Source organism: Myxocyprinus asiaticus, chromosome 11 (assembly GCF_019703515.2).
Source record: "Myxocyprinus asiaticus isolate MX2 ecotype Aquarium Trade chromosome 11, UBuf_Myxa_2, whole genome shotgun sequence".
Lineage (NCBI taxonomy): Eukaryota > Metazoa > Chordata > Actinopteri > Cypriniformes > Catostomidae > Myxocyprinus > Myxocyprinus asiaticus.
In genome coordinates, this window is record NC_059354.1 from 12,147,729 (window position 1) to 12,436,086 (window position 288,358).

Genomic DNA, 288,358 nt, shown 5'->3' on the forward strand with positions numbered 1-288,358 from the left:
ATATTATTATTATTATTTTATTAAAAATTTTTACTTTGTTCCTTTTGTTGTTCAAGACTGCAAAACAAATAATAATAAAAAATAAATAAAATAAAAAATTTATTATTCATATAATTAAATACACCAAATTAGCAAGTTAAATGGACCTATTAAATATAATTCAACCTTAAGCTTTTTTAGTGAACTGTGTGGAAAACATCATGCCTTGATTATAGTTGTTATATTTAAAATTTTGAATCTACTTTGCAACAATGCCTGTTAGATTCATTATTTTATTTCTTTATTTATTTGTTTGTTTTTAGCTATAACGATAAAAATATTTTAGCCCTAAACATTACATAAAAGACATGCTCTTGTGTTCAGTGTAATCAAGCAATTAATGCACCATAGTTTGTTTGTGCAAAATTGTCCCTTTTTTGCTTTTCATAGTGATGCTAAAAACTCTAAATTAAAGATATAAAAAAATAAATTCACATTGATCCAATAAATATGATAATTTAGATAAATTAGCCTATATACATTTATAAAGACATGCTTGTAGGAGAAATTTTAAGATCATTAGCAGTGCATAATAATCAGTGCAAAACACTGTAACTCAATTTGGAAAATTACAGGTAGAAAACCAAGTTATAAATATTAGGCTACAGATCCACATTGCCCTTTGGGAAGTTGCAGAACAACGAAAGGAGATCTAAATGCATAGTTACAGTAAATTATTTCAAACACAATGCCCACAATGAGTCAGTGATAGAGTGATAATGTGCGTGAGAATGTGGTTTAGCTCAGTCTGTGCTGTTTGTAGACCAGTCATATGACAGAAAGCTCACTTTGACATTTCCTTCCGACAATAGGTCTTGTAGACTCCACTTCTTTTGTGACGCTCCCATGTGATCAAACACCCAATTCAGCAGCTGGAAAAAACATTGCTAACTGATCAAGTGCACCATTAAATTCATAATTTACTCACCCTCATGTAATTCTTAACCCATGTGACTTTCTCAATTGCATTAAACACAAAACAAGTTATCTAGCAGGACTACATTTATCATCTTTTTATGGTGCTTTTATATCTATTTTTGGGCCTTCACAATACCTGGTCCTCATCCACTGTCATTGCATGGAAAAGAGTGGCTTGGACATTATGCAAAATATCTCCTTTTGTGTTCCATGGAAGAGAAAAGTCACACAGGTTTGTAACGACAGGGTGAGTAAATAATAGACTTTCAAGAGTATTTAAACATTGTTAACATAACACAAGAACATCTTCCATGTGCATACATGGAGATTGATATGACTACCAAAGGTTTTAGTACCTTCTCATCAGTGCCTCCAAAGTCTGCCTTGTACCATTTGAATATCTGGCTGAGTTTCACCTCTCTTCTTGCACTGTCAATCATGCAGCTGTCATCATTCTCCAAGAACGCTTCCGCAGCAGCACACAGCTGACTATCAATGTTCTGATGTGAGACAGGCATGATCATTTTAATCAAAAAACATAATTTCCTTCCCATTCTTAAAAAATAATGTGTAGAGGTTTACAAGTAGTATTCTAAATGAGAATAGTTGGGGCAGTAACCTGTGGTGTGTAAGTCTTGATAGGAGGGCAGCCCTTTGCACCACAGTTCAGTGCAAAATGAATGAGAGGCTCAACATCGGGAAGCGCCACCTAAATGGATAAGCACACATATCATTGATGTATTTACAAAAGGCCATCACAACTATCCTTTTATTAATCTCTGGGGCTTTTTTAGGTTAAAAATAGGTAAAAAACCAGAACATCATGTGATACTAAACTTTGTTGCTAAAAACATAAAAAAGCACTTTTCCTGATAATTTTCAATAAATTTCAGGCCAGGCAATATTCATAATTTGTCCCTTGGCATAAACAGACGCTGATATTAGAGGTAGACCAATATATCGGTTTTACAGATTAATCGGTAACGATAGTTGCTTTTGGAACTACTGGTAATCGAAAAAATATATGCCGATAGTTGCCAATATATTATTTTCATTTGTTCCCCTAATTGTTTTTATTCCTTATCAATAAACCTAATCTGGTGAAATATATACATACAAATCTGGTTAATCTATAGGCAATATAAAGCTTCATTTGGTAAATACACACATATAGAGCATTTTAACTGAGCCAAATCTCTTTAATTTCAAAAAAGAGTCCCCGGTTTATTACGGGCTTGTTTCAAGTAAAAAGTCCCGCATTATGCATCAAATCTTAACTTCTCTGGTTATTATTGGGATTTTGGTTGCATAACAAACTGCTTTTGTAAGGAGAGAATAAGATATTTTTTTAATTTTTTTATTCATAGATCGATTTAAAAAACTAACGGCCGATTAATTGGTTATCGGCCTTTTTTACCACCTCAGTTATCGTAATGGCAAAATACACTATTGGTCGACCTCTAGCTGATATTATGCATATTTATTCATTTAGCAGATGCTTTTATCCAAAGCAATTTCCAAATGAAGAATATAACGATTCTCTAAATAAATACAGTAGACTTTACAGTATACTTAAGAAATGTACTAAACAAAAATAATACTCCTTTTTAGCAACATATTGTACAATTAATTACAATAAAAAGTTATGAGTGTGCATCTTTAAAGGGATAGTTCACCCAAAAATTTTCTCATGCCATCCCAGATGTGTATGACTTTCTTTCTTCTGCAGAACACAAATGAAGGTTTTTAGAAGAATATTTCACCTCTGTAGGTCCTTACAATGCAAGTAAATGGGTGCCAAAATTTTGAAGCTCCAAAATCCAAATAAGGGCAACATATAAGTACTCCAAGCAACTCCAGTGGTTTAATCCATGTCTTCAGAAGTGATATGATAGGTGTGGGTGAGAAACAGATCAATATTTAAGTCCTTTATTTAATATATAATTTCTCCTCCCTGCTCAGTCAATGTCCACTTCAGTTTCACTTTCACATCCTTCTTCTTCTATTTTTGGTGATGGCACTCTCATGCCATCCCAGATGTGTATGACTTTCTTTCTTCTGCAGAACACAAATGAAGGTTTTTAGAAGAATATTTCACCTCTGTAGGTCCTTACAATGCAAGTGAATGGGTGCCAAAATTTTGAAGCTCCAAAATCCAAATAAGGGCAACATATAAGTACTCCAAGCAACTCCAGTGGTTTAATCCATGTCTTCAGAAGTGGTATGATAGGTGTGGGTGAGAAACAGATCAATATTTAAGTCCTTTATTTAATATATAATTTCTCCTCCCTGCTCAGTCAATGTCCACTTCAGTTTCATTTTCACATCCTTCTTCTTCTATTTTTGGTGATTCAAAGTCTTAATGCATATCGCCCCCTACTGGGCAGGAAAGAGAATTTATTGATCTGTTTCTCACCCACATATATCATATCGTGTCTGAACACATAGATATAACCACTGGAGTCATATTAATTACTTTTATGCTCCCTATAAGTGGATTTTGAAGCTTCAAAATTCTGGCACCCATTCACTTGAATTGTATGGACCTACAGAGCTGAAATATTCTTCTAAAAATCTTCATTTGTGGGGGCCTGGGTAGCTCAGTGGTAAAAGACACTGGCTACCACCCCTGGAGTTCACTAGTTCGCTAGTTCGAATCCCAGGGCGTGCTGAGTGACTCTAGCCAGCTCTCCTAAGCAACCAAATTGGCCCAGTTGCTAGGGAGGGTAGAGTTACATGGGGTAACCTCCTCGTGGTCACTATAATGTGGTTTGTTCTCGGTGGGGCGCGTGGTGAGTTGAGCGCAGATGCCACGGTGGATGGCGTGAAGCCTCCACACGCACTATGTCTCCATGGCAACGCGCTCAACAAGCCAAGCGGCTTGATGGTCTCAGACGCGGAGGCAACTGGGATTCATCCTCCACTACCCAGATTGAAGCGAGACTTAAAAGAGACTTAAAAGTGCACTGGGAATTCGGCATTCCAAATTGAGTGAAAAAAGGGGAAAAATCCCCCCAAAAAAACATTTGTGTTCTGCAGAAGAAAGAAAGTCATACACATATGGGATGCCATGAGGGTGAGTAAATCATGAGAGAATTTTAAGTTTTGGGTGAACTATCCCTTTAACAACACTTTGTCATATGAAACAAAGGTAATTTCTCAGTGAATATGTCAAGAACTACTCCAGCCAACTCAGTCAGTGAGTGATTCATTAGTCTGATTCAAACCCGTAACTTATGAGTTTGTTTTTTTATCGATGGACAATGCAGATGTTCAGGAACAATTAACAAAACCGAGAACTGGTTCTCAGTTCTCAATCATTAATACAACCACATAAGCAATCAGTATATTAATCAGCATATCATATGAATATATGAGTGTATATAACCTTGAGTGTAAACAACTCACACAATCTCCGCCTGGAATACCTGCAGTCGAGGGTCGTTCTTTGAAAAGGGCTTCAGGAGTTGTGCCACGCCCTTTCGATTTCCTCTGAGCACTCCATTTTCAATATCCTGCAGCGTGAAGACCTCACCACCAATGAAGTAGCTCACATAGTTGAAGAACTGTAAAATCAGAAGCGTCAAAAGTAAAAGTTATTTCACTTTCTGTTTTTGATCAAAACACCATAATCAAGCCACATGAATCTTTTCAGCAGTATCTTCTCTTACCCGGTACCTTTGCCATAGGTTTTTGGGAAAGCCCAGGCGCAGGTTGCCGTGGATCACGAGGGCGTTGTAGATGTTGATAAAGAAGGACAGTTTCTCTTCACGACTCAGGGACAGCAGCTCCATGCGCTGAAGTTGGATGGCTAGCTCACAGTACCGCTCGAAGTACAAGCTCTGAGACATGGCCTTGTAATCAACTGTCTGTTTGAAAGTAAAGACCTAGACAGTCGTGACACGTACCTTTCTTATTTAAAACATAATGTGGTGGAACGCTCCTCAGGTCCTTCACCCACCACAAACATCAAACATTTGAGTCCATGTAGCGTTCGTATCAGTGGCGAATCCATTTAACATGGTCTTGCATCTATTTGATATGCAGTGAGTGTGTGATGAGATGGTGAAATGGTGCATTACCTTGCCATCTTCAGAGAGGTGATCAGAGTAGAGTTTCAGAATATGATTCCTCAGCGCTTCAGAGAGGTCACAAGCTGCTTAAGGCAAGTGTCACAAATAAAGTGTATAATAAGAATGGATGAAACAACCAAACCAATGGATGAAACAAGCAAACAAGAACCATAGTTGCAGATGTACTGTGTACCTCATTCTTAGTCCATAATGTAACCAAACTAGATTTCCATTCTCTGAAGGAAATACCACTGCTTGCAAGGCAAAAATAGAATAGCGTAATCATTCAAAGTTAAGAGTTTAGTATATGTTATGCATGAATTGAATGCCCCATCAGAGCCGCTTTAAAGTTGTCTGACACTCTGCACATCTACAGTATAGAGCGAAAAAGTTCACGCCAACTTTTTCAGCCATCCTGGTTCTGGAAGTATTATTTTTTCCCATCCATTTTTTATATGAATGACATAAAGACTGTGTACTTCCCATGTTTCATAAGGGCATGAACTACAGTTCCATGAAGCATTGTGAAGGAATAAATAGAATTAAAATTGATAAAAATATTGATTTAAATAATTGATTGCAATATATGCAAAGATACAATTATTTCGGAAAATCTACAATATTCTCCTTTGCAAAAAATATATGGGATTTTTACTTCCGGAACTGTTCTCTATTGTTTTCTGTTGGCTGTGCACAAGAATCAACACATACCGTGACAGTCTTCATGTTGTTAGGGCATCTATAGATGATTTTTAAAAAAATGCAAGGAATTTAAGACCAATCACAATTCTGTATGCATACACTACCGGTCAAAAGTTTTGAAACACTTGACCGAAATGTTTCTCATGATCTTAAAAATCTTTTGATCTAAAGGCGTATGCTTAAATGTTTGAAATTAGTTTTGTAGACAAAAATATAATTGTGCCACCATATTAATTTATTTCATTATAAAACTAAACTTTAATTAAAAAAAAATAACTTTTTGAAATTGATGACTTGGACCAAATAATAAAGAAAAGCAGCCAATAAGTGCCCAACATATAGATGGGAACTCCTTCAGTACTGTTTAAAAAGCATCCCAGGGTGATACCTCAAGAAGTTGGTTGAGAAAATGTCAAGAGTACATGTCTGAAAAATCTAGACAAAGGGTGACTACTTTGAAGATGCTAAAATATAACACAGTTTTGATTTATTTTGGATTTATTTAGTCACAACATAATTCCCATAGTTCCATTTATGTTATTCCATAGTTTTGATGACTTTACTATTATTCTAAAATGTGAAAAAAAAAAAAATTATAATAAAGAATAAGTGTTTCAAAACTTTTGACTGGTAGTGTATATTCTGATAATTTACTAAGCCTTATGTTGTTCCAAATCTGAATTACTTTCTTTCTTCAGTGAGCACAAAAAGAGATGTTGGGCAGAATGTTAGCCTTAGTCAACATTCACTTTCGGTGTATGAAAAAAAGATGCAATGGAAGCCACCATTCTTCCTAACATCGCCTTTTGTGTTCCACTGAAGAAAGAATGTCATAAAGGTTTGGAAAAAAGGGTGGGTGATAGAATTAAATTTTGGGGTTGAACTATTGCTTTAAGCGGTATGAGCTGAATTAATTGCATCAATTTATTAGTAAGGGTTAGAGGTTTAAAACAATCACATGCCAGAAAGTTTGACGAATTATCAATACAGTGCTGCCCGGCAAACAACAACCAGTCAATGGATATTTTAACAAAAGTCAAGTACATGTCTACAACATTTCCAGTTATAAGACATTGTTATATTGGTAATTATACAAACTTAGAAATGACTAAAGAATCAGAGAATGTAACCACAAGCTTCACTCATTACAGACAGATTGCAGTCGCATGCAGATCACAAACACATGCAGGTCTGGAAGAGCTTATGTACAGTAAGGCCTATAAAATAGCATTTCAGAAGCATTACGGGGGAAAAGATATATGGCAACCCAAATCAAAATCACTTTATTGTCACACAGCCATATACACAAGTGCAATGGTGTGTGAAATTCTTGGAAAAGAGGAGATAAGATGCCACCACATTATACTGTAGACTATAGATTATAGACTGTAATGCACCACCAGATTATAGAATATACTCTAGATTATGAGTCTGTACTTCATAGCCAAGATAGAATAGTGGCTATGGGAAAACTTGTTCCACATACCCTTCATGGGGCTGCATGCTGCCATTTCTCCATAGCTGAGTGCTCCATTAGGAACATGCTCCAGTAACCTGAATAATGCGCTACTCTCATGAAACTCTCTTTGTCCAGTCACAGAGATCAAATGCTTACTGACCATTAAACTCTGGGCAGTTTCAACAGCTTCCTTCCTGTCTACACAATGCAATTATAGAATATTTTAGGATAGCAAAGACCACAAATCAATAGACCATCCTTTCACTGTTCACACAGAGTAAGTAAACACAAGCACTATTCTATCTAGACTAGACATATTCAGTTTCAGTTTCTACAGAAAATCATATGTCCCACACAGAATCTTTGCACTTTTTTCCCATTTTCTGCAGCCGAGTTGTGAGGGAAAATCTGTGGAATTCTACAGAACAGATTTAAAGGAGCTTTTACACTTGAGTTTTCGGTGCAACTAAAGTCTTTTTTATGTGGTCCATTTTATGATGACTACTTTGAAGATGCTAAAATATAACATAGTTTTGATTTATTTTGGATTTTTTTAGTTACAACATAATTCCCATATTTCCATTTCTATATTTCCATAGTTGTGATGACTTTACTATTATTCTAAAATGTGAAAAAAATAAAAAAATAAAGAATGAGTAAGTGTTTCAAAACTTTTGAACAGTAGTGTGTGTGTTTGTGTGTGTATATATATATACACACACACACAGGGTTGGGGAGGAACGGAATACATGTAACGGGAATACGTATTTAAAATACAAATTATAAGTAACTGTATTCCACTACAGTTACAATTTAAATCATTGGTAATTAGAATACAGTTACATTCAAAAAGTATTTTGATTACTGAAGAGATTACTTTGCATTTTATTGTCATTTGTTTCATTTAATATTTAGTCCTTTCAGATGGAAAACATTTATACATATAAATGATGCGATCCAAAGTGCATTTAAAGTTATGTAGTGAAAGTGAAACACAGTAGTGAAACACTTTCTTCTGATGTGTTACATTCATATGAGCAGACAGATAAGTTTGAAGTAAGTTTGGAGCAGAAGAAATAGAAATAAACCTTGTGTAAATTATCAGCTTTACACTAAGTTAAAATGCTATTTCTAGCCATTTTACATGCACATGTTACCAGGCACGATCATATTTTTTTTCTCAAGAAAATTCATGTTGGATCATAATTTCTTTTTTTTTTATAAGACCTTTGATATTAGGGCAAAAATCATATTCTTGATAATATTTTTTTTTTATTGGTTTCCTGTAAAAATATCTAAAAATCCTTAAAACAAGATCAATTTGATTTATCTTGTTTTAGAAACAACACTGCATAAGATATTTTGGTTTTTCAGAGAATGTATTTTAACATGTGTATTTTGTCTTACTGCACTGGCAGAGTATTTATAGTCAAAAACAAGTGAAAAAATCGACCAGTGCTGAAGAAGTAATCCAAAGTATTTAGAATACATTACTGACCTTGAGTAATCTAACGAAATATGTTACAAATTACATTTTACAGCATGTATTCTGTAATCTGTAGTGGAATACATTTGAAAAGTAACCTCCCAACCCTATAATATATATATATATATACACATACATACATACACGTTTATGAGGGCATATTTTTTCTAAACATATATGTAATGCTTTTATTTGCATACGTCAGTTTAATTAATTCATTAACAAAAGTTTTCAATCTGAATATTTAGCCTCCTACCCATAAAATTAAATCAACATCAAATTATATTTTATGTGATAATGTGTATAACTAATATAATATTAATAACTATATCAGATGTTGTATAAAAAAATAAAAAATATATAAATGCAACACAAGGGCATATTTTGCTGAATTTTATTTTAAATTTCAGGGGCATTTTTGTCACTCTTGGTGTCTTTTGACCCAGGAGTGACAAATTTTTTTGCCCTGAGCACACCTTAATTTCTGACCTGTGTGTGTGTTGATATACAGTATATATATAATATATATTTTAATGGAGCTGAGAGTAGTAGCCTACACTCTTATTGGTAGCTGAAAGCAATGTCAAATCTGCTAAAATCATTAATAAAGGAACATGCCAGGTGTCACATAAATGTCACATCCTAATCAATTCCTCCAGTGTTTTAGTTGCCCTGCTAAAAGTTCCTGTTTTATATAGAGCAATCTGAAGTAACTTACCCAAACCATTCTCTCTGCACAGCCAGTCCACAAGCTCAATGCCAGTGAAGCTGTTCCTGTACACCCTCAACCCCCTCCTGTGGCTGCCAATCACCCCGCTCCTCTTCAACTCCTCTATCATGTCCGCCTAAGCATCCCTCTCACACTTAAACTCTGTTAAAGAGGTAGTAAATAAAATTTGCAGCCAGACTAGTAGTGCAGAATCTATACAGTATATATACAGTATGTACAGTATGTATATGTATAAGAGGGATGAGGAATGATTTGAAACTATATATACAATATATATATATATATAATTTCAAATTATTTCTCATCCCTCTTATACACAATAAAAGATTCAACTGTGTAGAGATGCACTAAAAGAGGTCCACTAGATGTTAACAGGTGAACAAGGGGGGGGATGTTTTCATGTGTTTGACTGATTCCTGAAAAAGGATCTTGCTCTTGGCATCACTATAGATTGATGAGAGTGAAAATAATGACAAATTTGCATTAATTCTTGAAGAAACAGCTGGTAATACTGAAAGAGAGTTGATGACATGCAGCTAGAAAAATCCAAGAGAAACCCTTGTCAAGTTCTTTGATAAAAAGATAATAATGGCAACACAAACAGCAGTCCTTCTCTCAACACCCTAGGCAAGCAATAAGAAGGAAATAGGGAAACGTGAGAACATAATTAGCACAGTATGTAACAGACTAACCTCCATCAAGCTCACTTTCAGGGACTGGGCTGTTTTCCTCCGGTACAGGTGGAGCATCCAGGGGCACAGGTTCCTCTCTTATCAGTAAGATGAGCCGTTCCAGATGTTCAGGATCCTGAGAACACACATAAGAAATATCCTTTACTACTAATCAATCACATTTCCCAGAGGCAGATATCAGAACCAAAGCCAGAGCTTATGGATACATAGTCAGTACTATTCAAAGTCAGGTACTTTGTTTAAGTGCAGACTGTGGGACTCACCAGGTTCTGAAGGTCTTCGTTGTTTCCAACGTAAACATTATTGAAGAATATCTGTGGTGCAGTACTGCAGCCTGTAAGCTCCTTCACTTGAGTTCGTAGTTCTCTATTCTTGTTTACATCCACATCACACACGGGCAGACCTAATTTACTCAGAGTGGTTTTGGCCTGTTTGCAGTGTGGACAGCCTGGCACAGAGTACACTGTTACACGTCCCTTCATGCTGGTATTGTTATCCAACATCAAAGCACCTGAAAGCAAAAACAACGCCTAAATACATTTGACTACCACTAATAAAACGAATTAACTATCCACTAACTAAAAAAAAAAAAAAGAATACTTTTCCTTTACAAAAATATACCATGGTGCGCATGGTTACTGCCAAGATCGCAGTTACTCCAGTTATTGTTACTCCTGTAACAATATGTATGCTTAAAGTAAAGCATCAAATCTTGTAAAATGCTTATTATACAGTATATTTACATATTTTTGCAAGCTTTATTATATATTTTTCATTAGGCCTCTGCCCTATGTTCCACCATGTTGGACAAATTTATAAAGGAATTTTCTTAATGTATCAAAATTTACATTGTGAATGTTTGTCCTTTTGTATTCTGTGCATTTTTACATAACTTCCATTATATAAAGTTGACTTGTAATGTATTATATGTTACAAGTTTATGTAATGGCTGTTTATAAGAAGACTTTGTTTTTGTAACTTTACTTAAAGCAGGCCATGACCACTTACAGTATAACAGTATATGCATAACAGCACTTATACAATATTACACACATATGGCATTACAACTTCTGCAGATAAAACTGGATGGTAATTGTGTTCATGGATCATACTCTTTTAAGGTATAACTATGAATAGGTTAAGTATTATAAAAGGCCTATATTATAATGGTAGCTACAAATATTTCTGAGAAGTTATAACATTTTATAAGGTGCATTATAAGACACTGTAAATGCATTAAAATGCCTTACAATATGGGCTTCATAGAAAGTGTTGCCATTTATTCATTTTGGCAGTCACTATATGCTATACTTTAATGACTAGTATAGCCTAGTTCAAAATCATCACAATTTAATTTTTTGTAACAATAACAGATGTTAATGTACATTTTGCCGGAAAATATAGTGACCATGGACAACTTTTGTAAGGGACTCTAAAAGACAAATATCACATCTTACATGGATACAACGGCACCAGGCAGTTACAGGAAGATAATAAATCTGTCCCAGAACTAATGAGGTCAACAATATTGTTGCAAAAGCTAAAAATACAAACATAGCAACCCAGCAGATGTTATGTCACTGTATATTTTGGACTTACCTTCTCTATCAAGCTGGTTTTACATGTAGCAGTGTGCTCAGCCTCAGTCACCATAGACTCAGATAGATAGAAAGATCACATAGAAAGATGGAACATTGTTGTAGTATTGCACACTACACTGCTATTCATATTGACCCACAAAAATGATTCATCCACAGTTGCAGAATAGAGAGAGACTGGATGGGACTGCAGAGGAGCATCCTCTCACAGCAATGTGAAGTCAGCAAGTGCAAGGGTCTGATTTAGAAAAGAATAGAATATAGGTGTGCCATCAATAAATTAAAAATATTGTGTGCACAGTGTATTTTTCTTTTCTTTCTTAATAACAATGGCACAATCCTTTCCCGGGCCAACTCTGGGTCCAGTTGTTATTTGTATACTAAATACATTTCAAGCATATGCCTTTTAGATCAAAAGGTTTTTAAGTTCATGAGAAACATCAACTCCAAACTTTTTACATATTAAACTGAAATATAAACGGAATATATATTCAGTTAGATTACATTCATTTTAATCAAGGTTTCATAAGCCATCTTTACACTGCAAAGGTGGCACAGAAGCTGCATCTAAAGTGGCATTTAGGTGTGTTTACACAGACCGTTTAATGCTGCTCAGATCAGTCATAAATGCATTTACACAACATTACAACTGCATTAATAATGTTATGAGATGAATGTTTTGAATACAAAACTATGAATATAGAAATTTGAAATGAATGTAAACACAAAATTATATCTATTTGTTAAATATTAAACTAAATTATTAAACATATGCTCTATCATGACAACAACCAGTTTAAGGCTGTTCTGATGCAGCATTTCATTTATACAGAACCAAAGCAGCATCAGAACTGCTTTTGATACTAGGGACTGAGGTGGGTCAGAGCAGGCTTAAAGGAACAGTTCACCCAAAAAAATAAAAATTCTCTCGTCATTGCTCTCCCTCATGCCATCCCAGATGTGTATGACTTTCTTTCTTCTGCAGAACACAAACAAAGATTTTTAGAAGAATATTCCAGCTCTGTTGGTTCAATGCAAGTGAATGGGTACCAACATGTTAAGCTCCAAAATGTACATAAAGGGAGCATAAAAGTCATCTGTACAGCTCCAGTGGTTTAATCCATATTTTCAGAAGCAATATGATTGGTGTGTGTAAGAAACAGACCAGTATTTTTAAGTAATTTGTTTACTGTAAATTCACCTCCCTGCCCAGTAGATGGTGATATGCACAAAGAATGCGAATCGGCAAAAACAAAAGAAGAAAAACGTGAAAGTGAATGTGAATTGATAGTAAAAAAGGACTTAAATATTGATCTGTTTCTCACCCACACCTATCATATCACTTCTTAATGCATGGATTAAACCACTGGAGTCTTATGGATTACTTTTATGCTGCCTTTATGTGCTTTTTGAAGCTTCAAAGTTCTTGCATTGTAAGGACCTACAGAGCTGAAATATTCCTCTAAAAAAATCTTCATTTGTGTTCTGAAGAATAAAGAAAGTCATACACATCTGGGATGGCATGAGGGTGAATAAATAATGAGAGAATTTTCATTTTTGGGTGAACTATCCGTTTAATTCAGTCTGGCTTTTGCATATTTACGCAGATTTGTACCTTTTATTTTGAAATATGTTACTTCCTGAAGTCGTCTTGTAGTCTCTAGTTGTGTCTGTGTTCATGCTGCTCTGGGTGTCGTCATCGCATCAGTGTGAATGAGGAAGTGAACAGACGGTCGTTTCAGACAACGCTGAACCGAGAGTCGCGCGGTACGGTAAGACCATCAACAATGCTTGATACTCTTTTAAATTAAATCATGCATTAATGGTTTCATATCTCTTAGTCTGTTATCAATCGCAATTCCCATGACCTTTAGAGAATGCGCTTCTTGACATCATATGCAATAATAATGATGTGCAACATGAACCCTGACTGTAGTTTGTCTGTAATTTAAAATTTATGATCTTGGTTGAATTATATTTTAGCACAGTATCTGATGTAAAGCTTTGCCTGTAAAGCTTTTCTCACATGCACTTGAGTTTGTGCTGTCTTTAAGTTACTCTGATTGTATATTTAACAATCACGTCATGTTTTATGATCTTTGGTAGGAGTCAAAGGAGCATGTCAATGTTTAATGAAGTGTTCATTTGTTAATTCAGTTCTCTTCCAGGAAATCATCCTCATTCTTTCTTTATTTGTTTAGGATATAAAGTCACATCACATTGGACGGATCGGTTTTGGATCTTGCCTCTCTTCGATCACATCCCAGGGCCCTCTAAATCAGAGATGGGTCTTGTGACTTTAAATCTGTGGTGGACATCCTGCCTAACATCTTTATGAGATTTAATAGGCAGCTTTATTAAACACGTTGTGTAAATTCACTTACATATATACAAATATGGCACCAGTCCCACCTGGCATCCGCTTCCTGGCGTCCTTTAATAAAGACCAGTGGTGAGTTTCTTCTCCTGTTTGACTATTTTTTTGTGCCTTTAAATTAGCTTATAGGCAGTTCACCCCGAAATTAAAATTCTCTCATCATTTCTCACCCTTATGCCTTTTTGTAACCTATATGACTGTCCTTCTTCAGTTTGGAACGACATCAAGGTGTGCAAATGATGACAGGATTTTTTTTTTTTTTTTTTTTTTTCCTTTTTTTTTGAGGCATGAACTGTCATTCATCAATATCTCTAACTGTTGTGTGACTGGCTCATAAAGTTGTTGTTTCTGTGTGTGCTGGCTCAATGTCATTACTACTGTATAATTAAACAAAAATGCCCAATTTATACATTATTGATCACTAGTCAGATTACTAGCTCCTCCTGATCTGCGCTGGTCTGTGTGATAGAATAGCATGTGCAATCCACCGATTATTACCATTAACTCTGCTTAAATACAGGCCTTACTTTACACAATTAGATAAGCATCAATATTGCATTCTGTTCCATAAAAAAAAGTGGTTTTCTCTTTCTTGACCTCTGCATTTAAATCCTTGGTCGCTGCATTGCACATAAAATTATGCACTGCCTGAGCTTTATACAAGCACTACTGCTTACTTGGGTTCCATTGCATGTATACGTCATTCACACATTTCAGTGCTGTGGAAAAGTATTTGTCCCCATCCTGATTTCTTCTGTTCTTGTGTATATCTCATACTAAATTGTTTCAAAAATTCAAACAAAATCTAACATAAAACGAAGGCAATCTGAGTAAACACAAAATACAGTTTTTAAATGGTAATGTTATTTATTGAAGCAAAAAAGCTATCCAATACAAACTGGGCCTGTTTGAAAAAGGATTTGCCCCCTTAGTTATTAAATCCCCAGTTCTATGAAACTGCATTCATAATGGGGTTCAGCTGGACTAGACACACCCAGGCCAGATTTCTGTCTGCCCTGTTCAATCAAATCAACATCTAAGTAGAACTTTTTCAGCAGCATGAAGTTGGCTAAAAGGTCTCACCCAGTAGCACACTATGCCAAGGCTGAAAGAAATTCCAGAAATGATGAGGAAAACAGTGATTGAAATACATCAGTCTGGGAAGGGTTGCAAAGCTATTTCAAAGGCTCTGGGACTCCAAAGAACCACAGTGAGAGCCATTATCTCCAAATGGAGAACACTTGGCACAGTAGTGAACCTTCCCAGAAGTGGCTGACCTTCCAAAATTTCTCCAAGAGCACAGCGACGACTCATTGATGAAGTCACAAAAAAGCCAAGGACAGCATCTAAGGGCAAAAATGCCATCCATGGAAGAGTGGCGAGGCGAAAACCACTGCTAACCCAGAAGAACATTAAGGCTCATCTGAATTTTGTCAAAACACACATTGATTGTCCTCAAACCTTTTGGGAGAATGTTCTGTAGACTGATGAGTCGAAATTGGAACTGTTTGGAAGACAGTGTTCCAGTTACATCTGGCGTAAATCAAACACACAATTCCACAAAAAGATCATCATACCTACCTTCAAGCATGGTGGTGGTAGTGTGATGGCATGGGGATGCTTTGCAGCTTCAGGGCAGGGCGACTTGCAATAATTGAGGGAAACATGAATTCTGCTCTCTAAGAGAAAATCCTAAAGGAGAACATCCCGTCATCAGTCCGTGAGTTGAAGCTCAAGCGCAGCTGAGTTATGCAGCAAAACAATGATCCAAAGCATAGGAGTAAGTCTACTTCTGAATGGCTCAAAAGAAATAAATGTAAAGTTTTGGAGTGGCCTAGTCAAAGTCCTGACTTGAACCCGATTGAGATGCTGTGACAGGACCTTAAACGGGCAGTTCATGCTCGAAAATCCTCCAGTGTGGCTGAACTAAAGCAGTTCTGCAAAGAAGAGTGGGCTAAAATTCCACCACAGCATTGTGAAAGACTGATCTATAGTTATTGGAAGCGTTTGGTTGCAGTTGTTGCTGCTGAAGGTGGCACAACCAGCTGTTAAGTTTAAGGGGGCAGTTAGTTTTTCACATTGGTGATATAGGTGTTGTATAACTTATAGTGAGTTTCCCTTATCAAAAGGTTGAGGAACACAAAGACAGGCTAGATGTGTTTAAATTCTTGAGTCATGTGGATAAGAGGGCTGTGCCTGATACATTAGCAAATATAGAATGATATGGATATTTGTTTTAAACTAGCCAGACTGTAGCTATGTGGTCCAAAAATGAACTTTTTGCCACACTAACCAATGGAAGGTGTATTTAAATTTTTTTTTACTGAACATAAACGTTTTATACCGGCCATGAAACTGCATTTAGCATTATTATTAATAAACAATATATCTTATCAGGTTTCCCAAGGCTATAGAAAACATGGAAAGGTCATTGAAATTGATAAAATCTTAAAAAGTAATGGAAAAGTCTGAAAAGTTCTATAGGCAACATAGATTTTTCTAGTTTTGCTCAGCTCTAAAATATGTAATTGGCTAGAAATTGCTTACGGTGAGTGTAATCTCCATAAAATGATTTTTAAAATCCTTATTAAAGGAATAGTTTACCCAAAAACTTTACTCACCCTCATGCTATCCTAGATGTGTATGACTTTCTTTCTTCTGTTGAGCACAAATAAAGATTTTTAGAAGAATATCTCCACTCTGTAGGTCCATACAATGCAAGTGAATGATGATGAGAACTTTGAAGCTCCAAAAAGCACATAAATGCAGCATAAAAGTAATCCAAGCGACTCCAGTGATTGGTCCGGGTGAGAAACAGATCAATATTTAAGTCCTTTTTTACTATAAATCTCCACTTTCACTTTCACATTCTTCTTTTGTTTTGGTGATTCACATTCTTCGTGCATATTGCCACCTACTGGTCAGGGAGGAGAATTTAAAGTAAAAAAGGACTTACATTTGATCTGTTTCTCACCCAAACCTATCATATCGCTTCAGAGGGTATGTGATTAGCCAGTCACACAATTTAATGCTTGCTGCATATGTCTAGTATCCATATTTGGGATAGTTTTGGAGTGCAGCCAACATTTTTATCATATATGGTGTGACAGTGCATGAGAAGAGGACATTTCACTGTAAAATGTCCTTATTTCCCTGTCTGCCACTTTTTTTTTTTCATTGAACCCTGTTGGCTTTGCTTTTTGCAGGTACAGGGCCTTTACATTTGCTCTCACTTTCCTGCTGTACACTAGCTTCCATCTATCCAGGAAGCCTATCAGCATTGTCAAGGTAACATGACCCCTGTCAAATTGAACGATCCTTTGCATGTAAGAAATATACATGATCAGAACATAGTTTCTTTTATTTTTTATTATCAAAACCAAATTCAATCAATTTCTTGCAATTTCCATCCCTAATAATCTCTACATGAGATAATACTTAAACAACGCTACATACTCTGTGATAGCGTGATCCAAATTTATACATCCTCTCACCGACAATGTGCTTACAGGAACTCCTAGAGCTATTTTTGTCGATTTCTGTAACACATTAACGCATGTATCTGGGCATAATCCAGAAGTACATGGAATGCAGCCATCTAACCGCATTGAACTTTCTTTGCATTGCTGACCCAGCCTTTATATGTGACCTGTATCAATTAGTAGTACATTGATTAAAAAAAATATTTATGAGCTGTCAGAGATTAGTTCATATTGTGTTGACTGATCTCTGTGAGTGATGTGTATGTGTGTGTAGAGTGAACTGCATAAGAATTGCACTCATGTCACGGAGCTGTCGACAGATAGCAGCAGTCAGCAGCCTGGACTTCACTTGGATGTAGACTGCAGCTGGAAACCTTTTGGTAAGATTCAAGCTTAGATTTAATTTACTATTCTTTTTTTCTCTCCTTTTTTATACATCTTAACGCAGCACTTATGGCTTTAAGACGCTGGAAAACATGCATCACAAAGACGTTCCATCTAGCACGTTTAAATAGAAAAACTATTACTATTTTACTAATTGTGCAGATGGACATCAAGAATGAGTCTTTTGTCGCCCTACTGAATGTGTTTACTCCAGAAACAACTGAGATTAATCATGATTATTTTAATCAGTTCACCGCCCCTAATCTATTCTATTAATACTGTCAATTTCAAACTGTTATTTTGAGCTGTATTTTTATTAAATATTTTGCATCTCTGTGTATCCCTATAGATGGAAGTAACTATAAGCAGTTACTCGGGGCAATGGATTACTCTTTCCTGTGTGCTTACGCTATAGGCATGTATCTCAGGTAAGAACGAGTACAAAACACTCACCGCCTCACCATAAAGCCTAGCTGAGAAGAGCAATCACTGAAGATCCAGCAGTGTACATAAGGGGTGGGCAGTATGGCCAAAATCATATATTGCTGTTATGAGTAATTTTACATCACAGTTTAGAATATAACATGATATACTGTAGTTATTGTTGCTGGAAATTCAATGTGGTAGTGCCTATTTTAGATAATGCAGTAAATATCATTTACAAATGAAAAGTGACAGAACTTTATAGATGAATAAATATAGATTTATATACAGTTGAATCAGAAGTGTACATACACCTTAGCCAAATACATTTAAACTCAGTTTTTCACAATTCCTGACATTTAATCGTAGAAAACCTTCCCTGTCTTAGGTCAGTTAGGATCACTACTTTATTTTAAGAATGTGAAATGTCAGAATAATAGTAGAGAGAATGATTTATTTCAGCTTTTATTTCTTTCATCACATTTCCAGTGGGTCAGAAGTTTACATACACTTTATTAGTATTTGGTAGCATTGCCTTTAAATTGTTTAACTTGTGTCAAATGTTTTGGGTAGTCTTCCACAAGCTTCTCACAATATGTAGCTGGAATTTTTGCCCATTCCTCCAGACAGAACTGGTGTAAATGAGTCAGGTTTGTAGGACTTCTTGTTCGCACATACTTTTTCAGTTCTGCCCACAAATTTTCTATCGGATTGAGGTCAGGGCTTTGTGATGGCCACTCCGATACCTTCACATTGTTGTCCTTGAGCCATTTTGCCACAACTTTGGAGGTATGCTTGGGGTCATTGTCAATTTGGAAGACCCATTTGCGACGATCTTTAACTTCCTGGGTGATGTCTTGAGATGTTGCTTCAATGTATCCACAAACATTTTCCTTTCTCATGATGCCATCTATTTTGTGAAGTGCACCAGTCCCTCCTGCAGCAAAGCACCCCCACAACATGATGCTGCCACCCCCATGCTTCACGGTTGAGATGGTGTTCTTCGGCTTGCAAGCCTCACCCTTTTTCCTCCAAACATAATGATTGTCATTATGGCCAAACAGTCCAATTTTTGTTTCAACAGACCAGAGGGCATTTCTCCAAAAAGTAAGATCTTTGTCCCCATGTGCACTTGCAAACTGTAGTCTGGCTTTTTTATGGTGGTTTTGGAGCAGTGGCGTCTTCCTTGCTGAGCAGCCTTTCAGGTTACATTGCATCCGGAAAGTATTCACAGCGCTTCACTTTTTCCACATTTTGTTAGGTTACAGCCTTATTCCAAAATGGATTAAATTCATTATTTTCCTCAAAATTCTACAAACAATACCCCATAATGACAACGAGAAAGAAGTTTGTTTGAAATCTTTACAAATTTATTAAAAATAAAAAATGAAAAAAATCACATGTACATAAGTATTCACAGCCTTTGCTCAATACTTTGTTGAAGCACCTTTGGCACCAATTACAGCCTCAAGTCTTTTTGAGTGTGATGCTACAAGCTTGGCACACCTATTTTTGGGCAGTTTCTCCCATTCTTCTTTGCAGGACCTCTCAAGCTCCATCAGGTTGGATGGGGAGCGTCGGTGCACAGCCATTTTCAGATCTTTCCAGAGATGTTCAATCGGGTTCAAGTCTGGGCTCTGGCTGGGCCACTCAAGGACATTCACAGAGTTGTCCCATAGCCACTCCTTTGTTATCTTGGCTGTGTGCTTAGGGTCGTTGTCCTGTTGGAAGATGAACCTTCGCCCCAGTCTGAGGTCCAGAGCGCTCTGGAGCAGGTTTTCATCAAGGATGTCTCTGTACATTGCTGCATTCATCTTTCCCTCGATCCTGACTAGTCTCCCAGTTCCTGCCGCTGAAAAACATCCCCACAGCATGATGCTGCCACCACCATGCTTCACTGTATGGATGGTATTGGCCAGGTGATGAGCGGTGCCTGGTTTCCTCCAGACATGACACTTGTCATTCAGGCCAAAGAGTTCAATCTTTGTTTCATCAGACCAGAGAATTTTGGTTCTCATGGTCTGAGAGTCCTCCAGGCGGGCTGTCATGTGCCTTTTACTGAGGAGTGGCTTCCGTCTGGCCACTCTACCATACAGGCCTGATTGGTGGAGTGCTGCAGAGATGGTTGTTCTTCTGGAAGGTTCTCCTCTCCCCACAGAGATATGCTGGAGCTCTGTCAGAGTGACCATGGGGTTCTTGGTCACCTCCCTGACTAAGGCCCTTCTCCCCCGATCGCTCAGTTTGGCCGGGCGGCCAGCTCTAGGAAGAGTCCTGGTGGTTCCAAACTTCTTCCATTTACGGATGATGGAGGCCACTGTGCTCATTGGGACCTTCAATGCTGCAGACATTTTTCTGTACCCTTCCCCAGATCTGTGCCTCGATACAATCCTGTCTCAGAGGTCTACAGACAATTCCTTGGACTTCATGGCTTGGTTTGTGCTCTGACATGCACTGTTAACTGTGGGACCTTATATAGACAGGTGTGTGCCTTTCCAAATCATGTCCAATCAACTGAATTTATCACAGGTGGACTCCAATCAAGTTGTAGAAACATCTCAAGGATGATCAGTGGAAACAGGATGCACCTGAGCTCAATTTTGAGTGTCATGGCAAAGGCTTTTTTTTTTTTTAATTTGCAAAGATTTCAAACAAACTTCTTTCACGTTGTCATTATGGGGTATTGTTTGTAGAATTTTGAGGAAAATAATGAATTTAATCCATTTTGGAATAAGGCTGTAACATAACAATGTAGAAAAAGTGAAGCGCTGTGAATAATTTCCGGATGCACTATGTAGATATAGGACTCGTTTTACTGTGGATATAGATACTTGTCTACCTGTTTCCTACAGCATCTTCACAAGGTCCTTTGTGTTGTTCTGAGATTGATTTGCACGTTTTGCACCAAACTAAGTTCATCTCTAGGAGACAGAATGTGTCGTGCTACATTCAGGCGTTTGGAAATTGCTCCCAAGGATGATCCAGACTTGTGGAGGTCCACATTTTTTTTCTGAGGTCTTGGCTGATTTCTTTTAATTTTCCCATGATATCAAGCAAAGAGTCACTGAGTTTGAAGGTGAGCTTTAAAATACATCCACAGGTACACCTCCAATTCAGAAGCTAATTGGCTAATTGCCTAAAGGCTTAATACAATTTTCTGGAATTTTCCAAGCTGCTTAAAGGCACAGTTAACTTAGTGTATGTAAACGTCTGACCCACTGGAATTGTGACATAGTCAATTAAAAGTGAAACAATCTGTCTGTAAACAACTGTTGGAAAAATGACTCGTGTCATGCACAAAGTAGATGTCATAAATGACTTGCCAAAACTACAGTTTGCTAATATGAAATCTGTGGAGTGGTTAAAAATTTAGTTTTAATGAATTCAACTTGTATGTAAACTTCTGACTTCAACTGTAGATACATTTATATTTATAGATTATAAACATGCCATCCCAGATGTGTATGACTGACTTTAATCTGTAGAACACAAACAAAGATTTTTAGAAGAATATTTCAGCTCTGTAGGTCCATTTAATGCAACTGAATGGTGACCAGAAATTTGAAGCTCTAAAAATCACATAAAGACAGCATAAAAGTAATCCATTAAACTTCAGTGGTTAAATCCATGTCTTCTGAAGCGATATGATAGGTGTGGGTGAGAAACAGATACATATTTAAGTAATTATTTACTATAAATCTCCATTTTCACTTTCACATTCTTATTTTGTTTTGGTGATTTGCACTCTTTGTGCATATCACCCCCTACTGGGCAGGGTGGAGTCTTTGTAGTAAAAAAATGACTTAAATATTGATCTGTTTCTCATCCATGGATTTTAAACACAGGAGTTGTATGGATTACTTGTATGCTGCATTTATACGCTTGTTAGAGCTTCAAAGTTCTGGCCACCATTCATTTGCATTAAATGGACCTACAGAACTGAAATATTCTTCTTAAAATCTTTATTTGTGTTGTGCAGATTAAATAAAGTCAAAAACACTTTGGATGGCATGATTATTCCTTTCAGTTATAAAAACAAAAGACTCTCTACAGTAACATTAATATTATGCAATGGACAGTTTATGCTCTAAATTCTGATTTGATATGTAAAATAGCTGAGATATGCACACCTGTGACCACACATCAGTTCAGTTCCACTTCACGTTGTGCCTAATAACACCTCATAATAAGTTCTTCCTTGTTTTAGCTAGTTTGTGACACGTCCTACTCTGTATTTCCACTTTTTTATTCCAGGATTCATTGCTCTCACATGTTAAATATGTAAAGCAGTAGTACCCGCTGATAGCCGCACAAATTAATCTATGGTGGGATAAGCTGCATAGCAAAATCTCTACAGGTTGACACATTCCTGCCATTGTAGCGAACCATCGTACCACCCATATCTATTACACACTTGATATATGTTTATAGTTATACTATACGTTTATAGTTTGTTGCTGAAATTAGACATCCATTGTATATCTGTCTGTAAAATGGATCTGATTCATTGTTCTGTCTCCTTCAGTGGAATAATTGGAGAGCGTTTGCCCATTCGTCTGTACCTGACTGTGGGCATGTTGACCAGTGGCTTTTTCACCTGTCTGTTTGGGCTGGGATATGTCTATGACATCCATAGCCTTGGGTTCTATATATTTGTTCAGGTGAGAGTCATACAAAAACCGTGAAACAACACACTCGATGACTTTCATTATTTAACGCTCATTCACTTTGTTCATGGTCATTAAAAACATGGAAATATCAGGGAATTTTAGAAGAAAAATCACAGAAATGTGAAAGTCATGGTATTTTTGCTAGTTATGCTCTACTTTAAAATATTGGCTAGAAATTGCATTTTGTGAGTGCAGTCTCTTTGAAATAATTTTAAAAAAAAATCCTTATCCAGAAATAAAAAATGACAGGGAAAATTCAATGGTCAAAGGGTGTGGAAACCCTTTGTGTCTGTGTGATTATAGCAATAATTCAAATGATGCAAAGCAGTCTCTGTTTTCTGTCTGTAGGTGGCCAATGGTTTAGTTCAGACCACTGGTTGGCCTAGTGTCGTGACTTGCATTGGTAATTGGTTCGGCAAGGGCAGGTACGAGGCATTACACTATCCAGCGTCACAATAAATCTTTTCATGTGCTCAAACACTCAAAGTGTAGGCATGTTTATTCACCTCTTAGCTGTTCTTTACCCAATTCAGTGTATCAGATCTGCTAATGTCACTCAAGTAGATGTTATGTAATCTCTTTGTTTGCGTTTCATTTAAGGAGAGGCCTCATCATGGGTCTGTGGAACTCTCACACATCAGTGGGCAACATTCTGGGCTCTTTGATCGCTGGATATTACGTGTCCTCGAACTGGGGTCTGTCTTTCATCATCCCTGGCATTATCATCGCTGCTATGGGGGTCATATGCTTCTTCTTTCTAATAGAGCGTAAGTGTTTTGAATGTGACATCTCAAGATGCTAGATTGGCCTTTGTCTTTATATATTTGTGACTGGTGTAAATAGCACTGGCACAAGTATTTGCACCTGAATAGTCTGGTAGAACTATACAAATGTTAGTGACATGGCCTGCTTGGTAGTGCTTGTTGTGACATTTTGCATGGTAGCGCTGATGCGTGGGTGAGTCGAGTTCAAATCCAGCTTGTGACAAATCCCACCCCCCACTATTCCCCCCATGGTTTCCTGTCTCCTTTCTCACTGCCTCTATAAATATTAATTTCCCAAAAATGCAAATATTATGTTATAAATATATTATAATTATGTTATAAATATATTATATTTTACATTGTTTTATGTTGTATTATATTATGTAAAAATAAATATCTTTTTGACACTTTAGCCACACTACTTTAACCACGGTTAAAAATATGTAGATTTCATTGCATTATATAGCAAAATATCAAACCAAGTGGCATCTGCAAACAAATGATGTTAGAACTTTTCTCTGAACTTACTTTACTTTTCTGAGCCATTTTTGCAATTACATTTAACCAACTGCATCTATGGTGATATTTAGTGGATCTATGAAGTCATAACAGCACATTAACTGAACATGTTTCACTGCGTTTGACAGACAGAAAGTGCCCAAATGCTTTTGTCTAAAAGCTGAAGTGTGTATTTTCTATGTCACATGCAAAACTACAAATGGCTTACTTAAAGTTGTCACGGCATATTAAGATGGGATAGGTATTCATATTTTAAAGGTATAGTTCACCCTCAAATGACAATTCTCTCACATGTATTCACCCTCATGCCATCTCAGATGTGTATGACTTTTTCTTCTGCAGAACACAAATTTTAGAAGAATATTTCAGCTCTGTAGCATGGTGAGCACAGACAAAAATATAATTCCCTTTTCACTATAAATCTTGATTTCAAACTCGATTACACTTTCTAGCGTTCTGCGCATGTGTCATGCACTAGGAAGTGTAATCAAGCTTGAAATCATGATATCATGATTGTGCCTAGAGACTGAAATGGCATGATGTACAGTGAAAAAGGAGTTACATTTGTGGCTGTTCTTACCCGAAAATGATTAGATCACTTCAGGAGACATTAATTAAACCACAGGAGTCTTATGGATGACTTTTATGCTGCCTTTATGTGCTCTTTGGAGCTTCAAAGTTCAGGTCACCATTCACTTACATAGTGAGGACCAACAGAGCTGAAATATTCTTCTGAAAAATCTTGAAACAAATCTGGGATGGCATGAGGGTGAGTAAATGAGAATTTAAATTTTTGAGTGAACTATCCCTTTAACTCTGAAAAAGTTATGCTGTCTTTAATATAAATGCCACGTTAATGACCAAATACACTTTTGTTGCCACTGTTTGTTATTAAACTATATATACAGTAATACACTATACAGTATATCCTATTTACTTTATTATTGTACATGCTATTTTAGAATGGTAGACCATATGTTACTTGATAAAATGTAAATCGTATGTTACTGTTTACACTGGGGTGCAAGTAACATCTGCCTTACTTATGTGTAAGGAATGAACATTGTTGTCATATGGCCTAGTCAAGATGTTCCTTGTTTCTTGATGAGCTCTGATACAACTGCCTCTGTATCTTCAGACCCTAATGATCTGAAGACTGCCAGCGCCCAGAGCTCAGCTCCAAGTAATCAGGTGAGTCACTGTTTTATTTAGTTTTGTTTGAAGCCCTAATCACCTTCGCTTAGTTATGCATATGTCTAATAAAGAGTGAGTCAGACAAAGTCTGTGTCGTCTTCACATTAGTTACTGTCTTTCCTTTGGGATCTGAGGTAAAGATGGTTGGATAACATTATAGCCTCTGACGCATTCATGCTCTACATCTGTTGCTATGGCAACGGCCCTGTGGTGCATACACTCGCGAGTCTCAGTAGAGCGAGAGGTGCCCTTTTAAAAACAGGGAGAGTTTGAATTTCTGAAACCCCTCATCACATTGATTTTGATTTAGGAGGAGCGGCTAATCAGAACTAACAGAGATGTCAGGCATGAAGAAAGGGGGTGACAGCTGCAGGAAATGTTGATTGACTCCTCTTCCTCATTTTGACTGTGGAGGAGGAATTAATTCAATTCAAGAGCAACTTCAAACACTTCGCAGCTGGCTGCCGCATAATTCTTGATTCTTTTTCATTGTTTACTCTAATGCCTCTTTAGAATGTTTTCTAAAGAATCCTTAAATATTCATAGTGATTAATTAATTAATTACAAATTACTGGAGGTGTTATGCTAGAGTTTTTTTCTTGTCTAGCTTTCTGTGGAGTATCAGTGCTTGTGGCACTGATACTTGCAGCAAATGCACAAAACTGTTTGATTGAAATATGCAAAACCATAAATCCGAGGACCAGAATTTGTAAGCTCCAAATATCACAAAGTCAACATAAAAGTAATCCATAAGACTCCAGTGGTGAAATCCATGTCTTCTGAAGTGATATGATAGCTGTGGGTGAGAAACAGATCAATATTGAAGTCCTGGATTACAGTTATGCTGCCTTTATGTGCTTTCTGGAGTTTAACTACTTTTTGGAACTAACATTATGCCCATTTTCCCCATTATTCGTGTTGCATGTAAACACATTTACCAGCATTCTTACCGGCATATCCAATGTGCGCAAGAGTTGTGCGCATGCCTGTTTACATTTTGACGTCAAAAGCAGAAAATAATCTGATGATTTCAAGACTCATGTAAACATGGTTTTCTTGTATTGTCATATTTTTTTGAATTAACTGATTTTTGGTGGTTATCAGTGCATTGATGTGCATGTAAACACTCATTGTGTGTTTCTCATGATATTTAAAACCATTTGTTTTAAAGGCTTATTATGCTTAAATTCTTAGTTTTTAATACAAATATACTCATACACTAAATTGTGCCCATGGATAAATGTCTTTGCATAATTATATTAATGTATACTGTATATAATTTTTGGGTAACACTTTACAATAAAGTGCCATTTGTTAACATTAGGGAACAACATTAGTTAAAAGAACTTACAATGAACAACACTTTTAAAGCATTTATTAATGTTTATTACAACATTAACTAATACATTTTTAAAGTCTAAAGTTGTATTTGTTAACATTAGTTAATGCACTATGAACTAACATGAACTAACAATGAACAATTGTAATTTTATTAGCTAAAAGTAATAAAGCTTAATAAATGCTATAATAAATATAATGTTCATTGTTAGTTAATGATACCTAATGCATTAACTAATGTTAACAAATAGCACTTTATTGTAAAGTGTTACCACTTTTTTTTAAATGGATCATTTAGTGAAGGGAAAAATTTAAACTGATCAAAGGAACACTGAATTACTTTGAAGAATCTGAAATATATATATATATATATATACATAAGCATTTTTGGTCACTACTTTATTCCCAAATTCAATTTGTTATTTTGTAGTTTTTTATGTATTTACTATTATTAAAAATGTGGAAAATAGTAAAGGAATATAGAATGAGTAGGTTTGCTTTAACTTTTGACTAGTAGTGCACGTATCTTCTGTTTTTTATATTATGACTTATGAATATATCTCTTACAGCGTGTACCCAAACTACTGTCCTCTGTCCTGTTACCTCTGTCAGGCAGTTTGAACTCTTTTTGTGTTTCTTTCAGAAAATACATAAAAACCGGAATGGTTTGAATGGACATAAAGACCTCTACTTGCAGTACAAGCTAGGAAATAAAGCACAGGCAAGCGTTCCTTTCACATGATTGTATTTTATCCCATTGAGTCTCTCTCATTGCCTCCAATGCATATACACTATGCTGTCAAAAGTTTGCTTTATGTGCTTGATGAACATTTAATTTCAAAACCATAGACATCAATTCCCCATGTGCAACAAGGGTGTGTGCACATGCTTTTGGCCATATACTGTAGTGTATCATTCATAATATTGTACTGTTGTGTTTGTTAGAGCTGGGATACTGAGCTTCTCCTGGGGCAGGAGAGCATTGGCGTGTGTGTTCCTGTGCAGCAGGTGGTGGTGGTGAAGAGTGAGGCAGAACCGTCAGCCATCAGCTTCATGGGAGCGTTACGCATTCCTGTGAGTACCGCCCATCCATCAGTCCAATACAAGACTCCATTCAGCAGTGTAATGTTACGTGTCACTGAAGTTTCTGTTGGTTATTGCAATGTTTTTGCAGGGAGTGATTGAGTTCTCTCTTTGTCTGCTCTTTGCCAAGTTGGTCAGTTATACCTTCCTTTTCTGGCTTCCCCTGTACATCACTAAAGCAGGTGAGAGATACCCTTTTATGTTTCTTAAACAAAGACACATTCTCTAGAACCTTTAGCCAGGTGTGCCAGCATTGGCACATAGAGTAGTAATCACTGGCAAGTGAACAATGTGATCGAGAAAGATTAAAGAGGTCAGATCATATTTTTTCCCTGCAGTCTACCTACAGTATAATTATTTTGTTACAAAGAGCATAATTTAGTTTATGACCATTTTCCACCATCTCTCTCTGACCTGTAGAATTAAACAGGATGTTTTTGCTGCTGAAGCGCCCTCCTCACATGTGAAATTTATTTGCCTCTCTCTCACTCAAGCTGTAGGCCTGCTGTCGGGTCTAATGTAGTTTTTAATTGTCGCATCCTTTAATAACAGCCTCTGCAAATCCTGCATTACTTTTTGAAAGAAATAAAAAAAAAACAATTCACGCTGAAATGTGGCAGAAAATCTAAGATTGTTGCGTAAAGATCAGGAACATTGATAAAAAATTAACTTCAAGCACTTTTTCCTGACTTTGGGATTCAGGAACTGCACAAGATTGAGCTAACATTCACACCTTTAAAGTAATTGATTTCCTGGCATTTAGAAATATTAGCATCTATCCTGCTTGTGTTATCTGGGCAAGATCTTGGGTCCCAAGATGCTGAACACTAATTTCAGCAAGGATTTTTGTCAATAAGCTGTTTTTTTTTTTGTTTTTTCTCTCTACTAAAGAGAACTTTTTGAGTTCTGAAAGTAACAATATCTTTCCATAGCTCAATGAACTCTTAATTTCAAAAGATTGGAGAAAATTTGATTCCTCATTATACAGTGTGTCCCTTTTAGTATCAAGTATTTTTTATTTTTATTTTTATTTTTTATTCTTCTGAAGTCCCTTGAATCTGCATGTCAAATAACCTCATACAGTGATCCTCCCTTGTAGTCACATGGCTGGTGTTATTGAGTTAAGAGCTGAATTTGAAGCCAAACTCTCTTATGAAGCTTTGCTATCTAACCGCATTGGCGCCCCGACCTGTATATAGAGAATGCATACTGCGTATCATGGCAACGCCGGCATTTCAGAACTGTATACATTTTCTGGAACATAATTTCTAAGTAATTAAAGTCATTCTGAGTACAAACAAATACAGCATATTCTTTCTGTTGTTTCTTTTGATGTGGGCTTGTAACGCAGGTTCCTGTGGTGTGACGTGTGAAGCAGCACGAATACATTATTGATTTGTATTATGTCAATACATTTAAGCCACAAATTTAGCATTAATGTCATGCTTGATACAGCACAGTGATTGGCTCAAAAAATTAACAGTAAACCTGAGGCTCAGCAGTACTGGAGATGTGCACAGTTCCACACATTTGTGAGCACCCTCATTTGCTTACATATTTTTCCTTAAAGGGATAGTTCACCCAAAAATGAAAATTCTCATCATTTACTCACCCTTATGATATCTCAGATGTGTATGACTTTCTTTCTTCACCAGAACACAAATGAAGATTTTTAGAAGAATATCTGGCTCAGTAGGTCCTTAAAATGCAAGTGGATGGTGAGCAGACTGGTTTATAGTTTAAAAGTACTTAAATATTGATCTTTTTTGCACCAAAAGCGATCGTTTCACTTTAGATTATATTAATTTAACCGCTGGAGTTGTATGGATGAGGTTCATGCTGACTGTCTGTGATTTTTGGAGCTTCAAAAGAGAAATCTCCATTCACTTGCATTTTAAGGACCTACTGAGCTGAGATATTTTTTTCTTTAAATGTGTTCTGCTGAAGAAAGAAAGTCATAAACATCTGGGATATCATAAGGGTGAGTAAATGATGAGAGAATTTTCATTTTTGGGTGAACTAACCCATTAACCTTTTAGTACGTAATTAACAGATGTGGATGCTCTGTCTTCCACAACTAACAGTGATTCCTGTTTCTTAGCTCACCTAGATGCCAAAGAAGCTGGAGACCTTTCAACACTGTTCGATGTGGGAGGCATTGTTGGTATGTTGTGAAAAATGTCATGCATAATATTATAAAACATACAGTATACAGTTAATGTCAGAAGTTTACATACACTTAGTTTGAAGTCATTACAACTCATTTTTTAACCACTCCACAGATTTCATATTAGCAAACTATAGTTTTGGCAAGTCGTTTAGGACATCTACTTTGTGCATCACACGAGTAATTTTTCCAACAGTTGTTTACAGACAGATTGTTTCACTTTTAATTGACTATATCACAATTCCAGTGGGTCAGAAGTTTACATTCACTAAGTTAACTGTGCCTTTAAGCAGCTTGGAAAATTCCAGGAAATGATGTCAAATCTTTAGACAATTAGGCAATTATCCTCTGATAGGAGGTGTACTGAATTGGAGGTGTACCTGTGGATGTATTTTAAAGCCTATCTTCAAACTCGGTGCCTCTTTGCTTGACATCATGGAAAAAACACAATAAGTCAGCCAAGACCTCAGAAAAAAATGTTGGACCTCCACAAGTCTGGTTCATCCTTGGGAGCAATTTTCAAATGCCTGAAGGTATCACGTTCATCTGTACAAACAATAGTACACAATATAAACACCATAGGACCACGCAGCCATCATAATGCTCAGGAAGGAGATGCTTTCTATCTCCTAGAGATGAACGTAGTTTGGTGTGAAAAGTGCAAATCAATCCCAGAACAACAGCAAAGGACCTTGTGAAGATGCTGGTTGAAACAGGTAGACAAGTATTTATATCCACAGTAAAATGAGTCCTATATCGACATAACCTGAAAGGCTGCTCAACAAGGAAGAAGCCACTGCTCCAAAACCTTTTTTGAGAATTGTCCTCTGCTCTAATGAAACAAAAATTGAACTGGGCCATAATAACCATCATTATGTTTAGAGGAAAAAGGGTGAGGCTTGCAAGCCGAAGAACATCATCCCAACCGTGAAGCATGGGGGTGGCAGCATCATGTTGTGGGGGTGTTTTGCTGCAGGAGGTACTGGTGCACTTCACAAAATAGATTGCATCATGAGGAAGGAAAATTATGTGAATATATTGAAGCAACATCTCAAGACATCAGCCAGGAAGTTAAAGCTCAGTCACAAATGGGTCTTCCAAATGGACAATGACCCCAAGCATACCTCCGAAGTTGTGGCAAAAGGGTTCAAGGACAACAAAGTGAAGGTATCGGAGTGGCCATCACAAAGCCCTGACCTCAATCCGATAGAAAATTTGTGGGCAGAACTGAAAAAGCGTGTGTGAGCAAGGAGTCCTACAAACCTGACACAGTTACACCAGTTCTGTCTGGAGGAATGGGCCAAAAGTCCAGCAACTTATTGTGAGAAGCTTGTGGAAGACTACCCAAAACATTTGACCCAAGTTAAACAATTTAAAGCCAATGCTACCAAATACTAACAAAGTGTTTGTAAACTTCTGACCCACTGGAAATGTGATGATAGAAATAAAATCTGAAATAAATCATTCTCTCCACTATTATTCTGACATTTCACATTCTTAAAATAAAGTAGTGATCCTAACTGACCTAAGACAGGGAACGTTTTCTATGATTAAATGTCAGGAATGTGAAAAACTGAGTTTAAATGTATTTGCTAAGGTGTATGTAAACTTTTGACTTCAACTGTATATAATATTATTACATACTGTATACAGTTCTGTGCAAAAGTTTTAGGCACTTGTGAAAAATGTTACATAATGAGGATTTCTTCAAAAATAATGCCATAAATAGTTTTCATTTATCAATTGACATACAAAGTCCAGTAAACATAAAAAAAAAAGCTAAATCAATATTTGGTTTGACAACATTTTCCTTCAAAACAGCACCAGTTCTCATAGGTACACCTGGACACAGTTTTTCTTGGTTGTTGGCAGATAAGATGTTCCAAGCTTCTTGGAGAATTCACCACAGTTCTTCTATCTATTTAGTCTGTCTCAGTTACTTCTGTCTCTTCATGTAATCTCAGACTGACTCAATGATGTTGAGATCCGGGCTCTGTGGGGGCCATAACATCTGTTGTGGGCTCCTTGTTCTTCTATTCAATTGTATTTGCAAAGGAAATGTTGAAATCTAAATTAGATATTTCCCATTGATACACTAAAAGCAGAATAGATCAAATAACCATCTAAAGAAATGTTTTTGTGGAAAATATAATGCGCCTAAGACTTTTGCACAGTACTGTATATCAATTTGGTAATGCCTGTTTTGTATAACCCTGTGTACTAATTACTTTTAAAATGGTACTTCATCTCTTTTTATTATTTTATTTTTGTTGGGAACATGATGAGTGCAAACCAAAGATATTATTATTTATAACAAATTAGTTCAGAAACAGCTTCAAACTACATACACTTGAGTTTATAACAATAGACTTGCATATAGTTCAGATTATAGAGTCAGAAGGACAAGCCACATTCGAAGCTGTTTTAAAATAGGCGATATATGCACACCTCTGACCAAATATAAGTTCTTTATTTCTTTAATTAAAAAAAAAAAAAAAGAAATAATTCTTATTGATGCTGGAAATTGCAGTGTTGTGCTTTTTATCTGTTGAGTTGACACGTCTCTACCATTGCACGGTATATAATGTCAAACTGCCCAGCCCTATTCAACAATGAAGTGTTTAAAATTGCATCCTACATGTTTGTGTTTGTGTGTAGGTGGTGTCCTGGCTGGAGTGATCTCTGATAAGATGGGAAAGAGGGCCACCACTTGTGCTGTGATGCTTCTACTGGCTGCACCCACAGTATGTCATTCTATTGCCCTTACAAAAGACACTTACCAATATGAACCAAATGGAAGAGTCAACTTTTCCATGTGTAGAAATGCAGTGGATCAGAGCGTGTGGATTTAAAGGCTCTTCTCTATGGAAGCTGCTGCAGGCTGTCTCACATCTCCTTCAAGGGACATGTGGGAGAGGGGGGTGTCTTAAAACTGAGTTGAAAGTTCATTGGCAGCTACAACGAGTCAACTGTCCAGTGGCATTTTTAAACTCGATTGTCAAATGGAAAAAGAAAAGCCATTGGCAAATAGATGAAGAAAAGCAACTGGAAAAAATATTAATTACCAAATGTTTTTTTTTAAATCAATTTAAAAGGTGCATTTAAAAGTGACTTATTAATGTGCTGTTTTATTGTTACATTTAATTGCATTTTAAACAAATTAAATACACAATTTATTTGTTAATCTAATTGCATTTTTAAACGTGAATTAAATTAATTCATGTCTATTTATTTGTCCATTTATAAATTGGTTTATTTATCCACGTTTTTATTTTCAAATGAATGAATTGATCATTTATTTTTTATTCTTTTTTAATTGGCACTCCACGGCTTCTATACTTCTCATATATCCGCATCATATTTTTCTCACCATTGACAGTGGTTTATGTTTTTCAACAGCTCTATGGCTTCTCTGTGATGAAGCAGTTTGGCTTGGGGCCCACTATTGGTAAGACATCATCCCAGTGTTGCCTTTCAGAGTTACATAGGAGTGTTTCACCACATTGCTTTGCCTCTAATTAGAAAACTAATGAGATGTGCAAATGAACTACTTCTAAACGGCGTTCTTTCAATGATGATGATGATCATGAATAGAATGCCTGCTGGTGTCATTGAGTTAAATTGTGTTTTGCAATATATACCAAATGCATAATTTTATAATAATATAAATGAATATTCAATCATTTCAGTTATACTGTAAGTAAATGTCTTGTTTTCTAATGTTTTTCAGTTTGGGATGGTCTTAAATGTCAACCCTGTTACCATGATTTTTTTTATAGGAAACCAAATTTACCTGCAGCAGATATCAACATTTAAAAAAAAAAAACAATTTCCGGAAAACAGACCAACATCATTGCTGACTTAATCACGCAGGTTTTATCCAATGAAATGCTCTCTAAAATGAGAATGTCCCTCCCCCTTATAACACCTGCAACCAACTAGCATGTAGCAAATCATGCTTCTTTGCTGAGACATAACTAAAGCCTATTGGCTGTTTAAAAAGTGACAAGCCCTTTAATATGTCCCACCCAAACGTCCTGTTTTGATGAGAAATATGTTGTCAGAATATTCCCGAAAAAATATTACAGACATTTACGTGAAAAGTCACCTTTACAAAATGGAAAATTCAGAGAGTGACCCATTTTGTGTTTCATATGTTGTTTCATTGCATGTTTTAGTGGTCTGACGTTTGTGTAATTTTACATAAAGGTATGCTGCTGGTATGTGGTGGTTTAGTCAATGGACCTTATGCTCTTATTACGACTGCTGTCTCTGCTGATCTGGTGAGTGTGTGTGGGTGGGTGTGTGTGTGTGGCAAAAAAAAAAAAAAAACATACTAAACTGTTTTTTTGAAAATGTAAAAATGCAGAAATTTTTCTGTGAGGGTTAGGTTTAGGGGTAGGGTTAGGGGATAGAATCTATAGTTTGTACAGGATAAAAATCATTATGTCTATGGAGAGTCCTCATAATGATAGCTGCACCAACGTGTGTGTGTGTGTGTGTGTGTGTGTGTGTGTGTGCTCTCTTCTATTAATTGTAATGTGTATTTGTAATGCATAATCTTCTGCTCATGTCTGTTGTTCTTTGACTTATTTTATTGAATTCTATAGGGCACACACAAGAGTCTAAAGGGCAATGCCAGGGCTCTCTCTACAGTTACAGCTATTATAGATGGCACTGGATCAGTTGGTAGGAGCATTATTACCACTGACTTTCATATTTTATTCAAGTAGTATTGTTAGACATTGATTTCAGTATGAAGCCGTCTCAAGCACTTACAGGTAGAACTGACAGAGGTCACTCTTGCACCTTTCATCTTGTGCAGGTGCTGCTGTGGGACCATTGCTGGCAGGGCTGTTGTCAGCACGAGGCTGGAATCAAGTCTTTTACATGCTCATGACTGCAGACTTTTTGGCACTGCTGGTGAGTTTAAGCTCATGCTGACTGCATTTCCAGAGCTTTAAAGGGACAGTTCACCCAGAAATTAAAATGCAGTCATCATTTACTCAGCCCCATGTCTGTCCACACCAATATGCCTTTCTGTGGAATGCAAAAGGTGATATTTTTTTTTTTTTTTTAAGAGCCATCACACAATTCTTTTTGTTAATAAGAAAAAAAGTTTATACAAGTTTAAAGTGACCATACCTGTCAAGCTCCTAAAAGTAGTAAAAAAGCACCAAAAAAACAAAAACCAAAAAACTGTCTGTGCAACAATATTCAGAGTCTTCTGAAGGCATACAGTAGCTTTGTGTGATGGACAAACCAAAAATTAAGTCTATTTGCTGAAAATCTTCCCCTCTGGTGTAGCTCTCAAATCGCATTCTTCATCTTTCATATTAAAACTGCCACTTTGTGTTTGTTTACGACACACATGAGAACCAATGCCGTTTTGTCGTCAAACCTGGTGGTCCAGTTTCTGAATGCAGTTGCAAATTATATTTTAGAGCTTCGTTGGAGGGGAAGATTATCAGTGAATAACGACTTGGGTCTGTTCCTCACACAAAGCTACAGAGTGCAATAGTGCCCTCTTTCTTTTTCAGCCGTCTTGGTTGCAGAAATATATTTTCTATTCTTTTTTTTTTTTTTGTAGGGATTTCATAAGAGTTCTAATGAACCAAACCGACAAGCTCCGAGGTGAATCACAACATACATTTTGTCTTGACGCTAAAAAGTAGTTTTTAAAAATCGGACAAAAAGACTGAGTACTTTACATCTTTAATAAGGGAATGAACTGCAGTCCCATGGAGTGTTGCAAATGACAAAAACAACAAAGGAAAATTTAAAACTATTGATTTGAAGATGTTGATTGTATATATAAAATCAATATGTTTAAAGTATATTGCAAATTATATATAAGTAGTTTAAGATTGTAGGGAGACTGAACCTGATTGCGTCATTTGCATTGCGTTATGGGAGTGGCCGGTTGCTGCTGTACTTTTTTTTTTAAATGCAGTTTGTTTGCAGCGATTCTCTGATTGGTGGATTTTCACCCTCAGGATTATGGGTAATGTCATTTTTACCAGCAATTCCACTATTTTTTTTTAATTAAGTTGAAATAATGTGGACTGATGGCTAAAACAGAAGCATATACCATTGATGAACAGCCTCGGAGTTCACGGTAGGTCTGTCTTTAGGTTTACAAGTTATTGTTATAAATCTATTCCCCTATGGAAAAAATGTATGGGATTTTTACTTCTGAAACAATACCGTTGCGCTCTATTGTATGTCGTACTTGGAATATAGTGCACAAGTCTTAAAGGCAATAAGCATATGGGTTTGGAACAGCTTTTATGGGTAAAATTTTTTTTTAAAATTATGACACAATTTTAATTTTGGGTGAACTTTTGCTTTAATACCAATATTTAGTGTTGTGCTGTCCCGCATGGCTGTATGGCAATATATATATATATTAGGGGTGTAACGGTACACAGAAGTCACGGTTCGGTACGTACCTCGGTTTTGGGGTCACGGTTCGATACGAGTTCGGTACAACAGGAAAAAGCAACAAATCCCAAATGCTGGGTTTCTTTTCATTTATTTTGAACAGACAGTAGTGCAAATTACAGTTTGTTCCACCTAGTGGCATTTAGTCCCCCCTGAGGTAGTTGGTTCAGTACAGCCTCCTTTAGTGTATTATGCACTAAGCAGTAAACAGAATGCACTCTTGCATTGGACATATTTTTTTGTAGGGTTGATAAAAAACAAAAGGTATTTGGTCACAATCAGCTACAAAACTGAAAAGCATCTCTTGTGTTATAAAAGTACAAAATAAATAGAATAATGAAAAATAAAACTTGTGCATTAGGAGAAGCCATTCTTGTTGGAAGGCTGCATCCTCCGGAGGTCGCATTTGTCGGCCGCATACGTCATCGAGGCTGTCTCGTTTCATTTTTTTTTTTTCTTTTTTTTTATTGGGAATGCAAAAAAGGTTAACAATTGTATAAATGTAAGTGCATATACATAAAAAGCATTGATAAAAGATAAAAAATAAGAAAAAAAAGACCAAAAAAAATGAGAGACAGCCTCGATGACGTATGCGGCTGACAAATGCGACCTCCGGTGGACGCAGCCTTCCAAACGAGACACAGATGGTCTCTTCTTCTGCTCTTTTTCCTGTTGTGGCGGTTAACAAACAGCGTTGCATTACCGCGCGTGCCCCCTTATGGATTGGAGTGTGGATTGCCTGCCTCAGACGTATTCTTCGTCTGACTGCATGCACCGAACCGTGACGTCAGTACCGTGACTGTTCGGGACGAATACGTGTACCGTTACACCGCTATATATACACTACTCTTCAAAAGTTTAGGGTCACTTACTCGTTCTTTATTTTATTTATTTTTTCACAATTTAGAATAATAGTAAAGTCATCAAAACTATGGAATAACATAAATGGAACTATGGGAATTATGTTGTGACTAAATAAATCCAAAATAAATCAAAACTGTGTTATATTTTAGCATCTTCAAAGTACTCACCCTTTGTCTAGAATTTTCAGACATGTACTCTTGACATTTTCTCAAACAACTCCTTGAGGTATCACCCTGGGATGCTTTTTAAACAGTATTGAAGGAGTTCCCATCTATATGTTGGGCACTTATTGGCTGCTTTTATTTATTATTTAAGTCATCCATTTCAAAAATCTTTTTTTTTTTTTTTATTTATTTTTTTTATTATTAAATTTTAGTTTTGTAATTAAATAAATTACTATATTGGCACAATTATATTTTTGTCTGCAAAACTAATTTCAAATATTTAAGCATACGCCTTTAGATCAAAAGATTTTTAAGATCATGTGAAACATTTCAGTCGTGTTTCAAAACTTTTGACTGGTAGAGTGTGTGTGTGTGTGTGTGTGTGTATATATATATATATATAAAATATACACACACTGTATATAATGACTTGTTTGTATGTTTGTTGTTTAGCTTTTGCTAAGACTTGTGATGAAGGAGCTTCGTTCTCACAAGAACCGTCCAGGAGTTGCTGTTGAGTAAGTGATTTCTCCCTTGTACTTCATTACTGTATCACTATTTTATGTATGTAAATCATTTACCGAAGTTGTCTGACTTTTCAGTTTTTTTGTTTTCTTTTTTTTTTTTTTAGACTGAAGGAACATTGAGTACTTTGCACTAACAGAGAGAGAGAAACAGTAAGGGGGAGCACTGGAGACAAATATTTAAGTTCATCTTTTGCATTATCTGACCACTTCCTACCCTGGACCACAACTTGAGTTTGGACCAAAACTTGACTGAAACCTGTGTTTAGTCTACAAACTTCTGTTTTAAAAGACTTTATTTCCTTTTTCAGATGAGTAAATATCTGTTGAAGGTAACAGCACAACATCTTTGAAGAAACTGTATTTTCTCATCAAATGATATTTTCCTCACGAGTCCTGTGGTTGCAGTCTGAGCCTGCAAGCTCTAATTGATATGTCCTTTGAACATTGTAGCCAAACAAATGAACATGAATTGTAGATCAAGCCTAAATATATCTCCAGTTAATGGCAAACTTGCACAACCAGAAGGTAGCCTCCTCTTTGCTTTTATCAAGGGGAATCTTAAATAAATGCAGTGTAATTTCTACTCCTAGACCTAGAACCCCTGCCAGGAATAAAGTGCCTTATTTATGAAACACAAGCAAATCCATTCTTAAGTAAACTTTTGAATTGAGTTGCATGCAACAAATAACACAAGGATGGTTATACGAACGATTTACATAGAAACTCGTTCTGCTCGTGTGTCATGAATAAGGCCCATAGAATGTATATATTTGGTTTATTTGTTTTGTATATATGCTAAATCTATGATAAATTACTATATTAATCTGCCTTTCTATGAACCAAAGCCAATCCTATTTGTTGTATCTTATATTTGGACCAGTTCCTTTGTCTTAGATGTGTCGTACAGTTTGGTGACATTAAATGTCCTTATCCTATATTTGCATGTAGGGGATCCATAAGGGGATTCAGACATGTAATTGTTCACTTTATTTTCTTATTTAATTCTATATTTATTTATTTTTGTTATCGGAGTCTTTCTCTGCTGGCCTGTGACTTGAATAATGTGAAAGATCAATAGATTTTTAGATTTACTAGATTTTTATCTGAACATTCAAGTACATGGTTACTAATTACTACAGTATACCTTCAGCGCTCCGCTGATACACATTTTGTATATTCACATTCAGAGTTCCATTTTATGTTAACAATGTAGGATACAGTATTAGGAGACTTTTAAAAGTTTCTCTTATTCTCAACTTGGTTGTTAGCCTCAAAAAGTGTTCACATCAAACTCAATTTGTGCGATATTACAAGTCTGTGTGAATAAAGCAAAAAAGCCTCTTGACCATAATTTTAGGACTTGCACCTGCCTTCTGCATTCATGAATATTTAAGGTGTATATTTGAATGTTCAGATTACTGTAGGACTTTGTTGCTCTGCAGTGCTAGAGGTACATGTAGATATTAAACTGGACCTCTTACATAATATGTTTAGCACGTGTGCATTTGTCCATAAAGGACCCTGCACTCTAGATAATTGAATGTATCTGTATAATTTATGGGTAGCACCTTGGTGTAATGAGAAAAAAAATACATTGTGCCTTTTTTCTATTTGCTTTCTTGTATATGGGTGTCTTTTGAGTGTTCATTTTTAATTTACTATCGGCTGCTTTACAAAATCTCATGTAACAAATAGAGTTTTGGGAATTATCTGTATATTGTGTTGCTGTGTGTTTAAAGAGAACATTCTAAATAAAACAAACTCAAATAGCAATACATATTTTTTTGTGTGAATTAAAAAATATATATAAAATATAATGTTCTATATACCACTAGAAGTACTAAAAATAAGAGTAAAATGTGGGAAACCTTGTGCTGTGTCAGACGGATCTTACAGTGAAATAGGAAACAGTAGGTTGACTTTTCTTTAGCTGAAATCGGTCTGTGCTTAACGAAATGTGAAACACTGCCCCCGGTGGCCAAAGCGATAAGTGTTGTTGGGCATATGAGCGCGTGAGCTCTATTTTCCAGGTAAAATGTCCACGGACGGGCACCAAAAGCAAGTTGTGAAGCAAGTTGTTTTCAGCTGTAATACAGTGAAGAGGATTGCATATTTTATAAACTGACCCCCCCCCCCCAAAACCTAAATCTAACAATCATTGGAGTAAAAATTTTATGTTTGAGGGAAAATTGCAATCTCTGAATCGTGCTTGTCACTGATTATACTAATATGATTTCTTCCTGTTTTCAACACGGGATGTGAACTCGAGTCTCCCATGCTGTTGATGCAATGTGCTTCCGGTCACACAACGGGAAGGTAAACACACCGGAGCCTGTCTGTGGCATAATGTGACTGATCCTAGAGTACTGGTACTCTCGCAAACAACATGCCGACTTCCTGTCTGATCATGTTGGATGTGTCCTGGTTGTGTGTAGCACCTACTGCTCTGCACATCCTTCTGAAGGGTCTCATTGTTAATGGCTGAAGTTCATCATCATTTCAGTTTGATCTTAACAGTTTGAGCAGCACTTTTCAGGATTGTTTTGTAAATATGCCATAATGTATTGCAGGTTTTGCAAAAAGCTGTAATTGAAGGATAAAGCAGTTAAAAATATATTGGTCCCGACAACAAATCCGCAGCTTGCGAAAGGTTCTGATTCTCATTTATATGTAAAGAGGGCGTTAACAGTCATAAATGGGTTGCACACCAGATGCGGCAGGCTGACGACATATACAGCATTCAAAAATTTGAAACCATTGTTTTCTATAAATGTATGCCCACCCAGTTGCAGATTTAGGCATGGGCGACGTGCAGTTTCCCAGGGTAGCAACTTTGGGGGTGTGTTTAAGCGGGTTTCGCACAGGACACCATACAAGCTAGAACCGCCACTGTGTACACCATTCGCCCAGCTGCAACTTCAGGGGTTGCTCAAAATTATTATTTTATCATTTATCATTTTATCATTTATCATTTGTGCCTTTAAAGTTGTCATGACATGCTCTTTATTATTTTAATATGTTCAATTATAATATTAGGATGGGTTATATATTTGTAAAACTCTCATTCTGACTCTTTTCCAGAAACGCTCTGTTTTGGTGCTGCTTCTCTTTTAAGACTTGACAGTAAACACCCACTGTTCTGATTGGCTCTCTGCTCTTGACTGACCTGCTCTCATATTCCATCTAACTGCTCACCGCACAAGGGGTGCTCTGGCTGCTTCAGCTTTCGCCTACGGCCACACCGCCTCAGGCATGTCTGATCTCGGAAGCTAAGCGGGGCTGGGCTCGGTTAGTACTGACCAGATTAGTTAGTGGCTACCAGAACCCTTCTAAATGGGAAGCCTAAAAGCTTAGCCTAAAATAGCATAACGAGGCACTCCCATAGACATTCTATGGGCAGTACACTGGCTAGGAGACAAGAGGCCATTCTTTTTGAATGGATGTCTATGAAGGAGATGCTTCAGTGTGCTGAATAAACTGCTTTTGTGAGGAAACAGCTCATCACTTAATGCACTGACCTCCTGTCCACTAATCTTTAACATGTTTTATACTAAAATGTCCTTTTGGACTGAACTATGTGTGGAGTTTATTATGATAAAATTGCTGTTTTATAAGAGAAGTCAAAGACAATTTTTGACAGGTAGGTGTCACTTGACAGCTCTCCCCATTCAATTGTATCCGCAAACAGTGACTCACTGTCGTAACACGCTAGTTGACCGTTACTAGCCGTTACGCTCTCTTCTATGATGGAACCGCAGAGGTTGTTCTGTCCATATATATAAAAGAATCTCTGGTGGTTACGGAAGTAATAAGGTAAATTAGGCGTTGATGTGTAGTTGTGGAGGCGGTCAGATGCAAATGTCTACCACAGTGTGACAGGAAGTTTTGCAGTGAGGAGGAAGTTTTGAGTTCTGAAACATACAGGATGTTTTTGTCGTATAATGAACTCTTGTATGTTAAAAGATCAAGGATAATTGTATTCCCTCGTGTCATGATCCCTTTAAATTCTACCCCCAAAAATGGCCCCATTCACTTCCATAGTAAGTTTTTTTTTTTTTTTTAAAGAAACAAAGGGACAAATAAATCGAAATTGTGTGTGTGTGTGTGTGTGTGTGTGTGTGTGTGTGGTAATCAACAGTGTGCCACAAATGCGTTCAATTCAGCTTAACTTGTATTGAACCTGGAATTTTCCTTTAAGTAACGTATTTTTTACTTGAAATGCGTTTTACTTGACCAGTCAAGCTCTAGATCAATGTATTAAGATATTAGACATCCACACAATGTGAGTCTCGGGTCATCATGACAGATGAATCATTACATTTGCCACAGGGATTCAATCACGCTTCCTCTATATGACTCCTGGACCCCGTCTGTTCATTTTGCCACTTCAGACTCATCTTCATCAATTCTTCTATTCTGCGGTCACGTGCAGTTCTCACTACATTATTACAGTTTGTCTTCAGGATTCTCACGGTGGGAAACGCCTCTCCATCCTCGCGCGTCCTTGTGTGGTTTGGTTACTATGGAGATCATAATGAGAGCGCGTGCACTAGTGAGAGTGAAGGGGGGCACTGAATAAAGAAGAGATCAGTGTCAATGAGAAACACAGTCACTACGTAATTAAATCCGTTCCTGTTCAAAGAAACGGTCAGGATTTTACTTCAGGTCGGCCACGGAGTGCCGCGCACGAGCGAGATGGGCAGCGCGTCTTCGGCGTATCGGATCATATACCTGGACGTGGATGGAAGGATTCAGAAGGTAAAACGCTCGTGTGATGCTCAGATTTTTGTTGTTGTTTTTTTTTTTTTTTTTTTATGTATTAAACGTAGCGTTTTATGTAGTTTCCTTAGCCCTTTTCAAAACATTGCCCTCCCTAAAACAGTTAATTAGCTATTGTATTTAGTTGCATTTAAATCCAACAGATGATGTTTTAAAATGACAAAATCATAAGGTTGTTGCAATCTTGTAAAAAAAAATAATAATAATAATAAAAAAAAATTAAAAAAAAGTATTTAACTCTAGTTAAATAAGAATGACTATACTCAAAGTGTCATCCATTTCTCTCAAGATAAAAGCAAGAATAATTCAAACTAAATAACAATCATTCATTATACAAATTATTCTTTAAAAGTTTTTGATGCTAGGACACCTTTAAAAAAAACAACTGTTAATAAACGACATTTAAAACTACTAGCATACTTGTATTTTAGATTCTGTTTATTTGCAACACAGGTCGAAAGGTTAGTTGCTGTTTGGATAATTGTTCTGATTATAGTGATGATGATGATACAACATTTTTGACCTGCATTTATGAACTGCACACTTTCTCTTGCACCCTTTACCACTCTTACATACGCCATAAAACATTTAAACCCATTTTTGTCTTGTTATGCTTCAACATTTAATAAAACCCACATATTCTCATGCTTTCAGGAGTGTGTTCTCAACTCTTGGTGTTATAAGGTCGAACGGCTGGTCTAAAGGCCTTTGATGATCAGTTATCTAGATCAAACAGATAATTGGGATATTTGCAGTTACTTTACAGATATCCATGATGACAATCAGTTGCCATCACTGTATATTTATTAATAATCGCTTTTACAACAAATTAGTGTGTTGTGCATACATTAGAGTAATATAATGCTTAGTTTTCTGTTACAAACGTGCATCTGGCTGTTATTGTTCTGTCTTGGCAATGTGACCAAAAAAATTAATAAAAAAGAATCAGCATATAAAAGCCTACAGCACAATGAAAAACAAAAGGACATCTTAATGAGCACATCTGTATGTGTGTGCATACACCCACACTGCCTGCACACACACACACACACACACAAAACATTTTTAATACAGAAGAAGCGGGAAAGTAAATATAATTTACTTTGTTCCAGTGCAACTGTCTTCTGCACCTTTTAAGTAATATTCGACTATTACAGCTTCCAGTGACTAAAATATCACATAGACACTGGAAGATACTTGAAAAACTGTAAATGCTCCACTGCTAAAATGAGACAGTGTATTTTTGCTCTGTGGTTGATGGTACATAATTTTATAGTCTCTATTATTAAGGCTGTGAGTTATGTGTTTTAAGTTCATCTTTGACAAAGTATTAAATTAGAAGCTTTTTTGGACACTAATAAGAGTTTCTCATATCCTTCAGTTTAAAACCTGCAATTGCATTATGTAACAATGTGGCCATATAACTCTCTTTCTCCCACTCCTTTTCAATCATTCACTTTTCTCTTTTAAGCTGTAAGTCATATACAGAATAACTCACATTTGCTCTCTCTCTCTCTCTCTCTCTCTCTCTCTCTCTCTCTCTCTCTCTCTCTCTCTGACCTTGCTCTGTGTCAGCTGCAACCCCCCTCATTGTCTTTGTGTGTGTGTGTGTGTGTGTGTGTGTGTGTGTGTTTGTCACCTGTCTTGTTGTGTCTGTTGATGGCATATACACAATATGTTTTTTAAGTGGGTCAGGGCCACTCAGGGGTCACGATTGACACTACAAATGACAGGTGACTGGACTTGGCCTTGGCTGTGCTCAGAAGTCTCAATTAATCAGTAAAATGTAATGTTTAATGGTCAGCACCACATGGAAACCAGAAATATTTACGTGGTCATATTCTGCTTTTGTCAAATATAGAGAGATTCTTCAATTAGGGGAACTTTTCTGTCCTCAAAGATATTGTTAAAGAAAAAAGAAAAAATTAATCATTGGAGTTTAAAAAAAAGTTGATTAAAATTTTTGTGTCTCTTCCATTACTTTTTCCATATTTTGGGAATAGAATTAATTTGGAAAGAAATTCAGTTCAAAACAGAAACAAAATCCTGCACACTGCTGCAGCTTGTGAATAAAACATTTAATTAATACAATGTTTTGGTCATGTCACCTTCGTCAGGCATGACCAAAACGTTGTATTAATTAAATTGTTTATTTGCAAGCAGCAGCAGTGTGCTGGATTTTGTTTCTTCTTTATTTCTTTCAGTTATTTTTCCTATGCACCTGCAATTTATCAGGTGTGCTATGTTTTATTTTCTTCTTTTTTGAAAGAAATTCAATTAAAATAATGAAACTTCTACTTTGAACCTTTTCAAAAGAACTTTTATTTCATAGTATTTATGGGAGTATTTTCAACTTTTCTGTTACAAAAAATTGTTGTCATTATCATGATGCCAATCACTTTAGAGAGCAATTGAGCTTTTCAAATATATTTCATTTCCATGAAAATGTCAACCATACCATGGAAAAATGGCGTTTTCAATCTAATTTCAGTTCATCATGCAGCCTTGATGGGTATTATAACTTAATATAATACAGCTGAAGTCAGAAGTTTACATACACCTTAGCCAAATACATTTAAACTCAGTTTTTCACATTCCTGACATTTAATCATAGAAAACATTCCCTGTCTTAGGTCAGTTAGGATCACTACTTTATTTTAAGAATGTGAAATGTCAGAATAATAGTAGAGAGAATGATTTATTTCAGCTTTTATTTCTTTCATCACATTTCCAGTGGGTCAGAAGTTTACAAACACTTTGTTAGTATTTGGTAGCATTGCCTTTAAATTGTTTAACCTGGGTCAAATGTTTTGGGTAGTCTTCCACAAGCTTCTCACAATAAGTTGCTGGAATTTTGGCCCATTTCTCCAGACAGAACTGGTGTAACTGAGTCAGGTTTTTAGGCCTTCTTGCTCACACATGCTTTTTCAGTTCTGCCCACAAATTTTCTATCAGACTGAGGTCAGGGCTTAGTGATGGCTACTCCAGTACCTTCACTTTGTTGTCCTTAAGCCATTTTGCTACAACTTTGGAGGTATGCTTGGGGTCATTGTCCATTTGGAAGACCCATTTGTGACTGAGCTTTAACTTCCTGGCTGATGTCTTGAGATGTTGCTTCAATATATCCATATCATTTTCCTTCCTCATGATGCCATCTATTTTGTGAAGTGCACCAGTCCCTCCTGCAGCAAAGCACCCCCATCCCCACGATTCACGGTTGGGATGGTGTTCTTCGGCTTGCAATCCTCACCCTTTTTCCTTCATACATAACGATGGTCATTATGGCCAAATAGTTCAATTTTTGTTTCATCAGACCAGAGGGCATTTTTCCAAAAAGTAAGATCTTTGTCCCCATGTGCACTTGCAAACTGTAGTCTGGCTTTTTGTATGGTGTTTTTGGAGCAGTGGAGTCTTCCTTGCTGAGCAGCCTTTCAGGTTATGTCGATATAGGACTCGTTTTACTGTGGATATAGATACTTGTCTGCCTGTTTCCTCCAGCATCTTCACAAGGAACTTTGCTGTTGTTCTGGGATTGATTTGCACTTTTTGCACCAAACTACGTTCATCTCTAGGAGACAGAATGCGTCTCCTTCCTGAGCGGTATGATGGCTGCGTGGTCCCGTGGTGTTTATACTTGCGTACTATTGTTTGTACAGATGAACGTTGTACCTTCAGGCATTTGGAAATTGCTCCCAAGGATGAACAAGACTTGTGGAGGTCCACAATTTTTCTTCGGAGTTTTTTTTTTTTGAGTGTTTGTAGCCTGCTAACCTGCTTAGTATTGCTTATTCTTATTCTCATACGTTCATCGTTTTATCCTTTGTCATTTTACCGTGTTTCAGGACTTTCCGCTTTTCTACTGTTTCATTTGTGTATTTTACCTGTTGCTGCTGGCACCTAGCTCGAGTCTGTGTTTGTAGCTTGCTAGCTTTTTTTTTTAGCACTGCTTATCTATCTGTTTTCAGCTTTTAATCCTTAACATCTGCCATTTTTCAGCATGCATCGTGTTTTCCCCCGCATTATTCTCTTATCGTGATTGAACTGCGTGCATTTTCCACTTACATTTTCCACTTGCAAAGCGCGGATTAAACTGCGTGCATTTTACAGCACGCACCCGTTTTTCTCCTCTGTGTTACACGGATTAATGCATCGATCTCAAAGCACCGCTTATCAAGAACAACCATAACAACAAACAATTGCATGAGGGATTCACATCGATCTCAACCCTCACCGCTCAGAAACAACCAACAACAACAACAACAACAATCAATTGTGGTAAGTCATGGCATTTGCTCATGTTATTTCTTCCTGCATTGCATATCACATGTTTACAATAGCTTCTTCCATCAGCAGTGAGGGATTCACATGTGATAAATGTAAGGAATTAGTCAGGCTGACAGAGAAGGTTAATGAGTTAGAGACACGCATCCGAGTGCTAGTGGAGGTCAGTAAGAAAGAGAAGCTGGTGGATACTGTGAACAACACACACACTTTGGTTCTGTCTCTAGAGCCCCTGCAGCAGGGCGTTTGGGTGACGTCTCGGCGGTATACTTGCTCAGTAAATCGACACCATTCTCCCGTTCCTAGTAGGGTATCCAATAGATTCTCCCCACTCAGTGATGCACCCATTGAGAATCATGTTGAAAGAGCCCTAATAATTGGTGATTCTATTGTAAGGAACATGGAAATAGAGACTCCAGCCACTATTGTTAAATGCATTTTGGGTACCAGAGCGTCTGACATCAGATCAAATGTACAAGTGCTGACTAATGCTATACGTAGATTTTCTAAAAGTGTTATTCATGTTGGCACTAATGATGTCTGGCTTCGCCAGATGGAGATCACTAGAGATAATGTTAAAGAGGTGTGTAAACTTGCAAAAACAATGTCAGACACTGTAATATGCTCTGGCCCCCTCCCTGCTCATCATGGTGACGAGGTTTATAGTAGATTAGTGTCACTGAATGGCTGGATGTCTGAGTGGTGTCTGGAGAATAGTATAGACAATTGGAAGAGTTTTTGGGGTAGACCTGACCTGCTAAAGAGAGACGGACTCCATCCCTCCAGGGAAGGTGCCGCTCTCCTCTCTAGTAATTTGGCTCATAGTCTTAATAATGATAGTATTTGATTAACTGGGGCCCAGGTCAGGAAGCAGACAAACTGATTAATCCGAATGTCTGCTTGCTGCCTTGAGACGTCACACAGGTCACACAAATTACAACACATAGAGATTGTATCACCTAGATATCACATAGAGACTGTCTGTCTGTTCCCCGAACTACCAAACACAAAACTCTCACTAAATAATTTAGACATTTTTTTATTAAGGTCAAACTTGAACAAAACAAAAAAAATAAAGTTAAACATCATATGAAGGTAGGGCTACTAAACATTAAATCTCTTTCTAACAAAGCACTAATTGTAAATGAAATTATTACAGATCATAGTTTGGATGCACTCTGTTTGACTGAAACCTGGCTTAAACCAGATGAATATATTAGTTTAAATGAACCTACTCCCCCAGGTTATTGTTGTAAACATGTGCCTTGTCTGAAGGGTCGAGGAGGAGGTGTTGCTACAATTTACAGTGAAGTTGTTGGTGTTACTTAGAGGACAGGATATAAGTTTAAGTCTTTTGAAATAATGTGACACCGTCAGATATAAATAAAAAAACTCTGTCGTCTTTTGCCCTTACTACAATATATAGATCACCCGGGCCTTATTCTGATTTCCTTGGTGAATTTGCTCATTTTTTATCAGATCTTGTAGTTAGTGTAGATAGAGCTTTAATTGTTGGTGATTTCAACATTCATATAGATAATGAAAATGACACATTGGGATTAGCATTTATCGATATTCTCAACTCTCCTAGAGTGAGACAAAATGTGAGAGGACCAACTCATCGCCATAATCATACGCTAGATTTAATTCTGTCATATGGAGTTGATGTTGATACTATAGAAATTCTACCACAGAGCGTTGACATCTCAGATCATTACCTCCTCTCTTGTAAGCTGCGATCAGCTAATGTTACTCAATTTACTCCACGCTATCGTTCAGTTAGAACTATTCTTTCGACCACTAAAGATAGCTTCACTAATAATCTTCCAGATCTATCACATACACTCAGTAAGCCCCAAAGCATAGAAGAACTTGATGAAATAACAGAAAATATAAATACAGTCATCTCTAGCACTCTTTTTTTTTTTTTTTTTTTTTTTTTTTTACCCAATTTGGAATGCCCAATTCCCAGTGCGCTTTTATGTCCTCGCGGTCGCGTAGTGATTCGCCTCAATCCGGGTGGCGGAGGATGAATCCCAGTTGCCTCCACGTCTGAGACCATCAACCTGTGCATCTTATCATGCGGCTTGTTGAGCGCTTTCCACGGAGACATAGCGCGTGTGGAGGCTTCACACCATCCACCGCAGCATCCGCGCTCAACTCACCACACGCCCCACCGAGAACGAACCACATTACAGCGACCACGAGGAGGTTACCCCATGTGACTCTACCCTCCCTAGCAACTGGGCCAATTTGGTTGCTTAGGAGACCTGGCTGGAGTCACTCAGCACGCCCTGGGATTCGAACTAGCCAGCGTTTTTTTACTACTGAGCTACCCAGGCTCTCCTCTAGCACTCTTGATAGTGTCGCCCCACTTCGATTAAAGAAAATTAAAGAAAAAATCTCCGCACCATGGTACAATGATCACACTCATGCTCTCAAGAGAGCAGCTCAGAAAATGGAGCGCAAGTGGAAGAATACAAAATTAGAGGTATTTCGCTGTGCATAGAAGGATAGTTACAGACAGGCACTAAAAGCTGCCAGGTCAGCATATTTTAGCAAACTCATAGAAAATAACCACAACAATCCTTGGTGTTTATTCAGTACTGTGGCTAAATTGGTTAGGAATAAAGCCTCAGCTGAACCAGATATTCTGTCGCAGCACAAGAGTAATGACTTCATGAATTAGTTTACTGATAAAATTGAAATAATCAGAAATAAAATTGGAATTATGCAATCATCTGTCACAATACCTCAGAAAACTGTGTCTCATAATTTTCCTCACATACAACTTCAATCCTTTGCTGTCATGAAGAGCTAACAAAACTTATCAAAACATCAAAAGCCACAACATGTATGTTAGATCCAATACCAACTAAGCTCTTAAAAGAGGTATTCCCTGTAATCTCAGAACTTCTTCTTAATATTATTAACTCCTCTCTATCCTTACGACATGTCCCAAGAAACTTTAAAATGGCAGTTATCAAACCGCTTATTAAGAAGCCACAACATGATCCTGGAGAACTGGCTAATTATAGCCCAATTTCAAATCTCCCATTTATGTCGAAAATACTAGAAAAGGTAGTATCCTCCCAACTATGTTCATTTGTACAGAGAAATAGTACATATGAACAATTCCAGTCAGGATTTAGCCCCATCACAGTACAGAGACTGCATTTACCAGAGTTACAAATGACTTGCGCTTATCATCTGATCGTGGCTGCATTTCACTTCTAGTGCTTTTAGATCTTAATGCTGCATTCGACACGATAGATCACGACATTCTCTTGAATAGGCTAGAGAATTATGTTGGCATTTGTGGAGTTGCATTAGCATTGTTTAGGTCCTATTTAGCAGACTGCTACCACTTTGTCTATTTAAATGAGGAATTGTCAAACCAAACAAAAGTAAAGTATGGAGTGCCACAACGATCAGTTTTAGGGCCTCTGCTTTTCTCCTTGTATATGTTTCCCCTGGGAGATATTATCAGGAATCGTGAAATAAGTTTCCACTGTTATGCTGACGATACCCAACTTTATATTTCTTCAAAACCAGACGAAATTTCACAATTCTACAAATTAGCAGAGAGTATCAATGAAATAAATGGCCAGAAATTTCCTTCTACTCAATTCTGACAAAACAGAGGTACTAATTATTGGACCAAAAACCTTTCAAAATAAGCCGCTAAAATATAACTTGACTCTCGATGAATGTACTGTTACATCGTCTTCAACAGCGAAGAACTTAGTTGTTACATCTGATACCAATCTGTCCTTTTAAAATCAAATTACCAATGTTTGTTGAACAGCATTCTTCCACCTTAGAAATATTGCTAAATTACAACACATGCTCTCTGTTGCTGATGGCGAAAAACTAATTAATGCATTCATGACCTCAAGACTAGATTATTGTAATGCATTACTGGGACTGCAAGCAACTTCAACTGGTTCAAAATGCAGCAGCCAGAGTGCTGACTAGAACCAAGAAATATGATCATATTAGCCCCATTTTATCGTCGTTACATTGGCTGCCTGTTAAATTTTGTATTAATCTTAAAATTCTGTTAACTACGTACAAAGCTTTGAATGGTCTTGCTCCGCAGAAATTAAGTGACCTTCTACCATGCTATATTCCATCACGTTCATTACGATCGCACAGTTCTGGTCTGTTAATAGTTCCTAGAATATCAAAATCCACAAAAGGAGGTAGATCCTTTTCATATTTGGCTCCTAAACTATGGAATAGTCTCCCTAACACTGTTCGAGATGCAGACACACTCATTCAGACTAATCTAGACTAATGACTCATCTGTTTAGCCAGGTATACACCTAATTTATCCTTCATCTCAAAATTAGGCTGCTTTAATTAGGTCTGCCGGAACCAGAAACCAGAAACATTGATCATGATCTATAACTCTGCAATAAATTGAATGGTATCTATCCTAATATTATTCTATTTGTTTCCCTGTCTCAACCTCGGGACTCCTATCCTGAGGTCACCAGAACCGTCTGGATCCAGCTCCATTCCTGCTTCGTATTGGACTCCACTGCTACATGTCTCTGAGTGATGATGACTAATAGCAGCCGGTGCCAGCCAAGCATCACTTCAGTCTATTACGATTGACTTCAGAAGATGAACTGATGCCAACTCCAACCATAAGACATGGGATACATCATATGCCATTGCCTCAACCTTGGACTTAGGATAGACCTCACAGAAATTACAGGCCGGTTGAACTGCAATGCACCTCACTGATCTCTGCCTGCATCACCTTGATCTATTGATGGACTACTTTCTTGAAATGGAATACATAGACTATCAATTTATTGCCAACAAAACCCTTCATCAGCCGACTAACAAGGACAATTGCATCTATGTGAACTTCTGCAGTTCATCCAGGACATTAGTCATTAATCTTACAGTTCATACAAAATCTTTGTTTAAACACTGACCCTTAACACTTACTTAGTTTAATCATTTTAAACCATGACTTGCACGATACATAAGTAAAATTGGCATTATATTCATGAAGTTAGCCAGCGGGGAATTGACCCCCACAGTGAGCCTGGTTTCTCCCAAGGTTATTTTTCTCCATTAACCAACATCTTATGGAGTTTGTGTTACTTGCCACAGTCGCCTTTGGCTTGCTCACTGGGTACTAGATACAATTATTATTTAATTACTTATTTTTAAACAGAATTCCAATCTTATTTTATCAAACTACACAACGATGACTCTAAGACATTATAGATATTACAGTTTCATTTTCTGTTAATGCATGATTTTCTGTAAAGCTGCTTTGAAACGACGTGTGTTGTGAAAGGCGCTATACAAATAAAAATGACTTTTTTATTTTCCATGATGTCAAGCAAAGAGGCACGGAGTTTGAAAGTAGGCCTTAAAATACATCCACATGTACATCTCCAATTGACTCCAATTAGCCTATCAGAAGCTAAATTAGTCTTGACATCATTTTCTGGAATTTTCAAAGCTGCATAAAGGCACAGTTCCCTATCTGTCACACACTCGATGTAGTGTCGATGTAGTGACACTAGGGGTCACTCTTGGGAGCCCGAGACACCTCTGGTCTTTGATAAAAAAATGAAAATTGAAAATTGGCGAGTGGTATTTGCATGCCAGTCCCCCGGACATACGGGAATAAAAGGAGCTGGTATGCAACCACTCATTCAGATTTTCTCTTCGGAGCCGAACGGTCATGCTCACTGAGCTGAATTCCCATGACTGTTCATTCACCTCTGCTGGATCTGACGGCGCATTTCAGCGGCTTCTCCCTCCTCTGCACTGGTGCACTTCAGAGAATGCCCCTGGGCGCTTCAGCAGAAATAAGAGTATATTTCTCTAAAAGAGTATATTTCTCTAAAAGAGCGCACGGAACGTCTTTTTAAAGACGCGTCTTTTTAAAGATGCCTTTCCTTTGTGTGTTATTCCTGGTTGCACACGTTATCTCTCGCCTTCTGACGGTCACGATCACTGTCTTTCGTGTCTGGGCACTGCTCACGTGGAGACAGCATTCGTGGATGGTCATGTACTCATTGCGAGGACATGTCCATGGCAACGATGCGGTCACGGCTCGCCTTCGTAAGAAAGCAAGCCACCCCAGAGGCTCCCCGCCTCGGTCCTTTTACCCACGGGTATGAGGCCAGTGCGGCTAGCACTGGGGGCGATTTGGGGACCCCAATGGGACCGCCTCCATCGGGTATCCCCCCGCGGACCTCCCATTCCCCAGCACGCTCGTCTGCCCCTATCTGGCTTCCGGATGAGTCCGCCGGCTCGTCTCATGGTGAGTTCGACCTCTTATTCGGAGCCCACGAATGTGATGAGCTCTCGAGCGCAGCATCAGAGAGCAGGCTCATCCAGTCAGACGCGGAAGCCTCAGCTGGGCTTCTCCCTTTGGGGATGATTGCCCAGTCACAGGCTGACACAGAGATGACATGACATGCTTTCCCGGGCAGCCGCGAGCGTCGGCTAGAGTGGAACCCTCCGCTCTTCCCTGAACCCTTGCGGCTCGATGATTGGTTCCTGGGCTCGCGGCACCGCTCAAAGCCACGCCCCGCCCCCGTTCCTTTTTTCCCGGAAGTGCATGAAGAGCTGACAAGGTTGTGGGAGGCACTTTTTACTGCCTGGTCCCGATCTTTTCAGCTTCCCCGCCCTCACTACCCTCGGTGGTGGGGCGGCCAAGGGCTATTCGGCAATCCTCCGATGGATAAAGGCACTCGCAGTGCACCTATGCCCGCAGACCCTGCAGGAGAGGTTGGAAGGGCGGTTGTCCCCTTCCACCTTGAAGGTGTACGTTGCCGCCATAGCAGCACACCACGACGCAGTCGACGGTAAGTCCTTAGGGAAGCACGACCTTATCATCAGGTTCCTGAGAGGCGCCAGGAGGCTGAATCCCTCCAGACCGCACCTCATTCCCTCATGGGACCTCTCTGTAGTTCTTCAGGGTCTACAGAGAGCCCCCTTTGAGCCTTTGCAGTCAGCTGAGCTTAAGGCACTCTCCTTGAAGACTGCCCTCCTGACTGCGCTCACTTCCGTCATGAGGGTAGGAGACCTGCAAGCGTTCTCTGTCAGCGAAACGTGCCTGGAGTTCGATCCGGGCTACTCTCACGTGATCCTGAGACCCCGACCGGGCTTTGTGCCCAAGGTTCCCACGACCCCTTTTAGGGATCAGGTTGTGAACCTGCGAGTGCTACCCCAGGAGGAGGCAGACCCAGCCATATCATTGCTGTGTCTGGTGCGCACTTTACGCATCTATTTGGATCGCACGCATAGCTTTAGAATCTCTGAGCAGCTCTTTGTCTGCTTTGGTGCACAGCAGAAAGGAAGCGCTGTCTCCAAGCAGAGGATCACCCACTGGCTCATTGACGCCATAGCTATGGCATATCATGCCCAGGACATGCCGCCCCCGGTAAGGCTACGAGCCCATTCTACCAGGGGTGTAGCGGCCTCCTGGGCCCTGGCCAGGGGTGCCTCTCTAACAGGCATTTGCAGAGCAGCAGGCTGGGCAACACCCAACACCTTTGCGAGGTTCTACAACCTCCGGGTGGAACCGGTTTCATCCCAGGTAGTGGCACGCTATACAAGCGGATAAACCCGGGAAATCCGGCCGGGTGTATCGCTTGCACATAGCACCTTCCACCTCTTTTGAGCTGAAGACGTGCGCCATTAATTCCCAGTAGTGTTCACAAACTATGTTCCCTTGTTGACTTCCTCCGAGCCCTTTGGCAGTCGAGTTTTCGGAGAGACTCGCTGCCAGCCCAGTACACGTGCTAACTAAGAGCCCTGTTCTGGGGTAGGTGCTCCGCATTTGGCGGTTCCCTGTAAGGCAAACCCCATGCGATGTATATCTTCTGCTAATTCGTTTCCCGTTGGCAAACTGCGTCTTCCTTGGGCAGAGCCCCTCTGTTGGGCAGGATCTACCTTGAAGACTCTCCACATGGTCGGCAAGACCATGTGATGTATTTTTCCACTTAAATATCCCCCCCCCCCCTTTGGGTGAGGTGTGGTCTCTGCGGTGTCCTCTCCTTGGGAGGGACACCCCCCGACTGGACCTGGCGGCCCAGTCGGATAATCCCTCTTCTTTTTTAGGGAGTGGAAAAAAAGAAGGGGAAAAGAGGCCACGACTGGGTTAGCCTGTCTCTATCTTTTGGGTAGTCGACTTGTCCCCAAAGGGCCGTTCGACACTCATAACTATGTTGGGGGAGGTTATGTGTCGACCTGGTGTGCTGGCTACGAGGCACACAGTGGTCTGTCCGTCACACACCGCCAGTTCACAGTTAGACACAGTTCAGCCAGTTGTGGCGTTTCGTATAGGGACCCCTAGTGTCACTACATCGACACAACTTCGAGTGAGTGACAGATAGGGAACGTCATGGTTACTTGCATAACCTCCGTTCCCTGATAGAGGGAATGAGACGTTGTGTCCCTCCTGCCACAATGCTGAACTACCCGCTGAAATGGCCAGACCTTGTCTTGGCTCCTCAGCATAAAACTTGAATGAGTGGTTGCATACCAGCTCTTTTTATACCTGTATGTCCGGGGGAGTGGCATGCAAATACCACTCGCCAATTTTCATTGGCCTTTTATCAAAGACCAGAGGTGTCTCGGGCTCCCAAGAGTGACCCCTAGTGTCACTACATCGACATAAAGTCTCACTCCCTCCATCAGGGAACGGAGGTTACGCAAGTAACCATGATGTTAACTTAGTGTATGTAAACTTCTGACCCACTTAAATTGTGATATAGTCAATTAAAAGTGAAACAATCTGTCTGTAAACAATTGTTGGAAAAACTACTCATGTCATGCATGAAGTAGATGTCCTTAATGACTTGCCAGAACTATAGTTTGTTAAAATGAACTCTGTGGAGTAGTTAAAAAATTAGTTTTAATGATTTCAACCTAAGTGTATGTAAACTTCTGACTTCAACTGTATATCTCAGAGGTCGAAGAAATCTGCAGATTTCAAAGCGTTTTGAATGGTTTCGTCTCATGATCTAAGTGCTGCTTTCACAGCTGTTACATCCGTAATGAAGAGATGTCATGTCCGTAACGCTGGTTTTTCCCCATTTAAGTGAAAACAACAATGAATAAAAATAGATATTACATATTCTTAGAAGTGACGATCCTTCTAAATTCTGTGGCTATTATTATTTCTGGATTGTGCATTACAATTCACAGAGTTTTTACAAAGTGTGTGGTCTCCCAAAAACTTGTGTCCATTTTTGTCACATCCGTAATGCAAGCTCACTTCCCGATCTAAACTGGAAAAAACTTGTACAGACTGAAACCTTTCTGATGTCTTGATTCTATCTGCAGGGGTCTCTTATTATACATAAAAATTGTTTAATATACTGGTAACAAGTACTTTATATATGAAGTTAAATTTCAAATTTTCACTGAAAATGTCACATCCATAATTTGAAATATAACTTTATGTATAATACATATACAGTATATATATTTAAAATTCTTAAACTGACAGATGGGCACATCTCTGTCAGAGCAGCAGAGTGACAGTCTGAAGATCAGAAATGTAATTCATTTTAAAGTTTTTAGGCTACATCATGTTTGGAGGGTTGGTTTATTAGCTGTCATTACCAACAAGGAGTTAGTGTTTGAGAATTTCAATTCAGAAACAACAAATTTCTTTTTTTATTGTTATTAATTCACAGTTAATACAACCATTTGTCCAAAAACATCCAAAAGTGTCATTACCATCACACACACAATATGAAAAATCCATATTGCCACATATTATAATAAACTTGAAGGTAAAATTTGAAGGTTGATCAAGGGCATGATCAGATTAATTCATAAGTAAATAAAGAATAATTATTATTAAATAAATCATTGTTTTTATTATTAAATAAATAAATTCATTCTAAATGAACACCAAGTGAACTTAATTACACACATTTTCGAGATGACACCATTACTCAATTCAATTGAGGAACAAGTTTACTCAGTTAATTGAGTAAAGTCAACTTATTACAGTTTTCAGTGCAGTGGAATACAAAGTATTAAATACTACATACTGAATACTGCACAGCACACAATGTATACTGTCTACTATTTAAGTTAAACATTTTACATTATACGACAATTAGTTAACATGTTTAAATTTACACCAGTCTGGTGATAGCTACCAAAATTAGCTTATTAAAAAAACAAAAACAACAATGTTTACACACACACACACACACACACACACAAAAATCCAAGAGTCACAAAAACCCCTAATTGTGGAATCAACCTATTATCTAGATTATTAAGAAATGTACATAATCTTAATATAGAATATTAGCACAAACAGAGTTTAATTTTAAAGACAGTGAATTGACTGTTTTTGTTTCTTTTAGGTTGTTTTCAGCCGTTCCTGTAGCCCCTGTGATATTAAGGAGCTATTCTGCACTGCCACAGGCCTCTCCAGGTAAAGTGTGTGTGTGTGTGTGTGTGTGTGTGTGTGTGTGTGCATGTGTCTGCATGTGTGTGTGTGATTGAAGTGTTTCCATTTTTGAAGTGCTCCATTTTTAGAGTGTGTATCTGCTGCTGACAGGAACACAACCATTTCCCTTCTGGACTCAACAGGTGCTATGGTCTCCATCGACCCCACAATGCCAAACAACTCAGAAAGGTAACACTGCCCTATCCCATAACATTTCATTTGGTCAGAAACTCTTTTCAAACTGACGTAGTAGTAAATATTTATCAGAGATAAGAGGTTATAAAAACAAACAACAGGTAATTTTGTGACCTTTTATCTAGATTCTTGCTAACAGATTAATTCTGAAAGGACTACTGATGTAAACTCCTGTTGTTTTTAAGTTTATCTCTAAAATAGCCAGACTCCACTATAGAGCCAATTAGAGCAGTGATTCTCAACTGGTTGGTCACGACACACAAATGGGTTGTGGGTTGGCTCGCCACTTGATGTCCAAAGAACCACTGCTTTAGAGTATTTGAACTTAGGAGTTCCTATGTCATTAATAAAAACATCAGTGGTGTTTTTGTTAACTGCATACTTTAAATAAAGGCTGGAGAGTTTGTAGCATAAAACCAAGGTTAGATCCGATCCATGTTAACAGAGGACACACATTAAACATAAAGGAATTTTTAAAATATTCTGTGGTAAGAAGCCCAAATAAAGTAGCCTACTGTCTATACCTTTTCTGTGGGGTATATGCAGGTCTGCCTACAAAACAAACAATGTATGGCGGCCAGATAAAGATAAAGGGGAAGTTCCTCTTGAAAAGCAGAGTCTAAGGGTGCCCACTTAATGTCATGCCATATCTATCACAGTCGACTTCCAGAAGATTAGATGTCTTGGGTGGTAATTCTACAGGTAACTGCGGCACTCTTGAGGAGAGACTGGACATGAGTGGGTGTTGATGATCAGTTAGGAAGAGGGGACATATTTTAATATGGCACTATAGCTGCTTTGTAACTACGTTTGTGTGTCCTGGTGTTTTTGAAGGTCGCCGTACAAAGTGGTGCCTCAAACCGGTGGACAACTTGCAAGTAAGTGCCCGATGTTCTGTACTTTTTAATGATCACAAACATGTTAATGTCACGAAATGCAGAGGCAGGACCCAATAGCAGAGTTAAAAAAGGAATTTATTGAATACAAAAAATAATGGGAAAAAAACTCAAACTGCCACAAGGGGGAAAAAATAACATAAACTACCCCTAAGGGGAAAAACACAAAGTAAGTAATCCAGGCTGGGCAGGGGGAACAGGACCGACTGGACTGGAAAACAAGAACCAGGGAAAGAGCAACAAGACCGACTGGCAGGACCGACAAGGGAGGACAAACAAGACTGGAAACAAGATGAACTAGCACTGGACAGCAAACATGAGGAGACTAAAATAGGGAGAGAAATCAACAGGTTAACAAGAGAGGGCAGGTGTGACTAATAAACTAATAATGGGCAAACAAGAAGGAGGGGTATGACGTAAGACAGAGAGTCACGTGGCGATACAGAAACAAAACAAAGCCACGTGCTCTCACAAGACAACAAAACACCCGAATTGCATGAACGCACATCGGCAAACACCACGCGATGAATGCAACAGGTGACAAAAAACAAGACAGGACACCTGTTCGGCCACAGACACACCCGACACCTCAGACCGAAGTGAACAAACATCAGCACAACATAAAGCAGCTCGCAATCAGGGCGCGCAACACAATGCGAGCACGAAGCGAGGCGCACCCGTGTTCGCGAGAGACAGACAAACTATTGACGCGAGTGCATGCTGCCAAGATGACATAAGCGCTATGCACCCACGTCAATAACAGACAGACATGGAGCACGAGTGTCCGGATCCTGACACAGACCGAAACCGAACCATATAGGAAGTCAGGATCCAGACACCATGCTCCCGACATGAAACAAGACAGACCGAAGAGCACACGGCAGGGAATACAACCGAAACCATGCGCTCACACAAAGACAGAAAACAAACACAAGACAGACATGGGACGATGATGCCATGGTCCTGTCAGACAAAAACCCAGACTGACAGAGTGAAAGGTCTGTGACAGTTAACCTAAATATTTATATACAGTGGCTCCAAAAAAGTATTTAGACACTTAAGTCAATTAAAATTGTCGGGCTGTCATTGCGTTATATAACAAAATATAAAAAAAAAAGTGTTGTTTATTTTAAGGGAAGGTAGCACAAGCACTCATTTCAAGCAAAACATTTTGCCAAAAAAATTTAAAAAAATAAATTAATAAAAAATAATTGGTTTGTTACTTATTAAACAATAAAACAATAGATATAGTGTTCAAAATTACAACAAAAAGTATCATGGCGCTTTCTGGTTGTCAAACATTAATGCAACATGTCTAAAGCACGTCAAAAGAACTACACCTCGGTTACAACTGTGTGAACTTTCTGCATCCACTAAAATCTCCTCAAGAACAGGTGGTGAAAGTCATTGCAAAAAGAGAGGTGAAGTTAGTTCTGAGAAAGGTTCTGGTGTCATTTGTTTGCAGATGTCACATGGTTTGATATTTTGTTGTTGATTGCAATGGCATTAAGACGTTTTTTAATGTGACTTAAGTGTCTGCATACTTTATGCGCCACTGTATAATCGAGACACATGTATGTGTCACATGTAAAACATTTTGCTTTCACAGAAAGTGTTTGCATTCTAAAATAATAATTGGATTTATTATGAAGACTGAAATAGGAATTCACCACTGAAGTGATCAGTCATATCTACTTTAATCTCCATAAATGGAGCGTGCAGAGTGCTGCATGTGTGCTGAAGAGCATCTCCATCTATCACTGTGGAAACACTCCTACAGCAGAGGTGGATTACAGTCTCACTTATCATGAGCTGAGAAATAATTATAACAAACTTTTTACTGATTACAAAGCAAACTCTAATACACAAGTTCATTTTTTTGGACAGGTTTTCTGACTCGTCTCCATTCTGTGACTCTTTGTCAGCAGATTTATTGTTTATGTCGTGTAGTTTTCCTGCTTTTTACACTTTAAACTCTAATATTGACATTACTGGAAAAATCAAGTTGTCTTAATTAAACATTACTTGAAATGTCAAGTTTTGGGCTTATAACACAAATAACTATGTTCCTTGAATTTATTAATCTTAAAAATCTGTAGACTTAAGATTTTAAGTATTAATAAATCAAAACGATTGTGTACAAAATCAAGGCTATGTGGAATACACTTAATCCCTTGCGATTGAATGATTTAATTGTGTTTCCTTCATCAATGGGAACATATGGGATCATTTAAATAGTTATAATTAAGAATTCATAGATGTTTCAGCTCTTTTGTAATATTGTTTATGTTGTTTTGTTGCAAATACACTGCGTGCCCAATTATTAGGCAAATTGTATTCCTCAGGATTAATTTTATTGATGAACAAACACAATGCTCTCAGTCAATCCAAAATGTTATTGAACCTCAAACCTGAATGTTTAACAAAGAAAACGTGGAGAGGTCACGTGACGCCATGCAAGAAGCGATGAGCTCTGCGCACTTTGCTAAATTTGTAATTATTTTCATGTTATAATCTGGTGAAATTTGATACACCCAGTTACACATTTGCTCTTTGAGGCAAAACATGGCAATGAAGTCAAAATCCTCGGGCTTTGGAGACATTAAAAGACACTTACATGTTCAGGATGAAAGCGCCGACAGGCCTACAGACCGGGGACTCGATTTGGATGGCGCGGCGGGAGAGGTGATCCAGCGTCAGTTGTCCAAAATGTCAGTGATGTTGACGAAGGTTCTTGCTGAATTGGAGGATCTCGCTGTAATACGTCGATCGATTACGGCGATGGAAATAAAATTCTCTGAGTTAGTTACAAGAGTGACTGATGTTGAGAGACGACTCGATTGTCTGGAATCTTCGGAGAGGGAATTAACCGCTAATCTGCCCGCGACCAAAGTTGATTTGGAACATCTCCTTGAAAAGCTTGAAGATCTTGAGAATAGAAGCCACAGGAATAACGTTCAAATTGTTGGAATTCCTGAGCATGAGGAGGGCAGAGATATGGTGAAATTCCTAGATGAGCTTTTCCCGAGTCTGCTCAACATAACAGGCCACAAGCTGGAAATCGAGCGAGCTCACAGAGTCCCAGCTCACAGATTTGCTGAGGGAGACAGGCCCCGATCGATTCTGACCAGATTTCTGAGATCATCCGATAAAGATCTTGTGTTGTGCCAGGCGAGGAGCAAAGGGAAGCTTTCTTGAAGAACCCTAATATTTTCTTGTTCCCGGACTTTGTGAGTTCGACAAGAGAGAAACTCGATCGGTTCAAGGAATGTAAGAAACTCTTACATCAGCGAAAGATCACTTTTGCTTTGATGTTTCCGGCCAAACTGAGAATAGAAACGAAGGACGGTCGCAAAGTATTTACATGTCCCAATCAGGCAATGTCTTTTATTGAATCAATGGGTGAGTAAACCATTGGGTGTTTCTCATGTGAGTGAAGTGAAAAGAAAAAGGATGTCTTTTATAAAGTTGACGGATTGTGTAAGTCATGGTATATACTTTTATGCAGCCTCGACCATCCGGGGACCGGGATGCCGGTTTTGTTTCTTTTTGTATTGGTTCCGCCTAGCGGCTGGAGCTTGATCTATTGAATAACACTCCTTTGGAACAGCTGTGGATTAATCTGTTCGTTCTTCGTGCTTATTCCTCCTGCTGGCTGGAGTTTGTTTTGTTGAGTATTTTTACGGGACATTGGAATGATTACGTCATCCGCTGAACTCATAACAGCAGGCTCACTGAACATATCTGAACGGTTTTATATCAGCTGAAATTTGTTTTGTGGAAGATCACACCTTTGAGACAGTTCTGTGAATGAATCTACACATTCTTTGTGTTCGTTTTTCCTATTGGCTGGGGTTTATTTTACAAAGTATTTTCTGTTATGTAATTTTGCCTCACAAATTTGTGAGGCAAAATTGAGCAATCCGATGGCAAATTTGTCGTGGGGGCTCGTGGGCGTTCATGGGCCTTTTGAGTTTAGAGGGACTGTCGCCGGTTGGCGCTGTCGTGCATGGGGTTAATGTGCACGTTTTTCTTTTTTCTGTTTGTTTTGTTTGGGGGGAAATTCAGGGTTTGATTGTATCACTAATGGGGAATGTGGTCTGTATAATTTTGTTTTTGACACACAATTTATTTTTTCTACTATATCAAAATGTCAAATGTTAATATGAGTGTACTATCTCTCTCCACATGGAATGTAAATGGGTTGGGGCACCCCATAAAAAGAAGGAAGGTTATTACTTTTCTTAAATGTAAGAAATATGATATTGTGTTTCGTCAAGAAACACATCTCTCCCTGCAGGAAGCTGAAAAATTTGGGAAGATATGGGGTTGCCTTTTTGTTTTAGTGCTGGCTCAAGTAAGAGCAAGGGAGTCATTATATTGATTAATAAACATCTACAATTCAAATGTCTCAAAGAGACTAATATTAAATTAGGGAGAGTCATTATTGTTTTAGCTAAAATTCAAGGGCAAAGGTTGATTTTGGCTAATATTTACGCACCTAGCGCTGATGATCAGGGCTTTTTTATAGATCTTGAAGGGATGCTGCAAACCGCTGGCACCCCTCATGATATAATATTGGGAGGAGACTTTAATCTTTTGATGGACTCAGTCCTTGATCACAGTGAAGCAAAAGTGTGTAAACCCCCTAGAGCAACATTGACACTTCACAAGATGTGTAAAAATCTTGGTCTTATGGATATTTGGAGACTTTTGAACCAATCTGGTAGGGACTATACATTTTTTTCATCAGTCCATAAGATTTATTTTAGAATAGATTTTTTTTTGTATCCAAATCCCTCATTTCATCTGTTGTTGATTGCTCAATTGGAAATATCTTAGTCTCAGATCATGCCCTGGTGAGTTTAGAGGTGTTGCCATATACAGAGAAAAATAAATCATATAGTTGGTGCCTTAATGTGTCCCTTTTGCAAAATCCTGATTTTCAACAAATGTTAAAGACTGAAATCAATGTTTATATGGAGACCAACTGGTCCTCAGTATCCTCTGTGGGCGTGGCTTGGGAGGCACTTAAGGCGGTTCTTAGGGGTCAGATCATACAGTATGCCTCATTCATCAAAAAATCCAAAGCACGAGAACTCGTGGAGTTGGAAGAGAATATTAAAAGTGCAGAGGCAGAGCTGAAGCTCCGTATTGTCAGCTGATGACCTCAGAGAATTGACCCGATTGAAATACAGATATAATACTATTTTGTCATGGAAAGTGGAGTTTTGGTTATTCAGGGCAAGACAGTCATAATTTGAGTTGGGTGACAAAGCAGGGAAGCTTTTGGCTAAATATATAAAGCAGAGAGAGTCTCTTTCTATCATTCCCTCAGTGAAATCTGCTGGTGGTGAAATTTTTACCTCAGCCATTGATATTAATAATGCCTTTAAAGAGTTCTATCTTGATCTTTATAGTCCCACGTCTTCGTCTACTGATGAAGATATTAAGATAACTTTGTGGAACCTTTAGATCTAACTAAACTGACGACTGAGCAAAAAAAAACACTCTTGATTCTGAGATAACCTTGGAGGAGCTCCACGAGGTAATTAAGTCCCTACTTACTGGCAAGGCTCCGGGGACAGATGGTTTTGCCGCAGAATTTTTTTGATTCTATGCTACAGAACTGGCTCCACTTTTGTTAGAAGTTTATACTGAATCATTAAAGAATGGAAAGCTTCCTCCAACCTTGACACAAGCCCGGATCAGTCTGATTCTTAAAAAGGACAAAGATCCAAGTGAGTGTAAAAGTTACCGTCCAATCTCCCTGATCCAATTAGATGTAAAAATATTGTCAAAAATTCTGGCTAACCGATTAAGTAAGGTTATGACATCTCTTATACATTATTGGTCTATCAGGTGGGGTTTATTTGGGGCCGTAGCTCTTCTGATAACATCGGGCGTCTCATCAATATCATGTGGTCTGAAGCGAATGATCAGTCTCCGGTCTCTGCCATCTCACTTGACGCCGAAAAGGCGTTTGATATGGTAGAATGGGATTATCTTTTTAAGATTTTGGAAATGTATGGGTTCGGCTATGTACATTTATTACATTTATTGGTTGGATTAAGTTACTTTATAGACACCCTGTAGCAGCGGTACAAACAAATGGATTAATTTCAGATTATTTGACTCTGGATAGGGGCACTCGGCAGGTTTGCCCTCTTTCCCATTATTGTTCTGTCTTGCCCTGGAACCATTAGCAGCCACGATAAGAAAGGAGGATGATTTTCCAGGGGTGGTTGTGGGAGGTGTGGCGCATAAGCTTTTGCCTTACGCAGATGATATTTTATTATTTGTCTCTGAACCTACTAGATCTATGCCTTGCCTCCACAGAATTATTCATTCCTTTTCCAAGTTCTCAGGATACATAGTCAATTGGTCTAAATCCGAAGCTTTGGTTCTGACAGCGTACTGTCCAGTAACGGCTTTCCAGCCGGGCACCTTCCAGTGGCCCAAACAGGGCATTAAGTATTTGGGTATTTTATTCCCAGCAAATTTGTGTGATTTAGTTAGAGTTAATTTTGACCCTTTAATAAAAAGGTTTTTGAGTAATGTGGGCAGGTGGGCTTCATTACATTTATCGATGATTGTGAATGTTAATGTTATTAAAATGAATTGTATTCCAAAATTTAACTACCTGCTACAGTCTCTCCCTGTAGATGTCCCCCTCTCTTATTTCTAGCAATTTGATAGCATAGCGAAGTCCTTCATTTGGAATGGTAAACGTCCCAGATTGCATTTTAATAAGTTACATAGGCCGATAGACAAAGGTGGGCTAGGCCTACCCAAGATTTTGTTTTATTATTATGCGTTTGGCCTCAGGCATTTGGCTCATTGGTCGTTTCCACCTGAAAGAGCCCCTCCCTGGTTTTCTATTGAACAGGAAGTCCTTGCCCCTATTTTGCCACTGCAAAGCCTTTCTATCAAAGTAACTGGAGAAGTTAAATCACACCCCGTTATTTCACATTTGCATGTGATTTGGACAAGAGTGGCCAGAGTATTTAATTCGGACATTTATTTAAATGTTGCCTCAAGCATATGGCTGAACCCCAAATTATGTATCTACAAGTCCCCTTTCTGCTCCCCACAAGGCGGCAGGTGCTTTGGGAGAGGTGATTGCTGCTTTTGGAAAAGGTCATGAGGCATCAGTGTATTACTCCCTGCTAATTCAGAGTCTGGGGGATGGAGCCTTGACTTGAGTATGGGAAAAAGATTTGAATTTGGTATTGGAGGATGGAGTGTGGACTAAGATTCTGAAAAATGTAAAGTCTGTATCTAGAGATGCAAGGGTTCGCCTTATGCAATTTAAGATTTATATAGATTTTTTGGACCCCCTCTAGATTATATAGGCTTGGTCTTAAAGACACACCCACCTGCTGGCGATGCCAATCAGAAGTTGGAGACACTACCCATGTCTTTTGGGGGTGTGTTAAGATCCAGGAGTTGTGGTTGAGGGTTCGGAGTTATTTGTGTGATGTTTTGAACATTCAGGTTTTGCTTTGTCCCAGACTCTGTATTTTGGGTGATGGGGCGGTCATGAATTTAGGGGATAATCACATAAAAAATAGTTTTTCTGACCAGTCTCATGATTGGCAGGCAAGTAATTTTAAGGGGTTGCAAGTCAAGTGGAGCACCCTCTTTTAGGTTGCAGTTCTGGAATATGGTAGCATTGGAGGATAATGGGTTCCTGGTAGCTTCACGTTTAATTCTTCTCAAGTCTTTTGCAGTTAATTTGCGCCTTTTCAGTTAATGAGCTATTTCAAGAGTGTTGCGTCTGTCTGAAAGGCATTTTAAAATATTTGACTTTTCAGTGTCTGTTAAATCTCTTTTTTGGCCCATTTTAACCGAGGTAATCAAGCTACCTAATAATTATCCACACCTTGATATAAGGTGTTAGTCACTTTCGCCACAACCTCCCTCATTACACAAATACATACCACCTGAAAATGATTGAATCCGATAAGCATTCAAGTTTATATGGTTTGGAGTTGGAAAATGTGCATGGAAATAATGATAAGATCAGAATACTCACTTGCCTAATAATTGGGCATGCAGTGCAGTTGTTTTGTGTGATGTCACCATTAGGGTGATCTGTGTCTCCTTTGGTCAAGTTGGACCCTGTTAACACTATCACAGTTCTCCTTGTGCATGTGCAGCTGAAGTACAGGTGTATATGCATTTCTGAGGAGAATTATTTAATAATTGACCTAGAATCGTTTATAATCTTCTATTTTTGAGCTGTGTTACTGTATGATCTAAAATTGTGTTAATTCAGAATCAACATTTAAATAGCAAATCTGAGTTAATTCTACTTGCATCTAGTTACCTTAACTTAAATACTTAAGTTAATTATATATGAACACCAAGTTAAGTGAATTTAATTACACAAATTTTCGAGATGCCATTACTCAACTCAATTGAGGAACAAGTTTACTCAATCAATTAAGTAAAGTCAACTTATTATGGTTTTATGTGCAGTGAAATACTAAGTACTAAATACTACATATTGAATAATGTACAGCACACAATGTGTACTGTCTACTATTTAAGTTAAACATTTTACATTATACAGTGATTTACATGTTTAGATGTGTACCAATATGCTGATAACTACGAAAAATTAGTTTATAAAAAAAATACATCAACACAAGAAAAACATGTTTATGTGAGATTTGATATCATTTGATTATTCTTTGCTTTTGACGTCAAAACTACAACAACACAAGCACATTTGCTAAGCCAGTAAGAACACCAGTAAAGATGTTTACATGCAACATGAAATCGGAGTAATGGGCACAAATCTACTTGTGCTGATCTGTATGTTTAAACTGTTTATAACCTTACCCCAATAAATGAAAGTCATTTAAGGTGTTTACATGACCCCACATGTCGGCTTATTAAGCACAATCGGTGTAAAATTGTGCATGTAAACGCACAAAATGTTATGAACAGTAGAATATTCTTATATTGTTGTCACGTGACCTTGTCACATTGCACACGCGTGTTGTCAATTTATCATCTTGGAAATAAATGTAATGTTCTGTTTTGTTTTTTGTTTTTTCATTTTGTGTAAAAATTATTTGTAGTCCAATCAAATAATCAGTGAAAATAGAAATAAAATAATTATGCTGTGATTATTATTTCAAATTCATTCATCACACTGGAAATGAAAGGTCAGGTTCAGCTCATGTACATTGTGATCTGTTGTGTACTGCACATTTTGGCAGATATTGTAGGTTATCTGGGTACAGTACTGAAAATCTGCATACTAGGCATACTAAATTGTAGTATGAAATACAGTAGCCATAGCCTGTGTGTTTTGCCGTGGGTGGAGAATAAGTTGATTGTAACCTCTGTGTGAAGTTATTTGGGAATAATGAGAGAGAGTGTACAATGACAGCCAGCCAATAGGAAGTCTTTGTGTCCCAGGCTCTTTTATTGGGCTCTTGGGTTGAACTTTGATCAAGACAACCAGTGGAGCTACATTGGACAAGCAAGTTTCACTCTATAAAATTGTAAGTGACCGGTTAACACACAAGACCAGGTTAAGTGATTACAGTTTCTCTAATACAAGAGCAGGTGAGATTGTCAAGAAATTTGGACTTTCTTTATCTTTATCTTTACCTTCTTTCTACCCTCTTGTCTCCATTAATATGACCATACTGTTTATTGCAAGATGCCTAATTTGTTTTGAATTTTCATCGCTTAATACATCATGCTGCATTTATGAAATAATTGTACATCAGTGTTAGACCATGATTTAGGATGCTGATTGTTTTTCATCTCTCAGATAAAGAAGAGCTGTTCCAGAATGTGTTGACCCAGGTGGCGGAGCAGTTCTCCAGGTATTGTCACTGTCTCTGCTTCTGTATTTCGTCCTCAATTGCTCAGCTTATTCAAAATGACCTTCTTTTGAATGAATCCTTTTCTGTGTGTTGCATTTCAAGGATGAATGATTTCTTTGTGTATTTCTCTCCATCTGCATTGGTCTGCCTCCCCATCATCCACAAGGGCATTTAAAATCAATGAACTGAAGACTGAAGTGACAAATCGCTTGGCCATGCTGGAAAAGAGAGTGGAGTGTGAGTTTGAAACTGTTTTCATTCAGTATCTTTTGTCATGTATTGCTAATGGAGAGAGTGCATTCTCAAATCAAGGGGTTCCAATGCTGCTGTTTAAATCTGCAGAAAGTGAATCATTCATTTTCGAGGGCATTCAACAAAAGCAGTGCATACGTGAAGTGCACCCAATGTAGAATGTTATTTCTATGAAGGTAGGCATTGAGATATAAGGAAGTAGAGATGTTTTTGTTTGATTTATGTAACTGGCTTGTTTTGTTTATGTAAGAAGCCTTCAGTACCACAGCTGATAATTTACATTGCCAGTGACATGTATTTATTGTGCACTATATCTTTTATGATTTATCGTAACTGCAAATGTTCATGTAGTTTACATGCTGTAGATCACTGTGTATACATTAGACCTGCAATAAGTGACTGTTCTTAGTTGTCATCATTTGAGTCTGTTTGGTGTTGTTTATTAGAGACAGCTTTTTTACACATGCACTCTTGTTAATGGAGATGTTCAAGAGGGTTCACTAAGCAGATATATGAAGGAATATGACGATGACAACAGCATCCCGAAATATTTAGTTGAATTCACAAAATCATGTCCAGGTCGCATTTCACCAACAAATGAATGAATGAATGAATCAGTCTGTCTGTCTGTCTGTCTGTCTATCTATCTATCTATCTATCTATCATCTACTGTATCTGTCTGTCTGTCTGTCTGTCTGTCTGTCTGTCTGTCTATCTATCTATCATCTACTGTATCTGTCTGTCTGTCTGTCTATCTATCTATCTACTGTATCTGTCTGTCTGTCTGTCTGTCTACTGTATCTGTCTGTCTACTGTATCTGTCTGTCTGTCTGTCTGTCTGTCTATCTATCTACTGTATCTGTCTGTCTGTCTGTCTGTCTATCGGTCTGTCTGTCTGTCTATCTATCTACTGTATCTGTCTGTCTGTCTGTCTATCTATCTATCTATCTATCTACTGTATCTGTCTGTCTGTCTGTCTGTCTGTCTACTGTATCTGTCTGTCTGTCTGTCTGTCTACTGTATCTGTCTGTCTGTCTGTCTGTCTGTCTGTCTATCTATCTACTGTATCTGTCTGTCTACTGTATCTGTCTGTCTGTCTGTCTGTCGTTCTGTCTGTCTGTCTATCGTCTGTCTGTCTGTCTGTCTGTCTGTCTATCTATCTATCTACTGTATTTGTCTGTCTGACTGTCTGTCTGTCTATCGGTCTGTCTGTCTGTCTGTCTGTCTATCTATCTATCTACTGTATCTGTCTGTCTGTCTATCTGTCTGTCTGTCTGTCTATCATCTATCTATCTATCTATCTATCTATCTGTCTATCTATCTATCTGTCTGTCTGTCTGTCTGTCTGTCTGTCTATCGGTCTGTCTGTCTGTCTGTCTGTCCGTCTATCTATCTATCTACTGTATCTGTCTGTCTGTCTATCTGTCTGTCTGTCTGTCTATCATCTATCTATCTATCTATCTATCTGTCTGTCTGTCTGTCTGTCTGTGTGTCAGTCAGTCTGTCTGTCTGTCTGTCTATTTAACTATCTAAATAAAGAAAAAAAATGTCATGAATAAAATTGAGCCTTTTTATAAGACTATGGTATCAGAATTGACTTAATCATGCCCAGGATATGAAATAAATTTTCACTAGTTAAAATGCAAATTTTTTATATCAGGAATGGAATTACTATTAGTGAAAATGCTCATTTTGATATCACTATTTAGGTTTGGACTAGTAAAAACTTTAATTCTTGATATAAAATATGACCTCATTAGTCATGACAATACCCATACTTGATATTAAATCATTTAATTTCAATTGGCAAAAAACTTTTTTTAATCATATCTGTATTTGTATCATCACTTGTCAAAAACTTTACAATGATTTGATATTCACTCTTGTTCAAAACACAATTACATGTATCTATAATAAACGTTGTCCAAGTTGGAATTCCAATTGCACATATCAGCTATGTAATTCTTGCTAGTAAAACATTTTTATATCAATAATTACACTCTTACTATGTCCATTCCTGACATAAACAATTGAATTGCAACAAATTAATGTAATTCTCATTATTCTCATTATTTACTGTAATAAATTGTTTGTATTTATTTATTTATTTATTTAAATCAGCATAAAGTCAGTACAAAAAACAAAAATGTTCACATTTATTATTATTATTATTATTGAATTACAGTAACAGTAATTGGGTGCTCAATTGTCATGGAGATAAAGTCACAATGCAAAGGATCTTAATGGTTCTAAAATAGATTTTGTGTGAAATGTGACCTAGACATGAGCTTTCTGTTGCCACTACTTTTTGTAGTTTTAGCTACCTGCTGCTAAAGTTGTCATTACACTTAAACTTATGTACACTTGTTGCATCATTCTGCAGACTCTTTTTATCTAAAGTAAGTGACCTGGTGTTAAGTGCCTTGATAAATGGTAACAATTATAAAAGGGCTGTATGGACATTGTGAGATCTCTTCAGTTCATAGATTACCTCAACTTGAAATCAAACTTCTACTTGTCTGTTACCAGACCAGTTGATTAACCATTAGCCTACAAACACCCAACTTGTTCGTTCTTTTAACTTTACTTTTAAATTCTACGAGGGCAATAAAAGTGATTACTATGCATTCTTTGGTGTGGATTTAAATCTCTATTTTCAGTCATTCGCATGCCATTCACTTTTACAGGGCTCTTCTAGTCTTTTCATTTTTATTTGGAAAAGAAAGTTACTTATTAGTCTTTCACCACTGTATATTTTAGAAGTTCTGTAACCAACTAAAGTGCCATGTGCAGGGTGCTGTTTGTCATCAGAGTAGCAATAGAGGCTCTATTGTACAAAAACAGAAGTTGATATTGCTCAAATTGTTAAAGCTGAGGTGTGTAATTTCTGCACCACTAGTGTCACCAAATGCAATTACAAAAACACTGACTGTTTTCAGAAAGCACTCTCCCTGTCTGGCATTTATTGAAAAAACAGGTATAATCCCACCCACAACCCATGCCAATGGTTGAGCCTGTGGTGCTAGTGCCACAGTGTTTACACTTTTGGGCACAATCAGCCTACAAATTCTGTAACATTGAAAAAAAAAAAAAAAAAATGTACAAACAGCTAAAATAAACGAAGATCAATGCATCATCTTTGTCTATGTCCATGCTCACTAGTTGCTTCAGAACTCCGTATTAGGATTTATTGCATTGCAGCATGACTATGTGTTCATAGAAATTCATAAACAGTTGTGACATAATCAGTTACCAAAGTCATGGACTCTGGCCCCTTCATTGGTGTGGACAGTAAATCAACCTTCTATTATTTGAGATGATTTATTACTGTGGACTGTCTAACAGAGTTGTAGCAGTGACAACTCTAACTAAATTATACATTATAGTTAGAAATTTACCAGGGCTTGAGGTAAATATATCTCTCAAAGTGGGGGCCTGGGTAGCTCAACGAGTATTGACGCTGATTACCACCCCTGGAGTCACGAATTCGAATCCAGGACATGCTGAGTGACTCCAGCCAGGTCTCCTAAGCAACCAAATTAACCCGGTTGCTAGGGAAGGTAGAGTCACATGGGGTAACCTCCTTGTGGTCGCCACAATGTGGTTCTCGCTCTCGGTGGGGCACGTGGTGAGTTGTGTGTGGATGCCGCGGAGAATAGCGTGAAGCCTCCATGGTAATGTGCTCAACAAGCTACGTGATAAGATGCGCGGATTGACTGTCTCAGACATGGAGGCAACTGAGATTCATCCTCCGCCACCGGATTGAGGCAAGTCACTATGCCACCACGAGGACTTAGAGCGCATTGGGAATTGGGCATTCCAAATTGGGGAGAAAAGGGGAGAAATAATAATAATAAAAATAAATAAATAAATAAATATATATATATATATATACACCTCTCAAAGTGACCAAAAGTAAAGCCTCAGATGTTCAAAATGCAATACGCAAAACACGCCGCTATAGGGAATTCCTCTGTATTTATTTATTTATTGTAAAGGATCTAGCAGATTATGAATTTCATGATCTATGGTCTATCTAGTTATGGGTTTAATATAGGTTCAGTGTATGTTGGGTTAATGGTTCTCAAATGGTGGATCACAACACAATTATGGTTTGCAAGTCTGTTGTGATAGTGTTGCTAAATGCAAATGATAAAACACAATGTCACCTGGTAAAAGCTAATCAAATTTGGCAGATGCTAACATGGAGATGTTGCATGATATGCCCTCATCCCCCCAAAAACATAAACAAAACTATGCAAGGTAAAAAAGAAAATACAACCCATACTACATACGAAGTATGGGTTCACTTGCAATGAGAATGAACATAGTTTGTGCCGACCAAAATGTGTTTTGCACAGTGAATTATTGGCTGCTGAGAGCATAGAACCATTTAATTTAATTATTAATTTAAAAAAAATCTGTATTTACAAAAATGTCAGTTTCTTGATGTTTTCATGTTAATAATTTTGCATATTGTTGAGTCTATGTGGTTTATGGTAACATCAATCAGTTTGATCATAGTGATCAAATAGATCAGTGTTTTGTTGGGTCACCACTGAAACAAAGCGGTTTTGTTTCAGGACCCAGAATGTGAAGTCTGGGTCCTGAAACAAAACCGCTTTGTTAAACTGTGTTGAGAACATATGTGTTAGATTTTACAGAATAAAGCTGTTGCTATAATCTTAACAGGGGCCAAACAATTATTTAAAATTCATTTTAGCAAAATGTTTATTGTTCAGATTGACAATTGACAAATTAATTTAAAGATTTTCACATAAATGAATACCATGTTGTGTTTTTATATGGTTTGGCAAAAAAAAAAAAAAAAAGCCCTTGTAAGGATAAAATTGCCCCTTAAAACCTTAAAAAGTTCATTTCTGACACTGCTTCAAAGAAATGACATCAGCGTTTATAAAATGGTGGTAAATAAAAATACCTGTACAATCTGGACATTGTAAACTACTTAGATGACGCTGGTGAACTGCTTGTACTCCAGACCAGGAGCATGATTTTGGACAATAGATGGAAACATGCCAGACAGCAGCAGGTGTCAAATATCCCTTTACTGCAATGGCTCAGCTGTCATTTCTTGTATGTGTGTGTAGAGAACAGTGTACAGGAAAACCCCGTGGGTATGCAGCCCATGAACATGGCCAACAGCTCAATTTTGTATTATCTTTGCATTTGGCTCACTTTAAATGTGTAAAACCATTTAATTTGCTTTCCTTTACGTGTCATTCACCTATTCATGCATTTCTTTTCCATCGCGTCTCTTTAGTGGAGGGTATGAAGGTGGTGGAGATAGAGAAATGTCGTAGTGACATTAAGAAGCTGCGAGAGGAGATGGCCTCAAGGAACAACAGGTCAGTCATCTTATTGCTTTTTTAAGATTCTGATTAAATGGAAATATCAATCTTTTTTTTTTTTTTTTAAGTGTCTTTTCCGCGGCACTAGCATCAATAAACTTAATTCCAAAAATAATGACTGTTTTTAAACAGGTTTCCCAAACACTCCCCTTGTGTACCATAGGTCAGATAAATAGATAGTCCCACCCCAAATTCATGCCACTGGCTGAGCTAATGTTTTGATAGAGACTCAGAGCCACTCTGTTTACAGTTTTCAGGGAAATCAACCTACGAATGGCTTATTATAGTTGTCTATCGACATTTAGCTGTGATAAAAGAAAGTATTGTAACGTCAAAAATTACACACTTCACCTTTAAAGTCAATGTGAAATGCTGTTTCCAACCCGATTTACTACCAGAATCTTGCATATTTCAGAGCGAAACAGGATATTCTATGAGGAAAAAAATACAGGTGGTTAGATGGGGGTTGAGAAGAGGGATTCGTGATGAAAAGAGAAGTTGTTTCAGAGGTGGAGCAAGTTCACAAAGACAAATACTGAATAATGTGCACTGATAAATCTTTTACTAGGATCAGGAAATGTAAATAGGGTCAAATCATATTGGTTTTAAGTACACCAAATTCATCAGCCTATAAAGGGCTGGCTCCTGCCAGCTATGCTAGGGTGGGCTAGGGGATATTATAGGTGGGCATTTGGGGGGGGGGGGGGGGGGGGTTACTCAGACTACTAATTGAATGTCTAATTGGCATGACATGGTGTAATTGTCAAGATCATAAGGCCCAATATAACTATATTTTACACTTTTTTCCCCATATTAAAAAAATATATTGAAATAAATAAACTGATAAACATTGTATATAATCATAAGATTGAAATGGGCCCTGACAACTTTACACTTCCAGAATAATTAGAATTACAGCCTTAAAGCAAATTACAAAGACAAATCAGAGTCCCCGCGAATGTAATGATGGAGTGGAGAGAAATAATATCAAGGAGGAAAATAAGGATGGAGTGAAAGGAAATATATTAAATGGAGAGATCAAGATTAAGAACCTAAAATTTGACACAGATGAGAACTGCTTAAAGAAGTAATTATATAATATTAAATGATGACAATTCTTTCTGTTTGACAGAAATATAATAAGAAATGATACTGCCCCACAAAGGCAAAACGCAAAATAGGGTTATGAATGAAACAGGTCTCTTATGATCTGTCCAGTGACAGACGAGTTTGCCTCATATGCTGAAATTCAGAGTAACACTGTGTGAAAATGCAGTAACAACTAAATCAACATCAAAATAATTCAATTCTCAGTTTCAATGTTAGTTAATGAGTATGGCCTTTGTAGGGTAGTAAAGGGTATTGATATTTTTACCAGTGAAACTATATGTGTAAAGTTGTTTAGGGAATACAGGAATTTGGATGGATGGATAGAAAGGAATGCCATTTAAGCACCAAAAGTTATTTTCATGGCAAACAGAGTAGTTTAAAGTGCAATGGCAAACAATAAACAAAAAACTATCACAGCACTGTAAAAATGTGTATATAAAAGAAATGACAGACAGCAGCTCTCACCAATTAACAACAGGGGAAACAGAAGCACACGTCCCGCAAAACACAGTATCCAGCTACGAATCATGATCACGTATGGTACTATCAGCTAATATTGGCTGCGGAATCAATGGGACCTGGCGCAACAGAGTGCGGCGCAGGATGATGTGTGTGCAGGAGCGGGAGAAAGACTCCCGCAAAAGATCAATATCTAAATAACAAAACAGATGTTCCTCAAATTTATTTAAGGTACAGAGTGTTATTCGTGTTATTCGTCTATTGCGCTAGACCAACAAAAAATAAACTATTTACAGGCGCAGGGTTGGTGGCTAATACGTACAAATTATTCCTTGTGCTCCATGCGGTGGAAAGTGCTATGGATGTTAACGCTTTATTAAAGAAATGTACGAACAAAACTTTGAAACCAACCAAAGGTCAATCAGATATTTGGCAATGTTAGAGTGATAACAAAACATGTTTTTTTTCTCTCACTCTTTCCAGTTTTTTTTTTTTTTTTTTTTTTTCGGGTGGATAAAAAAAAGAAAGGGGACCGGGACTGAAAAATTTGTGCAGACCACTATACTACCTCTGGGCTTGCGGGTGGGAACGCGACAAAACGTGAACGTTGCAGGCGGGAGCAGGACAAAATATTACATATTTTTTGCGGGAGTGGGACAGAATCTCTCGGGAGCAGTTCTGAAAAATCTATCCCGCACAGATGGATTTATAATTTTTATAACTATAATTATATATTATTATTATTATAATTATAACTTTATAATTCAGGTCCAGTATTTGACGAACACCCGCAGCGTGATTTTGGGAAGCTGATGTGAAGGGAGAGGGAGCCATGGAGATATTTGATAAGAGGGAGCCTGTGGTACATTAACAGCAGCCACATGGTCACTGCACACTGAGACAGCACCAGGCTAGTTTATGGGCATTAAAAACCTATGCATTGCACAAAAATATATTACCGTTCTCGCTCACACGATGTCTTGAACTCTCTAGTTTGCAGCAGCCAGCACAAATTGGAAAAAAAAAACCATGTTTCCAAAATGTTTGATTGGGTGGGCAAGACTCACATTTGGGTGGGCTCAGTCCACCCCTGCACATGCGTACATCTGGCCCCGAGCCTATATATGTGACTAATCATTGCACCGACTGCATACAGTTTGCTTTTAATGAGAGGAGAATTAAATAGGCAGCCCAGATGTTCTGTTAGTCAGTTCTTGTTAAAAAAATACTAACAGATGAGGTCTTGTCTATTCTCGTTTGAGTCTTAATGAGCTCACAGGTACCTCACGTGATCTCTTATTGGGGAAAGATCTGATTGAATCTAAGATAGCTGTCTATTCTCAAGATACTCTCTTTGAGAGAGTATCTTGAGAATGGTACTTAAAAATGGAAAACACAGCATGTTCTGTTCTTAAGCAACTGAGCTCTAGCTCTGCTCACTACTAAGGTGTGTTTTTTTTTTTTACTTTTGCTGTAGTTTCCTAGATGACAAGAAGTTAACTCCTCGCAGAGATGTGCCTTCATACCCAAAGGTAAAAAGGGAAATGTGCACAACAAGTGTATAACTATTTTTTACTTTATATACTCAGTGTGTGCTCTAATAGTTTAATATAGGACAGCACAGCACTCTGTGCATTAAGAGTTCAGTTATTTTTAGTGTTGATCCTATAGGAAACCACATTGTGTTGGTTTAAGGATACATTAGTGAAGGTTTTAAGAGATCGTTCACCAAAAATGAATATTTTGTCATTATTTACTCACCCTCATGCTGTTCCAAAGCCATGTGCTGTTGTCTTTGTTCATGGAACACAAAAGGAATCTTCACGCAGCTCTTTTCCATATAACAGCAGCAGTTCATAGTGATAATATCTATCAAGCTCCAAAAAAACAAAAAAAAAAACAAAGTACAATAAAACTGTAAGATAAGTAATATGTATGTCTTATGTGCTTTATTCCAAGTCTTCTTAAGTCAGCTCATTATTTTTAGTTCATCAGTTGTAGGATACAACTGGGCTAAACTGGGATCACTGCTGTAGCCTCTTCATGAGACAAAAATGTAACTATCTATAGCTCATGGTTTATTTTTCAGTTATTATTATGTATATATTTACAATTGTATTTGTGATCTAATTTATGTTGGTATTTTTTCACCTGTTGTCATACAGTGATTTTTAAGTCACTGCAAAAGGGGCTGGTGGAATTTAGAGGGTATAATGTTTGGATTTGGTATGATTATTGTTTTTATTTATTTTTTTAACCACTTCCATATTTTGATTATATTTTCATTTTGTTTGAAGTGTGATATGAATTTAGAATTTTTTTTCGTGTTTTAATAAACGAATTAACGTCCAGTAGAAGTGAAGTGCGTGCAGATACAATCACTATTAAAACAAGCCACGATTTGTGTGTCAGTAGATGAAAATGATTAATGATACTTACATTCTCTATAATTTAATGAAGCATACATCCAAATCCTAATGAGATTCACATTTTCCATGTGTATAAAAGGAGCATGTCACTGTCATAGAAATACTGTATACCTGACATTCATCAAGGATGTAGTTAATGCACAATAGAACGTAATTTTCAATTCTTCTAATTAATTGCATACAGTCTATTTATACTACCAACTTCTTTTGAATGTGCTGTCTTTGTTTATATCGCTGGTTCTTGAGGGAATGAACTATATGATAAAACTTAGATGGTGGAATAACCGGAGAAGAACCTCAGAATTAAATTGCACTTGATCCAGCCCATTTCACCAAACCCACTTACGCCTAGACTTAGCGCATGATTACAATCATGAAAATACAAAAACTTCATGGCCATGCCCACTGACTTTGCACTTATGACCAATAGCATAGAGCTACGCTTAGCACTAGCACTCTTAAAATAGGGCCCATTGTTTTTCTTAAGTGGATAGATTTGTTATGAAAGTGTTCAAAGTGGGCTCACATTGACTGACCTCATCACAGTGGAGATTCATTTGTTTATAGAATACTTGAGATTTTATGAAATGCAAAATGTAATTGAAATGAGCAAAGAAATGTTGCACCCTTTTCTGAAGTGGTTATTTTGAGCATAAAGCATTCATCTTAATTTGTTACTCAAAAAAAGCATCATGCTGTCTCAAAAGTATTTGCATAAGTTGACAAATTTAGCCCTGTAACTATTGTCCCTATATTTACACAATATCCCTAAACCCAAGTGTGGGGTAAAAGGCTCCCTCGCCACCTTCTTTTATAAAATACATTTTAATCAAAACGACCTTCCATTATTATATCTTTTCACACAAATCATTTTGCTCTTTCAATATTCCAAAAAAAGAAATCTATTTTTTGAATCTTGATACACTTTGTGACCAGAAAAAAACAAAAAAAAAAACATTTTCCTTAAGGTGTGCCTTTAGCCCCGTTGTACCCTACTCTCTATCCAGACCTTTCACCTGTACTGTGGAAGTATGACCACTTTACATCTGCTTTAAAGCATATTCCTCATAGTTGTGTGAATTAAATGTATGCAATGGCCACAGCCAGGCGTTGGTTACCGGGGGTTAACTGGGAGCTCTGTTGCCTGCAGTACATGCTCTCCCAGCAAACCACAGATGCCCTCAGAAAACCCGCCTTCGACGTCTGGCTGTGGGAATCCAGCGAGGTAAGAGTCTAACACGACACTGTTCCATCTTTCTCCTCTTCTCTCTTCCCTGTTTTCTCTCTTCTGCATCTGCTGCTTGTGTGTTTGTGTTTGTGCATGGGGCTTATGTAGTACCACCTCTCCCAGGAGACAGTAGAAGCTTTGAGGCAGCCAATCTTCGATGTGTGGCAATGGGAACCTAATGAGGTGAGGATTGGCCGGATTCAAGATGTTCTGTTGACCAGTGGTTCTCAAATGGTTTTGCTACTGAACATCAAATGGCGACTCAATCATGTTTATCCTAGTAGCAAATGAACCTTCATTTGATGTACCTGTAGTTTGATTAATTTGATTTTCTTTTATTCAAATTTTTGTTTTGTTCATGGTTTCCGAGGCATGTCACTGTCCACGTTGGCATCTACCTAATTTGGCTAACTTGAATTTGCAACATATGGATGTCAACAAAAACTACAGGAAGCATTTTCTCATCACTTTTAAAGTTGATTAGCTTATTTATTTTTCTATCCTAACCATGCATAATAATAAGGTTAGTTGCAATTTCTTATTTGCATTTTCCTGCTGCCAGCGACCCAATCAGAACAGACCTACAGCCCATTTTAGGTCATGACCAACCAGTTGAGAACCACTGCTGTAGAATAGTTGTACAAGTTGTGCGGCACTCTCAGAAAAAAAGGAACCATTAAAGGTACAAAGCCGTCACTGTGAAGTGGTATCGGAACAGTAGGTTGACTTTTCTTTAGTTAAAATCGGGCTGTGCTTCACGAATACGAAACACTGCCCACCAGTGGCCAAAGTGGTAAGTGTTGTTGGACGTATGAGTACGTGTGAGCTATGTTGTCTGGGTGTAATGTCCATGGAGGGGCGCCAAAAGCGAGTTGTGAAGAGAGTTGTTTTTTGCTGTACAGGCCTTAAAGGCCTGTTCACACTAAATCCGTTACGATTTTGCGAGATGAACCTCTGACGGAAGGTCTAAGTGTTCACACCGAATCTGTAAAAAAAAAATGAAACGAAAAACGATTTCACCCCTGTACAGTAGGCAGCACTGTTGCTGTTCTACAAATATTTATATCAGTCTCCTGTCCGCACCTTCAGCTGTTAGAGATTAATATATTGAATGCTGTTAAAGCATTTATTTACCTATTTTGGCATAACTGTTTCATTATGTTCTTTCCATGATGTTGATGCATTTTGAGGAGTATATAATTTGTGTTTTTTAGGCGACTGAGTTGAGTAAATAGCGCTGTTGGATATTTAATGCACATGTATTTTGCTATGAGAACGGGCTCCTGAATCATTTTCTGTTTTTGTAATGCCTGGCTTAATGCCTGGATAATATAACACAAGGTACAGTGATATAAATACACATGGAATAATGTACATTAAGAATAACAGTAAGCTATAGTATAAAATAGGATGCATAATATAAAAAATAATATGAAAGAAAACACTGGCTCACGGTCTTTATTTAAATTATTGCAGTACTTTGTTATATTATCCTTTCAATAAAAATAGCAGTGTGGTTCTGCAGTTCGTTTGTCTACAGAACATCATTGCATGTAACGAGTCTTTTTATGGGATATTTTACTATGAGCTTAGTGCAAACGAATTGCAGAACCTCACTGCTATTTCTAATGCCATGAGGATATAACAGACACAGTGATTTACATATTTAAAAATGTACATTAAGACAAAAAAAAAACCAAAAAACATAAGCAAGCTTTCAAAAACAGATCGGGTTTACATTTGCAGTGCAAAGGGCTCATGAACTGCAACTATTTATTTTTAAGCATATAATTCTTGGGGGTGTATCAGCTGCATGTCTAATGCCAGTGTTTGCCAGTTGACTAGCACCACCAACGCGCTGGATTAAGCAGCTGCAACAACTCCGGAAAAATAACAAAAAGCTCTTATCTCATTGGTCAGTCAGTTCTCATCGCAGTACGAAGGAGAAAATCGGACCACTCGCATCAAAAAAACCTTCGTATTATCAGCGGACGATTTTTCGGACCTGATGTGAAAAGCGCCATGGGAATCCATTGTTCCCGTTAAAAAGCTTGTCGGAACTAACAGTCGCACCGAAAAAACGTGTCATATCGAACGTGATTACTTACTGGTTTTAAAAAAAGATCTGAACCCGGGTGTCCCACGCCTTGACGCAATAATGTGGCGGATCCTAGGGTACTGGAACTCTCAGAAACAACATGACGACTTCCCATGTGATCATGTTGCCTGGGGTAGTACCCTTAAGGAGACAAAAACATCCTGTACCTTTTTAACCAGAGGGATAAAAAAGTTCCCCTTAAGTGTACCACTCCAGTGACGACACTTGTACCTTCAATGGTACCTTTTTTCTGAAAGTGTGATGTATCTAGAAGGCTGCTTAAGATACCAAATATACCAAATGTTATTTGCAAATATACATTTATATTTATACAAGATTGTCTTAAGTCATCTATTTCAAGGAAACATATGAGAGACACTTGATGAGCATGCAGCAACTGTTGTTCTTTTCAAAATATGTTATTATCATTGTTTTGTACTTTAAGATGCTGAGTTGTCTGGAGCACATGTACCATGACCTGGGGCTGGTAAAGGACTTTAATATAAACCCCATCACACTGAAAAGGTGGCTGGTAAGAAAACTATAGCTACAGTATTTAAAGGAATATTCTGGGTTCAGTACATGTTAAGCTCAGTCGACAGCATTTGTGGCATTATGTTGATTACCAGGTTACAGTGAGGCACTTGATGCACAATGGAAGTGAATGGAGCCAATTTTTGGAGGGTTTAAATGTAGAAATGTGAAGAATATAATTTTATAAAAGCACCTACATTAATTCTTCTCTTAAAACTCATGTATTATTTGAGCTGTAAAGTTGTTTAATCTTTTTTACAGTCGTTTTAGGGTCTTAGGATTTGTTGACATTTCATCGTCATGGTAACGAAGTTGTAAAATTTTTACACAGAAAAGGTTAGTAAGTGATTTAATCACGCTAAAATCACGTTTACACACATATTGTTTATGACTTGTGGTCATACTTTTGAAAATTGGCCACCATTCCCTTCCATTTTAAGTGCCTCACTGGAACCCAGATTTGTACTTTTTTAAAGAAAGTCAAAAATAATTTTTAGTTATGCCACAAATGCTGTCGATTGAGCTTAACTTGTATTGAACCTGGAATATTCCTTTAAAATAATATAACAATAATAATAGAACAATTCTGATAGATAAGGCTTGGTATCTTACTTAAATGTACGTTTATGGGATTTTTGAGTCCACCTGGTGAAAATTAAGTTTAATAAATAGGTGTTTTGAAAAACAAGGAATAGTAATGGTGATAGCAAGTGTTACTATTTATGCAGAACATTTAGATATTGCTTTGCCTCTCTGTCCCCCTTACAGCTCTGCATCCATGACAATTACAGGAACAATCCTTTTCATAATTTCCGCCACTGCTTCTGCGTCACACAGATGATGTACAGCATGATCTACCTCTGCAACCTACAGGTAAAGAAACTTTTTAACATAATATTCTGTCATGATATAGGGAAAACACTTGTTGTGACACTTCTTACTCCAGTGAATATTTTGCAGGGTAGGTTTATTTTTCAAAGTCAGTTTCTACATAGGCATATATCTTAAAATCTTGGCTTCAAAATAGTTGTTGAACATTTCCACCGTTACTGCCCAGGAAAAAAGATACAATTCATTGAACACACGTTGACCTTTTGTGACAACTTGCCCCAATAGCGGCTCCCACTATATAGGGTTGTACACAATATACAGTATACTATAAGTTATCACAATGGAAGCTGTCATTAAACAGTTTATGCCAGGCTTTCCAGCTACATTCAAACAGTAAAGCAATTATGAAACAAACAAATCATGAAGCAGCAAATATGTGAAAGGTAACAGAAATGTAACACATTTTCTGCTTTATAGCCACCTGTTTCTTTTCCCAAGGAAAGTTCGAGTCGCAGAGGTAGATAAAAGAGGAGTCGGAGGTGAATGAAAGAAAGAGATTGAGGGATCGTAAAGGGAAAAAGAATGATAAATGAGTGATGTATGGGGGTGTAAAAGCAATTTCGCTTGCAGCCTCTCACCCTCCTCTATGTGTTGCGGTTGCCATGGACCTGTATTAGAGTTCATTGAATTAATTATCCCAGCTATTACAGGCCGAGCTATTAGAGGCCAAATTAATTACTCCAATTTACCAGTGTAGGAGAGCTGGAATACACATGCTAACCCTGCCTCACCATCATTGTTAACACACTCAAACACACATATTTATAGAAAGGCTTTAGTTTGCTGTGATTACGTGTTTTTCAGGAGAAGTTCACACAAGTAGATATTCTTATTTTGATGACTGCAGCTGTGTGTCATGACCTGGATCATCCTGGGTACAACAATACGTAAGAGCCTCTATAGTTTATTAACACATCATTTACATTACCATATGCACATTTACCACCAATCTCTTTCAAACAGGGTTGGGCAAAATTTCAGAATGTAAAAATTGCAACCTAGTCTCATAGAGGCTGCATTGTAAAACATCAGGCAGCTGACTTTGCAGCCTAATCAGTTAAGGGCTTAATAACCAACAGTGTTTTTGAATGAATGGAACTCTTAAAGGTGCACTCAGTAAGTTTTTGTTCATGTTGTCTTGAACTTTCACTGACACCTAGAGGTGTGGATGTAGCATCATTCAATCTGCAAATGCAATAGTTTTAGGTAAAGATGCTCTTGCAGAAATTCACTATTCACTATGTAGTATTCGGCTGGTCATGTGATTCAAACATGGCAGTCTTCATGAGGGGACCCTCTCCATGTTGAATAAAACAACTTTTATAAGGTTACTGATATGACAGGAGTCTTCATCTCATGTGAGTCATCATGACTGTATACATATGTGTCAAAATTGCAATTAATTTTTTAATTAGTAAAAATTACTGAGTGCACCTTTAAGGAAATTAGTCACAGAACATTTTGAAAAGCAGCTTATTTTCATTCTACCTCTGTATACAGCCTCCAAAGGCAGAATTTTTCAGTTTTTGGACACAGCCAGAATGAACATTACTATAACTACAGTACATTTTTGCAATCTTACTTTTATGTGCCGCATTCTACGCTTCGCTGCAGTTTCCTGGTGAAATGAACACTAGAGGTGCTACAACAACTGTGTGTTTTATTCACTTTCACTCAAATCACGAGTACAGCTGCTGATTATGACTTTATAAACACTTATTTGTCACTCTATTACTCGTACACTGCTATGTTATAATATTTAAACACTTTTATTCTAACGCATTATTTTAAAAATGCTACATTTTAACGCTTTTATTACATACCCATCTACATTTACACACTAATTTCAATGTGATTAGCTTCCGCGGTAGCTCACCTGATAGAGTGTTAGACTTTAAACTCGGGAGGCTGCGATACGAGTCCGGCTAAGCTCATAAGCTGACACATGAAACTAAAGTGTCATAGAAGCAACATGAAATGACGTGGCTACTTCAAAAAATGTGCTTTTTCATAAAGTTTTTTGTTTTTGGACACTTTCGGTTAGGTTTAGGCGTTGGTTTAGGGTAAGGATGTCTGTTTTAGGTTTAGGTTATAGTTTTAAGTTAGGGAGGTACGTTTTACTCATTAAAATCTCCATGTAATATTCACCTTTTAAACCTTGTCTGATTACAACACCACTTTACTGGCTTTTGGCGACCCGTGCTGGACATTTCACTGGGAAACCGCACCCAAACGTGTAATAAGGCACGCAATTACGTTTTGCAAAAATGTTGCCACGGTCATGTATTGTTCATGAGACCAGGCTGGAAACTTGTCTCCCTCTCAATTCATGAGTTGGAATTTGAATTGGACACAGCCCACAGGATGTTACATTGAAATTTGATTTGGAATAACAGGAAATGGAATTTACCGAATTGCTATTTAAAGACATTAAACATAGTCACACAGAGCAACTTTTTAGATAACTTCTAAGATGTTGTTTAAGTTTTCCATCTTGTAATTTCCATATTGTTTGGCTCCATTTGAAAGATTTTGGGGTAAACTAGTGATAATGTGCTCTTCCACCGTAGTCCATAAAATAAAAGTTAATTTATTAAATTTAATGATTTTTTTTTATTAGTGTAAAATAATGTATATTTAATTATCAAAATAAAGTATATACAGTTTGTATAAATTTGTATTTATTTTTTTTATTTATATTCAGTATACAGATATAAGGTGCCATTTTAAACAAGGATTATTGAAATGATCTAATGTTTCTGGAAATACCCCATATGCTGTGTTTATTATAACATGTTTATGGGTTATTCATTCTGAAAAATAAAATGATTACTGAATGATTATTGAAAATTACACAAAGCAGTTGTTTTTTTATTTTTTATTTTTTTTCCATTTTCATTTGACTTTTTATTTAAATTCAAATTCAAATTACAAATCTCCATTCTGTTCACTACCGAATTCAAATAAAATTTGAATTCAATTCAAATTTGCTATTGAATATGTATTTAGAAGGCATTTTCAATTTAATTCTAAATGGTTAAAATGGTGCACAACCCTACTTTTCAGTCTCCTCCCTATTTTGCAGGTATCAGATTAATGCACGCACAGAGCTGGCTGTGAGGTACAATGACATCTCTCCTCTGGAGAACCACCACTGTGCTGTGGCCTTCCAAATATTCTCTCAGCCTGACTGCAACATCTTTGCCAACTTTGATCCTGAAGCCTTTAAACAGATTCGTCAGGTATGCCTTGTGGCATTTAAACTGAACTGTGTGCACATATGTATTTTTAAATTGAATAAGGATTTGGTATTTTATTTTCTCTGACAGAGAACTATTACTCTGATCCTGGCCACAGACATGGCTCGACATGGAGAGATTTTGGACTCCTTCAAGCAGAAAGTGGATAAATTTGACTTCACTAATGAGGAGCATGTTACTTGTGTGAGCTTTCCTACCAGTGTATAAAATTACATACATGTATATAAATAATAGTTTTTTAATTATTCATTCCATTGTGCCCATTAATTGGATAGTTCATCCAAAAATAAAAATTCTCTCATCATTTACTCACCCTCTTATCATCCCAGATGTGTATGACTTTCTTTCTTCTGCAGAACAACAAAAGATTTATAGAAGAATATCTCAGCTCTGTAGGCCCTCACAATGCAAGTGAATGATGGCCAGAAATTTAAAGGTCCAAAAAGCACATAAAGGCAGCATAAAAGTAATCCAAACGACTCCAGTGGATTAAATCCATGTCTTCAGAAGTGATATGATAGGTGTGGGTAAGAAAAACAAAAACAAAAAACAGATAATTATTAAAGTCCTTTTTTACTATAAATCTCCACTTTCACATTCTTCTTCTTTTGTTTTTTTGCGTTTCACATTCTTCATGCTTAGTGCCATCTACTGGATAGGGAATTTACAGTAAAAAAGGACTTAAAATTGATCTGTTTCTCACCAACACCCATATTATCACTTCTGAAGACATTGATTAAACCACTGGAGTTGTATGGATTACTTTTACACTGCCTTTGTGTTCTTTTTGGAGCTTCTAAGTTTTGGTCACCATTCACTTGCATTGTGAGGACCTACAGAGCTGAAATATTCTTCTATAAATCTTTGCTATGTGTTCTGCAGAAGAAAGAAAGTCATACACATCTGGGATGATAAGAGGGTGAGTAACTGATGAGAGAATTTTCATTTTTGGGTGAATTATCTGTTTAATTCTAAAGGGCATTTTTTACCCTGACAGCTAAAGATGGTGCTAATTAAATGCTGTGACATCTCTAATGAGGTTCGACCAATGGAGGTTGCTGAGCCCTGGGTGGACTGCTTGCTTGAAGAGTACTTCATGCAGGTGAAATGTGAATATTCTGCATCAGCGTTAAGATTATGTTGGGATTTATTTTTTAGAGTTTACTCAAAAATGAAAATTCTGTTATAATTTACTCACCATCATGTTGCTCTAAACCGGTATGACTTCCTGTTTTCTGTGGAATTTACCCTGTGGTCCATGCAACTTTGTGTAATGACAAATTCCATGCAGTTGCATGGGTTTGGAAGAATTCTAATGGCCTTCAATATATGGACCATTTTTATGATTTTTATTAATAGTGCTTTTATATAATTTTGAAGCTTGCTAGCCCCAGTCCCAATTCACTTACATTATATGGAAAAATATTTTTTTTCTTCCAAAATTCACCAAAGAACAACATAAGGGTGAGTAAATGTTGACAGAATTTTCATTTCTGGGTGAACCATTCCTTTAAAATCAACATGCACATGTAGTGTTAAGAGGTGTTTAAATCTCTTAATTTGTAATGGCTGGCCTTATCAAATTGATCTTAATACCAATTTAGTTCTTTCTCTGAATACTCCTCTCAAACAGAGTGATCGAGAGAAGGCAGAAGGCTTACCTGTCGCTCCTTTCATGGACAGAGAAAAAGTGACCAAGCCCACGGCTCAGATTGGCTTCATCAAGTTTGTCCTCATTCCCATGTTTGAGACCGTGATGAAGGTGAATATTGAACGGGTATTCACAGAAAGCACAACTCTGGAGGTGGTTTTGCTCTTAATTGTTCTCAATGTACTCCAGCTGTTTCCTCAGATTGAGGAGATAATGGTACAGCCACTAAGAGAATCCCGCGACAGATACGAGGAGCTTAAGCAGATAGATGACGCCATGAATGAGGTTAGCAGCATGTTTGTGGTGTTTTGTTGTTGTTTGCATTACCTACTTCCATATTATTGTATTATGCTTGTATTTTTTTGCAGGTACAGAAAAAGAAAAGTGAAAATTTAACAATGGGAGGAAAAAAGAAATGAGGAAGGTCACTGTTCAAAGATTGTGCTGTTAGCTACTAAATTGTATCATTACAGCGATCATTTATATGTTACCTCTGTGTGAAACCTAGTTTGTTTTTTGTTTCAGCTGGAGTCCCCATAAGAGACAGCTAATGAGTGGGAAATGTGTGAAGTTTTGGCCATCTTCTCAGAAAATCCAAAGCATCTTTCAGGGAATTGAACCTTGTACAGCTTATTCCATTCTATAGATTGTGTTGTTGTTATTTGATTTTGTAAAAGTATAAACATTATACAGGATGTACAGATTTTTTGTCACTTTTACTCTTAAAAATAAAAGTTTAACTTTAATAAATACTGAAGTCAAGAAGTCTCTCTTTAGTAATACAGTACTATTTTTCTGTCCATCCTGTCCTTTGAGGAAACTGTAGCTGCATGTATAAATGCCATATTTAATTTGACATGGATGAAAATGAGGCTGTGAGGGATAGACATACAGTCCATTCAATAAGTTGTACTGTCTTAAGGTCCTAGAAACTTTCTGAAAATATCATGTCTAATTTTCACAACCCATTTTCTTTTCCACACTGGACATTTTTATAGAAATTGTATTAATGTAAATCAATATAAAGGTACACAACAGCAAAACCCATTGAACAGACTGTAATTCTATCCCTCACAGCCACATTTTTATTTGTGTCCAAATAAACATCTACTCTGACAAAGGTCCATTGCTGCTTTGTAACTTCTCATCCATTGAGTGTGACTCAAAGTTTTATGACCTCTAGTGGCCAAAGCATGCTACAGTAAAAAGAAAACAGAGAAAAGAAAACAGTGTAAACTTTACTGAATGAAACACATTTACAGTATAAAAATTATATAATCATTGTCACTGTAATACTGTAGAATATATAAACATTACAAAAGAGCTTTTGGAGGGTCTGAAAGCAGAAGGCAGGCGCTCCCTCAGCTGGTACTTTGAGACACAGGGTTGCCCTCCTTTTTACTCCTTTTTCCAGCTACGTTGTGTTTAGAGCCATTTGCTGCTGCTCTCTTCTTGTTTTCCTGTTCGAGTCTTTCCTGTTTCTTCTGCAAATATGATGCCATGTTGTCAAAGTTCACCTTATACAGGTGCTTAAACTGACTCTCCAGTCCCACAAAACCTATGAACAGATGATGGAGAGAAGGATGCAGCATAAAAGAGAAAATAGTGTTCAGAAGAAAAGAAAAATGATGACCCCTTTAATTTCTCTCTATAGTTCAGTCATGACAACTATCAGAAATATTTAGCATGTTAATGTGGGTATGACATATTGATAGGATATTGGTGTTGGCGGACTACATCTGCTACGCTGCTGTTGCTGCAGAGCAAGTATGGAGACTTGCTACTGCTAGAATATACACAGACATACTGAGTTAGCATGTGGACATGCTGCTGCACAATTAGACTAAATGCAAGACATGCTGCACTGAGCATGTGTGGCATGCTGCTGCACAAATAGACATTACAAACAATCCCCATGTAGCAGAGCTAGACAAGTGTAGCTGGGGTGGAGGAGGGTTTCATAGAAAAACTCTCACAGCGTGCTGCAGAGAAACCATCTGCAAAACTGAGCAATTTAAATATTACACAAAGAGAGAGAGAGAGACGCAGGTTGATTGGCCACCCAATTACAAGACAAATGACCAATCAGCTTACACCATGCAAGCTGATTGGCTTAACATATCACATGTGAGCGAGCCAATTTGCTAATTACAAGCTCAAGAACCAGCCTGCGCCACGTAAGAGTTGCATTGCTGAACTTTGGTCATTTCAGTTTTTCTTTAAATAATTTTTTTACCCACTTATAATGTTTCAATAATGTTCTTTTAATGTTATGTTTTTTTCCAAGTCATAATTTTTTTCATGACCATTTTCTACCGTCTCTCTTACCCCTACAATTAAACTGGCCTCTTTATTTTATTTTATTTTTTTTGCTGTTATTGTTCCTTTAAGACTTATTTTACACACAAAGAGGGTGTTTATATAAGAGTAACAGTGATATCCTGGACGTATTTGTGAGCTTTGGATTTACTATCCAGTCCAGTGTAGTTTGCAACACCCAATCCTTCAACAACAGCCTCTTTGCAAACCTGCATTACATTGTTACAGGCTCACAAAGCTATCTACACTGAATCAGACAAAAATGATCAGGGATCTAGTTAAATATAAACTTCAGCCACTAATTTGGGTTCCTTCAGAAGTATATGCAGAGCTACAGGTGCTACACACAGGCAGGAGTGATAGACACATTTTACTTTTATCATTCATTTTTTCAGGTGCTTAAGAATAATCATAATAATAATAATAATAATAATAATAATAATAATATCTATGCTACTTCTAGTACCTCCCTGTGACTGGGTGGGCCAAGTTCAAATGTCTTCATCTGTCTGACATCAGAAAGTTACAGATGCAGCTTAAAAATATTTTTTGCAGCTTAGTTTCAATAAATACTTTTCTTTTTTTTCCTCTCTCCGGGAAGGAAGTTTTGAGTTCTGAAAAGTTACAGTATGTTTTCATAGTACATTGAACTTTTAACTGAAAAGATCAAGGAACATTTGATTCCTCATGATATGACCCCTTTAATAAGGATGTGCATAAGCAACCAATTCAACTGTGTACCCCTAACAATTTCCTTTCTCGGTTTTGTAATCATATCATACTTGGATTTCTTACCTTTAAAGATATTCCACTGAGCCTGTAATGCTTCAGTGGCCCTCTTCAATTCAGGGGTCTCTGTGTCACACAGCTATACACAAGCAAAACCAGTTAGTAGAGTCAAGTAAACTTCAGTACATCAAAATACAGCCACAAAAACACAAAGGTCTGTGTACCTTCCAGTGCTGCTCTGAGTATCGATAGAGAAGCACATTTACATCTTCACTCTCCAGCAAGAGCCACAGCTGGTTTTGTGAATCAAAGGTCATGTCCCAGGGGGCAAGAGGAAGAGCTAGTGTCTCAGCAGGGTTCAGGCAGCCCTCTGTCCCGGGATCCACCAGGAAGAGCTGAACTGAGGAAAATCTAAAAAGATGGATATCATACAGTATGTTTCCCATTTAGACTTGGGCTTTGCATGTAAAAAGACTATATTTAAGCTTATGTGTTATGATCTGATCAAATGAAAACTATTGTTTTGACAGAGTCTCTAAAAAAAGTTCTGTAAACATACTGAATCAAAATCATGAAATGTACCTCTCACACTGCACAGCAACGTGTCGCCCATCTGGTGAGCTGGTAATCCTGCTGACCGCAAACCTCTGAGGACAGAAAGATCTACAATAGCAATTCTTCACTTTAAAACATCATTTTAATTGAGTGATGTCAATTAAAGAAAACTTTAATGCTACAAACTGATATACCCTGTTGTCAAATAGAAGAAACATCACAAAGTCGATAAAAAAAAACGAGAGTTGACAAGTGTGGATAACAATGTCATAGAAATGGTGAGACAACAGATATAAACACTTCATGCCATGTTCATCGGAATCATCACAGTGTTTTGCACATGTAGCTCAGTGAAATGAAGAGAATAATCATAATGCTCTCCATGTTGCACTGGGAAGTCGGATTCATTTTAGTGAATCAGATAGTTTAAAATTAACTGGTTCATTTTACATAACCTTTTTTTGTGGCAACACAAAAAATATATTGTTATTACAATAATTTTTTCAAATTAACGACTTCAACTCTGGTGCATTTTTTGGCTGCTGCCTGCAATTTTTAACACCCAAATTTGAAAGCTCACCTTACACACATACAGTGGAATAATTGCACAAAATTGGTCTCGCAAAACCCCCCAAAATTTCAAACAAAGATTCCCATAATTCATATATAATACTGTATATGCTTACAATTTTATGATTAACATAATTTCCACCCCCCAAATTTATAAGCATGTAATTCTGGTTCTGTTCGCTGTATCTCCCTGCAAAAAGTCTTATTTTATTCCACTAGATGGTAGCAAGTACTAGGAAAAATAATTATTCCTCTTTCACCTTCCGTCACAATATACAGTACACATCTGAAATGTAGGTGGCGCTCTAACGCAGCTGATCACTCACACATGCGCTTGTCCATAGACAACATGTGTATATTAAGAGTGCATAGACCTTCCTCTCGTCACTCATTCTAGTTGTCATTGGAAAGTTGAGATCCTCAGCTTTGTGATGATGTCCCAGACGGAATCTGCGCACACAGAACTCCTGAGAAAACTCTTTCCACAGAATTGCGACATCTGTCATTCATAAAAGTTCAACGAATTTCCCACCCCTTTCCATGATGCTTTTAGCTACCAATTAGAGTGTAGTACATTTAAATCCCTTCCGCAGAATGCCGCATATTTTCCCTAAAAATCAGCGAAGAAATGCAAAACAAATGCAATATTTAAGAATATATTTTGCCGATAATTTTTCTATCATGCTATTTTTACTGGACTGCATATTTTGTTCTGAACTTCCGAGACATACCATTGGATTATTTGCGCAGACAATCTCACAGACAAGTAAACAACAGCTCATTTTCAAGAAAACAACCTAAGGTAAGAGTTGATATAGAGTTTGTGGTTATAGACTTTATTCACGCTAGCGCAATCTTTGAATTTTAATGGGAATGACAACGAGGCTGTGATTGAGACTTACCATGTCTTCAATGGCATGAACGGTATAAAGCTGATATTCCACAACTCATGTTGTCTGGAGTTCTTTGTATACTGAATGTTTTGTCTGCGGAACAATCCAAAAACACTTTAAACTGCAGTACAGCCCATTGAACAGACTGTAGGTCTGTCCCTCACAGCCTCGTTTTCATTCCCATTAAAAATCAAAGATGGTGCTTGCGTGAATAAAGTCTATTTGGCGCTTACAGAAGCAGTGATCGAAGCAGACATGAGACATTTGTCTTTGATGTCTTAGAGAGATCTATTTCAATTTGTGATTCTTTTGATAAACATTCAAACTGTAGTGTTAGGACAACAACAAGAGCTTTCATTTATACATGACATGTCTATTTAATTTCTATATGCTGAAACACTTTCATATTTATATTTACATCACTATCAAAAGGTGGTGGTCATTTATGACACATTTCAGTGCTCATTTTATTTGGTGCTCATTTCAGGTCTTTTCTTATTATTTTATGTGACTTAAATGCAAAAGTGATTTTCTAAGCTTTCAAATGGTACCACACGAATAACTTGTGTATCCAGGGACTTTTATTTTGTAATCATAAACTTATTACACGCTCCTAGCCCCGCCAAAGGACCTGGTATGAGGATGATACAGTATATCATTTAGTTCAATGCTGCTGTTCATCTCTATGCTTTTTACTAACTTCTCATTTTGTACACATGTAAATGAGGGTATGTGTGTGGATGACTGACTGAAGACAAATGGATGGCACCTTTTCAGTATCTGCATCAGAGTTCTGTAAAATGCCAAGCTGCCTCACGTCAATGCTCTGTAACCGCCGACCAGTTTCATAGTGCCAGACCTTCATTGTGCCATCCTGCAAATACATCCACATAAGTCCTGCTGTATATTCAAATATGACACTTATAACTGCTATGTTGACAGAACATCACAACAAAACACTTACCCCTGAACCAGAGAGAAGCAAGTCAGGATGCCCTGCAGGCACAAGCAATGCACTGACAAATCTGCATAGGAAAACAAAGGTTTTAAACCGAAACAACAAATGAGGTGTAATATCCATTGCCTCCCACAGTCTACACTTACTCTCTGTGCCCTAGGCAGAAAGCCTGAATGTTGTAGGGTGCCCGCCGGAAGCTTACTCTGATCTTCTCATCTCTGTCTGCTGTTATGATGTACTTATCATCTGTAGAAAGAGTCTGAAGAGGCAAGTAAAAAAGGCCTCTGTTTATTTAAAGATGAGTCATTTCTACAATGCAGTACATTTTCACGCATACATGTTGGATAAAATATTAAATTGTTAAAGATGTAAATAATATAAGTTAGTTTCTTTTTATCACAATATCAGGTTTTACAGGTTCTTCCTGATCTGTTGGTGTACAGAAACAAAGCCAAATATTACACTTACCACAGCCAATAACATAGAGAGATGTCCCAGCTTCAGCTCTCCTGGTTTTTGTGGCTCCAGAACAGAGAATGAATATACATCACCAGACTTATCAGCCACAAAGACTTCATCTTCACCCTGAGTAAATACAAGAGATGTGCATCTTCGCACAACCCACCTACAAGGGAATAACCATAGACTTATATTTAAACTTTTGGGAATTTAGCATTAAAGGGACAGTTCACCTAAAAATGAAAATTCTGACATCATTTCATCATCCTCATGTAATTCCAAACCTTTCTTCAGTGGAATGCAAATGGTGAATTTTTAAAGAGCTGCCTGTCCACTCTTTAACCATATGAGGAAAGTGAAAAAGGACTGGGGCTGTCAAGATTCAAAATGACAAAAAGTACCATTTAAAATAATAGTTCACCCAAAAATGTTTTTTTTTTTTACTCTTTTACTCACCCTCATGTCATCCAAGGTGTGTATGACTTTCTTCTGCAGAACACACATAATGATTTTTAGAAGAATATTTCAGCTCTGTTGGTCCATACAATACAAGTGAATGGTGGCCAAAACTTTGAAGCTCCAAAAAGCACATAAAGGCAGCATAAAAGTAATTCAATAAGACTCCAGTGGTTTAATCCATGTCTCCTGAACTGATCCAGTCAGTTTTGGGTAAGAACAGACCAAAATATAACTCCTTCTTCACTGTACATCTTGCCATTGCAGTCTTAAGGCACAAAACATGATTTCAAGCTCAATTACACTTCCTAATACTTGACGCATGCGCAGAGCACTAGGTAGTGTTATTGGGCAAGAAATAATGATCGCCAAAAAGACTGCTGATGTCAAGATTTATAGTGAAAAAGGACTTATTTTGTGTTCTGTTATTACTCCAAATCGATTGGATCACTTCAGGAGACATGGATTAAACCACTGGAGTCATATGGATTACTTTTATGTATCCTTTATGTGCTTTTTGGAGCTTCAGAGTTCTGGTCACCATTCATTTACATTGTATGGACCTACAGAGCTGAGATATTCTTATAAAAATCTTCATTTCACATCTGGGATGGCATAAGGGTGAGTAAATAATGAGAGAATTTTCATTTTTGCGTGAACTATCCCTTTAAGTATCATAAAAGTCCAAATCTTCTGAAGCCATACAATAGCTTTGTGTGAGGAACAGACAAGAATTTGAAACAGTCCTCATTCACTTCCTCTATATGGAAGAGAACAGACAGGTTTATTCTATAATATAACATAGGTCAAAGTACAGGTTTGGAACAACAGGAGGCTAAGTAAATGATGACAAATTTGTAATTTTTGGGTCAACTGTTCAACTAAGTTATGTATAACATCAGAAATGAGAGTGTGCTGTTACCGTGTACTAATGCACTGCCAGGATGGCTCAGTACAGAAGAGAATAAGACGTTTGTGGTCATCTGTGAGTGCTATATGCTTCCCAGAGGCTGAGACAGCAAAAGCAAGAATCCTATCACTGTCATTCTCCTCTGGTCCTCCTTCACTACTGCAACACACAAATATGCATTAGCTTTATGATGCTCACAATCACAGCTACTGTATTATGTACTAATCCTCTGAATATAAAGTTGAAACAAACACATGTTGAGAAAATATTTAAAAAATAATGTTACCTTGTATTACCACCCTCAGTTTCCTTCGGTCTCTTCTCGGCTTTAGCGCAGTCGAACACAAATGGCTCTCTATCAGAAAAAAAATAAAAATTAAAAATTAAAATTAAAAAAAAATTAAAAAATAACTAAATAAATAATAATAAAAAATATATATGCATTTGCATGAGTAAAAGAACATATAAAACTAAAACATGAACAAATCTGAACTGCAGAGGTTAACAGTGATAAAATATCGATGATAGAGTATCAATGGCATTCACATACACTTGAAAAGTTTACGGTTCTTTTTTTTTTTTTTTTTTCATTTCTTCAAGAGTTTCAATAGAAGTACTGAGTTCAAAACAGTATACAAAGGCTTTTAGTGCTGTTTTTATTTTGTGAATATAATCCAATTCATAATTCATACATTTATAATCTACTTTTCATTTTCTGATATGTGTTGACATTAAACCAATACATATCACGTATTTCTAAATGCACTATTTTATGAAATGAAATCTATGCAAAAGAAGAATATGTCTTTATCACACACAGTTTGAATGCACTAACGTCACATTTTGGAGCACTGCATAAATGATGCCAAAGGTCCTGCAAAATATCCAAAGTATCTGCAAACAAAGAGACAGTTGATAACTGACCAAAACACAGCTACTCACCTTGTCTGTTTAAGGTTTATGGCAACTAAAGTAGTGGAACAGCTAGAAACAAACCAGTCTCCTTTAGAACACACTACTGCCATGATTGTTGTTCACGTGTGAGATGTCAGTCGCGTGTTTAGTACGTCATCAACATCAACGTGCAGAAATCTGGCATAACAAAACAGCCATTTCGAGTGTGCGGGATGAGAAGAATTAATATATACTGTATGAATGATTAATCACACTTTTCACAAAGAGTTATTGTTATTAACGTATATACATTATTGGGGTATTAATTTGCGAGTTCGAATCACATTTACTTGATTTTTAAGAAAGAGAGTATATCAGTTGCTGAGCTGCAAGAGGGGCGTGTTCGTTACGCAAGGACTGTACTTCAAGCAGTGCATGCATGCTACAAACGTGTTGTTTATTCGTTTTGCTTTATTGGGACCTTTCTCAAGTTCAGTTGCTGTCGTTTGTAAGAAGTCTTTGATTTGCATTGATTCAAACATCTCTAAACAGAATCAGGTAACTTTACCATGGAGCCGGTGGCATTTCTCATGATATCTTATGCTGGTTTCTATTATTTACAATAGTGCGTAACGAACATTAAACCTTGTCAAATGTGTGCTGTTTCCTATGTTGTTGTCTAGTCTTGAAATAATGGAATGCAAAGAAGGAGCAACAACAAAACAGCTCTGATCTCGTTCAAATTATAATTTACGCAAAGGAACCGTTGCGCTACATAATGGTTGAGCGACCTTTATTTTGGCGAGACAGATATTTAACATTTATAATTACACGTTGTGAGGATTTGTGATGGATAACATTTTCATGCCGCTGTTTTTGTCAATAGGGAATCAGCAGTAAAGATGGCAGCCTCTCTGCTCAGGGTTGGACGACTTGGATCTCTCAGGGTAAAACAGCGTTTCTCTCCGACATGTATCAATACATTTGCATGCATTCATTTAGTGCATTTACAAACATCGCGGAAAAATATGCGGACTCCGAGTCTATCCGAACACAAAGCTGGCGTAACTCCAGCGTTAAATCAGAAAAGCATTTAATCCAATCCACCCCACTGCAAATGCATCTTCTTTTGCCGTTTATTTACGTAATACTGGAATTATTCCATTATTATTATTATTATTATTATTATTATTATTATTATGTGTATTTACTCGATCTGGATCAGACTGTAATAGAGATGTGTGCAAATTATATTTTATATGTAAACATTGCAATTAGTGATTCATATATTATTTTTGCTATATAGTCGTTTTAAGTCAGTGAGTCTAGAAATCAACTTTTTTTAATTTTATTATTTTATATGAATATCCATTGCAAAGACAAGTACAGCTGTTGAGTATGTCTGCATGTTGGTCAACTTCCCATACTTGTGTTGAGAACACAGTGTACCTTTGGTCATCTTGTTTAAGACCAGAGCAAAGATTTGTGAAAACTGCATTCACCTTTACTTACACCCTCCCTCCTTATAATGTGGAAATGGTTGTTGTGGTTATTCATAGGTGTTCATGGTCTGTTTTGAAATCTATGTTGTGTTTCTGTTGCTTTTTTGGTTTAGTGTCTGCAGTTGGAGAGTTCTTTAAGAGCTCCAGTTGTCGCTCTCAGTTCAAAGTCTGGGGACAGCAAGAAGTCCAAAAAGTCCAACAAAGGTAAATGCTGCATGTATTGATGCAACGTTTTAAAAGATTGTAATAGTATTTGGGGGTGTATCATGCAAAGTGGCATGCATTTGAGGGGGTGGAGGGTTCTGTTGGTGAGGTCGACATGCCATGCATGTGAAGACTGCTGTGGTTCAGATCCTGCAGGTGACATGTTCTCTGACCTCAGCAGTTGTTTCTGAACCTGCTGGAGAGTGTGTTTTGTTCCCTTTCTATAGCTGTGCAGTATAGGAGTAATACCATGCAAATAACCATATGCATTCTGAAGCCATGGGCAAAAGTGAACAAACCCATTGTTTTGTAACATTTATTGACAATACGACACTTTTATTTAAACACATTTGAGTCAGTCCATCTCAAGTGGTCCAATAATTGTTAAGTTGGTTGCTTGACCATTTTTAATTTTCCTAATTTTTTTGAGTGATTACCTCTATGTATTGGTATTGCAAAACCACCATTTTTTTTTTTTTTTCATTTTACTTGGTTAAACCATTTTTGTGTCATGGCACACGACAAATTTTGGTTATACAGCTGTTTACAGCAACCTCAATATCTTTGCTCAGGATGCTCCTAGCTCCTTGGGACAAAAACTGATCTCTAGAGCACATTACAAGGTACATGTTAATACATAAACATTTTGCACATTCTTGTTCCTTAGACTTAGAACTTAAGTCCTAATGTAATGCTCAAGATAGATCAGCGTTCTACTTTTAGGGTCCATTTATAATGGGAAGGCTTTGAGTTATGGTCATGAGGTCTCAGTCTTAATTTTTTTAGGGAGTACCTAGGTAAGTATAGTGTGCATGCAGAATATTTCAGGTTTGAGACTTCTCTTATTTTATTTTTTATGGTGGTGAGAAAGTTAATTTTTTTTTATTTCCCCTCAATTTCGTGTTGAATATCTCTGGTGGGGGACCAGATTGGAACCTGAAATGTTCTGCATGCACACTATACTTACCTAGGTACTCCCTAAAAAAATTAAGACTGAGTCTTGAAATCTTCCTATTATAAACTGACCCTAAAAGTGGAACTTTTGAGCAATCTTGAGCATTACATTAGGACTTAAGTTCTAAGGAACAAGAATGTGAAAATATTTATATATGTACATGTAGCTTGTAATGTGCTCTAGAGATCAGTTTTCGTTCCAAAGAGCTAGGAACATCCTGAACCGAGATATTGAGGTTTCCGTAAACAGCTGTATAACCAAAATTTGTCGTGTGCCATGACACAAAGATGGCCGTCCTGGTTTAACCAAGTAAAATAAAAATAAGAAGCTGGTGGTTTTGCAATACCAATACATAGAGGTAATCACTCAAAAAAAAATTTAAATGGTCAAGCAACCTGTATTGGACCACTTGAGATGGACTGACCCATTTATTTATTTATTTAAAAAAATACTTTATATTCAGAATACTTGGCACTCAATGTCTGTACACTCAATATCTGTACACATTTTCTCATGTTTCCAGTTACTTACACTGTTACAATTCACCTGTGATCTTCCCATAAGAAAGGTTACTAAAATGCAAGGGATAATGCATAGTCATTATCAAAACATAAACCCTGACCGAATGATTTGGAATGATGGAAACTGGTTGCCTGGGACAGCCATCCGTTATACAGTTTAGCAGTCATACAAAAATATTTGAGTGCGGAATGCTGTGATTGACCATTCAAAGTTAAATGGTTAGCTCACCCAAAAATGAAAATTCTCTCATCATTTACTCACCCTCATGCCATCCCGGATGTGTATGACTTTCCTTCATCTGCTGAACTCAAATGAAGATTTTTAGAAGAATATCTCCGCTCTTTTGGTCCACACAATGCAAGTGAATGGGTGCCAAAGTAATCCATAATACTCCAGTGGTTAAATCAGCATCTTCAGAAGCTACATGATAGGTGTGGGTAAGAAACAGTTCACTTTAACATTCTTCTTGTGCTTTTAGTGATTCATATTCTTCATGGGCAGGGAGAAGAATTTCAACAAAAAAGGACTTAAATATTGGTCTGTTTCTCACCCACACCTAGCATATTACTTCTGAAAATATGAATTAAAACACTGGAGTCTTTTATGATGCCTTTATGTGCTTTTTGGAGCGTCAACATTTTGGCACCCATTCACTTGCATTGTGTGGACCTACAGAGCTGAGATATGCTTCTAAAATCATAATTTGTATTCTACAGAAGAACAAAATTCACACATCTGGGATGGCATAAGGGCGAGTAAATGATGAGTGAATTTTTGGGTGAACTATCCCTTTAAGTGTTCCAGAGAGCAATGTAATAATCTCATAATGTTTGTCCAGGGGGCACATTTAAAAATACATTGTACAGTGGCAAGAAAAAGTATGTGAACCCTTTGGAATTAGCTGGTTTTCTGCATTAATTGGTCATAAAATGTGATCTCATCTTCATCAAGATAGTATACAAGATGGATGGCAGCCTCGGTGTGGAGCTCTCCAATTCTTTTGTTGTTTCTGTTTGTTTATCCTGTGTTTAGTAATTTTTTTTCCAATCAGTTTTACCAGGCACAAACTGCTGAACATTTGGCAGCACATACCAGACAATCTTTTCCCAGTTTTTGACTATTCGGACGTTTTGCTGGACATTTTAGTCTGAGACGCAGCTGTGTTGTTCAAGCACGCTATGAGACGCAAGCGAGGGAAGCAAACAGGGCTGCTGAGTATTCATCTAGCGAATTTCCACTCTCTTCCTAACAAAACAGATGAACTACATCTCCTCAGCTGTACAAATAAGGACTTTTCAAACTCTGCTGCCTCGTGCTTCATGGAGTGAAGCCATTCCGGACAGCATGTTACATTGCAGAGTTAAAGGGGAAAACGAGAGGCAGTGGAACATGCTTTTACATCAATGAAAGTTGGTGTACAGATGTAACAACGTTAAAGAAGGTATGCTGTCCTAATTTGGAAGCGCTCTTTATCAACTGTAAGCCTTTCTACTCGCCGCGGGAGTTTTCCTCGTTTATTCTGGTGTTTATATTCCTCTACAAGAGTGTGTGAGCACAGCGCTGCAACAGCTGGCTGATCAGATCACAGACACGGAACAACAATACACGGACTGGCTTATTGTTATTCTAGGCGATTTTAACGGAGCCAATCTCACCCGTGAACTGCCAAAATACAGACAGCACATTACATGCCCCACCAGAGACACAACATTAAAGGATGCATATCGCTCTGTCCCTAGAGCAGCTTTGGGACTCTCTGATCACTGTCTGGTGCATCATCTTCTGACCTACAGGCAGAAACTTAAATCAGCTAAACCTGTAGTAAAGACAGTAAAAAGATGGACCAATGAAGCAGAGCTGGAACTACAAGCCTGCTTTGACTGCACTGATTGGAGTGTTTTTGATGCTGCAGACACCAATCTGGATGAGCTCACAGATACTGTGACATCATATATCAGTTTCTGTGAGGATATGTGTATTCCAACTAGAACTTATTTAATGTTCAACAATGACAAACCGTGGTATACAGCAAAACTGAGGCAGCTTGGTCATGCCAAAGAGGATGCTTACAGAAGTGGGGGATAAAATCTTGTACAGTCAGGCCAGAAACACACTGACAAATGAGATTAAAATGGCTAAAAGAAGATTCTCTGAGAAGCTGAAAAACAAGTTTTCAGGTAACGACCCTGCATCAGTGTGGAGTGGCCTGAAAGACATTACTAACTTCAAGACACCATCCCCAACACTGTAGGGAATCAACAACTGGCTGATGACTTGAATATGCTTACTGTGGATTTGAAAAGCCTAGTCTCACACCCTACACCCGCTCTGACCTTCACTTCACACAAACATCAACACCTCCTGCAACCACCCTCCTCCCCCCTCCTGCTACTCAACCTGCACTTAAGATCTGTGTCGGGTCTTCTGGAAACAAAAGACAAAGAAAGCACAGGGCCCAAATGGTGTTTCACCCACTTGTCTTAAATCCTGTGCTGACCAGCTGGCCCCCATCTTCACACAGATCTTCAACAGATCACTGGAGCAGTGTGAAGTTCCCTGCTGCTTCAAATGCTCCACCATCATCCCTGTTCCAAAGAAACCCAAAATCACAGGACTTAATGACTACAGACTAGGGATGCACCGATCGATCGGCCACCAATCAAAATCGGCCGATACTCGTCTTAAATCCGCGATCGGCTGATCGTGCCTAGAATCAGGGCTGATCTTTTTTTGCAGCTCGCAGAGAATTACAGATATACACTGCTCCTCTAATAAATACGTGCTTGCTTGGCCCTTGAAGCATGACAAAGTGGCCTTTTGGAGGGTGAGTTGTTGGCAATTCTAAGCATTCGTGAATTTAAATGTTCAGACACGATGTAATTCACATGAATATGCTGTTTTGTTTTTAAAAATGTGTAAGAATTACACGTGTATGAATATTGAGTCATTACGGTATTTATTCTGACTCGTAGCACGGTGAGCAGGAGAGGATAAAGAGGCTGCTAATGGGTATAAAAACGAATTAAACAACAAATAAACATGCAAATACAAATCTGAGTACACGTGACAATCAGACGTTGTGTGGAGCGATAGAGACTGTTTGAGCCCTCATGAGTGCTTTTAGCTTTACTCTCTTTAACATGAGTGCTCTCGGTGTCAATCAAACGTGCGCTCTGCAGGCACTCTCAATATCTCATCATCAGTCACTCATCCCAGCGCTATTCTGTGAGGATCCCAATTTAAAACCGATTAATGTTGGTCACAATACCACTAATAACAGATATAACTGTTTAACCTTCAGTAACGGCACAGCATCTTCACACATTTGCTTAATAATTAGTGATTTGTGTTACAACAAGATGCCAAAGACAGTAAACAAATTATAGATATTAATGATTTCTCACTGGAGCAGTTTTAGAGCTTGTAATGGATATATTTTTCTTATTTTTGAACGTATCTCTGCTGTGTGTGACGCTCTCATGGTTTTTGGTTGCCAGTATGTCATAATGACCTTTTGATATTGGCAACAGAACTATTCATTACTGTTTTCAATACAAATTAATGTTAGCAATTCACAGTTAATTTAATTTTAATGTAATTTTGGTAACTCTTAATAAAAAGGTTGAATTCCTTTAACATTAGTTAATGTATTAGGTATCATGAACAAACAATTAACAATATATTTTTACAGCATTTATTAATGTGCATTAACAAATACAACTTTTGATTTTAAAAATGGATTGGTATGTGTTGTAACTAAAATTAAGTTAATTAGTTCATGTGAACTAATGTTGTTAAATAATGTTAACAAATGGAACCTTTTTATAAAGTGTTACCATAATTTTACTGTGTGGGGCATAAACATATAACTGCAGCATATATCTTGCAATAGTGTGGCAATGGGCACTTTAAGAAAAAAATCGGTATTGGTATCGGCCGATCCGAGTGTTAAAAAATCGGTATCGGCCTCATATTTCCTGATCGGTGCACCACTACTACAGACCCGTCGCTCTGATGACTGTGGTCATGAAGTAATTTGAGAGACTGGTGTTGGCCCACCTGAAGGACATCTCTGGATCCCTTCTGGATCCCCTTCAATTTGCTTATTGAGTAAACAGGTCTGTAGATGATGCAGTCAACATGGGATTGCATCATATCCTGCAATGTCTGGACAGACCAGGGACATATGCAAGGATCCTTTTTGTGGACACCATCATCCCAGCTCTCCAGACTAAATTAAACCAACTCTCTTTTCCCACCTCTATCTGTCACTGGATCACCAGCTTTCTGACAGATAGGCAGCAGTTAGTGAGACGGGGGAAATTTACTTCCAGCACCTACAATCAGCACTGATGTCCCCTAGGGATGTGTGCTCTCCCCGCTACTCCCTGTACACAAATGACTGCACTGCCAAGGACCCCTCTGTCAAGCTCCTGAAGTTTGCAGATGACACTACTGACCATCTGCCTCATTCAGGATGACGATGAGTCTGTATACAGAAGGGAAGTTTAACAGCTGGCTGTCTGGTGCAGTCAAAACAACCTGGAGCTCAACACATTCAAAACAGTGGAGATGATAGGGGACTTTAGGAGGAACACCCCAACATTGACCCCGCTCCCCATTCTGAACAGCACCGTGGCAGCAGTGGAGTCATTCAGGTTCCTGGGCACTACCATCTCACAGGACCTGAAGTGGGAGACCCACATTGACTCCATTGTGAAAAAGGCCCAGCAGAGGTTCTACTTCCTTCACCAGCTGAGGAAATTAAATCTGCCACAGGCGCTGCTGATACAGTTCTACTCGGCAGTCATTGAGTCTGTCCTCTGCACTTCAATAACTGTCTGGTTTGGTTCAGCTACAAAAATCGGACATCAGAAGACTACAATGGACAGTTCGGACTGCTAAGCGGTTTGTTGGTTGCCCCCTACCCTCTCTTCAAGAACTGTACACTTCCAGAGTGAGAGAAAGGGCTGGTAAAATCACTCTGGACCCCACTCACCCAGCCCACTACCTTTTTGAACTGTTGCCTTCTGGCCAGCGCAACACCAGCTCTGAGCACCAGAACCATCAGGCACAAAACAGTTTTTTCCCACAGGCTATCATCTCATGAACAGTTAAAACTGCCCCATTGAGCAATAATTATGTGCAATACACAGCTTAGTCTATTTAAGATTCATCCAACATATCCTACCTCTTCTGCCATTACATTCCCTTGCACTTTCTGTGTATAACAGATTTGTATTTGTTAATATGTATATATAAAAAAAAATTGTGTGTATTTTATATATACTTATATTTTCTATTCACTTTTTATTTTTAATCTATTTTTTTATTATTATCTCTGTCTTGTTGTTCTATTGTTTGTGCAATGTAAGCTTCTGTCACCAAGACAAATTCCTTATATGTGTAAGCATACTTGGCAGTAAAGCTAACCACACAAACAATTATAATTTTTCATGTCTTTATTGAATACATCCCATTAAACATTCACAGTACTGTGGAAAATGTAAGTGAACCCTTGGTTTTAATAACTGGTTTGGCAGTAATAACCTCAACCAAGTGTTTCCTGTAGCTGTGGATTAGACCTGCAAAACATTCGGAAGGAATTTGGGACCATTCTTCCTTAAAGAACTGCTTCTGCTCAGCCATATTCTTAGGATGTCTGGTGTGAACGGCTCTCTTGAGGTCATTTCACAGCATCTCTATTGGGTTGATTTTCTTTTTTTGAAGCCATTCAGTAGTGGATTTATTTGATGTTTATGGTCATTGTCCTGCTGCATCACCCAACTTCTACTGCAGCTTCAGTTGGTGCACAGCCACCCTGACATTATCCTATAGGATATCTTGAGAAACTTGAGAATTCATTTTTCCCTCGATGATGGCAAGCGGTCCAGACCCAAAGCAGCAAATCAGCCCCAAATCATGATGCTCCCTCCACCGTACTTCACCTTTGGGATGATGTTTTCATGTTGGTATGCGGTGCCCTTTCGCCATACCTAGTGCTGCATGTTCCTCCCAAACAGTTAACGCTTGCAGACCATTTTACAGAAATCTCACACTTTTCAATTTATGGAGGGGTGAAACGCATAATGACTCACAGCAACTATCTCTCTCTCTGATCCCTGCCACGTGGAGCTCGCCGAAAGTACAATAGGAGTGCTATGTGAGCACAAACATTTGCAAGAGTGATTTAGGGCATTTTCAGACCTGTAGCTTACTTGATTTTTGCCAAAACAGTGGCTAATATAGTTTCAATGTTGCGTTTTCTTTATGGAAAAAATTCAGTTCGATTGGCTTTCACAAGGTTATATTTTAAGAACAGACCAAAACTGGAAAATATACCTTCTTTATTCATCATTATTTGCTTTTGCATTATTTCTGCATTGAAAAGTACCTGTTCTCATGGTCCCGGAGCTCGCTCTCTCTCTCTCACTCACTGTGTCTGTTCTGCCACTATACAAAAGAGAGAAGCAAAGATGTAGTAACTTTACCTTGTGAAGATGCGTGATTGTTTATTTGTGATTTGTTTATTTATCCAATCGAGGCTTGTCATAGAACACATTTCCATATGCAGCTCTCAGTGAGTAAAGAAATACATCCAATAAAAACAGACTGTTGTGGCTCAAGAAAAAAGCTTGGTGACAGAATCTGAGTGCGATGAAAACATTAATATCAGCTTGACATCTTGTCCATTCTTCAGTAAAAGAAGAAGCTCATTGGTCAGTTGACGAGAACTAAAGACCCCGCTTCAGTGACAGAATGATTTTTTTCAAACAAAAAAGCAGGGAGTCCCGAAAGTCAAGTGATTAACACTTCCCGCTGAGAGATGCTAATGTGCACTCAGTCTCCCTCTGCCTGGCCGGTGATTATGTTAATGAAGCTAACACCTGCAAATCTTAGCCTTGGGGTTCACATACTTTTTCCAACCTTCACTGTGAATGTTTGAATGATGTATTCAATATGTACAATAACAATACAATAATTTGTGTGTTATTAGTTAAAACCGATTGTGTTTGTTCATTATTGTAACTGAAAATGAAGATCAAACCAGATTTTAAGACAAATGTATACATAAATGCAGGTAATTCCAAAGGGTTCACATATTGTTTTTGCCACTGTATTTAGGAAAGATGTTTTTACCTCACAACTTCTTTCTGGAGTTGTGTTAAATGGCACACATTGTATTTTTATTAAATTTTTTTATTATTTAAAAAATCATAGTAATCTCAGGAAAGTCTGGTCCTACTTTGCCTTATACAGTAAATTCTGCAAATACCATCAGTATTGATATTCCTGATATGGAAAAAGTATTGATTGCTCAAAGTGTGGTTCCAACATTCTTTTAGTCTTTGAGAATATTTTACCCATATACTGTAAATTTAGTACAAAATGGTTGGATTTATAGAAACATACAAACTGACACCTGAAATTCAATGGATTTGACTCTGTATTTGAAATGGAATTTAATTTGCACAGTGAAGTTGAAAAACTGTTCTTTGAATGCTGAATATCAGTAAATTGAAACATGCTTGGAAGCTTTCCAGCTTTATTATCCTCAAAGTTTCTGTTGTTAATAAACTTTGTAAAGGTGTCATTACACTCTAGAAGAAACAAGGACAATTTTGCAAGCCTGGAATAAAGATCTTAATGTGAAGGAAATTCTTGGTCTTTATCTTGCAATATTTTATCATTGTGCATTTTTAAGCCATGCGGACTGAGTTCCTGAAGATAACCTTATTGACCCATGATCTGTAGTTGTCGTTGTCAAGAGATAGATGTGACAGAGGGCCTGAGATAGACATTGCCTTGTGGTATTGTACTGGCAGATGTTCTTTGTAATCATGTGCTTCATGGCAGCCTATATATGGACCTCCTAAGTTTCTATGTCACCTTGGCAAATTAGAGCAAAGTCTCTCTAGCAAGTCAGTCCACTGTCGGCCATCTTTAGAATGCTCTCGGGAGGATATTTCCAGTCATGCCAGTGTAGCTCCTATCTACTTGAATGGAGAAAGACCAAAATCTCAGAAATGGTTGGTCAAGATTACGATCAAAGAAGATATTTCAAATCAGCAATAAAATCTGGCAATACTGGTATCATAAATTGTGCTCCTTTACCTCATTACGCTAAAAAATGAAATTTTCCCAGCTTGCATAGCTAATGCATGTTCTAGAGTTGATTGACAGAAGATGTCTGTATCTAAAAGGTTATTGGCTCTTTTAGCTGTAAGGTGGGACTTCCTTTCTACACCCGCTGAACGTTGGGCGCTAGAGCTCTTTGGTTGAGCGTTCCAATTTCTCCCATTCATTTTAAAAGAAGTGGCCCATATCTGCTAAATAATCTCTGTTTTGAGTCAAAAAAATGCACTGAAAAAGCCTTCATGGTTTCAGCCACACCCTTTGTTGTTAACTTGCACTGTAAATAAGCAGGAAATACTTATTTTTGTACGTTGATATTAACACTGTTTATTAAATCAAGTAAAAGATTGGATGTGACCAAAGGTGCATTTGTCTGTCAGTTAGTTGTTTTCTGTACAAGTAGTTTCTGCACTTCCATCAGTTCGTCCCATTCATATCGATCTGCAGAGACCCGCTGTGAGGACGAGAGCATGAGTGGCAGGCACTATCGCATTGATTGATTGATAGTGTATTGAACAAATCAGCACTAATCGGAGCCAATGTCTCCCCTAACGTGACTTTTTGCTGTATTCGGCGGTTAATCCCCCTCATTCACACCACGATAGATGATGAATGAGATTGCAATGAGCTGAAGGGAGACTTGAGAGATGCTGCCTCCCACTGAAACTTTATCCACTGGGTATCACTGTTTGACAGAGTGACTGCAGAAAGATGACTTCTACACATTATTTGAGCTCACATTTCATAATATTTCATTTATGTACAGTCATTTATTGTGCTTTCCCGAATTTTTGCGGAGGCATTGCCTCTCTTGCCAATTCGGAGAAATCGCAACTGATATATATATATATATATATATATATATATATATATACACACACACACATACAGTATATACACTGATCAGCCACAACATTAAAACCACCTGTCTAATATTGTGCAGGTCCCCCTCTTGCCGCCAAAACAGCGCCAATACGCATCTCAGAATAGCATTCTAAGATGATATACTTCTCACCACAATTGTACAGAGCGGTTATCTGAGTTACCGTAGACTTTGTCAGTTCGAACCAGTCTGGCCATTCTCTGTTGACTTCTCTCATCAACAAGGCATTTCCATCCATAGAACTGCCCCTCACTGGATGTTTTTTTTTTTTTTTTTTTTTTATCTATTCAGAGTAAATTCTAGAGACTGTTGTGTATGTGAAAATCCCAGGAGATCAGCAGTTACAGAAATACTCAAACCAGCCCATCTGGCACCAACAATCATCCATGCGATAATCTAATCAGCCAATCATGTGGCAGCAGTGCAGTGCATAAAATCATGCAGATATGGGTCAGGAGCTTCAGTTAATGTTCACATCAACCATCAGAATGGGGAAAAAAATTAGTTCTCGGTGATTTGGACTGTGGCATGATTGTTGTTGCCAGACGGGCTGGTTTGTGTATCTCTGTAACTGCTGATCTTCTGGGAGTTTCACGCACAGCAGTCTCTAGAATTTACTCTGAATTTTGCCAAAAACAAGAAACATCCAGTGAGGGGCAGTTCTATGGACGGAAATGCCTTGTTGATGAGAGAGGTCAACAGAGAATGGTCAGGCTGGTTCGAACAAAGTCTATGGTAACTTGTATAACCGCTCTGTACAATTGTGGTAAGAATAGCATCTCAGAATGCTATTCTGAGATGTGGGCTGGCGCTGTTTTGGCGGCACGAGGGGGACCTACACAATATTAGGCAGGTGGTTTTAATGTTGTGGCTGATTGGTGTATAGATAGATAGATTTAGATAGATGGATATACTGTGTATATACAGTTGTGGAACAGCTTCACAACAAGCGGGAAGGAGAACACTGGGAAGCAAGTTTTTCTTGGCTCAGGTAGGACATTTAATAGGCCACTTCAGTGCTTTACAACTTCACAGACTCATCAGTTTCACAGGCACGTAGTCACTTAAACACATCAGCTTCATAAACACGTAGTCACTTAAACACATCAGCTTCATAAACATAACAGGTTAAATGTAACAGCTTCAGGAGCACCGTGGCCTTCTTTGTGCCAGACTCTCTCAATCTCTCTGCTGGTGTTGTGGCTTCTTATATGCCGCTCTCCCCATGCTCACTGGAACTAGAGACAGGAGTTACACATAATCTAGCTCAGGTGCAAGTGCCCTTACCGCTTTCTCTCTCTCCGGACGGATGCTCGACCACGCCCCTGCTGCCACAACAGTTGAAGTCAAAAGTTTACATACACTTAGGTTGAAGTCATTAAAACTCATCTTTTAACCACTCCATAGATGTAATACTAGCAAACTATAGTTTTGGCAAGTCATTTAGGACATCTACTTTGTGCATGACATGAGTAATTTTTGACAACAATTGTTTACAGACAGATTGTTTCACTTTTAATTGACTCACAATTCCAGTGGGTCAGAAGTTTACATACATCAAGTTAACTGTGCCTTTAAGCAGCTTGGAAAATTCCAGAAAATGATGTCAAGCCTATAGACAATTAGCCAATTAGCTTCTGATAGGAGGTGTATTGAATGGGAGGTGTACCTGTGGATATATTTTAAGGCAGTACCTTCAAACTCAGTGCCTGTTTGCTTGACATCATGGGAAAATCAAAAGAAATCAGCCAAGACCTCAGAAAAAAATTGTGGACCTCCACAAGTCTGGTTCATCCTTAGGAGCAATTTCCTAATGCCTGAAGGTACCATGTTCATCTGTACAAACAAAAGTATGCAAGTATAAACATCACGCAGCCATCATACCACTCAGAAAGGAGATGCATCCTGTCTCCTAGAGATGAACGTAGTTTGGTGCGAAAAGTGCAAATCAATCCCAGAACAACAGCAAAGGTCCTTGTGAAGATGCTGGAGGAAACAGGTAGACAAGTATCTATATTCACAGTAAAATGAGTCCTATATCGACATAACCTGAAAGGCTGCTCAGCAAGGAAGAAGCCACTGCTCCAAAACCACCATAAAAAAGCCTTACTTTTTGGAGAAATGTCCTCTGGTCTAATGAAACAAAAATTGAACTGTTTGGCCATAATGAATATCGTTACGTTTGGAGAAAAATGGGTGAGGCTTGCAAGCCGAAGAACACCATCCCAACCGTGAAGCATGGTGGTGGCAGCATCATATTGTGGGGGTGCTTTGCTGCAGGAGGGACTGGTGCACTTCACAAAATAGATGGCATCATGAGAAGGAAAATTGTAAGGGGGTTCAGTGGAAAGGATAAGAGGGAAGCGAGGTTTCCAGGTTCAGGTAAGTGTTTAATTTGGCCACCTTGATGCTTACAGTTTCATAAACTCAACCGTCTCTTAGGCACGGAGTTATTTAAACACATAAGCTTCACAGACAAATACTTACTTAAAAACTTTAACTTCATAACACAATAATCATAACAGCTTCTGTAGTACCGTGGCCTTCCTTGTGCCAGTCTCTCTCTCTCTGTCTGCTGGCGGTGTGGCTCTTTTATGCCGCTCTCCCCGTGCCCACTGAAATTAGAGACAGGTGTCTCTAATTTCTTCCCGTGCCACATATCCCCACCGCCTGACTCAGGCCGGGGAGACATCCGGCCTGCCTACCACTCCCCCCCCATTTCTGGAAAGGAAGTCGGCGACAGCCATCTGCGCCCCCGGTCTGTGGACCACCTTGAACTTAAACGGCTGAAGAGCTAGATACCAACAGGTGATCCGCGCGTTGGTATCTTTCATGCGGTGGAGCCACTGGAGCGGGGTGTGATCGGAACAGAGGGTGAAGGCCCACCCCAACAGGTAGTATCGGAGAGTGAGGACTGCCCACTTGATGGCGAGACACTCCTTTTTGCACGGTGCTGTACTTAGTTTCCCTCAAAGAGAGCTTACGGCTAATGTACAGCACCGGGCGCTCCTCCCCCTCCACCACCTGCGAGAGTACGGCCCCCAGCCCTCTGTCTGAAGCATCTGTCTGTAAAACAAACGGGAGAGAGAAATCAGGTGAATGTAAAAGCGGCCCCCCGCAAAGTGTGGCTTTAACTTGCGTGAACGCCTGCTGACACTGCTCCGTCCACTGGACTGGGTCTGGAGCTCCCTTTTTAGTGAGATCAGTCAGCAGGCTGGTGACGTCCGAATAGTTAGGCACGAATCTTCTATAATAGCCAGCCCCAGGAACTGTCTCACCCCCTTTTTGGTCTTGGGCCTTGGGCAGGTTGCAATCACCGCTGTCTTGCCAATTTGGGGACGCATCTGCACGTGGCCCAAGTGGAACCCCAGATACTGTGAGTCCCGGTCAGTGCAGCAATCTCAGAACCACCCTCAGATGTTGCATGTGCCGCTGCCAAAGTCAGGCCAATCCGTCCCCAAAATCAGCGAATGGGTGAGGCGGGAGCTAACCGCGGCCTCCACTCTATACTTTTTCCCCCGGAATTTAATCGTCAGAGTCACCACCGGATACTTGTGAATATCCCCGTGCACACATTTCACCCTCACCGTTTTAGCTGTGCCCAAAGCCTCGGGTTGAACCAAGCGTTGGTGGATAGTGGTTTGATTACACCCAGTGTCCACCAACGCTTGGTGAGTACCCCCCTTGACACTTACCGGTATCCAGTACGCACCGGCCCGGTCGGGCGGTACGCTCAAACAAATCCAGGAATGCCTAAGGGTCGTCCACCATCCCCATCTTCTGTAACGCAGGCAGGGGCAATGGCGTGTGAGTGTCTGGGGTTGCGGCTGGGGACGCCTCCTGGCTGAGGAGACTCCGGATCGCCTGCCGGTCCTCTGCTTGTGTGCACAGGAGCTCCACAAACCGGCGATCTTGATCTTGCTGGAGCTCAAGCAGGGTTTGCTGGTGGTTCCGATGTAGGCCAGCGAGGGCTTGGAGGATCTCAGCCAACTGGGAGGACTCTACGGGGCGACTTCTGTCCATCTTCAATCAAAATCGTTCCCGGGTTTCGGCACCAGTGTAAGGGGGTTCAGTGGAAAGGAGGAGGCGAGAACCGGCTTGAGAATAGAAATAATAGTTTAATGATAAACTTAAACAAAAACACAAACACATGCAGGGCAGCTGCCTGTAATTATCTCTCTCTCTCTCTCAAACTGTTGTCCCCGGCCGCCTTTATCCCTCGCGTACCCCATCAGGCTGACTGGGGACCGGGTGTGCGTCATTCCAGCCCGGCCCCGCCCTCCTCGGCTCTACAAAAATTATGTGGATATATTGAAGCAACATCTAAAGACATCAGCCAGGAAGTTAAAGCTCGGTTGCAAATGGGTTTTCCAAATGGACAATAACACCAAGCATACCTCCAAAGTTGTGGCAAAATGGCTTAAGGACAACAAAGTCAAGGTATTGGAGTGGCCATCACAAATTCCTGACCTCAATCCAATAGAAAATTTGTGGGCAGAACTGAAAAAGCGTGTGCGAGCAAGGAGGCCTACAAACCTGACTCAGTTACACCAGTTCTGTCTGGAGGAATAGGCCAAAATTCCAGCAACTTATTGTGAGAAGCTTGTGGAAGGCTACCCAAAACTTTTGACCCAAATTAAACTATTTAAAGGCAATGCTACCAAATACTAACAAAGTGTTTGTAAACTTCTGTCCTCAACTGTATATACCTTACATTTATTAAGATTCATGTCAGCAATGACTTGCTAAAGAAATAAGAAAATGGAAAAATGTTTCTCCTTAAAAAAGAAACTTATGAACAATCTCAACAAATGTAAATGGAGGGAAAAAAAACATGCTACTCCATGCCTCACTTTCATTTAAAATTCATGTCTCAACGCAAAGATAAACTAGTGTGCTGGTACCACAATTTGATCATGTTTGACCTTGAATTCCATTTTAATTTGTTAATAGTTGTGTCTTGCTTGAAAACACAAGTAATAGTGATGTGAGAATGGTATAATTAAGGACTTTTATATATTCAATATTTATGGAGTGTTTTAAACTCTTGTCTTCATTATGTCAGCCGTTTACTATTGAATATCTTAAGAATGTGTAATTTTTTTTTACATTTCTTTAAATGTTTTAATTTATTATTATAATGACAATTTAATGTACAATATTTTTACCTAAAGTGTATTTATGAAGAACTTGTTTACTTGTTATGAGTTGTTCAGGTTAAAACTGAATGGCTTTTTTATATTAGCCGTAGTTCAGATTTTACTTAAATGAGTCAAACTATGAGGTGTTCAAAGCTCCACCACCACAGTGGATGCTGATCTGCTGCTTTATGTTGAAGAAAATGGGTAAGTTACATTGCTCTATGAATTTTAGTGGTCTCCTTTTGGCCTGATAGTGCACACGATGTATCAAATGATTAAATGTTTATGTTTGCCCTCCATCCTAGAAAAAGGGGCTCCAAAAACCTACTTCGATATAGAAAAACTTGTCCAACACAAAGCGTATGCAGAATTCCCTAAGAAGGAGGTTGCAGCCCCAGCTGCTGCTGCTGCCTTTACAAAAGCTGCATCTGCTGCTAACCCTGGATCTGAACCAGTTGCCCCTGAGCCAGTTGTGACTGCCACTGCTGTGCCTGCTGCAACAGAAGCACCAGCCTCTACTGCTGAATCTGTTGTCCCTGCAGCTGAAGTCACAATCCCTGCAGCTGAAGCCTCTGAAGTCACTACCCTTGCTGCTGAGGCAGCTGCTCCTGCTGCTGAAGCTGCTGCCCCTGCAGCTGAAGCTACTGAAATCACTACCCCTGCAGCTGAAGTCACAACCCCTGCAACTGAAGCTTCTGAAGTCACAACCCCTGCTTCTGAAGTCACAACCCCTGCAACAGAAGCTTCTGAAGTCACAACCCCTGCTTCTGAAGTCACAACCCCTGCAACTGAAGCTTCTGAAGTCACAACCCCTGCAACTGAAGCTTCTGAAGTCACTACCCCTGCAGCTGAAACTTCTGAAGTCACTACCCCTGCAGCTGAAGCCTCTGAAGTCACTACCCTTGCTGCTGAGGAAGCTGCTCCTGCTGCTGCTCCTGCTGAAGCCGCTGCCTCTGCAGCTGAAGCTACTGAAGTAACTACCCCTGCAACTGAAGCTTCTGAAGTCACAACCCCTGCAACTGAAGCTTCTGAAGTCACTACCCCTGCAACTGAAGCTGCTGAAGTCACTACCCCTGCTGCTGAGGCAGCTGCTCCTGCTGCTGAAGCTGCTGCCCCTGCAGCTGAAGTCACAGCCCTTGCAGCTGAAGCCACTGAAGTCACTATCCCTGCAGCTGAGGCAGCTGCTCCTGCTTCTGAAGCTGTTACCCCTGCAGCTGAAGTCACAACTCCTGCAGCTGAAGCTGCTGAACTCACTACCCCTGCTGCTGAGGCGGTTGCTCCTGCAGCTGAAGCTGCTGCCTCTGAAGTCGAAAGCAGTACACCTGTAGCTGAATCCACTGCCACTGCAATCGAAAGTGCTGCACCTGCAACTGAAGCCGCTGCTTCTGCAGTCGAAAACTCTGCACCTGCAGCTGAACCTGTTGCACCTGCTGTTGAAAATACTGCCCCTACAGCTGAAGTTGCTGCAGCTGAAGCCCCTGCACCTGCAGTTGAAGCCGATGCCCCTGCAGTCGAAAGCGCTGAAGCCACTTCTCTTTTACCTGAAGCTGGTGCCACAGAGCCTAGTTCTATTGCTGAAGCTCCTGTTTCTGATGAACCAGCCTCTGTAGCTACAGCTGCACCTTCAGAGACCGTTGCCGAAACCACATCTCCTGCTTCTGAGTCTGTTACCACAGCCGCAGAACCTATTGTTGAACTTGCCACTCCTGTGGCTGAAGCTGCCACACCTGAAGCTCCTGCAGCTAAAGCCAATGCTGATGTTGCACCAGCTTCTGAAGCCGCACCTACAGAAGATACACCTGCCCAAGAAGCACTTGCTGAAGCTGCCCCTGCTGTAGAGGCTGTCACTGAAGTAGTTGCAGAAGCTGTGGCTGAAGCTACCCCCATTGAGCTTGTAGAATCTTTTGCAGAAGCATCTCCTGTTGAAGATTCTGCCCCTGTGATAACAGATGCTACTGACCAAGCTGCAGTTGTGGAGACGCCTGAGGGTATACACCATATCCCCTATAATCCCTCTTTCATTTTTTGGTATAATGCAAAATTTGACAGCAGTTTTTTTTTTTCTTATTTCATTTATGGGTTTTCTACATATACATTTGTAATATAATGGTAAAGATGTAACAAGGGCCACATCACTATGCAATTTTGGCCTTTTATGATTTCAATTGCAAAATTTATCTAATGACGTATACTGTATGTGTTAATGTGTAACATACTTACAAGGACAGTTCAGCATCACTGCAGCAAAGTAGACTCATGTTACTCATTCAGGGCTAAGTTAATTTTCTAACCCTCCGTCATCCGTCTCTGTGCAAGTTTGCATTAAATGTGTTTGCTCGCAGCTTCTTGACTTTTCACCACGTTATGCAATGCATGTTCTTCACCGAATACTTCTCATTTACTTCTCATTTTTGCAACTCCTCTGCATTTAAATGCATCTTTTCTTTGTTTATTCCTTCATTCTTTTAATCTAAATTCTGTTTCATGTTCTGACCACTTGCCTTCTGCTCCTGTCTTCCTTTGCTCCTCCTGTAATTAGATTTTATCTTCGTTTTCAATCCCCAATGTTCCTCATACATTTTATTTAAAAAAAATAAAAAATCCATTACTTTTCTTATCAACCCCAGCCCCATTTTGTAGCAGTGTATGTGTAGTGATAAATATACATCTTTCATGTTCATTTTGGTAATGATAAAGGAAAATTTCACTTTGTTCTAACAAATGTTGGATTTTCTTTTTTGTTTATGATAAATTTAAGGTTATGTTAAATGTTAAGGCGGCACTGAAGTCACCAAGGATGATGCACTTTTTATTTATTTTTTCTTTTTTTACCATTTTGTCTTGAAAAGAGTACAAGTATGGTAACATAACAATATGATATTTACGTTTTACATTTTCTCTCCTGTTGCTCTCTCCTCACCCAAACACACTTTCTTTGTCAATTTCTCACTTTTCTTCCAGGGCGTCGCATGATATCAGTAATCAGTTACTTATCCTTATATCTTTCCCTGTGTATGGTGGTTTATTCAGTATATATAAATATGAATTGTCCACTGTTCCTTACCCATTTTCCCAATGTATGGTGCATTCAGTGAGATTGAGTTTGCACACTGTTTGCTGTATGTGGAATGGAAGCAACAGTTTATGAGGGGATGCAACATTAATGTGCAATAAATGTTTAAATTAATAATCAGTATTACATGTGGGTATTTGTTTATGGTAAACACATATTGTGGTTTATTAACCTTTTGTGTTTTAAATGCTTCCATTTCATTGCAGTATAGATGCAACCTCTTGTCATAGTTACTCACAGCCTGACCTGCTCCTTGACTTAGTTCTTTTCCTCTTTAGTCCAGTAGGTCTTCTACTGTATCCACACCAGGCACTCTTCTTTTGCATCTTATGAGTTAAAGAAGAATGATTTTTTCTTTAGTGTTCACCACATCAAGGATTCTGGCATCCATATGAATGACTTGTATTCAAAGATATTTTGACTGTTCATTCATTATAGTGTTTGTGTTTGTTTTTTCCTGTGACTGTCAGCTGGATTAGACCCCATTCAGAAACTTTTCCTTGATGCAATTCGCTCATACTCCACACAGAGCAAGTAAGTGGTGCTTATTGTATGAGTACAATTAAAGGCGTTTACCTTTGCACGGCAAAGTTCTGTGGGCAAAATACTCTCAATCTCAATGGGAATCTGCACGATCAGGAATTTTGCGCAATGGACTTCCAGTGGCAAAGAATTTCCCCTTGTGGATTTTGCTTGGAGTTCAAGTTTAGTGGTCTTTGACATGCAAATTTGCGGCGTTGACCAATAAGAAGTTGCTCGGTTTGGCATTGACCTTTGTGTGGGCGGTGCTTGTACACGGCTACACTGAATATTCACAATGGGCAAGTAAATAATTTTAGTGGTGAGTTTCTTTATAACTTCACTCTTCCGGAGTATAAAGTGCAGCATTAAAAAGAGGCTGCTTGGCAAATTGTTTTTTTTTTATTTTATTTTATTTATTTTTTTTTGTGCAGTTTTCACGTGCTTCACATCCACCCACACCTTCTTTACCTGCGGAATTTCACTGTGCAAAGTTAAATGTGACTGCACCTTAAAGCATTTTACACATTTTTGCTGTCCAAACATTATTAATTTTAAATTATAATTAACTTTTCATGTTTTCTAAGTACCTCTGGCAGTCTAGTTGATGCAGGCCCAGAGTACCAGAAGGCTCTTGCTGAGGAAATAACTAAATTGCAGCGGTTGTATGGTGGTGGAGACCTGACCTCCTTTCCAGAGTTTAAATTCCCTGGTATGTAAATACTAAGCTTAAATGTTTCGGAAAAAGAAGTCCTTTTTTTATTTAAAAGATCCCATGAAATTGCCTATGACAAGCACTAAAAGCCACAAAACTCCAATTTTGATTTCACGGGGTCTTTAAGAAGTCCATAAGAATTTGTTACAGATGGCGTGTGAAAGTAATTTGAGTTTTGGGTTGCTTATGTGAAATTGCATTACAGTTGACTAATATTATTCCTCTTTCTAATTACAGAACCTAAATTTGATGACATGTCCTCCAAGTAAACAGCCTTTATTTCTGTTTTCCTCTCCTGTGCCTCTGTTAAATTACTTGTCTTTCATCTGTAAAAGTGAACATTTTGGTGAGAATATTTTGTGACTCTGAATAGCCATTTTTCAATAAATCTTATATATCTTGAAAGAAAGCTATTTCATGTATAGAATGCTCATGTGGAAGAGAGTATAGCTTAGCTGTAAAAAAATAAAAAAATAATGCTTTTCACGTGCTGTAATATTTGTCAGTGAGCTTATGTGAAATATTTTTGGAAATAATGCTGAATAAACTGAGCCACATGTGATCTGTTTGGTCTGCATGTTTTTTTGTTTTGTTTTTTCAGAAAATATTAATATGAATTATAATTAATTAATATACAAATATTAATGTAGTTTTGTGTTGTGATGCATATATTTCATGTTAGTTTTAATATGATTAATATTATTTTTCATTACAGTCAACTAAATGTAAAGTGGAGATTGGAGACATTAAACCCTCAAGATAATCATGTGTTATTATTGGGGAGCTTTATATTTAGATGACTGTGAATGTTTTCTGCAAGCCCCAAAATGATCTATAAAGGTGGTATGAAAAATTCTTTACAATAGCCCCTTCCACACATACAGTATTTTCCAGAAAATATACTGCATTTTTCAGGTTAGAGGTCATGTGTAAACATGACCTTTTTGAAAATAAAGCAATTTCCCTTAGTGAGAGATTATTCTTGACTCACCTGAAGCTTGAATTCTGAATCTATAAATAGTCTATAGGCTAACCGTTTATTTGTTTCTCTATATGCTGTCTGGATATTTAAAACGATTTTAATGTTTAAAGTATGGTGAGGCTTTTATTACGTTCTTGCTGTACAAACTCCATTTTAGGGGAATTACCAATGACTTGTGAATTGTGGTTTTCATTTTCCACATGGACAATAACAGGAGAGCACATGGATGGACTCAAAGTTAACATTTGAATGCCATATTCAAAAAGTAGTAGACAAATGTAAGAAGGGAATAAATGTATTTCGATGCTTAGCTGGGACAGATTGGGGGGCTAGTCGCCCTTCCCTAAGGAGAATATATAGTGCTTTAATAAGATCCACTATAGATTATGGCAGTATTATATATATAGTTCAGCTTCTGCATCTCTGGGAAAAAAGGTACAAGTTATCCAATCCCAGGCATTAAGAATTTGTTGTGGTGCATTCAGATCTTCAACAGTAGCTGCTCTTCAAGTGGAAGTGGGAGAAATGCCTTTGGAAATATACTGGTTTCAATTGAAAATGGTTTATTGGATATCAATAAAAGGACATAGGATTTACAGGATATAGTCATCCTGTAAAGAAAGTTCTGGACAACTGTTGGGATTATGAGTATTCACAGTTGGCGAGTTTCGGATGGAACGCAAATATTGAGACTCACCGAATGGACATTTTCAATGTTGGAAGTAAACCCAACAGTGGCAATGCCAGTGTTACCTCCCTGGATGTTTTCAATGCCATCAGTCGATTTACAGTTGCTGGAAAAATAAACAACAAAGATGTGTTTCTAAGGATATGGTAGTGAGGCAATATATAGATCAAGAGTATTATTATTGTATACAAATCTATACTGATGTTTCAAAGGATCCAGAGTCTGGCCATACAGCAGCAGCAGTATAGTTATTCCTCAGTTTGACTGTAAAACAGGGAAAAGAACATCTTCTCATTTATCTGTTTACTCATCAGAAATGATAACAATACAGCTGGCTCTTCAGTGGGTGGAAGAAGTTCAGCCACTAAAAGTGGTGGTCTGTTCTGACTCTCTTTCTGGCCTTACAAGCTTAATGAATGGGAAATCTAATTCTAGACAGGATATTCTTTTTGAAAACCTTCAGACATTGTTTAGAATACAACAACAAGGGATAAAAACATTATTTCTGTGGGTGCCGGCACACGTGGGGGTAAAAGGTAATGAACTAGCAGATGAAATGGCTAAACAGGCATTAGTGTATCCAAGAATAGATATCAGTGCATCACTGAGTAAAGCAGAAATGAAAGGATTAATTAAAGAGACAATTAAGAGGAGGTGGCAAGAAATGTGGACCCAGGAGAGAAAGGGAAGACATCTATATGGAATTAAAAAAAGAAGTAAGAAATGAGAGACTAGTTTGTGGCAAAAGAAGGGATGACACAGTATGGGACACATTGCATTGAACCAGTCACTATTTAAGATAGGAAAGCATAACAATGGACTGTGCAATAATTGTGGATTACCGGAAACTGTTGAACATGTTCTATTAGAATGCCTAAAGTGACTAAGGCTGTATTAGATTACCTAAAGATAACAGGTCTGATTAGAAGAATATAACATCAAGTCCATGGGAAATAATATGATATTCAGATAAAACAATTAGATTTCAGATAGGTGTTTTTTGTTTTTCCTCTCTTTTCCATCTTTTTATTTCCTTCTCCATCAATGCCTCACACTCCATCCCAGTAGGTGGCGGAAATGCACCTAAGCTGGTTTGCCAACCACCAATAAATCCAAAGAAGAAGAACAGGAGAGCACAGATTTAGTTAAACAAATGGGATTAGAGGAGTATAGATATGCAGCCAGGGTTAGGGAGTAACGAAATACAAGTAACGGGAATAAGTATTTAAAATACAAAATATAAGTAACTGTATTCCACTACAGTTACAATTAAATCATTGATATTTAGAATACAGTTACATTCAAAAAGTATTTTGATCACTGAAGAGATTACTTTGCATTTTATTGTCATTTGTTTCATTTAATATTTAATACTTTCAGATGGAAAACATTTATACATATAAATTATGCGATCCAAAGTGCATTTGAACAGCGGTGAAACACTTTCTTATGATGTGTTACATTCATACGAGCAGACAGAGAAGTAAGTTTGAAGTAAGTTTGGAGCAGAAGAAATAAAAATAAACCTTGTATAAATTGTCAGATTTACGCTAAGCTAACATGCTATTTCTAGCCATTTTACATGCACGTTACCAGGCACGATCCAATTTTTTTATCAAGAAAATTCACGTTGGATCATAATTTATTTTTTTCTAGTAAGATCTTTGATATTAGGGCAAAAATCATATTCTTGATAATAATTTTTGTATTGTTTTCCTGTAAAAATATCTAAAAATCCTTAAAGCAAGATCAATTTGATTTATCTTGTTTTAGGAACAACACTGCATAAGATATTTAGGTTTTTCAGAAAATTTTATTTTTAACGTGTATTTTGTCTTACTGTACTGGCAGAGTTTTTATAGTCAAAACAAGTGAAAAAATCTACCAGTGCTGAAGAAGTAAATAAAAGTATTTAGAATAAGTTACTGACCTTGAGTAATCTAACGGAATACATTACAAATTACATTTTACAGCATGTATTCTGTAATCTGTAGTGGAATACATTTCAGAAGTAACCCTCCCAACCCTGACTGTGGCAATATTAACTATGCCGCCAGTACCCTTATGGGTCATGCCACAGCCCAATGTTGATCTAACTCTATTAGAAATAAGACCAAATGAAGGACATAGTGAATCAGAAGTGTATAAGGTTAGGGAGTATGTGGGGTTGATATATGGAGATTTCACACACATTTTCACAGATGCTTCAAAAGATCTAAAAAATGGTCACGTAGGAGTTGCATACACAATTCCAAAGTTGAAAGTGTCTAGGATAAGTAGGATATCAGATTATTTATCGGTGTTTACTGGAGAAATGATTGCTATAATGATGGCAGTAAAGTGGGTAAGTGAAGTTAGAGCTCAACGTGTAAACATATGCTCAGACTCTAGCTCAGCCCTCTTAAGTCTGAATGTTCAGCAATCAGATACAAGACAGGATTTGGTTATTGTTCAGGATTTATATTCATTACTGCAGAATAATATACATGTTCAGTTTTTGTGGGTTCCGGCACATGTGGGGTTGAAAGAAAATGAAGAGGCAGATACATTGGCAAAGAAGGCATTAGAGAGGGAAACAGTGGATATCCAAGTGTCTTTTAGTAGAGCAGAGATAAAATCAATAATCAAAAAGGATATTAATAGCATATGGCAACAGCAATGGGATAATGAAAAGGCAGACATTTGTATGCAATTCAACCAGCAGTAGGAAAGGGTAGGTTATCAGGAGGGAGAAGGAGAGAAGATAATATAATAACAAGACTAAGGTTGGGTCATACAGGACTGAACAGTACAATATACTTAATAGGCAAACATCCAACAGGATTTGTGAAGTGTGTGGAGTCAGTGAGTCGGTTCAGTGTAGGAAATATAGAGTGGAAAGAAAGAGTGTAATAGAAGAGTTAATCAGAAAGGGAGAACAGCTTACATTAAAGAATTGGTTGAATCCACAAATAGGAAATAATAAAAGATCTATAGTGGTGAAATATCTGGAAAGTTCTGGGCTAGTTAATCGAATATAAGGTGAAAGGGTGGTGTATGTGTTTTATTTGTAAATAGAGTGTCGATGGTCCAAATGGGAGATAGGTGGCAGTAATGCACCAATAGGTTTAAGAACCACCGTAAAACAGCAAGAAGACGAAGAAGGAGAGCACAGATGGCGGCGTCCCTGCTCAGGTTAGGTCGACTTGGCACTCTCAAGGTAATAATAGACACATTTTCTTGTGGTTTTTCAAAGATGCCATATTAATACTTTGTATATTTGACATTGATAGAACAAGTGATTCGTGAGTGAGATTTTGATGAAGACATGTTTAATCGGTTCTTGTACAGAGTCACTGTCCTTACTAACCTCAGTAGTGAGATTGATAAACTGATAGTTAGATTAGTCAGTGGTAAACAGGTAACAGTTAACCACTGACTACAGATAAGCAGACAAATAAAAACCAGTTTCATTTAAATGGGTCCGAGGTTTAGCATTAATTTGTAGTCGTCTTTGGATATATCCCAGGCCTAAATGCTCGACTTGCATGATCTTTTATGATTCTCACGAAATCTGTAAAAAAAAAAAATTTATATAAATAAAATGAAGCTTACATTTAGGACAATTAATTAATTTTTTTTAAATTTTTTTTTTTAATTTTTTTTTTTTTTTGTGATATTATTTCCAGGACACTTAGGCACAGTTCCCAATTCTCACTTTTACTCTTCCCATTGTTTTCAGTGATGATTCTTATAACCGTATGCAAACTCAGTAATGTTTACTGTACTACAATAAAGAGATGCTTTTTAACAGATTGGAAGGCTGTGCCAAGGGAGTACAACTATGATGTATAGCTTAAATGCTTTAAAATGTCAAATCAGTCTATATATATATATATATATATATATATATATTACATCGTGGTAATGAGAATATCATAATGACCTTATCTTTTTGCATTGTGTTTAAGAGAATTGGGGGTAAAATCTACGTTACAGAAATTTTAAGCAAAGTTTATTAAATCTTTATAGCCATAAAATAGGCTTCATAATCTTTATGCTAAATATATATTTTTTTATTTGTTTCTTTTGATTCTGGATTAAAATAGGCCCAGTAGACATTTTCTTGACAGGTTTCATAAGAATTACCCTGTTACAATCATGTTGTAAGAATTTCATGTTTTTTTTCTGTGTTCATGTAGTGTCTCATGCGTGAAAGATGGGGCACACAGAGGACCCCGTTTGTTGCAGCACTCTGTACTAAAGCGGACGTCCCACCCAAAACAGCAAAGAAGGCAAAGGCTGCAAGTAAGAGTAAGAGTATGCCTTTTTCTGTCATGTTCACATCATGAAACTCTTTCAGTTCCACTTGCTGGTGTGTCTACAGCATGCTACAGGTGTTGATGCAATATTTGTGCTTAAAAGTGATGTAAGCCATTTCAGTCATTTTGCAGACTTAGTCACTGAATTAGACTTCCCACATTCCTTCAACCACACGCCCTAACAAAGACATGTTTATCAGACATTTTAACAATACGGTGGTGGCCAAAAATATTGGCTGTGAAAAATGTCTTTATTGTTTATCCTTTTGATCTTTCATTTAAAATATTAACAAAAATGTATCTTCTAATGAATATCAAACAACTGCAAACACAACAAAAGTTTTATCAAAAACAAATCTTTTTGTGTAATATACACCGATCAGCCACAACATTAAAACCACCTGCCTAATATTGTGTAGGTCCCCCTCGTGCCGCCAAAACAGTGCCAACCTGCATCTCAGAATAACATTCTGAGATTATGTTCTTCTCACCACAATTGTACAGAGTAGTTATCTGAGTTACTGTAGACTTTATCAGTTCAAACCAGTCTGGCCATTCTCTGTTGACCTCTCTCATCAACAAGGCATTTCCATCCACAGAACTGCCGCCCACTGGATATTTTTTTTTTTTGCCACCATTCTGAGTAAATTCTAGAGACTGTTGTGTGTGAAAATCCCAGGAGATCAGCAGTTACAGAAATAATCAGACCAGCCCATCTGGCACCAACATCACTTGTTTTGTTTTTTTTGACTGTGCAAAGAGCGAACATTGAGATTTTGTTGCCAAAGTAGATAAAAACAAAAAACTATTTTTATTTGTATAGTTTTTTTTTATTTGTGCTTTTCCCAGTACACACATTGTTCCAAAGCAGCTTTACAGAAAATAAGCTGTAATGTCTGTAACATCTCAAAAACATGAATAACCAACACTCATGGAAACAAAACAATTTGATTTAAAAAAATCTAACTTTCTATAGCTTGATTTTATATAACATTTTACAACTTAGTCCCACTGTGCCCATATGAGGACATCAATTTTTAGGAAAACTATTTGCTCTATAATTTGCATGTTTACTAGGTGCTATTAGTTCAAATCAAAAAGGGAAATGGAAAATGCACATAGCAGTCACGCTCAGGTCACAGTAGGTTAAAATTCCTTGGCATCACAAAGTCTCAAAAGGGTCAGAGACAGTTAAGAAGGAGAAACACTTGTAGAAACATAATTGGGAGAAATCTCAATGCTTAGTATGGCGGCTATAGGAAAGAAAGTTCTGCATAAGGTTAAGAGAGCCAATCGCCTTATTGGTAAAGGCAGTGCTTTATTTTATTGCTCTAATACACACATGCGCATTAGCTGGACCAACCTGAATTTTCTTTTCTTTTTTTGCTTTCAAAAAAATAAAAAAAGAGCTTTCGGTCATTTGTTTGAACAACTAGTTGGTGTAGTAAGGATAATAAAGTATTAATAGGATCCATTATGTTAACGTAACCCCAATCAGACACGTTTGAGAGGGATATACAGATGCTAAGCGCAGCACTTCAGCATGATAACTAACAGACATTCAACAAAAATGTAGGCTAAGTAACTATAAAATCTTATTGCACAAAACTATCAAAGTAAGGGAACTAAAAAATAAAGGCTCCAATACAGAGCGGCACAAAACTGCGTATGCTGAAAGCAGAATGATGTGCTTCAATGTAACCAGAGCACTTGGGAGTCTCAGGACGATCCTTGCCGTGCATTCAAAAGCGCAGAACTGCAAGACAGTATTCCGGGTACACATCTAGTTCACGACATCAAGCAGTTTAATCCTTTTTTACTGCAAATTTTTATTCAAGCAGTGTCAGGCATAATCAGCAAAAGACTTTAATCTCTCCAAAGCACCTCACAAATACATGAATAGCAGAGGATTTAACGTCCGACAGTGATCGTAATGTATTATCGATTCAGCGCTTTGATGTAGCAGTGCATAAAGGGACTAAACATAAAGCTTTACAGAGATGAAACTTCATGCACAAGTTTTTATTGTGCTCACTATTATTTTACTTTTAAGCACAGCAAGCTATAATCACGATAAAATGCACTCCAAGAAGTTGCGTCTCTCAATTAATCTGAGAAATGCGTCTCCCATTAAAACCACCACCACTAAATATATTAATGTTGGTAGTTGACACCACTAATTGACTAGTCAGTTGTTGGAAAAGTAGTCGATTAGTCGATCACCGTGGCAAATCCTAAGTAGAAGCTGTACTTGCAAAACAGCTACCTGGGGATATTGTCAAATGGTCCCCTTGCCTTGAAAGGGACTTTGATAGGTTGTGTAATGTGTTCCTACTATGGTTCCATTGAGCAGGAGGGTTTCTCAAATGTAATACATATATTTATCCCATTTGCCATTTCCTCAGCCCTAGAGGCGGACGAGAGGTCCTCTCTTCTTGCCTACAAGCCCACAGTTGCCTTCCCTTCTAAGCTGTCTGCCACAGGTGAGTCTGAGTCTAGTGCGCACATTGTGACAACTAAGACTGTGGTGGCTGCAGCTGCCTCTTTAGAACAGCCAACTCCAGCATCCCAATCCGTGACTGAAGCCACTACCTCAGAGGAGCTGACCAAGGAAACTGCCACTCCAGCAGCGGAAACTGCCACTCCAGCAGCAGAAACCGCTGAGGCCATTTCCACTGCTGATGCTGATAAGACGACAACTGAAGTTGCTGTAGAAGATACAAAGGTCACTGAAGTCCCATTTACTGATCAAGTCACCACAGCAAGTGAAGGAAGTAAGGCCTCTGATGTGGAGGCAAAAGTTCAGAAAGATCAAAAGGATACCTCCTCATCATCCAGTGATTCTGATTCAGATTCAGACTCTGATTCTGATGATGAGAAATCTCAGGTAAAACCAAAGACTGAAACAGTCGTCCAGTCTGGAGAGAAAGCAGTAGAGGAAAAGAAAGCTCCTGTTCGGGAAACTGAACGAGTAGATATTGATGAAACGAAAGCAGAACCTGAATCGGTCATTGCACCTAGTGCCTCATTTGGAGAGAAAGAAGAAAATGCTGGAGCTGTGATTAAAGCAATGCCTGAAGAAGTGCCTGCCCCAAGGGTTGAAGCAGTTGGCTCGGAGGAGACCCTTATTGACCCTGCCCCTATATTGTCCTCCACAACTGAAGCAATTCCTGACGTTACTAGTGAATCAATCACAGTTGTGACCCCTGATGAGATAGTGGACACTGCAGCTGAAGTTAAAGCAGCTCCTACAGAGGAGATTCTTGTTGAAAAGGAAGCAGAAATTCAGTCTGAGGCAGCACCATGTGTCGAAGGTGCTGCTGAAGTTGTCCCAGTTGTCACTGCTGAGGCCAGCCCTGAAGAAGTTGCAGACACCGCTGTTGAAGCTAGTCCTGGAGTAGCTGCTGAGCCTCCAACAGATGTTGTCTCTGAGGTTGTAGCTAAATCTGAGGCTGCATCGGAGACAATAGCCAAAGCTGCTGGTGAAGCTGGAATGGAGGTAGCCCCATCTGAAGAGCTGCAAGACCCTGCTGCTGTGACTGATGCTGTAGAGGCCCTAGCCAAGACAGAAGTTGAGGAAACATTTGAGGGTACACCACATATCACCTTTACTCCGTTTCTCTCTCTAGATCTTTCTTTGTCGATTTTTCTTTATATAACACTAAAATCTTTTCATGGCTGTAGTGGGATTGCTATTACTTGTCTCCGCTGCAAAATTACTTTTGCTGAAGTAGATTTGAAACATTTTATTTTCATTTTACATTTGCATTGAATTGATTTTTATCTAGTTCATTTATTAACTCAAGGGTTCCAACTCATCATGACTAATGAATTTCCATTACACTTCCAAGAGTTTTTCACAGTACTGGATAAGGATTTTTAATCGGTTTATAGAGATTGCATTTACCAAGAGCAAGCTGAGAAAACTAGAAAAGTTATTATTCATTATAGAGATGTTTTTTTTTTAGATTTGATTAATCTCCGTGACTTTTCCAGGCCTGGAAATCATAATTTCTTTAAATTTTCATGACTACATACTATATTTTCATTCATATGCTCTTGTTCACACCTGATTATTTTGCATGACTGCTGCTTTTGCATTTTGCATTTACTTAGACTAAAGGTGGGTTTAGGCTTGAAATGGCTTTTATATACAGGTGCATCTCAATAAATTAGAATGTCGTGGAAAAGTTCATTTATTTCAGTAATTCAACTCAAATTGTGAAACTCGTGTATTAAATAAATTCAGTGCACACAGACTGAAGTAGTTTAAGTCTTTGGTTCTTTTAATTGTGATGATTTTGGCTCACATTTAACAAAACCCCACCAATTCACTATCTCAAAAAATTAGAATACATCATAAGACCAATAAAAAAACATTTTTAGTGAATTGTTGGCCTTCTGGAAAGTACGTTCATTTACTGTAATATGTACTCAATACTTGGTAGGGGCTCCTTTTGCTTTAATTACTGCCTCAATTCGGCGTGGCATGGAGGTGATCAGTTTGTGGCACTGCTGAGGTGGTATGGAAGCCCAGGTTTCTTTGACAGTGGCCTTCAGCTCATCTGCATTTTTTGGTCTCTTGTTTCTCATTTTCCTCTTGACAATACCCCATAGATTCTCTATGGGGTTCAGGTCTGGTGAGTTTGCTGGCCAGTCAAGCACACCAACACCATGGTCATTTAACCAACTTTTGGTGCTTTTGGCAGTGTGGGCAGGTGCCAAATCCTGCTGGAAAATGAAATCAGCATCTTTAAAAAGCTGGTCAGCAGAAGGAAGCATGAAGTGCTCCAAAATTTCTTGGTAAACAGGTGCAGTGACTTTGGTTTTCAAAAAACACAATGGACCTACACCAGCAGATGACATTGCACCCCAAATCATCACAGACTGTGGAAACTTAACACTGGACTTCAAGCAACTTGGGCTATGAGCTTCTCCACCCTTCCTCCAGACTCTAGGACCTTGGTTTCCAAATGAAATACAAAACTTGCTCTCATCTGAAAAGAGGACTTTGGACCACTGGGCAACAGTCCAGTTGTTCTTCTCCTTAGCCCAGGTAAGACGCCTCTGACGTTGTCTGTGGTTCAGGAGTGGCTTAACAAGAGGAATACGACAACTGTAGCCAAATTCCTTGACATGTCTGTGTGTGGTGGCTCTTGATGCCTTGACCCCAGCCTCAGTCCATTCCTTGTGAAGTTCACCCAAATTCTTGAATCGATTTTGCTTGACAATCCTCATAAGGCTGCGGTTCTCTCGGTTGGTTGTGCATCTTTTTCTTCCACACTTTTTCCTTCCACTCAACTTTCTCTTAACATGCTTGGATACAGCACTCTGTGAACAGCCAGCTTCTTTGGCAATGAATGTTTGTGGCTTACCCTCCTTGTGAAGGGTGTCAATGATTGTCTTCTGGACAACTGTCAGATCAGCAGTCTTCCCCATGATTGTATAGCCTAGTGAACCAAACTGTGAGACCATTTTGAAGGCTCAGGAAACCTTTGCAGGTGTTTTGAGTTGATTAGCTGATTGGCATGTCACCATATTCTAATTTGTTGAGATAGTGAATTGGTGGGTTTTTGTTAAATGTGAGCCAAAATCATCACAATTAAAAGAACCAAAGACTTAAACTACTTCAGTCTGTGTGCATTGAATTTCTTTAATACACGAGTTTCACAATTTGAGTTGAATTACTGAAATAAATGAACTTTTCCACGACATTCTAATTTATTGAGATGCACCTGTATATTATTCATTAATCACTACTCTGTCTGCATTGTAAAGGTGCATTAAGCAAACTCATTTCTAGGTAGGTCTGTAGAGAAATGAACATGACATGTTTTCCAAATAATTATAATATTAATATCACTAAGCCATTGTAGTTTAATGCTGTGCATTGCTACTTAAACAAGGCCAACTCTACGGACCTGGAGAGGGAGATTGGTTGTGGCTCTTTTCCTTTTCTTTTTTCCTCCATAAAAACTAGAAAAAAAGACAACTGAAAATTAACAAATTATAGATTTAAAATGTATATCATTTAAATGCAGCATAAACATTATCACTATAAAGCCAATCATAAGGTACGGTATTTATTGTAACCCAATTTTATTTATTTTTTTATTTCATTTAAGTCTGTTAACTTTAGCCAGTTTTTTAAGCATATCCCATGCCCCTTATTTTATTGGTAATGCTAATGATTTTTCCCAACTTAATCCATTCTTGTTCCCATTCCAGCCATCCTATTTTGTTGTTTTTAAGCTGGGTGTGAATGAGAGGTGTCTTATTGACATCACACATAACTGTCCTCTGCCTCTTGTCTTTCCACTCTTGGATACACTGTGAATGCATTTTCCTCTAATAACAAGTTGAAGTACATTATGTAGAGATTCATTAATGTGGGAAGTTCCCACATTATGTGTATCTCTTTTAAAAGTGATATGTGTTATTACAAATATCTAGATGTTTATGGTAAAGATGAGTGTAATAACACTATATGGAAAGGTTGTCACATTGTAAGCATACATATTGCTGTTTTTTGTTGTTAAAATGTGATCGACTTGAGCTGTAGAAAGTGAAATGGATATAACAAAGTAATTTTCATTTCAAAAAAGGAAATATCTAAGATGTAATCTCTTCTATGACAAAAAAAAAAAAAAAGTTGAATTTGTTTTTTCCTTGTTCAAGTACACTATCAGTCTAGGGTTGTGTGGTATACCGGTACTAACGAAATATCACGATACCAAAAAATTTAAAACTGTACAATACCATCTTGTTAATTTCGGTACCATATTAAAGTATGCTGCCATTAGCAAAATGTAATGTATTGTGAGAGTTTTGAGATTAAATCAAATACCATTTGAAAATAATAATAATAATAAAAAAAAAAAGCCTCTATATGGCCATGTTTGATCATTAAACAGCAAAAGGATGTCATTTAATGAAAGAATATACAATCACGTGCTGCGCGCCACAGTATGAATAAGAGGCGCCTCTCTGCCCTGACATCTCCTTCACACACACAGGCACTTAAACAAACACACACAAACAAACGCAACACACTACTAATGCTTGATTTTCATGCCGTGTGTCCAATAGTATCCATCTGCAGAGCCACAGATTAGTGTGTTGAGTGTATAAACAGCTGTGAACTCTCAAATGAACTCTTTCTACGTTGCACCTTGGAGATTTTAGCTCGCGAGTCACAGGAAGCTTGATATAACGAACCCTTCACAAACAGGAAGAACTTCAAAGATCATCCAAAATAAAAGTCCCGCTGAAATAAGAGCACTATTCAACTGATTGCATGAAATTCAAGACATTACAACAAAAATATTACTACTGTATAAAAGTGTAATATTCAAAGCAGTCACAATACTCGTAGTAACAATAATATAATATGAAATGGTTATATTATTGGTAAGCAATATTACAAAAGCAAGTGTACTGAATATCAGCATGTTGTGATTCAGCCATGACAGCCTTTTGCCTCAGGTAATCAGATTGTTTTCATTAATACTGTAAAGCTCTGTGCATCTTTTTTTTTTTTTTTTTGTTTACCAAAAATAATATAAATATATACTGTGTGTGTGTATGTATATATATATATATATATATATATATATATATATATATATTATATTTTAGTTGAAAATATTATATTTTCATTTGATTAAAGCTGTACAGTATGTATTTGATTAAACACAATTTCATCATAACATTTAATTAAAACATTTAACATGGAATCCAGAATAATTTAACCAGAAAAGACATAATTTGTTTCTATAAGACTTTATGCAGTTCTTTTAGACAAGTAATTTTCTGTGTAATTTCATCAAAGAAATCTGAGTTTTTTTTTATTTGTTGCCTAAGTATCGAGTTAGTATCGATGCCAAGGTACCAGGGCTGGTATCACACCGAAGCCAAAATTTTGGTATCTGAGCAACCCTATATCAGTCTCAAGATTGGACACACTGGACAGAATGTGTGATTGTGTTTTACAAAACTAAATTTTGAAGGAAAAAAAATTGCATTATAAATAATGAGTAGGTGTATCCAAACTTTTCACTAGTAATGTGCTTTCTATATATCTTCTAATCTAAAAGAGATGGCTACTGATAATGAATGAAAATCATAGTACAGCTTGTTTTGTTTGGGTATGGTACTTTATTGTATAGGCTCTACTTTCTGAAAATTATTGTCTGTCCTTTGTTGCCTCTGCTCTGTATTTCTTTCCTGTTCCACGTGTTTTGAATCTCTTCCGTTCTTCATTTTCTCAGAACAAGCCCCAGAGAAAGCCCCGGAGCCTGAACCCTTTGACAACACCACTTACAAGAACCTGCAGCACCACCACTACAACATGTACACCTTTGCTGATATGGATGTAGAGATGTCTAAACACCGTTTGCCCCAGCCTTCCTCGAGCAGACCCTAACCCAAGCACTGATCCATCATAGCATGGCCTGCAATCTTGCTACCTTTGTCCACATCCTATGTCTTCCCCTTGTTACTTTGGTCTTTAACAATTCCTAAGCTTTACACTAGAATTCTGTTATTTTGGAATTAAAATATACAATTTAACTTAATATAGTGGTTTTGGGAGTTTTTTGCTATTTTGCAGTATTATGGTATATAAAATCCAGGTTTTATTTAAAAAATCATGGTAGGCTCTGTTTTTGGAGTTGTTGCCTTCAGTAGGGTGCAATATGAACAGTACTGTGAATACATTTCATTACATGTGTTTGGCACACTTTTCTCATTATTCTAACGAGGCGTTTAGCTGTCATGGAGTTACATTATAGTTGTATAATTTCCAGCCATTATTTCAAATTAAAAGCCAAACTAATTGCTGTAAAAATAAATAAATGCATATAAGTATGTAAAAATCTTTGATAGAAAAAACATGTTAGGCAACATGATAGCCTCATTTAGTTTCATTGCATGGAAAAATAAAATGCAGTGATAGTGAATGGGAATTAAGGCTTACATTCATATGAGAAAGTCATACGGGTTTGGAACAACACAAGGGTGCGTAAATCATGACATAATTTTCCTTTTTGTGTGAACTATCACTTTAATAGTCATCCAAAACAACTGAGTCAGGAAAGAAAAGACGTTTTAGGTGTAGAATATCTAACAGCTAAAATGCATAGTTGTTTAGTATATATATTGGCACCAAAGTTGACACAAATTGACTTGACCATGACACTCCCATAACGAGGAGTGCTCAAAATATTCACTGAGGGCGAGAACTTTTGGCGTCTCTCACGTCACGCCCTCCTCGTAAATATTTATGATCAAAATGCCCTGCGTCCCTTTGCGTGATGACGCAGTGCGACAAATGCGGATCCCGATTGCTGCAGCCGCTTGTCAGTGTGACGAAGATTGGCACCCAGGTAAGCTGTCACTCAAACTCGTATTTTTCCGTTCCAATCAATCAAACAATTGCGGCGACACACAAAAATGCCTGGGACTGAGGGAAAGAGAGCATACGCTGTTGGGGGCTCTTAGGAGCTGTATGGGACAGTCGAGCCATCATGGCCTGAAATCTTTAGGGGGGTGGGGCAGAAAATGTTGGGTTTTAAGAGACAGGAGGTTTGTATTCTAGTAAGGGCGAGCGCTGAGTACAGGCCCGAGTTTAGCGGTTCTCTCAGCCCAGTCAGCCGAGAGAAAACGATCTCCGGTCTTGTTTAATGATAATAATTCAAATCAGTCTTTACATTGTGTTCACATTACAGACAGAGCTCATTAGATGAAAGAAGCGCAGAATTGGATGTTTATAAGAGCCAGTGGTGCGCTGAATGCGAGACTCATGTGTTTGCTAACGGGCTAGTGTGTACTAGCTAACTAACTGTTGCTTACTAGAGAGGAGCACGGCGTTTAATGATTTACTAACCATTTATACCGCTATTATTAATAGTATACCATACTGCTGTCCCACTTACTATATGTGTTTACACAGGGTGACGAGTGGTTCACATTCATTAAAGTTTAGTCGTTGCTGATGGCTAATAAACAAACCGATCACCGCGGACTGACTGTAGGGTCTCGGTTTATGGATTCACATTCAGTTTGATTTTAAACAAACATTTCTTTCATAAATACTTGGCTCGCTGGGCTTGTGACAGTGTAAATGTGGTTATTTTGTTTCTTCGCGAAATTATCGAATGCATTTGAGACTTTCCTTACTAATACATGAAGCGACTGTAGTTGCGCACCTTTTATATAAGGTAAAAATATCACACATGTACTGTATTATTAAAACAACGTGCGTGAAAACACGTGGATTGCATTTCTCAAGCAGCGAGACCGGTAACAGTGTTGGCGCCCACCAGAGCAGTAGGGCGGAGCTGTGAGATTATAAATGTTGTAAAACTTGGGAATGATGTTACTGCAACAGGACAGTCATTTCCTTATCAGTACTTTATTTTACGCTTCCCTTTGGATACGTTTTCATAGTACTGTACGCGTTCTCTCTTTTGGCGGTGAAGGCATGAAACCACCGAAGTATGTAAATACAGTGGGAAAATTCTGGCACAATGTAGTCAGAATATCTGTCTGTCCAGGTTTTCATCATGCATTGCACATTTGATTAGTATATATATATATATACACTACCAGTCAAAAGTTTTGAAACACTCATTCTTTATTATACATATATTATTATTATTATTATTTTCTTTTTTTTTTCTTCACATTTTTGAATTAATAGTAAAGTCATCAAAACTATGGAATAACATAAATGGAACTATGGGAATTATGTTGTGACTAAATAAATCCAAAATAAATTAAAACTGTGTTATATTTTAGCATCTTCAAAGTAGTCACCCTTTGTCTAGATTTTTCAGACATGTACTCGACATTTTCTCAACCAACTTCTTGAGGTATCACCCTGGGATGCTTTTTAAACAGTATTGAAGGAGTTCCCATCTATGTTGGGCACTTATTGGCTGCTTTTCTTTATTTGGTCCAAGTCATCCATTTCAAAAACTTTGTTTTTTTTTTAAATGAAATTTTAGTTTTGTAATGAAATAAATTAATATGGTGGCACAATGATATTTTTGTCTACAAAACTAATTTCAAACATTTAAGCATATGCCTTCAGATAAAAAGATTTTTAAGATCATGAGAAACATTTCAGTCAAGTGTTTCAAAACTTTTGACCGGTAGTGTGTGTGTGTGTGTATATATATATATATATATATCTACAACCTTCCTACTAGTCATAAGTAATTAGATCAGTATCTTTTTGTTGGTTACATTTATAGGCATTATGAAAATTGATTGTATAAAAAGTGATTTAGTATTTTTATTTTTTTAAACTTGCATGTGGTTATTCTTAGGTCATTTGCTGCCGCATGCCCATATAATGCTACAGTGTTGGCTGAGGCAACTTTGAATATGATGGCTGCCCAGTCCGTGTCCATAGACAAATATCAAGAGGGAGACCAGCAGGTGGGCTTGATGTATACAAGTTTCACAGAAATTCACACAAACAACTTCTGTGTTTATGTTGCCTTTATAAGTACAAGTTTAACTTTCACTGTGTTGCTGCTTGCAAGGCAGCACTTTATTGATTTTCCTTAAACATTCTGGTTAGGGTTTTGATCTAAACCCCCTTACGTTAAGTATTAAACGCATGCAATTCATTCTGCCTGAACTGCTTCCAGACTAATGATTTCGGCCTTGGGTGTGCTATGTATTTTATTTTTATTTTTTTGTTTTGTATTTTTCATTTGAACATTTGGCTATACCTTTTAAGAAACGTAAAAATTAAAGTTAGAAAATCAACCATTGAATTCGATCAATAGAATGTTTGCCATTCAAAATGCAACATGCATCGATTGTGTCATCTTAATATTTGAATATTGAATTCTGATCGGTCTTATATACAGTACTGTGCAAAAGTCTTAGGCACACGAGATGTTTCACAAAAGCATTTGTCTTAAGATGGTTATTTATATCTTCAGCTTTAGTGTGTCAATAGGAAATATAAATGTTAGACTCCCAAATGTTACATTTGCAAATAGAAAAGATTAGAATAGAAGAACAGGGAGCCCTGCAACAGATGTCATGGCCCCCACAAAGCCCCCCACTGAACATCGTGTCAGTCTGGGATTACATAAAGAGACTGAAGCAATTGAGACAGCCTAAATAGATAGAAGAACTGTGGCAAATTCTCCAAGAAGCTTGGAACATCCTATCTGCCAACAACCAAGAAAAACTGTGTCCAGGTGTACCTAGGAGAATTAAAGGCAAAGGTTGTCTCACAGAATATTGATTTAGTGTTTTTTATGTTTACTGGACTTTGTATGACTAAGTGATAAATGAAAAATATTTATGTCATTATTTTTGAAGACATCCTCACTATGCAACATTTTTCACAAGTGCCTTAAACTTCTGCACAGTACTGTATATGTGCACCTATTTTACCATCTGTAACCATCTTTACACTACATAGTCACCTGTGTTAATCCTCTCAAACATGCTGAGTGGCATTGTCATAACAGCGGGACATTGGCTCTGATGCAGCATTTCATTTACACAGAACCAAAGCCTAAGCTTACCTAAACCCTTAACACTCTTCTTTTGCTGCCTTGAGTTGCAAGCACTATTATTTCCTAAAGAAAATGCATATCTAGTTCTTTTTGGAATACTTAATCTAGAGTTGATAACATTAATTACATTATCACAACAGTACTGTTCATACATTGAATTCAGTCAAAAATAATAAAGTTAGAGGAACATTAATGTAAACAATAAAATGAAATGATTATTATTTGGACTGTTTCTCCCTGGATTAGATGCAGGTATTGGAGCAAGCGGACAGTGAGCCTGAAAAGGGCTTTGCCAATGGAAACGCAGGAAGATCTAGCAGCCCTGCATCCACCGAACCACAGACACAAATGGATACAGACAAAGCCTCTATATATAGGTGACATGACATGCTCGCAAGTTAAATTTCACCTCTTTGGTATTTGATGGGGCAGTGAGAACCAACCTTAACCCTAGAACGCATATGAAACTTCATCCCACTTAAATGCATATGTGGGTCAAAAAAGACCCAGGTGAAATCTAGATGCTTATTCTTTATGAAACTGCCTTTTTTTCCCCAAGGAAAATTAACTCTGATGATAATTTTATTAATAATTACAATTTTTAAATAGTTGATATTTCGGACACATTCAAAATGAAGTAAGACTTTTGGGTGACAGTTTAAAAAAAGCCTTTATAACAGAAATTTAGGCAATTTACATGTTTGGTGGTAAAATAATATCCAAGGAGATAGAAGATTTTTCACACAATGTCCATAAAAAATAAATAAAATATCAGGCATTTATTAAGAGGCCAAAAAGTGCCTGGTGGTAACATATAAAATGTCTCAACAACTCTATGCACACAAAAACATAAAATAAGTACAATGGACCGAGATATGTTTTTTTACAAAACAAATTTGATAAACTTTTGCCAGATGTCACTATGTGCTCTATTTTAAGAGCACTAAACGCAGCACTATGCCATTAATCATAGGTGCAAAGTCAGTGGGCATGACCATGAAGTTTAGATATTTTTGTGCAAGCATGCGTTTAAGTCAAGGTGCAAATGGGTTTGGCGAAATCATGCACGCAACACGCTGATGGGCTGTGTCAAGTGCAATTTAGTTTGGAGGGTTTTCTCCGGTTATTGCAGCATCTGCGTTCTATTATATAGTTCATTCCCTCAAGCACCAGCGATATAAACAAAGACAGAACATTAAAAAGAAGTTGGTAGTGAAAATGGACAGTGAACAATTAATTGGAAGAATAAAAAATATGGACACACTCCTTTTCTATACTTAGAAAATATTTTTCTCATCAGGACTTGGATGTACACTCCGTCAAATTATAGGGAATGAAAGTATTATTAATCCTTTTCATCTGTTGAAACAAATCATGGCTAGTATTAATAGTGATTGTATAACCACAAACTTTACTTCTACCGGTCGATTTTGATTTTAAACAATTACATTTGTTTATTGAAACACAAATAAATTACACCAAAAGTATTTCTAAATTCACATTACACTTCAAACAAAACGACAATGCAATCAAAATAACGGAATGGTCAAGAAAAAAAAATCATATACCAAATCCGCACATGCACATGAACTTTATTACCACCTTCTGGTGGAATCTCCAAACTGCAAATGTAGGAACTGAGTTTGGACTGCTTTGAAAACAGACGTGGTTTTAAAATGTCTTAGCGCAACAACCTATTTCTCAGGAAAATATCAAATTGCTCTTTGCGCCACTTCATTAACATACAATACACCCATAGTTTACACGCATACACCCACAGATAGCGCAAACACTCCCAGCCACGCCCACTTGTGCTGGCATGAAAATTGGATAAGAGCGCACTCACAAAAATATAGCCCAATATTTCTATATTACTAGCTATATTTGTTGCTGGAAGTGGTGAGGCATACTGAAAAAGAATAGTTGCAGGTTCAAACACACTAAGAAGTGTTCCAGGAGCTATAACCATTGTGCCCTGTCTGTGACTAAGGCATCTGACCTCAGGTCCATGAGGACCGTCTCTCTAATGGGTGTAATGTCAAGCACTTTGTTTAAAACCATTGGCTGAATGACAACTTTCTATACTTGTATACTACACATAAATATGAATGTGAACATGGTATTTAACATATATTTAATTACATAACAAATGGAAACTGAAAACAGTCAATGTATTACAAGAGTAATGCCAGTGTAAAATGCATTGAACACCCGAGTAAACACATATGGGTTATACAGTATAATACCCACAGATGCATTCTAGGGGTAGTGAATAAATTCTTTTATAATTAAAAAAAAAATATTCAACTAATGTTTAAAAAAGTAACTTTAAATGGGAGAAGACACCTTAATTGAGGAATGCCTGGAGTGGCAGATCAAAAGACCACTTCACATAAAAATGATGTCCTAAAAACTAGCGCAGGGACATTTTTGACCAACGTACTCTGTGTGTCCTGGCCTCCTAGGGTTAAAAGAATATTTTGGGTTCAATACAAACCTCAGCAAAGCTCAATCGACAGCATTTGTGGCATTATGTTGATTACCACAAATATTAATTTTGACTTGTCCCTCCTTTTCTTTAAAAAAAATAAGCAACAATCGAGTTTACAGCGAGACACTTACCGTGGAAGTGAATGTTGCCAATTTTTGGAGTGATTAAAGTAGAAATTTGAAGATTATAATGTTATAAAAGCACTTACATTAATTCTTCTGTTAAAACATGTGTATTAATTGAGCTGTGAAGTTGTTTTAGGGTTTACAGCATTACAACATCATGGCAGCAAAGTTGTAAGATTGGCTATAACTTTACATAGAAAAGGTTAGTAAGTGATTTTATCACACTGAAATCATGTTAACATGCATAATGTTTACGTCTTGTGGCTATACTTTTGAAACAGTGAGTGTTTTCACTTTTACGGATTGGCCCAAATTCACTTCCATTGTAAGTGCCTCACTGTAACCTCGATTTTTTTTTTTTAAGAAAAGGAGGCAGGGGCAGACTGGCCATAGGGAGAACCGTGACATTTCCCAGGGGCCGGCTGCAAAACGGGGCCGAACGGGCTGCGATTAGCTGAAATGTGCCGCGACAGGCTGAAGAGGGCCGCAAAACGGCACCGCGATATGGCGAAGGGGGGGCCACCCAAATTTTTGTAGTAATCAACATTATACAGCAAATGTTGTCGATCGAGCTTAACTTGTATTGAACCCGGAATATTCCTTTAAAGAGTGCCTTCAACGGGATAATCTCTTACATTTTTTTTTTCACCCCCAGACATCCCCTTTTCCCTCTTTTGGCTCTTCTGTTTGAGAAGTGTGAGCAGTCCACTCAGGGCTCTGACTGTGTAACTTCAGCCAGTTTTGATGTTGACATTGAGAACTTTGTACGCAGTCAGGAGAAAGAGGGCAAGGCGTTCTTTAGTGAAGACCCTGACCTCGACAACTTGGTGAGAGACTTTTTAATTTTGAATTCCTGTATGTACTATCATGATGTCAAACACTGACCAAGATCACTACTGTTCCCTTGTTTGCAGATGATCAAGGCCATCCAGGTGCTGAGGATTCATCTATTAGAGCTAGAAAAAGTTAGTGACCTGTGCAAGGACTTCTGCAGCCGTTACATTTCCTGCCTCAAGACCAAGATGAACAGTGAGACACTGTTGAGTGGAGACCCAGGCAGCCCATACTCTCCAGACCATGACCAGGTGGACACTTTTACCTGTGATTCTTACGCTCACCCTCTTATTTGGCACTTTCCATTAAAGGGTACACTTTGGTCACCCGGTAATTTTTAAAAGTATATATGGCACAAGTCCCATGTTTTTTTGTTGTTGTTTTTTTTGTATTGAGAGATTTTAGATATGATTGAGACAGTATTTCATGTAAAATTGACATAGCATGAAAAGTAGGTAGTTATAAACACATCAAATATCTGTATATTTACCAGTAATGTATGTTTGTAAATAATTACAAACCTACCAATAGCTTAATTTAGGCTGAATTTTTTGCTACTCTGTTACTCGTTCTGTCACAGTTTCTTTATTTAAATGTTTTATTGAAATTATCATAAACTGATTTTTCCCCCAGTTGTTTATTGATAGAAAATACAAATTAGCATGAACTGTATTCAGATTTGGTAACAAAAATGCAAACCTCATATAAAATACATAGTAAATAAAACAACTTGTATATCATAGACTTTCTGAGGTTAACAATCAACATTTTCTGAATGTTATGCACTTTCTTTCACTGACCATTTGTTGAAAGATTAGTGTGCCTTAAGACTGTTAAGAGTAAATAAGAGTATTCTAAATGAGAGTTTGAGGCCCAATATTTATTTATTTATTTATTTATTTATTTGTACCCTATTTGTCAAGTGCCATTTATAACTGGCCTTCTGACTCTTAAAACGAAATAGTAGCAAGTGTGTAACATTGAGGGTTTTTTTTTATTATTATTTCAGATGTCAAGCTCTTTCTCAGGGGCCCTCGGCCCCCAGGGCATTGTGGTGCCTGCATCAGGCCTTCATCAAGGCAATGTTGCTGTGACAACAGTCAGTCCATCACAGGTGGTGACAGGTACATTGTTAAAATCCCTAGTTAATATAGTACATATTGAAATAACATTCTAACTGGCTGCACTGTCCCTTTCACTCTGGTAACTGTTACTTTGTGCACAGGTAATACAGTATATCAGCCTGTGACAGTTGTCACACCACAGGGGCAAGTGGTGACACAAGCTATCTCACCTGGAACAATACATATTCAGAACTCACAGGTTTGCATTAAACTCCAACAGGCTACACATAAAGCACACCCTGTTACACAATGATTACAGACAAAATTGCAGATCATTCACTTCTTGTTCTCCCTTGGTAGCTCCAACTTCAGCTCAATCAGGATTTGAGTTTCTTCGGTGCAGAGGACAGCTCCTCTAAAAACAAGCGTGGTGTTCTTCCTAAACAAGCCACCAATGTCATGCGCTCCTGGCTCTTCCAGCATATCGCAGTGAGGAAACTTTTGAAAACCATGTAATGATAGTCATTCAGTGTGTTGTTGTTGTTGTTGTTAACTCTCCACTTTTTTTCATTTATTTATTTTGTTTTACAATTACTTCATCTAGCACCCCTATCCCACTGAGGAGGAAAAGAAACAGATTGCAATTCAAACAAACCTGACTTTACTCCAAGTCAACAATTGGTAAGTCAGTCTGGCAGTCACACAAAGTAGACAACATAAGCTCCGTTCCAAAATCTAGTGAGCTGCCTGCACAGGCAGCAATTTAAGACATCAGAGGTGCGATTCTGACACAAATGATGTTCCAAAAGGTAGGTAGCTTAATGAGACTGCCTTCTGAGACAGTCTACTCTAAGGAAGCATTGCAAGTATCTGTAAAAAACAAAATCCATCCACATAAAATGAGATAAATGATGATAAAAATACTGTTTGACTTTATACTTATTCATCCAGTACTGAAAAGTAGCAATAAAAATGAAAACTGTTTTATCAAGAATGTCTGTGTGCATTAGCTGGACCACCCTGAAAATTGCGCTTTTTAGCGTGATCTGAGCTAAAGAAGCACACTTTATGATTCGATTGTTGTCAGATTTTGTTGCTAATTTGAAATATATTCTTTGATTGTAATCTTGACCAGCTGTTCAGGAGATTTCAGTCTTTCACCATTCAAGTAGAAAGGAACTGTACCTGTATCCATTGAAAATAGTGTCCCGTAGTCTGCCCGAAGGCCTTACGAACATTGCTGCCGAGTGACTTGACTTGCCTTATTGGGACTTTGGCTGAACAGTATTGAAATCGAGTTGAGTTTCCCCTTGCTTTGAGTTGCTAGCCATGTAATGCTTTCCAAATTACTTATGAGATTCCTTGGCAGTTAGGATGTTGCCTTAGAAGGCTGCTATCTATGAAGACAGTAGACTGCAAAGCAGCTCACTAGATTTTGGAATAGACCCAATATTGTCTTTCTCAATTTGTTTTTGATTCGTTACAGCATTTATTATTAAAATAATAATACCAAATGGTGCAAACTATTGTCTGGGTCTGTGTTGTAGGTTCATTAATGCCCGCAGACGGATCTTGCAGCCAATGCTGGATGCTAGCACCACAGAGGCACCCAAAACCAAGAAGAAAACTCCCCCAAGCCGCCCACTACACCGCTTCTGGTCTGATACCGTCGCCTCTTCTGGAACCCAGGAGCAGCTCACAATGCAAGATGGTATGACTGCAACAGTGTTTCCTTGGCCAAAGCAAATCTGTATATGTATTTTAGCTGAGTTGTGATCTTGGGAATTGAATATAATAAGGGAAAATACTACGAAATAAGAGACAATAAACACAACTTTCTTTTGCATTGTCTTTGCTGACTGAATGCAAAAACGAACATGCAGCGCAATAGCTGTCCAATTTGCGATTAGAGCGCTCGATTGGTGCTGTTCTTTTAAATGAATCAGTCAAACCAATTGGAGAGTCACATCTGAACAATGTCATTGGTCTAATCATGATTTCAAACAATCAGACAACTCATTTGCTGACTGAATCGCAAGCTGTTGTCTTCCATTACTACGTTTTAAATTAGTGAGACTTCAGACTAAATCAGACCAATTACTTACTGGTTACATGACATAGTTTATATGACAGATTATAGCTAAAGATGCATATCCACAACAGAGTTTGAGTTTTGTTGTAACAAATGATATTTAATTAAAAAAAAAAAGGAAACAGTTTTCGTGAAAAATCAATGGTCATTTTTTCTATACTCAAAAATGTATGAATGAAATATTTATTGTTTCTGTGTGCAGGTGGCATGGTTACAGTTGGGATGAATGTAGATGGCTTCCAGGCGCTTTCATCAGATGGAGCAACTCTTGCCATGCAGCAAGTCATGATGGGGAATCACAGTGAAGATGAATCAGAAGAAAGCGATGATGAAGATGACACCTTGTCATCTACCAACATGACCGTGCTGGGTTTAGATGTTAGCGACTGAGCCACATGGATGTGAAACACACTGCATGCATACATACACATTGGAAAACTTGAACATTTGGAGCAAGAGATCCAGTCCCCTCAGCAAAGCTGAACTACAAAAAAAATGTGCACTACAAAAATTAGGAGTACAGTACGTTGGCCTATACAACCCCAATTCCGGAAAAGTTGGGACAGTATGAAAATTGCTAATAAAAACAAAAAGGAGTGATTTGTAAATTATATTCACTTTTTGCTATATTGAAAGTACCACAACTACATATAATATGATGTTTTACCTTGTCAATTTTTTTTAAATGTACAGTAATTTCAAATCAGATGATTGCAACATGCTCCAAAAAAGTTGAGACAGTCAAGTGTTTACCATTGTGAAACATCACAATTTCTTCTAATATCACTTATTAAGCATTTGGGCACTGAAGACACAAGTTTGTTAAGTTTATAAAGTGGAATTTTCCCCCATTCATCCATTATGTAGGTCTTTAGCTGCACAATTGTACGGGGTCTTCGTTTCTGGATGGTGTGCTTAATAATGCGCCACACATTCTCAATTGGAGATGGTCAGGACTGCAGACAGGCCAATCTAACACACGCACTCACTGCTTACACAGCCATGCACTTGTAATCTGGGCAGTATGTGGTTTGAAGTTGTCCTGCTGGAAAATGCAGGGACATCCATGGAAAAGACAGTGCTGGATGGCAGTATATGTTGCTCCAAAGTTTGTACAAATCTGTCTGCATTCATGGTGTTCTCACAGATGTGCAAGTTACCCATGCCATGGGCACTGACACACCCCTGGCCCATACAGACACTGGCTTTTGGACCTGACGCTGATAACAGCTTGGATGGTCCTTTTCCTCTTTGTCCCAGAGAACACGACGGCTGTGTTTTTCAAAAACTTTTTGAAATGTGGACTCTTCGGTCCAAAAAGCACAGTTCCACTGTTCTACTTTCCATCTAAGATGAGACTGAGCCCAGAGAAGTCAGCAGTGCTTCTGGACAGTGTTGATGTAGGGCTTCTGCTTTGAATAGTAAAGTCTTAACATGCATCTGTGGATGCAGTGGCGAATGGTGTTGACAAACAAAGGTTTACTTAAGTTATCCCAAGCCCATGTTCATGATATCCTTTACAGATGAATGATGCTTTTTAAGTCAGTGACGTCTGAGGGATCAGAGATTCAGAAGTGGTTTTTCGTCTTGCTCTTTACACACCAAGGTTTGACTTTTAATATTCTGCACTGTAGAGAGTCTCTTGCTCTTGAAGGACTAGGCTGTATTTGGAGGCTCCTTACACAGTATACAATACTATGACACAATTTCCTCACCTGTTTAACATCTCCTGTTTCACATCGCCTTGTTATTTCAACTCATCAAATTGTTATTAGTCTTAAATTGCCCGTCTCAACTTTTTTGGAGCATGTTGCAATCATCTGATTTGAAATTAATGTACATTTTCAAAAAAAATGATACAATTCACAAGGTAAAACATCATATTATAGTAGTTGTAGAGCTTTCAATATAGCAAAGGGTGAATATAATTTACAAATCACTCCTTTTTGTTTTTATTAACATTTTTCATACTGTCCCAACTTTTTCGGAATTGGGGTTGCATATTAAACACAAACACATATGAACAGTTTACAGAGCACAATGTTACTGAAAGATGCCATGTATGAAGAATTGCATTTCAGCACCTGTTTTTATTGCATAGTTATGCAGTCAAGTGCACTTTTATGTATGAGATACCCTTTTAGAAAATAGACAAGAAAGATGCAAGAACTTAACACCTAGAGGCAAGTTTTTAAGCCAGTGCATGTATGGTAATGATTTTGTTTTCTATTTTAAGTCATTTGAATGCCAAGATTTTGAGAGTTTGTCCTTGTGCTGGTTTTATTCACACTGCATGCTATGTTTTCTAAAGTATGTTCTCATTTCTGAGAAAAGAGATTCTTATTTTTAGATATTAACGTTGTACAAAAAAAAAGTGTTGTTTTTCCCTTGTTTTTTTTTTATATAAGTTTGTGTTTTATAAGGAATATTTATGTACAGAAGCATTATAGCGATCTGCCCTGTTTTCAGGAGATGCTTAAATTTTTTTTAGAAAAGCAAACAAATATGGATTGAAAACCATTTTTAAATATGTAATTGGTTTAAACACACACAAGTTACAAAATGCCTTACATATTCTTCTGTAAATCTATGTAGCTGATACGCACAGAAGGCCTAATACGTTGACTATGTTCAGTTAAATATCAGTTACATCAAGGTCTCTTCTAGTTAATGTTTGTCCTTATGTAGAAGTTGTTCCTTTGTTTCAGAGGGGGCACTTTGTATTTGCTCAATAGGACAGAGCCTATAGTCTCAATAATGAAGTTTTGATCTAACATAAGCTTACCATATCAACTAGATTAATTAAAAGATGCTTTGGAAATAATGATGGCATAAAATGTTCTTATAAAAGTCAAATAAAGGTCGAGGCTGAACCTTTTGCCGCAGTACTGCATTAAATGTTTGTTAATTGTGTGCATTTTTTTACAATTAAAGGTGCAATAGGTAATATATTTACTGTACTAAAGCATAAAATTATAATATGTTATCAGAGATTTAGGAAATATGCTAAGTTGAAATACTGAATTTCTGTTTGTGTTTTGGCCTGTGTAATCCTGCCCACTGCCCATTTTCCAATAGTATTTCAACACCCCGGGTTGCCAGAAACAAGTTAGCGGGCAAACACAGCATGCTGCAGCCATGGAAGCCAGCAATACATCTAGCTAACATTGACAGAGTTCTAAAAAAAAATCACATGAGCTGGTTTATAATTTGCAAACAATAAAAACATTTCAAACGTATACATTAATTTACAGTGTAAGGCTCGTCGTTTGCCATTGTCAGTTTGCTCGTTCCTGTTGCGTGTCCTCAAACTGGCAACCCGCGTGAGCTTCGAGTGGGGAGGAGGGGGCGGGGGAGACAACTCTCTCTGCAGAACCCATTTTACGCGCTTGATGTCAGAGTTATAAATTGCCCCTTTAAGGACTGTAAGCATTACAGTAGTATTCCATAGTAAGGCTTTATAAAGTTGAAACAATGAAAATTATGCATGGATTTTTTCCTCACTATTTATTGCCTCAATTCACATTGCGAGTTCTGTTTTTGTGGAAATGCTTAAGTGTAATTTCTCATGACACTTTACAGGATTGTTTGGCAGATTATTGCTTAAAACAATAGCAAGTACTGTACAAGACTACTTGCACCAAATAAACAAAACTTTTTCCAAATTTGTGTGCACATAATATACATGATTTTTTTAATTATATATGACAAACAGTTACAGCCAGTGGCAGATTATTTTTCCTATTGAATCCCTGCCTAGATTCAGTATCCTGATGTCATATCTCCCTTAGTTAGAAAGTTGTTTCAAGAATCTGAGCTGATAGTTGAGGGTTTCAACATTTCTTCTCTCTGTAAGAAAAGAAAAGGATATTGTAAATGACTTTTGTGTCAATTTATTAAAAACCACAAGAGGACACTGATTTATCAGTTTATATAACTTCTAGCTAGCACAAGATGACTTGATGACCAGCATGTGACCATGCATTCATGGCCTAGCTCAACAAACAACAGAGTTCCCATGCAGTGGAGGCTGGTGCTTTCCAAGGGTAGGGAAGCACAGATGGAAGTCCATGCAGGACACAAATGCATTACCTGAAAGTTTAATGAATAATAAGCAAAGATGCTTTTTTTCTATTGTGCCTGTGACACTCCCATAGACTCCCATTGAAGCCTGGCATCCAGATGGGACCCAAAATCTTGTCCAATCAGCATTGATCTTTTGTGCCATTATGTCAATGGTGTACAGGTACAAGTTGGTCTAATCCCACCCCTATTACATCTCCCTACCTACGTAGCTATCTTTTTCTATCCACACAGATTCCTGCACTTATATTTAGAAGTTCACAGATACACATGATCACAGTCCTTACCTCCATCTGTAGATGTATCCAAGTGAGGGACTGTGTGATGCGTGTGTAAACCCCAGGTTTGTTTTTTTCTGCACAGCCTTGGCCCCAGCTTGTGGCCCCCACCAATTTCCAGTTGGAGGAATCCTCACAAGCAAGTGGTCCACCACTATCACCCTATCACCAACATGGACAAGCAGTTTACAAAACCATCATTCTCGAAAGACAACCGTAACGTTTAAAGTGTTTTTCTGTGCTGGTTCTTCAGATAAATCGTAGAGCTGTAACATTCAGTTTCTGCTTTACGTACATGCACAGTAATATTCTGAAATGTATCAGAATTTTGTCATATTCCAATTATATATGCGTCATGTCATTGTGGTAAAAGTTTGCTATAACCCGTTAAACTAATATTCCGATTTCTACAAATCCAAATAAAACAGCTGGATTATGTTTGTATTAATCAGAATTCTGGGTCCCGTAAACACCTTATTCTGAATATTTAAGGCAATGGAATATTTATATCTGTGCATATCCCAAAAAAGATAATTATGGGTGTTATGAGACACTTAATTGTCACTTATCATAAATTATTGACTGTTTATTCAGAATATTGTGATTACATATACAGTATACATGAATATTCCCATAATAATGGAATAAAGACCTAACCAATATATAGACTGTAATGGAATTTTAATGTGCATGTAAATGTTGTAATTTACTGTTTGTGCTCTCTGAAAATGTATTGGACTGAAGTATACACAAACCCATGGTGAGATGATATACCTGGCAGGAGTCTGTCCCACCATCCAAGTAACCTGCACAAATCATCCCTGGGGAAATATAGCCTTGATAAACATCCGGCTGACTGCAGGCCTTATTGGAGATCAATGGTACTCTTGCTGAATGCAGAAACACACTCACTTCACCTACACCACAGAACACAAGGAGAGATTTTGTCTCACCTCTTTAGGTTTCAGTTTATGAACTCTTTATGAAAGATTATGAATCTTTGAGTTGGTTGTAGTTTCATGGTTTTGCATTTTTTGCTGCTAACACATGATTTTAGTCTGAAGTAGAAACCAAAGAGGTTTCAATTCACTTCTCTCAGCAAGAAACTGCAAATATACAGTATTGTACTCTGTAGTTGCTTTAGATGAAAAGGGCCTACTAAACATCAATATCACAGACAAAATCACAGAAATCAGGTTAAGTGTATGATTTCTGTGCCATTAGCAGTATCAAATGGAACTGAAATCTGTTCATTTGCCCCATGGTGTCAGGGTTTGGCTGCCTGTGCTGAGTAGTTACCCCCTGCTGGTAGATATCATAACTATATTATGAAAGCAAAAGAAAAATTACATCTTTCTTTGGGACAACAAAAAATGTTTCAGAACTGATTTTGATTCCGCCCATGAGCCAAAGCCAATAAACTGCCACTGAGACAAATGGACAGCTTTCTCCAGGTATTAGAAATGGTTGAACAGTCAGACAGGGCCAGATATATCAACACCTGCATGAATTTGGAGAAAGGACTACCTTTTTGGCTAAAAACGTATATGAAAATAGACATTATTTTATATGATCAAATAATATATTTCAAGTTTCATTTGGTCCCGCTTGTGGCACAGAAATTACACATATCACCTTTTAAGGAATGTGCCAAGTAAAAAAAAAAAAAAAAAGCTATGCTCAATTAACATGATTTGTAGCATAATGTTGATTTCCACACAAAATAATTTGACACTTAAAAAAGCAGAAATCGCAGTTATGTGAAGCACTGACAATGGAATCGAATTGGGCCAGTCCATAAATGCTAAAATACAAATCATTTTAAAATATAGGAAAAAGATGTAAACATTATACATGTAAAATTTTCAAAATGTTATAAAACTGCTTATTTGAGTAAAGCTATGTCCAATATAACAACTTTGTTGTCATGAAAATGAAACTCTGTAATCCCGGTATTGGATATAACTTTAAACAGATAAGGTTTGTAAGCAATTTTTTCACTCTAAAATCATGTTAACACGTATAATGTTTATGTCTTGTGAGTATACTGTTTATGGACTGGCCCCATTCTTATATCCATTGTAAGTGTCTTTATATATATACATACATACATACATACTGTATTCCCCATCCTCAGAAGAGTCCCCAGACTCACCCCCATCCTCTGTGGCCCCCCATCCTGAAATCCAGCACATTTTTCCATCATCAAACTGCTCCCCAAAATTTGGCAGACAAATAGGCTGTACAAAATCTGAGCATAAAAAAGAGACACCAATCTATCATTCTAAATGCAAAACAAGAGCAAGAGTAATAATTGCAGCAAGGGCACAGAGAGGTCAGAAGATGAGATAATGTGTCCATTTGCATGGCCTTTAGCCATTAAACTAGCTCAAAGAAAAAGCAAGACCCCATGTGCTTCTTTTGCAGAAGTTACCATTGAAACTGTTGAGAGGCTGCACCAGTTTAAGCAATGCAATATCATAGTCCAAGCCTTTGGGTCTGTAGCGACTGTGATAAATAATCTTCTCAACCGCCAGAGACTTTGCTCCATTCACTGGCTGTTCTATCAATCCCACATATACTGACCACAGCGTAGGATATGCAAACCTGAAAAGACAGACCATGGTTATTCCCATTTGGCTATTTGAATATTGATTTGAATGCCCTGCTGACAAAAAACAGCATAGGTCCACCAGTTGGACCAGCACCAAACCAGCATGATATAGGCTGGTCTTTTCAGCAGGGCGGATATTACAAACTCACCCGTACACACAATGTGCAGCTGTCAGTATCCAGTGAGATGATATAATGGAGCCACCGCACAGATGCTCACTCTGAAAATGTAGGCTCACCTGCCAGGGGAACTGGCCCTCAGCTGACAGGTTACCACCAACTATACGAGCACTGAACCGAGGTCTGGAACCACAAGCTATGTATATACACACAATAATGAGAAAGAACAGAAATTGGAGAAGAAGAAGAAAGGTTTGCTGTTAAAATACGTTTGGAACATTTATGTATCTAAATCGTGTAATGTGTTTGTTGTCCACTGAGTGGCATTGTGGGAAGTAATTAGGCATAAAGTGAGCACCTGGGTTAGGTATGTCAGGTGTATGGATAATCAGGAAAGCACACAGTTTTTGACCATGATACAGAGAATGTATATGGTCAAATGTGCAAGGAAAACGTGTTGGAATATGGAAATCATGAAACTGAACTGTAGTGGTTTGAGATTAATTCTGTTTGGATGTAATAAACACATTATTTTAAATCTACAAAGGACTTGGACTGTCTAAACACAAGTGAATTACTTGCTCATAAGCCTGTTTTCAATTTCCTGTCTCCAGTTTTTTCACTTGCAGCAGCATGTGTTTTAAAAAAAGACGTAAAAAATGGGCCAATAAAAAAACGTTGCTCCATAGTGCCAAAACTTTACAGAGTTGCAATGACAGTCTTTTGACAGTGGATGGCATGAAGCAATGGCCCTAGGTTAGTTACCTTGATATCATTAACTACTTAAAGTTTTTATGACAGCCAACAATTGCACAAGTTGAGCCTGAACTCATTTTTACTCCGGCTAACACTTAAAATTGTCTGGATTGCTTGTTTTGGTAGTTTCTACATTACTTCTTATGGAGACCAGAAAACAGTCCAGCTGCAACAAGAATCATCATTGCACCGCCAGTGGTTGGTCAGGAAAAATGACTGAAGTTCAGGCACGAAACTCTATATGGCTCAAGCTGATAGGTTCTTTGAACTTGTTATATGTTACACCAATCAACTCGCTTGGTGTAAGCTAGTAGGTCCTATGACATGTAATCAAGTAACCAATTAACTTGTGTACTTTCTCCTTGTCTAACATTTAAATCGCTCAGTTTTGCAGATAAGCCGGTTTCACTGCAGCAAGTTTTTTTTCTCTGAAACCCTCCTCATCCCCAGCATCACCTGTCTAGATCTGCTACATGGGGATTGTATGTATGTCTAATTGTGCAGCAGCAGCATGCCCTGCATGTTCAGTGCAGCATGTCTTGTGTTTGTCTAATTGTGCAGCAGCATGTCCACATGTTTAACTCATTACGTCTATGTTGCAGTAGCAAGTCTCCGTACTGAACTATTCCTTTAAGTTGAACAGGATGAATTTTCACATAAACTTTAGGATTGTAAACAATCTGGAATATTAATAGTTCAACTATCCTCCCAAGGAGGGAAAAAAAGACCCTACAGTATCTCACTTTACACTCAAAAAATATTTTTAATATTTATGCATTTAAATTTCATAACAAAATTCCATTAAAATTTGAATTTGAGTAATCTTTAAAGGTGTCATGACATGAGGAATACAATTTGCCTTGATATTTTGACATATAAGTGGTCATTGTACTATAAAAACATACTGTAAGTTTCAGAACTAAAAACTTCCTCCTTAATACAAAAAGAGCATTTATTTAAACCAGGCAGTTGATATGGCTCGTTTGGAATTTGTGGAACTTGTGACGTCACAAGGACCAAATACATCTGCATATGACTGCCTCTTCAGCAAGGCCTATTTTTCGTCAATGCAGCCTTGGCCCCACCCACTGGAGCTCAGTCACACTCACATAAGTGAAGAGGAGAGAGAGATGGGCACACAGGACACCTTCATGTGCCCATCTGGATTTAAGTGTTTTTCTACACTAGATGAACAGCTTGACCGTTATCATGCATTTTGCATCACTTTTAAAAGAAGCAATGTCAAGTTATAACTCTAAAAAGGAGACCTCCATTATGTTTCATTCAGCTGTGCTGTTTCTTGCTGTTTTGAAGGACCTGGACTGTTTTGCACCCATCTGTGCTATATTTAATAGTTGGTCTTTTGTAAACATGCACTAGATGGACGTCTTTAATCATTTTAATGCATTTCCGGCTATGTGCGTCGCATACAAGCGCAACTTTTAAAAATGTGTCTCGTTCTGATGCTGCCACTGACTGGGAGAAACACATGCCGTTCTGTGTGTAAACAAACACGGAAGATGTAAGATATCGCTCCTGTGAAGACCAGTGTTTCTGCTTTAGCCTGTTGAAGCCGGCTGAAGCACCCAACATCACCATGGACTGTACATTTGCGGATTCAGAACATTTCAGCATGGATTGTATGTGTTTTCGGGTGATATCAGCGCTGATTGCTTGTGAACCAGTCACAATATGATTCAAGCTTTGCAAAGGAACTGAAAGACTTGGCAGTTAAACACTACCAGACCCGTGAGTAAACATTTTAATTCACGAATTTAATAGTTGCTGTGCTGAGTGAACATTTTGATACATTTAGGTGAAATGTGTTGGGTGTACATTATATGTTAACCTTGAAATGTAATTATATGAATTATAATGTAAAGTTTGTTCATTTTCTTTCTGTTGAGTTTCAAATAATGCTGTATTGAAGGGACTGCACAAAGTTAGCCAATCAGAACAGTGGGTGTTTACGCTGAAGTCTTAAAGTAACAGATAGCTTAAAACTGAGCATTTCAGACACAGAACCAGAGACAGGGTGGAAAATGATAATATATTATTAAATTATGACTGTTTTGGTGCAAATAAAATTTTACTGACATTATAAGTGGACCTCAGGGAAGATAATACAATTTTTTTTTTTAAAACAGTGTCATGACCCCTTTAATAAAATAAAATACAAAAACGAAATATTTTAAGTTTTATCAATTTTGTTAAACATTACACAGTTCGATTTGAGTGTATGTCTAGAAGTTGTAAATGCATGCATGAGGAATTAATTTTATTAACAAAAGCATTGGTGTTTGTGCTTACCTATACACTTCAGTGTTGTTACCTTTCCAAAACTGCACTGGGTTTTACTAGGGAAAGAGAAGGCAGCAAAATCATAAATGGTTGAGAAATGCTTGCCATAAATGAACTCAGTCTAGTCTGTACTTGAGGCATTTTACAAAATGGTCATTATATTTTACTTCAAGACTTTGTGGGATCATTTTAAAGTATCATGCTGATATTAAAAGGGATCTAAAATGGAAAACATGACAGCTGAAAAATAATTACATTAATCAATAGGGCATTAGGTGCTTTAAGCTGATGATTACAGAACAAAGTGAATGCAAACCCCATCTTAAGTATGCATGGGAGTGCTGGGGAACTGCCAAGGGGGGTAGGGGTTTGTACAAGACACACTCCAGGCTTCAATTCTGTGCAAAAGCGGTAATGTGTATCATAGAACAGAGAAGGCATGATAGGGCCATTCTCAGGGACTTTGCTTTGAATGAAAATGCTCCAAATGGCTTATATACTTGATCAAGTTTCCTGGACTTTATCAAAACCAGTAATATTAACATCAGAAGCTAAATGTGTAAGCAAAGAAAGCATCATAAGTTTGACTTCAATGCTTCAATGCATGCATTCAAAAGGGAGTTGCCATATGTCTTTGTCTTGTAGGATATCAACACTCAGTTTTACTTTTCAGTATTGAGGGTGAGGGATAGTGAAATTCAGTCTAGTGTGGAATAGTAGAGTGTATTATATTACAAGCGATTTGAGTCATTATAATGATATGGTACAGTAATAACTAGATTTTTACATCGTAAAAAGTGACATTGGAAAATTACGATGATATTCTGGACCCAAGATATGGCTCTGGTTCATCCTTTAATGTAAGTCTTTGTGATTTTCTTCACCTATTTTAATATTTGCCAGATGATTATGGTGCTATAACAGTAATATGAGCGATGCTTGCCTTTGCAAACACTATTTAATAGTATTACATAATAAAGAATAATGATGAGAATAATGTGTAATATCACACCTGAGACTAGACATGTTGTGTATCTTGATGGCTTGCTGGGAACTTGTGTGGTTCCAACTGATTGATACCAGGTTACTTTGAAAATCCTGCTCAACAGAGGACAGAGGAAGTGAATTCCACGCCACATATCTAATAGAGAAGGAGAACAGAAATAAGCTTTAAGTAGCATAATGGTAGATTCCAATACAGTGAAAAAAATCCATGTCCTAAGCGCTTTATAAGATGTTAACATAGTTCTCAGCAAGTTGCCAAATGATAGACATTAATGGTCATTTATATTTAAGACATTTTAACTGAAAGAAAGAAAAAAAAATCCAGAGTAACTTGTATAAAGTGTTGCAGGTCAGGTTCAGATATTAACCAGCGCTCTGGGCAAAAATACCACTGAAAGTGATAAAAATGCCTGAAATATTTAGAATATAGAAATGTGTGTTGGATGTGAGAGTTGAATGTGTATTTAATATGAAGTGTTTTTCATTAAAAATACTCAAATCAGCTCTGAAAACACTGAAAGAAGGACACAGCAATAATTCCAAAATATGAAACAATCAAATCTACTATAATTATAATCTAATGTTGCAGTAGACAGTAGAGAGCTGTAGTATAAGGAGACATATATGTATTCTAGCAGAGCCCTTTTTGTGTTATGATATTTTGTGCATTACTTAATGCTACTTTTGAAGTTGATGTTGATTTGATTTTATAGTTAACAGACATAATTGTTCAAAATCAGAATTTTTATTTCAGTTACTCAAATTCAATTTAGGTATTTGAAATAAACGGGTGACACATTGAGTGTTTTCTATGGTTAGAAATAAATCATAAATGCCCCCATAAATGTGTCTGAAAATCAACATCTGAGACTGTGATGGTCGTAAAGGCCTACTTCCAAAAATACTTACTACCCTATTAACATGTCAACCTAAGATTTTTTGTTTGTGTGCCATGGTTAATATAAAAATTCCTGAAAGAGGTGAGTCTTGAGTCCACACCTGAAGATTAGGAGAGATTCTGAGTTAATTGCATCATGTAGGTGTGAGGACAGTTACTGTAGATTAGATAGTTTGACAGGAAGGGTGTATAAGACATGACTTTTGAGTAGTTTTGTGTACCCGGAATAACCAAGCTGTTTGCACGCAGATAGCGAAAGCTCAGGGCCCCAGTCGTCGGCACAAACAGTGCTCCAGACTCCACCAATAAGCACCTGAAGTACAGAGCTCCTACCACTCAGACGCACTTCACAGACAGACAAACATAAGAGATATTTTAGTTATACGAGAAGAACAACACTAAGTTACAGAAATTAACATTTATGGCTAATATAAGTGTGCTGCTGATAGGAAATAAAAATTACATATCTTTAAAGGTGCACTCAGTAATTTTTTCCTCATTTAAAATATAATAATAATAATAATAATAATTTTTACTTGTATAGCACCATTCATACATAAAATACAGCTCAAAGTGCGTCACAGTTGAAAGTGTAAAAACAGAATTCAACATTTCAGAGAAAGTTGGCACGATCCTTTCACTCAGCCAGTCTAGCATTTTGTGTGATTGGGTCGTGACATCATTGTGCTGTTCTATCTTGTGTTTTGTCTTCTGTCTTTGTTAAAATTAAAAACATACAAATTGAATGTAATGATAATCAAAAACATAAAATAAATTAATGAAAAGCTAGTTTAAAAAAAAATATGTCTTCAAATGCTTTTTAAAAATGTAAATGCTTGGTGATTGTCTAATTTCAATTGGTAAAGCATTCCAGATTTTTGGTGCATAATGGCTAAAAGCAGCTTCACCAAATCTCTTAAGATTTACACTACAGTATGTAAGAAATTTTACATTGGAAGAGCTTAAACTGCGAGTTGGAACATAATTTGACAAACAGTCAGAAATGTATGATGGTGCTAAACCATTAAGTGCTTTAAAAAACATTAAAAGAACCTTAAAATTAATCCTGTATTTAACAGATAACCAATGCAAATCAGCTAAAACTGGTGTAATGTGGTCTCTCCTCCTGGATCTTGTAAACACTCTGGCTACAGCATTCTGCACCAGTTGCTGTCTATCTATACAACTCTTAGGTAAGCCAGTATAAAGTGCATTACAATAGTCGATGGGAGAAAAAATAAAAGCATGAATCAATGTTTTCGCATCATCAAGTGAAACAAATGGTCGAATTCATGCAATATTTCTAAGATGATAAAAACAGGTCTTAGTAACATAATTTGCATGAGACTTAAAACAATCACAATCTAGAATGACACCAAGGTTCTTCACCTCTCTGTCTTTGACTGCAAAGCCAGAGTACCTAGTGCAGTTTCAATTCTTTCCCTCTCATGTTTTGAGCCAACAATACATATCTCTGTTGTATGTTCATTTAAATACAAAAAGTTTGTGTTCATCCATAATAAGGATAATGTTGGACAAACATTCAGACAATCTCTTTAATGCTTGTGTGTCATTAAGCTCTACAGAGATATATAATTGAGTGTCATCAGCATAAAAATGGTAGTTTACCTCATGTTCATGAATTATGTAACCCAATGTCAGCATATACAATGAAAATAAAAGTGGTCCAAGAACTGACCCTTGTGGAACACCATATAGTCATGTTTCTTAGAGGTACAGTCACCTAATATATACATATATATAAAATGCCTTCCAGTAATGTATGATCACATCCAATTTAAGGCCTATGAGGTTCTCAAGTCTGTTAAGCAGAGTACTGTGATCTACAGTGTTGAAGACTGAACTGTAAATAGATTTACTTCTAAAGAAATGAATAGTCATTTTAAAACATATGTATAAAATCATGAGCACTCATGTGAGACAAAGAGTTCAGTCATATCAGTAAGCTTATAAAAGCTCTTTTATTCTACATGGGGCAGGGGCGCATCATGGGGGCAGCCATGTTAGGATCACATGTCTAGCTGAATACTGCTCACTTAATCTCAGTTACTGCCCTGTTATTGGACACTTTCATTCATGGATTAAATTAATCCTGGTTTACTGTGCATTGTGAATTTCTACAATGGCATTGGTAACTGAAAACTACTTTGTTTGAATGATGCCGCATCCAGGCCACAAGGTGTCAGTGTAAGCCATACTTCGATGTACTTTAAAAAAAATACTGAGTGCACCTTTAATATATCTATTGTTTCTCCTAGACAGCATTGAAATTCAACTTCTAACAAAAATCTCAACACAGCTTCAAAAGATATGAACACCTTTTATGATACTTTAAAGGTGCTTTTGCATTCTTCTTGAAGCTTAAAATCTCTAGTCCCCATTCCTTGTAACTGCATGAAAAAGAGCAACCAGTAGGCTATATTCTTCAAAAAAAGTTCACAGGGGTTTGGAACAATGAGTACATTAAGAATTTTCTTTTTTTTTCTTTTTTTTTTTTTCAACTATTCATTTAAGCAAACTTTGCCCAAATAATTTTCCTGTGGGATGTGCTCACCGCAGCTGAGCTCATCTTCTCCATGCTCACAGTCTAGATGGCCATCACATTGTACAGACATGCTGACGCACCCAGAAGAACCACATCGAAACTTCCCAGCACAACTCAAGCCGACTAAGTGTGTAGAGAGATTAAGATTATTCACATTTAGGATAAAGTGAGCCCACAGACTCATACTAATAGAGTAAAATTTCCTTTTTAACACATTATGTGGGATAAGTCATAATTACATGCACTTATTTCACTACACAAACCTCATTAACACACCAAGAACAAAATGTAAGTATTGAACTGTAAGTAAAATCCTTCCTTTCATAATTTTTATTGCACAATGACTCGTAAATCAATGGTGGCTATAGTTTCTGCATTGTTTAATAATGGCCATTCGCCATTGTCACGTAAAGACTACAGTGCATTAGCAGACACCATAAAACAAGGCTTTAGTTTGTATTAGATTGGGCAACTAGAGTTAACAGCATCTTATGAATGTTTTTGGGTGTTGAGTTCTGCAATCTAATACAGTCTTGTGTCAATTATTCAGTGCAGTTGTGTTGGTTCATCTTTGCTAAGGGTGTGTTAAGTATAAGATATTAACTCACCACCCAGTCCAATCCCAAGCACAACGATGAGGGCGAGTAGCACACAAGCTCCAATTAGTATCTCCATCCTACTTGCGTACAGGCTGCCACGAAATGTTTTCTCCTCAACTAGAATGTCATTAGTTTGAAAAAGGATTAGATATCACATGGCACATTTGAAATGTAACTTGAAAGAAACATTTTTTTCTTATGTATAGTGTAAATAGTAGTACAACTCTGTGACTGAAACAAACATAACCAATTAGAATTTATGTGTTGCATCACAAAAAATGGTTTTGGATGGCCCATAGAGGCCCCTTTTTGATGTTAAGAGTTTGGGCCAATGCTTCCAGTAACATTCTTGCAATCATATAAAAATAAAAAGTTATGAATATAATTAAACAGAGGCGCAAAAACCATATATGCAAGGAATGCAATGCATGGGGCGCCATGTAAAAGCGTGACACGTATCACAAGGAGTTTCAACAGTTAATCAACAATTCAATTTTAACTAGTTAAAATGATAATTCTTAATTTCAGGTATAGAATAAGGTTACTACTAGTAAAACTGCTGATTTTTTATGTCAATAATTACTTTTGCACTAGTAAACACGTTATTTCTAGAAAATAAAAAAAAAATTACATCATTGTATCAAATGCTTAATTACATAGTTAAAGACACCTAATATAAAATGAGACTAGTGCAAATGTAATTATTGATATAAAAAATTATCACTTTCACTAGTAATACCATTCCTGATATCAAGAATTACCATTATAACTAGTGAAAATGTAATTGTTGATATCAACAATTTATATCCTGAACATGATTAAAAGGTAATTGGGCTTGTCATAGACTTCACTTTTAGTTTTGAATAAATCAGTGGTGAGGAGGAAACCAATTAGCTGTTTACAAGATGAGAAGGTAACTCAGACATGCAGGCCCCCTTGAAACTGTGTAAGTAAACATTTACACTGAAACTAAACATAGATAAGTGTAACATAAGAATTATTAGAGAAATTAGTAAAACAGGAATTATTATGATATGTGACCATAAAGTGCATTTGTGATACCTGTAACGAAGGGCTGGACTTTGGTAACTGGCATTGATGGGCTGGACTGAGCTGAGACATTGTTAGGGACTTCAGTTGAAAGATCTTTGGAAGCTGTGTCTTCAAAAGCTGGTTTGACAATGCTGCTGTCCGGTGCAGGACTGGCACTTGGGCTGTCCAGGGGACTGACGTTCAGAGTGGCTGGGGTATCAATAGCAGGAATATCTTCTTCTGTTACAGACACGACCTCTATTCTCTCAGGATCAATCTGCTCATTTGCTCCCTGGATGGAAGTATGAATACTCAAAACAGATCAAGCACGAATCTGTGGTGTATTCTTGCACTACCATGCATCAAGCATTTAGAACAGAATTTACATCTAATGGGTGCTTTTATTCAAAGTGAGCTATTCATTTATTAATTTGTTTGTTTCTTGGGAATCATTCAAGATACTGGCGCAGTTAGCACCACACTCTAGTTGCGTGACAGAAAGCTTTTCAATTAATTTATCTTTGTTTTTAATAAACATTTTCCTTAGAGACTATTTCATTTATTCTACAACAAACTTGTACACATAGCCAAGACACACATCTTCCTAACAAATGAGGATGTAATCTAAACCAGTGGGTCTCAAATGGTGGGTCATGACCCAAAATTGTGTTGCAGCAGGTCTGTTCTTCTGACAGGGTCCTGGACAGCAGGGGAAAACTATTTTAAAAGTTATAAAATTGTGCATAGGTTAACTTAGGATAGCAAAATAAATAGGCTTATCAATTTACAAAAGGGAGGAGAAAACACTTCCATATCTTTTGTAGTAGATGTAAAAAAGGCAGGTCGTGCAATCAGACTCTATGGTGTTTTAGCGCAAATTCAACTGTCACTTGGTAGAAAAGGTACATGCCAACATGGACAAGTTGCCTTCATCCTCCAAAACCATGAGCAAACTACACAAAGTTTAAAGAAGGCCCAGACAATGTTAAATACAAGTTCACTTACAACAAGGTTACCATTGATTTGTGCCAACCGCAATGTGTTATGTGAGGTTAAAGGTGCATTCAGTAACTTTTTGTTTGTGTCATCTTATGACATAAAGTGACACCTAGTGTTTGGATGCAGCATCATTCAAAACCAGTAGTTCTGTTTCATTCCTCCTGACTGCCAGAGACGGTGCTATAGTAGTGAATGATCGGAGCGCCAGCCATTTAGGTCGAAAACCTATACCAATGAAGTCACGTAGTGAAATAAGCAGAGCTGAGGGAATATAAGCAACTGCAGCTTGGCACCCCGCCTCCTTTGCTTTCTCGCCTTCATATTAGGTCATCGAGTATTTCATCGTCAATTGTCAAGTGCAGCTTTTCTCGGAGCAGTGAACTTCGTCCTCCCAAGCTGTGACGATATGGCTTTGCATTTGAGTGGATTGGATTATTTTTCTTCATCACGACCTGGTCGGTAGCTTGTTTGTTTTTACACTAAGTTCATATTTATACAGTACGTCGGTGTCACAGTGCCTCATGGTTCTATCTAGGGGTGTGCCATCCACGCTATTGGGTTGTTTTTTATTGGTTGTTACCTTTTTTCTGGTTTTTGCATATTGCTGTTTATGTACTGTCAAGTTAACGAGCCATTGGATTGGAACTGCTGATTTTTGTGGTACATACAAGGTGAAGACCCGTTCTCTCAGACTGTGGTGATACTGTATTGCATTGGATTGGAATATTTTTCCTTATTGCGGCTTGGATGGTAAGTTTATTTCTCATATTTATATATGTCGCTGTCACTTTACCTCATGGTTTAATCCGGGGGTGTGTCATCTGCACAATTGGGCTAGTTACTTAGTTATTTGAGTGAGTTTTGTTTATCGCGGGTCTCTCACCCGTATTTTTTGTTGTTGTTGTTGTTGTGTTCTTTCGCTTCAGCCTGTCGGTCCTAACCATGGGTGTTTTCTGAGCCTGTAACTCGAAGCCAGTGCACTCCCTTTTATCTGCCCCTCCCGGTTCATCCGGAGGTAGTAATATATTTGCAAATTTTGTAATTTTCCTTGCGGTTCTATCCGAAGGGCACTACTTACTACTGTTGAAATGGCTTACAACTCCATTTCTACTGCTTACCCACTGAATTGCAGGCTCTTTCCTAATGAGCTCCTTCCTGATGATGTGCATGATCTCTGTCCATCAGGCCTGGGACTTCAACATTTGAGAGAAGTGCTTACTGACCCATGTCTGCATTGTAGTTTGCTGCCTAAGTCTGAGAGACAATTACATTTGGCTGGAATGGACCACAGCTGGGAATCTAATCTTTTACAAGCGGATCTGGCTTTGTGGCAGAAAACTCATAAGCATCATGCCTCGTCAGCTGCTGGCACTCCCCCAGCCGGGAAAAGGTCTGCTTCTAGAGACAGCCATATTAGGGCATCTGCTGTCAAAGAAGGTTGCTGGCCTCTTTTCAGATATGGCAGAGATGAAATGCCTTCTGCAGGCCCTTCAGCACAGCAGACTTAGTTTCTGCTCCTGCTACAGGCTGCGCTGAGGATGCACGTTCCTGTTCATCAAATGAAGAGGCTACAGGTTCTCCTTGCCCTTCTCATAGACCCACCTTGAAGCTATGTCTACGTGCATTTCTGACACACATTTTCAAGACTGCCTTGAAATAAAGCTTCTGGGCTTGATCATTTACAAGGCATACCAGTGGAGTCTATGATAGCAGGTGGCTCTGGTGAAGAATCACGTCATTATTCAGGGACCATTCCACCTCCAATGGATGACACATTGGATGGCAACAGATGGCAGTGGCTCTTCTTGGCCTTGATGAGCGCCCTGCACATCTTGTTCAGTTCAGTATGTTTTTCCTCAGGTCTTCACCTATGGATGCTATGCCTGTGTGTCCGGACTTTGTGGAATAATTTTCAAGTGCCCTTAAGGGACCAGGAACAGCCAAAAGGCTTATACCACTCATGCCAACTGATTCTTGCTGCCTGTAGCTCTTTGGAGTCTGTGGAAGTGGATCCCTTTGTTTCACAGTTCTTACAGATGGCCTTGCTGATTATGGGACACGTGACACGAGAACTGGGCTCTCTCACTGTGATGCTTCTGACTGCTCGCCGTCGGATGTAGCTCCCTCAAGCCAGATTGCCAGAGGACTGTAAGAAAACCATGAGGGACCTATCCATTGTCTCTGGCATCTTTTTGGTCTGGATGTCTCAAAGGTGTTGGAAAAGCACATGAAGTTGTCTGCAACCACCCAGCAGCTCACACAGGTGCAGCGTGCTCCAAACTTCAGGATGCCAACAATACCTGCTCATCATGTTACACGCCTACGCAGCCACGCTTCCGTCATATTCCCACCAACCGACCTCAGACCCAGCAGATTTTGTGGATCTGATGATGCGTCTTCCCCATGGTAGTCCTTCCCCCTGCTGTACCCCAGGGGGACCATGTAAATGCCCCACCACCCCATGCTGCCCTTTCACCCCTATGGTCCCAGGGGTTGCGGATCCTACCATACCTGAATGACTGGTTACTACAGTATGTGCTCAGACAAGAGGCCAGGCTGTGCAGGATACCCAGCTTCTGCTGGATCATGTCGCCCAGTTGGGTCTCTCAGTGAACAAAGCAATGAGTACTCTGTCTCCCATGCAGTCAATCACATACATCAGAATGACAATCAATTCTGTCACCATGCATGCCTCTCTGTCTCAGTCCCAGATCCTGATCCCAGATCCTCATCCTGAAGCTTCTTGCTCAGTTTTGTCTGGGTGCATCTCTCCAGTATGGGGTGATACTGAGGTTGATCGGGATGCTGATGGCGGCCACTCCTGTGGTTCCCCTGAGGCTGCTTTACCTCCTACCCCTGTAGGTGTGGAACACCAGTTTTCGATTGGACCCATCGCGTCATTGTCGTCAACAGATTGTAGTGCCTCAACGTTGCACACATGCCCTGCTGTGGACGTCACTAGCCTTTTTGACACCAGGCATACCGCTAGGCACTGTTCCCACATGTTGGGAGGAGATAACAACCGACGCATCACTTATGGGTTGGGGTGCAGTTTGGAATCACAGAGGCATCAGAGGTCAATGGTCAGAGGCCCAGTCAATGGCCCACATCAACCTGTTGTAGATGTGTATGGTTTTTCTGGCTTTAAAGCACTTCTTTCCAATGCTGGCAGGCCGCCATGTGCTTGTGTGCTTGGACAATACATTGACGGTTTTCCATCTGAACCATCAAGGGGGCACAAAGTCGGAGAGCTTACTATGGCCCATTTACAGCATTCTCACATGGTCGCATCCACGGTTTGCATCACTGAGGGATGTTTACCTGCCAGGAGTAGCCAATCAGGCTGCAGATGCTCTGTCCAGGAACTGGCTACATCCAGGCAAATGGAGGCATGTAGTTCAGGAAATCTGGCAGGAGTTTGGAATGGCAGAGGTGGACTTATTTATTTCTGAAAAAACAACCCATTGCCCACTGTGGTTTGCCCAGAGGGAAGCGTCCAGTCTGTTGGGACAAGACACATTGTCACACAACTGGTCGGATTGTCTCCTGTATGCCTTTCCCCTGATTCCTCTGTTGTGGGAGACGCTTCACATAATTGCTAGAGGCAGACACAGGTGGCTGTCCAGACCATGGTTTCCCCTGACTTTGTTGGTGGGCATACCGAGGCAGCTTCCACCAAGGAAGGACCTGTTATCCCAACTGGATGGCCGTATTTTATATTTGACACTAAAATTTTATGTGGCAGCCATTGTTGAGAGACGTTTTCTATTCTTGTGTCCTGTGCATGCTATGATGTGTTATGTAGAGGCTACTGTGCAGTTGAGACTATCTGATCAGTTGTTTGTTTGTTATGGTGGTGTTAAAAAGGGTGCCTCTTGATCCAAACAGAGGATGTCATGGTGGGTTGTTGAGGTTATTGCCATGGCATACAAGAAGTCTCAGCAACCCTTGTCTGGGGAAGTCACTTGCCATTCCACCAGGGCTGTTTCCTCTTTGTGGGCTGCCTTCAGGGGTGTTTCCCTTACTGACATGCTGCAGCCACCTGGTCCTCTTCCTGTACGTTCGTGAGGTTTTACAACGTCAATATTGCCTCATCCCATGATGTGAGCTCTGCTGTGCTCCGATGATAACCCCTGTGTTTTGGGTGAGTTTATTCCTCGTGACTTTGTTGGTATTGGTCATCCACTACTATAGCACTGTCTCTGGCGATCAGGAGTAATGAAACAGAATGCTGGTTACAGATGTAACCGTGGTTCTGTGAATCCCGGATGACCACCAGAGTTCTCTGTCACTCTGAAGATTTGAGAAAGATGTTCTGAGGCAGGGTGCCGGGCTGCATATACCCTCAGCTCGGGTTATGTCACTTCGTGACTTCGTTGGTATATGTTTTCGACCTAAATGACTGACGCCCGATTATCCACTACTATAGCACCATCTATACTATAGCACCATCTCTGGTGGTCATGGTTTTTAGCAAGAATCTGTGCCGATATTTACTGATAATTTTTTTTTCCTCATTTTTTTATTCACCATCAATAAACCTCATCTGGTGAAATATATCTACAAAACCCTTCATCTGGTGAATATAGGCTATAAAAAGCTTAATTTGGTAAACACTTACATATCCACCTTTTTCCTGAATGTGGAAGTATTCCACGATTCGACTGTTTTCAATATCCGGGCTCCAGTGTTTTCACTCGCATCATAATGTAATGTTTAAGGTATAACATTTATAAAAACTGATAAAAAACAACAACAACAAAAAAAAAAAAACATGTGGCTGTATAATGCCGATACTTCACAGAGTCGAGGTGGCTGTTTTTTATTGACTGTCCCTCAAATGACATTATATGAGCTTACATGAAGTGATGGTCCGAGGTTAGTTATTTGTTATGTTATGACAGCCAACAACAGCACAAGTTCAGCCTGAAATTAATTTTTACTCCAAGAAAACCTAAATGGTTGTTGTTCTTCATATGGACCGCTCATTTTAGAAGTTTCTGAATTGCATCTCGAGACCAGAAACAGAAAACAGGCAATTAGAATCATAATGGCACCACCCAGTGGTTGCTCCGGAAAACTGTGAATAGGGCATTGTAACGGAGCCAAATCTACGTCATTTCAAAATAAGAGTCCCTGGCTTATTTCGGCCTTGTTCATACTGTAGTTAAACGTCCTGCGCTATGCACCAAATCTCTCTTTTTTTCTGGTTATTATTAAAATTTTGGTTGAACAATAAACTGCTTTTGGGATTTAATTCTACTATTCTACTTTATTCTTACTCTTGTAGCCTCTCTGTCTGTTCCCTTCATTGCAAGGAAAGGCTACAATTGTTTTTTTTAATTTTTTTAAAAAACATTTTTTATCATTCTATAAATTGATTTTAGAAAACTATGTGCTGATTAATCAGTTACCAGCCTTTTCCACTACCGTAGTTAATGTATAGGCAAAATCCACTATTGGTCAACCTCTTTTGAGAACCACTAACTACCTAAACTGACCAACAGAATCAATCAAGAATGAGTTATCAATCTTAATACCATCCTATAACCAATATAATGCTCATAGCCTTACCAACACACATAAACATATATTAACTGTCATGTGGGCTCACCTGGTTATCTGCATGTGTGCTCTCTCCATGAGGTATAGATTCTCCATTTACATCAGCACCAACATCTACACCTGCTGTAGACTCGAACTCGTCTGGAGTAGCCATGTCTTACTTCATACACTCATCTTAAAGCTCTCAAACCCATGTAGTTGATTTCACATTTGTCTGGGAAAAGAGGTAGGCTGCAAAATCAGAATTTATCTCTTGTTCATAAAAATATCTAAACAGATATTAGATATTTTTACTGGAAAACAAGAAAAAAAAAAAAACTGGTTAAGAAAATGATTTAAGAATTAAGAATTAAGGGAATGATGGAGTAGGAAAGGCACATCATATAGTATAGTGCAGTATATGATGTTGAACAGAATGTCCAATCGAACACAAGGACACAGACATTCAACAACTCTAATTTACCTTATAGAGGTATAAATTCCATGTTGTCTGATTAGCTTGAAACTTTGTCATTCCGTTGAACCGTTCCTTTTTGGACTCCTTTTCCTTCCTTCTCTCTATGCCTTCTTAACTCTGTCACACTCAGACTGACACAGACTCTTCTTGGTACAGAGGGACACCTGAGCAGGGACTGCTGAGAAGTTGTGTCATTGTGAGAGGGGATCAGATGACCCCAGCGTCTCCCTGAATGCAAGCTCAGGTTACAGAGGCCTGTGGCCCTGATCGAATGCAGACGTGGATGGTATAGATATTGAATAGATCGACTGATTCATTTTGATTAAAGTGTACGAATAAGTGGTTTACATAGAAAAAAAGGGTTTTAGTCTGGGTTAATATTGAGCATTGTCTCCATGAATACATGGCATTCTGAGCAGAAAATGATGGGGCAAAAAAAAAATTTGAAAAGAGAAGTTTGTCAATACAAACTGCATGTTGGCATGAAAAAGCCTTGTCTGAAAATGTAAACCATTTGAAGATTATATAGCCTTTCTGTAGTTTGAATAAGTGGACAGTTTGAAGAGAGATTTGAAGTTGATGTGAAGTTTGAAGGGATGTAAGCCTTGTTAGGAGGTTGAGAGGGTGCACTGAGGGGTTGCTAGGCGGTTGCTAGGGTGTTCTGGCTAGTTGATAGGTGGTTTCTAGACAGAAAAACAGACAGACTGACAGAAGGTAGATCGATCGATCGACCGACCGACCGACCGACCGACCGACCGACTGACAGACAGATAGATAGATAGATAGATAGAAAGACAGATAGGCATACATAATAAGTGAATACATTCATTAGAAAATTAGTATAAATAATGCATATTTCATCATGTAGGAAGAGTTAAAGCTGGTCTCTTTCGAATAGCATTAGACGTGCTCTTGGAACTGTTGTTAGAGGAGAGCTCTACGGAAGACTTGTCTGCTATAATTTCAGAATTTATCTGCAGCATTCTAATACATAATGAGCTTAGAACTAAATTGTTAAATAACAAATACAGAAAATGATGAAAGAATATGATTAACACTGTAGTAATATAATATGGTGCATGAGTGTTTAGTGAGTTAGGGGTTGGCCAGGTAGAAAGTGTGTGCAGGCCTGGTGTCGGGCCACTCTTTTGCCCCTCCTCAGTTGGCCTTGCTGTGACAGAGCCAGGTAAAGATTTGGGTGGGCCAGAGAGGAGTAGGTGTTGTAGTGATTTTCCTCCATGTGCTCTTTGAATAGACACTCGTTTGAGAACTGCTTCTATACAACAAAGAAATGTTTGAAATGTTAATATTTATACTTTTGTAAATGTGTCATTATTTCAGGCTGCTTTTAATAATAGTAGGGATTCTGCCTTTCAAGTAGCTGACATGACCATTATTTCACATAATCTAAAATGAATGCCTTTAACAAAGGGTTTAAATAGATGATAGTGATTTTGAGAAGCGTGATGCTTTGTCATTGGGTTGAGAAACATGCCATGCATAACAGTTTTCTCGCACCATTCCACGTGCAATTCCTTCCTTGTTCGTGCACAAATACAGCTCACTCTTGATACCACAAATACCCACTACACCAGGCCTCATAGCAAACACTCTCAATATGCCTTAAAGACAAAGATACAATGAGAAAATCACTACATTGTAAGTGATGCAAATTTTGACTCATTAAATTCAAATGAAATAAATATGTACAATATAAACATTATCATGAGGAAATAGAATTTTCCTTGATGTTCTGAGAAAAAAGAGCTTGATGAAACTGCAAAAACTACTCTGAAATGCAGAACTGTGCACATGTCTTATTGATCAAAGAGTCCAATCCTTTTCCCTTTTATAAATGCGGGTGAAAGTGAATAAATCGTACTGTACTCAGATGGCTTGTGCACACCCCACACACTTCCATTCATCAGAATCTGGAGGTGGAATCCAATCCCAACATGGCAGTAGAGAAGCTGATGTATGATGAGCCCTTGAGCTGGATTGGAATATTGTACATCTGCTGGAAGATTGAGATTCAAGTAAAAAACATCTGAAAACAAGTTTACTGAAAGAATAAATAATGTACAGTAGTTAAATTATCACAAAATAAAAAATGAAAGGGTTAACAAGTCTTTTATCACCCTGAAGGGGATTATTTTGCAATAAAGATTGGATAACATCTGCTAATCCTGATTATTACATGGCCAAATAAATAAATGGGCATGAAATATTGATTTGAGTTTAAATTATTTAACTATGTGAGAAGAAAGAGACAACGGCGTGAGACAAGAGACATGAAGAAAATTGACTAACAGTCAAAACTGTACAATTTCTTGGTCATCATGCAGAAAAACAAAGGAAAAAAAGAGAGAAATATTTAAAATTTCAATATCAGGGATACAAACAAACCAGTAACAAATACACACACACATACACACACGCACACACACACACAAACACACACACACACACACACACACACACATGTTGGTGCAGCTATCATTATGAGGACTCTCCACAGACATAATGATTTTTATACTGTACGAACTATAGATTCTATCCCCTAACTCTACCCCTAAACCTCACAAAAACTATCTGCATTTTTACATTTTCAATAAAACATCATTTAGCATGTTTTTTAAGTGATTTGAATTATGGGGACACTAGAAATGTCCCCATAAACCACATTTATAGCATAATACCCTTGTAATTACCAGTTTGTAACCTAAAAAAAAGTCCTCATAAACCACTTAAACCTGCCCACACACACACACACACACACACACACACAAACATACAGCCAACATAGTTTTGCTATTAGTGAAAGTTCTCAGCATGCGACATAGATTTGTCCTTGTGTCTTTGATAATAGCTAGACAGGACCTGTTGCATACTGCATACTGAAGCTCTAATCCTGTGCATGAACATCACAGACTGCAGGTGTGCTGCATGCTGCTACCACAACAACACATCTTATTGGTCAGTGGCAGGGGCGGTTCTAGACAATTTTGACAGGGTGGGGGCAGGGTGGGTCCGGGTGTGCTTGTAGGGGGGCAACTGTATTATACTTTAAATGTCCCCTGTACACATATACATTTTTTTACATTTTTTATTTTGCTGTTTAAAACATGCAATTTTTTAAAGACAACCAAAAATTCTCCAAATTTCAGTACAAATTTAACAATTTTAATTTTAAAATAAACAAAACAGGCTCATAACAAATGTTTCAATTAGTCAATACACCCTAACATTCTGGTTTTACCCACAAACTTCAAGCCATGTTGCCATGCTGTTCTTTAGAATGACTAATGCAGTAAAATTCTTGGGTAAAATTAATGATAGGCTACATCAAGATTTTAGGTTAGAATTTAATCAGTAGGCTATAATCAGCATTTACTGGTCTTGTAAATGGTCACCATTTCCTTTTAGATTCTTCTAAGAATTTTTAAGCACCTTTTAAAATTCACTAGTTCATTTTATATTATCCAGTGTAACAAGTTAATTTTTTAATGCACATATCTTTCTTGAGTTTAAAAAAGTTGCATGCATTGTAATTATAAGTGACCAATAAGATGGCTTCGATGTGTTTTTTAAATCATTATTATGTCTGTCAGTTCCTTATTGAGTGCACTTGGTGTGCGCCTCTTTGAGAATGCTGTTGCTAATGTTAAGTTCAATTCTCTGTTACTGAGCACACGTTTGCCTCTCCCTTGTGATTGTTGTGCCGCAGTGTTACGTACCACCCCAGTCTAGGGTTGGGGAGGAGTAACAAAATTAAAAAGGTTTGGGGTTCCCCTTCTCCCATCCCAGCATTCAATGATCAGTCGAGTTTAAAATCCAAAACAAAGTATTTATTAATCAAAACAAGAAAAGGAAGTCAAAAAGGCTTCAGGAGGGGGCAAAGGCCAAAATAACAAGCAAAACTTAAACATCTGTTGGGGAGTCAAAACTACATTACCTAACAAAGAAAAAGTGCAAATAAACAACATTAACTCCCCTACCTCCCTCACTAACCAAAACACAGGAGAAAAGATAAAAGGTTGAACAAAAATGGCACCCATCTCCCTACAACTTCCACACTTAACTAGTATTTACAATATTTACTATTTACACAATGATTAAGGTTAACTTTAACAACAGTTACCTTCAACTCACTATTTACAACAATAGATGATGACCACAACAACACTATGTCGCAGCAATACATCAAACACAACTGCCTGGGATGGGGAAAAAGGGAAGTTCCATTGCAGTGAAGATCTGCTTGGGATTTATCCTGTTTCCCTCTCCTCACCAACCAATCCAGACAGGGGAGTGAGTGGTAATCATCATTGCAGACACCTGATGTTAATCACACTGCAAGGAGAACGGAGGAAGAGAGAGAGAGAGAGAAGAGAGAGAGAGAGAGAGAGAGAGAGAGAGAGAGAGAGAGAGAGAGAGAGAGACAAAACAGGAAAACCACAGCACAAAGTGGCAAAATCTCCAATTGCAATAAGGTCAATGGCATACATCCACAGATGCAACCGAATAAAACAAGTTGACAAAGAAAGGAACCAACAAATACGTCCTGGGACATAACATGCACATTAAATATTTGATTGATAAATGGTGTCCATAAGGAGGACGTTGTGTTTGTTATCTTCCCTGTAAACTATTTAGTGCTTCTCTTGCATTTCATTTGAAACAAACACTGAAACTTCTACCTTATCTCCAGAAGTTTTTTGCTCGTTATTCGTTTGACATTCGGTTACTACTACCTGCGCTCTCTGGACAATTTTACAGCCGCGCCCCGCTCCAGTGCCATTCTTCCCGGAGGTGCATGAGGAGCTGACGAAGTCATGCGAGGCACCTTTTACTGCCCGACCCTGACTCCGCAGTTCCCCCGCTCTCACTACCCTCGATGGCGGGGCGGCCAGGGGCTATACGGCGATTCCCCCGGTGGATAAGGCGCTCGCGGTGCACTTATGCCCGCAGAGCGCCGCCACCTGGCGTGGACGCCCTAAGCTCCCCTCCAAGCCCTATAGGCTCATGTCGTCCCTGACGGCCAAGGCCTACAGTGCTGCTGGACAAGCCGCCTCTGCCCTGCACACCATGGCTCTACTGCAGGTCCACCAAGCCAAGGCACTGAAAGAACTGCACGAGGGTAGTTCCGCCCCAGATTTGATGCAGGAACTGCGCTCGGTGACTGACCTCGCCCTCCGGGCAACGAAGGTCACGGCGCGGTCTCTCGGGCGGACGATGGCCACACTAGTGGTCCAGGAGCGCCACCTAGACTCAGCACGGCCACGACGTACTGTGGCACCTCGCGCTCCGCCCCGCCGCGAGGCCCCACCTGCCGGTACGTCCGACGACATTGTCCCCTTGGTCCCCCTCGCACGGAATTTGGATGCATGGCTTGCGCTTCCCAATCCATCGTGGTGGTTGATCCGGACCGTCCGACTCGGCTACGTGATTCAGTTCGCCAGGCGCCCGCCCAGGTTCAGCGGTATTCACTTCACCTTCGTCAAGGGCGAAAACGCTGTTACCCTGCGCGCGGAAATCGCTACCCTCCTACGGAAGGGCGCGATAGAACCTGTCCCTCCAGCCGAGATGAAGAAAGGGTTTTACAGCCCCTACTTCATTGAACCAAAGAAAGGCGGTGGGTTGCATTCACATTCTCAACTATCTCGACGACTGGCTAATCTTAGCTCACTCTCGAGACGTGTTATGCGCACACAAGGACCTGGTGCTCTCGCACCTCAGCCGACTAGGACTTCGGGTCAACTGGGAAAAGAGCAAGCTCCTCCCGGTTCAGAGCATCTCTTTTCTCGGTTTGGAGTTGGACTCAGTCTCCCTGACGGCGTGCCTTATGAACAAGCGCGCCCAGTCGGTGCTGACCTGTTTGAAGGCGTTCAAACAGAAAACAGCGGTTCCACTGAAACTTTTTCAGAGGCTCCTGGGGCATATGGCATCCTCGGCGGTGGCCACCCCGCTCGGGTTGATGCATATGTGGCCGCTTCAGCACTGGCTCCAGACTCGAGTCCCGAGACGGTCATGGCGCCACGGGACACACCGCGTGGCCATTACGTCGGTCTGTCACCGTCTTTTCAGCCCTTGGACCGACCTCTCGTTTCTACGAGCAGGTGTTCCCCTAGAACTGGTCTCCAGGCGCGTCGTGGTCACGACAGACGCCTCCAAAACGGGCTGGGGTGCTGTTTGCAACAGGCACGCAGCCACCGGCCTCTGGACGGGTCCGCGGCTGCGTTGGCACATCAACTGCCTCGAGTTACTGGCAATTCTGCTCGCGCTGTGGAGGTCCCTGTTGATCCAGGGCAAGCACGTGCTAGTTCGGACAGACAGCACAGCAGCGGTAGCATATGTCAACCGCCAAGGCGGTCTGCGCTCCCGCTGTATGTCACAACTCGCCCGCCGTCTCCTCCTCCAGAGTCAGCAGCACCTCAAGTCGCTGCGAGCCACTCATATCCCGGCAACCTCAACGCTACAGCGGACGCGCTGTCACGGCAGGTTTCCCGCAGGGGAGAGGGGAGACTCCACCCCCAGGTGGTCCAGCTGATTTGGAGTCGATTCGGTCAGGCACAGGTGGACCTGTTCGCCTCCCAAGAATCCTCCCACTGCCCGCTCTGGTACGCCCTCACCGAGGCTCCCCTCAGCATAGACGCGCTGGCACACAGCTGGCCCCCTGGCATTCGCAAATACGCGTTTCCCCCAGTGAGCCTACTTGCACAGACTCTGTGCAAGGTCAGGGAGGACGAGGAGCAGGTCGTCCTGGTAGCACCCTACTGGTCCACCCAGACATGGTTCTCGGACCTCACGCTCATCGTGACAGCTCCCCCCTGGCAAATTCCCCTGAGGAAGGACCTTCTTTCTCAGGGACGGGGCACCCTCTGGCACCCGCACCCAGACCTCTGGAATCTCCATGTCTGGTCCCTGGACGGGACGTGGAAGACCTAGGTGGCCTACCACCCGTGGTGGTAGACACGATCACTCAGGCTAGGGCCCCCTCTATGAGGCGGCTGTATGCCTTGAAGTGGCGTCTGTTCGCTAAGTGGTGTTCTTCTCGACACGAAGACCCCCAGAGATGCGCAGTCAGATCAGTGCTTTCCTTCCTGCAGGAGAGGTTGGAAGGGAGGCTGTCCCCTTCCACCTTGAAGGTGTACGTTGCTGCCATAGCAGCACACCACGACGCAGTTGATGGTAAGTCCTTAGGAAAGCATGACCTGATCATCAGGTTCCTAAGAGGCGCTAGGAGGCTGAATCCCTCCAGACCGCCCCTCTTTCCTTCATTGGATTTCTCCATAGTTCTTCAGGGCCTACAGAGAGCCCCCTTTGAGCCTTTGCAGTCAGTCAAGCTTAAGGCACTCTCCCTGAAGACTGCCCTCCTGACTGCGCTCACTTCCATCAAGAGGGTAGGTGACCTGCAAGCGTTCTCTGTCAGCGAAACGTGCCTAGAGTTCGGTCCGGGCTATTCTCACGTGATCCTGAGACCCCGACCGGGCTATGTGCCCAAGGTTCCCACCACTCCTTTTAGGGACCAGGTGGTGAACCTGCAAGCGCTGCCCCAGGAGGAGGCAGACACAGCCCTGGCGTTGCTGTGTCTGGTGCACGCTTTGCACATCTATTTGGATCACACGCAGAGCTTTAGACTCTCTGAGCAGCTCTTTGTCTGCTTTGGTGCACAGCGGAAAGGAAGCGCTGTCTCCAAGCAGAGGATCGCCCACTGGCTTGTTGATGCCATATCTATGGCATATCTCGCCCAAGACATGCCGCCCCCTGTAGGGCTACGAGCCCATTCTACCCATGGTGTAGCGGCTTCTTGGGCCCTGGCCAGAGGTGCCTCTCTAACAGACATTTGTAGAGCAGTGGGCTGGGCAACACCCAACACCTTTGCGAGGTTCTACAACCTCCGGGTGGAACCGGTTTCGTCCCAGGTAGTGGCACGCAACACTAAGCGGATAAGCCCGGGATAGCCGGCCGGGTGTATCGCTTGCACATAGCGCCTTCCACCTCCTTTTGAGCTGAAGACCTGCGCTGTTAATTCCCAGTAGTGTTCACAAAAGTTGTTCCCTGGTTGACTTCCTCCGAGCCCTGTGGCAGTCGAGTTTTCGGAGATACTCACTGCCGGCCCAGTACACGCGCTAACTAAGAGCCCGGTTCTGGGGTAGGTGCTCCGCATGTGGCGGTTCCCTGTAAGGCTAACCCCATGTGATCTATATCTTCCGCTAATTCGTTTCCTTGCTGGCAAACTGCGTCTTCCTTGGGCAGAGCCCCTCTGCCCCAGTCTCCATGTTGTAGTACCTCCTCCCCCATTGGACAGGATCTACCTTGAAGGCTCTCCACATGGTTGGAAAGACCATGTGACGTATTTTTCCACTTAAATACCCCCCCCCCCCCGGGGTGAGGTGTGGTCTCCGCGGTGTCTTCCCCTTGGGAGGGACACCCCCCGACTAGACCTGGCGGCCCAGTCAGATAATTCCCCTTCTTTTTTTAGGGAGTGGAAAAAGAGAAGGGGAAAAGAGGCCACGACTGGGTTAAGCCCGTCTCTATCTTTGGGTAGTCGACTTGTCCCCAAAAAGGGCCGTTCGACACTCATAACTGTGTTGGGGGAGGTTACGTGTCGACCTGGTGTGCTGGCTATGAGGCACACAGCAAGTCTGCCCACCACACACCGCCAGTTCACGTAACACAGTTCAGCCTTGTGGCGTTTTGTATAGGGACCCCTAGTGTCACTACATCGACACCAACGTCGAGTGAGTGACAGATAGGGAACATCATGGTTACTGGTGTAACCTCCGTTCCCTGATGGAGGGAACGAGACGTTGGTCCCTCCTGCCACAACGCTGAACTACCCGCTGAAATGGCCAGACCTTATATCGGCTCCTCAGCGTAAAACTTGAATGAGTGGTTGCATACCAGCTCCTTTTATACCCGTATGTTCGGGGGAGTGGCATGCAAATACCACTCACCAATTTTCATTGGCCTTTTATCAAAGACCAGAGGTGTCTCGGGCTCCCAAGAGTGACCCCTAGTGTCACTACATCGACACCAACGTCTCGTTCCCTCCATCAGGGAACGGAGGTTACACAAGTAACTATGACGTTTTTCAGTATGATATGAGGTAAAGAAGCACAATTTATGATAAAAGTTTTGTCAGATTTTACTGCTGATTTGAAATGTATTCTTTGATCGTAAACTTGACCAACCGGTTTTGAGATTTCAGTCTTTCCCCATTCAAGTAGATAGGAGCTGCACTGTCATGACTGGAAATAGCCTCCCGAGAGCATTCCAAAGACGGCCAAAAGTGGACTGACTTACTAAAAAGACTTTGGCCAATGGAGTAGGGTGACAGAATTTTCAGTATTCATAAAAGAGTAAGCGAGAAATACCCAGATAACTGTTTCCGGCGAGATTCTGAAGTGTGCATCCATGGGACACTTAACTATCCCATAATGCCCAGGGAGATGAGGAGACATATTCAAAACGTTGAACAAAAAAAGGTGAAAAAATGTGAGTCGTGTGGCTTTTTTCAATTGTAAGTGCTGTTTATAGCAAGAAAGTTGTTCTTTGTGCTGAAATTGTGCTTGTTTTTGCAGAGTTTATTTATTTTTTTGCGGCTGTTGTTATGTCACGGTCATGGGACAATACCCATGTTCCCAGATGAAGTATGTCCAGAATTATTCATACTACTCGCATGCATACCTAAAAAGCGTACTTTTAACTGGTCGAGAAGTGTGTCCTTCATCAAATGCATACTCTGACAATACATGATTTTGGATGCAGGGACAGTATGTCGAAAATTTGGCTGTAGAAATCAGTCTGTGCTTACTGAAATTCAAATCACTGCTCCCTGTGGCTGAAGCTGGAAATGTTGTGAAGTGTATGGGCATGTGTAAGCTCAGGGCACTTCTCGTAAAGAGTAGGGGTGTACCCCGGTGGCATGGCCAAATTCTCCCATTGGTCCTTATCTGTCATGGTGTCTTATAAATCCCCATCCCTAAACTGGCTACATAACTATCTGGGACGTTTCTGAGCATATGTGGGCCCTAAGCGAAATCCTACTTGGAGGCCCACCTACAATACACCAAAATACAGTCTTCAACAAATCTGAAATTGTATATTTTTTATTCTATGCTGGGCTCCTTGGTAGCTCAGGGGTCTTAGCGGCCACTTTTACCGCTTATAGCTAGAAATGGCCCTGATAACTATACTCTCCTCTCCACCAGGTGTGTGGTGGGTGTTCTGGCGCACTATGGCTGCCGTTGCATCATCCAGGTGGATGCTGCACACCGGTGGAGGTAGAAGTGATTCCCCCACTACTATGTAAAGCATTTTGAGTGCTGAGAAAAATGCTATAAAATGTAAGGAATTATAATTATTAAATGGGGTTGATTTTAGGGTACATGAACTTTCGAAAGCAACATGTCGATTTCCTGTGCGATCATGTTAGTGTTGGCCTGTTGAGGCAGAATAATCTGTTTGTACAACCAATGGTAGATGGGAGGAGTTTTATGAAATTTGTTTGAAAACAGTGATTCCCATTGGTGACATCAATGGTGCAGAAATACACACTTCAACTTTAATCTTACTCATTTCATGAATTTACTATGAAAATGCCTGATATGTAATTTTGTGTTGCACTTTAAATTTGTTGTTTAGGATGAAAATTTCCATTAATACTCTAAAGATGTTATGACACAGATTTGATCTTACTTTTCTCCTTCATCTTTGCTTCCCTCATTGAAATCTGCCACATGAGTCTCAAGCGGCCTGCCTGATCACCTGAGGATTCTGTTTCTTCATCTATGGAGTTACACCTTTCACAAAGTGAAAATATAACTGATAAACATAAAAGCGTCCAGTGGAAATCCATGGCAAAGGGCAACAGGTCCACAAATCCAAAAAAAGCCTCCAGGTGAACTGCTTTCAGCTTGTGACCTCTACCACACCGAGGCCTTCTGCTGTGGCAAATTTATCTCTGTAGAGCCTCTTGTGATGTGAACCTAGCTGAACAAAGTGTCATCCACTCAGTGTAAACAGAGTTCACTACACAGGGTCAGTGTGCCTCCACTCTTTCTCTATGTCTCTTTGTTTTCTCCTATTTCCATCATGTGTTCATATATCTTCCCAGTCCTGATACCCTCACCAAATGAACATTCGGAACTGCTGCACACAAATGAAAGAACAAGTGTTCCCACACAGATACACTTTTACATCTGTGTACATAACTGTTGAATTTTCAGCAATATCATCAGAGTGATATTTCGCCATTGATGAATACAAATCTCACATGGCAAGTATGAAGTGATGTTAGAAACATGAAAACTTCACAGTTCATAGTTCACAGGTGAAATTAAATGGCAGGCAAGCGAAGTAGCAGATCAGCCTATGGGAAGTAACACTGATTTTTCAGTGCATCTGAAATTTTAAATGTCTTTGGTCTAAGGGCGGACATATGTTTCTTAATAATGGTTTTAGACCAATTACTGTATATATCACACAACATGACACCTCGTAATTTTTTGTTGTTGTTGTTTTTTGTATAATCTAGACCAAAGTTGTTCAGGTGTTCAAAGTCTTATTGTGATTGATAAGGCACACCTAATGACTCTCATTATTAGCCAGGTTGCTCTCAGAAACTTTTTTCATTTATCGACTTATTTGTTATACAAACAAAACTTTGGAAATAAGTTCAGTTCCCTATCTATCACTCACTGGACGTTGTGTCGATGTAGTGACACTAGGGGTCACCCTTGGGAGTCCGAAACACCTCTGGTCTTTGAAGGAGGTTACACAAGTAACCAGGATGTTTTCATTCTGGATTAATATCTGAACAGCCTTGTTAAAGCATGATGGTGTCATGTTAATGTTTAGAGGGGAGAGCAAGAAAATGTTTTCAGGTTTATCCGGGTTAGATTACATCTATATTGTTTAACTCTCTGATGTGGGAAAATTTGTTATCATATATTTCTGTCACTGGTCAAAGCTCAGCTGTGTGTGTGTGTGTGTGTGTGTGTTTATGTCAAAACTACTATATATACAAAAGAGGGCTTTTATATTGCTCATGGTCCATTATGATGTTTCTTATAATGTTTCTTATTGACATTTTAACATGTTTTCTGAGCTGTTCTCCATTGCTAAGTGTTGCATCGGTCCCCTAGTTAACAGTTGAGGGACTGTTTATCCTATCTCTGTTTCTCATGCTTTCTGCATTCCATCCTCCTCCCAGGAGCCTGCAATGATCCTCCTCCCACTGTTTTGTGTCATGTGCCTGGGGTCTTGTGTGGTTATTTCTCACAGTGCTGTTCCTGTACTTCTCACAACTAAATCATCACAAAAGCATTTCTTTCATCGTAATTTCGTTCGTTTTGCAATTTTTGCTGCCCTATTAACAAAATTTGTGTCTTGTCTAAATACCAGCCTGATCTCATGAAAATTATGTGACTGGGGCTTAATTTTTGCACAATGACATTGTACGTATCGCGGCAGTTACGAGAAAAAATTATCACTGAGTGGCGCTAAAAGTTAGATAAATGCTTTCCCAAACAGATGAGATTTTTATGGCTGATGCTCCCTATCCTAAACCTTAGACCTAAACATAACCATTAGTGTCATAAAAAGCACATGTAATATGAAAAACGAAACACGACCTTCGCCTTACACGTCAACCCCAGTCCTTTGCATCGCAAGTGCAACACTCTATCAGTTGAGCTACTGTGCAATTTGACTGTGCACAAACAAGCTTATTAATGTTGGTTATGTAATGCAAACGTTAAAATGTATTACCTTACAAGTCATACACTATAGTAAAAGTTTTTAGATGTCATAAGACAGCATTGTGTGAGGAACAGCTAAGTGTTTATGGACTGATAATTGGACGTTCTACTCTTAATTTGTGTGAAAGGGAATAAAAGTCATTGTTGTTGCGCCTCTAGTATTCATTTAACCAGGAAACTGCCGAGATATGTAAATTAAGCCACGTAAAGATCATTTTGCAAAAGTGAAGGTATAGTAACATGTTTCTATGAGACCAGGTTGCAAAAATATAGTCACATCACATTACTAATTACTTTACTTTCAAGTAACTTTCTAAAACACCTACTAACCCCTTTCACAGAATAGTTTTTGTTTTTTCACTCCACTAATTCAAAATAATGTCTATATTTCTTTATCGTCCATTGACACACAAAAGTCGTACACTCAGCACCATACATTTTCAGACTGATCTCACAGTGAAATCGGAAACATTAGTCTGACTTTTCTTTTGCTAAAATTGGTATTTGTTTACCAAAATACCAAACACTCCCCCCAGTGGCCAAAGCGGTAAGTGTTGGGTGTATGGGAACACGTGAGCTCCATTTCCGGGTGAAATGTCCACGGAGGTGCGCCAAAAGCAAGTTGTTTTCAGCTGTACAGGCTGTGATACAGTGAAGATAAGGAATGTATATTTTATAAACTGTACCCCCCAAACCCAAAAACCTAACCATCAGTGGAGTAAAAATGTAATGTTAGGGAGCAAAATCCAAACTTCAAATTGTGCTCTACTCTGATTATGCGAAGGTGAATACAGTACATTCTTGTTCAACACAGGATCTGAACTCAGGTTTCCCACACTGCTGACACAGCGTGCTTCTGGTTGTGCTGCAGAGGAAGGTAAACATGCTGGAGCTGATGTTAAAACATGCTGACTTCCCGTGTGGTATGCTGCACGCTTCTCCCTTAAAATCAGGGCTGTAACCAGGGTGTGAAAATGTATGAGATCCAGGATGGGGTGCCAAGAATTGGACCAAAAGTACAATTATGTTCTAATGACATTGTGAAACATCAGCTACTAAAAATTTATGAAATAGCATAGCCTTCATCATGGCCAGTGTTCGCATAGTTAACATTTCATATGGTAGCCTGTACTACAGATGGTGTTCTAGTGTAGTGTGCTACTGTTTTTAAATGTTTCAGATAACATCTTGATGATCATCAGGGCTAGATTTAGACTCCTTAGTGCCCCTGGGCCTGTTCATTAAGTTGGGTTAGTGAATGTGTCTTTCAGGAAATTGAGGGGGAAAACAAAAGTTTTTTGTTTTGTGGGGGGGCCTGAAACATTTTTTTTTTTTGTAATCATTTTTGCAATTTTTGCTGCCCTATTAACAAAATTTGTGTCTTGTCTAAATACCAGCCTGATCTCATGAAAATTAGGTGACTGTGGCTTAATTTGACCCTGGGCATGAATATATAGAGTTTTCTTAAAAAAGATATTCCTTTTTTTGTTTTTCAGTGACTCATGTGCTATTTTCCATGTTTTCTAAAGTCATCCAATTGCTGGAATGAACCGAAATTGTGAAACTGTTACATTTGAGACACAAAACTTTCTTCCTCCAGTGGGCGCTTGATGAATTCAAATCCCAGGACCTATTTATATCTAATTGGAGACATTTTTACTCAGGATAGTAATTTTTAATTAAGAATGATAATTGCAATGATTCGTACCTGTGGATGGAATCCTGCTGCAGCAGTACAATCGTTTCTTAAACTCCTCATTCATCCAGTAATAATAAACGACTGTGATTGGCCCATCCTAACCAGTATGTGCTGCCTTAACATTGGTCTGGACCTCTCTACAGTAATTTATAGCCAATTAATGACAGTAAAAACGTTTTTAATAATTACAGAATAAAAAAAAAACTGTGGATGGAAAACTACCACAGCAGTATCTTTACAATCATTTCTCGTCAAGTGATAGACTGTGATTGGTCCATCCCGACCAGCACTGAGTAAGTAAAAGTAACGTGTGCCGTGTATGTGCTGCTTTAGCAGCAGTCTGGACCTCTGGACAGTAATTTACAGCCCATTAATGATATTAAAACTTTTTAAATAAATATTGAACTAAAGCTTCAATGCGATGCTCTGTATCCTGAACTTTTCTTATATGAACTGATTTTTTAAGGCAATTAAAAAATTGATGTCACATTTGTTGTTCAGTTTTATATAGCTTCAAATTTTCTTTTTGAATATGAAAAATGTACAGATGTGTGGATCTCGGTGACCTCATAGCTGGTTATGGCCATGCTTAAAATGACTGGTTGTGGGCCAAACACCCTTTAGCTCTCACAGAAATGCAAAACGATTTGAGAAAAATTATATGAGACACAATACATATGAGAGTAGTTCATGTTTTAAATGCACTTAGCGGTATTTAGGGACACAGTCGATGTTCAGGTTGATACAACTGGTAATGTATCACAACAGAGCATGCATACATTAAAAATTACTACAGAATTAATTAACAAAAGATTCTTAATACATGACAAAGGACGTCTTCTCTGATAAACCTTTTTCAAATAATAATTTTTAAATGAACCTTACAGGCAGCACCAAACTATATCAGCGATATATTGGTGCATATTTCTATGAAAATATGCACCAGACCAGTGGTTCCCAACCTTTTTACCTTGAAGCCACCTCTACTTACATATACAGTATAAATCTACACATAGAGTATATCACCGCCATGGATGCGTGCTCTCTTTCCTCACGCGCTATGTGTTTGCTCGTGTGTGTGTGTGATAGAGCACTATCATCGATGGCCGTGAGAAATGCAAAATTATGATTATAATACAATGATTTTTGGGAACGTGCATTGCCACAGATTTTGCATAACCACAATAGACATGATACTTGATATATTTCTACTGGTCTATTACACATTGACGCAGAGCCATGCAGCTGCTTGATGGTCTCGTTATAAAGCATCAACAAGGTATGCCGTTTTTACAGTCTAGCTGTCCGTGATAATGATGTTATAGAATTGTCATGACCACTGAAGATCCAAGAAAAAGAAAACCCACAAGCACTTGTCCATGCGACAGCCAGCGCACCTGCGTTAGAAGCAGAAAACTGTAAGTTTGGTGCGCGTCATCCTCCCGCTGTTGTGCAAAGAGACTCTTACTGGTAGTGACATTTCATGATTTTTTTTTATGATTTGTTTTTATGTTTGAGATTTTGCTTATCACGCCGAGTTAGATGAGGACGCTGACATGCTGTTTACTGTTATCGTGCATATTATGGATTTGCACATTTTGATTTGACTGAAAAATTGCCAAAGAACAATACATTTTGTCACAAAATTAGATAAGAAATGCAAATTAGCCATATTTATTTTTGAGTTGTTAACTGTATGGCACATGCAGAACTTAAATAAAATAGTGAGGTCATGTGACAACAATGTAGTATATTAATTTTAACTTAGCTTGCTTGCATATTTCCATATTTAGGCCTATTTATTAATTTTATTTTCTATCTCTTATTATCAACACTTTTATTTTGAGTGCTTTTGATTCTTTTACGCAACCTTTTTTGATTGTTAATTTATATTTTTTGTGAATCACTTTGAATGAGATATAAATATTAATATGCCTGTATGTTACAATATGTGTGTGTAACACATACGGGACTTTCCCCTAGCCCACAGGGCATTCCCATGAGAAATCCCCAAATATTTTTAGTAAAAATAATAATGACATGTAAAAAAAGGAAACGCCCCTACGTCACAAGACCGCTAAGCACACACCCCACCCACCTGCCAACATTAAGCACACACATAAAGCATCCCCCCCCACCAACCATATAGGGTGGGGACTTCCATAAGACTGGAATCAATTCGAGCAATGCTCTTCAGTACTTTCTCCCATATTTTACCTATTCAGATTATTGTCATTAATAACTGCTATTTCTCAACAGTTCATTCTGCAGGTTTCTGATGTGGACGTGACTCACCAAATGCTTATAAAGAGCCGTCCATTTTTACTCCGTCTTTACACCGAAGCTGCATCTGCAGCTGCATAAATGTAATGACACCGCAACAATCGCGAGAAACAATGTATCATGCATGCAAATGTTATATTTGTGGAAAAACTTTACGAGCTGTATTGATACTGCTGCAAAGCTGACAGCGCGCTGATTGTTAAGATGACGGAGTGCAGGTGTGGTTGCCAGATATTCAGTCTGGGAATCATTATACTGTACATGAATAAGACATTGTACAGTATTTCCATTCTTTAGTGCCTACCATCAGACCTTTTGGTGACCGCTGTCCGTTTTTAATGTATCCCAAAAACACAACCCGCAATTCTATGATTTTAAACCACGATTGTGTTTTCAAATTAGCCCAATTTTTTGTCAAATGTGCAACCAAACACTGCACACACGCTGCTGCTGCTCTAAAGAAGAGAGGGCAGTGTGTTGTGTTCACTGTTTAGAAAAGCTGTTTCTTTTTTGATTGACAATCATTTCTTTCACATCTGCCCTATTCTGTGTTCATTATGAGAGATGTATACTAGAAGTATTCTAACAAAATGAAAGTAACTGTATTCTGAATACAGGTGCCTGAAAACGTAATAGGGGCTGAAGTACAATTTTGTACTCTGAATACGTAACTGCGTTACATGTATTCTGTTACAGCCCAACCCTGGAAATCAATGAATTTGATCCATTGAGAAATTAATAAATACTTTTATAAATCAGTTGACCATTTGTGAAATGTCTGAAAATGATCAAAAACAATAATTTTGTAAATACATTGATAAATAATTCATGATCATAATTGATTGCTTGATTAATTGATCAATTTCTCGATTGATTAATTGATGTCTCAAATTATTATTGAGTGGCATAAATGGGCCCCTATACTACGATATCCATGATCCAGCAGAAATTTTTCAACAGATCCTTTTCCAGCCTTTAAGGAGTGGAATACAACACTGGCTTCAATATTTGAGTCATTCAGAGATGACTGTTTGCACAACAACTTTGTTAAGAGCAAGAACTCAATGCATCTTTTCTTGCTTAGCATATCCTGAGGGAGAAAATACCATAAAGTCAGCGGTTTCTGAGACGCTGAAGCTGCTAACACCCACAGATGTGCAGTCTGTTTCCTGAGTTACACATCTTCAATGATCTGCTTGTTATTTAAAGAGGTAGTTCACCCAAAAATTATAATTCTCTCATTTACTCACCATCATGGTGTCTCAAACACATATTACATTTTTTCTTTGCAGAACACAAACAAAGATATTTTGAAGGTGTGTGTGTGTTTTTTTCATACAATTTAAGTCAGTGGGGTCCAACACTTTCAATCTCCGAAAAGGACATAAAGGCAGCATAAATGTAATCCATAAGACTCAAGAATCCATATCTTCTTAAGTGATCCAATGATTGGGGTGAGAAGCAAAGCAAAAATTAATTCATGTGCACTCGCATGTTCATGCAAGAATTGTGTTTGTATCACGCACATGGCTGTTCATGCATGAACATGCAAGCATGTATGCGTCCAGCACGAGGACGTGGGAACAAACTTTTCTCTGAAAGTTTTGGACCCCATTGACTTGCATTTTATGTACAGAAAGACCTCTTTCAAATACATTCTTCCAAAAAATCTTAATTTGTGTTCTGCAGAAGAAAGAAAGCCATAACACAGAATGAGTAAATGTTGAGAGAATAATCATTTTTGGGGTACTACTCCTTTAACTGCAATCATATGATCTGTGTGCCTGTGAAGAGGCCACTAAGTGCATGAGAGAGAGAGAGAGAGAGAGAGAGCGAGAGAGAGAGAGAGAGAGAGAGAGAGAGAGATCGAGGTGGTTTAGTCCAGTAGAGCTATTTCACATTGTGGCCTTGAAAGTTAATGTCTACATAGTTAAACAATAATCTTCAGTGTTTGTACTTCTGTGCCTTACAGTGTGATCAATGTACATGATTTACACCTTAGAGACATTGTTAGAAGGGTTTCTGAAGGAAATTTCTTAATTGTAAAATACCTGATAATGTGATTTAGACCCTGTTTACACCTGGTATTAAGATGTGTCTCGGGTGATCCGATCACATGTGGTCAGGTGAGATGCATCACTGTTTACACCTGGTCGCTTAAATGCGTCTCCTGTGACCACTTGAGGGGAGGGACTCTTATTTCATGACATACATCAATCATTATATATATATATGGTGGCCAAAAGATTGGAATAATGTACAGATTTTGCTTTTTCGGAAGGAAGTTGGTACTTTAATTCACCAAAGTGGCATTCAACTGATCACAAAGTATAGTCAGGACATTACTGATGTAAAAAACAGCACCATCACTATTTAAAAAAAAAGTAATTTTTTTTTAATCAAATCTAGACAGGCCCCATTTCCAGCAGCCATCACTCCAACACCTTATCCTTGAGTAATCATGCTAAATTGCTAATTTGGTACTAGAAAATCACTTGCCATTATATCAAACACAGCTGAAAGCTATTTGGTTCATTAAATGAAGCTTAACATTGTCTTTGTGTTTGTTTTTGAGTTGCCACAGTATGCAATAGACCGGCATGTCTTAAGGTCAATATTAGGTCAAAATGGCAAAAAAGAAACAGCTTTCTCTAGAACCATGTCAGTCAATAATTGTTTTGAGGAATGAAGGCTATACAATGCTTGAAATTGCCAAAACAACTGATGATTCCATACAAAGGTGTACACTACAGTCTTCAAAGACAAAGGACAACTGGCTCTAACAAGGACAGAAAGAGATGTAGAAGGCCAGATGTACAACTAAACAAGAGGATAAGTACATCAGAGTCTCTAGTTTGAGAAATAGACCCCTCACATGTCCTCAGCTGACAGTTTCATTGAATTCTACCTGCTCAACACCAGTTTCATGTACAACAGTAAAGAGAAGACTCAGGGGTGCAGGCCTTATGGGAAGAATTGTAAAGAAAAAGCCATTTTTGAAAAAGAAAAACAAAAAGAAAAGATTAGAGTGGGCAAAGAAACAGACATTGTACAACAGATAATTGGAAAAGAGTGTTATGGATTTTAACACCATTGAGATTTTGTGGGATCAGCTAGACTGTAAGGTGCATGAGAAGAGCCCGACAAGATAGCCACATCTATGGCAAGTGCGTGGGGTGAAATGTCTGAGTATCTGGACAACTGACAGCTAGAATATCAAGGATCTGCAAAGCTGTCATTGCTGCACATGGACGATTTTTTTATTAGAACTCTTTGAAGTAGTTTAAGAAGTTTTGAATTTTTTTTTCAAATTTTAATAGTAATTTTTCACGTCATTAATGTCCTGACTATACATTGTGATCAGCTGAATGCCACTTTGGTGAATAAATGTACCCATTTCTTTCCATAAGAGCAAAATCTGTACATTATTCCAAACGTTTGGCCACCAGTGTATATACAGTTGAAGTCAGAAGTTTACATACACTATTATTAGCAAACTATAATTTTGGCAAGTCGTTTAGGACATCTACTTTGTGCATCACATGAGTAATTTTTCCAACAATTGTTTACAGACAGATTGTTTCACTTTTAATTGACTATATCACAATTCCAGTGGGTCAGAAGTTTACATACACCAAGTTCACGGTGCCTTTAAGCAGCTTGGAAAATTCCAGAAAATTATGTCAAACCTTTAGCCAATTAGCCAATTAGCATCTGATAGGAAGTGTACTGAATTACCTGTGTATGTAATTTAAGACCTACCTTCAAACTCAGTGCCTCTTTGATTGACATCATGGGAAAATCTAAAGAAATCAAAAACAAATTTTGTGGACATTTCCAGTGGGTCAGAAGTTTACATACACTTTGTTAATATTTGGTAGCATTGCCTTTAAATGGTTTAACTTGGGTCAAACATTTTGGGTAGCCTTCCACAACCTTCTCACAATAAGTTGCTGGAATTTTGGCCCATTCCTCCAGACAGAACTGGAGTAACTGAGTCAGGTTTGTAGGCCTCCTTGCTCACACATGCTTTTTCAGTTTGCCCACAAATTGTCTATCAGATTGAGGTCAGGGCTTTGTGATGGCCACTCCAATACCTTGACTTTGTTGTCCTTAAGACATTTTGTCACAACTTTGGAGGTATGCTTGGGGTCATTGTCCATTTGGAAGACCCATTTGTGACCAAGCTTTAACTCCCTGGCTGATGTCTTGAGATTCAATATATTCATATAATTTTCCTTCCTCATGATGCCGTCTATGTCCCTCCTGCAGCAAAGTCCCTCCTGCAGCAAAGCACCCACACAACATGATGCTGCCACCCCCATGCTTCACAGTTGGGATGGTGTTCTTCGGCTTGCAAGCCTCACCCTTTTACATAACGATGGTCATTATGGTCAAACACGTGCTGAGTGACTTCAGCCAGGTCTCCTAAGCACCCAAATTGGCCTGGTTGCTAGGGAGGGTAGAGTCACATGGGTCACATCGGTTCGCTCTCGGTGGGGCGCATGGTGAGTTGTGCGTGGATGGTGAAGTGGATGGTGTGAAGTGTCTCCGCGGTAATGTGCTCAACAAGCCATGTGATAAGATGCATGGGTTGACGGTCTGAGAGCGGGGGCAACTGAGATTTGTCCTCCGCCACCCAGATTGAGCCACTATGCCACCACGAGGACCTAGCACATTGGGAATTGGGTATTCCAAATTGGGGAGAAAAAGGGGAGAAAAAAGGTGACACAATCTGTCTGTAAAGAATTGTTGGAAAAATTACTCATGTCATGCACAAAGTAGATGTCCTAAACAACTTACCAAAACTATAGTTTGCTAATATGAAATCTGTGGAGTGGTTAAAAATGAGTTTTAATTAATTCAACCTAAGTGTATGTAAACTTCTGACTTCAACTGTATATATATATTGTATTAGAAAACGCTATTTCACATTACTGAGCCGAAATATAGTAATAAATAGAGCTGTGCTCAGAATATCGATACGACGATACATCGTCACAAATTCCTGATGATGTGCACATCGATACAGCTGGTTCCGTATCTATTATGCCGCACTTTTGATGGTAGCCAATTATCACGCGTGACACCAATGGGCCATCATTTTAGCAACGTGAGCAGTAGCAGCGCACTAATTTCAAAAATGGATGAGGGGATTTTTCCACCGCCGGCAAAACTAAAATCAAAAATATGGGAGAATTTTGGCTTTTTAACTAAACAGGAGAGTCATGACTCATGCGATATGCATGTATTGCAAAACAAAAGTTATGTACTGCGGTAACACAACAAACCTCCATTTGCATATGTTAAGACACCATCCAGACCAACCAGCCCTGGCTGCAACAGGTAGCAGCACACACTTGTCATCTCAGAAGCAACCAATGCTGCCTGATTCTTTCATCTCGAAACTCCCACCCATGTCTCAGCGTGCTCAAAAGATAACGAATGCATTAATGCGCTTCATATGTCAGGATTTACAGCCACAGAGTGTTGTTGAGAATACGGGCTTCAGACAATTGCTTCAAGAGTGTGAGCCACGCTACACAATAACCACACGTCAGTTCTTAACAGAAATGGCAATTTCCCGGTTGTATGCTCAAGTTAAGTGAGACGTCCTGCTGTCACTCTCTTCAGCTTACAGAGTTTCCATTTCCTGCGATGCGTGGACATCAAGAGTAACTTACGGTAACCAGCAACTACATATCTCCAGAATGTGAACTTGTTTCATACATTCTACAGACTAGAGCAATGTTTGATAATCACACTGGAGCAAACGTGGCAGATTTGCTAAATTTTGTGATGCATGAATGGGGAATAGAAGACAAAGATCCTGTACTGGTGATTGATGATGCATCTTACATGTCAGTAGCTGCAGAGATGGCCAAATTAGTTCACGTGAGGTGCTTTGTGCATTGTTTGAACCTGGCTGCTCAACGGGCTCTGAAGCTACCGACAGTTTCTCGTATTTTCGGAAGAGTTCGGAGCATCACAGCATTATTTAGGAAAAGCACAACTGGCTGCCATGTCCTGAATGAGAAGCAAAAGTTACATGGACTTCCTGAGCATAAGTTGATGACCGATGTCTGCACGAGGTGGAACAGCACCCATGACATGTTGGAGCTATTTAAGAACAACAGCCCACAATTTGTGCTGCTTTACTCTAAACCGAGGCCAAAGATCTGTGGACATTAACAGAAGCAGACATAACCTGTGCTGAAGATGTAATAAATGCCCTGAAGCCACTTAAAGTTGCAACTCACGTAACGTCCGAGAAGAAAACCCCTACGGTTTCTATTATAGCACCTTTGCATGCTCAGCTAAGTCACGGGACTCGAATCGAAACAACCCAGCAGTGATGCGGGACATAAAGATCGCCGTATTTGGAGATCTGGGGAACAGATATGAGAGCGAAATGCCCCTTCTTTACATAGCCTCAGCGCTTGATCCACGCTTCAAAGAACTGCCCTTTTTGAAAGAAGAGAACTGACAGGAGGTCTACTCCAACATGGCAATGGAGGCATCACGGATTTCACTTGCGAGGGTGAGTTAGACTATAAGAAAAGTAATTTAGTTAATGTTAATTATATCAGGTAATGCTAATTAATGTCTTCTCACTTAATCTTATCATAGATTATTTTACACTGCCTATATGTGTTATTCTCTTCCTGTGTATTTATGAATGTGGTCTACAAAATATGGGCTACATGAGTTCTATAAAACTTATTAACTACAATGTCATGTTATGACATGATTATTTCAGAATCCCAACAATGAACCAGAACAAAAGAATGAAGAGACAGATCTGTCCCCACCCTGCAAGAGAATGAATGTGGACTCCTCCTGTGCTCTTGAGGATTTATTTGGAGAATCATTTTCCCCTCCCAAAAAACAACATTCGCCTCTGTCACTGTACAATCAGACAGAGGATGAAGTCAGGAAATACACAGAGACAGAGCATTACCTCTTACTGGGGATCCACTCATCTGGTGGAAGGAGCACCAGTCTGCTTTCCCTTTCCTGTCAAACTTGACAAGACACATCCTCTGCATTTCTGGTTCAAGTGTAGCAGCAGAAAGGGTGTTCTTCACCGCTGGAGATATCATTACAGCTAAGAGGAGGGCTGTTTACCCTGAACATGTTGATCAGCTGCTGTTTCTAAATAAAAATCTGAAAATGCCTTAAACTAGTACATACAAGGATTTCTACATTTAATTTTGTGAAGAACAGAATAAATTAGGTGCACATTCCAACACTTGAAACCAAAATGTTAAATACTAGTTTAAAAATGAGTAGTTTGAGAACACTAAGTTAAGTTGTTATAGTTTTTATTTTTATGGTATAAGTGTTAAGTGCTGTTTAATCCTTAAGCCTTATGTCACACACTTCAGCATTTGAACCAGAATATTTGACACTAGAACTTTGTGTTTTGAATAGCATAATATGTAGAGTGTTCTCTATACTGTTATTCAGTGTACAATAAACAGATGTTACTGTTACTAAATTCTGCTCAAAATAAACTTAATTTAAAATTGACCCGTATTGCGATACGTATCATACCGTGACCTTGGTATCGTGATACGCCCTAGTTATAAACAGCAGCAATTTTATTATTATAAATTGAGATTTCCACATTTTAAGTACAATGTGAAGAATGATGATATTTTGTGATTATACACCACTACTCTTTCAAAAAGTAGCTAATTACTGGAAAAGCTGCCCTATTGTGAAAATTGTTAAGCTGTAGCTATTAGCTGTAGTTAAATTGGAATTGTTGCTACTAGTTAGTTATCCCCTGTATGGTCGCCAGACTGATTTAGAATGGCTCCATTAAGTCAGCCACACGCCCTCTTCCCAAAAACCTGCCCACCAAAGTCATGTAAGCCAGCCCGAAGTCGGCAAACCTGAATGTGCAAAGTGATTGATAGGCAGAGAGTGATTTTGATGAGCTATAACAGTGCAGGCTGCACTCATATCTTTTTTTTTATGTTTACAGAGTCTAGGGATGTCATAGAGACAGGTCTACAGTTTCCTATTTTCATTGATATCTGTCAGGTAGTGGGTACATTTTATGTGTAGTATTTCAAATTTATGAACACATACAGCACCTTTAAATGCCAGAAACACTTTTTTGTTTACATGCTTGAGAATGAGAAACAATTTTTATATAGTGGAGTGACTGCAACTAATTTGAATTATCTTTCCACCTCAAGCAAGTATAATATTTACAAATAATAAATGTATATTAAATGCAATAATTTTATTTACAGTTTGTTTAGGGGAAAAATTATCAGATATACAGTGCATTCAGAAAGTATTCAGACCCCTTAATTTTTTTACTTCTTGTTATGTTGCAGCCTTATGCTAAAATGCTTTAAATTATTTGATTTTTTTTCACATCAATCTTTGCTCCATACCCCATAATAACAAAAACCAGATTTTTGATAACTTTGCAAATTTATTAAAAAGAAAAAAGTTGAAATATCACATTGACATAAGTATTCAGACCCTTTGCTACGACACTTGAAATTTAGCTCAGGTGCATCCTATTTCTCTGGATCATCTTTGAGATATTTCTACACTTTGATTTGAGTACACCTGTGGCAAATTCAATTGACTGGACATGATTTGGAAAAGCACACACCTGTCTATATAAGGTCTCACAGCTGAAAATGCATATCAGAGCAAAAACCAAGCCATAAGGTCAAAGGAACTGCCTACAGAGCTCAGAGACAGGATTGTGTCGAGGCACAGATCTGGGGAAGGCTACAAAAATTTTTTGTCTGCATTGAAGGTTCCCAAGAGCACAGTGGCCTCCATAATTCTTAAATGGAAGAAGTTTGGAACAACCAGGACTCTTCCTAGAGCTGGCTGCCCAGCCAAACTGAGCAATCGGGGGAGAAGAGCCTAGGTAAGAGAGGTGAACCAGAACCCGATGGTCACTCTGGCTGAGCTCCAGAGATCATGTGTGGAGATGGGAGAAACTTGCAGAAGGACAACCATCACTGCAACACTCCACCGATCTGGGCTTTATGAAAGAGTGGCCGACGGAAGATTCTCCTCAGTGCAAGACACATGAAAACCCGCTTGAAATTTGCACAAAAAACAAACAAACAAACAAAAAATCCCCTAAAGGAATATCAGACTGTGAGAAACAAAATTATTTGGTCTGCTAAAATGAAGAACTGTTTGGCCTCAGTTCCAAGCGTCATGTATGGAGGAAACCAGGCACCGCTCATACAATCCCAAGCGGTGAAGCATGGTGGTGGTAGCATCATGCTGTGGGGGTGTTTTTCAGTGTCAGGGAATGGGGGACTGGTCATGGTTGAAGGAAAGCTGAACACAGCAAAATACAGAGATATCCTTAATGAAAACCTGGCCCAGAGCACTCAGGACCTCAGACTGGGCTGAAGGTTAATCTTACAACAGGACAATGACCCTAAGCACACAGCCAAGACAATGCAAAAGGGGCTTAGGGACATCTCTGTGAATTAATCCAATCCAGCATCTCTGTAACTGCTGATCTACTGGGATTTTCACACACAACAGTCTCTAGAATTTACTCAGAATCTACGGTAACTCAGATAACTGCTCTGTACAATTGTGGTGAGAAGAATATAATCTCAGAATGCTATTCTGAGATGCAGGTTGGTGCCGTTTTGGTGGCACAAGGGGGACCTACACAATATTAAGCAGGTGGTTTTAATGTTGTGGCTGATCGGTGTATATATGGGTGTTATTTCGGGCACTTTCATGTCTCAGGGTTTGATTTTTATATATAAAAAAATAATAATCAATTTGATTAAACATTTTAATGTATGATTAAAACTGAATTGGAAACTTTTTACCAGGCCTTAATCTTTTTTTTGTGGTACTTTTCAAATGCTTTTTATGGAAAGATTTTATTGTTTTAGCCCTGTCCCTCACTCAAACTTTCAATATTAAACATGAATATCCATTATAAAAAGTTAGTGTACTTGTTAACCAGGTTGACAAAAGTGTCAGTGAAGAGCATGCTTGAGATGAAATACACAACCGGTCAAAAGTTTTGAAACACTTACTCATTCTTTATTATAATTTTTTTTTTCTTCACATTTTAGAATAATAGTAAAGTCATTAAAACTATGGAATAACATAAATGGAACTATGGGATTTATGTTGTGGCTAAACAAAATCTAAAATAAATCAAAACTGTGTTATATTTTAGCATCTTCAAAGTAGTCACCCTTTGCCTAGATTTCACCCTGGGATGCTTTTTAAACAGTATTGAAGGAGTTCCCATCTATGTTGATATAAGTAATATACTTATTGGCTGCTTTTCTTTATTATTTGTTCCAAGTCATCAATTTCAAAAACGTTTTTTTTTTTTTTTTAATTAAATTTTAGTTTTATAATGAAATAAATTAATATGGTGACACAATTATATTTTTGTCTACAAAACTCATTTCAAACATTTAAGCATACGCCTTCAGATCAAAAGATTTTTAAGATCATGGGAAACATTTAGGTCAAGTGTTTCAAAACTTTTGACCGGTAGTGTATGTTTGAAGAAAACAGAAAAATCAAGGTAAATATCTCTTGTGAGCAGAATATTTTTTTATTAGGCATCATTTCCAGTCAAGCTGTAATTTTGTCACATTACACAAAAAGTGTAAAAATATACATTCTTACTAGCTACTTTGAAAAAATATTATATATTGTGAAAATCACTGCACAGATATTTCCACCAGCATACTTCAGGTGGTTTTTGTCTTGGCTGAGAGCTTCAGCCCTGTTTTGCATCTGACAATATACATGTTGTTACTCAGTATGTCCAGACGTTACCAGAGAGACCCAACAGATCATATGGACATCCCCAAGGTAGATGCTGTGTTTGTGTGAACAGGAGACATGATTGCTGCAATACTGCTGGCATGGACATACCACCACCCAAATGATCTGAAGATTAAAAAAATTATATTCATATGGCCCCAATAAGTATTTTGACACTTACAAATGTATGTGTCACATATTCCCTGTTTTTGTGTTGATTTATGTTGAAATTCTTGTTTAGTTCCTGTTTCCTGTTAGTTTGTAGTCCTTTTGTAGTTTCATTTTATGATTGGTTTTCCCCTGATTGTTTTCCCCAGGTGTTCCTCATTTCCGTGTTTGCCCATGTGTATTTAGGCCCTTGTTTCCCATGGTTTTTTGTCAGTCTTCACATGTGTTGTCATGTTCTGTGCTTGGTTTCCCATGTTTTAGTTTCATTCTATTCTGAGTTACTTTGTTTATTTTTGGTTTCCACTAAAAGCTGCATTTAGATCCTCATTCCATGTCTGCCTCGTTACAGAAAGACTGACCATCCAAAATGGATCTAGCAGCGTGCTTTGTCCAGTTGAGCCGAGCAAACATACCAATTAGAGAATACTCTCGTCTGTTTAGCACCGTTGCCAGATACACGGGATTTACCGATTCCCACTAGAAGTCCTTGTATCAGATCGGTCTCCTAGCTCACAAGTGGAGGGAATTGCCAGAGACCGGTGATTACACGTGGGAGGAATATGTGGAGTTAATTTTAGAGACATTCACTTCAGAGGAACCTCCTCTCTCAACCCCGGTTCCAGTTTCCGAGTCTTCCATACCTCAGCCTGTCCAATGTCATGTCTCAGCCTGCTCCACAGCTACGCCTCCCACGGCCCTTGTTTCCAAGTTAAATTATCCACCCCTTACGTCAGTGCGTAGGGTCATGAAGACCCTTCCTCACAGCTTGTCAGTACCCACACCTGCCACGGCCACCGAGCCTACGCCCACGCCTGCCACGGCCAACGAGCTAGAAGCCTCGTCCATCCCAGAGCCTGCGTTGTCAACTTCGGCCATCCGGAGGAGGAGGAGAAGAAAAGTTTCTGTTCCCAAGTCTCTTCCCGTGTACACGACCACAGAGGTCATTCCTGAGTCTCCGTCCACGACCAAAGAGGTCGTTCCCGAGTCTCTTCTCATGTTCGCGACCACTGAGGTTGTTTCCCATTCATCCAGGACTCTTTGTCTCGAGCCCGCCGTGGCTCCGCCCCCAGAGCCTATTTCCTCCAGTGGCTCTGCCCCCAGAGACTATTTCCTCCAGCGGCTCCGCCGCCTGACCCTGTCTCGGCCCTGCGGCCGCCTCCCAGGCCTCCTGACCCTGTCTCGGCCCTGCGGCCACCTCCCAGGCCTCCTGACCCTGTCTCGGCCCTGCAGCCGCCTCCCAGGCCTCCTGACCCTGTCTCAGTCCTGTGGCCGCCTCCCAGGACTCCTGACCCAGTCCCCACCTTGAGGTCATCTCCTTGGTCTCCTGGCTGTCCGCCTGATCTGCTCTGGTCTCCTTGATCTCCTGGCCGTCCGCCTGATCTACCCTGGTCTCCTGGCCATCTGCCTGATCTACCCTGGTCTCCTGGCTGTCCGCCTGATCTGCCCTGGTCTCCTGGCCGTCCGCCTGATCTGCCCTGGTCTCCTGGTCATCCACCTGATCTGCCCTGGTCTCCTGGCCGTCCGTCTGATCTGCTGTGGTCTCCCTGGTCTCCTGGCCGTCCTCCTGATCTGCCCTGGTCTCCTGGCCATCCGCCTGATCTGCTGTGGTCTCCCTGGTCTCCTGGCCGTCCGCCTGATCTGCCCTGGTCTCCTGGCCGTCCGCCTGATCTGCCGTGGTCTCCCTGGTCTCCTGGCCGTCCGCCTGATCTGCTCTGGTCTCCTTGGCCTCCTGGCCATCCGCCTGATCTGCTCTGGTCTCCCTGGCCTCCTGGCCGTCCGCCTGATCTGCTCTGATCTACTTGGTCCTCCAAGTCTGCAGCGTCGCTCTGGCTCTCCATCCCTCCAGCTCCGCCTTGGTTTCAAACCTCCCTGACGTTAATTAAATACAGAATTTGCATTCATCAACCATTTTAGCTATAGAGATGAACTCTTTTCCCCTTTCAGAAACTGTCTATCCTGGATAAGGAGCGTGCAAAAGCCCTTTACATGCAGAAGGGTGTGTTGGACAACAAGCAGACCATTTGGGCCACACCTTCAGATATAAGCCTGGCCAATACACCTCAGGATTACATTGGTGGATTTGTAGGTGGCGCTCCCAATGTTTTCAACCTCCAACAGCGGGAGAGAGAAAGCACAGAGCTACTGTTTGTAGACGGACCGAACAGCTCAGATGCTGGTAAAAGTGACCAGGAGTTGGGAGTAGCTGATTTCTGCTGTCATTCCTCTGGCAAAGATTCCCTACCAAGTGAGGACAGTGTGAAGGATCCTGACTCCGATGAGACCGGCTCCAGCAGAGCATGAACAACTGCAACACACATTGTAAAAATAGAAAGCTATTGGATTTCCAAAGTGTCGATGCGATTAGTATGAGAGCATGGGTATTTCAAATTATGCAAAGATATTGGACATTGTGGACCTCCTTGAACTGCCTGTTTACCCCTTGTGCCCCCCTGAACTACCTGTTTTCCCCCACACTCCATGGACAATTTGTTTTTGTTTTTTGAAGCATCTGGAATTCACTCCTTAAAAGGGTGGCTCTGTCACATATTCCCCGTTTTTGTGTTGACTTATGTTGAAATTCTTGTTTAGTTCCTGTTTCCTGTTAGTTTGAAGTCCTTTTGTAGTTTCATTTTATGGTTGGTTTTCCCCTGATTGTTTTCCCTAAGTGTTCCTCATTTCCTTGTTTGCCCATATGTATTTAAGCCCTTGTTTCCCATGGTTTCTTTGTCAGTCTTCTCATGTGTTGTCATGTTCTGTGCTTAGTTTCCCGTGTTTTAGTTTCATTCTATTCTGAGTTACTTTGTTTATTTTTGGTTTCCATTAAAAGCTGCATTTAGATCTTCATTCCACATCTGCCTTGTTACTGTATGAATGTACATTTTTCAAGCCAAGTGGCATTTATTTAAAAAGATAAAGATAGCACAATCACACTTTTCAAGTGAAATTTAAATGATAAAAAATTAGATATATTGACAAAAAGACAAAATGGTTGAACATGTCCAGAGTTCATGTAATGAACTATGTCTGTGTTCACAGACATCATACATCCACTAAAAATGACCCTGGAACCAGTTGTTAAAATTGAAAAATGCTTTGACAAAAGGTTTAGCATAATTTGTTATTTAATGCAATTAAATTCATTAAATGTGGTTTAAGTGTCTAGATAATATTTGGGGGCAACTGAACAAATGAAATGTCCAAAATTATAGCTCCTTTTCTGCTGGTTATGTTGAATTATAACCAAGAGCCCTTTGTGTTGCTGACAGACTGCCTGTAAAAAGACTGTTTCAGTCATGCATCATGTCATTAAGAGAACTATGACTTCTGCTAATGTTAAGAGCTTATTTAAGAGACCTGATACTGAAAAGTGTCTGTATTGTACAGCATGTGTGATGTATCTTGATGATATATTGCTAATGTTGTGACCTTAATAATAAGTGGCATTAAAAATATAAACAACATGTTTTCTATTGTATAAAATGAGCTACAAGTATGTTAAAAAAAAAAAAAAAAAAAATATTATTAACTTCAAACATACAGTATGAAAGGAATAGTTAATGAAAATTCTGTCATCAGTATTCAATGTTGTTCTAATCCTATATTTCAATCTTGCATGGGACACAATAGGAGATGTGAGGCATATTGACAGCCTCAGAAACCATTCACTTTCATTGTATGGAAAAAAAGACATTGAAAGTGAATAGTGACTGATTTTATCAGACCACTTAACATCATCTTTCATGCTCTACGGAAGTTAGGAACAACACGAGGGTAAGAGAATGGTGACAGAATTGTCATTTTTGGAGAACTATCCCTTTAATGGTAATGCTAAATGATATCCAGTATACGAGTTGAAATGAACACATTTCTGTTTTGGTGTTGATTAAGGGGTACTTGAGCCTTACTCTAGAAACACTGTTCAAGAGTACCTATAATGTAATTCATATTGTAACTCATACTCCCTGTCAGAGGTGGCAGGTCCCAATCAAAAGCCCAGTCCTGCTCAACTGGAGTTGCAGATGGTCCAGAGTAAAGTCGATATTGAAGATCCTGCCATAGATTCGGATGCTGTTGTATTGTAGTACTTGTGCTCTGTTCTGTTATAGACAATATTACTTTCATAAATATAACAAGAAGATGACCTCAGAGGTTGTAATTGTGCTGTAAATGCCTAATGGCACCACTATTATCGCACTAATTGTTCGATAACAATAATGTGCTTAGAAAATAAACAGTTTTTTGGTATACAGTGTTTATAGTGCAGGTGATCAAAACACTAACTAGCATTATGTCATTAACTGTTATGTTTGCATTCCAGCCATATCGAACAAGACAATCCATCCATAATTCTTAAATTTTACTATGATTATGCATGTGTCTATCTGAATTAAACTTTAATAATGATTTTTTATTCACATTAAGAAAAATGTATTATAAGTGTTGTGTTGTCTCACACTTGATGTGATTAGTCTAATTTATGCTCAAACGTTTGATTCATTGTAGTCCTATCATTTCACAGTCAGGCCAAATTTGAGAAAATGTATATTAAAACAATAAAATGGTGAACACGCTTCTATACCAAGTGTCAAACTTAAACGCTGCTCTGATGTGGTACAAACAAAAAAAGATTAAACTGAGTATTGATGGATAGTGCCTCACTTTAAAACACACACACAGAAAAAAAAAAAAACACCCAAAAGTATCATAAAAGATTTCTTCACATGTATCGAGTCTTCTGAAGGCTTACACTGTCACTTTATATAATGAAAGCTCTGTCATTTACTCGCACATCAAATCATTGATCAACTCATTTACAGTATAGGGTGCTTCTCATTTCTCAAATTATGCATTCTTGGTTCCTCGCTCCACCGTTCCCTCAATTATCTAATTGCAGCGCGAGTATGGAGGACAGACATTTAGGGAGACCGACTTGATTTGTTTAATTCACAGCATGTCATGGCAGTGGGCAGTTGCTGTTGGACTTGTTTGGCAGGCTACATTGGCTGTGATTCTCAGATTGGTGGATCTTGCTTTTCTGGATCATGGGTAGTGTAATTCTTCACCAGGATTTCTGCTTTTAAATTACTTTTAAACAATGGACATCAAATAACGCAGACTGGTGGCTTCAACGTAAGCATATACCATCGATAAACAACCTCCGAGCCCAGTAATTCTGTCTTTAAAGGTTTATACGTTTTGTTACAAATAAATAAGCCTATGGAGAACATTTATGGGATTTTAACCTTTAGAACCAGAGCACTCTGTTGTACTAAAATCAGCACTTGTGACATTTCTTTTAAATATATCCTTTTGTGTTCTGCATAAACAAAGCCATATGGGTTTGGAACATCATAAGAGAGAGTAAATAATGACAGAGCTTTCATTTTGGGTGAACTGTCCTTCACAATCACAACATGTGCTAATGCACTCTGTGAGGGTTGATAAAATACATTTAAACATTTCTGCTTGAGTAGATATGTCCACGGGTGGACCCATAGGCTACACCACTTATTGTTTTTTTTGTTTTGTTTTTTTGCTCTTTTCAAACTGACTGTTTAAAGTATAAACAGTTGACTATAAACATGCTGGGTTGCACTGTTTACGAATGGACTAAGAGCATTAACAGTCCAGACAGGTGGAACTGAACTTGGCTTCAAAAAACCTTCAGTTAGAACAGTGTACAGTGTTGTTCACTCTTTATTACAGCATTGTTAAGACTAAGCCATTAACAGAATGACATTACATTTAATAACATTTAGCTGGTTTATCATGAAAATATGTTAAAAAGAACAAAGGTAAAGAATATTTAAACTACTAAAACAACACTTCAAATGTATCTAATTTTGGAGAGTGAAGGGGAGAACGATCTGAAGCTGGCAACATTGCGTCAATATTTATTTTGTTAAAATCTGATGAGTTTATGAAAAAGAGTATGGAAAATAAATTACTCTGAAGAGTGCAAGCTGTTTTCTGCTTCCTTAATTTCTTTTTAACTGACTGAGAATGTCACACTCATCCAAAACAAATAAAACATCAATGGAGAAATTTTACCTGCGTTGTTTCCCAAAAGACTCATAAAACAAATGATGTACAAATCAAACACAATGAGGAAGGAAATGTACAAAAAGGTAGGTTGCTACAACAATAACTCTATTGTTTTAAAACAGTCCCTAGACAACTGAGTAAATATAATACAAGACTAAGGCACAAATTCGTTACAGGAGGTCCAGTGTTTGTGTACTACTGTATGCATCTGGCGAATACTTTACATTCAAGCTCATTACATGTTCAGCAGTTCGTGTGTTCCCTGGGAATCGAACCAATGGCCTTGTTGTATCTAGTGCTACGCTCACCAGATGAGTTACAGCAACATATATTTGCACTGTCCTGCATATGGCAAAAATGGCAAGGGAAACTACATGGGCCTTCTTCATAAAAAACATGCAGATTACAACCATTCTTGTGTAGATGATCACATTCAATTTAATGCAACAATTTATGCAAGAATGGATTTCTAAAAAATTTACTCAAATTTGCTTTTTCACGACCTTGATTTGAATTCTTAGTTTCATGTGTGTTAAGTGGTTGTTTGAGATGCAATCTTTGAAAAATCTCTAACGGCACTTCATACTGTAAGAATGACAAGATACTTGAGACACCATTTGGGTGCCACACAGGCAACTCCAAACACCGTTTTGGTTCTTGGGGAAAAATGTAGTCATAAATAATTATTTTCAATTTACTAACGTCATCATTTTACAAAGCATGCAGAAATGCTGTTTTCGGTGGTGGAAAACATCGTTCTAGTATGGATGAGAGGCATAAACGTAGTAAGTTAATGTGTTTTTAAGCAAAAACGTATTAGTTTGGATGGGCCTAAGTTCCTTAAAGAACTCTAAAGAACTCTAAGGACATTAAATTTATCCTTCAGTAACCCCATCATAAACACTGTGTCTTTACCAGACATGACGCGACGCTGCAACACATGATAAGAAGTATCTTTTCCGTGTTGGTGCTGTAAGCGATTTTAGCTGTTCTGGAACTTCCACTAGACTTGCCGTTGTATTAGTCATGCCCCTTTTCAAAACCCTGCACTCCAAAGACACGTGTACACACACACAGACACACCAGAGGTCGGCTGATATATTGGATTTACAGATTAATCAGGGCAGACAGTTGCATCAGCGAAAGTTCAAAATGTGAAACGTTCTAGTAAAATGTTATAATTCATATTTCAATTTTCCTAAGCATATTTAAATACCATGTACTTCAGATTTCTAAGTAAAAGTTACTGTATTAACTGAGGTGTTTGTTTAATTTACTCACTTTAGTCATTATTGACAAAATGATGTAGATTTTACTTAATTTTATACATTTAAATATTAAGTAAATCTTACTCGTCATTTTTTCAGTGCGTGACATTTCATGGCACCTATTTCAGTGATATCGGACAGGTAAAAGGGACATTTTCTGCATGTCATTTAATAAAAAAAGTTTTAAAAACAGTTTTTCTCCTCACCAGCCGCAAGCGCGACAAAGGAACATGACATTCTGTCAATTGCTTGGTTTCCATTTCTCCAACATTGCGGCAAGTAACCCTGATGCATCCCTGTCCAACTCTCGTTGGTCAAAAATCCTTCTCATAACAGTACATTAAAACTGCCGTCTCACTAGCTGGTACAAAACAACTAGATTTTGTCCAAGTGTCACACCCACTGACTGTTTTTCTGAGATCTCGCTCTCTTCAGTCTATCACACACACACAAACACACGTGTGTTTATCCCTTCGGGATTGCCGTAGAAAGTGTACAGAATGTCCACACGCAGCTTCAGTAAGAAAAGGATTCACGTACAGTATAATGAACAGACTGTTCCACCTGACTCTTCTTATTTCAAATTTTATTAAAGTTCCTTGAGTACATAAATAAGCTATGTAAGGCTCCTTTAAAGGAAGTCTGGAAGAACACAAACAGAAAGTTTGGGGCAAGTGAAGAGCCCCAGATGGTGCCTCAAATATCGTCATTTTTACGGGTGGTGGTTCGATTTCTTTGCAGGGAGCTCTTCTAATTAGGAAAGCTATGCATTAGCACATGCACACACATTTGACATAAACGAAAGAAATAAAAGGTCTTCTAGCACCATTTTATCCCAAGTCTTTATAGCAGCAATCTCTCAACCTCCCAAAATTAAGTTGTGCTTTTAGTACAGAAGAAAGCGACACAGAATAAAAATAGGACCCACATTATGTTAGGTGGCCTTAACTACTATGTAATTAACCATTTGATACAATGTATTTATTATGTACATACATGTTGTTGCATTGTAATTACATTTAAAGTACTTGCATTTAATTACATTTGTAGTTACATTTAACTTGACCCCTAACCCAACCCTTACTCCTAAACCTACCCGTACCTCAACCTCAGTAACAGCAAATGTGGCATTTTGCAGAACAACATGTATTTACACAGTAAATACAAAGTATTGTATGCATTTAATGTTATTACATAGTAATTAAAGCCACCTAATATAAAGTGTGACCAAAAAATAACAATGAAATGGTGTATCAACCCATGTATCTGCTTAAATTTGAACGCTTTATGGTTATCAGGTGTTTGTGGAACATTTCCTTAGCTGATCAGATGAACTATCAAAAAATGTGGCTGAGCCTTTTATGCAAATATGCTGAATTTAGTTCCAGCATTATTTTTTGTAATAAAAGCTGCACTTTGAATGTTTTTTTGGTTACAATTTACAAAACATAATTATTGAGTGAGTACATAAAAAAAAATCCATGTAAGTGTACAAAAAAGATTTTTTTTTAGAGCTGTTGGGTTGGATTTGTCAGGAAATTACACCTCATAGCCAGCACACCAGGTCGACACGTAACCTCCCCCAACATAGTTATGAGTGTCGAACGGCCCTTTGGGGACAAGTCGACTACCCAAAGATAGAGACAGGCTTAACCCAGTCGTGGCCTCTTTTCCCCTTCTCTTTTCCACTCCCTAAAAAAGAAGGGGGATTATCCGACTGGGCCGCTAGGTCTAGTCGGGGGATGTCCCTTCCAAGGGGAAGACACAGCGGAGACCACACCTCGCCTTAAGAGAGGGGGGTATATTTAAATGGAAGGATATGTCACATGGTCTTTCCAACCATGTGGAGAACCTTCAAGGTAGATCCTGCCCAATGGGGGAGGAGTTACTACAAACATGGAGACTGGGGCAGAGGGGCTCTGCCCAAGGAAGACGCTGTTTGCCAACAGGGAAACGAATTAGCAGAAGATACATATCGCATGGGGTTAGCCTTACAGGGAACCGCCACATGCGGAGCACCTACCCCAGAACAGGACTCTTAGTTAGCGCGTGTACTGGGCCGGCAGCGAATCTCTCCGAAAACTCGACCGCGCCGTGGCAGGGTCAGTCGCCGAGCACAGTTCCTGCATCAAATCTGGGGCTGAACTACCCTCGTGCAGTTCTTTCAACGCCTTGGCTTGGTGGACCTGCAGGAGAGCCATGGCGTGCAGGGCAGAGGCGGCTTGTCCGGCAGCGCTGTAGGCTTTAGCCGTCAGGGATGACGTGAGCCTACAGGGCTTGGACGGGAGCTTAGGGCGTCCGTGCCAGGTGGCGGTGCTCTGCGGGCATAGGTGCACCGTGAGCACCTTATCCACCGGGGGAATCACCATATAGCCCCTGGCCGCCCCGCCATCGAGGGTAGTGAGAGCGGGGGAACTGCGGAATAGGGGCCGGGCAGTAAAAGGTGCCTCCCACGACTTCGTCAGCTCCTTGTGCACTTCCGGGAAGAATAGCACTGGAGCGGGGCGTGGCTGCTTTGAGCGGCGCTGCGAGCCCAGGAACCAATCATCAAGCCACGAGGAGGGTTCCGCTCTAACCCGACGCTCGCAGCCGCCCAGGAAAGCATGTCCGTCATTTCGGCATCGGCCTGTGACTGGGCAATCTTCCCCGAAGGGGGAAGCCCAGCTGAGGCTTCTGCGTCTGACTGGACAAGCCCGCTCTCTGATGCTGCGCTCAAGAGCTCATCTTCTTCGCGGGCTCCGAACAAGAAGCCAGACTCACCGTGAGACGAGCCAGCGAACTCATCCGGGCCTGATTGGGGCAGACGAGCGTGCTGGGGAATGGGAGGTCCGCGGGGGGAATAACACACAATCGGAAAGGCATCTTTAAAAGACGTTCCGTGTGTGCCGCTCTTTTAGAGAAATATATACTCTTTTAGAGGAGGAAAAGCTCTTTCAGAAAATATACTCTCTTGTTTTTCTGCCGAAGCGCCCAGGGGCGTTCTCTGCAGTGCACCAGTGCAGAGGAGGGAGAAGCCGCTGAAATGCGCCGTCAGATCCAGCAGCGGTGAATGAACAGTAGTATTCAGCTCAATGAGCATGACGTTTGGCTCCGAAGAGAAAATCTGAATGAGTGGTTGCATACCAGCTCCTTTTATACCCGTATGTCTAGGGGAGTGGCACGCAAATACCACTCGCCAATTTTCATTGGCCTTTTATCAAAGACCAGAGGTGTCTTGGGCTCCCAGGAGTGACTCCTAGTGTCACTACATCGACACAACATCGAGTGAGTGACAGATAAGGAACTGGTTTCTTCTCAGGCATTGTTTTACAATCTTAACATGATCTTTTTTCAGACAAAAGTATCTAAGCAGGAGGCTACTGTATTTTTCAGAAGGGACTTTCCAGGCTTGGAGTGTAATATGACCTTACTGAACTCCTTTGTTGGATTACGTTAAGTGTTAAAGAGAAATAATACAAAACGAATAACAACCCCATCACAGTCTAAGAAGCTGGACTGTGATCGCAAAAGCCAGAATATGCCCGTTGGTGGCTGACAGCTGTTTTGTTGATTCCGTCACTGAAATGGCATCCTATCTTATGGCAACACCGAAAATACCTTTCTGGGATACCGCTTTATTCCCTATGTCAGACAAAATCAGTCACAAATGTCTGTCAGTAGACACCGAACTTGCCGTATGCCCTGACCATTTTGCTCACCCGTGCAGCTCCTCTGAGCCCACAGAGGTCAGATATGGGGGGCAGATATTGGGTGCTTTCCATAAAAGCGACCCCAGGGTAAAACGTCTTGATCTTCATGCATACGCACTGAGGGCAATCTGATTTTATGAGCAATGCTTCAGCAAGGGAAAGCCCTTTGCATTCATTGCGATTTTCATACCAGTCTGAAAGAAGGTTGTGAGTCAAATAAGACTCCAAATTCCAAAACAAATAAAGAGGGAGGCAAACAATTTACCTCAGGAAAGAAAGCAATCAAAACTGAGGAAACAAGAGAGTAAAATGTGTGTACAACTCCAACATCTCCTGATAAACTCAAAACACAGGCTTCATCCTCTTCCATTTCACTGTTTTATTATTGTGTTTAATGCGCTTGCCTGATTATAGAGCAAACAAAAATTATATGCCAGTCACTGCACACCATGGCAAAGAATAATATTTTCTCTGGCCCTCTGATAACATGCAGAGATGACGAAGCAAAGTTGAGTCTACTTGTGGAGTAACAAGATGTATTTACAACCCTGGAGATGGCAAGTTTGAATAAAATGGTGCTAGGCTATGGTTATATAGTTTATAGAAAGTTACGCTCATATGGGGTGGAACTTAAATGCCATTTTCAACAGTTCAAACCACTGACCATACAAAATCTTTGGTCTAACTCTACATTTTAAAAATCACTTTAAATAGTATTTCAAAACCACAAATAATTGTGCTTTGGATCAGGTTTGTAAAGATGTTTACAACAAATAAACGAAACAATGATTTGAGATGGATATGAAAAAAAAAAAATTGGATTCTTGCTACCTGTCTGAACAAAGACTAAGGGCTAAATGGGCCATGATTATCAACCAAACCTTCCTCTCACTGATAAATCACACCAGTGAAGTCATTACTGATATTTAGCGAGGGTACCTTGGCATCAGCTGAACCTGCCGAAGGAAAGTGGGAGGAGCAACAAAAGAACAGGAAGAGCACAGACACAATGACACCTGGGTTAAAGGCATACATACTTGGATATAAAAAGCAAATAAACAAAACAAACAAACAGACAGACAAAAAATAGTTACTGAATACAACAGTTGCTAGGACCAAATCCTTATAGATCACTGACCTGACCATCACCTTGCCTCCTCTTGCATTTCTTGAAGTTCTTCACTCTATAGGCACAGTTTAGGCAAATTTAACACATATGACAACAAATAAAAATACAAAAATATACAATTATGATATGAAATGATCTGATATGTAAACATCCATACATTCTGGTATAACAAACACACCTGTGCTTCTCCTGGATTCAGGGAATCTGTAGGTACTTGAATACTATCCGGAAGCATTTCTCGAATCCTATTCTGAATCATATCCCTACAATTAAGATAATTTTAAAGTGGCTGTAGTCCTTTTAACTTTCATGGTAACACCATGTCCTAACCAGGCATGATGCAATAAAGCAACAAGCATTAGCCAAAAAGCAAAAAATCTTTTCCATGATCTTAGTTCTTATCCTAATCAGCCACGACCATGAAGAGCAACAGGAAATTTTAATGGTCTTGGTTTCTATTTCTGCGGCTGTGTGCTCGGTAGCCACGCCCACTGTGAAATCTCATTGGTCCAAAATCCTGCTCTTCATAACTACATTAAATATCAAATATCTTCTTGTCTGTCTGAGACAAATTGCTTATCACTCAAAACTTGTCATATCATGCCTGGTTAGGACGCAGTGTAATACTGAATGGCAATATTACATTGCATGTTACACTTTGTTTACATTATTTAATGCATGACACAAGCAAATTCACTAGAGGTGTAACGGTTCAAATTTCTCATGGTTCGGATTGTATCATGGTTTTAGGGTCATGGTTTGGGTCCGTTTAAGTATTTGTTACCGAAAAAAAATTAATTAATTTTTTAATTGTATCAAAACTCTGATTTCTACCAAGAAAACAATGGTGACAGCAGACTACACAATATTACTATAGTAAAACCACAGTTACTGTATGGCTACTAGAAAAAAAGAAGAGTGTAACTGCACAACTCCAAAAAAAAAAATGTTTTCCATAACTTGCACCTCTGTATCTAAAGTGTGCGTTTACTTAATTGTCACTTTATCCTATATGGCTACTACAGTATTACTGCATAAAACCATAGTTAATTATATTAAAACCATGATTTCTGCTAAGAAAACGATAAGGTTATGACTGTAACCATGGTTCCCTGAAACGAGGGAATGAATGCTGCATCATAGCTGACGCTGTGGGTTATCCCCACAGGAGTGCCAATCTCTGAAACTCTTTAAAATCTCGCCAATTTTAATTGGCAGATAGAACTTTGTGCTCCACCTCCTTCGCACGCGTAGCGGGCATATATAAAGGCGGTGCATATGTTATCTCTTCAGAATATTCGACTGAAGGGTGCAAGCGATGCTCGACCCTTGTAGCGAAGAGTCAGTAACCTGGCCAGTTTACGCAGCATTCAATCCCTCATTTCAGGGAACAAAGGTTACAGTCGTAACCTTATCGTTCCCTTTCAATTCAGTCATGAATGTATGTATACTATCACGCTGTGCTACTGATTAACACATGTAACAATGCCTACTAGCCAATGGGGTAGCAAAAAGCACCAAAGAGTCTCCTCTTCACATAGCAATAAGAATGGGAGAAGCTGAATGATGAATGGATGGATATAAATGGCGATGACGCTAACCGGTTTGGGTAGCGCAGTCATCGCAAGATGAATTAAATTACTTCCATGTGTGAGTATGTATAAATAAGGAACTAAACAAATGGGTAGTGAGAACTTATATAAAGTGACCGCTAACTGCGGGTTATGGGATGACCATGTTTAACTAAGATGGTAGTAAGCAGCAGTATACATAGTTTAACTCTCCTTCTCAGTAAGCACCTGGGAAGAGAGAGAGGAGACATCCAGGTTGTAAAATCTGGCGAAAGTGCTAAGTGAAGCCCAACTTTTAGCTAGACAGATGTCTTCAAGGGAAACACCATTAGACAATGCCCATGAAGATGCCATGTCTCTAGTGGAGTGAGATTTCACTCCAATAGGGCACTGTATGCCTTTTGAGTCGTATGCGAGCGCAATGGCATCCGCTATCCAATGTGAAAGCCTTTGTTTGGAGAGCCAACCCTTTAAAGCGGCCTGTGACGCAGACAAGGAGCTGATCCGAAAGCCTCATTTGCCTCGTGCAATCGATATATGCATGCAGTGCTCTTACGGGACACAGTGTATGTAGCCTCTCCGCTTTATCCGAAGCAAACAGAGTGGGGGAGACAGCCTGAAGGGTAATAACCTGTGCCCTGAAGGGAGTGTTCAAAACTTTCAGCACTTAGCCTTTCCTGGGTTAAAGGATGGCTTTTGATAAGCCTGGTCCAAACTCTAAGCAGGAGTCGTTGACCGACAGCGCTTGAAGGTCCCTGACACGCATTCAAGAGCTCTATTAATTCTGGGATCCATGGGCAGTTGGGCCAATAGTACCGCTTCCTCATCCTCCCAAATTTTGCACAATACTTGAAGTGGACGGGAGGGAATGCATACTTGCATACCGCTGGCCATTTGTGCGTCAAGGCCCAGCAGGGCATGAGTCAGGGCATACCACAGGTGACAGTGTGTTGTCCCCGGTGATGCAAATAAATGTATTTTGGCTTCCCCGAAATGATCCCATATCATCAGAAATGTATGAGGATGAAGTCTCCATTCTCCTTTTATAATGCCCTGTCGTGAAAGCAAATCTGCACCGCAGTTCAGGTGACCTGGAATGTGTGTTGCACGTATCGATAGGAGATGTTTCTCACACCAAAGGAGAAGCTGGCACACCATGTTCATCAATGGTCATGATCGAACTCCTCCTTGGCGATTTATGTAAGCCACGACCGCCATGTTGTCAGTTCTGATCAGAACATGAAACCCCTGGACGGCTGGTCGGAAAGTCATTAATGCAAGAAATACAGCGAGTAGTTCCAGACAATTTATGTGCCAGGTCGCTTGAGCACCTGTCCAAAGGCTGGGCGCCCATTGCACAGGGCTCCCCAGCCCATGTTCAACGCATCTGTTGTGACCACTTTGCATCTGGACACTTGAGTGTGTCACTCCTGTTTGATATTATGTGGCAGTTTTCCAAATGATTAACGTGGCTAGACAGCGGCGTGTCACCAAAAGACGTAAGTGGCCATGCCATCATGAATGATGGGATACCTTCAATCTGAGCCAGCACTGAAGTGGTGTCACCTGTAGTAGTGTCAACGGGGTGACCGCTGTTGCAGAGGTCATGAGGCCCAGGGCCGTTAAAAAAGTTACAAAGGAAACGTTTTTCCCAGTTTCAAAATGTTCAAACACCGGTGAATGGAATGAACACATTCTTCCGACAGGCGCACCGTCATAGATACTGAGCTGAGATTCATGCCCAAGAATGAAATCTTATGGCTGGGCGTTAACATGCTCTTTGACCACTTGACTTTTCAAATGTGCAAGTAACAGGTCTCTGTGTTTGCAAGCTTGCTCTACTGACTGTGCTAAGAGCAACCAGTCGTTGAGATAATTCATAACATGAACGGCACTCAGCCTCAGCGGAGCGAGCGCTGCATCAACACATTTCGTGAATGTGTAAGGAGCCAGGGATAAGCCGAAAGGCAGGACTTTGAACTGGTAAGCAGTCCCCTCGAAGGCGAATCTCAAGTATGGCCTGTGATAAGGGGCGATGTGTACATGAAAGTAAGCGTCTTTCGGGTCGATCAATACAAACCAGTCCATAGGACGAACGTGAGAGAATTTGTTTATGAATAATCATTTTGAACGGAAACATTGCGAGTGCTTGGTTAAAGCTTATCAGATCCAAAATAGGGCGCAATCCTCTGTCCTTTATGGTGACTAGAAAATAGTGGCAGTAGAATCCGCTGTGTGCATCATCCGCTGATACCATCTCTATTGCATCTTTTGCGAGCAGATTTAATTTTGCTACGTGGAGAAACAGCGCGCCCCGCAACATTATGGTGGAGGAAATAACACCGTTGAAGTGAAGGGGCCGCCTCGTGAACTCTAACTCACACCCATGCATCCGCATAATGAGCCAAATGACACAGGAGCCTCTCTGTATTTGGCTGCGTGACTGAAGCTCTTCGGGGACTCGACTGGATGATCTGGGTCCTCTTGAATGAACATGTCCATGGGCTCTGGTCCCCACTTCATGCCAATGACATTAGGAACACTGCTCCGGTTTGGCGGGAAGCCTCCCGCTGGTACGAGGGCACCTCGGGACCGTGATCTTGCGCTTGGGCCAGGGGTGTTGGGACCTCACCGGGGGCTCCATCTCCTTTTTCGCAGTGGCAGTGCAGCAGGCGCACTGAATTTATAGGAGCATTGACCCGAGGAGGAGTGCGAGTGAGTCAAAGGCACTACAGAGCCCCCCGCCTCGGCAGGAGGTGCTTATAGGCTTGCTTCTGCGCCACCTGAAACCTTTTGGTGAAAGAGCTAATGTTGTCACCGAACAGGCCCTATTGAGACACCGGGCATCTAACAGCATGGCTTTGTCCCTGTCACACATCTCTGACAAATTAAGCCAGAGATGATGCTCAGCGGACACCAGGCTACCCATGGATCTGCCGATGGCTTGGCTGGTGAACTTGGTGTGCAATGCCGAGTCAACCTGACCAACTGACGTGTAGACCTTTTCCAGTAGAGTGTATGTCATTCTACAGGGCCTAGACGGGTGAGCAGGCCTGGATTTCCATGCTGGGGTCGAGGAGGGGCACAGGATGGCTGCTACCACCTCTTCAACCAGAGGAATCGACGTATATCCCCGTTCCTCAGTGCAGTCCAGTGTCGTGAAGGCTGCCGAGACGAGCGTTCACGCTGAGAATGGCGAATGCCACATCTTCGTGAGCTCTTCATGTAACACTGGTGGAAGAACAGTTAACAGTTAATAGGACAGCTTCTCTCTGTAGAAAGTTGGCCCACGTGAAACACAGGTGGAGCATGTCCATCGACAGTGCCATACAGGTCCGTTAGCGGAGGTTATTACTGTGCCTGTCTATTTGGTGCATTATTTTCTTCGCCAAACTATATGATCCAGATGCGTCATTAAACTTGAGATGAACCGTGGTACAAATGCTCACGAATCGTGGGTGGCAAACCGTACGGTTAGTTTTTTTTTTTTTACAGAGAACCGTTACACCACTAAAATTCACAAAAACTTCACTAAACAGACTCACCACAGCCCCGTTCTCAATATGTATACAACAACAATGCCAAGAACAGCAGAGCAGATGACAAAACCAAACAGACTCCAACAGATAATGCTGGATTCTATGAAGATGGGAAACAAGTGGAAAGCTTTCAAGTTCACACATCTACAATGTTGATGTTACTCTGAAAATGCTGATAAAGAGGATTGAGATTCATGTAAAACAAGAAAATCTGGTTAACATTTTCTGTTTTATTAGGTAAGGTTTTTAAAGGTCTTTTTTCGGTCATTTTGGTCTGTCATGCACACTTTGCAAAATTTTAAGTTGTTTATACAGCATGTATACTACTACTTATAGGCAAGGTTGATTATTCACCCAATATAATCTTACCTGAGATTATTGGCATCGACAATAACGTGCCGGTTTGGCCTATTTAAAGTAATGGTATTTCCAAAATCTACCAACAGTTTTACAAAAGAATAATGCTTTTTTTTTTTTGGTTGCAATTTTTTTTATTATTATTGAGTAAATGATGTAGTAAAAAAAAGTGTTTGTTTAAAGCAGAAGTGTGCAGTTTCTGCACCACTAAATGGAATAAAAACGACTGATGATTTTAAAGAGGTTTCCCCAAACACTTCCTCCATTTGCCACTGGCTGGAGATAGTCCTGCCCCAAAAGTCAATGTTGCTATGTCAGGTTGTTCAAAGTAACAGAGGAATTTTATAGCACCACAGATCCAGTGTTTACACTTGTCAGGGAAATCTTATAGTTGACTCTGCATATGAAGCTGGGCTAGGGGAAAGTATTTTTAAAAATGCCACACTTCAGTTTTAGAATCAGTACCTTTGTGTGCATCTCTTTTCTTTCATTAAATTGTATTACTTACTTTTTACTTATCTAAACACACTCTACAAATCGTATTAGCAATATTAGCCATTTGAAAAGGAATTTTGTCAACCGCATTAATGGATCGGTTGGATATATACAGTTTATAATGTAAATATTTTATATTGAATTTAGCACAGAAAACAAATATCATACAAGAGTACAAAACCTTTTTCAAAGGATGGCAGCTTAAAACAATAACATAGATCATAATCCCATAAATTATTTAGAAAAATAGACTTACCAATATGCACATGCAAATACAGGGAACCTGATGAGCTTCCATACTTGTTTGAAGCATTACAGATGTACAAGCCATTAAAGTCAGAGGATAGTCTGGGAATAAGAAGTTTGCTTCCCTCATAATATGGAGTGATTTTATTCTCTCTGCTAGAAAGGAGAGATGTCAGAGATCAATGAATGTGTGTTCTGGCGAGAGCTGATGGCATAAAAGAACACTAAGTGACGTGAAGGGTTAAACTCAGTAAAATATTGGAATTGAAAATGAAAATTTTTAACTACTATCATCAGATTTTCATTTTGCCAATACTCTATGCAAAAGAAATATGTGCCTTTAAGTGCTGTATTTGCATTAGACAGATGAGCTTGTCAGATTTTTGCAGAGCAAACAGCATGATTGTAGAATAACAACTGACTTCAAGCTTCAAAGTGCTGATTCATTATCAATCCAATAATTTCCCTAAGGGTCAGGTGGACTTGCGTGACAGCCTACAACATTACACTGAATCCACCCTAAAGATCAGGTCCTAAATATTTTTTTTTTTTTTACATTGAAAATTATCATTTTAAAACCCACAAGCTCAAAATATGCCCAAATAATCAAGAAAGCCTTTTCCCGGGGCCTGGGTATTTCAGAGAGTACTGACGCTGACTACCAGCCCTGAAGTCACGAGTTCGAATCCAGGGTGTGCTGAGTGACTCCAACCAGGTCTCCAAAGCAACCAAATTGGCCCGGTTGCTATGGAGGGTACAGTCACATGGGGTAACTTCCTCGTGGTTGCGATTAATGGTTCTTGCTCTCAGTGGGGTGCGTGGTAAGTTGTGCATGGTTTGCGGAGAGTAGCATGAGCCTCCACATGCTGGGAGTCTCCGTGGTGTCATGCACATCGAGCCACATGATAAGATGCACGGATTGACTGTCTCAAAAGCGGAGGCAACTGAGACTTGTCCTCCGCCACCCGGATTGAGGTGAGTAACTGCACTACCATGAGGACCTAATAAGTAGTGGGAATTGGGCATTTCAAATTGGGGAGAAAAGGGGATAATAATTTTTTTTTAAAGAAAAAGAAAAAAAAAGAAAGCCTTTTCCCAATCATAGCCCCATCTAAATTATGAGTGCAAATTGTTGGGAGTAATACCCTGTGCCTATTACACCACTGGCTGCACATACCCAAAATAACTGTGAGTGGTTTTGCATGTGAAATGTTATTACCTACTCCAAGTGTAGGTCAGGATTGGGTTACCATCAACTTTACAATGAAATTCAGTTGGACTGTCAGCAAATATCATCAATGTTTCCGGAGGATCTACGAGGAGGAACCAATTAGCATAAATATTTACTTTTATCATTTAGCATATAGTTTTCAAAAGAAGAGCTGGTCTTTTCTAATTAAGCCTATACACTTCTTTTTAATAATCCAAACTCCTGAAAAAAAACAAAAATACACTCACTGCAAGAAACCCCTTAATTTAAGAAAACCACTGGTTGTAATTATAAGGCTGTCATCACTAAGGCTTTTCTTACCTCAAAGGGTTTCTTGCAACAGACGCTGAATATAATAACTTTGTCAGATTATATGTTGGCTAGTGAATTTGAATATCAATTGCTTTTTTAAGTAGTAAAATTATGTCTGCAACTGCAAACTTATTCTTCACCATTAAACAAGTCTTTGTTGTACCACACAGAGGTCCATTTGCAATGAGAACTTGTACATACTGTACATTACTTACAATGGATGCTTATTGTGTAGTCCAGTTCCTTGGTCAGGGTGTTGTGTTTTGCAACACATTGGACCATCCTCTGGTTCAAATATTTGACCGGTACACCAAGTAGGATGGACACAACAGTAACAGTCCCATTTGGGTGGACTGTATGGCTGGTTTCAGTTCTCAGTGAGTTATTTAGAGCTCCTAACCTCCAGAATACTTCTGCTGCAGGTCGTGCATTGCAGGCGAAGCATGATGCCAAAGTAACTTCTAAATTACCAGCAACAGGTGCTTTTTCTGTCAGGATAACCACAGGAGGAACTATGGTTGAAATAATAATAAGAAAAAATAACAAATGAATGAATTTTTAATGTAAACTGTGAGAACTGTTACTAAAGTAGCTCTGACTGCTATTGGTTGTCCCATAATTACTAAGAGTGTTGTGATTTCATAAGTTTCGCTTGGCACATACCACATGTGTAGGGGTAAAGTCTGTTAAGGTCAAAATAAAATAAAATTGGACCTAATTTAATTCATAAATGCATATTTAGGTTTTATTGTTAAAGATTCATCTTTATTCTAAAAAATGTTTGTCTTTATAAATGGATTGCGAACAGCTTTTCAAGCTGACTTTAAGCCTGGTATGTACTGTAAGTATGAAATATTTCAAGTAACTGAATTATAATATAGGCTATAAATCACTGCTGTAAATCATAGAATACATAAATAAAGCTATCATACCAAGAACTGTAACATTGATGTTTGTCTCAAATGGCCCACTAGGAAATAGGTTGAAGATACAAGTATAGATTCCTTCATCCAGGATCCTCATTTCCACCAGCTGGATCGATCCTTTTTTCTCTGCAATGTTCCCAATAAATTTTACCCTATCCCCTAAACCATTTCTGTGTTCTGTTTTGCCATCTTGACGAATAATAAAGAATGTCTTTTTTTCAGGATCTTCTCGTGTCTTCTTCTGCCATACAATACTAGTTATATTATCTTTGGTCTCAGTCAGCTGAGAAAACAAAGTGGCATTTTGTCCATTTAAGACTGCTGTATCATGACCGACAACATTTACACCTGAAAAACAATACAATAAATGAATTAATAAACACTTACACTAGATATTCAACTGTGCAAGTAGTATGAAACAGGGTCTTTGTAAAAAGTCAGTGCTTATAGCTTAGACTACCATAGTCATTCGAAAACTTTGACTTGCATGCCCATTGCCCTGACTGATATTATTTGCTGATATTAAGTGGACTGACTTGCTTTAAAGGAAAATTCACCCAAAAAATATAATTCTCTCATTATTTACTTACCCGTATGCTGTCTCAAAACTCTTATGACTTTCTTCTGCAGAACACGAACAAAGATATTTTAAAGAATATGTTATGAATATATCTATAAAAAGCATGCCAATGAGGTCCAAAACTTTTAAGCTTCAAAAAGGACATCAAGGCAGCATAAAGGTAATCCATAAAACTCAAATGGTTTAATCCATGTTTTCTGAGGCTATACGATTAGTTTTAGGTGAGAAAATACTGTAACTCCTTTTCAATCTTAACCTTGCCATCTGCAGTCTCCTTGGTGTGATCATGATTTAAAGCTTGATTACACTTCCTTGCACCATCAAAATACCTTCATTTGACAGCATAAGGGCAAGTAAATGACGAGTGATTGATCATTTTTGGGTGAACTACCTTTAAGGTAAGTAATTCCTCTCAGCAGGCATCCTGAGCTATTATTATCATCCATTGAGCCAATAGGCATGCAAGCTCCTATCTACTTGAACTGAGAAAATCCATAATCTGCTAAACTGTCTGCTAAGCTTATGCTTCATTACCATTTCAAATCATCAATCAAACTGAAATAAATAAATAAAAGGTCTCCTAAATTTTGATTCTATATCTGAAATCAGGCAAAAGACAGCCAACAGCCAACTTTGCAGGTTGATCCAGTAAGTGTACATGTGTGTTCCAAAGTAAAATGATGAGCGAGTGCCTTTACCACGTACAAGTATAATAGCCTTCTTTTACCATTATAAGGCTATTTGCTCTTTAAACTGACAGGTGGTTCTTCCTTTCTTATAGCTTGTATTTTTTTTAAATAGTTTTTCACTACAGTAAGCCTGTAATAATGATTTTTATTTTTAGTTGTTGGGTCAGATTTGATGCAAAATAGCAGTTACAGTGGCATGCAAATGTTTGGGCACCCCTAGTCAAAATGTCTGTTTCTGTGAATAGTTAAGTGAGTAGAAGATGAACTGATCTCCAAAAGGCATAAAGATGAAACATTCTTTTCAACATTTTAAGCAATATAAGTGTATTATTATTATTTTGTACAATTTTAGAGTGAAAAAAAGGAAAGGAGCACCATGCAAAAGTTTGGGCACCCCAAGAGATTTGAGCTCTCCGATAACTTTTACCAAGGTCTCAGACCTTAATTAGCTTGTTAAGGCTATGGCTTGTTCACAATCATCGTTTGGAAAGGCGAGGTGATGCAAATTTCAAAGCTTTATACATACTCTGACTCCTCAAATCTTGTCCCAACAATCAGCAGCCATGGGCTCCTCTAAGCAGCTGCCTAGCACTCTGAAAATTAAAATAATTGATGCCCACAAAGCAGGAGAAGGCCATAAGAAGATAGCAAAGCGTTTTCAGGTAGCCATTTCCACAGTTTGTAATGTAATTGGAATGGTGGAGTTCAAGTTGAGGTCTGGAAGACCAAGAAAACTTTCAAAGAGAACTCCTCGTAGGACTGCTAGAAAGGCAAATCAAAACCCCTTGACTGCAAGGAAGATTTAGCAGACTCTGGAGTAGTGGTGCACTGTTCTACTGTGCAGCGACACCTGCACAAATATGATCTTCATGGAAGAGTCATGAGAAGAAAACCTTTCCTTCATCCTCACCACAAATTTCAGCGTCATAAGTCTGCAAATGAACATCTAAACAAGCCTGATGCATTTTGGAAAAAAGTCCTGCAGACTGATGAAGTTAAAATATAACTTTTGGCCACAATGAGCAAAGGTATGTTTGGAAAAAAAAGGGTGCAGAATTTCATGAAAAGAACACCTCTCCAACTGTTAAGCACGGGGGTGGATCGATCATGCTTTGGGCTTGTGTTGATGCCAGTGGCACAGGGGAACATTTCACTGATAGAGGAAAGAATGTATTAAATTAAATACCAGCAAATTCTGGAAGCAAACTTCACACCATCTGTAAAAAAGCTGAAGATGAAAAGAGGATTGCTTCTACAACAGGATAATGATCCTAAACACACCTCAAAATCCACAATGGACTACCTCAAGAGGCGCAAGCTGAAGGTTTTGCCATGGCCCTCACAGTCCCCTGACCTAAACATCATCGAAAATCTGTGGATAGACCTCAAAAGAGCAGTGCATTCAAGATGGCCCAAGAATCTCACAGAACTAGAAGCCTTTTGCAAGGAAGAATGGGCGAAAATCCCCCAAACAAAAATTGAAAGACACTTAGCTGGCTACAAAATGCTTTTACAAGCTGTGATACTTGCCAGGGGGTGTTACTAAATACTGACCATGCAGGGTGCCCAAACTTTTGCTTCGGGCCCTTTTCCTTTTTTGTTATTTTGAAACTGTAAAAGATGAATATAATCAAATCAAATCAAATCACTTTATTGTAAAACTAGAGGAGGTGGTGTATGTTTTATGATCAACAAATCCTGGTGTGATCAGAGGAACGTACATTCCATCAAATCTTTCTGTTCTCCTGATCTGGAATTTCTTATGCTTCTGTGTCGACCATTCTGGCTACCGAGGGAATTCACAGCGGTCATTATCACTGCTGTGTACATCCCCCCACAAGCCGACACAGACCGGGCACTCAAGGAACTGTATGGGAGTATAAGTGAGCAGGAAACCGCGCACCCTGAGGCCGCGTTCATTGTGACCGGGGACTTTAATAAAGCCAGTTTAAAATCAGTCGCACCAAAATATCACCAGCACATTAGTTTCAACACACGAGGGGACCGGGTTTTGGACCATTGCTACTCTCCGTTCCGGGATGGCTACAAATCCCTCCCCCGCCCACCGTTTGGCAAATCGGACCACTCTTCCATTCTGCTTCTGCCCACTTACAGGCAGAAATTGAAACAGGAAGCACCCACCCTCAGAACGATCCAGTGCTGGTCGGACCAATCAGACTCTACGCTACAAGACTGTTTTGATCGCACGGACTGGGAGATGTTCCGGTCCGCCTCTGATGACGACATCGAGCTTTACGCTGATAGCGTAATGTGTTTCATCAGAACGTGCGTAGAGGACGTCGTTCCGACCAGAACTGTACGAATCTATCCGAATCAGAAGCCGTGGATCAATAGCGATGTTCGCGCGGCACTTAATGTGCGGACCTCCGCTTTTAATTCCGGGAACGTGGAGGAGCATAAACAAGCCAGTTATGCCCTCCGAAAAACTATCAAAACAGCAAAACGCCAGTACAGGAGCAAGATTGAAGGACAGTTTAACACCACCAAATCTAGAAGCATGTGGCAGGGAATTAACATCATCACGGACTTTAAAGGGAATAAAAACTCCGCCATGAACACCGCTGCCTCTCTACCGGATGAGCTAAATACTTTTTATGCTCGTTTCGAGGGAAATAACACCGCCCTCGCGGAGAGAGCTCTCACGGCCGAAGCTACAGAGGTTAGTTCACTCTCCGTCTCTGTAGCGGATGTAACCCGATCCTTCCGACGGGTGAATATCCGCAAAACCGCGGGTCCAGATGGCATTCCGGGCCGCGTCATCAGAGTGTGCGCGAACCAGCTGGCTGGTGTTTTTACGGACATTTTCAACCTTTCCCTCTCTTTGTCTGTAGTCCCCACATGCTTTAAAACATCCACCATTGTGCCTGTTCCAAAACAATCAAAAATAACTTGTTTAAATGACTGGCGTCCTGTTGCTCTGACCCCCATCATCAGCAAATGTTTTGAGAGACTAATCAGAGATTACATCTGCTCTGTATTACCACTCAATCTTGACCCGCTGCAGTTTGCATACCGCAACAACCGCTCCACTGATGATGCCATTGCATCTACAATACACACTGCTCTCTCCCACCTGGAAAAAAAGAACACTTATGTGAGAATGTTGTTTGTAGACTACAGCTCAGCATTCAACACCATAGTGCCCTCCAAGCTTGATTAGAAACTCAGGGCTCTGGGCTTAAACAGCTCGCTGTGCAGCTGGATCCTGGACTTCCTGTCAAGCAGACGCCAGGTGGTTAGAATAGGCAGCAACATCTCCTCATCACTGACCCTCAACACTGGAGCCCCGCAGGGCTGTGTTCTCAGCCCACTACTGTATTCCTTGTACACACATGACTGTGTGGCAACACATAGCTCCAATGCCATCATTAAGTTTGCTGATGACACGACGGTGGTAGGTCTGATCACTGACAATGATGAAACAGCCTACAGAGAGGAGGTGCACACTCTGACACACTGGTGTCAGGAGCACAACCTCTCCCTCAACGTCAGTAAGACAAAGGAGCTTGTGGTGGACTTCAGAAGAAAAGACAGAGAACACAGTCCCATCACCATCAATGGAGCACCAGTGGAGAGAGTCAGCAGCTTCAAGTTCCTGGGTGTCCACATCACTGAGGAACTCACATGGTCCGTCCACACTGAAGTCGTTGTGAAGAAGGCTCATCAGCGCCTCTTCTTCCTGAGACGGCTGAGGAAGTTTGGAATGAACCGCCACATCCTCACACGGTTCTACACCTGCACTGTGGAGAGCATCCTGACTGGCTGTATCTCCGCCTGGTACGGCAATAGCACCGCCCACAACCGCAAAGCACTGCAAAGGGTGGTGCGAACTGCCAAACACATCATCGGAGGTGAGCTTCCTTCCCTCCAGGAAATATATACAAGGCAGTGTGGGAAAAAAGCTCGGAGGATCATCAGAGACTCCAGCCACCCGAGTCATGGGCTGTTCTCACTGCTACCATCAGGTAGGCGGTATCGCAGCATCAGGACCCGCACCAGCCGACTCCATGATAGCTTCTTCCCCCAAGCAATCAGACTTCTGAGCTCTTGATCTCCCACGATCAAAATACATCAGCCCTGCACTTTATTACTCTTTTATCTCACACCGGACTGTCATAAATTATATTACTGTTATTATATTATGTCTCTCTTAACAACTGACTATCAACCGACAGCCTGAATGTCAATACAGTACAATACTGTACATTCTATATATATATATATATATATATACTTTTTTATATATATTTCAATTTTAATTTTTATTGAATAATGTGTATCTATATAGTATCTATATAGTAAAAAACAAAAAAAAACAAAAACAAAAACAGCATATTGTATACTGTACAGTGTATGTTATTATTTGTATATTGTTGAGTGTAATTATGTGTATAACAGATGTTTAAATTGTGTTGTGTTAATTTGATGTTTTAAGTTGTGTAATTATGTATAACAGATGTTTAAATTGTGTTGTGTTAATTTGATGTTTAAGTTGAGTTTAATTATGTATAACAGATGTTTAAATTGTGTTGTGTTAATTTGATGCTATTGTAAATTGGTATATGTCTCATCACTGTCACGACTGCTATGTTGATCGGAACTGCACCCAAGAATTTCACACACCACTGCACTTGTGTATATGGCTGTGTGACAATAAAGTGATTTGATTTGATTTGATTTGATTTGATCTTTATAGTTCCACGTCTTCGTCTACTGATGAAGATATCAGAAACTTTGTGGAACCATTAGATCTTCCTAAACTGAAGACTGAGCAAAAAAACGCTCTTGATTCTGAGATAACCTTGGAGGAGCTTGACGAGGTAATTAAGTCCCTACCTACAGGCAAGGCCCCGGGGACAGATGGTTTTGCCGCAGAATTTTTTAGATCTTATGCTACAGAACTGGCTCCACTTTTGTAAGAAGTTTATACTGAATCATTAAAGAATGGAAAGCTTCCTCCAACCATGATACAAGCCCGGATCAGTCTGATTCTTAAAAAGGACAAAGATCCAAGCGAGTGTAAAAGTTACCGTCCAATCTCCCTGATCCAACTAGATGTAAAAATATTGTCAAAACTTTTGGCTAACCGATTAAGTAAGGTTATGACATCTCTTATACATATAGATCAGGTGGGATTTATTCGGGGCTGCAGCTCTTCTGATAACATCAGGCGTTTCATCAATATCATGTGGTCAGTAGCGAATGTTCAATCTCCTATCGCTGCCATCTCACTTGACGCGTTTGATATGGTAGAATGCGATTATCTTTTTAAGATTTTGGAAATGTATGGGTTTGGGAGTACATTTATTGGTTGGATTAAGTTACTTTATGGACACCCTATAGCAGCAGTACAAACAAATGGATTAATTTCAGATTATTTTACTTTGAATAGGGGCACTTGGCAGGGCTGCCCTCTTTCCCCATTATTGTTCTGTCTTGCCCTGGAACCATTAGCAGCCGCGATAAGAAAGGAAGATGATTTTCCAGGGGTGGTTGCGGGAGGTGTGGCGCATAAGCTTCTGCTTTACGCAGATGATATTTTATTATTTGTCTCTGAACCTACTAGATCTATGCCTTGCCCCCACAGAATTATTAATTCCTTTTCCAAATTCTCAGGATACAAAGTCAATTGGTCTAAATCCGAAGCTTTGGCTTTGACAGCGTACTGTCCAGTAACGGCTTTCCAGCCAGGTGCCTTCCAGTGGCCCAAACAGGGCATTAAATATTTGGGGATTTTATTCCCAGCAAATTTGTCTAATTTAGTTAGTGTTAATTTTGACCCTTTAATAAAAAGTTTTTCGAACGATGTGGGCAGGTGGTATTCCAAAATTCAACTACCTGTTACAATCTCTCCCTGTAGATGTCCCCCTCTCTTATCTCAAACAATTTGATAGCATAGCGAAGTCTTTTATTTGGAATGGTAAGTGCCCCAGGTTAAATTTCAATAAGTTACATAGGCCGATTAACAATGGTGGGTTAGGCCTACTCAAGATTTTGTTTTATTATTATGCATTTGGTCTTAGACATTTGGCTCATTGGTCGCTTCCACCTGAGAGAGCCCCTCCCTGGTTTTGTATTGAAAAGGAAGTTCTTGCCCCTATCTCGCCACTGCAAAGCCTTTCGATCAAACTAGCCGGAGAGGTTAAGTCGCACCCCGTTATTTTGCATTTGCACTCGATATGGACAAAAGTGTCCAGAGTGTTTAATTCGGATATTTATTTAAACGCAGCCTCAAGCATATGGCTGAACCCTAAACTATGTATTAATAAGTCCCGTTTTTATTGGTCGGATTGGATTGTGAGGGGGGTTAATGCACTCGGTGACCTAATGAGGGTGGAGTATTGAGACCTTTTGAAAATTTGGTTCAACATTTTGGCATTCCCAGATCTCAGTTTTATAAGTATTTACAGCTTCGCCACCTACTCTGCACTGTTTTTGGGAGTGGCACGCACCCCCCTAAAGTGGTGGATACTCTGGGAGTGGTGATTGCTGCTTTTGGGAAGGGTCATGAGGCATCAGTGTATTGCTCCCTGCTAATTCAGAGTCTGGGGGACGGAACTTTGAATTCTCTCAAAAGATTATGGGAGAAAGATCTAAACTTGACATTGGGGGAGGGGGTGTGGGCTAGGATCCTAAAAAACGTAAAGTCTGCATCTAGAGATGCAAGGGTGTGTCTGATGCAATTTATGTTTTTGCATCAATTTTATTAGACCCCCCTCTAGATTGTATAGGCTTGGTCTTAAAGACACTCCCACCTGCTGGCGATGCCAAACAGAAGACGGGGACACAACCCATGTTTTTGGGGGATGTGTTGGGATCCAGGAGTTTTGGTTGAGGGTTCAGAGCTTTGTGTGTGATGTAGTGGACACTCAATTTTCGTTTTGCCCCAGACTGTGTATTTTGGGTGATGGGGCGGTCCTGAATATAGTTGATAAATATATAAAAAGCTGGGTTCAAACCAGCATGTTGCTTGGCAGACAGGTAATTCTCAGGGGATGGAAGTCAACTGATGCACCCTCATTTCATGAGTGGTCTACCGAGATGGGCAGGGTAGCAGCATTTGAGGAGATGGCATGTAGAAGGCTAGGCAACCTGGATTTGTACATCAGGAAATGGGGCAGCTATTTAGCCTTTTTGGAAGGCTCTCGGGGAGGGGCAGTGGAGAGAGACTAGTGTTTTTGTGTGTGTTTTTTTTTTTTTTTTTTTATGTTTCTAAAAATGTTCTGCTGTTTTATTGTCAATATGTGTGTCTTTGTCAGTTGGCTTTTGACCACTGGGGTGCTCGTTTGTGTCGGATGGGGGTGTGGGGGTTAATGTTCGGGGGGAAAAGTTGTGATTTCATGTGGTTTGATTCTGCATTTTCTGTCTATTTGATTTGCTGCATGGAATCAATAAAAAAATGTAATTAAAAAAAAAAAAGCAAGTAATATATTGGTTATAAATATTCAAACAATCAGTTACAATGACCCTTAAAGGAGTGAAAACAGAAGGGTTTTTTTTTTTTTTTGGTTGAAGAAATGCTTTATTATAATTGAAACTTGAAACCATTTTTTTAAATTGAAGTATGTGTAAAAAAATTCTCCCTTTTGAAAATAAATCAAATAAATAGAATAAATAAGAAAGCTAACAGAGTTATAATAATAAACTGAATTATAAACATGATAAAAAAATAGCATGTAACTATAACGTTATATAACTAAAGCATGTTAGTTTACATGTTAGAATAGCATGTTAAATTAACTACTAAATGAAAAATAACATCAGCTGTGTGAGCTTTTAAAGTAATGTCCTATGATTATTAACAATTAACATATACTGTAGGTGCATGACAGTGCAGCCAGACTGCTCCTGTCTGTACCTTTAACTCAGTGGTTCTCTACTGGTTTTGCTTCCGGACCCAGATTTTACCTTGGAAATCAAGTGGCGACCCGCCATAGTAAAAACGTAATCTGTATTTAATGCATCCTGGGTCGCATTTCCTTTTATGTTGCATAGTTTTGTTCATGGTTTTCAAGTACAAGGACATGCATCAAGTGACATAATTTTTGTTGTTGATGTCAACAACAAAATCTACAGGAAGTTTTCTCTCCCCCCTTTTAAAAATTGAAGAGCATATTTACTTATATGAGCCCATTACTATCCCGTTTGTTTCCTAATTTCAAACATAATTCAAACAGAACATGCATATTACACAGGAGGAAAGGCTCCTCATTACCATGGTCAGGTCAGTGTAGCTAGTCTTAAATAATAGTAATAATAATAACAAATTATAGTATTTATGAAAAAATAAATACTAGCTGAAACACATCTTGAAACTTTAACTACAACTGCCACTGTTGATATAAAATGAGGTCTAATAGATTCTACTTTTAGATTATTTCATATGAAACTATAACCTTTTGTCAAAATATAACAGTTACTTTTACAATTTTGTAAAGGTGATGATGTGTAATGATTTTATTTTATTTTTTGGCACATAGCACAGTGCTGCTCTTTTCCTCCTCAGTGCTGTTTGGCATGTCAGGGCTGCCTACTGTTTGACAGGTTCGACTTGACTTCCTCTGTAACACTTTAAACTAGAAAAGTCTCACTAGAATTGAAACTGGTCACTTCAGTTTTGAGGTCTGCGCGCCACAATATCAAGGGAAGCCCGGTTGTTGCACGCACGCGCCAGAGAGAAGAGTAGATCATGATTCGCGATTGTTTTATTTGGCAAGTAGTCATGTAAGAAGCGGAATAATAAACGGTCAGACTGTCATTATTGCAAAATAAACATCAAAAGGTTGATCAGAACTCAAAGCAGAGGTTGACTGTTTCTGGAAACTCTGCGGTCTCTTTCTTTACACATAATAACGCAATAGTTCACGTCTATTTATTTACAGTATTTAATTAAGTAGCCATGTAAAAAGTGGGATAATGTGTCAACTGGTCTTCTGGAGATCAACCTGTCAGGGTTTATTTTGGAATAATGTCTGGCTGACTGTACATTAACACATACATAGTTAATTGTCCATTGCAGGCTTACAACATTCTGGTTACCAGCCCACTACACCAATGTTTCTTAACCAGGGGTCCGTGGCATAATCACAGGTGGTCCATAGAATCACTATTAAAATGTGTACAATATCCACCAACAAACAAACAAACAAAAAACATATAAATTTGAAGACTTCACCCAAGCAACTTTTATCCTGCACCACAAAAACATCACTCTGGTAACTTGTTTTAGAGGATTTTATTACTTTTCCCAAGGCTACACTTTAAAGTGTTAAAATAAACTGAATAAGAATCTGTCACACATACTCATTACTTTAGTAAAAGTCCTATGCTAGCTTTTGAGTGAGGAACAGACCCAGGAACATATCAATATAATATAACTATACTAAATATAATAAAAACACATGCGGTGAATCACACACGATAATATATAAAGACTGCCAAGCCTTTGATGGAAAATATCTGAAATACCCTAAAAACATTCTGTATTTTTTAAAACTGAAATTTCCTTGTCAAAAAAAAAAAAAAAAAGCCTACTTGGCTTCATTTTACTATTCACTTTGTGCCTTCGTACTAATCATTCAATCGTATTTGCTACAAAGAAATTAATAATATCAAAGTGCAGGTAGGGTAAAACCCTCAGTGAACATATTGTGGACTCTTTTGCAGCAGCATTATTAATGTTTTTCAGTAGTTAATGTTATTGGAGTACCCTAATTGTAAATCAAAATCTAATAAAATGACACCTAATACTAACGTGTAGATTTAATATGAAAGCCATTAATTTTGTTAATGGTAAAAATTAGTAAATGCAAAACAGTCATAACATTTTATTTAATAAAGAATATTAGTTAATGTAATTAAGATTATAGTTCACTTCTAATCTCCTATATTGAGCAAGTCTGTGACGGTGAAATGGGGGTCCTTTAGAATAGTTTGAAATATCCATTTTCATCATTCTCGTGTAGCCATGACAAATCGGGAAACGTGAACATGTCCGTGGGCATGCACTCTGTGGTACAGTAGTACTTACAGTTCACGACACTAAAGCCGCCTTTTCACTGTCTCCGACATTGGCAGTCGTGATGAACTGTCATGTTGCTATCAATGGATTTTATTCATTAAGGAAGAAGGTTTACCTCAGATTGACATTACTGTGTGTGATTTTGTGGACCAGATGAATGAATTCAATAAAATGTATGATTAATTTCCACTCTGTATTTATTATTTATAGTATTATTTATAATAAAAACCATTTTATAGTTATTAATATGATCATTAACAGCAACAACAACCATAATTGAGCAAATGGAAAGCAGAAATTCATAGATATGATTTTAAATATGTAGATTTTGCTTGTCCAGAAATAAATGACACATGTACACATTTAATTACACTTGTGTACCGATTGGCAAAAAAAAAAAAAAAAAAAAATGCTTTTTGTGATATTCACTGATCAGCCACAACATTAAAACCACCTGTCTAATATTGTGTTGGTCCCCATCGTGCAGCAAAAACAGTGCTAACCCGCATCTCAAAATAGCATTCTGATGTGATATTCTTCTCACCACAATTGTACAGAGTATTTATCTGAGTTACTGTAGACTTTGTCAGTTCAAACCAGTCAGGCCATTCTCTGTTGATCTCTCTCATCAACAAGGTGTTTCCATCAGCAGAACTGCCCCTCACTGGATGTTTTTTGTTTTTGGCACCATTTGGATTAAACTCTAGAGACTGTTGTGTGTGCAAATCCCAGGAGATCAGCAGTTACAGAAATACTCAAACCAGCCCATCTGGCACCAACAATCATCCATGCGATTATCTAATCAGCCAATCATGTGGCAGCAGTGCAGTGCATAAAATCATGCAGATACGGGTCAGGAGCTTCAGTTAATGTTCACATCAACCATCAGAATGGGGAAAAATGTGATCTCAGTTATTTGGACTGTGGCATGATTGTTGTTGGTGCCAGGCGGACTGGTTTGTGTATCTCTGTAACTGCTGATCTCCTGAGATTTTCACACACAGCAGTCTCATCTGGTTGATGAGAGAGGTCAACAGAGAATTCAGAAGTAGCTGGCGTTTAGTATAAAGTTTAGGTCAAAATCCATAGATTTTTCTCATTTAACTTTGATAGTTTTGCGGTCGGGCAGTCGCATATGGTCTTGTCGCAGGAGTTTAAATATTCCAACGCATCCAAAGCTTAAATCGGATCTGAAAATGTCGCACGCAGCCCCCGTGTGAAGCCGCCTTTTCACTGTCTCCGACATTCACGTACGACTGTAGTATTTCTCGCCCTATAGAGACAGTCGTGATGAACTATTGTGTTGCTTGTAATGGATTTTATTAATTAAGGAAGAAGGTTAACCAGAATGACATTACTGAGTGTGATTTTGTTGAACAGATGAATGAATTCAATAAAATGTATGATACATTTTCACTCTGTATTTATTATTTATAGTACTGTAATTAAAACTGTTTTATAATTATTATAATTAACAGCAACAACAACCATAATTCAGCAAATGGATAGCAGATTCATAGATGTGATTTTAAATATGTAGATTTTGCTTGTGCAGAAATAAACAACATAAATGACATTTTATCACTTGTTTACTGTAATCAAAAAGCTTTTTTATTTATATTTGCAACGTAAAGAATCATTCTGACTTCTACGATCATATTTGTCCAAAATTAAAAGGATATATCACACATCATAGTTGAGCCATTGTAATATCTGCTTAAGTCTTTTGACATTTTATTAAGGCAAGATACAGATCTCAATAGTTTTTGAATTTATGATCAGATTGTTCCAAAACACATGAGAAAACCTTTTGGGCAACCTGCAACACATGCTACATCTCTTCGTTTCACAATTTCTGTCTCAGATTTTCAATGTATAGAAGCATTGTGTAGTGTTGACTTCCTCAGTTCAATAGATTTTGAAAGGAGGAACATATTGCTCCAAAACAAGTTTGAAAACCTTAAGTTTACCCCAAGGGGTATACTAGAGCTCAGGTTTATTCAAAATTCACCTCTCTTTAATTTAAAATAAAACTGAAAACTTTTCAGCAGTAATTACAGTTCTAATTCTATTCAGTACAATTTAGCAATACAGTTGCCTGCAGTCATTACTAAGGGTTGTAGTCTGTCCTTAAGAGGGTGCCTGATCATGTTAAAGTTGTTTTAGAACGATCCCTCGCACCATTTTAAAGTTATTAAACTTTAGAATTGAGAGCACTGTAATTACTGCTGAATTACTACTGTAACGTTTTCAGTTTTGTTTAAACTCAAGTGATAGTAAAACTGAATAACCCTGAGCTATAGTATTACCCTTGGGGTAAATATAAGGGGTTCCAACTTGTTTTGGAGCAGTCTGTCCCTCCTTTCAACAACTATTGAACTGTATCTATGCCATTAAACAAGTCAACACTACTTGAACTAAATATTGTGTACTGAAGAGATAGCATGTCCTTTAGATTACCCGGAAGGATTCCCAGCATGTTTTAGAGTAATTGGTTCAACCATTTAGAAAGTATTAAACTCTTCCTTAGAAAACTCTGTGGTGCATAGTAGACATTAAAATTATCGAAATAAAGTGTGTCGTTTATCCTGTAGAAGGTCCTTAAAATTGTTCAATTTGTTTTGAAGAAATGTGTACAACTATTAAAAAGGTATAGAAATTTTGGGGTGACAAGTTCTAGTAACTTATGTTCTGAAGGAAACATTGATAATTTGTTCATTCTTTTTAATCATTCTCTAGTAAAAATGTTCAAAATGTCAACAAACACATTTGACAAAAGATGTACTGTGTCCTTAAAGGGTGTCTCATCACCTATTCAGTCTTTTTCAACACTGTCCAATGACTTAAAAAGTAATGAAATTATAATTATACAAAAGTTTGAAAAAGTTTTCAATATACAAACATTTTGAGGAGTATAATGAGGTTTTTTAAATATTATTAGTGGTAGCTATTAGTACCGATTAACCTGTACAATAATGGAGAAGCTACTCACTTTTCCTTTATTAAAATTAAAAAAATCAATAAAGGTTTATATTTTTAAAGCAGACCAATATGTCGGAGGTATTCAACCTTCAACATCCATGAATTCAGTATTCAACATCCACTCAACCAGTAATACAATAGTTGAAATAATCGAAAGGTGCAGTAAGTTTTAATATAAACAAGAACAGAAATGTACCGATTGTCAGTAAAAGGCATACAATAGAGAAATAATAACGCACGCTGATCAGCGTCCGTATTCAAAGGAAGGTGGTTTCAAACAATAAGCATTGTTTTTGCAGCATCCCTGTCCCAATTTAACATATTTCATAAACAGTGTGCTCTTGCGTCACTGCAACACTTGCAGTTCAGGCTTCATCCATGCTTTCACAAAATAATGAGGAAAAAGGTTTAGATGCGATTTCAGGAACAACTGACCATGTATATACTTTGAAAGTCGATATTTTACACATCTACCGCTTACCTGCTGTACTGCTGCAGCTGAGTACAATCAAAAACAGAAGCGAAGCATGGCGTTTTGTTGCAGATAGGGCATCAATACCGTATCTACAACAAAGACTATTCATTAGTAGTAGCAGACATGTCCTCCATTTATTCAACGGGCTCATCCCTCTCCTCTAATCCATTAAGAAAGTCCCTTCAGAAAGTGTTCCCAAACAGCATAACGAGGCGCTCCTATCATTAAATGGCGGTACGCTGGCGAGGAGTCAAGAGGCCGTTCTTTTTGAATAGATGTCTATGGAAGAGATGCTTTAGCGTGCTGAGGAAACAGCTCATCACTTAATGAATTTACCGCCTGTCCACTAATCTTTAACATGTTTTACACTAAAATGTCCTTTTGGAATTAACTGTGTGTGGAGTTTACTACGATAAAATTTCTGTTTTATAAGAGAAGTCACACAAAATGTTGCGACAGGTAGGTGTCACTTGACGGCTCTCCCCATTCAATTGTATCCGCAAACTCACTGTCGTAGCACGCTAGCTGACCGTTACTAGCCGTTACGCTCTCTTCTATGAAAGAGCGTTTTACCATTAAACTTAGGTAGGGCGTAACCCAACGTATAAACAAAATATATACAGAAGACTCCGACCAGGCGTAACGGATGGAATAAAAAAGCAGACTGCTATTTTTTGACATCAATGAGCTCATGTTTTGCGTGACAGGCATCAGTCATTTCCACATACATTATGATGCTGACATTTACGAGTGAGAGAGAGAAAAACGTACATTTAAGCAGCTCTTCAGCATGAAACCGATCTAACGGTGCAGTGTCAAGTTTCAACTCATTCAATATATATATATATATATATATATATATATATATATATATATATATATATATATATATATATATATATGATATTAAAATGAATAAAAGTCTATTTTTCCAGCCTGATTTATTAGTATTTATCACCCCTTATTTATTTTAGATACAGTTCCTATATATTATTATTTACATAGGGCAAATATGCTATTTATTAAATCTACTGTTATTACGTAACATAGTTTAATGTGGATTTAATTTATTCAGCTGACAGTTACGTGAACAAACAAGGTTTGAACATCAACTGTAACGAAATCAAATTGAAGTTCATGGCTTTTTAACACTTCTGTGTACAAATTTGAAGGCTTTTCATTGGATAAATACAGGTAAACGTCATATTATGCGACTATACGCATTACTTTATGGAGAGTTTACGACCTACTAGTTAAGTCTTGCCTTAAGAACATGTGGTGCAAATAAATTAAGCACTGACTTAGTTACAAACTAACTAGTAGTTACTAAGCCCTTAGTGTGAACTTTACGTCTCAACTTACATGAGACCTTACGCAGAGCTGGTGCAACCCTACCCTGGAGCAAATCAGAAATATTTATACATGGCTCTTGATGTTCCTCAAGAGGTGATTATCCAGGTAGACGAAATTATTAACCCCATTATTTAAAGAAGAATATTAGGAGAACAAGGGGGTTAGGATGTGCTTGATTTTAGGACATCGAATATGGTCTTTAAAGTTAAATGGATTCAAGATTATATTAGTTGTATGGCATATTTTGCTGAATCTAATTTTTGAAATGGTTGGTGGTATAGATTTTCTACTGAAATAAAATTTTGGCATTGAACACATCCCAGTTAAATTAGCACATTTTCATAGACGAGCCCTGTTATCTTGGCTACTTATTTATAAACATAATTTTTCTCCCCATCGATGCCTAATTTGGAACAATAGAGATATCAATATATATATATATATATATATATATATATATATATATATATATATATATATATATATATATACATATTGCATTGCCATGACGGTTAAAGCAATAGTTTTTATGCAATTCAAGGTGGTCTCATGAGTTTAAAACAAGGAAATGGTGTCTATGGTATAAAAGAGAAGTTTGAGTTTGAAACTAAATTACATGGTTGTAGCATTAAAGAGAAACGTTGTAATAACCGTTACATTAGGAGTTTGTGCACAGACATTTCGATCCCTGCTGCTAAAATATTTTGGAATTCTAGATATGACCATGATTGGGAAGTGGTTTGGAATGTCAGCTGAAAGTATTGTATTACCAATAAAGTAAGGGAAGTTTCTTTTAAAATAATTCATCTCATATATCCTGTAAGCCAGTGCTACTCAGATTTAAGGTTGATATTGATAGAAAGTGTGTGTTTTGTAACTCTTTAAGACAGAAATGAGACTTTATTTAAAAACTTTGAAAAACCCGAAGAATCACAAAGTAAAGAAGACTCTGAAGATATGTGAAACTTTGTCACTTTTAATTTAATATGTCCTGTATACCCCTTATGCATATAGTTTTGTTGCACTTATGTGAACTATGTTTGACTCTTCACAATCCAATGTGATGCATATGCTGTATGTCTGATTTACAGATGAAATAAACATTGGAAAAAAAAAGAAAGAAATATTTATACATGAATATGCCTTATTATTAACTATTTTACCCCTTTACTATTACTTTTACTATGAACTAGAATGCAAACAGAAAATAAATCTTAGACTTTATGAAGAAATTGAAGGTTCATGTTTAAATATGTATAATTTATTTACAAAAAAGATGAACCCATATACAAATCTACAGTGTATGTTCAATTATTAAATAAATAAAATGCCACTGTGTATATTTATTTATTTTTCTTAAAAAAACTCCTTGATTAGAATAACAGATCAATTGAATGTACAGAAAAATAACCAGTAAGAGCCTGTTTCAAACAGAAAGCCAGAGGTTTAAATGCTTTAAAAAGTTTAAAAAACCACAGATTTTTGCTCACAATAAAATTTTTGGCACACCAGAGTGTGTTTAGAGCAGAGAGTATTTCGCAGAGACGGGCCACTTGCACTGTCAGAAAAAAAAAAGGTACATTAGTGATCACTTGGGGTACAACTGCTGTGGTTGTACCCTCTTTGGGCCATACTTGCACCCTAAGGTATTTGTATGTACCCTTTAGAGATAGACAAGGTACAAGTACATTTTAGACTGACAAAGGATCCCTCTCTGTACCATTTCCCCAAATAGAGGAACAAAAGAGTGCGAGCAGACGTTTGCCTGGGGGATGGGTTGGTTCAAGGCTGGCAAAACCTGCAAGTGCTTGAAATTAAAGGAGCAATATGTAACATTGACATCAAGCGTTTAAAATGGGTACTGCAGTCCAAATTCAAAATATTGGAGAGAGTTGTTTCCTCCTCCCCAGACTCGAAGCTCACGCGGGTTGCCAGTTTGAGGACACGCAACAAGAACGAGCAAACTGACAATGGCAAGCGACGAGCCTTACACTGTAAATTGATCAGCTAATGTATACGTTTGAAATGCTTTTATTGTTTACAAATTATAAACCAGCTCATGTAATTTTTTTTATAACTCTGTCAATGTTAGCTAGATGTATTGCTGGCTTCCATGTCTGCAGCGTGCTGTGTTTGCCGCTAACTTGTTTCAAATCTGGCAACCCGGAGTGTCGAAATACTATTGGTGAGTGGGCAGTGGGCGGGATCACACAGGCCAAAACACAAACAGAAATTCCGGCCCAGAATGGACATTTCAAAGTAGAATATACTGGCTGTAGCATTGTTTTCGGAGAAGCCAGTATTTCAACTTAGCATGTTTCCTAAATCTCTGATAACATATTATGATAATTGTATGTTTTAGTACAGTACATTTATTACATATTGCTCCTTTAACTTTGTGCATGCTTCTGAGTGTGCAGTATTGCATTATTTCCTAAGATTTTAAATGATTGTTTAAGACTTCAGCTACATAATCAGATCTCAGCAATTCAATGAATACACAACTTACCCAACACAAACATAAATTCAAACCTAAATGTGTACAGTATATTAGTTTGTGTTCATTGGTCATATGTGAGGTCAACAACACAACAAAAACACAACTTATACCTACACTGACTGTTTCTGGTTCTAAAAATACTTAAACTAACAGTAGACATTTTTAATATTTACATTTAGCTCGTTAATATGACGATTTTAAGATAAAACAAATTCATGGTTGAATTAAAGAAAACAATGCAGTTTAAAAAAACGGGTTGATAACCATTTTTTTAATCAAAATTTGACATCTGAAAACAACAACAACAAAAAAAAAAAACATCTGAAGAGATTAAATAGGTAATAGGTGTGCGCGGCTTTATTCAAATTGACTGACGATCACAAGACAGAATAGCCCTCATCAGTTTGTCGACAGAGGATCTTGAAGTTAAAAGAAGCTGGAATGCAAGTCACCAAGGAAGAAGCACAGAAATTCAGAGGTAAGTTTAACTAAGTGGTGTTAAAATCCATTGATTTATTTTTCATGTATTTGTTCAATTTTTACGGTTCACATTCAGGTATTTGTAGACAAGGCCTTTGGGGTGTTTGTGAGGTAACAATATTTTTTTTTAATGCAGGTTCAATATTACCCCAAACCCAATGCAGAAATGCCACAAGTGGAAGGACTGCCTGTTAGTTTTGTCATTCCAACATTTTCCAGAGATCTTCAGATCAGACTCGACAACAAAGAAGCATGTCAGAAATCCTCCAAGGACAGAAACCACATCAGTAAGGTTCTCAGCCATGATAGTACACACAATGTAAGTCAGTATTGTGCAGAATTTTACTGCAATTTGTTCACCATTGCTTTACCACATAGCTTCATTGGCATTCATTGAATGTATTTATGGTACATGTTCAATTTAACATCTTAGTTTAAGGTCTAATTATGGTTTTTATCTGTCAGGTATCCTACCAATGCAGAATATGTGTTGTTAAAGCACTTATTGTGAAATACCATTTCCTTAAGGACCTTGAAGGGACTTTAAATGTCAGTTCTGACAGGTAGCTGGGTTTTAATCATGCCCTGGAATTTTGTTTTCTTACAGTGTGACACTGATATGCCATACCCATCCATATAGTTGGTAGATGCTGATTGGAAAACTGCTTTCGCCACAAGGGTTCAAGTTCTGGTCAAAGTGGATGGTGTGGAGGAGTGCAGGGGAGTAGGAGTTGAAGAGGGGGTAGTTGCAGCCTTCAGTGCCTACTTTGTTTTCAGCTTGGCTGCAAAGAGCAATAGCAAAGATTTCTGAGGTGAGTGAAAAGCCCCTTCCAATAACTGTCACCTTGATAATTAACATCCTATGCTAAACATGCCATGACCATATCAATGCACAAGGTGTAGGAGGACATCTTTCACCTTAATGAAATTTATTCAACATGTTGGACTTGTTCACGCCCATGAACCCAATTTCAACATCACTTGTGGACTGAATGACTGCAAGTCCTCATTCACAAAATATGCATTTTTCAGGCGTCATGTCTATCGTAAACATAGGGGTCTTGTGTTACCTCATGAAAATGAGGATGACATTGAATACATGGACAATGACAGTGATTTTGGCAATATGGGCACGAAGATATTGATGTATGGACCATTGCGTTAGCTATGGTGTATGCGTTTCGAAGTGAAACATCAGTATTTTAAGATCATCACAAGTATCTGCAGAAACTTCATTACTGTAGCCAAAACTTTGAGTGAGAGGCACCAGATAAGACAATGCTGGGAGTTCTCCTCACAAAATATTCTTGATGAATTTGAGATGGTGGTAGGTAGGAGTATAGAGACTTCATTTTCATCTCTCCCAATATGCTTTGAAAGATGTGTTCATTGCTGATTGTGTCCACGCAGAAAAAATCCCTCTAATTTTCCAAATTAAATATATTTTCAATATTGATACCATATGGCTTCTGTGCGGTAAGCTTTAAATCCCAGTTTCTTATGATTCGCACTTTCATGGATACACAGTCAAAGCTGATCCTGAATGGAGTGTAGTTAAACCAGGGCAAGAAATTGACTTTCAGCCCCTCGACACATACTCTCTTGATGATAAATTGTTTGTAGTACTTAAAAATATCTGAGTGTAAATGGTTAAAAATGAAATGTCACTTTTCTAAGTACATTTTTGATCTTGAGCCCTTGTGCTCAAATGAAATTGTTTGATTCTTCAATGTTTTAAGAGTATAACGTCAGTTTATTATTGTTTCAAAAGTGCAATTACTTGATGTATAGGACTGTATGTCAGTATAGTGACATTCTGGAAGATTTAATGTTGATCCTGATTGTGCACTCGAAAGTGTTTGATTCTTAAATGTTTTAAGAGTATAAGGTCACAGTTAAATGGCACAGAGAAATCCAGCAACACTTGCAGTGAAAAACTTTATTTGACTTAAAAATGAATAACATAAACCAAGGACCGTGTATTCCTATCTGTAGGACCTTCCCGCAATATCACAGTTACAATAGACACAGTAGAAATGCATGGCATTGAAAAAGTGAAATTACTTGTATAGGACTAAACTGTATATCAGTATATTGATGACAATTGTTTCTTAATATTTTGTTTAATTCTTAATGTTTGAACATGTTTAGAGAATAAAAGTTCAAATGAAATTTGTTTCTGAAAAGTGGAACCTCAGCATTAATAGTATATGTATGCTATTGATGACAAACTTTTGTGAAAAATGCTTATGTCAACAAAAAAAGAATGAGATTTGTGGGGGGGAAACTATTGAATGCTTTATTGGTAATTTAATAAACGTGATGAAGCAATTTTGGTTGTTTTTCCTATGCTGTATTGAGTATAAATTTGCCACTTATAAGGTACAAAGGGTTTGTCACTGGGGTAGTACCCTTAAAAGGTCAAATTTGCACCCTTTCCAAGGGTACATTATTGTACCAGAGCACTGAGGTCCTATTTAGTCACCAAGGGTACATATTTGCCTCTTAAAAGGTACAAGCTCAAAAGGTACGAAAATGTACCTATGTTAAAGGGTACACGGATGTACCTTTGAGGGCACTGCCCCAGTGACAAGCCATTGTACCCCTAAAGGAACCATTTTTGCTCATTTTTTCTGACAGTGTGTATTTAAATGAATGGGAGAAATTGGAATGCCTAACGGTCAACAGATGTAGAAAGAAAGTCCCGCCTTACTGGTAAAAGAGCCAATTCCATTTTAGATATTGACATCGCCTGTCAATCAACTCTAGAACGCACATGCGCATTAGCTATACAAGCCGGGAAAATTGCATGTTTTTGCTTAATATGATGTAAAGAAGCACAATTTATAATTCCAGTTTTATCAAATTGTATTGCTGTTTTGAAATATATTCTTTGATCGTAATCTTGACCAACCGTTTTTGAGATTTCGGTGTGTCCCCCATTCAAGTAGATAGGAGCTGCACTGGCTTGACTGGGGGCGAATACAAACGGAAGAGAGCATCCCTATGCCCTACTCCCTCCGAAGGGCTGAGCCCTTGAAGTGGGAGCTCTGAAGGGAGCAGGGCACTCGTGTCTCATGTATGGCCATTTGGAACACCCTTGATGAAGGTGAGTAATTAAAGACATATGTCACTTCCACTTTATCTTCGCCTGAACGTTACCATGACGATGCAGTGCAACTGTTCTAACAACAGGGATCTCTTATTTATCGCTGTTAAAGCTACACTATGTAACTTTTTTTGTTATAAAATAAGAAAAATCCATCTTCCAAACCATGACTTTACCCAAATACACTTTGATAAACCTGTTAAAATGATTTATATTTTAGAGCTGTCAGGATGGATTTCACGGGAAATTGCATACATAAGTCATTCGCCCGTGCGTTTACTTCATATCTGTACACAGAGAAAATAAGATCCAGCTACTGTAGCGCGTGTGTGAGAGTAGCGTGAAACTGAAAGTTTGTTGTCACAACGAACGAGAAAAATTGGCCATGGATCATTCAAAATGGCAAACATCTGGGGAATCACCGGTTGTAAAAACAAAGAAACCCCGAACAGAGCAGAGTCTACAAGCAAAAAGGGAAAGCGACAGTGTCCGTAATAAAACCCGAATCAACATCGGCTTGGCTTTTCAGAGGTGGCAACAACTCAGAAATCTGAAAGGATTTAAAAGCGACCCAGAGATAGCTTTTGTCTTACTCAACAGGTAAGATATTTTATTGATATGGTTTATGTGTAGTTGTGTAATCACACACACACACACGCACATCTGTGTGTGTGTGTGTAGCGAAATACAATAATTATACTGTAATCGGTGCAGAACTTTTCACTTGCTAGCACACATGTGTATTTTTCTTTATAACGGCAATCATTTATATAAATAAATCCTTTAGACCTAGACTTAACAAGGACATGTGAGTCTTGAAATGATGTTGACCACTGGTTGGTAACAATGACAATCTATAAATTAGTTACTGCTGTGGTCTATTTGGACAGAATATAAAAACTTTACTACCTTTGACCTTATCAGACTAGCAATCGTTGTCTAATGTTAATGAGTGTTGCCTAACTTTTGTAACATCATTTATTTCAAAATATCAATGTTTACAATAAGTCAAAACAACAGCATAAGATATGGCACTCACCTGCTCAGATGACATGTTTTCGGATATCCGTCTTTTCCTTTCTTTCGTTATTTATTTGTCCATTCGCTCTGATAAGATGTCCTGTATCTGTGTATACACAGATGCCTCGAAACACATTCATCCGCGCAGAGGAGCAGAGCCGAAGCATGATTTGCATCATTACCAAAACACCGTTCTTCCGCAAGACATATGCATTTTTATTTATTTAACCGCTAGAGGGCCAAAAGTTACATAGTGTAACTTTATTTTGTTGCGGCAAATAAATATACCTTTTGGAATATTATATATATATTTTTCAAACATTACCTTTTGTGTATTATTTAAAATTGCTTACTGTTGCTGTTTTTTTTCTTCACCCAATTTGGAATGCCCAATTCCCAGGGCGCTTTTTAAGTCCTCGTGGTCACGTAGTGATTTGCCTCAATCCGGGTGGCGGAGGAAGAATCTCAGTTGCCTCCGCTTCTGAGACCATCAACCCGTGCATTTTATCACATGGCTTATTGAGCGCGTTGCCACGGAGACATAGCGCGTGTGGAGGCTTCACGCCATCCACCGCAGCATCCGCGCTCAACTCACCACACGCCCCACCGAGAACGAACCACATTATAGCGACCACGAGGAGGTTACCCCATGTGACTCTACCCTCCCTAGCAACCGGGCCAATTTGGTTGCTTAGGAGACCTGGCTGGAGTCACTCAGCACGCCCTGGGATTCGAACTAGCAAACTCCAGGGGTGGTAGCCTGCCTATTTTACCACTGAGCTACCCACTGTTACTGTTTTAATAATAATAATAATTGTAATACATATGTACTTAAATGTATATAAAATACATGAATGAACATTTCCCGCTGAAAGTTATTTGGTGCACGAGAGGTCTTAATAATAAATAAATAATAATAAAAGTTTAGACTAGCCTACAGTAAAAATTGAGCCCTGTTTTTGGAGTATTTCTCTGCTTATGGCTGTCTACTATCTTATGTATGATGACGACTGTAAACTGTGAAGGAGAAGTATCTGTTATAAAAAGGCTATAGTGCTTGCCCGAGCGTTTGAACATGTAACATGTTCTGATCAACAACCTTGTTTTAAAATACATCCTGAGGACACGCCACCCAGGGTCATGTGATCATAAACGGTAAAATTACTTCCTCGAAGTGACTATCGCATGTACCCTTCGCTAACGGCCTTGTGGAAGGGCCCTTCATAGAGGGCTTGAGTTGCCAACTTTCGTTTGAAACACCCCTTCGTGTGGTGTCCCCTTCCCACAGTGCCCTCCAAGAGCGCAAAAACGCCGTTTGGAATTTGCCCTGGAAATAGCCTTCTGGGAGCATTCCAAAGATGGCAGACAGTGGACTGACTTGCTAGAACGACTTTGGTTTAGAGTTGCAGCTGGTTTAATTGTGGGTAAAATTAACAATAGTTTTGTCATGATCTATTCATTATTTATTATGCGCGTATTATAATTAAATCCTGTTTTATATTAATGTTACTCTGAGATCATTTAATAATGTAGTATCCTTGTCTTGGACCACTTTTAAGAAGACTTTGCATTGTGATGTTAACAACACCCATAATTTGTAATTTTTCTTAAGTTCAGATCTTTCATTTTCATATACTGTACAGTAAAGAAGCACATGCTCAACTGTCTCTGCTTGTTTGCAATATATGCATTATCCTGTTTCATGTTAATATATGCATTGTCCTGTTTCATGTTTCCCTATTATTACTGTAAATAATGAATAATTAAGATTGCCCTATTCTGACACAGGTGATAATTGTATCCTCTTTTTATTTAAACTGGCAGCCAAAAGTTTGGATTAATGTACAGATTTTGCACTTATGGAAAGAAATTGGTACTTTAATTCACCAAAGTGACATTCAACTGATCCCAATTTATAGTCAGGACATTAATAATGTGAAAAATTACTTGAAAAAGTAATGTTCAAAGCAATTTGAAAAAAATGTTCAGAACTTCTTAAACTACTTCAAAGAGTTCTCATTAAAAAATCCTCCACGTGCAGCAATGACAGCTTTGCAGATCCTTGGCATTCTAGCTGTCAGTTTGTCCAGATACTCAGGTGACATTTCACCCCACGCTTCCTGTAGCACTTGCCATAGATGTGGCTGTCTTATCGGGCACTTCTCACGCACCTTACATTCTAGCTGATCCCACAAAAGCTCAGTGGGGTTAAGATCCATAACACTCTTTTCCAATTATTTGTTGTCCAATGTCTGTGTTTCTTTGCCCACTCTATTCTTTTGTTTTTCTGTTTCAAAAGTGGCTTTTTCTTTGAAATTCTTCCCACAAGGCCTGCGCCCCTGAGTCTTCTCTTTACTGTTGTACATGAAACTGATGTTGAGCGGGTAGAATTCAATGAAGCTGTCAGCTGAGGACATGTGAGGTGTCTATTTCTCAAACTAGAGACTCTGATGTACTTATCCTCTTGTTTAGTTGTACATCTGGCCTTCCACATCTCTTTCTGTCCTTGTTAGAGCCAGTTGTCCTTTGTCTTTGAAGACTGTAGTGTACACCTTTGTCTGAAATCTTCAGTTTTTTGGCAATTTCAAGTATTGTATAGCCTTCATTCCTCAAAACAATGATTGACTGATGAGTTTCTAGAGAAAGCTGTTTCTTTTTTGCCATTTTTGACCTAATATTGACCTTAAGACATGCCGGTCTATTGCATACTGTGGCAACTCAAAAACAAACACAAAGACAATGTTAAGCTTCATTAAAAAAAAGAAATAGCTTTCAACTGTGTTTGATGTAATGGCAAGTGATTTTCTAGTACCAAATTAGCAATTTAGCATGATTACTCAAGGATAAGGTGTTGGAGTGATGGCTGCTGGAAATGGGGCCTGTCTAGATTTGAACAAAAATGACTTTTTTCAAATAGTGATGGTGCTGTTTTTTACATCAGTAATGTCCTGACTACACTTTTTGATCAGCTGAATGCCACTTTGGTACCAATTTCCTCAGTGTTCGAATTGTGCCAGAGCTCTTGGGGTGTCCCCTCCTAACCAAACCTCAACCCCCCACCCTCCACCATCGTACCACACACACACACACACACACACACACACATTTTGCATGATAAAACATAAAGATTAGAGCAGAGACCTGATTCTGTAATAGGGTTGTTCTTCTTCTGACTTAACTACTTTATTAAACAAAAACACAGAAAAGGATGCAGTCCAAAATAAATAAATTTTACATGGTCTTTTCACTCTTTCTCTCAGTGCTATTAGCAATGTAAACAGAACATAAACAGTAATGAAGATAACTTTTCCTGAGAAAGTGCATCTCTATGCGCTGTTTATAACGACCCATAGTGGCCTATTTTTGTCAGCAGATTTGCCTCTCCCTGTTTTGCTGGCAGTTGACAGACAATGTTTCCCCCTCAGCCAGGACTGAATATAGAGGCAAGGGTCAAATATCTTGAGAGGAGGGCCATTTATGTCAATAGACAGAACTGGAGAGAGGCTTCTGGTTCGAAGGCGATTCCTTGCATCTGTGGCAGTGAAATTTAGAGCAGAGAAACCTCTTTAACATTCAGCTGAATTTACCAGATATGTCTTGCTTGCAGTCAACAGCTTTTTTAGGATCTTCCCATTCTGGTTATTGTTGAGTTTCCAATACCTGAAGTCCTCAACTGCCTCTCTACTTGGTACTCCAAGCTTCTTTGCCAGGTCATGGATCTCTTTTTCCCCAAAGAGAACAAGGGACTCTCTATTTTTTGGCCAGTTGAGGGGATCCAGTGGTGTTAGAATCGGGGTCAGGCATTCATGAAGTTAGACTGTCAATGATGGCTTGGAGGAACTGTAACCGATTTATATTTTCCTTGCTGAAATGCAAGGGCACTCCTTTGAATTCTGCTTTCTTAATACCTTCCTCCACTTTCTCCATTGACTTTCCTGGTGTGGTCTTCATAGCCTTCAGCACCTCAATCGTCATATTTATTTCTCATGTGGCATCCATCAGAGAAGTGCTTCTGCTCAGAAAAATAAGGAGACAACCTTGAACTATAAGCACCAGTTTCACAAAATCATGCTCAATGCCATTTTCTTGTTAAGGCTAAATTAATAGAAAACCATTGTTGCCTACCCGAAGATTCAAGGATAGACTCTGAAGTTCACGCAGCACATCTTTTATGGTTGCCAGGTCCTTGACAACACCACTGCATGTGAGGCGCTTCAGCAGCCCTTTAATTTTTTTTTATTTTGTTCTACATCTGAACGTGATCCATCTTCAGTAGATTTTCTCATTTGTCAGCCAATGCAGGAAAATCTCTCCAAACAGCTTGTACAATTATAAAACTACTTGCTACCCAATGGATGGTAAACACTTGACCAGTCACAAGCAGGCTGATGTTAACGTGAGAGGCCACGTCTGTAAGCTGTCTGGCATTTTTTGGTGACTGATGGTACTGACAAAGTGTGTACAACTTTGAAATAAATATCTCAAAGTGGTTGCAACCTGTGACTGACTTGAATGCATCATTTAAAGACAACTCAAGCCTGTGTGCAAGGCAGTGGATTCTCTCCAAGAGAGGGAAGTCTTTCTTTAGCCTTGTTATTAGACCATTCTCTCTTCCAGTCATTACAGATGCTCCATCTGTTGTTATGCAAATCAGGTGAGACTTAAGACAGTCATCATCTAGGTCAGCTTCTAGAAGACTCTTTTTAAGAGCTTTGTATGGCATCAGCAGCTGTTCCTTCCTCCAGCTCAATCAAATCCAGAAAAACATTTTCAATTTCACCTTCCCCGTCACATTTCCCCTGAGGTACAAGATGAGGTAGCTTCTCCCAAACACTGTGCTTTCATCCACTGTAAGAGCAGTCTATGAGCAAACAGTTTTAATTGATGAGACAATATTTCTTCTCATTTCATTGGCAATATATGTTATTATATTAATGCAAGAGTGGTCAGATCTGTGACTGGAGCCAGTTTTTACTCCATTCATTTCTTGTAACTCAACCAAGCCATTCATTTTTAAGAATGCTAACCTTTCCTTTACAACAAAATATGCTGTTCTAAATGAATGCACAGTCTCAGAAAGAAATGTAGCATTTAACATGTCTGTTAAAGGAATAGTTCACCCAAAAATGAACATTTGCTGATAATTTACTCACCCTCAGGCCATCCAAGATGTATCTGAGTTTCTTTTTTCATCAAAACAGAATTTAAGATTTTTAGGATTTCATTTCAGGCCTCCTCCTTTTAAAAAATGCAAGTGAATGTTCTCCATTTTTTGATGGTCCAAAATGCATATTTAGGGTGCATCAAAATAATCCACACGACTCCAGTCGACAAATAAAGTTCTTCTGAACCCAAACGATTGATTATTTTTTAGAAACAAAACAATACTTATATACTTTTTATCTACAAATGTTCACTTCCGTACATCTGTGACGCATGCTCATGAGAGGGATGACGTTGGTAAGGTCACGCGTCACGTGGAGGAGGAGGCAGGAAGCGCATCATTGTTTACAAGAGAAACTTGCACAGACCACAGACCAAGCACCGTTCACAAACCAAAACAGTCCAAAACAATTTCAAAACAATATAAAATAAAATAATTTCCAAATAATAATAATAAAAAAGCATTACTGCAGTAAATAACCATCCTTTATTTCAGAGCAATGCTGTTGCATTATCTACTTGTGCTTTTTCTTTAGCAGAAATATATAGGCTATATGACTGTCAGGAACTCAAGCCACACAAGTTGTAGTTTGTGAAACCAAGTGCGAGAGCGTTTACTGAGATTCACAGGATTTACACAGTGAGATCAATGGTACAGGTGATATCACACAGAAGAGAAGCTTCACAAACTGAAGAACAGGTAACAGGCGAAACAACAGAGTAAGCACTAAACAGATAGACAAAGATCAAGAGCAAATACAGACAGGTAAATAAACACTGTGAGTCCTTTGTGTGAGACTTGACAGTGAAGTGGTGTGAAGGTGAGTTATTTATGCAGGCAGTGATGAGCGAGTGAATTGAGTGCAGGTGTGGTGATTTAGAAATCAGGTGATGAGGAGCAGAGCGCTGAGGGAGGTGTGACAATGACAAAATTTTCACACATAACTGAGTTCGCTGGAAAAACAGCATAGGCACATCCGATGAATTCAGATATCGACCCTTTGTTTCTTTCGATGGTCTGAAATCCTCAGGGGTAAAATGTTCACTGCACACCCTCCAATATTTGAGAGAATGTAGGGGTGTACTGATATCCAGGTTCAGCGTGATAAGCCAGAGCTTCAGTCGATCATGATCATGTATATGCAGTCGATGAAAAGTTAATATTTTCCTGGCGTGCATTTTCTTTGGGGTTTCTGAAGGTTGAAGCATCCAGGATACACACGCCAAACGACCATTTTGAACAATACACTTGTACAAATGCAAATCTACAGCAAAGACAATTACAATTTTGTACAGCGCTCATTCTCTTGTAAACAATGATGTGCTTCCTGCCTCCTCCACGTGTGACCTTACCAACGAGTTAACGTCATCCCTCTCATGAGTGTGCATCACAGAGATGTACGGAAGTGAACATTTGTAGTTAAAAAGTATATAAGTATTGTTTTGTTTTCTAATTTCATTTTTGGGTGAACTATTCCTTTAAGGTGGGCAACACCTCTTTCTCTCTCTTGTGATTTATTTCTGTTGTCTTCTGGTGAGCTATGCTGTTTTTATGTTTGTAGATTTTCTTTCTCATGGCCCTGACATCCTTTGCTGAGACCTCTCCAGAAGCCCACTGCTCTGACACCTGTATTCCCATTTGTGTTCCAAACAAGTGCTTGGCATCTTTGCAAGAATGTGCATCCTAACTTATTTTCATTTATGTATGACCAAGGGGAGTACTGCTGCCTCCATGCCTCAAGCTGCTGCTTGCTGAAGAATCTTCTCTCGTCTGTACTAGTGGGTTGGGACAAAGCTGTGCTGATGGTCTGGGCTGGAGGTTTCCTGTTTATTGTGCTTGCACTGACTAGTGTTTTCCTGGTGTCAGGCTGGTCTGTCTGTATTTCTTGTTGCCTGGGGTCTACTTTTGAGTGCTGCACTGATGTTAAAGTGGGCTGATTTTGTGTTTCACTGCTGTGACTCCTCTAAGGCTGGACTCTACTAATGTTCTTAAGTGTTTTCCTTACATGCTTTTGAAATTAATTGTCTTACCCTTTAAAAAAGTCACTAATGGCTCTCCTCTTCTTTCCCTTTCTCTTGTCCCTTTCTGTAAATATATTAGTATGTAAATATTTTTAATCTACTTACAATGTGTCCTTGAACTCAATCTACATAAATAGTTTTTATTTTATTTTTTCAAAATCACAAACAGTCCCAGTTCACTATGATACAAAATTTACTATTGTTACTTCAGTTACTTACTATATTACTATAGTAAAACCATGTTTTAAGATGGATACTACACTTTTACTGTAGTACAATTATGGTAATTGTATCGACATTCCCACCAAAAATGATTATTACAGTCATGGTTACTACAACATTACTGTAGACATGGTTCAAATGGATAATATTATAGTCATGATTACAGCATACATGGATGGTTACTACAATATAACTATAGTAAAACCATGTTTTCTGTCAAAAAACAAAACAAAACATGGTTGTGCTGTGAGTACTAGATTTAAAAATGAGCTATATAGGCTAGCATATATGTGCATATTAACTGCGTGGATATGAATTAACCCTGCTACCGTAATATAATAATGATTAAATGTTAATAAACTGAGTGTATCAGCAATCATAAATCAAAGAAGAATGATATTTTACCTAATCGTGAGGTGATAATGAGGATGTACTCTGTTTGTGTAAATTCCAGTACGAAACAGCTGGGACCCCCCCCATGTTCATTTCTTTGGTCTTATGTAGGGTCCCTGAACTCTTATGGGGGGTCCAGGATTCCCCCAGCCCCGAACACAGAATTTCCTTCCGAAACAGCTAAATCTGTACATTATTCCAAACTTTTGGCTGCAAGTGTATATATAACCTATCCTCCCTGTACCAACTTGCTTTTAAATACTGTATAGTGAATACTGCGTTCTTGATTTCTCTGTCCCGTTTCTCTTGCCTCTTCATATTAACATATGCTTTTATGTTTCTTTTTACTTTTGACTTCTGTTTTACTTAAAGGTCCTCTCAGTGATTTGTTTTCCCCCATTAAAAAAGATTATTGCCTAAATAAAAAAATAAAAATATTTTGAAACCCATGTATAAAATCATGAGCACTCACATGAGATAAAGACTCTAGTAACTTTAGTAATCTTATAAAAGCTGTTTTATTCTACATGGGGCAGGGGTGCCCTCATGGGAGCTGCAATTTTACAATCACATGACCAGCTGAATACTACTCAATTAATTTTGTCTTGTTTTTGGACACTTCTACTCTGGGATTCAATTAATCGTGGCTGATTGTGGACAGTGAATTTCTACAATGGCATCTGTAACTGAAAACTATTGATTTTGAATGATGCTGCATCCACACCACTAGGTGTCACTGTAAGTCCAAGATGACACAAACAAAAAGTTACTGAGTTCGCCTTTAAAGGTACCTGAACATTAATATCTGTCTTGGTGCTTGTTTAGCTAATGTTCAGCAATTTCATTGCCCTCCACTCCCACATGTGCTGGTACCCACAGAAATAACAAGACTAACTGCATGTTGTGGATTCTGAAAAAAACTAACTAGAATTTAATATACTATATCTGTCTTGAAGGCTGGACATCCTCCACCCAGTGAAGGACCAACATAATTGATATAAATTCTACTGAAAAGACAGATATATGATATATGATATGATTTATGGTCCTTTTCATAATGCTGGTGTTACCTTTGGGAATATGTACTGTTGCAGCTGTGTGACCAGGTATGGGATCTTTGGAACCATCTGTAAAAATGTGAATTGCCAAAACACTTGACCTAAATCTAACAGTTTCCTTAGGGACATACACTGAGACATAACTTAGAGAGAGATTTTAACGTTAGAGAGTAAGAGTTAGACAGGGATGTTAATATGACATATTTTTTGCATTCAGATTTCCATCTGTAGTTAGACAGGGGCTTGTTGACATTTTCCTGGCCTTGGACCACTTAACTCAGTCAACCCAGGGACCGACTTTTTAAAAATAAAGTATACATAAATTAAGAAATATTTACAAATTTGACTTTTAATACAAAATATTCTGTATATTTTTTTTATAACACCATGCATATACCCACTGCAGTACCCTTATGGACCCCCAGGGGTCCACAGACCCCCATGTTGAAAACCCTGGTCATAGACTAATAATTTATCTAAGCTTTATTTGCTTTGTCTAAAATAAATAAATACAATAAAAACACATGAAAAAGGTTGTTTGTATCTTATTACTATAAAAATCCTAGATACCTTCATATCTTGATACAAGATTTTCAAAGCAATATAAATTGAGGTGATGCCCCAAATGATAAATTCAACAAATACATACATTCCAGAAAGTTCTTTCATTTTGGTAATCGTCGGTTTCTTTTTTCATATTTGTCCATACACTGAGTTGTATCTCTCAAAGTAGTGGCTGTTTTGAGTCTGTATCATTCCTCTGTTTGGTGACTGTGACTATGAAATGAGAAATTAAACCATCACTTATTTCTGTAAATAAATATTGTATTTATAAAAAGACTAATGAACTACTATGAAAGTTATTTGTGTAAAAGAAAAGAAAAAACTCACAAAGTCCTGTCCTGTTTCTCTCTGACCTGAATCTGTGTTATTTTTCCAGATCCTGTAAATATAATATTAATGTCAAATATATCATAATATATCATATTATGCAACTCATAATGAGTTGTATGCATCTGTCTACTTTCACCTTTGATTTCATTTAAATTAGCAGAGACAATGGAATTTAGCTGGAATATATACATCATGATGTTAAACACATTTGCATAAAAAAATAAAATAGTCACTGTCACTTCTTGATTATAACTTATGAAACCTTATGAATAAGTGTGCACCTGACACCCTCTGTTATTTGTATAGTTCATCATGTGTTGATCACTCACCTGTGAATCCAGATGCTGAGGCTGATTGTCAAAAACATAATAACTCCAGAACATGAGCCTACTATGTACAAGGGTATTTGTTTGAGTGACTCTGGTATTTTCTCTAAGAGACAAAAAAAGTCAAACAAATCTGATATCAGTCAACCAATACTCATTGCACTATAAAATAAATGCACTATAATTGTTCACAGAATTATAGAACATCCAATACAATAAGGCATGGAATAACCTATTATTGTCAATTTGCATCTTATTGCTGCTGGATAACAGGTATAATTGCCTGCATCAGACACTTGTATTTTATATATTTTCAACTCCCATGGAACTTCTGGGTCAACAAACATCCTCTCTGAGGTGAAGTTTGTCATCATATTTTTACTGTATGTGTCCTGGCGAAAAATAATAAAGTTGTTCATTTTCCATGTGAAATCTTCATCATTCGGAGTTCTGTTGCAGTGAAGAGTAACTGTTTCTCCCACAGAGACAGTTTTGTTGATGTGCTGCATAACCTTTTGCTCTTGTGTGGATTTGGAAGAACCTGATGAAAAAACACAGAAGACCACAGTCACTGCATGTTTTTCAATAACTGTACTGGGTGTTAATATTATGAAAACACGGTCATCAAGCACCAAAAATGCACACATGCAAACTGCTCATGACCATAGTCATTGCAAACAGACACAAGAACATCACAGACAAATAGAGCAGTGGTTTTCAGCTGGTTTTGCTTCAGGACCCAAATTTTACATTGAAGTTACATTCAAGTAGAGACTCAACACAGTACCATATTTGTCATTAGAATCAACTAATGAAATTCATTTATTTTACCATGAATTGCATAGGCCCAACAATATGCAACCTTGACAATTTTATAAATTCATAAACAATATCAGAAGTGTGATATACCAACCTAACAAATGGAATAAAATATTGTATTAATATTAGCTGTATCATTGCACCAAATGTTTATAAGAAGTTGGTTTGAATGCACAGCCTGTAACGTTTAACGAGTCTGCAACGAGTTTTGAAAAGTTGAAGTTTTAAAAGTATATATGCCTATGGGTTCTGCTTTACTAACAATGCAAGATTTTATTATTTGCATTTATCATGGTTTTAACCCGGTTGTCTGCAACCCTATCGGACAGCGATCTTTGTGTCACATTATAGATGACAGAAAACTAAACAATAAATGACAAAAACAGTTTTACATCATTAAAACAGTACCTGCATAGATCAGTAGAGTAATGATGACACACAGATTCAGATGAAGAGTCCTGGTGTGAAAAACCTCCATAACAAGAATTCCAGTTTAATATGTGAGGTAGAAATCAGCCTCTAACTCTTTCAGCATTTTAAAGTGCTTCTGACCTACTGAAGAGAGTCTGCAGACAGGAACAAGGCATAATGGTTAAGTGAGAGTTGGAAACCACTGAGAACCACAGAGCTCAAGAGAGCAACGTGATGATCAGTATGAAACAGGTTAAGATGATTGTTCATTATAGCTACCTAGGATACACATATCCATGGCAGGAGAAATATACATTGACATTGCATACATTATAGTTGTGATATACACAATATGGGTATTGAATATACAGTGTCTTGCAAAAGTATTCAGACCCCTGACCCTGATTATCTCATATTACTGAATTACAAATGGTGCATTGAAATTTCATTCTGTTTGTTACTTTATTTTAAACACTGGAACTCAAAATCAATTATTGTTAGGTGACATTGGTTTTATGTTGGGAAATACAAATAAATAAATAAATAAATAAAATGAAATATCTTGCGTGCATAAGTATTCAACCCCTGTGCTGTGGAAGCTGCCAGAAACTGCCCTAACGAGGACACAGTTACTTTACCATAGGCATCCACCTGTGAATCATTAAAGTTGCAATCACATTTTCTGGATAAATAACCCATTGTTGAAGGGATCATTGGTCAGGCTGTGAATCTGAAGGAAAATGAAGACCAAAGAGCATTCCACAGAAGTTAGAGATGAAGTAATAAAAATGCATAGATTAGGGAAAGGGTAAAAAATAATATCCAAATGTTTGGATATCCCAGTGAACACAGTTGAATCATAATCAGGAAGGGGAAGCTGCACCACACCACCCAGGCACTGCCAAGAAAATGCCGTCCCTCAAAACTCAGCGCTATAACAAAAAGGAGACTTGTGAGAGAAGCCACAGAGAGGCCAACAATCACTTTGAAGAAGCTATAGAGTTCAGTGGCTGGGAGTGAAGTAATGGTGCACCAGTCAACCATATCAAGAGCACTACATAACGCCGGGCTGTATGGGAGGGTGGCAAGAAAGAAGCCGTTACTCAAAAAGTACCATCTGATAGCACGTCTGGAGTCCAGAAAGCATGTGAGTGACACAGCTGCAAAGGTTTTGTGGTCAGATGAGACCAAGATCTTTTTGGCCAAAACCCAAAGCGCTATGTGTGGCACAAACCTAACACTTCTTATGCCTTAAGACAGACCCTCCCTACATTGAAGTATGGTGCTGGCAGCATCATGCTGTGGGGATGCTTCTCATCAGCAGGGACTGGGCATCTTGTTATAATTGAAGGAAGAATGGATGGAGCAATATATAGGGAAATACTGCAAGAGAACCTGCTTCAGTCTGCTAAAAAACTGAAGCTTGGGAGGAAATTCACCTTTCAGCAGGACAATGATCCCAAGCACAAGGCCAAAGCAACATTGGAGTGGCTCAAGAACAAAAAGATAAATGTCCTACAGTGGCCCAGTCAAAGTCCTGATCTAAATCCTATTGAGAATCTGTGGCACTATTTGAAAATTGCAGTCCACAAGCATCACCCAACCAACCTGAACAACCTGGAGCAGATCTGCCGAGAAGAATGGGCCAAAGTCACTTTGTCACTGTGTGCAAAACTGGTACATATGTACCCCAAAAGACTTAAAGCAGTTATTGCAGCAAAAGGTGGCTCGACAAAATATTAATGTGTGGGGGTTGAATACTTATGCAAGCAAGATATTTCAGTTTTTTTATTTTTCATAAAAATATTTCCCAACAAAAAAAACGATGTTGCCTTACAATAATTGATTTTGAGTTTCAGTGTTTTAAAATAAAATATCAATCAGAATGAAATTTCAGTGTACCATTTGTAATTCGGTAATATGAGAAAATTGGTCAGGGGTCTGAATACTTTTGCAAGGCACTGTATATGAATGGACATGAATACATAAGGGAAACAGTATATCTTAGGTCCAGATACTGGACACTATTTCTTTAAGGTTTTTACCATTTTTTTTTTTTTTTTTTTTTGTTTTTGCCTTTTTTGGTTCATGGTAAATGGTCCTTCATTTTGATAAATACATTTTTAAAAGTATAAATATTTCATGTATAGTCTCTAGATTACATAATATAAAGGTCATAGAAGTTGTATGCATAATAGTTATATAGAATTATAATTTTAGATGGAGTATAGCATTTCACACCACAGGGATTTCTCAACTTCCCAAAAGTATTTCATGTTAACATCCCTTATTATAATTTTCTATTACTATCCAGGGGTCTGGAGATTGGGCTGGCCATGACAGGGTCTTGATCCGGTGGTCCTCCATCCACACCTTGACTGACCTGGCTGTGTGGCATGGAGCATTGTCCTGCTGGAAAAAACAATCCTCAGAGTTGGGGAACATTGTCAGAGCAGAAGGAAGCAAGTTCCCTATCTGTCACTTACTCAACATTGTGTCGAAGTAGTGACACTAGGGGTCACTCTTGGGAGCCCCAAACACCTCTGCTTTTTTTTGAGAATTGGCGAGTGGAATTTGCATGCCACTCCCCAGGACATACGGGTATAAATGGAGCTGGTATGCAACCACTCATTCAGATTTTCTCTTCGGAGCCGAATGGTTCTATTCATTGAGCTGAATTCATCCGCCGAGTTCATTCACCTGTCTCTGCTGGATTTTACGGTGCATTTCAGCAGCTTCTCCATCCTCTGCATCTGTGGTTTACAGAGAACGCCCCTGGGCACTTCGGCAGAAACAACTAAGTGTACATTCTAAAAAAAAAAAAAAAAATAGAGTATATTTTCTTTCTAAAAGAGCGGCACACACGGAACGTCTTTTTAAAGATGCCTTTCTGTCTGTGTATTATTCCTGGTTGCGGTCGATATCTCTCCTGACAGCCATGATCGCTGTCTTTCGTGTCTGGGTGCTGCCCACGCGGAGACATAGTTCGTGGATGGGTCTTGTCTTCAGTGCGAGAACATGACCATGGCAACGTTGCGGTCACGGCTTGCATTCGTAAGAAATCAAGCCACCCCAGCGGCTCCCCGCCTCGGTCCTTCTACCTACAGGTATGAGGCCGTGCCGGTTAGCACTGGGGGCGATTTGGGGACCTCAATGGGACCACCTCCGCCGGGTATCCCCCCATGGACCTCCCATTCCCCAGCATGCTCGCTTTCTCCTTTCGGGCACTCAGACGAGATCGCCAGCTCGTCTCAGGGTGAGTTCGACATCTCGTTCGGAGCCCGGGAAGAAGACGAGTTATTGAGCGCAGCATCGGAGAATGGGCTCGTCCAGTCGGACGCAGAGGCCTCAACTGGGCTTCCTCCATCGGGAGTGGTCGCCCAGTCCCACGGCCGGCCGCCATGAACCCGAGGAAGGCTTCGAAGCACCCCTGAGATGGGAAACCCAGGGGCAAAGAGACCTGCTTCTCCGGAGCTGGTGAGCAGACCACTTCATCCCCCGGTTGAGGGCCGGGAGGAGAATCTTTTGTTTCGTTTTCATTTAATTTCGCCGCATGTCCAAGAGGCTGCGGTACCCAAAAATTCAACAAAAGAGCAGTTTTCTTGTTCCCTGGGTCACATGTTCGGTGTGCACGGCCGTCGTCACGACCACCGTCCACAGTCCCATCTTTGGAGGTATTCGCCCCAGCGGCAGTCCCCCCGCCCTTGTGCGCCCAGCTGTGGCACAAACATGCCCACGCGGGATTGGGTCCAGTGGACTACGGGGACGAGACTCCTCCTCCCCCTCCTCAGCCAAATGGCCATGGGGTTCGAATCCCCTCGACGTGGCACCTTGAGCTCCGCCCCGCCGTGAGGCCCCACCCGTCGGTATGTCCGACGTGATCATTCCCTTGGTCTCCCTCGCTCGGAGTTTGGACGCGTAGCTAGCACTTTCCAACCCATCACGGTGGCTGACCCGGACCGTCCGACTAGGCTACGTGATTCAATTCGCCAGGCGCCCACCCAGGTTCAGCGGCATCCGCTTCACCTTGGTGAAGGGCGAGAATGCCGCTACCTTGCGTGCGGAGATCGCTACCCTTCTGCATAAGGGCACAATAGAGCCCGTCCCTCCAGCCGAGATGAAGAAAGGATTCTACAGCCCTTACTTCATCGTAGTCCTGATACGCCATACACCAGTAACCATGATGTTCCCTATCTGTCACTCACTCAACGTTGTGTCGATGTAGTGACACTAGGGGTCCCTATACGAAACGCCACAACTGGCTGAACTGTGTTACGTGAACTGTCAGTGTGTGGTGGACAGACTACTGTGTGCCTCATAGCCAGCACACCAGGTCGACACGTAACCTCCCCAACATGGTTATGAGTGTCGAACGGCACTTTTTGGGGACAAGTCAACTATCCAAAGATAGAGACAGGCTTAACCCAGTCGTGGCCTCTTTTCCCCTTCTCTTTTTCCACTCCCTAAAAAAGAAGGGGGATTATCCCAAGGGGAAGACACCACGGAGACCACACCTCGCCCAAAGAGAGGGGGGGATATTTAAGTGGAAGAATACGTCACATGGTCTTTCCAACCATGTGGAGAGCCTTCAAGGTAGATCCTGCCCAATGGGGGAGGAGTTACTACAAACATGGAGACTGGGGCAGAGGGGTTCTGCCCAAGGAAAACGCAGTTTGCCAGCAGGAAAACGAACTAGCGGAAGATATATATCGCATGGGGTTAGCCTTACAGGGAACCACCACATGCGGAGCATCTACCCCAGAACAGGGCTCTTAGTTAGCACGTGTACTGGGCTGGCAGCGAATCTCTCCAAAAACTCGACTGCCACAGGGCTCAGAGGAAGTACAACCAGGGAACAAAGTTTGTGAACACTACTGGGAATTAATGGCGCACATCTTCAGCTCCAAGGGAGGTGGAAGGCGCTATGTGCAAGCGATACACCCGGCCAGCTATCCCGGGCTTATCCGCTTGTGTTGCGTGCCACTACCTGGGACGAAACCGGTTCCACCCGGAGGTTGTAGAACCTTGCACAGGTGTTGGGTGTTGCCCAGCCCGCTGCTCTGCAAATGTCTGTTAGAGAGGCACCCCTGGCCAGGGCCCAGGGAGCCGCTACACCCCTGGTAGAATGGGCTGGTAGCCCTACCGGGGGCGGCATGTCCTAGGCAACATATGCCATAGTTATGGCGTCAATGAGCCAGTGGGCGATCCTCTGCTTGGAGACAGTGCTTCCTTTCCGCTGTGCACCAAAGCAGACAAAGAGCTGCTCAGAGATTCTAAAGCTCTACGTGCGATCCAAATAGATGCATAAAGCGTGCACCGTACACAGCGATGACAGCGCTGGGTCTGCCTCCTCCTGGGGCAGCGCTTGCAGGTTCACCACCTGGTCCCTAAAGGGGTGGTGGGAACCTTGGGCACATAGCCCGGTCAGGGTCTCAGGATCACGTGAGAGTAACCTGGACCGAACTCCAGGCACGTTTCGCTGACAGAGAACGCTTGCAGGTCACCTACCCTCTTGATGGAAGTGAGCGCAGTCAGGAGGGCAGTCTTCAAGGAGAGAGCCTTAAGCTCAGCTGACTGCAAAGGCTCAAAGGGGGCTCTCTGTAGACCCTGAAGAACTACAGAGGTCCGATGAGGGAACGAGGCGCGGTCTGGAGGGATTCAGCCTCCTGGCGCCTCTTAGGAACCTGATGATCAGGTTGTGCTTCCCTAAGGACTTACCGTCGACTGCGTCATGGTGTGCTGCTATGGCGGCAATGTACACCTTCAAGGTGGAAGGGGACAGCCTCCCTTCCAACCTCTCCTGCGGGAAGGAAAGCACTGATCTGACTGCACATCTCTGGGGGTCTTCCCGACAGGAAGAACACCACTTAGCGAACAGACGCCACTTAAAGGCATACAGGCGCCTCGTAGAGGGGACCCTAGCCTGAGTGAACGTGTCTGCCACCGCAGGTTCTGCGTCCCGTCCAGGGGCCAGACATGGAGGCGCGGGTGACAGATGGTGCCCCGTCCCTGAGAAAGAAGGTCCTTCCTCAGGGGAATTTGCCGGGGGGAGCTGTCGTGAGGAGCGTGAGGTCCGAGCACCACGTCTGGGCGGGCCAGTAGGGTGCTACCAGGATGACCTACTCCTCATCCTCCCTGACCTTGCACAGGGTCTGTGCAAGCAGGCTCACTGGGGGAAATGCATATTTGTGCATGCCAGGTGGCCAGCTGTGTACCACCGCATCTATGCCGAGGGGGGCCTTGGTCAGGGCGTACCAGAGCGGGCAGTGGGGAGGATTCTTGAGAGTGCAAACCGCCTTGGCGGTTGACATATGCTACCGTTGTCGTGTTGTCTGTCTGAACTAACACGTGCTTGCCCTGGATCAACGGCTGAAACCTCCACAGGGTGAGCGGAATTGCCAACAACTCGAGGCAGTTGATGTGCCAATGCAGTCGCGGACACGCCCAGAGGCCGGTGGCTGTGTGCCCATTGCAAAAAGTGCCCCAGCCCGTTTTGGAGGCGTCTGTCGTGACCACGACGTGCCTGGAGACCAGTTCTAGAGGAATACCTGCCCACAGAAACGAGAGGTCGGTCCAAGGGCTGAAAAGATGGTGACAGACCGGCGTGATGACCATGTCTCGAGAATGAGCTAGGATTAGCCAGTCATCAAGATAGTTGAGAATGCGAATGCCCACCTCCCTTAATGGGGCAAGGGCAGCTTCTGTGACCTTCGTAAAGACGCAAGGAGACAGGGACAGGCTGAAAGGGAGGACATTGTACTGATACGCCTGACTCTCGGACGCAAACCGCAGGAAGGGTCTGTGCCGAGGAAGGATCGAGAAGTGGAAGTACGCATCCTTCAGGTCTACCGCCGCAAATCAATCTTGATGCCAGACACTCGCCAGAATGCGTTTTTGCGTCAGCATCTTGAACGGGAGTCTGTGTAAAGCCTAGTTCAGAACTCACAGGTCCAAGATTGGCCGCAACCCACCGCCTTTTTTCGGTACGATGAAGTATGTGTTGAAAAACCCCTTCTTCATCACGGCTGGAGGGACAGGTTCTATCGCGCCCTTCCATAGGAGGGTAGCGATCTCCGCGCAAGGTAGCAGTGTTTTCGTCCTTCACCAAGGTGAAGTGGAAACCGCTGCACCTGGGCAGACGCCCGGCAAAGTGAATCGTGCAGCCGAGTCGGACGGTCTGGACCAGCCCTCGCGACAGACTGGAAAGCGCATGGCACGCGTCCAAGTTCCACGCAAGGGGGACCAAAGGGACAACGTCATCGGACGTACCAGCAGGTGGGGCCTCACGGCGGGGCGGAGCTCGAGGTGCCACCCCACGTCGTGGCCGTGCTGAGTCTAAGGACATCGAAGCACTTACCTGGCTCCTTGTGACCACCCCTGGAACAGCCTGGGATGGGGGAGGAAGAGGCCTGTCCTCATGACCCATGGAGACTGTCACATCGGGGCAAATTTGTGCCACAGCTCGGCGCTCAGGGGCGGGAGACTGCCGCTGGAGCGCCAAACCTGCCAAATAGAGTGGTGGACGGTGGTCGTGATGACGACCGTGCACACCGGATACGTGACCCAGGGAACAAGGAAACCGCTCTTGCTGAGCTCTTGAGTACTGCAGCCACTTGGGCATGCAGCGCAATTAAATGCAAAAGGTAACAAAAAGATGGAGATCTGCTTACCAGCTCCAGAGCAGCGTGTTTCGTCGTCCCTGGGTTGCCCGTCTCAAGGGTGCTTTAAAGCCTTTCACAGGTTCTGGGCACGCCGGGGCCAGGCCGAAGAGGCGGGCTGCGGCGGAGCCGGTGCAGTCACCGCAGGGGGACGCCCTTGGTGATGAGTAGACGGGGTGCGGGATCTTGAGCCGCGCCGGGGCAGGATATGCCGGCTAGCATCCATCTACTGCTCTACCATGGAGAACTGCTGGGCAAAGTCCTCGACGGTGTCGCCGAGTAGGCCCACCTGGGAAATGGGGACAGCAAGGAATCGTGTCTTGTCGGCCTCACCCATCTCGACAAGGTTGAGCCAAAGGTGGCGCTCCTGGACCACTAGTGTGGCCATCGTCTGCCCGAGAGACCGCGCCGTGACCTCCATCGCTTGGAGAGCGTGGTCAGTCACCGAGCGCAGTTCCTGCATCAATCCCGGGGTGGATCTACCCTCGTGCAGTTCCTTTAGTGCCTTGGTGGACTTGCAGGAGAGCCATGGCGTGCAGGGCGGAGGCAGCTTGTCCAGCGGCACCGTAGGCCTTGGCCGTCAGAGACGATGTAAACCTACAGGCCTTGGACGGGGGCTTTGGGCACCCATGCCAGGTGGCGGTGCTCTGCGGGCATAGGTGCACCGCGAGCGCCTTTATCCACCGGGGGATTGCTGAATAGCCCTTGGCCGCCCCACCATCAAGGGTAGTGAGGGTGGGGAAGCTGAAAGATCGGGACCGGGCAGTAAAAAGTGCCTCCCGCGACCTTGTCAGCACTTCATGCACTTCCGGGAAGAAAGGAATGGGGGCGGGGCGTGGATTTGAGCAGCACCACAAGCCCAGGAACCAATCACTGAGCCGCGAGGGTTCAGGGAAGAGCAGTGAGTTCCACTCTAGCCGACACTTGCGGCTGCCCGGGAAAGCATGTCCTCATCTCTGCATCAGCCTGTGACTGGGCAATCGACCCCGAAGGGAGGAGCCCAGCTGAGGCTTCCGACTGGACGAGCCCGCTCTCCGATGCTGTGCTCAAGAGCTCATCACTTTCGCGGGCTCCGAATAAGAGGTCGAACTCACCGTGAGACGAGCCGGCGGACTCATCCGGAAGCCCAATCGGGGCAGACGAGCGTGCTGGGGAATGGGAGGACCGCGGGGGGATACCCGGCGGAGGTGGTCCCATTGGGGTCCCCAAATCGCCCCCAGTGCTAGCCGCGCTGGCCTCATACCCGTGGGTAAAAGGACCGAGGCGGGGAGCCTCTGGGGTGGCTTGCTTTCTTACGAAGGCAAGCCGCGACCACAACGTTGCCATGGACATATCCTCGCAGTGAGAACATGACCATCCACGAACGCTGTCTCCGCGTGAGCAGTGCCCAGACACGAAAGACAGTGATCGTGACCGTCAGATGGCGAGAGATAACGAGCGCAACCAGGAATAACACACAATCAGAAAAGCATCTTTAGAAAGACGCGTCTTTAAAAAGACGTTCCGTGTGTGCCGCTCTTTTAGAGAAATATACTCTTTTAGAGAAATATACTCTTTTTTTGTGATTAACATTTTTATTAATTTTCAAAACAAAGAAAAACAAAACATATATACAGTGATTCAACATTAACACCCACTACTTCCCCTCCCCGATCAAGAACCCCACCCCAAACAAACATCCCAGTGGTCTTACATAAATACACACATTTACAGAGAATAAAATAACAAATAAATATATATATATATATATATATATATATATACACACACACACACACACACACACACACACACACACACACATACATACACATATACATACACATACACCTATAATAAACATACAACTCTAAACTATACCTCTCTCCACAGACCCACTGCGAGAGCCCCCCAAAAACGTCAAATATCTACCCCATTTCCCAATAAAATAATCCCATATCCCCAGCCTTCTACATGATACCATTCGAAGGCTGCCAGCCTTCCCATCTCTTCACACCACTCCCGAACTGAGGGTGCTCCCACCGACTTCCAACCCCTTAAAACAATCTGCCTGCCTATCATTGTACTAGTGAGGATCCAATTTTTTATGTATTTATCACCTACGTCGATGACCGCCCCATCACCCAAAACACAGAGTCTGGGGCAAAACGAAATCCGAATGCCCAACATGTCACACAAAACACTCTGTACCTTCAACCAAAATTCCTGAATCTCAGCACACCACCAAAAAACATGGGCCATGTCTCCTTACTCTGATTGGCATCGCCAGCAGGTGGGTGTGTCTTTAAGACCAAGCCTATACAATTTAGAGGGGGTCCAATAGAACTGATGTAAAATCTTGAATTGTATAAGGCGCACCCTTGCATCTCTCGAAGCAGTTTTTATGTTTTTTAAAATCCTAGCCCATTCTCTCTCCTCCAATTCCAGGTTTAAATCTTTCTCCCATAATCTCTTGAGAGTGGTTGAGACTCCGTCCCCCAGACTCTGAATTAATAAGGAGTAATACACTGATGCCTCATGGCCCTTTCCAAACAGCAGAAATCACCACTCCTAGAGTATCTGCTGCTTTAGGGGGGTGTATGCTACTCCCAAAAATAGTACAGAGCAAATGGCGTAACTGAAGATATCTAAAAAACTGAGATCTGGGGATCCCAAAATATTGAACCAGATTTTCAAAGGATCTCATCACACTGCTCTCGTAAAGATCACCGAGTGAATTAACCCCCCTCGCAATCCACTCTAACCAACAAAAAAGGGACTTATTAATGCATAGTTTGGGGTTTAGCCATAGGCTTGAGGCAACATTTAGATAAATATCTGAATTAAACACTCTGGACACTTTTGTCCATACTGAGTGTAAATGTGAAATAATGGGGTGTGATTTAACTTCTCTATTTAGTTTGATGGAAAGGCTGTGCAATGGCAAAATAGGGGCAAGGAGTTCTTGTTCAATGCAGAACCAGGGAAGGGCTCTTACAGGTGGAAGTGACCAATGAGCCAAATGTCTGAGACCGAATGCATAATAATAAAACAAAATCTTGGGTAGGCCTAGCCCACATTTGTCAATCGGCCTATGTAATTTATTGAAATGTAGCCTGGGGCGCTTACCACTCCAAATGAAAGACTTCACTATGCTATCAAATTGCTTGAAATAAGAGAGGGGGACATCTACAGGGAGAGACTGTAGCAAGTAGTTAAATTTTGGAATACAGTTCATTTTAATAACATTAACCTTCCCAATCATCGATAAATGTAATGAAGCCCACCTGTCTACATCGCTCGAAAACCATTTTATTAAAGGGTCAAAATTAACTCTGACTAAATCAGACAAATTTATATTTGTTGGGAATAAAAAGCCCAAATACTTAATGCCCTGTTTGGGCCACTGGAAAGCGCCTGGATGGAAGGCCGTTACTGGACAGTACGCTTTCAGAGACAAAGCTTCGGATTTAGACCAACTGACTTTGTATCCTGAGAACTTGGAAAAGGAATTAATAATTCTGTGGAGGCAAGGCATAGATCTAGTGGGGTCGGAGACGAATAATAAAATATCATCTGCATAAAGCAGAAGCTTATGCGCCACACCTCCCGCCATCACCCCTGGAAAATCATCATCTTTTCTTATCGCAGCTGCTAATGGTTCCAGGGCAAGACAGAACAATAATGGGGAAAGAGTGCAACCGTGACGGGTGCACCTATCCAGAGTAAAATAATCTGAAATTAATCCATTTGTTTGTACCGCTGCTATAGGGTGTCTATAATGTAACTTGATCCAACCAATAAATGTACTCCCTAACCCATACATTTCCAACAAATACAATCCCATTCTACCATATCAAACGCCTTTTCGGCGTCAAGTGGGATGGCAGCGACCGAAGTCTGATCATTCGCCACTGACCACATGATATTGATGAGATGCCTGATGTTATCAGAAGAGCTGCGGCCCCAAATAAATCCCACCTGATCTATATGTATAAGAGATGTCATAACTTTACTTAATCGGTTAGCCAAAACTTTAGCCAGAATTTTACATCTAGCTGGATCAGGGAAATTGGACGGTAACTTTTACACTCGCTTGGATCTTTGTCCTTTTTAAGAATCAGACTGATCCGGGCTTGTGTCATGGTTGGTGGAAGCTTTCCATTCTTTAATGATTCAGTATAAATTTCTAACAAAAGTGGAGCCAGTTCTATAGCATAAGATCTAAAAAATTCAGCGGCAAAACCATCTGGCCCCGGAGCCTTACCAGTAGGTAGGGACTTGATTACCTCGTCAAGTTCCTCCAGGGTTATCTCAGAATCAAGAGAGTTTTTTTTGCTCATTCGTCAGTTTAGGGAGTTCTAATGGTTCCACAAAGTTCCTAATATCCTCATCAGTAGACGAAGACACGTAACTATAGAGGTCAAGATAGAATTCTTTAAAAGCATTATTAATATCAATGGCTGAGGTAAAAATTTCACCACTAGCAGATTTCACTGAGGGAATAGTAGAAAAAGACTCTCTCTGCTTTATATATCTAGCCAAAATCTTCCCTGCTTTGTCCCCTGACTCAAAGTATGACTGTCTTGCCCTGAACAACCAAAACTCCACTTTCTGCGACAGAATAGTATTATACCTGTATTTCAGTCGGGTCAGTTCTCTGAGGCCATCAGATGACATACGGCACTTGAGCTCTGCCTCGGCACTTTTAATATTTCCTTCCAACTCCACAAGTTCTCGTGCTTTGAATTTTTTGATAAATGAGGCGTACTTGGAAAAGAGTGTTATGGATCTTAACCCCATTGAGCTTTTGTGGGATCAGCTAGACTGTAAGGTGCATGTCATTTACTGCCATATTAAATTGTGAAATGTCATATATGCCTGTATATGTATGTATACAGCCTATAGAATATGCACATCTCAGCCACCCTGCTTTCTAAATAGTAAAAACACATTACACATTAAAATTACTATTACAATTTAAAAAAAAAAAAAAAACTACTTCAAAGTGTTCTCATCAAAAAATTCTCCATGTGCAGCAAAGACAGCTTTGCAGATTCTTTGGCATTCTAGCTGTCAGTTTGTCCAGTTACTCAGGTGACATTTCACCCCACGCTTCCTGTAGCACTTGCCATAGATGTGGCTGTCTTGTCGGGCACTTCACATGCACCTTACAGTCTAGCTGATCCCACAAATGCTCAGTGGGGTTAAGATCCATAACACTCTTTTCCAATTATCTGTTGTTCAATGTCTGTGTTCCTTTGCCCACTCTAACCTTTTCTTTTTGAAAGTGGCTTTTTCTTTGCAATTCTTCTCATAAGGCCTGCACCCCTGAATCTTCTCTTTACTGTTGTACATGAAACTGGTGTTGAGCAGGTAGAATTCAATGAAGCTGTCAGCTGAGGACATGTGAGGTGTCTATTTCTCAAAGTATAGACTCTGATGTACTTATCCTCTTGTTTAGTTGTACATCTGGCCTTCCACATCTCTTTCTGTCCTTGTTAGAGCCAGTTGTCCTTTGTCTTTGAAGACTGTAGTGTACACCTTTATGAAATCTTCAGTTTTTTGGCAATTTCAAGCATTGTATAACCTTCATTCCTCAAAACAATGATTGACTGACAAGTTTCTAGAGAAAGATGTTTCTTTTTTTAAATTTTTTACCTAATATTGACCTTAAAACATGCCAGTCTATTGCATACTGTGGCAACTCAAAAACAAAGACAATGTTAAGCTTCATTTAACGAACCAAATATCTTTCAGCTGTGTTTGATGTAATGGCAAGTGATTTTCTAGTACCGAATTAGCAATTTAGCATGATTACTCAAGGATAAGGTGTTGGAGTGATAGCTGCTGGAAATGGGGCCTGTCTAGATTTGATAAAAAATGACTTATTTCAAATAGTGATGGTGCTGTTTTTTTACATCAGTAACGTCCTGACTATAGTTTGTGATCAGTTGAATGCCACTTTGTTGAACTAAAGTACCAATATCCTTCCGAAACAGAAAAATCTGTACATAAACTTTTAGCGGCCAGCGTACGCCAGTGCATATTTACGCCATGTCCGTCAGCTAAGAAAGGTCTGGCTATAGCACAAGAGTGTTGGGGAAGTGGGAAGCGAGTGCAACAGCTGTTAAGTAGTGGCATGAAATCATTCTTATTATGGATTCATAACTGTTTTTGACTGTTTGTTGACTGTTTTACCTGCTATAATGCTTGGATATGTTTTCTGGTACGGAAGCTTATATTGTTTGTCATGCTTTAATCGAACATTTCTCATGTGTACTGATCGTGATGTGTTTATTAGTTTAGTTTTTCCAGTGAAGTTACTCTAACATGTCATCTAATATTCATGACTCCATGAGTATTTTTTAACATTGCTGCAGTTTTGAGATTCCAAAAGTGTCTGTCTCCAAGTGTGTGTGTACTGCTTTCTTAGGCTATGTTTTTTTTTACTTCAGTTACAAAAATGCACAACTTGTCACTTTCCATTGTCCGGAATTTCTTCCGCTGACCCACTTATGCGGGGGTTTCTGGAGAGGGATTAAGTTGGGGAGCGAAACCAGGCCAAGCTAGATAATGAAGGGGCGGCTGACACAGTCTCGTGGCTCGCCTCTCACGTCACTCTCCTACTTAATCTGTTAGAGGATTGGATTAAGGATAGGCACTGGATGGGTGTTAGGCAGAGATCGATAGCTTGTGTTTTTTCCAACAGAGAGGAGGCCTTGGATGTGTTGTCTCGATGAGAAAAGAGGAATGTCTTGATGGGAAAGCAAGAACGAAAGGCAATCGAAAGGATCCGGTGTCCAGCAGCAGGAGGTGGCAGGGAGACATCCCTGACCGCTGCCCTACCACCAGCAAATGTTCCAGGATTAATGGGGCAAAACATCTGTGAAAGGTGGCTCCCAGCTGATGACCCTGTAGCTGGACAACTAAAGGCACTGGCAGAGGTGCAGCAGGCAGTAATGCCCAGCAGGTCTAGACATCTACATGTGTATCTGAGTTATAAATGTTTAAATGAATAACATAATATCAACAATAACACACCATGACTCCTGCTATGCGGGTAAATAACTCAAGTCCTCAAATCATGAGATTCATTTGTACAGAAGAGCAGTGCCAATTCACAACTGATGTAAAGTGTTTCTCCCAAGTAACTTGCAGTTTTATGCTTTTATGCATTTATTTTTATGTAGTCATTTGCCTTCATATGGTGGAATTTAAATAATCATCAAAGTTCAAGTGTAATATTACCTACTAGAGAAACACACCATAAAACTGAAAGACAGCAGGAAAAATGGCATTACATATATGTAAGGAGAGTTTACTTTATTTATTTCAGATTTCCATTGACTGGCTTGCATTCATATTTTGCTACAGTTTTAGAAATATAGAAACTGTGTTTTCTGAGTGAGTGACAAGCAAAGAGCACCGTTATATAAATCTACGTCTGTATCTTATCATACGAACATTTAACGTGCACTCCAAATGAATCACTGAACTCAACTGTTGAAGCCTATACTTTTATTTTCTTTCATTAAAAAGAAACTGAATGCATTAACTAGACAGATATGACTCACACTTAAAAGTTTTAAAATATAACAGGCATATATAAGCTGGAAATCAAGTGTGCAAATGACGAATGTTGAGGTAGATTCATTATTTCCACATATGAAAGTGGCCCTGATCGAATTTGAAAAAGTCAGATTCAAAGCGCTTTTGGCTGTTCACACGATCATTCAATTAACAGATCTGTGTCACGTGAGTGGAAAAAAAAAATCAGATTTGGGCCACTTTCAGCTGTGGTGTGAATGTAGCCAAAAAGGTGCTGCAAGTGATTTTTTTATGGAGTGGCATACAGAATTGTATTTTTTTTTTTCATATTGTATGTTGCATTGACTATCTAAACATACTCAAATGAATGTGTGAATGTTATGTACAAATACCCAAGAATAATAATGAGATCAGTCTTAAAGAACTGCTGAATCAAGTCTCACACAAAATAATATATTCATAAGCAGTTGTCAGTTGTTAGTTTGTCGTGCAAAAATGCTGTTTTGCTACCGCTGCTTTTAACATCTGTGGCAACACTGCTGCTCTCCTGCACCACCTCTCACCACAGATTGTATCACAGTAGAGATTGGTTTTAGAAATAAGGGGTGTGTCTAATTCAGTCGCTAAGTCTGGCAGATGTAACATGCAACATGCAAGGTTTCTGAAATTAATGAACAGAATAAAACTCTGAGGAGAGAAGCTGGAAGTCCTGATTTGAATGATTTAACCCAGAGAGATAAGAGGCTGATGATTCATGTCTGTTTCACTAAGACCAAAAATGTTCAACTGAAACAACTTTGTCAGAACTGAACTATGATCTTAATGAACTAATGATCTGACACTAAGGTCTGGAGTTCTTTTGGCAACCCTAAAAATTATGTCATGTGACAGAAAAGAGAAATTAAAAAATGGAAAGTGCTATTAGACAACAATTATCATAATACTTGAAACGTAAACATTAGAGGTACCAAAGTATCTGTTTGGTCACATGTTCAAAATATTCTTACACTATACACTCAACATACTGCTGCCACACCTGTACATAATCTTTATGTTCTGTTCAGTCTGTCTGTCTGTTCTTCTACACTGTATACAGAAAGTGCTCACAGTTCCTGTAAACCAAAACACTTTCCTCATGTGAGTGAGCACAATTAGTTAATAAAGCTCTTTCTGATTCTAACAAATTTGGGATGAATAGTGCACTGTTCAACTTCACTACAATTAAACATTTGCTGTACCATCCTGGAGCATCACAGCTAGTACACAAAAACCATGACCTCAAACAGTAACTGAAGTCTAAACTGCATTTGCATAGAGTTGAAAGGAATTTTATAAACATACTGTTCAAATCGTGTGTTTTAAAATGAGCAAGGAACACTAGGTAAAAAGGTTAAAAACTGTTGAAATCAACACTGAAGTTTGGAAACCATTGGGTTTGCACTTGTGCCACCACAAAATTGATGAACGTTTGGCATGACCCCATTGGTAGACTTGCTTTTATACAAAAATAGATTCAGATATTTTGGAACAAAAATACAGCATCAGTGACCTATTCAATGTGTGGTACTCAAAGATGTTAAATGGAAACTATTTTAGACCTTAACCACAAGGCAGAAGTGTGATGTGCCATTGCAGCTTTAGTTAAGGACAAAAAGACTTCCTAGAAGTGACATAACAGATTGGTATATTCAGTATATTATAAAAAAATATTATAAATAGAAAAGCCTTTGAGAATTCAGAAATTAATTATCAATAGTGCTTAGGAGGGTTGTACTTGCTAAAACAAAACACACAGCAGACCGAACTAAAAATCCTTAGGTCTACATAATTATTGTAGTAGCATTAGGTGAATTAAAGTAACTATTATAGATACTGTATGTCTTCATATACTCCTTTTCATGAGAAATACAGTGTCATCTAGAAGCTATACAGCTTTTATTTTAATATATGACCAGCCTCATTTGTACATAATTTAATCTGTGTTATCACCATAAGCAGAAGTTGTGAAGATGGGGGTTTAAGGAAGTAGTAAAGCCCTGCAGAATGATGGTGCTCACAATACATCCTGGGCAGAGACAAGAGTCTTTCTCCTTTACTAGCTTACATGAGAATGCAATGTATGCACAGTCATACACTCAATGAAAACCTTCCCCATACTGATGTAATATTGTCTCTATGCTGTTTGATCATTTTAAAGGAATATTCCGGTAAATTAACAATACAAGTTAAGCTCAATCTACAGCATTTGTGGCATAATGTTGATTAATACAAAAATTTATTTTGACATGCCTCGACAAAAATCGAGGTTACAGTGAGGCACTTACAATGGAAGTGAATGGGCCAATTTTGAACGTTAAAATACACAATGTTTTAAAAGTATAGGCACAAGACGTAAACAATATGCGTGTAAACATGATTTTACATTGATAATATCACTTACTAACCTTCTCTGTGTAAAGTTATTGCCAATTTTACGACTTGATGCCATGATGATGTAATGTCGACAAACCCTAAAATGACTGTAGGTCCATTCCAACTGCACACTTCTGCAATATTCTATGCCATTTTGTAGTGTAAGTAGTGTGAGTATTATGTTAACACTGAAAATGCAGCAAAGAGAAGTGTACTTTAAGTACCTGGATGACGCAAGGGTTGATTGCAATTATGAACCATCAAAACGGAGTGTGGAATGTTGGACACTACGTGCACTAGTGCATGCGGCTTGCAGTACATAGTGGAAGGGGCGGAGATACCTGGCTGCACTGCTGGTCTGACAAAACAATTGTAAATCACAGAGAAAAACAGAAAATCACAGAAGTAGCAACTAGCGAAATTTGAGTGAAGAAAGCACCTTACAAATGTGAGTTGAATGCTTTTCCATCACCACACACTGTTTCAATACATTATTTGAGGTACATGTGTTGAACTGAGTTTGGCTAACACGCTAAAGCTAGTGGAAACACATCACATGTACTTGACATGTCACTTCAGTCAGCTGTTAAACGGCGAACGCTTCTGTGTAGTAAAAAACATTAAGTGTTCTATTTGGGAAGATACTACACTTCAAAAATTTATTCACTACATGGCTGAGTTCATAGTATATTTTGTAAGTGCATAGTGTATAGTGTGTCGTCTGGGACACAGCTTGTAAAAATGTCAATTTAAACAACTTTAAAGCTCAAATAATACATGAGTTTTAACAGAATAATTAATGTGAGTGCTTTTATAAAATTATAAGCTTCAAATTTCTGCCTTTAAACCCTCCAAAAATTGGCCACATTCACTTCCACTGTAAGTGCCTCACTGTAACCTCCATTTTTGCTTTTTTTAAGAAAAGGAGGGGCAAGTCAAAATAAATTTTTGTGGTAATCAACATGTAACAAATGCTGTCGATTGAGCTTAACTTGTACTGAACCCGGAAAATTCCTTTAAGGGCCGAAACATACGCTACATAAATGCAGACGTATCTTGCAACACAAGCTCGATTTCACGCATCGTTGCATTCTGAAATGTGTATGAGTGCAAATCATAATCCAACGCAAGTACGCATTGCATTCTCAGCGTTGCCGCAAGGGGTGCTATAGCACACATTAGTGTGAACCGAGAGCTATGGTGAGATTTCTCTTTCAAGATAACTATTGTCATGGCGGAGAAACGAAAAGTAAGTTAAAGTCAAAATATTTATAGCATCTTACCTGAATTATATTACATCCAGTTTAATGACACAGGCTTTTGAAGGTATAGTAATTCAATCACCCCCTTGAGTACTGAGGTTTGTTCCCACCATGGTCACGCAAGAAAGCATGTTACGCATTTTCAGCCGGGTCGCGCATAGGCAATGTGGTGGCCAAGCGCTCACATCTGCTTTCACGTATTTGTGTAGAGTATGTTTCTACCTTAAGGCTTCATACTGCAATAGCTGAAGAGCCCAGAGTGGTAGCATACTATTGTAACTTTAATACGATCACACGGGAAGGTGGTAGGTTGCTACCGAATGTTCCAGTACCCTGACATCGACCCCATTCTGCCGAATTACTGACAAGTGCTATCTCCCACCAGACATCTTTGCATTAGTTCGATAGTGTTTACGTACATTTTCCTTTAGTGTGACTGATTAAGAGACACAGGTTATCGTCCTGCGTTAAAACTAGGAAGTAATCCCATTCACATGATCAATGATGAGCGTGATTCTAGGAGCCTGGGTAGCTCAGCAAGTATTGACGCTGACTACCACCCCTGGAGTCGCAAGTTCGAATCCAGGGCATGCTGAGTGACTCCAGCCAGGTCTCCCAAGCAACCAAATTGGCCCGGTTACAAGGGAGGGTAGCGTCACATGGGGGTAACCTCCTTGTGGTCGCTATAATGTGTGGTTCTCGCTCTTGGTGGGGCACTTGGTGAGTTGTGCGTGGATGCCACGGAGAATAGCATGGGCCTCCACACATGCTACGTCATTGCGGTAACGTGCTCAACAAGCCACGTGATAAGATGCATGGATTGACAGTCTCAGATGGGGAGGAAACTGAGATTTATCCTCCACCACCCAGATTGAGGTGAGTCACTATGCCACCACGAGGACTTAGAGTGCATTGTGAATTGGGCATTCCAAATTGGGGAGAAAAGGGGAGAGAGAGAAAAAAAAAGACAATCATGATTCTGAGGTTCCATTTTCCCTTTTAAGATTAAATTTGTACTAAATTGAAAAGTTGGTTTAGGGTTGGGGTTTGGGTTTTGGCATATGGTTCATAAAACATGCATTCCTGTTGACTAAATTACATCATTTACAACAACAACATAAAAATGTGCTTTTGGTGCCCCTCTTTGGACATTTCACCTGGAAACTATATCTTACACATGCTAGCATTTCAGGCTGTTTCTAAGTTGTAAGTTGTAAGAAAGTAGTTCGTGATGTGTGTTGTAAGAATGTGTGTTGTAAGAAAGTAGTTCGACACACCATAGCGTTTTTGCGGTGCTCCTTGGTGTTTCCTTTTTGTTTTTTTGTTTTTTTACCAGGTAACTCAGATAACCCTTCTGTACAACTGCAGTGAGCAGAATAGCATCTCACAATGCACAACACTTCGAACCTTGAGGCAGATGGACTTTAACGGCAGAAGACCACATCAGGCAATTTATTAGGACCATAGTGTCTCTAATAAAGTGCTTGGTGAGTGTATATTTATGGGTTGCCATGCATGTAATGCCCTCCCAATTGTAATTATGTATTATATTGATTTAAATATATTTTATATTGATGTTTTTCTTAGACAAGTAAAACCAAATGTGTTCACATGTAAGGTGAAATATGCTAAATGCTTTGTCTCAAATTGTCTCCCAAAATAGCTGTTCATTATTTGTACTAATAACACGTTTCTGAAACACTCTCCTTAACTTTTCCTGTCTATAAAGCTGCAATATTGTAAATGTGCATCATCTGTTTTGTTTTGCAGCATTCTTGGCTCGCATTGCACCCCCTTGTGTATTTCCCTCCTGCAGTAAGACTTAAGGGCCTGTAAAAGCAGCTTTGATCTGGATAAATGTAACTTGGTCACTCAGCAATATGTAAAATGTAATAGTTCAGATTTATTTCTGTGTATTCACATTTGCTAAAGTAAAATAGTTATTTTAATTTGATCAAACTTGTATTCACTCTTTTACCCTTATCAAACCATTTCTGTTCTTTTCAAATACCTGACTTGTGAAAATTATGAATGATCTAACATCAAGGCATATCACAGTTTTAAACTCTGATATTCCTCTGTCTGAAAATGTTAGAATCACAGGGTTAGGTACTGTAAGCTCATGTCAGTTTTATTTGTTAAATCTAAGATTAAATAGGCAAATAGCATTTATAGGACAAGTACACATGCACATACAGAAGAATCAGTCACTCTGAGATAGAGCATCTTTTTCTTTAGTGATTTTTTGAAGGCTGTAGACCTGGTGATTAAAAAGATCAAGTAAGTGAGAGCTGGCATTAACGGGCCTGTTGAATTATAAGAGATTCACATTTATTCACACAAACACATGTTGACTGCACAAATGGAAGACTATGTTATAAACTATATTATAAACTATGGAAGTTTATAATATATGCTCATAATTCATTTATAAAAATGAGACCATTTTCAATTTATAAATAATACAAAATTCATATTTTATTAATCAAGATGTGGCTCCAAAGATACCTGTTGAAGTTTAGTGGCAGCTGCAATTAGAGGCCGAGAGAGAGACAGGATACAGTGAACAAACATGATGTGGTAAATGTGTGTAGGTGGGTGTTAAATTGAGCAACTGACTTACATACGCTGTTTCTGTGTGTCTTTCAAAAGTAAGAGTTCATCAGGAACTTCACCCATGTACAAATGTATGTCAGCATACATTTTTAAAGCAATTAACTATTTAATCACAAAATACAATAACACGTTCTCATTTATACTATATATATATATATATATATATATACACACACACACACACAGTACACACACAAACACACACATATTTATGCTGCGTTATATAACTACACAGAGTACTTACATCTTCCTTTTCTGTTTCACTGAGACCAGAGTTAACCTTCTGCCTCAGTTGCCTGTTAAAATGATGAAGAATATTTGGAGAACACAGAATGATGGTCAGTTTATAAAAGACAGCAATTAAGATTTAGAGATAATATGAATAAGATGAGATGTACTAACATCTAATCAACATATTTAACAATATAAGAAGAGCAAGGGATTGTCACAGGATTTGCATTATGCATAGTGTATGTGTTATGATAATTGCAATACTTTTTCATAAAACATTGTGTCTTTAATAACAAATAATTAATAATTCGTTATCTATAATTAGGGGTACAAGCACGAAGTGCTAGAAACCCTATTGTTTTTGCTCAGATTTTTTTTTATTAGGGGTTCAAGCACGAAGTGCTCAGGCACAAAGTCTCACCCCGATCTGCCAGACGGTGGCACTATAGTTTTACAGTGTCACAGTTACTGTCATAGACTCAAGTGTCTTATATCAATGGAATCTGTAGCTCAAGACGAACAAAATGTATGTCTCCAATTTCATTTCCCCCATGAAAATTTTTCCGCCATCTTGTATTTTTTGCAAAACCTACTTTTGCGAACTAGTCCTAGGCCGTTCATCTGATCGGGATCAAACCAATGCCAAACGATTCTATGGAGTGTCAATATCAATAATTATATAAAAAAAGTTTGAACTTTCAATTCACTTTAGCTACGATACGCGAAAAACACAGGAAGTAGGTGTGGCCACTTTTACGTAAATGGCTATAACTCTTGAATGCAATGAGATATCTTTACTAAACTTGACATACATACAGGTGCATCTCAATAAATTAGAATGTCGTGGAAAAGTTCATTTATTTCAGTAATTCAACTCAAATTGTGAAACTCGTGTATTAAATAAATTCAACTGAAGTAGTTTAAGTCTTTGGTTCTTTTAATTGTGATGATTTTGGCTAACATTTAACAAAAACCCACCAATTCACTATCTCAAAAAATTAGAATATGGTGACATGCCAATCAGCTAATCAACTCAAAACACCTGCAAAGGTTTCCTGAGCCTTCAAAATGGTCTCTCAGGTTCACTAGGCTACACAATCATGGGGAAGACTGCTGATCTGACAGTTGTCCAGAAGACAATCATTGACACCCTTCACAAGGAGGGTAAGCCACAAACATTCATTGCCAAAGAAGCTGGCTGTTCACAGAGTGCTGTATCCAAGCATGTTAACAGAAAGTTGAGTGGAAGGAAAAAGTGTGGAAGAAAAAGATGCACAACCAACCGAGAGAACTGCAGCCTTATGAGGATTGTCAAGCAAAATCGATTCAAGAATTTGGGTGAACTTCACAAGGAATGGACTGAGGCTGGGGTCAAGGCATCAAGAGCCACCACACACAGACGTGTCAAGGAATTTGGCTACAGTTGTCGTATTCCTCTTGTTATGCCACTCCTGAACCACAGAGGCATCTTACCTGGGCTAAGGAGAAGAAGAACTGGACTGTTGCCCAGTGGTCCAAAGTCCTCTTTTCAGATGAGAGCAAGTTTTGTATTTCAATTGGAAACCAAGGTCCTAGAGTCTGGAGGAAGGGTGGAGAAGCTCATAGCCCAAGTTGCTTGAAGTCCAGTGTTAAGTTTCCACAGTCTGTGATGATTTGGGGTGCAGTGTCATCTGCTGGTGTTGGTCCATTGTGTTTTTTGAAAACCAAAGTCACTGCACCCGTTTACCAAGAAATTTTGGAGCACTTCATGCTTCCTTCTGCTGACCAGCTTTTTAAAGATGCTGATTTCATTTTCCAGCAGGATTTGGCACCTGCCCACACTGCCAAAAGCACCAAAAGTTGGTTAAATGACCATGGTGTTGGTGTGCTTGACTGGCCAGCAAACTCACCAGACCTGAACCCCATAGAGAATCTATGGGGTATTGTCAAGAGGAAAATGAGAAACAAGAGACCAAAAAATGCAGATGAGCTGAAGGCCACTGTCAAAGAAACCTGGGCTTCCATACCACCTCAGCAGTGCCACAAACTGATCACCTCCATGCCACGCCAAATTGAGGCAGTAATTAAAGCAAAAGGAGCCCCTACCAAGTATTGAGTACATATACAGTAAATGAACATAATTTCCAGAAGGCCAACAATTCACTAAAAATGTTTTTTTTATTGGTCTTATGATGTATTCTAATTTGTTGAGATAGTGAATTGGTGGGTTTTTGTTAAATGTGAGCCAAAATCATCACAATTAAAAGAACCAAAGACTTAAACTACTTCAGTCTGTGTGCATTGAATTTATTTAATACACAAGTTTCACAATTTGAGTTGAATTACTGAAATAAATGAACTTTTCCACGACATTCTAATTTATTGAGATGCACCTGTATGTATGGGCTCTATCTGAGGACTGTTTTGCAAATCTGCGCAGTTTTGCCAATTGGTGGCGCTATAACAGGGAAAAACATGAAAATGGCTGTAACTATGGAACCACTGGTCCGATTGACTACAAACTTTACATGCAGTGTCTTTGTCTCATGTGCCATCAATGACTATGAGGACATTTGCATATGTTTAAAAACATGGCCGCCATCATCCAATCAGATTTCAGCAGCTATTAGACAAGGTTAACAAAGGTCGATCGGAATGAAAATCAATGGTGTCCATCAAACCGTTCATTAATTATTTGAGATAACATTACAAACCTACTTTTGCTAAATAGTCCTAGGTTTTTCATTCAATCCCAACAGGACAAGTCCCACAAGATTCTCTGGAGTCTATTTATGAATAATTATCAAAAAATCAGTTTTTACATGTTGACGGCATGCAAAATATAAGTAGTTGACTTAGCCACTGCTACTTAAAATAGCTATAACTCTTAAACGGAATGAGATATTGTCACAAAATTTGGCACACTTATGTAAATCAAATCAAATCAAATCAAATCACTTTATTGTCACACAGCCATATACGCAAGTGCAATGGTGTGTGAAATTCTTGGGTGCAGTTCCGATCAATGCTCATTCTGAGGACAAACATACAAAGAAATGGGGCTTGGCCACTTGGTGGCGCTATAATAATGACAAAATTTAAAGTGGATGTAACAACATTATCGCTTTTCCAATTGAGTTGACATTTTGAATGCAATTTGTGCATTGTCTTTGTTGCATAATGTTTGAGAAATGCCTAATATAGTCCAGACCATGGGCTTAAAGGCCCTATGGTGCTTGAACCCCGATAACTGCTGCTTGCAGCTATATTTTACTTTGTTTTTGCAATAGGCCTAATAGCGGCAACTTTGAGAGGTGTTAACTTTATAAACACTTTTGTTGGAAAATGGTGGCATACGGTACAAAACTCAGTAAGGTTCTATACTGACATTATTTTCCAGCAAAGGTTTTGCACCCTATGCCATGTGCAAAATCTGACTCTCAGCCAGCTATGTAAATTTACCTTATTTATATTAAACAGCAATGTTCAAAACATCACAAAACAAATAAATATTTAAGTGTGCAAGGCTTACAACTACATGTATATGATCAGCAAATGTAAGATTGGTGGAATGTTAGAGCATAAGCACTGGCCCATTATTGATCCTTGAAACCTCTTGGAAAATACACAAAAAACATTGGCCATTCACCTTTGACTTCAAATGCTAAGTATGATTATCAGACACTTCATAATGACTCCAGAACATGAGCTGATTATGTAGAGTGATATTTGTTTGGATAACTCTGGTCTGTTCTGTTCTGGTCTGTCAGTTAGTCAAACAAATCTGATATCAGACAACCAGCAATCATTGCTCTTACCAAAGAAAAGTAAACGGAGCCAAAAAAAAAAAAAAAAAAAAAGAAGGAATTACTTGTTATTGTTAATATCCATCTCATTGCTGCTGGATAACAGGAATAATTGCCTGCATCAGACACTTGTATTTTATATATTTTCAATTCCCTTGAAACTGCAGGGTCAGCATACATTCTGTCTGAAGTGAAGTTTGTCATAGTTCTGTTTAAGTATAAACTATGACTAAATATAATTAAGCAGTTATTTTTCTATGCAGTTATTTTCTATTTTCTATATTTCTTCATCACCCAGAGTTCTGTTGCAGTGAAGTGAAACTGTTTCTCCCACAAAAACAGTTTTGTTGATGTGCTGCTTAATCTTTTACTCCGAGTTGGATTTGGAATAATCTGATGAAAGATCACAATTACTGAATTTCTTTTCAAAGTCTGCATTGGGTGATACAATTTTGAAAACAATTCATACTTTATTCCCCACATACACATTTAGCCATTCCCTCAGGTGCACACTTGGGTCTGTGCTACAGCTACGGTTCATACCCGCATACATTCCCATTACATATTACTTTTCTCCTCTGTTCTTACCTTCATAATAACAACACAACACACACACCAGATAAGTCTACATATATCTTTATTTACTTATCTGTACATTTGTTATGCCTTTGACTTGTGTTATGGATTGTTCGTTGTCACATCTTCCTTGTTCAGTCATCTGTCTTCAGTCTTCCAGGGGTACGGCAATCGCATATGGCCAAACGCGAGAGGTGGATCGCGAGGCCTTATATGGAGCATTTCCTGGGCCATACATGCGCGATCCCTCCGGAGACTGGACTGTTCTAAATGTTTATGTGTTTGGGGGAGAGAAAATTAAATTTTTCTATTGTTTTGGTAGTTAATGAATGTTATAATTTTCTTGGAAAATGTATATAGTGGTTATATTATATACATTGTGAAAGAGTGGGGGAAAAAATGTACCTTTTACATAGAAGGACAAGGTTGATAACACTTACCTGAGATAGTATGTTCCAAGTGGGCCGGGCATCAGATTGTTGAGATTTCTGGGCATCTTTATAACATTACTGTTAATGGACAAACTTTGAAGTAACTGATTGACACAGGGAGTTCAATGTCCCTCATTAAGCAGTGTCATGTACCTCAAAACCTGACTGGCTATTCTCGAACCACTGCCATACAATGTGTTCATGGAGACAAAAGAGCGAATCCTACTGCAGAGGTTACTGTTAATGATGATGAACAGTTGTATTTGATGAATGTGGGGGTGGTTGAAGGCTTGTCTGCGGAGATGGTTTTGGGGTGGGATATGCCTGTGTTGAGTGACTTGTTGAAAATGTCCCTGATAATATTACTCAATTACAGGCAGCTGATGACACACTGAAACCATTGTTTGACAAGGCTTGTCAGATGAAAGACAAAGCCATGACCAGTGGGACTGAAATGTATGTTATTGAGCATGGTGTATTGTGTGTTATCTGTGATGATGTCAAACATCTTGTTGTGCCTAACTGTTGCAGACCACTCATCTTACATCACCATACCTTGGTCAGGACATCTTACTCATCAGAAAACATATCTTAGAATCAGTTCCCATTTATTTTGGCCCTCCATGTGCACTGACGTATGCACACATTGCTCCACGTGCTCAGTTTGCCAGAAAACGAGTGCTGTTCGCAGGTTGGCAAGAGCTCCGCTGTTTCTGTTGTCAGTGATCTCCTCACCATTCAGAAGGATTGTCATGGATGTAGTTGGACCACTGGGGAAAAGCAGTGATGGGAACCAATACATCCTGGTAATCTGTGATTACACCACCCAGTACTCACCCACTGCAAAGGTAATCAGCGCACTTGTGCAACTCTTTTCCAGAGTCGGCATTCCAGATGAAATCATCACCGACCAGGGCACAAACTTCACTTCACAACTCATGAAACTACTTCACCGACAGCTAGGCACCACCGCCATTCAAACAAGCCAATATCTTCCACAGACAGATGGACTTGTTGAAAGGTTCAACCAGACTCTCAAGAATATGTTGAGAAAGTTCGTCAGTGACACTGGTAAGGACTGGGACAAATGGCTGCCATTATTACTCGATACCTTCAGAGAAGTGCCTCAAGCGTCTACAGGGTTTTTGCTTTTTGAGTTGGTTTATGGCTGGCCGATGCAAGGACCACTGGACTTGCTCAGGAAGAGTTGGGAGATGCCAACATCGTCATCTGGAGGCAAGCATGGCATCGTCCAGTATGTCTTACAGATGCCAGACTGTCTGGAGACATACCGAGAGCAAGCATGTGAGAATTTGGAGAAAGCCCAGAAGCTGTGGTATGACCAATATGCAAGACACCGAGAATACCAGCCTGGAAAAAAGGTGTTGCTGTTGTTGCCTACATCAACAAGCAAGTTGCTGGCCAAATGGAAGGGACCCTACACTATCATTAGGAAGATGGGGCCTGTAACATATGAAGTTCATCACCCAGACAAGGGTAAAGAAAGCCAAATATACCACACCAACCTCATCAAAGAATGGCGAGAGAGGAAACCAGAAGGGGAGAAGGCCTACATAGCATGCCGTGTGATCCCTGAGGTTGAGGATGGTGATGACGAGGTGGATGATGTGGCTGTTGAACGACCTCAGTCTCTGGTGAGTTTGGAGCATCTGAAGGGTAATCAAAGGGAAGAGATTCAAGAGATCTTCGCTGAATTACCTGAAATATTCAGAGCAGAGCCAGGGAGAACTAGTGTGGTGGAGCACATCATTCACCTGACTGACACTACTCCTATTCGGCAGAGATCATATCATGTACCAGAGAGCCTAGTCATACTGATGAAGAGGGAGATCCTTATGATGCAAGTCATGGGAGTCATTGAACCATCGACCAATGCCTGGAGTAGTCCGATCGTCTTGGTTCCAAAGAAAGATGTATCGCTAAGAGTTTGTCTGGACTTTAGAAAGCTTAATGTTGTGTCACAATTTGATTGAAAGGATTGGCAGAGCAAAGTACATCACAACACTGGATTTGTGCAAGGGTTACTGGCAAGTCCCATTGGAGGAGAAGTCCAGGGATTACACTGCCTTCAGAACACCCATTGGCCTATTCCAATTCACGGCCATGCCGTTTGTGATGCACAGAGCCCCAGCAACATTCCAGCGTCTCATGGACCAAGTGCAGCAAGGTTGTGAAAATTGCTGTGCTGCCTATATGGACGATGTGGTAATATACAGTGATACCTGGAATGGGCACCTTCAGCACCTTCGTCAGGTATTGAACAAGATCTGTGAGTCTGGCATGACGCTGAATGAGTCAAAATGTGAATGGGTGAGGAATGAGGCACATTACCTAGGGTTTCAGCAAGGAAACTGTGAGGTGAGACCGCAAGTGGACAAAGTGGAGGCTATTCAGAACTTTCCCAGACCCCGCACCAGGAAGGAGGTACACACATTCCTAGGATTAGTTGGATGGCACAGACCATTTACACCCCAGTTCTCAACAATAGCAGCGCCACTCACTGACTTGACCACCAAAGCTGTTAAAAATCCAGTGAAGTGGACGGAGAACTGTGAGAAAGCATTTGCACAACTAAAACAACATCAGTGCTCATCTCCAGTGCTGAGAAGTCCCGACTTCAGAAAAAAGTTTCTAGTCCATGTGGATGCTTCTGACAAGGGTAATGGAGCAGTGCTGGCTCAAGGGGAAACTGGTTACGAACAACCCACGCTCTACCTCAGCCATAAGCTTTTGCCCAGAGAGACACGATGCTCTACAGTAGAGAAAGAGTGTCTAGCTATCAAGTGGGTCCTGGACAGTCTCTGGTATTATCTATTGGGAAGGGAATTCGACCTTGAAACAGATCACCATGCCCTTACCTGGATACATACCATGAAAGATCACAATGCTCGAGTAACTCGTTGGTACCTTTCCTTGCAGCCATACCAGTTTAAGGTCCGACACAGAGCTGGAAAACATCACAGCCGACTTCCTATCCCAATTGCCGTGCTGCGTCAATCTAGGAGAGGAGTGAGGTAATGTGACAGAGGACCCTGTCACTGGTTAGGACAGCACTCAAACGTCTGCCCATCACTGAATATTTATATTTTATTACCCACATACACAGTTATTTAGCCATTCCCTCAGGTGCATACTTGGGTCTCTGCTACACATACGATTCATACCCGCATACATTCCCATTACATATTACATTTCTCCTCCGTTCTTGCCTTCATGATAACAACACAACACACACCAGATAAGTCTGCATATATCTTTATTTACTTATCTGTACATTTTTTAAGCCTTTGTCTTGTATTATGGATTGTTTGTTGTCGCATCTTCCATGTTCAGTCATCTCTCTTCAGTCTTCCGGGGGTACGGCAATCACGTATGGGCAAACGTGAAAGGTAAATCGCGAGTCCTTATATGGAGCTTTTCCTGGGCCATACATGCACGATCCCTCCAGAGACTGGACTGTCCTAAATGTTTATGTGTTTGGGGAAGAGAAAAGGGAATTTCTCTAATGTTTTGGTTGTTAATGAATGTTATGATTTTCTTAGAAAACGTACAGGTGCATCTCAATAAATTAGAATGTCGTGGAAAAGTTCATTTATTTCAGTAATTCAACTCAAATTGTGAAACTCGTGTATTAAATAAATTCAATGCACACAGACTGAAGTAGTTTAAGTCTTTGGTTCTTTTAATTGTGATGATTTTTGCTCACATTTAACAAAAACCCACCAATTCACTATCTCAAAAAATTAGAATACATCATAAGACCAATAAAAAAAACATTTTTAGTGAATTGTTGGCCTTCTGGAAAGTATGTTCATTTACTGTATATGTACTCAATACTTGGTAGGGGCTCCTTTTGCGTTAATTACTGCCTCAATTCGGCGTGGCATGGAGGTGATCAGTTTGTGGCACTGCTGAGGTGGTATGGAAGCCCAGGTTTCTTTGACAGTGGCCTTCAGCTCATCTGCATTTTTTGATCTCTTGTTTCTCATTGTCCTCTTGACAATACCCCATAGATTCTCTATGGGGTTCAGGTCTGGTGAGTTTGCTGGCCAGTCAAGCACACCAACACCATGGTCATTTAACCAACTTTTGGTGCTTTTGGCAGTGTGGGCAGGTGCCAAATCCTGCTGGAAAATGAAATCAGCATCTTTAAAAAGCTGGTCAGCAGAAGGAAGCATGACGTGCTCCAAAATTTCTTGGTAAACGGGTGCAGTGACTTTGGTTTTCAAAGAACACAATGGACCAACACCAGCAGATGACATTGCACCCCAAATCATCACAGACTGTGGAAACTTAACACTGGACTTCAAGCAACTTGGGCTATGAGCTTCTCCACCCTTCCTCCAGACTCTAGGACCTTGGTTTCCAAATGAAATACAGAACTTGCTCTCATCTGAAAAGAGGACTTTGGAACACTGGGCAACAGTCCAGTTCTTCTTCTCCTTAGCCCAGGTAAGACGCCTCTGACGTTGTCTGTGGTTCAGGAGTGGCTTAACAAGAGGAATACGACAACTGTAGCCAAATTCCTTGACACGTCTGTGTGTGGTGGCTCTTGATGCCTTGACCCCAGCCTCAGTCCATTCCTTGTGAAGTTCACCCAAATTCTTGAATCGATTTTGCTTGACAATCCTCATAAGGCTGCGGTTCTCTCGGTTGGTTGTGCATCTTTTTCTTCCACACTTTTTCCTTCCACTCAACTTTCTGTTAACATGCTTGGATACAGCACTCTGTGAACAGCCAGCTTCTTTGGCAATGAATGTTTGTGGCTTACCCTCCTTGTGAAGGGTGTCAATGATTGTCTTCTGGACAACTGTCAGATCAGCAGTCTTCCCCATGATTGTGTAGCCTAGTGAACCAAACTGAGTGACCATTTTGAAGGCTCAGGAAACCTTTGCAGGTGTTTTGAGTTGATTAGCTGATTGGCATGTCACCATATTCTAATTTTTTGAGATAGTGAATTGGTGGGTTTTTGTTAAATGTGAGCCAAAATCATCACAATTAAAAGAACCAAAGACTTAAACTACTTCAGTCTGTGTGCATTGAATTTATTTAATACACGAGTTTCACAATTTGAGTTGAATTACTGAAATAAATGAACTTTTCCACGACATTCTAATTTATTGAGATGCACCTGTATATAGTGGTTATATTATTTACATTGTGAAAGAGTGGGGAAATTTTTTTACCTTTTATGTAGGACAATGTTGATAATACTTACCTGAGATGGTATGTTCCAAGCATCAGATTTATAAGCATGGTGGAAGGTCACTCTGAGGTGGAGTGTTTAGGAGTTGGATGTGCTATTGTGGTGTCATCAAAATTGTCTGTTGCCTTGCTGAAGAAGGAATTCTAACTTGTGCTATTTTGCCAAGAAATGTAAAAATACTGTGACAAAAATTATATTTCTTTGAGTTTTTTTCCCCTTCTATTTTTGTAAATATATTTTTATTCACTTTGGGGTTACAGAACACGTTCAATAACTGAGCCATCATTGTGTCCAAAACAACAGCGAATACCCCACCTCATTACAATCACAAAAAGTGAAATAACGAAGAAATAACTATTTAAAATCAGTACCTGCGTAAATCAGGAGAATAATGATGACACAGAGATCCAGATGAAGAATCCTTGTTTGAAAATTCGCCATAACTGGAGCCTCAGTCTATGGGTTGTTAAGAAGTATAAATTGTCTAACGTTCTGCTCAGTTTGTTGCAGTGTTGTAGAAGTACTGAAGAGAATGTACCAGTGAGGGAAGAGGTTAAGAGAGCCAATGAGTTTATTAAATCTTATGTCACCAAAATATTGACAGAATAATGTGGAATCAACTTATGTTTTCACAGTCATCCATGTCTTTATAATATTATGGCAGAGATGTCAGAGTTCAAACAACACAGCATAATTAATTTCATACTAAGATTACTTGTTTAATTGATTTTGTATGAAAAATTCTGTAGTGATGATGAATATACAATGTTTTAAGTAGAACTAAACAGAAATCAAATTAAACACATAATTTTATAATAAATGTTATAATTCCCTTATAACCTTTCAAAAGTTTATCTACGTTTGTTTAGAGTGAAACATAAACTGAATGTTGTTTACTAAAAGTAAACTTAGTTATTCTATTGGACACGTGCATCCGATTTCAAATTATTTGTGGTTTCATAACTGAACACAAACACATACTGTGCTGCACTGCATACTACTGAATGTGATAATGTTGTGATAATGCTGAATGTTTCACTAAGAAAAGTGAAAGAGATCTAAAAACTCTAAATAGCAAAATGTTTACCATGTTTAACAATGTTTAATAATGAACATTCATAAAGAATTAAAACTTCAAATTCAATATATAACTGATGACAACCTGCCACTTGAATCCGTGGAATTAGTGAGGCAAAAAGTTGAAGCATAAAACATGATACATTCATTTACTGAACTTTGAACCTGCTCATGAAATCTTATTGTAAAGACATAGGCAGTGCATAGGCAGCGCCATCGCCACCTGGTGGCACTTGGAAAACTAAGTATGGTGGGCGCATGCATTTGAGAGGGTTAATATAAGAGGATTATTTCAAAGTCACAGAAAATGTCACACTTCCTGTTGTCAGTTGGTGGTGCTACGACTGTGACCCACAATAGCCACATAAATGTGATTAGCCAACATGACCAAACATACTACTCAAGTTTGATCTAAATCTGTCAATGCACACAGAAGATATGTGACACTTCTTTTTTCCCTTTTTTCCCCATAAATTTATTGCCTTGCCATGGCTACACTATTCGAGATATCAAAAATCCATCTGCAACTTAGCATCTACAATGTCTTGGCATCATGTTGACCAAATTTGGTGAGAATTCCCTAGGAGGAGTATTTAAAAGTTCAGGGCATGCAATAAAAAAAAATGCACATTAAATCCAAAATAGCTGACTTCCTGTTGGGCGGAGCTAATGACTGTAATTTTGAAAGTTGTCCGGCTTGATTAGAACAATATATGTAGCAAGTTTGGTGACCGTAGAAGACACTGACCCAATCACTTTTGTCAAAAGGTTGTGTTACAGAGCTCCCCAGCCACGCCTGTGTTAACTTTTTCCCAGGCCTAATGGTCGACAACTCTGATGTGTGTGCAAAATACCATGAAAACTCAAAAACATGTGAATATACATAAAAAGGAATAATGACATTTAATGCATTGCCATGGCAACACTATTTAAGTTATCAAGAAACCCTTCAGAATTTTAAATCTGCACTGTCTTGACATTATTCTACAATTTTTTGAAGCAATTCAGGTAAACATAAGACGAATATTTCAAAGTCTGTTAAAAGTGCCATACTTCCTTCCTTGCCAGTTGGTGGTGCTACAACCATGACCCACAATAGCCAAATCAATGTGATCAGCCTGCAAGGCCAAACATACAGCTCAATTTTGAAGTAAATCACACAATGCATGCAGAAGATATGATACACTTCCTGTTTCCCATTTTTTGACATTACTTTATCGTGTCACCATGGCAACACCATTCGATATCAAAAATCAGTTAGCAATTTAGCATCGTCAATGCTTGGGCCCTAATTAAAATAATAAGTGCTCCTTCATGACAGGTTACACATTCATCAACTGTTTCATCTGTACATACCAAAATAGCATTGTCAATGTTTGCTGCCATTTGATACAAAACCTTGATGTACATGAAAATCACTTTCATATTTTTTTTAAATCAAATAAATTTGTTGTGCTCAAGTTCACATGTTCAGAAACCTGTGGCAAACCTTGATTGAAGGGAATCCAGGAACAAGGAAGACTTAAAGGTTTAGTTCAAAATGAAAATTCAGTCACTGTTTACTCACCCCTGTGTTGTTATAACCCCATATGACTTTTTCTTTTTTTAACACCAAGGGAAAAATAAAATGAAAACATTTTGTGCTCTACGATGTCATACAATTGCAGTTTATAGTGACCATCTCTTCAAGCTTCAGAAGAACACAAATTATAATTCAGAAGTCTAATAATTATTCTATGAGACTCACGATTGTTATGAAAGCATATGAGGAGATTTGGTGAGAAGAGTTTTTGTCCTAACCAGCCGTGACGTGTGACGGTATTCATCTATACGTAATAAGGATTCTATTGATCACTTATTTTCTATTTTTGGCAGCGTGTCAGGTAATCCCGTCTATGAACTGGCGCCGGTCCAAAAACTTTCTCATAACCGTATATTGAAGCCAGCATCTCAATAGCCAGTTAAAAACTACTTGATTTTGGCCAAGAATTTTCAATGAGCTATCGCTCTCTTCAGTTGGAGGTCTGCCACAAATACTCGCCGGTTCAGCATGGAGAAGACATGACAGACATTCTCACCTCCTCTGTCTATCTCTCGGTTTGATTGAGAACTCTTTTTCTAACAAATAAAGTTGGGCATAGAAATGGATCTATTCTCTGACTACATACTCATCAGACATGTTTAGTAAGTTTTGTTCTCTTGTTTGTGTGCAGCTGTGTTGTGTTCTGTTGTTACTATTACTGTGGCAGACCTGTTTTTAGATAAACAAAATGAATTGTCACTTGAATGCACCATCTCACAAGCGGGAGGCAGCACAGCTGTTGCTTTTGTGCAGTCCCATGAATGCACAGAGGAGAGCAACTGTCGGTCAAAAATTTCACTAAATAATACATTTGATTTCAATTTGTTTCTCACCAAACCTCATCGTATGCTTTCATAGCAACCATGAGTCTCATGGAATAATTTATTAGACTTCTGAATTATACTTTTGCATCCATTTGAAGCTTAAAGTGGTGGTCACCATAAACTGCCATTGTATGACATCACTGAGCACAAAATGTTTTCACACTTTCTCCTTTTGTGTTAAGAAAAAGAAAGAAAGTAAAATGTGGTTATAACAACACAGGGGTGAGTAAAAAATGACTGAATCTTATTTTTTAGGTGAATTATCCCTTTAATTTAATAACATTTTATACAGTAGCGAATTATGGGCCATAGCAAGCACATTGTCATGGTTACTTGTGTAACCTCTGTTCCCTGATGGAGGGAACGATATGTTGTGTCGATGTAGTGACACTAGGGGTCACTCTTGAGAGCCTGAGACATCTCTGGTCTTTGATAAAAGGCCAATGAAAATTGGCGAGTGGTATTTGCATGCCACTCCCCCGGACATACGGGTATAAAAGGAGCTGGTATGCAACCACTCATTCTGGTTTTATGCTGAGGATCCGAGACAAGGTCCGGCCATTTCAGCGGGTAGTTCAGCGTTGTGGCAGGAGGGACACAACATCTCATTCCCTCCATCAGGGAACGGAGGTTACACAAGTAACCATGACGTTCCCTATCTGTCACTCACCCGACGTTGTGTCGATGTAGTGACACTAGGGGTCCCTATACAAAACGCCACAACTGGCTGAACTGTGTTACGTGAACTGGCGGTGTGTGGCGGGCAGACCACTGTGTGCCTCGTAGCCAGCACACCAGGTTGACACGTAACCTCCCCCAACATAGTTATGAGTGTCGAACGGCCCTTTGGGGACAAGTCGACTACCCAAAAGATAGAGACAGGCTAACCCAGTCGTGGCCTCTCTTCCCCTTCTTTTTTTCCATTCCCTAAAAAAGAAGGGGGATTATCTGACTGGGCCGCCAGGTCTACTCGGGGGGTGTCCCTCCCAAGGGGAAGACACCGCAGAGACCACACCTCGCCCAAAGAGAGGGGGGATATTTAAGTGGAAGAATATGTCACATGGTCTTTCCGACCATGTGGAAAGTCTTCAAGGTAGATCCTACCCAACGGGGGAGGAGTTACTACAAACATGGAGACTGGAGCAGAGGGGCTCTGCCCAAGGAAGACACAGTTTGCCAACAGGGAAACGAATTAGCGGAAGATATACATCACATGGGGTTAGCCTTACAGGGAACCGCCACATGTGGAGCACCTACCCCAGAACAGGACTCTTAGTTAGCACGTGTACTGGGCTGGCAGCAAGTCTCTCCAAAAACTCGACTGCCACAGGGCTCGGAAGAAGTCAACCAGGGAACAAAGTTTGTGAACACGACTGGGAATTAATGGCACATGTCTCCAGCTCAAAAGGAGGTGGAAGGCGCTATGTGCAACCGATACACCCGGCCGGCTATCCCGGGCTAATCCGCTTGTATTGCGTGCCACTACCTGGGACGAAACCGGTTCCACCTGGAGGTTGTAGAACCTTGCAAAGGTGTTGGGTGTTGCCCAGCCTGCTTCTCTGCAAATGTCTGTTAGAGAGGCACCCCTGGCCAGGGCCCAGGAGGCCGCTACACCCCTGGTAGAATGGGCTCGTAGCCCTACCAGAGGCGGCATGTCCTGGGCGTGTTATGCCATAGTTATTCCATCAATGAGCCAGTGGGCGATCCTCTGCTTGGAGACAGCGCTTCCTTTCCACTGTGCACCAAAGCAGACAAAGAGCTGCTCAGAGATCCTAAAGCTCTGTGTGAGATCCAAATAGATGCATAAAGCGCGCACCGGACACAGCAACGACAGGGCTGGGTCTGCCTCCTCCTGGGGCAGCGCTTGCAGGTTCACCACCTGGTCCCTAAAAGGGGTCGTGGGAACCTTGGGCACATAGCCCGGTCAGGGTCTCAGGATCACATGATAGTAGCCCGGACCGAATTCCAGGCACGTTTCGCTGACAGAGAATGCTTGCAGGTCTCCTACCCTCTTGATGGAAGTGAGCACAGTCAGGAGGGCAGTCTTCAAGGAGAGTGCCTTAAGCTCGGCTGACTGCAAAGGCTCAAAGGGGGCTCTCTGTAGACCCTGAAGAACTACAGAGAGGTCCCATGAGGGAACGAGGTGCGATCTGGAGGGATTCAGCCTCCTGGCGCCTCTTAGGAACCTGATGATCATGTCGTGCTTCCCTAAGGACTTACCGTAGACTGCGTCGTGGTGTGCTGCTATGGCGGCAACGTACACCTTCAAGGTGGAAGGGGACAGCCTCCCTTCCAACCTCTCCTGCAGGAAGGAAAGCACTGACCTGACTGAGCATCTCTGGGGGTCTTCCCATCGGGAAGAACACCACTTAGCGAATAGACACCACTTAAAGGCATACAGGCGCCTTGCAGAGGGGGCCCTAGCCTGAGTGATCGTGTCTACCACCACCAGACATGGAGATTCCAGAGGTCTGGTCATGGGTGCCAGATGGTGCCCCATCCCTGAGAAAGAAGGTCATTCCTCAGGGGAATTCGCCGGGAGGGGAGCTGTCGTGAGGAGCGTGAGGTCTGAGAACCATGTCTGGTGGGCCAGTAGGGTGCTACCAGGACGACCTGCTCCTCGTCCTCCCTGACCTTGCACAGGGTCTGTGCAAGTAGGCTCACTGGGGAAACGCATATTTGCGCAGGCCAGGGGGCCAGCTGTGTGTGTGTGCATGTCTATGCCGAGGGGGGCCTCGGTCAAGGCGTACCAGAGCAGGCAGTGGGAGGATTCTTGGGAGGCGAACAGGTCCACCTGTGCCAGTCCGAATCGACTCCAAATCAGCTGGACCACCTGAGGGTGGAGTCTCCTCTCTCCCCTGAGGGTAACCTGCCGTGACAGCGCGTCCGCTGTAGTGTTGAGGTTGCCCGGGATGTGAGTGGCTCGCAGCGACTTAAAGTGCTGCTGACTCCAGAGGAGGAGACGGCGGGCGAGTTGTGACATACAACAAGAGTGCAGACCGCCTTGGCGGTTGATATATGCTACCATTGCCATGTTGTCTGTCCGAACTAACACGTGCTTGCCCTGGATCAACGGCCGAAACCTCCGCAGGGCGAGCAGAATTGCCAACAACTCGAAGCAATTGATGTGCCAATGCAGTCACGGGCCCGTCCACAGGCTGGCGGCTGTGTGCCCATTACAAACAGTGCCCCAGCCCGTTTTGGAGGGGTCCGTCGTGACCACGACGTGCCTGGTGACCAGTTCTAGGGGAACACCTGCCCGTAGAAATGAGAGGTCGGTCCAAGGGCTGAAAAGACGGTGACAGACCAGCGTGATGACCACCCAATGTGTCCTGTGGCGCCATGCCCATCTCAGGACTCGAGTCTGAAGCTAGTGCTGAAGCAGTCTCATATGCATCAACCCAAGCGGGGTGGCTACCGCTGAGGATGCCATATGCCCCAGGAGCCTCTGAAAAAGTTTCAGTGGA

General features: G+C 39.2%; 9 protein-coding genes and 1 pseudogene across 23 annotated transcripts; 5 read left to right on the plus strand and 5 right to left on the minus strand.

Moving 5' to 3' along the window:
- Positions 1-332: 332 nt before the first annotated feature.
- LOC127448560 (uncharacterized) lies at positions 333-11,889 on the minus strand (annotated as a pseudogene).
- A 1,508-nt stretch (positions 11,890-13,397) lies between these two features.
- LOC127448558 (glucose-6-phosphate exchanger SLC37A1-like) lies at positions 13,398-39,861 on the plus strand. Of its 3 annotated transcripts, none has more exons than XM_051711194.1 (20): positions 13,398-13,469; positions 13,899-14,149; positions 17,281-17,362; positions 17,831-17,936; positions 18,290-18,368; positions 22,886-23,021; positions 23,379-23,455; positions 23,631-23,797; positions 25,452-25,504; positions 27,489-27,566; positions 27,791-27,919; positions 28,020-28,110; positions 30,030-30,092; positions 32,754-32,839; positions 33,495-33,543; positions 34,305-34,378; positions 34,706-34,784; positions 34,921-35,018; positions 38,021-38,085; positions 38,199-39,861. In XM_051711194.1, exons 2-20 carry the CDS (start codon positions 14,094-14,096, stop codon positions 38,212-38,214), a joined length of 1,584 nt encoding a protein of 527 aa, XP_051567154.1. In that variant the 5' UTR covers positions 13,398-13,469; positions 13,899-14,093; the 3' UTR covers positions 38,215-39,861. The 3 variants fall into 3 exon arrangements, with proteins under 3 accessions (XP_051567154.1, XP_051567156.1, XP_051567155.1); XM_051711196.1 differs by having other exon boundaries at positions 23,631-23,725; XM_051711195.1 differs by having other exon boundaries at positions 13,424-13,464.
- A 2,716-nt stretch (positions 39,862-42,577) lies between these two features.
- LOC127447823 (high affinity cGMP-specific 3',5'-cyclic phosphodiesterase 9A-like) lies at positions 42,578-88,856 on the plus strand. Of its 3 annotated transcripts, XM_051709900.1 has the most exons (19): positions 42,578-42,852; positions 57,531-57,601; positions 57,728-57,805; positions 58,646-58,689; positions 68,504-68,558; positions 68,725-68,795; positions 74,092-74,176; positions 77,226-77,280; positions 79,514-79,588; positions 81,949-82,035; positions 82,806-82,910; positions 83,733-83,815; positions 86,014-86,170; positions 86,258-86,371; positions 87,186-87,290; positions 87,822-87,950; positions 88,029-88,124; positions 88,208-88,263; positions 88,365-88,768. In XM_051709900.1, exons 1-18 carry the CDS (start codon positions 42,790-42,792, stop codon positions 88,256-88,258), a joined length of 1,524 nt encoding a protein of 507 aa, XP_051565860.1. In that variant the 5' UTR covers positions 42,578-42,789; the 3' UTR covers positions 88,259-88,263; positions 88,365-88,768. The 3 variants fall into 3 exon arrangements, with proteins under 3 accessions (XP_051565860.1, XP_051565859.1, XP_051565861.1); XM_051709899.1 differs by having other exon boundaries at positions 88,029-88,856; XM_051709901.1 differs by lacking the exons at positions 42,578-42,852; positions 57,531-57,601; positions 57,728-57,805; positions 58,646-58,689 and adding an exon at positions 67,883-68,292 and having other exon boundaries at positions 87,186-87,297; positions 87,793-87,950; positions 88,029-88,768.
- Positions 88,857-88,912: 56 nt separating this feature from the next.
- Positions 88,913-96,740, minus strand: LOC127447824 (tRNA (guanine-N(7)-)-methyltransferase non-catalytic subunit wdr4-like). 3 transcript variants are annotated; one of them, XM_051709904.1, is made up of 12 exons: positions 96,631-96,740; positions 95,975-96,043; positions 95,701-95,847; positions 94,332-94,488; positions 94,010-94,122; positions 93,870-93,930; positions 93,675-93,779; positions 91,470-91,534; positions 91,112-91,298; positions 90,954-91,026; positions 89,157-89,397; positions 88,913-89,035 (listed from the first exon to the last, which is right to left on the minus strand). In XM_051709904.1, exons 1-11 carry the CDS (start codon positions 96,711-96,713, stop codon positions 89,201-89,203), a joined length of 1,257 nt encoding a protein of 418 aa, XP_051565864.1. In that variant the 5' UTR covers positions 96,714-96,740; the 3' UTR covers positions 88,913-89,035; positions 89,157-89,200. The 3 variants fall into 3 exon arrangements, with proteins under 3 accessions (XP_051565864.1, XP_051565865.1, XP_051565862.1); XM_051709905.1 differs by lacking the exon at positions 88,913-89,035 and having other exon boundaries at positions 89,071-89,397; positions 95,701-95,844; XM_051709902.1 differs by lacking the exon at positions 88,913-89,035 and having other exon boundaries at positions 89,071-89,397.
- Positions 96,741-96,760: 20 nt separating this feature from the next.
- LOC127447825 (ice-structuring glycoprotein-like) lies at positions 96,761-118,794 on the plus strand. Of its 2 annotated transcripts, none has more exons than XM_051709907.1 (7): positions 96,761-96,837; positions 97,469-97,529; positions 98,198-98,288; positions 114,231-115,913; positions 117,469-117,532; positions 118,105-118,229; positions 118,470-118,794. In XM_051709907.1, the coding sequence occupies exons 2-7, from the start codon at positions 97,485-97,487 to the stop codon at positions 118,499-118,501; spliced, it is 2,040 nt and encodes a 679-aa protein (XP_051565867.1). In that variant the 5' UTR covers positions 96,761-96,837; positions 97,469-97,484; the 3' UTR covers positions 118,502-118,794. The 2 variants fall into 2 exon arrangements, with proteins under 2 accessions (XP_051565867.1, XP_051565866.1); XM_051709906.1 differs by lacking the exon at positions 96,761-96,837 and adding an exon at positions 96,854-97,140.
- Positions 118,795-122,988: 4,194 nt separating this feature from the next.
- On the plus strand, positions 122,989-132,779 carry LOC127447829 (nucleolar and coiled-body phosphoprotein 1-like). The gene is made up of 4 exons (XM_051709915.1): positions 122,989-123,101; positions 124,084-124,195; positions 126,609-127,793; positions 132,474-132,779. Exons 1-4 carry the CDS (start codon positions 123,057-123,059, stop codon positions 132,626-132,628), a joined length of 1,497 nt encoding a protein of 498 aa, XP_051565875.1. The 5' UTR covers positions 122,989-123,056; the 3' UTR covers positions 132,629-132,779.
- Positions 132,780-133,616: 837 nt separating this feature from the next.
- Positions 133,617-146,235, plus strand: LOC127447830 (homeobox protein PKNOX1-like). The gene is made up of 11 exons (XM_051709916.1): positions 133,617-134,700; positions 135,537-135,648; positions 136,998-137,128; positions 140,023-140,194; positions 140,282-140,452; positions 141,211-141,325; positions 141,427-141,524; positions 141,626-141,754; positions 141,870-141,946; positions 142,813-142,976; positions 143,560-146,235. Exons 1-11 carry the CDS (start codon positions 134,576-134,578, stop codon positions 143,745-143,747), a joined length of 1,482 nt encoding a protein of 493 aa, XP_051565876.1. The 5' UTR covers positions 133,617-134,575; the 3' UTR covers positions 143,748-146,235.
- Positions 146,236-146,380: 145 nt separating this feature from the next.
- Positions 146,381-166,770, minus strand: tmprss3a (transmembrane serine protease 3a). Of its 3 annotated transcripts, none has more exons than XM_051709909.1 (14): positions 166,636-166,770; positions 166,222-166,386; positions 159,639-159,900; positions 158,586-158,693; positions 157,987-158,100; positions 155,633-155,756; positions 154,521-154,649; positions 153,518-153,564; positions 150,488-150,647; positions 150,153-150,325; positions 149,874-149,969; positions 148,493-148,635; positions 147,728-147,880; positions 146,381-147,206 (listed from the first exon to the last, which is right to left on the minus strand). In XM_051709909.1, exons 2-14 carry the CDS (start codon positions 166,324-166,326, stop codon positions 147,162-147,164), a joined length of 1,659 nt encoding a protein of 552 aa, XP_051565869.1. In that variant the 5' UTR covers positions 166,327-166,386; positions 166,636-166,770; the 3' UTR covers positions 146,381-147,161. The 3 variants fall into 3 exon arrangements, with proteins under 3 accessions (XP_051565869.1, XP_051565868.1, XP_051565870.1); XM_051709908.1 differs by having other exon boundaries at positions 150,482-150,647; XM_051709910.1 differs by lacking the exons at positions 153,518-153,564; positions 155,633-155,756; positions 157,987-158,100 and having other exon boundaries at positions 150,482-150,647.
- A 711-nt stretch (positions 166,771-167,481) lies between these two features.
- LOC127447827 (poliovirus receptor homolog) lies at positions 167,482-230,461 on the minus strand. Of its 4 annotated transcripts, XM_051709914.1 has the most exons (10): positions 229,917-230,461; positions 215,149-215,490; positions 214,432-214,728; positions 213,914-214,007; positions 212,705-212,850; positions 211,603-211,696; positions 206,665-206,749; positions 206,496-206,541; positions 206,297-206,313; positions 168,555-168,646 (listed from the first exon to the last, which is right to left on the minus strand). In XM_051709914.1, the coding sequence occupies exons 1-8, from the start codon at positions 230,059-230,061 to the stop codon at positions 206,503-206,505; spliced, it is 1,242 nt and encodes a 413-aa protein (XP_051565874.1). In that variant the 5' UTR covers positions 230,062-230,461; the 3' UTR covers positions 168,555-168,646; positions 206,297-206,313; positions 206,496-206,502. The 4 variants fall into 4 exon arrangements, with proteins under 4 accessions (XP_051565871.1, XP_051565872.1, XP_051565874.1 ...); XM_051709913.1 differs by lacking the exon at positions 168,555-168,646 and having other exon boundaries at positions 200,035-206,313; XM_051709912.1 differs by lacking the exons at positions 206,297-206,313; positions 206,496-206,541; positions 206,665-206,749; positions 211,603-211,696 and adding exons at positions 167,588-167,905; positions 168,148-168,251 and having other exon boundaries at positions 168,512-168,643.
- Positions 230,462-241,531: 11,070 nt separating this feature from the next.
- On the minus strand, positions 241,532-249,988 carry LOC127448204 (uncharacterized). 3 transcript variants are annotated; one of them, XR_007898483.1, is made up of 7 exons: positions 249,678-249,988; positions 248,683-248,991; positions 248,454-248,556; positions 248,122-248,173; positions 247,880-248,007; positions 242,498-243,233; positions 241,532-242,384 (listed from the first exon to the last, which is right to left on the minus strand). XR_007898483.1 is itself a non-coding variant. In XM_051710564.1 (6 exons), the coding sequence occupies exons 1-5, from the start codon at positions 249,745-249,747 to the stop codon at positions 247,924-247,926; spliced, it is 618 nt and encodes a 205-aa protein (XP_051566524.1). In that variant the 5' UTR covers positions 249,748-249,988; the 3' UTR covers positions 245,732-247,299; positions 247,880-247,923. The 3 variants fall into 3 exon arrangements, 2 of the variants coding, with proteins under 2 accessions (XP_051566524.1, XP_051566522.1); XM_051710564.1 differs by lacking the exons at positions 241,532-242,384; positions 242,498-243,233 and adding an exon at positions 245,732-247,299; XM_051710562.1 differs by lacking the exons at positions 241,532-242,384; positions 242,498-243,233 and having other exon boundaries at positions 245,732-248,007.
- Positions 249,989-288,358: the final 38,370 nt, after the last annotated feature.

Coding starts and splice junctions, on each gene's coding strand:
- LOC127447825 (XM_051709907.1), top strand. CDS start 97,485: ATGGCAGCCTCTCTGCTCAGGGTTGGACGACTTGGATCTCTCAGG. Junction 97,530..98,197: donor GACGACTTGGATCTCTCAGG/GTAAAACAGCGT, acceptor TTTTTGGTTTAG/TGTCTGCAGTTGGAGAGTTC. Junction 115,914..117,468: donor AGTTGTGGAGACGCCTGAGG/GTATACACCATA, acceptor TGTGACTGTCAG/CTGGATTAGACCCCATTCAG.
- LOC127447830 (XM_051709916.1), top strand. CDS start 134,576: ATGATGTTACTGCAACAGGACAGTCATTTCCTTATCAGTACTTTATTT. Junction 134,701..135,536: donor GAAGGCATGAAACCACCGAA/GTATGTAAATAC, acceptor GGTTATTCTTAG/GTCATTTGCTGCCGCATGCC. Junction 137,129..140,022: donor GACAAAGCCTCTATATATAG/GTGACATGACAT, acceptor TTTCACCCCCAG/ACATCCCCTTTTCCCTCTTT.
- LOC127447827 (XM_051709911.1), bottom strand. CDS start 230,061: ATGAGCCCGTTGAATAAATGGAGGACATGTCTGCTACTACTAATGAAT. Junction 214,729..215,148: donor CATCAATGTTACAGTTCTTG/GTATGATAGCTT, acceptor TTTCAACCATAG/TTCCTCCTGTGGTTATCCTG. Junction 168,644..212,704: donor GTATTTGCATGTGCATATTG/GTAAGTCTATTT, acceptor ATCTTCCAGCAG/ATGTACAATATTCCAATCCA.
- LOC127447829 (XM_051709915.1), top strand. CDS start 123,057: ATGGCGGCGTCCCTGCTCAGGTTAGGTCGACTTGGCACTCTCAAG. Junction 124,196..126,608: donor GGCAAAGGCTGCAAGTAAGA/GTAAGAGTATGC, acceptor CCATTTCCTCAG/CCCTAGAGGCGGACGAGAGG. Junction 127,794..132,473: donor AGTTGAGGAAACATTTGAGG/GTACACCACATA, acceptor TCATTTTCTCAG/AACAAGCCCCAGAGAAAGCC.
- LOC127448558 (XM_051711194.1), top strand. CDS start 14,094: ATGGCACCAGTCCCACCTGGCATCCGCTTCCTGGCGTCCTTTAATAAA. Junction 23,456..23,630: donor AATTGGTTCGGCAAGGGCAG/GTACGAGGCATT, acceptor GTTTCATTTAAG/GAGAGGCCTCATCATGGGTC. Junction 27,567..27,790: donor AGCTAGGAAATAAAGCACAG/GCAAGCGTTCCT, acceptor TGTGTTTGTTAG/AGCTGGGATACTGAGCTTCT.
- LOC127447823 (XM_051709899.1), top strand. CDS start 42,790: ATGGGCAGCGCGTCTTCGGCGTATCGGATCATATACCTGGACGTGGAT. Junction 57,806..58,645: donor ATGCCAAACAACTCAGAAAG/GTAACACTGCCC, acceptor GTGTTTTTGAAG/GTCGCCGTACAAAGTGGTGC. Junction 86,171..86,257: donor CCTTTAAACAGATTCGTCAG/GTATGCCTTGTG, acceptor TTTCTCTGACAG/AGAACTATTACTCTGATCCT.
- LOC127447824 (XM_051709904.1), bottom strand. CDS start 96,713: ATGGCAGTAGTGTGTTCTAAAGGAGACTGGTTTGTTTCTAGCTGTTCC. Junction 91,299..91,469: donor GTTGCTGTGCAGTGTGAGAG/GTACATTTCATG, acceptor CCATCTTTTTAG/ATTTTCCTCAGTTCAGCTCT. Junction 91,027..91,111: donor ACTCAGAGCAGCACTGGAAG/GTACACAGACCT, acceptor GCTTGTGTATAG/CTGTGTGACACAGAGACCCC.
- LOC127448204 (XM_051710564.1), bottom strand. CDS start 249,747: ATGGAGGTTTTTCACACCAGGACTCTTCATCTGAATCTGTGTGTCATC. Junction 248,557..248,682: donor ATGCAAATTGACAATAATAG/GTTATTCCATGC, acceptor TTTGTCTCTTAG/AGAAAATACCAGAGTCACTC. Junction 248,008..248,121: donor GAGAAACAGGACAGGACTTT/GTGAGTTTTTTC, acceptor CTCATTTCATAG/TCACAGTCACCAAACAGAGG.
- tmprss3a (XM_051709908.1), bottom strand. CDS start 166,326: ATGGCTACTCCAGACGAGTTCGAGTCTACAGCAGGTGTAGATGTTGGT. Junction 153,565..154,520: donor CACAACATGTCTAGTCTCAG/GTGTGATATTAC, acceptor CTCTTTCCCTAG/TAAAACCCAGTGCAGTTTTG. Junction 147,207..147,727: donor GGATACATCTACAGATGGAG/GTAAGGACTGTG, acceptor CTTTTCTTACAG/AGAGAAGAAATGTTGAAACC.